The sequence below is a fragment of the Corvus cornix genome, chromosome 2 (assembly GCF_000738735.6).
Source record: "Corvus cornix cornix isolate S_Up_H32 chromosome 2, ASM73873v5, whole genome shotgun sequence".
NCBI classification, from domain to species: domain Eukaryota; kingdom Metazoa; phylum Chordata; class Aves; order Passeriformes; family Corvidae; genus Corvus; species Corvus cornix.
The window spans coordinates 16608542-16845844 of record NC_046333.1 but is presented as its reverse complement, the minus strand read 5'-3'; the positions used below and the strand labels follow the sequence as shown (position 1 = coordinate 16845844).

Sequence of the window (237303 nt, the reverse complement as noted above, 5' to 3'; positions counted from 1 at the left end):
ATAGTGAAAAAATAAATGTAAAATACTTATTAAACTTAATTTCAATATACAAAAGAGGAAACGTATTAAGCATTGCTCCCCCTTTTTCATAAAGAATGCCACTCTTCACTCACCTCAGAAAAAGACATGCATCAATCTTTTATGTGATTAGAAGTTATGAGATATTTCATTCAAGGAAAGGTCTATGGAAAGAAAGCAGAAGGCATTGACATACCCTAAAAGGACATGTTGTTTAACAAACGCCTTCATTACGTGTAATTCAGTTCAAGCTGCAGAAAAGTTTGTGGAAGTCTGTGCTTGAGCAGCCATAAAATCAGAGCCTCATTTAGGCTGGAAGGGACCTTCAGAAGTCCAATGTGTGGTAGCAGGAGGGCTGGAGTGAGCAAATGTCATACACTTACAGCACAGAAATGAAAATCACAGCACAGCTGTTGATCTTGTTCTCGGCATTCTAATAAGATGCTGCCAGGGCAGATCACAGCGTCTTTCAATGAGTTGAAAGAAAGCTTTCACTAAGAGACATTCCGCTGAGAGTTCAGTAAGAGGCCAGATTGAGAATAGTCCAAAACCCAATTCCTTAACTTCATATTTCACCCTTATAAATTTGGATGCCAAACAAGAACACTTGGAATATAAGAATTTTAAAAGGCCACTAAACCTCCACAACATGACAGCTACAGAGACAAGCAGGTATATGACAGGGCAAGCACTGGAGATGTATGTGACTTCCCAGGAGGATGTGAGGTGTTGCCTAAAACCAGTCTCCATCGGTCCATGGGGCGAGAAGTGAGTAAAACAAGTTGTGCTCTGACACATGTGCTGGGTAGCAAAGCCCAGCTGGGTGCCCAGTGCAGGCTTTCTCTCAGCTCTGACATGGGAGAGAATCCCAGAGCATCTGCCAGGGGAAGGGATGTGGATGCCAAGGCCAGCTCGGCTTTGGCAGCTGCTGCATCTCCCTGACACCCCTTTAGTTTGCATTTGAAATTTGAAATATTTCTGATATGGATCTGGGGAAAATTATGACACTCACAGTTATGTGCCCATCTTCTGCTACTTCCCATTTCAGTAGTAGAGACAAGACAGGATTCAAATAGCAAAAATTTCTAGTTTAGAAGGTAAAGTCTGGCCAAATTTGACATGGTTTTGTCATAATAATGTATGAACTTGGTTAGTCACTCTTGTCATCACAGGTGGACATCACTCTCATAAAGTGACGGCAGTGTGTTTTGGTAGCACATCTTCCACCTTCTTCCTCCCTGCAGGAATGTTACTTTGCCTCCTGCTGCTGTGATCAAAACATTTTAAATGGCAAAGCATCTGTAAGGTTCCCAGACATGTGTGACTCTGGGCTCACATGCCAAGGTGGCATTGCAGCCATGGGACTCCCAGCAGTCAAGGGGGACCAGTTGGCGGCCCTGCCTCCCTCGTGTCCTCCCCAGAGCCATTCTTAAGGAACTAAAACACAGGTGCAGGTTTCTTTTTTTTTCAGGGGAAAGATGTTTTCCTTGTCAGTGGGTCAGCAGAGAAAGCTACAGAGGAGAGAGGGAAACTCATCTGGACAATGAGTGGCACCTCAAAACAGGAAGCCTCTATGGTGAGGGGGTAGCTACCTGTCCTCTGCAAATGCCTGCCTTAGGTGGAAGTGAACTGCCTTTTTTAAGGCCAGTCTTGAGCCACTGACTTTTCACTGAGGTAATTATTTCAGCTGAAATCATTGCATTTTAATTTTCCTAAATTAGACCAGAGAAATCTCAGGGACAGACAGAGAACGGCACAGGCAGAGGCATGGACATGACAGAAATTCCAAGGATGACTGGACAGATGAAGACAACATCCTAAAGTTCAAGACTCTAGAATATTTCCTGTCTTTCTCTAATATAACTTAAAACAGGGTACAGTATTCCTGTAACAATAGCAGTGCAGGAATACTCTTTACTGACACTGACTCTATTTTATTTCTATCTTTTTAATTTCTGAAAAGATTAACACTAGGCCCATCAGAAACTAGACTTTCTCAAAAAGATGCAATCATTCACATTTTGATCCACTCAAAGAAAGATCCATCCTAATATTTGAGAAAGCATGAATAATCCTGTGTCCAAGAGGCAGGGGCACAGCGAGGAGGGAAGGTGGAGGAGCCTGTGTGGCCATGGAGGGGACAGATCTGGCCATTCTTCCTGCTATGGCTGCCTGCATTGCCAATTCGCAGTCAGCCCTGCCAGGGATTTGAAGGAAAACAGCCAGTTCTGTGTTTTCTGCAATCCCCATCAAATCCAACTCCCTGACTTTTTCACAGGAGCTAACAAACTGGTGACAAAGTAAAGAAATATCTTTGACATTGCAAAGAAATTACTTTGAAAGACACAGAAACAGGTAGATCCTAATGTGTCCACAAGCCGCTGTACAAATGTCATTTGGCATTGCTGCTTGAGTTCACTCATACCCCAGCACAGAAATCCATCCAGCACCCACATCATTGTCAGCAGGGTTAAAGACCTCAAGCTCCTGTGCATTTTCTGACTTAATGTTTTTGAGGTGTAGATGTGGATGGAGATGAAAAGTTTTGCTTTGTTTGAAAAACAGACCCTTGTGAGTGCATTCTTCTGAGATACAGAGAACGAGATACACATCTCATTTTCTACCAGACCAGCAACTCCTGCACCTGATACCTAGATCCCCGAGTCAAAATTTCTCATTTCCAGGAAAGCAGGGCTCCATCACACATAACTGTTACTTTGGAAGGCAAGCACCAAATATCCCCCCTTTCTTCTTTTTTACCTCCAGATTTTACTGCTGAGAACCATGTAATTCAGTATGGGATATCCCTCTGGTCAGTTAGGGTCAGCTGTTCCAGTTCTGTCCCTGCCCAGCATCTTGGCCACTGCCAACATACTTGCTGAGGGAGGAGCATGATAAAAAGAGCAGGTATAGAAGGTATGCCTGTTTTGGAAGCACTACTAAGAAACAAGCAAAACATTGGTGTATTATCAAAACTGTTTTGGTCACAAATCCAAAATACAGCACCATTTGGACTGCTACACAGGAAATGAACTCCATCCCAGCCAAAATCAGTACACATGGAGAGGATATTTGCGATACCTACAGTGCCTATTTATGGATGATCATTCGCACTTCTTTTACCATCACTCAGCACAAATTGCCATTTGCAGGTTGCCCTCCTGTGGCATTCTGTAATAGACAAGCAATGAAATTGCTCCACTGGTTGCTCCCCTAATCCAAAACTGGAAATTAGTCAATGACAACATTATATAGACATTTTGCTTCCTTTGAAAACCCTGAGAAATAAACAACACCACATCTTCCTACACTGATGTTCTGAATAGTCACAGACTAAGAGGTAGTAAATGGATCTAATTTGTCATGCAGAAAGCCAGTCTAGCCAGCTCAGCATTGCTTCCTCAGGAGTGTAGGCAAATTTACCGATAGAATCAACCAAATTAGCCAGGAGGCATTTAGCCTAGTCTGGTAGTAAATGTGCCCTGAAAAGTGACACTCATCCCAGGGATAAGGTCATGCATATTGGAAGCTGCCTGCCATCAGGTACAATTCATAGGGCCTTTTTGGAGAAAACATTCCTGCTTTACATGTCTTCTCAGAGCCAGATAGGTATTTATGCCATCACAGCACATCAGTGACACAGGTCACCGGTGGTAGGGGATGGCTGGTTCTCCTGGGGTGAGGAGCAGCAAGTTCGTGGTGGCTCAGCAAATGCACACCCATTCCAGCTCTGTGCACATTGGGAGCCCTTTGCTGGTGAGTGAGCACCACTATTCTGCTGTGATATGCAGACAGTGCACTGCAGGCGTCGCTGGGGGTCAGATGGAGTCTTAAACTGGTATCAATCAAGTGCTTTCAGTTGGAGTAGTTAGAAATTGAGTCCAGGCCACTTCACTGCCAGTTGGTTACTGACAAAAGAGCTAAACAAATGTCAGGGAAACAGAAAACAATATTAATTACACAGTTTTTGAAGGCCCCTAAAAAAATATAGTATTCTACAAAATCCAGGAGGCAGACAGGTGACTTCCTGTGAAAGCAACACAGTAGGTGGCAAAGTCCAGTAAAAGACTGAAAATGATATAATTTTGCCTAAGCAGCATTTTCTCTGCTTAATGTTTAAATCATTCTATTAACCAGTTATTTTCAGCATAAGACTTTTCTTGCTAAATGCTGAAGCTACCCAGCTAATCCTGTACATGCTCAGTTCAAAGATAAATGCACTTGAGGCTCAGATGCAGCCTCCGGCAAGCACAAAGCCTTCATTCAACCAGTACAATGCCAGAGCCCCCATTGAGCCAGGGGATGTCCAGGAGTGCCCTGGTCCTTAAGAGGTGCTGGTCAGTTACAGCCCCAGGTGGAGGCACAATGTGTTTGTGAAAATCCAGGACCTGCAAGGTTTCCAAAGGAGAGAGAACTCTACACATCATCCAGAATGGGATTCTGCTTGTGTCTGAGACATTGAAATGTAGATGCCAGTGAGCTCTGGTCTCCACTAATTTCAGCTGCATCAGGATGAGGGGGAGCAGAGGTGCCTGACCCAGCCCCATGGCCAGAACCCCAACCAACCAACACAGCTGTGGGCAGTTCACTCCTAGGAGCCTGAGAGGGATGCAGCCCACTGTGCCAGGGAAACCAAATCTGTGACAGTCACACCCTACACTTCACCAACATTATTGACTCCATCTGCTGTAATGCAGCTCACATGCTTAGCTCACAGATATATGTGTATATATATATCAGTTACTCTCATGCTGAATTCAACTCCCTGCAAAGGCCCAAGTAGTCAAAGACAGCCAAGCCACTGACTTCCAGCTTAATTATAGAGCTACATGTAAATTTAGGACAGGACAACTGGAACAGCTTAATGTAACACCATGATAAAATATGGGGAAACTCTTCTTAGAGCTATAAGGCTTCTTTGTTTTCCCTCAAGCTAAAAATAAATAAAGTGGTTTCTTTCTGCATTGAGGAAATCTATATGACTATGGCACATGTTTTCTCCCTTGCATAGCATATCAGATCATGATTCCTTCACCTGACATTGGGATACCAGGCATACAGTGCATACTAACCTGCTCCCAGATGGTGCATGACTGTCAGAAGACAACAGGATGAGCCCTTCTCCTTGGCTGACTTTCTCCTTGATGCGCCTGCACTCACACAACCAAACTGCAATTGGTTTCCTCACTGAAAGGCTGCAGAAAAAAATGAAATGAAGGCAGGCTGCTATGCTGAGGAGATGCCAGCATGGCCATAACACTGTTGCCAAGTGAGTGTAAGTGATCCCAGCTGCAAAATATACTAGCTGGCTGTTAGCGCATCTTTTTAAAGTAGCCCCCCAAGATATTAAATTCTATCTCATATCTTAAATATGTTTTGTGCTACCACTAAGATGGAGCCAGCCTGTTAGCTTTTCCTTTTGACAGCCTGTGTCAAAGCCCCAAACGTAAGTACTGTCTGCTGTGGTGTGTCTCATTTAATAATTGTAATTTAAAAAGCTCCACCTTAAATGTTTGTTCCTAAAATTGGTGCATCTCTGTACAAATGCAAAGCAGGTGACTAAATGTTCTAGGACACGTGGCGTGGTGACAGTCTAAATCAGGTGCTGTAATCAACAATTTGCTTATCCTTACGGGTATTCAATCTGAGTGATTCAACACCCTGAACTGGGCCAGCTGTGAGCATGGGTGCCTTGCAACTCTCCAGTACAGATTTATGATGCATTTTGGTTTCCTTCTTGTACTCCACCAGCGGGTGTGTAAGCACTGCCTGTGCTGGTGTGCTGTCACTACTCCAATAGCACTTACCCTTTACTCTTTGGCTGAAGGTGTATCACAGCAAACCTGTCAGAGCTCGGTCATATTGTACACATGGTTTTGGATTCCTGAGTGGTGAAATTGGTGATAATCACAAAAAGCTCAACAAACTCCCTCTTCTTACACTAGGCAGCATCTGCTGATATTTAAGCAGCATCTACCTATCCACCACATCCAGGGCATTTTGCTTCAGGCTTATGAATGCAAAGGGAGAAAAGCAGAGCCAACAGCAGCTATAGCCACTCAAGAAGGTGCCGATTCCCCTTCTCCTCCAGCTGGGGAAGAGATGTGAACTGTGAGGTTTGAAAGACCAGTTGCACCTGCTGCAGGACCCAGCAGAGCTGTCAGAGTGACACTGCCCCACGAGCCATACACATGTCCCCTGGGGCAAGGGGCAGTACTGCCTCTGGGCAGCCATGAGACCATCCGGCCAGCACAGGGGCACTTACAGCTGCGGGGTTACTCACAGTGACCTAATAATACAGATTTTATAAGTTGTGGATTCCCACTCAACTACTTCTACAGGCTGGTTGTGATCTACTGAAAGCTTCATTTCACTCTGAGCAAGATATAAAAATTGTAAATCAGTGTACTTGAGGGTACTCTCAGGTTTATCAGCTTCGTTCCAATGCTGACTGGACTTAATGGATGCTTTCCAAATGAACAGAACTTCAGGATCATTAAAAACTCCAAAGGAGGGAGAGTTACCACTGATATCTCAGTTGCTTAGTACAGACTAGTTAGAAATAGACTAACACTTGCACAAGGCTGTATATGCCATCCAGAACATATAACTCACATTTGGAATGTAAGTCACAGCATTTGAGCATTTCAGTCCTTTCTGTAGCATCAATAAATATTTTGAAAGTTAAGTATTGAAACATATGATGTCATCCTCCAAATTATGAGAATGAAGTTCAAGTATTGCAGTTGAGGATTTTAAAAATTATTTTTGGCTAAAATTTATAAAATAAAGCAGAAACTGAAATGCTAAGGATGCCCCTTATCTGCAAGAACTGAGATTTTAGAAGAACACAAAATATTAAAGGAAAACTGAAAAACTTGTGAGAGTTGGCACAGGTAGAACACTATATAAACAGACCTGTAAAATTGTACTAACTCTGTCAGGCTGAGCAAAATGCTGTTTTGACTCAGTAAGAAGTTAAAATAAATTGCACAAAGCAGTTGAAATTCTTTTCTTTAAGGCTGCAATATCCATCTTATGTAAATGTGAAAATGAGGTAATCTATCAGCTCACCACTCACTGTGACATCAGTTTCCAGTTCCTGCCGTCAGCTCCAGCATCCCACACATCTCCCTGTCAGCAATTTACTACCCTCCGACACTTAACAACATTTCTTGGAGAGAGTCAATGTATTACATAGCTGCCATGGAAATTTGTGGTGAAATATCTGTTTCTGCTTGAAGAGATTGGGGCTTTGTGGAGGTAAAGCTGCCTGGATAACATGGCATTTCCCTCTGAGAAGCTTCCTTCTGGTCAGCAGTGTAAAGGAAAGCCCTTTTCGTGTCCTTCCACCTGGCATGTCATTTGGGCATCAGTTGAATGGAATCATAAAGTCACAAGAGCAGCTTCTGTGTGACTTGAGGCAGGCAGCCAGGGAAGAGGAGCTCCCACCCAGGGGGTTGGAATCTGTAAGCAGTAATCGCAGCATGTCCCCTCTGTTGTATGTCTGGGTGAGGGGGACTGCTGATATCTCACACTTTAATTAAAGTCAAAGTCCCAGAAGACTTAAGCTGTAAGGTCTGACCCACTTTTCTTCTGAGAACACTAGAGGACTTCTTTGAAGGCTCACTTGCACTGGGCCTGCCCTGTGCCTACAGCCATAGCTCTGCGAGGAAATCTCCCTGCCACTCTGTTTTGCCCAGCAGGTAAATCGTAAAGTGAATATCAGAGGTGGGACACACAGAGGCAGTGTCCTCACAAAGCCATGTCTCTTTAGGAGAGCCCACTCATGCGATCTCTGAAGAAGAAGCTCTGCTGTCTGAATCCCCAAATTCCCGAGACTGGCTCCCCCACCAGGGGTCATTCCTGGAAGCATTCAGGAGATGTTGGAGAAAACATGTGCAGGGATGGAGAAAACCTGAACTAGGATGTGACTTTGGTGGCAGGGTGTGCACTGCCCAGCCACCCACCTGCTCGTGATTCCCTGTTCCACACCAGGTGTGGTGGCCTGGCTGAGCACACCGTGAAGCTTGGAGCACCCTCCCAACCCAAACCTGCTATGCATAATGATTGAACTGATTTTGGCTGAAGGGGGTTGGATGAAATAACTTTGTTTTCTACTTATAATATTGACATGAGTTTGGAGGGAACTGCCTTTCATCATCTCTTTGAAATGTCTGGGAGAGGTGTGATGGATGTAGTACCACCTCCTTAGGAGTATGTGCCATAGCATGGGCAATCCTATAGCTGTGTGACCAGTCTTTACCATGATGTGTAGAATGCTTCTGCCAGCTCTTGGAGATGTAGGATAGACAAATATCTCAGCTTTCACCTTTTAAAAAATTACTGCAGTTGTGAAAACAGGCATGAAAACACAATGCAAGAGCAGTCTGTAGGTACAAAAGTGAAAATACCCATCATGCTTCCATTGTAAAGGGAGTCAGTTCATTTTCACTTTTGTCTGTTAATGAGATGGTTCAGAAACTTTGCAGCATTTCCAGGCTCAGAATGACTGGGAGGGGACTCTGTCCCAGAAAAGCCTCAGTTGCTGAAGTCAGTGGTACAAATGAAGGTGAAGGTTTGCAAAATCAAACTTTTAAAATGCATGTAACCAAAACAAATGAGATTTGTCATTCTTTCAGGGTGTCTCTAAGTGGTTGTCTTTTCTGTGGTGAGTGTCATCTATACTACAATGAGGCAGCACTGCCAATGTAAGCAACCACTTGCATCCACCATGACTCCAAACCCAGATTCTCAGAAGTTTCACCTGTATGAAATAGTGGTGTCAGTTTTGGGAGCCCAGCCTTCCCTGGAACTGCACATCACAACCACCTCAGCATTGCTGTTCTCTGGTTGAGTGCAGAAATGCACTTTCTAGGTACTTTATGGCACCAAATGTCATCTTAACTGCACTGAGATGAAGATTATGGATTACTTCTATTAATAGACTGCACATATGAACACTTGTGATGCAGAGCAGCAGGTATGTATCTGGCATATGGAGGCATGGGGCTCCTATTTTCACCAGGAGTGTCCACCCTGTCCACCCAGCACTGCCCACCCCCATAACAGGAGTCCCCATCCTCACCCACCCACTGAGGCTGATCCAGTTGCAACTTTGGCTCACCCTGTACTTACAGCTCTTACTTATAGAAAATTATTTTGCTTTTTTAGCAACTGGTTTTGAGGTAAGTTTTTTGCATTTCCATGATAATAACAACTCTCGATTGTTTGTTTCTATTGCAGAACCCATTTATATTTATGAAAAGGAATGTGTCAGAAAGTACCAGCAAATTATACCAAGGAAATCTCAAGTCGTTATTATCATCCTGTGAGGTCAGGAGGAAACTGGTTTGTTTAGTGACACATTGTTTGATTTAGCAGCTGAGTGACTCACACCAAATTGAAGATTTGTTGCTATATTGAATGCTTAATTGCAAAGATAAGCTGTGCTGTTAGTTCAAAGATAGTGTGTAGGCTGAGATGAGCAGATGCCAAAATTGTGAAGACAATTGCTGAAGTTTAAATTATAAAGTCTGAATTGAAAGCTGTGATTAAATAAGGACTGTTCTTCATTAATCACTATTTAGGTTTTCCCCTCTTTGTTTCATTCTTCACTTCAACAGAAGCAACACTATAGAGAGGACCTGAAGCAGAGCTAAATATCAGTGACTGATTTGAATCTTGCTTACATGAATCCTCCATTTCCACTATGTAATTAGCACCAGTGAAAGTCCCCAGGTGCAAAAGTAATCAGAATTTTGGCTTTACTCATTCATTTATTCTGAGATGGGTTGACAGCACGCAGACCCCTCCCATCACCTCTGTGTCCTGTGCTTGTCCCGAAAGGCACGTATGTGAGCATCACATAAACTGTTCCATGTCATTACTGCAGCTCACTCCTTCCTCACTTGCTGTCTCTGATGCAAAGAGCAGCATCTCAGCTGGGCACCCAGTATGAGCGCTGGCTCAGTGGTGGCAGGGTCATGGAAAAACTGGGATGGGTCATGGAAAAACTGGGATGCTGAGGTGGGTGCAGCTGGAGTCCTCTTGCTGGGGCTGCCTGGGACTGGGCAGGAGGACTACAGGGAGGGGGAAGAGCCACATCTCTTAAGAGTCAGTTTTAAAAGTGCTGGCAGAGGCAATCCCTGTGTCTTAACTGGGAGCTGAAAGTCTTGTCTCTGTGTCCTGATGTCCTTGGGGATTTAGAAGGGAGGTAACAGAGATGAAACTCTCTCTGGAGAATCAACTATGTATGTTTAATCTTAACTTTTCATCTGGTAAACCCAGGGATTACATAAACCTTGGGGGCAGGAAAAGTGTATTTGGTCTCGAGCAGCAGGTGGAGGCAGAGGGATTCCCCACAGTGGGTTGGCAGGACGAGGGCTCCCAGTATCCTTGGGGAGCCTTGAGCACCAGAATGGCCGAGACACCCCTGTCCACGGTAGGGCACATGATGCAACGAGGGACTCCCCCTCGTTGCTGCGAGCTCCTTGCTTTGCTCACCAGCAGATGGGGTAATGTGTGACACCAGCAGCAGCTCGAGGTATAACAGGAAACGCTTAACTCTTCATGAAGGAGAGCCCGGATGTTCCCCGCTCCCCCTCCGCCCTCAGCTTGAGGGATTGCTGCTGGCTGCTGCCCGCTCGGACACAGACGAGCGCATTCGCTGTCTAAACCAGGTGCTGTAATGTTGCCGTGGCTGACAGAAGCAAAGATACAAATTGTGAGGTGCAATGATGCCGTGACTCCCGCCGACGCCATCAGCGCCGTGCTTGCGGTGGCACCGCTGGTGCTCAGTACCGGGCCGTGAAGTCCAGCACGGGGGCAGCTCCGCATCCCGGTGCCTCCGGCACGCCAGTGTCCCTGGGTGACGGGGGCGGGATCGCCCCGTCCTGCGCCTCGGGAAACCTGTCTGCCAGAGCACTGCCCGCTTGTTTTTTTAAGCAGAGACCGGCTTAAAAATGCCCTCTGCACTTCCCGCAGCCCAGAGGAGAAGGTACACGCTGTTAATTCCCATGGCTCCCCAGGAAGCTACAGGGCCGTCTGGCTGCCGCCGGCGGGGTGGCTCGGATCGGCTCGGCTGCGAACCCCGCAGCACGAGTTTGGCTCTGGGAAAACTAGAGGAGGTATTTGAACAGGGTAAGCACACAGTGAAAGCTAAGAACAGAAATCGTCATTAAAATAAACCCCACAGCTGTTGGCTGAAATCCCAGGAAATGGGCGCCAGGAAAGGCGTAGGTTTGTGATGCTGTCGGCACGACACTGCGTGGTTCGTGCCACAGACCGGGACAACATCTGGAGGGGAGGCGACGCGGTTCTCAGTGTGTCAGTCCCCTGATTGTCACCACAGACACAAACCTGAGCGGAGGTGACAGAGCCCTTCATCTGCAGAGGGCACCCCAAGCACACCCCATTGCTCTCGTCACACCTCACATCAGAATTCAGCAGCTATCGTAGTTTTATGGAAGTTACAGAAAATAATACTTATTATCAACCCAGAGCCAACAGTCATCTTTTCCCATTGCCTTGGGGAAGATTAAATACGGACCCATGAGTGGGATGTAAAGAAGCAAAGTGATGATTTGATTCAGAAATCATAGGTTTGGGGGGCAAATTTCAAAAGCAAAGCTTTCCCTTTTTCTAAGAGGGGGTACAACTGCACCGAGTGAATCATCACTCCCAGGGGAAAAATAGGAGGGTGGAAACCCTCCTACCTCTCCTGTGAAAGTGCTGTCTGTGCTTAGTTGTTCCCGTGAAATAACAATGTTGGCTGCAGGGCTTGTTCTCTCTTGCAAATAGATTATGCTGCTGCGGTTTAAGCTTATTGGAGATATTGCCCTCAACTCCCAGGATTACCTTATCAGCAGCAACCAGATGGAGGGTATCAGTCATTCCACACCTGTTGATTCTACATGGGAGCCAAAGAATTAATTGCTTAGAAATGTAAAAGTAAGAACCTAAAATCACGGGGGAGAAAAAAAGAAGGATTAAAGGGAAAAAGTGGGGAGGGATGGGAGCTTCTTGCCTGATGCCTGGTATGAGTGTCAGCACATTTTGGAGGATGTCTTATGTGGCATCTGATGCAGTTTGCAAACGCGAGAGGGTGGAGATCCCAGGGAGCCGATATTTTTGGCAAGAAATACCTATTTAGCGGCTACCAGCCGTGTTTAATTTGCGTACATACGACTCGTGGAGATAACAGCAAATGCAAAAAGCTTTCTAAAAGGGTGCTGCACAGCGATGCCGTCAGCTTCCCGCTCCCGCGGTGCCGCTTCCCCGCCTCGAAGCGCTCCCAGCGGGAATGGGGCTCCCTGGTGCGTGGCTCTCGGAGCCGCGAGGAGGAGCTCCCGTGTCGGCCGAGTCCCCGCGCAGGGCTCAGCCACGGTCCCGTGTCTGTTCCCAGCCTCCCTGCGCTGTGGAGCGTGAAGGAACAACGGGTCCCAGATCCCCGCCCGTGACAGTCTCCAAGTGCCCGAGCCACGAGCGTGAAGAGGATTAGATCTCCACGGCTGCCACGGGAACGTGTACCAGGAAACATCTTGGGAAGCAAACACAGGAGAGAAGGATCAGGCTTGTTCCATCTTTTGTAAATCACTAGTCACATTTTGAGTGATGGGAATAATGGCAACAAATTGGAGGAAATGCATGACAAATATAGAAAAACTGATACTTTTAGTGTTACCCTCTGTCCTGAGGAGCCCCGGAGCTGGGGAAGAAGTGAGGGTTCAGCGATATTCCTCAGCTCCCGGCAGCCGGGGGCATCATGCAACCACCGCAGCACTGGAGGAGGCAGCGGGGTGGAATCTCAGCCTGCCCCACACCTCGCACGTCTCTCTGAGCGCTCTGCAGGCTGCTTCATTTTACACACATAATGTGTCTGCAGCTCTGCCTGTCAGGCACGCGGGCTGTGGCCGGGCAGGAGCAGCAGCCTCGGCCCCACGGCAGCCCCCGAGAGCGAGCAGGGTGCTCTGAAAGCCCGGCTGGAGCCCCGGCGCACCGCGCACTTCCAAGGAATGCCCGAGGCTGCCTGGCAGGTACAAACCTCCTGCTGGCCATCAAAATAAGACCTAGAAGATGCAGCTAGTGTGCCCATGTACACACTGGGGAGACAAGTTTCCTGCCTTTGTAGGTACCAGTAGCCCAAAGATGCAGATGGTGGCAGAGGTTTATGCCGTGGAGAAATGGAGGAATTGCCTATCACACCCCAGGGGAGCCCCACTCTGAGCAGTTACCTTAGAAAGCTTTATTTTTAGAAATGTCTTATCATTTTGACTCCCTGAAACTAACTTTGCATGATTCAGACATTTTGCTGTGCTGTATTAAATGACAGCAGTCTTTCCACAATCCTTTATTTATGGATACAAAATTAAAAGAGTGCTGCTAGAAACAGCAGGGACTTAAGAGGCTCCTGTTCAATCTGCACAGCACACATTATTCCTCCTTGTTGTTTTCGCACAATTTTTAATTAAAATTGGCAAATCTCTTAGGCCAGTCTGCATTCACGACCTTTAGCCCCAAATATGTTAACTTCTCACTGGAATAATAAGGCATTTATTCTCAATCTTTGTCTCTTCTTTTCATTTTTTCCCATTAAGTGATACAGGCAGCTGTCAGAAATTTCTTATGCTCCTTATTTACCCTATTCAGACCTGCCTGACCTCTTAAGAGCTCCTTAAGAGGAGCTGGACTCTCATACTGTGCTCCAGAAGTCCACAGCTGCTATCTCATTGCATGGACCAGTCATGCTGGGGAAGGTCGATGATGTCTTAAAGAAGTCTATAACACTGATGCTTGAAATGGGTGTGAGAGGGAGAACAGTTTACAGAGCTGAACTATTTTCATGCAAATAGAGGACCACTTTCTCAGCATTGCATTTCAGATCCTGTCATATGTAACAACAGTTTTCTTGTCCTCAGTGTACCAGATAAACCTCTGGGAGCTGGGGACTGGAACTGAGATCTACGTACCTGCCACCGACAGAAATATATAGATTTTTTTTTTACCTGAGCTGCAGCACTGATTATGAAATGGCACCAGAAGCCTTGTTGGGCACAGCAGTGCCACTGTCCATACTGCCAAATTGTTGGTTCAGCTCCTGGTGTATTTCAGCAGCGCTATAGAGGGCTCTCTTGACTCACTCTCAGTCCCTGGATGGAGATAGCAGAGCTCCTGATGGGCAGTTTGGGGTGACTCACTGGGCATTGTGTGCCTTTTCTGGCATGTTCAGCATTAGGGAAATACACAGAAAGTTGCCTCCAAGATGATTAATAATGGAGTGGAGTTTATATAGAAAAGGCCTGCCTACTGTTTCACACAAACCCTGCTGTAGAAGTGCCAATACCAGGAAAAATGGGTCGGAATCTTCTTGTGTGACCGGTTACTGAGGGTTTCTGCAGTGTTACTCAGCAGAAATAGGTGCCTAAAAGCCTTTACCTACCTCACCTATCTGTTACAAGTGTTCTTTCAGATGGGATGAATCACTTTCCTGGAACTGTCTGTTCCTCTCCACTGGCTTTAAAGAGAGTTATTTGTCTTCATTTGACCAGCTAAATACCACCTCAGGCAACCAATGGGGAAGAAAAAAGAGCTTTTTTCTCTGTAAGGAATAGGGTCTGAGTTTCTCACTGACTCTTAGTACAGGAGATTTAGGGGCAGTCTCTGCACATTCCTCTGTAACAGTGGAGGGAAGCAGACGCCTCCAGGGTAATCCTGATTTATGGGCAGCGCTGCCCTGGCAGTGCCCAGCTCTCTGGGCTCACCACAGACAGCAGCAGATGCTGCTGCTCCACAGGCAGCTCACACCTCCACCCAAACACAGCTGCAATCTGTCCAGGTGAGGGGAGTTGAAATATTTCCCTGGAAATAAAACAAATGGAAGAAAAGAAACCCCAAAACGAGTGAAATCTATTGTGGCAGCTCTGCCACACTCTATATCTACCACAGCAGAAAACAATCCTTTATGGAAGAGATGCCTCTTAGAATGCCACAAAAGGGCCCATAAACACAGTCTCTGCAAAAATAGTCACCTAAAACGTGACTGAGAGCCAGGAGATTGCACAGGCTTTCTGTGATTTCAACCCTTGTGCAAAAAAGTTGTTGGAAAGAGAATATAAATACATATATATATATATATATTTATGTACTAAACATCATCCATCAAAAAGATCACAGTAAGATTTTTGTCTTTTATGAAACAACAGTGACATCCAGTGGTACTGTAGGTATGGCCAAGGAAAGGTAAAGCCTTTCACCCTGGGACAGGCTCCCTGTGCTCCGGACCCTCGTGGGAGGCTGGCAGAACACAGGCAGCTCCAGCTGCCCACAGCCTTGAGCAGCTCCTCCGTAAGGGATGAACCTGGAAAGGAAAAGAGAGAGAGAAAACACCGATGTTTTTCAGAGCATGGAGTGAGGACACATGCATTTCAGAGGCTTTGTAACAGCACATACAGGTAAAAAAAAAGTAGCCAGTTTTCAAAAAACATCTTCATGTCAATTGAAGTCTACTTTCATGTAAACAAATGCATTCTATTAAAAAACCTCTGCTCCTAGGCACTTAATTTCACTTACTCTAAGACATAATTAAAATTGCCTTTTTCCTTTCTTTAATTTCCCCCCCATTTTCTGTTTTGTGTACTGATTTATAACATTCTTAGAAATATTTTCCTTGGGCTTTCTCTCTAATTTCTTCCAATTTCCCTTTATTTTTCTATCATTTAGATTTGGATTGGCTCAATTAAATTTTATTTTCTATTTTTGACTGGTTCTCTTGAATAAGCTCTCAGGGAGCATCTGCCTCTTTCTGCTGTCATTTTGACTTACTTGCTTATCTCTTTCCATCGATTTTCCCGTAGGACTTAATTTTAATCCAATTTACAGTGTCGGTAACGTGGGTAGTTTCTTTTACTTAAATTTAGATTCCAACTAATTTCCTTTCCATTGACAACTGTCCAACTCGCTCCATTTAAATCATTGTACTCACTCTGTCTCGGCCAGGCTGTTCCCTTTCCAGCTGGGGCTTGCTGGCTCTTGCCTGCTGCTGGCTGGGAAGCGGAGGGAAGGACTAAATAGCTGGGATATCAGGTGGCAGGAGGCAGGGCGTCGGAGGCAGACACCCTCCCCACCCTGGGCTTCAGTTATTTACTTGTGGCCAGAGCAAGAGGTGGGAATGCAAATCTTTTCCTTTGTGCCAGCAGGCTCGGCAGCCTCAATGCCGAGTCTCACCTGGTGCGGGAACAGTGCCAGAGACATCGGTGCGGCAACATCCCGAGGGACATCAGATCCAGCTTCCCAAGGACCCACGGACATTGATGGGAGCCAGGCTCTGTCTGCATGGGTGTACCACTCCTCGGGTTTGCTGAGGAAGAGTTACTCTCCAGGGCACATCTAAAGAGCCATTAACTAGTGGTGTGAAGCCAATATTCAGTAACAAAAGCACTAGAAATCCTCCCCCTCATCCCTGAACCATGATGCATGCTCTTGTTCCCAGAGTAAAATGGTCAAAATTTGTCATTTGTCAGACATGAAACTACAGTGAGCTGTGAACACTCTTCTTTCCAGGCTAACTCCAGGAAGTATTTGTAGCTGTATGATGCTTCTCTCACTTTGATTTCTTTCTTTTGCTTCTGTCTTATTTTCTTTTCTTGCATAATTCACCATCCAATTCCTTCTTTGAAATGTAAATGAAGAAGCTGTTTCATCAGATCTATATGGAAGATCATAAATGCTCTTATCTCTAACAGCCTAACCACACATTTAGGAAAAGTACCCCCACATTATAATACAAGCACATTTTTTTTCTCAGAAGCGTACTTCTTTATAATATTTAATTAAAGGTATAAAAATAGTCTCTCCAGCTATTTTCCAATAGATCGGTCTTGGCTTTCTTCTGTAGGAATATTAGGAAAGATCTTAGAAAGGAATTAAAAAGTATCTATGTTTGGAAGCAAAGCTGCAGTTTTTTGTGCAGCTTACATTGAATATCACCACCACAAACCTCAGCTGAATCTATTAGAAAACCTTATGTGCTCTTTCCCTGCCATACACCCATCTTTTGTCCAGTTGCCGACTCGCTTAATCTTTCATCAGCAAATAATTTTCACTTAATGAGTATTTACTCTTAAGTGCCTTTTCCCTCAGGATCACACATTTCCCCTTCATCCAGCATGAGTCTTCCTATGCAGATTGCAGCAGTTATTGGAGCATGATGAGCCTTATTACAGGTATTGATTTGTCTTAGGCTGCTGCCTGGACAACTATTTGCATTGAACCACCACACCATCATGCACAAGGATCTGCCTTCATTTTTCAGTGGCTGCTTGTTTTCCTCATGGAGACATGGGCAGGCTCACTCTGGTCAGCTCTGGTGATCCTCTGCACTGCGCTGCTCTGTACCTTGTGAGGGCACACTGAGCAAAGGCAAGGTGGAGGCTGTTATAGGCTGTCACCTCTCACAGACTGTGCAGGGTTATTTTTAGATCTGCACATCAGACACAGATTTGACTGATGGGAGCTTGCTTTCAGCTGCTCTGTCTCTAAGTGAATTTTTGAAGTAGCTCTGTGCTCCTCCCCACAATGACTCCTCTGGGTTTCCACTCCTGAGAGCCAGGAGAGCAATGGCTGCTTGAGCACTGCAGGAGGAAAGTAGAGAAGATAAGAGGACAGTGAGGGTAGCACCTTGCTGTAAACATGGGCAGGGTGAAAGTCGTTACAAATACCTTCAAGATGTCCTATAATGTTCTTATCATGACATGGGCCCACTTCTTGCTGTACTCTGTGCACTTGCTTAACTTTTATCAAATGACAAGTCCCATCAGGATCTAATAACTTGCAAAAACTCTTGAAGGAAGTTGCATGAGCTATATCCCATTATTGTTCTGCACCTCTGCATTGATACTTGCTGTGTTATACTTGAATATTAAATGTGTAAACATTTGCTCTCAAGTTATGCCTCACTTGTGAGAAAACTGCTGCTGTAACACTCTGAGCACTACAGCTGTATGCAGGCCTGGGCACAACTTTCTGAGGAACAATTTGCAAACAAAAAGAAAGTAATTTCCTTCAAAAAGAATTCTCTAAGAGAGATTAATTCTGCTTCTTAACTGTCTCCAGCATCACACTGGGGCTGGTTTTCATGTACCTGGAGCTCTTTACTGAAGTGCTGTTCAGTACATCTGTTCAATGTTTGTGCCTTAGTTTTCTTCCACAGTGTTATTTGCAGTCTCCATTTTTCTTCTTTTAAAGGCTTAAAATGAGCACTATTTCCTTGTCTGGTAAAAGACAAAAGCAGGCTTACTCTAGAACAATTTTAAAATCATGAGGCTGTTTCTCTTTAACAAGGTGTGTTAAAGCTGTGCTTTATCCCCTGCTCACCTCTGCTGGACCTCTGGTCTCATCTTCGCTGACTGAGTGGTCCCATGAATGAATGAGAAGCACACCAGGCTGGGAACAGGGCCTCAGCTGCCTCTTCTGCAGGCTTCTTTGGCTGCACAGGGGTCCCTCAGGCCTCCCCAAGCAGTCAATGCAGGGAGTGAGGCTCTCATGTGGGGTGGGATGGGTCTTTACCTACAGCACCTTTCTCCATAGGATACAGAGCCAGAAATCCCTGCCCTAAAGTTCTGGGGACACAGCAGCCAAATTAAACCCTAAAGCAAAGATTAATCTACCTCACACATACCCTAGAAACACAGAGCTGCTGGATACCCTTCCCTTCTCTGCTGTGACCCATTTATCAAGTGATGACATTTGGCATAACTAGTTGTACTGCTGAATTTGCAATCAATTTAAAATTAACAACTTCAGTTTATTTGTTTGTTTGTTGTCAATAAAACTATCCAAGGGTCTGAAAGTAAGTGCAGATTAAAAAATAATCGCAGAAGTTTACAGTTCAAGTCAGGCAATCTCCTCAGGGGTTTGGGGGCTTTCAATCACCACTGGTCCCTGATCCCACCAGCACTTGTATGCACAAGTCAGCAGCTTACATTTTCAGAAATGACTAATGGTCATTGAAGTTTAATATGAAGGAATTGCTCTCTGCCTGCGCACACGTACTATGGTGCCTGAAATCAGACCTCAAAAATGCAGACTTGCGAGGCCACTGGCCGCTTGGTAAATACAGGGCAAAGTGTGTCTGTCAGTTTCAGATCTTTGGCACACACATTTAGTTCCTCGTATTTCATGGACTACTTGCAAAGTAGGGTAATAGAACCATGAGTAAATCTAAGACACAGAAGTAGGTATCTGGGTGTTCAGCCCTAAGTAAAGGAGGTGTTTTCAGAGAAGTCAATTTAACTGACATCATTTGTATGCATGATCCCTTAAAAATCTTACCTTGAAGGGAAATTATCTGGAGAAAGATTATCCTGCATTGACACAGAAACAAAAGGAGTGATTTCATGATGCTTGAAATGACAGTGGCTCTTCCAGTTGAACTTGATGGGAGCAAAGCCGGTGTTTGATGGTTCCCGCTTCAGTGCAGCTCACATGGGCATGCAGCTCTGTTACCATAGCACCAGGCTCTCTTGCAGCACATTTTCCATCAAGTGCTGGTTAAGATTTTTTTTCTTAAATCCAAGAATCCAAAGCAAGTGACATGTTAATGGAACATCTTTAAAAGAAAATATACACTCTGATATTATTATGTTGTAATAAAGATGCTGAATCTGCAAGTTTCCCTTTGATTTTTCTGTCTCCTCTCTCTCAAGATTTCGAATCATCTTCCATCAATATACTATAATTTCCACTAGCTGGAACGGAAATTTGCCATGAACAATGGAAAATGCATAAGAGAATAAATACAGGTTCTCCATCTTAGCACAGCACTCTGGATTTTGTTTCTTATAATGGCATGTATTATAGATACTGAACAAACTGATGGATAGTAAGGGCAAATCCCTATCCAGTCTTGGTTCAAGACACAACTCAACATATAAAATAACAAAGGAATGGCAACATGGCAGTAATGCCTCCTTATATTTTCAGCCTATGGCCTGGATTTAGAAGCTTCAGGTATTTTTGTGCATTGTAAAAAATAGAAGCCTGATCACCCCAGATCACTCAGTCCTGCGTAAAGAAATGGTCACCTTCACAGCACTTCTGATCCCATTGCACCAAGAGATAGCCCAGGATGTTGATGGTCAGCCAGCTGTCATAATTAAATAGGATAATGTCAGCCCCATGTTCACAGTTTTCAAGTAGGGAGAGATTTTTAAAAGTGCTGTTTGTGTCTCTAAGTCCAGGAAGCAGTTCATCCTTGGCAAATATCTAAAAACATATTTTTTAGCTCCACCAAAAAGGTTTTGACTCAATCTGTACATTTTTATTGGATTCTCTGCTCTCATAAATCAGTTTGTTCTCAATAAGCGTCAGGAAGGCGTATCACTGCTGTCTTCCCATAAATTTAGTACCTTTTAATCAAAGAAGGAAGCTTTGTATTGTAGCAGGCAGCTTATAAAGTGGCTTTTACCAAGCTGAGCCACTTATTTGTAAGCCTCTCTATTAGGGAGCTCCAGATAAGCCATTTGAGAACAGAGCAAGGTCTGATGGCTGGAGACCAGGCACTGCTCCCAGTGATACCAGTGCAGATTTGGAGCAACGGCCCTGGAGTTAATAGCTGGATGTACAAAAGCTGAAAAGACCTCCAGCCACATGCTCATCCACCTCAGTGTGCAGGTGTTTCTTCTGTAGAGCTTCCTGCTGTTATGAAATGAAATATTTTGTTCCGAAGGAAACAGGAACACCACTTTGTTTTTCAGCACCCTTTTAATCTTGCAGCAGGATTAAAATGCTTTTTGGTTTAATGCTAATCATATGTCCCCTGATTTTAGAGTGGCCTGGAGTTCCTCTAAATGGTTTGTGTGGTGTGACGAGGCTGCTTCTGAGAGGATTAGAGAATTGAGCATGTCATTTAAGGTCAAAAAGGCCTCCCATTCATTTTCAAAATAACAAAACTTCTTTTCCTAAAAATTCAGTCTCCCTTCAAATACATCCATAATAATAATACTGAAAGTTAGGATATATTTTGTCCATTTCAGAGACCTCACTGGTAAGGGAAGCACCCCATTTGTGATCAGCAGTGATTAGTGTGTGCTCTCACTGCCAGAGGGGACGCCCTGAGGTGCCCCCAGCCTTGGCTCCTGACCAGTAATCCCCTTCGGCACCCTGGTGTCCCCAGCAGGGCATACCCCAGGCATGGGGCTGGTCTCTTATGAGACTTCTCCTTTCACCAAGTTGGGGTAGTGGTATTTCTTTCATGTATTCCTATTTCCTCTATCTTGTTTTTCCCCTCAGGCAAGGCCACCTGAAAACTTGGGTTCAGAGTTGTGCAAACATGGATTAAAATCTCTTTAAGGATCAAAATATCTGTTTGCAGATCTGCTGTACATTTTGAAAAGAGCTATTTTGCTTACATATCCTGCTAATTTCTCAGACACAGTGATGAAAGATAGACTAAATCGCCTTGAAGACTTAAATTTTTTTTTTATACATTAGGCCTTGCCACTTTTCTAGTTAATAAATTTAGCAAGATTTTTCAATATCTCTTCTTAACCCTCTGTTACATTTAATTTTAGTTCGTGCAATGGCATGATGCAAGATATCTGAAGCTTTGGAGTCTTTGTCAGCAGAAATGATTGGCAGTCTGAAGCAAAAATAACTCATTATAATGGGAAATATATATAATAGGTTCATTTATTTTTGCATTCAAATGATTTCTGGGAGGGAATTTTCTATGCTAGGTTAAACTCCTACTCCCTTTCCTCCCACCTTCTCTCACCTCTCCCACACATACTTAGGTGGTTTCTGCTGATATTTTTACTGCTTCTTTATTGCAATATATATATTTTCAAATATTTGAGTGTTCTAATTTGTCCCAAGAGCAAATGATCAAACAGTGAAAATAATCTTACCTATCTCAGTGCTATCTGAACTGATCTCCATCTTAAAATAGGTATTCTTCTGAGGCATATTAGCTTTATTTAAAAACATTTCATTAAGTTACTTGATTTGCAAATTAGTCATTTAACATTCAAATCTTGTCTATGGGAATATGTTCCATATAAGATAAGATTAAAATTCCTGACTTGGGAAAGAGACGTATAGAGAAGGTGAAAAGGTAGTGACTGTTTCTCACTGGCAGCAACTAAAGGACATTAAATGGCATTTCTGGCAACTCTCAAAAGATGGACTAATTTGCTACAGAATCCATAATTAAACTGTGGAATCAGTTGCTGCCACAAAATCCCAGATGTAGATACCCATGCAATGCTGGGAACTGGAGATACGATAATGGGCTCATTTGAGCTTTTGTCCAGCTCAGCCTGTTGAGTCTTACACTCTCAGGTTCCTGTTGTGTTTCTTACCCTATATCTATGTGGATGCTAAAAGGCTAGGAGCAGAGGAATTTTCCAGCTGCTGAAGCATTCTGTGAGGTTTTTCTTTCTCATGCAAGTTAGCTGAGAAACGGTTTGAGATTTCTGTAAACCAAGACTTTATCTTGCACCTGCAAACTTGTTGTCCATTGTTATGGTACACTGGAAAAAATATTTTGTATGGGTGCTATAGCGTTCCGTCAATCACCCTGAGAGATGGATGGTCAAGCGACCAATGGGGTCATGCCACCCTTGCAAACAAGGCTATATAAGCTGATTTATATAATTAAATATAGCCATTTTGGCCACTTCCCCTGAAACTGGACTCGTGTCATTTTTCACCAGTCTTGGTAGAACAGGACACATCTAGAAAATTTATAAATTAATCTAGTTTCAGAATAATAGATAACAAGTAAGTTCATGCTAATCCGTGGATGTAGTGGGAATTCTTCCTGTAGATGCTGAAGGCATAACTCCCTCACTCTATGGGGGCAGGACACATTAGGCTCAGGACAACCTCCTTGTCCTATCCTCATGGCCCATGCAGCATGTGAAACAGATTTGTTTCCCTTTGTTTCTTAGCCTTCAAGGAGACTGATTACATTCAGATGGTAGATGGCTTTCTGAAAATAAGAAAACAGAAGTTGAATAGACATGCACCAACACCTTGGCAGGGAAAAATGTTTCCTTTCTGTGCCAGCCTTCATTGTTCTATCAGGTAAATACACTGCCTGCCAAGGAGATCTACTCTTTGCACATAGACAGAAATATGCAAGTCTTCACCACCGGGTTCCAGGGGATGGAAGGAAGCACCCTGGACTTGAAAAATCTAATCATGGTCAGACTTCAGCTTCATGTCTTTTCCCTCCCTTTAAAAAAGAAAGAATACATCTGCATTTCTTGGAAAGCTGTGCCTGGAAGCTGCTGGCAGTAAGTGCTTTGCATCATCCACTGTCACAAGCAAGCCCACACCTTGGCGAGGGAATGTTGCACAGCCCCGGGACACGGCTCAGTAGAGAAGCCCAGCTCAGGGCTGCTCTTCCCTGATCTCTCTGCTCCAGTGCTCTGGGGGTAGGAGCATTTGTGATGTTACCAGATGGCACTTTTTGGAAAAACTTGGATGTATTAAAATAACCACTGCCTATTCTTGGGGGTCAGCTATGAAAGGCACCTCAGGAAGCTCTGTGCCCTCTTTTTGTTTTGCAAACTGTGCACTTGTGGATTGGCTAAACTGAGGACATGACCTGAACTCCACGATCATGAACTCCAATGATCTGACCTGAGCTCATGGTCAAGCTGACCAGAACTCCTGAATGGCCCTGACCTGAACTCCATGGTCAAGCTAGGTTAGGAAAGATAAATGGAATTTTCTTTACTTCAAGGGAAATCATGTAGCTTGGTAGCCTGTTATAAGAGAAAGAGAAATTTGATCTCTTTGATTCCTTGTCCACTAATGACTTAGAAATATCAGACTTTTCAGGTGGGCCCCACTTTCTTAGGAGTCAGAGTGTGCTGTGATTCTCTCCTCCCTCCTAAATAAAGAAGAGCTTAAAAATAGTATGATAGATTTTTATATGTATAGCTTATTTGTGCAATTTTTTTTTTTTTTGGCAAGGTTAGAAGAGTATTTGACAGCTCACAGGAGGAAGCACTGCTGCGGCTGTGGCTGCCCACGTTGCCAGTGAGCATTTGCACATCAAACAGACAGGATCCCCTCTTGTAGAAAAGAAAGTCAGGCCGTATAGTGTAGAAAGCAGCTCCACAGCATTTCCCCAGTGGTTTGGCCTTTAGGACTCCCTGAAGGATCAGTACATATCCATTTGTTGTAACACTGGGGAAGATATGATCCTCCTTTATGGGCACCCTAACACTGTTTTTCTAGGCTGATGCACTATGTCAAAGTCAGGCAGCTTCACACGGCATCTCTTTGGCTCCTTCTGATTGAGTTTTTTATCTCCTCCATCTTGGCAGCTCAAAAAATCAGCTCCATTTAATTTGAAATAAAGACAATGAATGTCAGCACTGAAAATTTCCAGTCTTTGAGAGGAGAAGGAGTCAAGCAGCTGCCATGTGCACAAACCTTCTGTGAGGGCTTTTCTCAGGCTCAGCAGGGAAAATGAGATTCGGGCAGACTGTGTAATCAGTGATTCTTTCCAGCTCCTGAAAAAGGGCGAATAGACTTAAACATCCAAATTAAAAAATGCAGCTGAACAGGCCATGAAATACTGTACCTACAAAATAGCCTGGTTTGAGCTGTGCTCTTTGCAGAGAATGTGGCTCCCATGCATGAATAGCTGTGAGGAGAAAAGAAAGAAAATAGAAGACAGCTGTACAAAATAAATATTACTTTACTTCTGGTTTAAGAATAAGATATCTCTAGGCTCATCTAGAGCTCATCTCTAGAGTTTGTAATAGAGGGCTATTATTTTTTGCAAATGAAAATGTCAGGAGTCCAATGTACAGGTTTGTGAGTTTAATAGAAATGGTTTCTGTTGTGATGGTAAGCTTTATATTCTAGTCACGATGCATCAGCAGTTTATTCTGGAGTTCATTCTGAGGAGGTAATGACTAGGAAAATGACAAAGAAAACTGTTACTGACCATTAGTGAGCAATCACTCTGTCATATTACCAAGATAATTTAGATAAATATGGGGTTTAGCTGTCTCCAAGGGAGACAGGATGCTGATATCTTAGATAGTGCTGCTTTTTAAAGCTTTTCCATTTGACGAATATATATTTTCGCCTCAAAGACACAGACTAGTTCCCCATATCTTCCTGATGGAAATAGTAATAGCTCATTTCAGTGCTGTCATCTTTGCTCAGTTGTGTAAAGCATGAAGCTACTGAGTTTTGCAGCAAATATGGAAAGCTCTGTTTGGAAACATAAGGTATTTAATAAATGAATGTAGAGTATACCATGTTTTTCTTCAACTGGCTTCCATTATTTTAGCAGCTGCTAATTATGCAGTGTTGATATTTAGAGAAAGAGTAACAGATTTATCTGTTCCATCTGGATAATCAGGCTTTTAGAGCATGTCCTTCTACCAACATTGGACTTAACTCTTCCTGTTTCTTTTTTTGATCCTGAGGCCATATCAGGTTAAATTATATGGTGCAAATTTCAGTTGAGATAACTAGACAATTTTGATCGAAGTTTTTAAAAGCAGTTTCACTGTAGTCATCACTGGCATAACACAGCTTACAAGGAGCTGCATTAGGTCAGCTGGATATTAAGACATGGATTCGTAATACACAGGCCAAAGACTTTCAAGATCCATCTGCCAATACTAGGTTTAGGCACCCTGTATAGTATGGGGTTTTCCATGTTGTACGTAAAATATCACATCTTTCTCAAAAAACAGATACTTTTGCAGGAAGGTTTTGCAGCAGCCAGATGATTGCCCAGGTCTAAAATCAGATATTGAGGTGCAGGGGACACAGAAAAGCAGCACTTCCACTTTGTACATACAGTTGCACTATACATGCACAGGGCAATTCTGCCCAGCATGTGGAAGTGCTGTAAAGCCACTGCTGTAAAGAATTCATTCACCATTGTACCCACAGTATCCATATGTCCATGAACAGCCCCAGAATGGATGTGCTACACACCATGCTCACCCAGCTCCTGTTTCATAATCTGAGCTTTCATCTTTAAATTGACTCCACATTCCTGAGCATTGTCAAAGTGATGAGATCTACCTGGAACAGAAAACATCCAGAGCCAGGACCAGAAGGAGATGAAATCATCCTGATTCACCTCCAAGGACACTAACTCTCCAGGCACAAATGACAATTTGTATCTTCAACTTCAGTAATCTTTTAACTAGGGGTCAAACTAAACAAAAGAAGGGCTCTCAGAGTCTCAAGAATTGGTGTTGCAATAGACTTGGGATTAGACCCTGCTACTCCTGAACTTGTGGTCAATTTTTTGCTGTGCAGCGTGATGTTTTTGCATCAATTTAAGTGGTATTGCTTTTGAATATTAGAAGGTCCAAATTAAGTCAGTGGGTGGGATGATGGAGCTGAAAGGAGAGAACTGTCTCAGGGGGCTTTTCCAATGGGAGAGCTGGAGATGCAGACTATCATGTCTTGGAGTTTGATGGGATAGAAGTGATACCTGTACAGTGCATCTGGTTTAATTTGCGATGTAGAATAAACTGCTACAGGCTTTCTGTGGGGCTGAGACCTTATGGGGCCCTGCCAATTCATGAGAATAATCACTATCCCCGACTGCAGCCCCCATTCACACAGTCCCCCGGACTGGGCAGCCTTTGCTCTCCAAAAACGACATTATTTTTTGCAGACTTAAGTCATGATTTCTCAACCCTTAGTGGCACCACTGCTGAGTGAGAGCAGATACAACCACTCCAACTAAACATACACTCAGCAAAATAGTGAACTCATTTTGGGTACCTGGGGGCAAGTAATTCCTCTCTGTTGCACTCACCGTGCCCGGTGGGAGGCAGTTCCTCTGCCTGCAGGTAAAAATGAGCCAATGAAAGCATAATTAATAAAGGCTAAATTTTCACCATTAATGGATCGTTGATATAATTCACTCAATTCACTTACTCTTGCAAGTTTTATTTTACTCAGGCCAGACTTCCCTTTTTTCAATCTATTTTTAGCATAGAAGAAGTCATATTGGACACAGGATGCCATGGCTATTTCCATAGCAACAGGCTGTTCTAAATCTTGATTAGGATTTCTTGGCAGTCCTGTTTTCTCAATGTCTGCTTTTCTTTGAAGAAGAAAGCTTTAGTCAAGCACAAATCTTTAAAGAAGACATACACCAAGAAAAAAACTGTAAGTGGATACAATTATTTTCTGGAAAAGCCCACCAGAATTTAGTAGAATGTGTTTTTATAGGATTTTTGAATCCAAAACTGTGAGATAACATATATGCTAAATATACCGCACGGTTCCAGAAGATGAGTAAAAACATCAGTCTCAGGAGAATGCTTGTTTCTTCATATTCAATCCACGCATTTCCCCCCCCAAATGGTGTGTTGCAATGCTTTGTGTCTTTCTGTACAATGGATTGTTCAAGTGTTCTGGTTCCTCTTTTGAGTAAGATGTGTTTTCACCAAGGCTGCTTGGCCTTTAACCAGGGACCAAAGAAAGATTATATGCTTCTGAAGTCACTAAGCAGGTGCTCAATTTTTGTTTTCTTTTCCCTTCTAACACATCTCTACTTCTCTGAATCTTTCAGCCTCTATGTGTTTAATTCAACAGTACAGTTATAAAAGGGGTTAGGGAAAGGATATATACTTGTTATGCAGTCAAAAAACTTGTGACTAAAGTTGCTGAAGAACTGGCATGATCTCTGTAATACTGTGTAAAGTTTTCAGGAGCTTTCAGATCAATCTGAATTAATCCTAAGAAATAACAGAAGAATAACAAAGCCCCAGTGCACTTTCTGCAAACAGTAGCATAAAGGCCAGCAATTATTTAATTTGGTTATCTTATATAAGCAAAAATTTTTCATTTATCCTAGCTGGTAAATTAATATGAGCATGGTGGTCCTTCAGGTTCCAATCAGTTCCGTACTGGCAGAGTAGAGCTGCAGAGCTGGGTCAGTTATAAAATACCAGTTTTGACCTCTTTGTCAGGCTGAACACTGGAGATTAACTTCACAGAAAGTCCCTGTTCAGTCAGTCTGATCATTGGTCAAAATGTTCAAGCCTACCACAGAGGGACAAAACATATAGATATGTATCTCCCAGACAGACCCTAGTGGCACAGCAACTACCACAGGATCCATTACTGCATGGTAAGACGTTTGTCACTTCACTAATTTTTCAATTCTTTTCTTATATTTGTATTTAAATAATTACTGTAAAAAGTGGGAAAGTGTATTTATTGTTCAACACTTTTCTGACAAAAATAGTAGTAGTGGCCAGATCACAACCACAGGCAGCCCAGGGCTTTGCCCTGAGCAGTACCCAGCAGCTAGAGAGCAGTAGAAGCACAGGGCAAGCTTGGAATAAGGCCTTCTGGCTCTACCATTCCAGCCTCCGAAAAATTACACCTCTGAGACCTTTGAAGAGAGAAAAAAAATTTTTTCTTTTTCATTTTTTTCAGTGAATTTTTCTCCGTGAAATTTGTCTCATTGGTCCTGTGGAAATGACACTTAGAAGTCATAATTCTGCAGCAAAGAATAAGTTTCATTCTATCATGGGGAAAAAAAAACCCTTATTTGATTTGCTTTGGGCCTATGAATTTTTCACCTGAAGTCCATCTACTCTTTCCTCACTGTAATGTTCACCTTGTCCAGGACACTTGTGCTCTTACAGAGAAACTCTTTCATTTATTGTTAAGCAAATGCATTCCAGTGTAATTAATCAGTGCTTTAATGGAAGTTGCATTATATCAATAACCATCCTATTTCCCTTCATCTAAACTTCTTCCAGTTACATTATGTTCCCTGTGGGCAGAAATCTGAGGACCAGAACTACCTAGAGAAGTCAAATTCAAATACATCATGCATTGATACAGAGGCACAACCATGTTCTCTGGTTTGTTCTCTATTCCTTTCTTGTAATTCTTCACATTTGGTGTATTCCTTTGACTGCTGAACTTTGAGCTTGCAATTTTAATATGATATTTATAGCCCAAGTTTTTGCTTAAGTCAGGTCAAACAAGTTTTCATTGTGCTTTACATTTACTCAACATAATCATTCAACCTAATTTCCTATTTTTTTTTGCCCAGTCCATCATCACTTTCAGGTTCTTCTGCTGCTCTTAACAACCAGCCCCAGTTTTTTTCTTTGTGAATAACTCTGTGTCATCAGCAGACCACATCACCTCCCTGCTCATTCCATTGCCACGTTGTCTATGATTATGCTGCACCACTTAGACCCCACTGGTAATTACCTCTACTGTTAAAACTGGTCACTTATTCTTTCTTTTGTACCTTGAATCCAATGAACATGTTCAGGCCATAGCCATCTTTCTTTCTCCCTTGCAGCTGAGCTACTTTGACAAGTCCATTGTCCAGTAGTTGTCAAAGAACTTTTCGGTCTAAATACATGACACCATGTATGTTGATGTCTAGATCTATTGATGCTGGCTGGAAATTTTCTGATCTTACCAAGTTGTTGCAGTTCTCTTTGTCCATATTTGCTCCATAACTTTGCTCACTGGCCCCTCATTATGTTTTTGCACATGTGTTTGTAACTAGGTGTCACTAGCACAGTCCGATATCTTACGACTGGGACCTGGAGCACAGGCAGTTTGGGGCACATGCTGTACAAGAACACTGAACATAAAACAACGTGAGCAGAACCAGGGCTCTCGTTTCACACCTTTCTCATTTTTGAAAGTGGTTCTAACACTTGTGCTTTCATGAACAATATGGATACAGTTGTTAACACACGCTTGTTCATTGTTGACAACTGCGTAAGTTATTTAATGAATATGGTAACTGTCATGCTGAAGAAAGGAAAAAAGTGTCATGTTTGTAGACATCCCCACAGCCACCACCACAGACATCCCTACAGACACCCTTACAGACAGCTCTGCAGCCTTGTATGCCCCAGCCTCCCCCCAGCCACGCACAGCTGAACAGACAGTGCGTTTTAATATGGGAGGAGGGAAAACACAGGCTGAAACAGAACAACTGCCAATCAAATCACCTTCCAAGCTGTTATGCTTCCCTGAAATGCTGATGCTCTTACAGAGCCTAGGGAGATTTTTAAATTGATGTTTCTCACAATACCTTTATTCAGGTTGTCAATACCTGATAGCAGAGGGACGGACTGTACTGATGAGAAATGTGGGCTGTCCACCAATGGCTGGGGAGAGACACAACCCAGGGTTGCAAGTTTAAAAGCACAGTCTTTATTTTCTTCTATTTTTAATGATGAAAACAATTTGATGTTATATGTAGCAAGTGGCACTACAATATTATTTTGGTTTTCTGTCAAAACATATTTCCCGCACAAAATCTCTATTTTACAAAAACAGGAGCAAAAAAATCAGCCTTCTGTCACAGTTTTCTAACATTTTGTAGTCAGCTGCTTGAGGACACCATTACATGACAGCCATTTTTTGAGCAGGGATTTCAGTATATCATAGCCAATGTTTGTATTCTTGCGTTAGTCTATTTGGGGATAGAAAATCTACACAAGAAATGCAAAGTAAAAGGATCTGTGGGAAGTAAATGAGTTCCCATTCTTGCTGAATCATGCATAAGATAAGGTCATAAGACAAAATAGGGTCACTTTCAGATAAAATATATGTAATAATATCAGCAGAGTTTCTTTGATTAAAGATCTCTTCTAGAGGAATTAAGTGATGTTATGAAAGCGATTTCCAAATATAGTTGCAAGATAACCTTTACTGCACTGCTTTTATGTCTATCAATTAAAATACATATCCCCATGAAATTTAACATGTCAATTGTAATAGCTTTGTAAATCTTAATGTCCTTCCATCTGTAGTTCAAGAGGTAAATTCATGGCAAAAAGGGGACATACTCTTTCCTGCAAGGGAGTATCTGGTACTCCACAGGCATGCCAGGTGTAAATAAACATAAGCTTTTACACACACTACATACACATATGCATGCAAATAAACAATAGTAAGCTAATCAAAACCTTGTTTTTCTTTTAAATGTGCTGCTTCCATGGTGTTCTTATTGAATTAGATTATTAACTCTGTTATTTGGGGGAATGTGGTTTCAACACTGACCACATTTCCCTTCGGCTGTTAAGTGCAGCATAAACTAGACAGACTAGATATCTAGTCCACTGGAAATAAGACAGAGAAATTAATAAAAAAATAAATGTCATTGTTTGCTTAGGTTTATACTCAAAAGGCAGAGTTCTGAGCAAACCTAGCAATTGTTTTTGGAGGACTGCTCAGTGCCCAGTATGGTTCTGATGGTTTTGGTCCCTCATTTCCTTTTGCCAACTCTGGGCATTTCATCCCCTTAGTGGTTAAGCGTGGCCTCCTAGCCCCACACATTTCAGATGGGACTGGCCTACATCTGCCTTGCCAGAGCTGCTTTTGTCCACTGTGTTCACTGAGAGGAGAGCTGGGTGACAGACATGGTGCTGTGCTCCTGTGCTGCCTTAGTAAGTCTCCCTGTCTCAACCTACCCAAAGAAATCAGCATCAATTTTCCCAAGCTATCAAAAAGTAACCCTAAAAAGGACTTCTCTGGCAAAACTTTAGGAAAATTCAGCATACTCCAGAAAATATGCTTTGTGAGGCAGACACAATGTTACAAGTCTAGCTATATTGCTTTACTCTCCAGCAAACTTTTATTATTGTGTTGTGGTAACCTGGTGGGCTGGTTTGGGATGGGGTGGAGTTAATTTTCTTCACAGCAGCTGGTACAGGACTGTGTTTTAGATTTGTACTGAACACAGAGTTGATAATAGAGAGATGGTTTTTTTTATTGCTGAGCAGAGCTTACACAGAGCCAAGGCCTTTTCTGCTTTTCGTATGGGTACGTTGGTGAGGATGTTGGGGGTGAATGGGAAGAGGAGAGAAGAAACAGCTGGGGCAGGTGACCCAAACTAACCAAAGGGATATTCCAAACCATATGACATCATGCTCAGTATATAAAGCTGTTGGGAAGAAGGAGGAAGAGGGGGACATTTGGAATGAATGCATTTTTCTTCCTAAGTAACCATTTTATGTGATGGGGCCCTGCTCTCCTGGAGATGGCTGAACACCTGCCTGCCCATGGAAAGAAGTTAATTAATTCCCTGTTTTCTTTGCTTGTGTGCACATCTTTTGCTTTCCCTATCAAATTGTCTTTATGTCAACCCCTGAGTTTTGTAGGTTTTAGTTCCCTGGTGGGGGACTGAGTGAGCAGTTGTGTGTGCATGGTTGCTGACTGGGTGTCTCGGTTTTGAAAGACAGGTGTCTGCTAAGGAAGGCAGAAGCCCCCCCTTGAAGTGGCAGATATAACCCCTTTTCCCTCTAAGTTATTATATTTTGAAATCAAGAGCCTTTAGGCGAAGATGTGGGAAATAGGAATAACAGTTCTTTACTATATATATATATATGTATATGTATATAACCAGTCAAACAAAACAACAACAACTATGGCAGTAACAGCAAACAATCACAAACCCAGTCCCAGCCTTCTCGGCTGTCGGGCCCTTTCCCCTCGGGTGCAGTTCCGCTCGCAGCCGGCAGGGGCGCTGGCGGCTCCCGGTGAGCAGGGCAGGTGCGATGGTTCCCCCGCGGCTGCAGGGGGCGCTCCGGAGCGAGCTCGGGAAACCCGCGGCTCTGGTGCTCTGGGATCCCGGGAAGGATGGAACAAAGGCTTCACAAACCCCTGGGCAGCCGATCCCGGGCTCTCAGGAACAGCAGGCTGGAACGGCAGGCTAGAACGCAAATCCCGGGTGGCAGACGAGATGTATCCAGATGGGAGAACCACACGGAGGCCCAGGCAGGCAGGGCGAGCAGGGCTACAGCGTAGCAGAAAAAAAATTCCAAGCAGCAGCGGGGCAGGGCAGCCACAGCCCGGTCTCCAGCAGGGCAGGGAAAGCGGCTTTTGGGGTCCCGGCGTTGTTTCCAGCAGGAAGAAAGAACGGCCAAAAAGAAAGAAGCAGCAGCTCCTTTCTCTGCAGCTTCTCTCTCCGGACGCTCAGAGCGAACTGACCCCACACCCAGGTGTAGACAAAGGAGTAGCCAGGCCCGCCCCACTCCCCTTTTTGTCTTTCTTAAGTACAGCTATTTGTCCCCTAGCAACATGCATATGGGAGAAAATTCCTTTAACAGGAAAACCTAAGACTAAACTAAAACCCCAACACTGGGGTTAAACCACAACACCTGGATAGGACTACACAACCTCTTTGTGCTCAATGATCCCACGAATTTAACTAATTTTGCTTTCGGAATGCTGGTGGGGACATTTGTTCTCCAAGACTCGTGTCATGGACATGCCATAGCCTCGATTAAAACAATATATAGCATTCAACCATTATCGAACTTGTTTTAAGTTTGGTGAGTTGCTGAACATCACAACCATAAATTTTACGGGAACATTTCTCCAGAAAAATGCAGATATCTCAGGTAAATGCTGCCACTGTTATTACAGAACCTTTTATACTCATAGAGCCCTAGCAGATTTATTATTAAGTTTTCTTCCCTCAAATCTTCTCAGTTTACTGTATGTGACAAATATAAACCCAGAAGACTGACCCTTCATAAATGCCAAGAAAATATAAAAGCATCGCAATGCCTTTTGCAAACGCATCAGTCATGCATCTCCCAAGGCTGCAAGCTTTTGATCTAAGTTATTGCAGCCTTTCCTGCTTCTTGTTCTCTGTCTCCTTTGACAGGTTTAGGATTGTGTCAAGCCCCAAGTGAGTGTGCTCTGCTTGCAAAAATCATCTGTTTCCAGTGGGAAAAAACTACTTGGCTTTTGTGCAGTTATCCTGCTTCCTTCAGAAGCATCACAATATACCTTTGCTAGGCAATAGTGAACTAAGAGGATGTAACTTTTTTCATTTTGCATGCTAACCTCAGACCCCAGGTACTTTCTTTGGGTGTCGGGCTTTCAGGGATTCTCTCCAATTGTAAGAACTTACTTTCTACTAAACCAAAAATCTCATCAAATTATGTCCAGCCTTTGGTTTTATAGGATACCCCAATTCAACAAAACGTTCACACCAAATTTAGTAGTAAAGTTGGTCCCCTTCAGTCTGATGGAAATGTAAAGAGCTGATGGCACATGTTTTATAATAAAACATGACACAAATCAATCTGTTCAGTGTCATGTTTGACTTCTGGATTCTGATCTCCCAGATGGCATTGATTACTCTGCATCCAGCAATTTAGTATCAATCTTTCTGACATTCTGGGGTCTCCATAGATAGAGATATCAATGCTCTAATTTATTAGACTGACATTTTCTTCTGCTATGAAACAAAAAGAAAAGGAAGAGTTGAATGCCAGTGTTCATCAGAATAGTTATTTCTGATTCTGTCGTTGACTATCCAGAGCATAAATATAGTTGTTTCATGTAGTAGCAAGATGTACTGCTTTTAGCTTTGCATTTAGGGAACAGATCATTCAATTCCCATTGCATTTAATTTTACCACAGGGAAAAACTTTATGTGACTTATGAATAAAATCATTATAATCATAACTATTGAGCAAGATGAGAATAAAGTTTGCCAGGAACTGAGCAATTTCAATTCCTTGGCTTCATATTCTATTTACTGAATAATAATGTCATTTGGAAAACAAATGAAGACTAAGATTAGCCTTGCTAAAGAGAAGACAAGAACGGCTATTTAGCAACATTTTCTTTCAGGTTGTTAGAAATAACGTTCCATATGTTTCAGCATTTCTATTGTAAATATTTTTCTTTTTACATAACTGACTTAAATCATATGTCCTAGAGATTACCCAGATCCTGCTATCATCTCAGAACTGATTAAGTCAAAGTCCATATCAAAGTGTTTATTGGCCATGCTAATCACAAGATGTGATTTTTCCTGCTTCTTGAGGACCCAGTGCTGATTATTATCACAGTCAAGGCTTCTTCTGGACTGGGGCATTTCTGTGCCCTTCTAGTGGTTGTGTGTCAACATCACCATGTGTGGTTTGACCATGAGACTGCAGTTCAAGCAAATCATCACCACCTATCACGCAGGGTAATCTGAGAGCCAGCAAAGTGTCTCCCTTTTGGGTGAAACAGAGCAGAAGCTGGGCTCTGCAGGAACACCTCAGGTGCTTTGATCAGCCCTGGGTACCTGGAGACTGCTGAAAGTGGCCACCAACTGTGGGCAGCATGGAAATCTGGCCCCTGGCATCCCCTGCTTCACTCATCAGCTGTGCAACTGTCGTGCCACTCTTCCTGCCAACAAAGAGAGAAGTTATCCACTCATTCCTCATGTCAGGAAAACAATGTTAGATGAGAAACTGAAGGTATTTCGAGGTGTAACTGATAGGAGTCACAGGACTAACAGACCAGTCTATTGTAAGGGCAGAAAGAGACTGTTGTGTTCGCTGCTGTATATGGCAAAGGAGAAGAATCCCTCCCATCATTAATATCTGAACTACCCAGTCATAACAGCTGCAAAAACCTGGAGGAAGCAGGGCAAATATTTCAAAAAGAAACCCAAGATTTTACATTTTCAAGTGGTGGCAGCAAGGACACTTTAGATGTAAAGATTTGTTCCATGGCTTATTACTCTCCTTACTTCAAAAAGGTTTGGTTTCAAAACTGCTCAGTTTGTTGAGCTTCAGCTGCTCACCTTTGCATCTGTGTAGCAGCCAGCTCATCCTGGGTTGCTGCAGTGCTGTCTTGCGAGGCTGCCCCATCCATGTCCAACCAATGCCTCACCCAGCTCCTCTCCATGGCCCCCAGCCATGTTTGTACAGCTCATACACAGGTTCTTGCTGCAATCCTGGCCTTTGCTGTCCCTGCCACGTGCAACACATGAAGTTTTTGAGGAGAAAGGAAGTAGTCTGAAGATTAACCTTCTTTCCCCAAGCACCACAGCAAGAGCAAAGACAGTGCCTTATTTCTGCAGGTGACTAGACAATTTCCCAGCTGGTTCACCAGTGGGGGATCCTTGAGGTCAGTCTAGATACCTGGAGCAAAGCAATCCATGTAGTATAGAAATTGGTTTTTCAGGTGCCACCACCAAGTTCTGAGACATGGGCATAGACTCAGACCCATCTCAGCCTTGGAGCCGAGGACTGCTTGTGTGAGGAGCTGCCGCCTAAAGTGAATAATCCTTCTGGACTTCAGCATCAGCATCCACAGGTATTTGTAATGTAAAGTAAAGGCCAGTTGTGTATCTCAGAGGTTAAAAAACCCCAAAACATAAATTAGACAATTGTGTATTACACTGGTTTAAAAAAATTGTGTCTTGGCATTTTTGCCCATAAGGTGGCCTTTGAATGAGGGGGGTGTGTGGAGGGAGGAAAGTGTCTTCCTTATGCTTTCTCTTTCCAAATTTGTATCCAAATAAGGTAAAATTGACTAATCTCACCCAGGACAATTGCTTGGATTCTAATAAAACATGTAAATATAGTAAAGATCAAGATCCTCTTGTCAATAAAGAATTTGAATCTTTAAAAGTTCACACTAAACCAGTGGGAATATCTCCTGACAAAGGCATTTCAGTTTGGCAGGATGCCAGGACTGTGGCTTAGCAGTGGAAGTCTGATGAAGAAACAAACTGCTGTTCTTCTGCTCGCCCTGCATCCTCCTGTATGCACAATAATGTCAATTAGCTGAAGGGCTTGCAAGGCTTTCACTGCTTCTGTGCCTTCATTTCAGTTCTGCAGGCACATCTGGCAGGGTCACACTTCACTAACACTAAGCGGTAGCAAATAAATGGGTGGGAAACAAATGGAGGAATATTATTAGCCAGTATGAAACTGCATCAGTCATGTTAAGACAGCTTTAAAGTAATGGCTATTGTCATTTTAATTAGAAAAACGCAAACCATTATTAGTATCTAGCAAAAAAATATAAATAGTTAATCACCAGGAATATGCTATGCCCAGTGACTTTGTGTAATATCACTGAACTAAGCCACAATTCTGAACTGCTTTAACAAGAAGTAGCCCCATTTTTGTAATATATTTGTATTTCAAGAGGTGGTTTTAATCCTTTTTGTGTGTTTGGGAGAATGTGGGATATTTTACTTTTTTCTGTTCATTTGTATGTTACAAAGGACCAAATATATTTGGTCTTTTTATAAACAGGATTATGCCAATGCTGGACAAGGGCTTTGTGAAACCACTTGGTATATGGCAACTGTTCTAGCTCTTTTGTGAAAACTTTAAAAAATACAAAGCTTATGGGTCTCTACATCCAGTAGATGCTGCTGAATTTCCACAGACTACAAACTATAGCTGAGTGATGAGCTCTTCCATGCAAATAAGTTGCTTCCCAAATTCAGCATAAGATTAGTGCCACTTAGCTGCTAGCAAGGCTGAAGCTCCACAGTGTCACTGGGATCAATGAATTGATTCTTTATGAGTGGTTGTATTTTAGTAAATGATAAAGAAGAAATTTAAGGAGGAGTTTGTCAGCGAAATGCATCAGAATTTTATTGTGATCATGCCTGGCTTTGGGGGAGTCACACAGTTAAATCAGCAAACAGATGAACAAACAAATCTCAGCCAACTGTAAATGCAAAGCAGAGGAGTGCAATTGATAGCAATTAGTCCAGCAGTGCTCCCTCCCCTTTGCTTTCTCAGCTTTAACTGAAGTGCAGGTATCTCTACTGAAATTAATAACATAACATGTATGAATAACATAATAACATGAATAACATGTATTTATGGCTACTAGTAACATATAACTGACACTTTTTATCTTTAAAGTGTTTGCAAAGATTAACTAAGTAATCTTCAGGACTTTCCATCATGCATAGCCAAAGTAATTTCAAGCATTTTCGAGACACTTAAGACAGAATTCGCATGTATTTGGCAAAATTTAAGGGTCTGCAAGCAGCTTAGATTGATTTTTAGAGAAAACTGTATTAAGTAGGGTGATATCTCCAGACATACAAGTTCCAGCTTGATTTTGTGAACTTTCTGTGTCCTTAGGAGCAACTTTCAGGACCCACAAAGACAAGGTAAGCAACTGCCTGCGTTGTGAGGCTGTCACCCAGCTATGGCCCTGCTGTCTGCTCTGCCTGTGCCAAGCCCTACAGCCCTGCGTGGCAACTGCTGGCATTGAGGAAGGAAGATGTGAAGACTGGCAGAGAAGCAGTTACTTTCAAAAGAGCTGTGATATATTTCCCCAGAAGCACTTACTGCCGTCTTTCACGTAGCAGCAGCAGCAGAGCAGTTGTGTTAAGGACCTTTTGCTTTTCCTCTTCCCCCATTTCCAACCCAGCCTTACCTTTATCCTAGTTCTGTTGCTTCTCCAATGCCTTCATAGCCCCTCTCCCTTAGAGGAGGATTAAATCATTAAACTTGCCTGTACCGTGATTGTCAGCTATGTTGCATTTTATTCTAGACACTCCCTGTGCTTGTGTTAGCAAGACAGAGAAATTGCATTCCACAAATAGATCTTGTTTGGGAAGAAAAAGGACGCAGGCAGGGCAACAGAAGGAACAGAGTTCAGAAAATGTTCAGAGTAGAAATTGCATTATGGTGTAGGTACAGAGTCCCCTGATCGTATACCAGAGTAAAGAGGGCAGTGAGACATGGATCACAAAATTGTGTCTTACCTCTTTGGTAGAACTAGACATTTCTAATGAAATACAAAGTGGAGAAAGGGATTTTTGCAAATGATGGAGCCATTCAGTTCCCAAAGGGATCCTGAATTACCCAGCTGTATCCCATAACAGTTTCAAGTTTGGAGATCCGAGGAGGGCTACACATAAGAAATTGCCATCTAAGGAAAGTACCTGCACTGGGCTGGAGCATTCCATTGTCCAAGAAATGAGAAAGGGCAGCCAGGAGGGATGCCAGAGTGGTTGAAACATGAGATAATTCTGGAACATTTCCTCAGAATCTGGTGGTATTTCAAAGCAAACTGAGGCAGCTGCCTTGTGTACTGGCTGCAATATCTTGATTGCAAGCATCTATCACTCCTGCCTAGTGCAGCTGTGACACCAAGGGAAGGACCTCTTCATTCAAGTGTGTATCTATTTAGTATCAAAATTGAAGAGTTCAGATTTCTGCAGTGTGAAGCCAAACAGAGAAGGGGAAGCCCTGTACCAGTGCTATTGAACTGAACATCAGACAGCCAGTGCCCTGGACCAGTACATCTGCAGTAAGTCATTGGTCCTGTACCATTGTAACTAGAGAGTCCCAAAAGCCTCACACCTGCTTTGCTGCAGGATGTTCCCTTTGGTTCAGAGTGAAACCATCTTGTTTGGGTACACAGAAGAAAAAAGGAATCTTGTGAAGGAGCAGGAGCACAGAGCAGCTGAGGGAAGAGGTGTGACACTTGCAGAGTCATTAGGAGAACAGACATATCATGAAGTGAGCACGGTTTGGTGAGATCCTCTGCATGGATCCAAGATCATAACAACTCTCAGGAGAATGTTCCCTGAAGTATTTATCTCTAGCAAAGGAGTGATAGCAGGAAACCCATTTCTTGCAATTTTGTTTTCTTAAAAAGCATTTACATTTCCTCCACCCACACAGAAATGGAGTGAGAATGATGCTCTCACCTACTGAGCCATATGCCATTTTCAGTCATTTGTTTTTTGTCTAAGTGAATCTTCAAGTATTTTAAAGAGCAAGGAGGACAAAAGCAGCTTTCACAAGGATAATTACCTAATGCACCTGCATCAGAAGAGGGCCTCGTATCTGATTATTTTAAAGAAGAAAAAGAATCCAGTGGCAAACAATGGAATTATAAATCTATTATTTGGGAACAAACTATGACAATAAATCAATGGCTGTATCCCTCAGTTCCATTTTCAGCCTCTGTAAACTTCTCAGTATTCCTTAATTGGTTTGATTCTCTTATTGATTTTTACAGCTTGCAGGGGTCACTAAGGTTGTAGAGAAGCTGTCTCTCTCCTATGCCATTCTGTGTTGCCACCCACTGTGTAATAGGCCTCCTGCTACCTTTTAGAATCCTCACTTGCTCTCTCTCAATATTTGAAACAAATTATCAAAAATCAGCATATGAGGAGCTCATTGTTGGTAAAATGTTAGATTTTAAAATAATTTTGAATGTAGTAAAATACTGCAGAATCTTTCTACTGGAATTTTAGGATGACTGAGTTTACTTACACATTTCAATATTTATGTCTGGAAGAGAGACAAGTAAAAGGGGAAAAAGACAAATAAAAAAAAAAAAAGGAGTAATTATTCAGAACTCAGGGGCTGAATTACTGCTCACAATAGATGTACGATGGTGTATGTCCCCTCCATCACTGTCATCACCTGCAAGGGTTGCTAATAGACATTATGAGGGTCTTTCATCTATAGAAGTGCTAATAGATGCCATTCTAATGCTGTCCATCATAACAAATTATAATAATTTGCAACATGTCCATAGAGAGATGGGAACAATTCAAAAATTAGTAATTGAAATAGTGCAGAGGCAATTAAAACACTTGTGGTTAGCAGCTGCTTCCAAATTACTTAAAAGGGGTATTTACATAAACAAGGACTTTGCTTTACCAGAAGGGGCTTGTGTGTCAAGTAGGGTTTGTGGTTCCCTTTTCTAGTTTCTAGGCATCCAGCAGTAAATGGAAGAGTTCAGCTGCACAATCATATTTACTCCCTCCCCCTCTAAAGAGCTGCTTTGGGGCATTTGTATGACTGGGCGTCCCCTAGTAACAAAGCAATTAAATAACAGTGAATAATAAACTGCATTCTTACCCTGTAATTCAAATACAGACATTTTGTTTCTCACACACTTTTCCAAAGGTCTTCCTTATGTATTCTGAGACTCATTCTGAGACTGCCTTCTAAAGAAATCTGTTTGGTATTTAGACCTTCAAGGTGATTCCTGTTTGAGGGATAGGATTTGTCTGAATTCCCCCTCTATGGAATTGCCTTCAATCCCTGAGGAAATGCAGAGGAATAGACTTGCCAGAAAAGGGCGTATCACTGGCAGGTTTTCTTTTCTGACTGGTCTAGGTATTTTTCAAATATATATAAGACAACATTAATAGGAATAAGATATTACTTTAATCCACTTAGTTACGTTTGTACTATTATTAACTGACTAAATTTCTCTTTGGTTCCAGAGCCCGTAGTTTCAAGAGGAATTTCCTTAGCAAGGGACCAAGGTGGGGAGGGGCTGGGGCCAGGGTTAGCTGTGGTGCAGGGCAGAGGGAGATGGGGGAGGAAGAGGGAAGGAGAAGGGTGATGCTGGCTGTGAAGGAAGGTGTGTTTCAGCACTTAGGTACCAGTGGGAGGGTGTGATGGCAGGGCAAGGGTATTTGAGAGGCATGTCAGGGACACACTTGTGCCCCGTGCAAGAGCAGGCAGAGAAGGTCGGTACAGGGTCCCCCAATATCATATATCATATCATATCATCATATCATATCATATCATATCATATCATCATCATTTCTGTGGTTGATGTTTCTAAAGAGTCAGAGAAGGTAATCAGACAGCAAAGATGTTTGTTGACTAATTTGCTTGTGACTCTAATGGATGCACCAAGTTGAGGAGAAGATGTTTCTAGGAAAAGCAAAAAGAGTAGTATTAGAGGATTAGAAACCTAGTTTACTTCACTTTAGGCGTCCCTGTCTTTACACTCTCTGCATAGAAAATGTACTATACGCATCCTAGGTAGGAAGGTTTTGCTGGTGCACTGTTACAGACTGAGAGAAATGTCACCCAGAAACATGCTGACAAAAGGCAATTTTCACTATCTGTTGACAAGATGATGCACTAATAAACTATTTTTGGTCTGTTTGTTTTTTTTTCTATAAGAAAAGTCTGTATAGGAGGCCAAGAGAAAACTTTTGTAACAGAAAAAGAAGAAATGAGAGAGAAAAGCTATTTCATCTCCAGGAACTGAACACTGTCAACTAAGTTATCAGATACAACAATGTGGAACAGTAATATTTTAGAAATGTTTTTGTTAACTTTTATATATCACTGTCTATGACTTGACTCCTGCCAGTAAGCATATGGAGGGGATGAGCACAGGTTCATTTTTTTCAGGAAATAAAATATTTAGTCAAAATATCATATTACAGACAGGCAATACAACCTACTAGTGAGAAATTAAAATTGGACAATGCCAACTTGGTAAGAATCATAGAATGGTTTGTGTTGGAAAGGACCTCATAGATTATCTAACTCAAACCCCCTGCAATGATCAGAGGCACTTTCCACTAGACCAGGTTGTGAAAGCCTCATCCAACATGGCCTTGAACACTTCCATGGATGTAGCATTCACAGCCTGGTCACCAGTAACAGCCCCATTTTCTGTTGTAGGAACAGTTCTTTCACTCCTCACAGTTTATGACAGAAGGAGTAAACTGTATTAATATGAACCTTTTATTTGTTTTTTTCTTTTTTTTTTGCTAACTATGAAATAATATACCAGTTTTATGTGATAAAGTGTAAAAGTCATTATTCTGTTCTTTTTCATTTGTCTTATATCCTTTCATTCCTTATCATTGATTAATGAATCTCATAGACTTTTGTCTTTGACTTCTCTTTTCACCATTTTTCATATTTTATGATTCTATGCAGATGTCTGTGATAAAGACTTATCAATGTCAGCATCCTTCTACATCTGCTTCTTTCACAAAAATCACTCTATTTGGCTGGATCTCTGCTTACCCTTTTAAGAGAAGGGGTATTCAGGCTGTCTCTCACTGATGACCTGCTTTGTGTTGGCTGTAATTAGCACAGACAAAAAAAATCTAATATTTGGAGTTAGGGATTTTGGAGGATTGTTTGCTTTGTTGGTAGGATATGTCTCAACCTGAAAGTGACGTCCCATTGCAGCTAACACAGCATTAAGGTTTTGAAAATTTCAAAGGAAAAATGTTCTTAATAATTATTTTTGTTTATTACAGAATTTATGCACAAGTCCTGCTGATCTACTGGTCCTTATGATTTCCTCAGACAGCACCAGGGAGGCTGACTGGACATCTCTCAAACCTCATGGCTGACTGGTACCTGTACATCAGTCACTGGTAACTGATGGCAGCTGCTTTTCTAACTTTACATGCTGCATCTTCCAACCCCACACTTTTCTTTGCCCATTTCCTTCTTTTTTCTGGGTGGAAGCTAAAGTTTTCTTCTTCTCAGCAATGGTCTCCTCTGTTGTGTCACTTGCCCTCTTTCATATATTCACAATAACACCTTTTTCTGTGCCTGCTGTGCTGGGGTTCCCTGGCAAGACGTGCATCACCACATGACACAAACCTCTTCAAAGAACCAGCCACACCAGGGCACAGGCTTCCACCTGACAGTCCCAGCATCTGGACAGTTTGTATTGCCTGGCTTTGTTCCCCAAAAATATAAAAGAAAGGATTGGAATGAAGGCCCTCTTACAGATTGAAAGCTGAATAACGAGCAAGAAGCAAGTGCTAGTGTTTAACAATCTCTTTTTAAGATGAGAAGAAGTTGGACCAGTTCTGGGACTAGTTTTCTTCAGCACCTTTATCACAGTGAAATTTCCAGGTTTGCCACTGGACAAGGACCTAACTCTTACTAAGCAGCTTCTGTATCTCTCCACTGTACACCCCCAAGCCTCAATCTGTTGATTAATAATTCATATAATGAAGAGTTAGGAGTAAAAAAAATTCCTATGAGGCTGATGTTCCAGTTCCTGTGAACCTAAGATGTCTTTTATGTCCACCATTGATGGTGGCTGATTCTGTCCAAAAAGAGGAAAAAAAATAGTGAAGGATTTTGTACAGTTTTATCACTTTAAAGGAACGGGAACATTAAAGACTAGGAAAGTAAATCCCAAGGTCAAAAGCACTGGTGTCATCATACAGTCAATGCTATTTTCATCCACAGTATTCCTGTTAAGAATGTACTTCATGTGATGCTGCAGGAGTGATGTAAATGTTCTTCATACCCTTGAAAATCCTCTGCACCACTTGGAAGAGGATCAGGTACCTTACTGGATGGATGGAACCAGGAACCACATCAGAGTTAGGATGTATTTCAGGAAGCAGACATATTTTATCCAGAAGCAGTGTACCAAAGTCCTTCACTGGAAGAATGATAAAAGATTTCTTCCTCTTTTTTAATAGTCTGGGGAAAGCATTATGAGCCCAGACATTTAAGGGGGAAAAAAAAAGTGGACTTCTTTAACAAAAACCATGGGTTTAGTGTTCAAAAACCTGTGGCTTCAGGAAGGAAGACCTCAATTCTGATTTAATTTACAGATGTTCCAGATTTTCTCTTCTGTCTCAAAACATATTTAAAAACCTGACACCAAAAACTTATGTTGTAACATGGAGTGAGAACCTGAAGGACAGAAAGTCCAAATGTGAGTTGGACATATCTGACCTCTGTCTGCCACCTCTGTGCAGCAGGAAGCAGAGCACAACATCTGATCAGAGGACAGATACCTTGAATCTTGTATGCAGTGTCCCAGGGATCAGCTGTGATCCTTGGAAATACCTGTTCATCATGCCACAATAGATAGCTGTGATACATAGCTGCCACTGTTGTTTTTCCCAAATGCCAATCAAAGAAATCATGTGATTCATAGGAATCTGGGAAATAACTGCATCTGTCGGTGAGCAGACTGGACTGACTGTAACTTGTATCGTTCCCTGTATCTGTCATTGCAGTTGAATATTAGTAGGGAGATCCAAAATTCAAGATTGAGCAGTGCCCTAAAAATTATAAAAAAAAAAAAAGCCATACACACAAAAAATGCAAAATCATTGCCAGAGCTTCTGCTTAAAGCCAGGCAGCCTGCCAGTTCCTACAGAAAAGGAGATTAAGAGATGAGAGAATTACCAAGTTCAAAGGTAGAATGCAACTGCAAAACACTGAGCCTGATTCACTGCCTGTGGGTAAGCCCTGTGTGAAAACCAGGGAGTCAACCAGCTTCTAGTAGAGACTTTAAGTATTTGACTGTATAAAACTAACAGAGGTTTCTGCCTAAATGTTTCTGTGCTTGTTCCAGTGTACTGCAATAACTGTTCTCAGGCTAAGTGGCAGTATGAAATACCCAGAGTTTCCTTCCAATGAAAAAAGATGTTCATAACAAAAGTGACATCATCACCTGATTCAAAGCATTGAAACCACTTACTCTGCACAAAGTTGCCTCACAGATTACTTTTTTAATTAATATTTCTAACTTTTATCTGGATCAGCCATCACATTTCCATATTCCATGGGAAAGTCAGTGTTTTCACTCATGCCATTTCACTTACCTTTTTCGCCCCTCCTTCCTCCCTACAACGGTCCAAACTCACCATTCCCGTGTTGCTTGCATTCTTCTTTCTGAACAGTCATCCTCATCAGGTTTGGACCTTTCCTTCCTGACTCTGGGTATCTCCCTGCTACAGTACAGATCACCTGAACTGTGTTGTGAGTCTGTTGCCCATCTGGTAACTGCCCTGAAGGCAGAGGTAGCCCGTGTGGAGGAGATGTTGACACTCCCCATTGGATGTGTCCCCAGCTGAACTGGGGCGGAGGATCTGATTTGCTGGGATTTGGAGGAGATGTACACCTACCAGAGCATGCCATACTTGGAAATTAAAGTTTAATGATCACCCTCTCAGCACCAGTAAGAACCCCAGTAGACATTACATGAAGAGGTATTACCGCAGGCCTGGTTCCTACGGTATATCACCGTGTCCCACAGCCATAGGGAGGAGGAGGAGAAGATCCAGCAGGCAGGAATTGTGCAGCAAGATTGATTTATTTAATTATTTTACAAACACTTTTATAGACTTTTTTCTTCATAGTCTAATTGGACAAAGGACCAGCCACCCCTTGGGGGTGATTGGCCAAAATCCTAAAACATCCATTATCAAAATATTTTCTACTTTACCATAAACAAGACTTTCCAAGGTTGCAGGTGGCTTGGTTGTTTACATTCCCTGCTACTTCTTCTGTGAGAGAAAAATCTCTCATGGACTTAGAAAATAACAAGAAGATCCTCACTAACAGCATTTTTGTACCTACAGAAGAGGGGCAAAGCTTTAAAAAGGACCACAGGATGACCAGAGAGGAGAATGGAAGTGCTGGGATTGACATGTTCTGCCCTAGACATAAGGGACTGAGTTCTCCTGAGCTGAATCCCTTCGAGGAGGAACTTTTGTTAATGTTTCTTTGTTTGAAGGCAATTTGGCAGTTCAGAGGAAGAGGACAAAATAGAGGGTAATGACCAAAGTGTGTGGAAGGAGAGGACACTCAGGAGTGTAAAGAGAAAAGCTCCCAGAAGCCAGGGTATCTTTGAATTGCAAATGCCATGAGCAGATATTCTCAGCAGCAGATTAGTACCACAGTCCAGACATTAAGTTTGTTCTTTGATCTGCCACATCTTACACACTTTGGCATCAGTGTGGGCTATTGCTGCAGGCCATATTTGCTGTGGGGCCTGTCCAGGACATAGAGAGTGGCAAACTGAGAAATCAAAGTCAGGCATAAATGCAGATTCAATCTTTCTTTTTCTTCTAAAGTGTATTTTGTACAATAACATGAAGCACTTCAGGGCCAACCCCTCAGCCTCAGATGTCCATCTGTATTAAAGCAGCTGACCTCCACAGCCTCAGACATAGCACATCTCCAAGGGTCAGCACATCCACCAGACTTCTGTATTGCACAAGACATACGTGACTTGATGGCAAGGAGTTTCTTCTGGCCTGGCATGACAAGAACCATTGTCACATGCTCCACTGTGATTAATATGAAGGCGCAGGGGCCACACCAGAAAAATAGAGTATTATGAGTACACTGGCCATGGGGAAAGGGCAATTTCACATGAGCAGGGGGCAGGCAGGTGCCAACCTTCAATTCTGTGAATAGATAGTGGCTGGATGCAACCCAGTACATTTGTACTTATTTTTAAAAAAAACAAACATTAGACTGAAAAACCCCCCAGCAGATAGATTCAAAATGGTGGGGGTTTTATTCATGTCTTCACTTTTGCACTGGTATCAGAACAACATCAATTTATTTACACAATTATGATTTTAATATCTGATTTTTAAATGTGACAGTAGAAATAATCTATCTCTGCAGTTCTCTGTGAACCTTCTTATCATGACACTTTCAATAATCTGTCTGTTTCTGGTCTGTTCTGTCCTTTCCATCCCTTTCCTTCGAATGAGAAAATGACAGTATTTTCCTTGTTCTTTCAGTAGAGAATGATAGAAACTACCAAAATATTAGTACATATTTCCATGACTTTATATGTGGCCAAAATATTTTCTTTCTGAGTCCAAAGTCCTCAGCAAAAGTCACTGCACACAGCAAAATGGCACACACAGTGCCTAACTAAAATGGCTTGAAAAGTCATGCTTGTTTTATATTCATATTTTAAAATGATGAAGTAATTTCACTGTATCATTGACAGCATTAGACTTTCCTTTGTGTTTCTTAATGACACACTGTGACATGAAGCAAAAATATTTGTTTAATTGGTTGAAAAAACGTTTTGAAGAAGTTTTCAAATAAAACATACAGTGCAAGAGTTTATAAAATCAAGCTTCCTTTTATGATCAAAGTATTAGTGGTATTACTGATTTCTGTAGAAATTATTTCTAGTAGAAATTTTATACTCATCTTTCTTGTTCTACTAATTAATTCAATAGTCAGCTCGTATCAGACTGGTTCTCCAGTGATTATTTCCTTCTCTATAGGGTTTATGAGATGAGCTTGATGATTTGATATGATTTTCTAACTCACATTAGGCTGACTATGAAATGAAGGAGTATTGCTGAATGAGCCAGCCAAGTACCTAATTGTGAACTCAGTTTTAAACAATTCTTGAATCCCATTAACATTTGAATTGACTGTGCATTGATGAGCATGGATAAGACATAGTGCACCAGGATGCTTAGGGAAATGGTATGGAATAGATACATTTTTTGTATTTTATATATATGTATATATATGTGAATATATGTGTATCTATATATACACACATAATACGTATTTGCAGAAGGGTTAGGGTAAGTCATTACTTGAAGACTTGCATTATAGTAGATTTTCTCCAAAGATGGGGTGAAGAGATGAGTTTAGCAATTGTATTCCTTTGTTGAGGGCTTTTGTGGATCTTATCTTGTCACTAGAAGTCAGAGATAAAATATCAGAAGATGGACCTCAAAGGCCATTGAATATTCCCTCCTGAACCCATTGGTAGTGTGGGATAAATGACAGCCTGTGTGACAATCACAAGACATCCCAGGCAATTGCTTCCTTCTCACATGGAACAGGGGGTGTCCCTAGAAGAGACCCCTCTCCTAATGCTACAGATCTACACTTAATGGCACTTCTCAGAATTATCTCTGCCCTGTCCAGCCTGCTTTCCTGCAGCAGCTTTTAAGGAACAGTACACAAGTCTGTGCTGCTGTTAATCACCTTTGGCTGGACAAGAGACTGCAGACCTTACAGCATTCATCTGTGACTTTGTGTCTGCCAGGTTTGTCTACTGTAGTGCAACTGTTTTAGGTCGTTCGCTGAGCAGTGCTGCTGATGGAGAGAATGTCAAAAGCCTTCTTGCAGCATTACCTCAAATAGGTATGTTTTTCAGTGCTCTTTCATGTATGTTTATACTGCTATATCCTTAAATTCCCTTCTTTATAGAAAAGGGGTACAGTGACACTTAGTATTGCATGATTTCTGTGGTATCTGTGTTTTTCAGTGTTAATCAGCTGCCTAGAATAACAAACAAACACCTACATAGATGAGCAGGGGTTTGCACACATTGCATTAAATTACAGGCAAAAAAAGCTTATGACTAGCTAATGTGCTTTACAGCAAAAATGTTTGCTGATGCCAGTGTGTGGGAAAGTAAACTCAGGGTACTTGGAGGCTTAGAAGTGAGTCACTTCATCTATGAGCAGAAATAAGCACCCAGAAACTGTCTGACTATTAAGCTGCTCTGGTTTTCTTTTACTTGCAAATATTCTTCCAGCCAAGCCTAGAAAATTTTTGACGTTGTACAAGTGAGGTGTACAAAAAAAGAGAGGCATAAACAAGATATAACACAGTTCTTCCAGGATCTTTCCATATACCTATGTCTGCAGAATTTGGCTGCTTTTTAGAATTCCTCTTTTCAGCAGGGCTTGATTGCGTCAAAGCTTTGAAAAGGGCAAGGTTCCTGAGGTTACAAGCTGACCCAAAACTGGCAGAAATGGGGCCATTTCCTCACATTCCATGCTCCCAGCTCCTGCCTCACACTCACTCACAGGCTGGTGCAGGCGGCAGGGGTCATGGGAGGCACAAACAGCTGGGTAGCTGTGGCTCTATTACTTTTTCAACCTTGCACTTTTGCAGGGAATTTGAACCCCAGTAACAGCACTGATTCCTGAGCTATTTGCTGGGATTGCCCTCTGCTGGGCCAGGGCAAGCTGGGCTCCCTGTAGAGTGCTGCAGGCACCAAGGAGCCAGGAACATCATTGCTCCCTGCTCACCACTGGCCATCAACTCCCTTGCTGTCTTGATGGTCCCTGTCAGAAAAATTATTCCTAATGGCACCAGTGATTTCTAAAGCAGGGCTGCCTTTCATTGTAGGAAAGGCTCTTTAGGTCTTGATTCTTCTTTCTTCCACTCACTGGAAAAAAAGCAGAGAGGGTTTGAAAGGGAAAGCCCAGGCACTTTGCAGCCTGCCATGCCCCCTGAGAATCATAATATCATTAAGGTTGGAAAAGATCTCCAGGATAATCAAGTCCAACCTTTGACCAAACACCACCATGTCAACTAAACCAAAGCACTAAGAGCCACATCCAGTTGTTTCTTGAACACTTCCAGGGATGGTGATTCCATCACCTCTCTGAAGATCCCATTTCAATGCTTAACCACCCTTTCAGTGAAAAAATTATTCTTGATGTCCAACATGAACCTCCTCTGGCACAGCTTGAGGCCATATCCTCTTGTCCCATCACTGGTTGCCTGAGAGATGAGACTGACCCCAGTGACTACAACCTCCTTTCAGGCAGTTGTAGAGAGTGATAAGGTTCCTTGAGCCTCCCGTTCTCCAGGCTAAACACCCCCAGCTCCCTCAGGTTCTCCTCATATAACTCACTCTCTAGACCCTCTACCAGCTTCACTGCCCATCTCTGGACATGCTCCAGCACCCCAATGACTTTCTTGTGGTGAGGGGCCCAGAACTGGACCCAGGATTCAAGCTGAGTCCTGCAGCCTCACTAGTGCTGAGTACAGACAGACAATCATTTCCTCGGTCCTACCAGCCACACTGTTTTTGATATAGGCCAGGATACCATTGGCCTTCTTGGACCCTTGGGCTGAACATAAGAAGTTTTGTTCATTTCATTTTAGAGGTTGCAGGGCTGAAACTGCACCCATGTCTCCTGGGTCTGGAAATGCTGCTGATTCAGTAGATAATGTCTTCTGGTAGCCAGCTGTCACTGCAGCCCTTTCAGAGCACCTCACACTAGCCAGGGCAGATTCCACCTAGGAAAGTCTGGCTTAAATGGGTGAGTGGGTGGTACAGCTGTTTAAAATGCTCTCTTGCCTATTGTGTGTTAACATGTTTCTGTGAAAAGGCCCAAGAGAAAGGGCAGCAGGGTGGAAGGCTGCTCTTCATCCTGATGGCTTCCGTCCTGCTCTGAGGAAAACCTGTAGAAGAAGAGACTGTGCCATCCCTCAGGGCCACCTCCTAGGGGATGGAGGTGTTTCTCAAACACGTGCAGGCAGGGCATGGGAGCATAAAGGCTGAGGAGAATGCAAAAGCCCTGCAAAGAAGGCAAGTACTGAGAAAAGTAGGATTCTGCACTACAAGAAAGCACTGAAAAGTTGTTAGATGGAGAGTGAGATGCTGTCAGACCCAGCTTCTCTTGCCCACATATTTGAGGTTAAGAGTAATTCCTCAAGAGGGGAGAACTAAGGCAAGTGCTTTCTGTTGCTTTCAGTTTAAAGGCTCAAATGCTCAGGCTGATAACTCCTGTCCTGGATGCGTAAAGTTCTCCCTTCCTTTCGGTGTGGGTGGGGACATAACTTGCAGGAAACAAGAAGTGAAAAGTGACCTGAGACCAATGTGTAAGAAATGAGTTTGAAATTACAGAAATGATAGTGTGATCAGTAAGTACTTCACGGTTCTGGAGAACAATACAGCTACAAAAGGAAACAGTAAACATAAAAATAAAATTATATGCCCCTGGTGATGTCAAGACCTAAATAGTCATTACATGGTCATAGCCACTTTTTACCTTCAGGTGTCTTCAGAGACTTTATATTAATAGTGTTATAATTTATGCTCTGTGGCATGATCTCTAATTGCACTGGTTGGTTCTCCAGACTTGCCTGCATAGGCTGTGACTGCATCAGTTCTAATATAAATTTGGCCAGCCTGGGTTAGTGATTGAGTGAAGGAGATCTGAATCCTTAAAACAAAGCAGCAGGTAGCATTCTTCCTTCCCTGTCTGTCTGATGTGGCACCTCAGAATGGTTTAGGGACATCATGTTACTGTCCCTTTAGTTTTACAAAACAAGGAGAGGTACTTCAGGCACTGAAGAAATTTGGGGTTGTCTGTCTGTGATTTCTCACCACATATACCTTTGGCATATGAAAGGATCATTAGGCCCAACTTCCCATTTTGTCTTTGCATGATTGTGTCCTACTGTAGTGAAATGCCCCCTGCAATTTCACCTGGTCATAGTAATCCTCTAGGTATCTCAGTGTGAACTGTAATCAGCCTCCAGGAGGTACACCAGCAAATTCTCTTTCAAATGTGGCTAAAGTGATTTTTCTTGCACGTATATGCATTGCAACTTGCCATTAGCCTTGCCTCATCTGGAACATTTAGACTGTTAAAATATTTCATAAAGACCTATTGAATATGGGCTCATTTAGTACTTCACTTAAAACAATATTGTGGGTGGACAGAAGTAATTTCTTGAAATACAAGAGACTTGCTACTGTATGATCATTACAGCTTCTAGCCTGTTTCACATCATTTGCCAGGTGATAGCTGTAACCTGCCCCTAATGCAGAGCATTTTACTGGAGCAGTTTACTGCACAGAGCAACACAATTAAGTCCCTTAGGATACTCCTTGAAAATGTTGGTGCTGATAGAGCTGATAGAGCTGATCAGAGCATTTGCAGTTCTGCTTTACTGTATTACTGACTGAAATTTCAAGGTGATTTTTAATAGGAGAAAATTAATCACTCACTGAACAAGCTCTGTCCCAGGCATGAACCATAAGACTCCAAGTAGTCAAGCAATGTCCAGACCCACCCAATGACTGTTCTGAAGGACAACCTGCCTATACATCTGTGGTGCTTTGACCCTGGCTGGAGGCCAGGGCCTCACCAAAGCCACTCTATCACTCCCCTCCACAGCTGGACAGGGGAAATAAAATATAACAAAAGGCTCATAAGTTGAGATAAGAACAGGAAGAGATCACCCACTAGTTGTTATCATGGGCAAAACAGACTTGACTTGGGGAAGTTAGTTGAATTCATTATTAATCAAAATCAGAGTATGATAATGATAAGTAAAACAGATCCTTTTCCCCAACCCTCTCTCCTTCCTGGGCTTAGCTTTTATTCCTGATTCTCTACCTCTCCCCTCCAACAGTGCAGGGAAATAAGGAATGGGGTTTACAGTCAGATCATCACATCGGTTTTGCCTCTGCTTTCTCCTCTGGGAGAGCAGTTCTTCCCCTCCTCCAGTCTGGCGAAGGGGGTCCTTACCAGAGGACAGTCCTCCACAAACTTCTCAACAACATGAGTCCTTCCCACATGCACCAGTTCTTCTTGACCTGCTCCAGTGTGGGTCCATTCCATGGGCTGCAGACCTTCAGGAACAGGCTGCTCCAGCATGGGCCCCCCACAAAGCCACAAATCCTGCCAGCAAACCTGCTCCAGCATGGGTTTCCCACAGGGTCGCAGGCCTTTGGGCATCCCCCTGCTCCAGTGTGGGGCTCCTCCACAGGCTGCAGGGGCACAGTTGCCTCACCATGTTCTTTACCATGTGTCATAGTGAAAGCTCTGGTGCCTGAAGCACTTCCTTCCCCGCCTCCTCCACTAACCTTAGTGTCTGCAGGATCAATTCTCACTCCTCTCTTCTCTGGCCACAGTTGCTTCTGGTCAAAAACTTTTTTTCCTTCTTAAAAAACACATTATTGCAGAGGTGCTGCCACCATGGCTGATGAGCTCAGCCTTGGCCAGAGTTGGGTCTGTCCTGGAGCCAGCTGGAATTGGCTGTCAGACATGGGGGAAGCTTTTAGCAGACTCTCAAAGAAGCAACCTCTGTAGCCTTTCCCCCTCTCCCCGCACTGCACTGCTACCAAAACCTGGCCACACAAATCAAATACAGTATCAGAAAACATCTATGTATGTATATGCAGATATAATTTGGAAAACTAAATCTCTTGCATTGGAAAATTAATATTTTCTTCACAAGCAGCAGTTCAAAAGAAGTTTTGATGACTGTACAAAGTTGTTTAAAGTCACAGAGTTTTGATTTCAGAAAGGGGTTTGAGCAGACTGAAGGAAAAGTTTAGCTGAGCACTTAGAGAAAAGGCAGAGCTAACAGACCACCTGGACTTCTTCATATCCTAGCATTTTAGCAAGTAATTACAAGCCAAGTATGAGAGGAATCAAGAGACATACTGGTCCCTTGTATGTGATCTTTCATTCTTGTACCAAATTACATCTTTTCATATAGCCTCTCTTCATTAATTACATTCTGTAAGATTGCAGGACAAGGTCCATTGGAATTTAATCCCAGAGTGCAGGAATTACGATCCAGTGACAGAGATGCTGTGTGTGCTGAATGCAGACTTCTTACTGATGTACTTAGCTTGATTTTTCAAGCCTGAAAACCTGAATAAGTGCTTGAAGAGTGTGTTAACAACTCTCATTTATCCTGGTTCATAAAAATGCAGCCAGAACTAATACAGAAAACCCCTTTATTTTAAGGAAGAGAGACATTTACAGAAGGTTTAGATTAGTTCAGTAGATAGTTAATGTAGGCAGAAAAGATGAGTCAGTGCTCGTGGAGTGAGATAAAATCCGCTGAGGTTTCTCTTCCATACAAAGACATGTTAGCAGTGGTCAGACCTTTGACAACATATTAATTCATTGATGAAAAGATGATACTTGGCTTTTCTGTCCTTTGGTGTTCTAGAGAGACTTGCTCAAAGCACTCTGTGGTACTCTGTTGCTTTTGAATATTTCTTCCTATGGTTCAATATGTATGATTTTTCCTGGACAAACAGGACAACCTGCTTTGGTTAATGCCATCCTGAGTTACAAATCACCTCCTATCCACCTGCAGTATATGTACATGTGTAAATTTAAATACAAAGTTTGGTTTAAAAACCGTCTTTTGTTATGCTTGGGATGTTGAAATAAATAATACTTGGACTCCTTCCTGCAGAGACAGCACAATGTACACAGTAGTTCTGATAAACCCCTAAGTTTTGTTTGCCAGCTTGTTAGCTGTGGAGATGTGGGAATGGAGACCATAGGTAGATGGTTTTATCCTTTGCAGATGAGGGGCTGTCCTATATTTTCATTGAACCTTCATTAGTAGCCTGGTGACTCATTGACTTGTGATTCTTTAACACAGCAATTAAGATAAAATGTTTAAAAATTTGGTAAAAGTCAGTTGCCTGAAATCAATGACTTAATTGTCCAAGAATCCAACAGCATGGAGTAAAGGGGGAATAGTGTGCACAGGTACTATAAAAGGGGGGACACTGAGCATATTAGGTACTAACACCGGGTCTCATGATCAATTTAAAATGCTTGTTTTTATTCACAAAACAGAAATACCAAAGAGCTCATTCTGTCACACATGGCTATTTCACAGTCCCAGCCCAGCTGGGTGAGCCTGCACTACTCCTGTCAAGATGGAAGCACTGCCAGATAGAAATCAAAAAGATGCTTTCTGTTTTTCCTTCAGGCTCAGCACTCTCTCTTGTTCGTAGCTTTGGTGCAGCTCTCTATCTTGTCTCCACAGCCCGGTTTTCTTTCTGGGTGGCAGCACCACGGCTGTTAGGCAGTCTCATGGCAGTCTCATAGCAGCTCCTGCTCTCTTAGTTTCTTGACATATCATGGCTCTTTTAACTACTCCAGGGCGCATTGTCTCTCACCAAAAAAGCATGTAAAAGTTTGGCCCTTTGCCTCTGATGATTTCCATCAAAAGTTGCCATGTAAATCTCTCACATTGCTCAATATATGGATCTCATATCTGTTGGGTTGGGCTGCCTTGGTTGTCAAATACACTTTATTGCTTTGGTCTTGACTTCGTGCCGTCCCGTGCGACTGCACACAGGCAGGTGTAGATATATGTTGCCAGCTGATGCAGCAAAGGAAATTGTAGTAACGACTGGAGCCATGGCCATGGCTGTCCTGTGTTTTTCAGTGATCTGGAAAGTCATGCTGAGTGAGCACACTGCGGCTCAAGCTCCATCACAGCACTGCTGGTCTGTGGCGTGCAACTGTCCAAACCCACGTGATTAGTTAGTCTCCACTCCAGAGAAGTTTCTGGTAACACAAACAGAAATGTAGTCAAAACACAAACAGGTACGCTTGGACAATCCTTATACACTTAGCCTTCTGTATTTCCTCTGGATTCCATTCATGGATATCTCAGTCTCTGGCAGCTGATGACATTTCTTACTTGATGACAAACTCTCACTGTGAATGTTCCAGACTCGTTCCCTAGGCCAGGTCTCTGGCTGCAATGCTGCATTGTCTTGGGGCTCCTAAGAACAACATTTTTCGCCTAGAATATCACCATTTCCATTAATTTTGTTTTGGTATTCTTAAGTGGATAAATTGCTATTTCCTTTTAATCCAGTTTTGAGTAGAGAACCTCATAGGACTTTGTCAAAGACAGTTTGGCCATGGGCCCTGTCAAGACAGGGGCTGAGCTTCAGCCAAGTGTATCCTCCAAAGCTTTGCTGTTTCTTGACTTACCTGGCTCCCTTCATACTCAACACAGAGTGCCAAAACTAGGGCAGCAGGAAACATTGGGATATTGGCCTCAAATGCAAATATAAGCCCAAGGCTAATGTGACAAAATAGATCTGAGATGATTACAAAGTCCTCTTCCCATTTCTGCAGTTTGAAAGAAATTATCTTAGCAGCTCATAATGACAGAGTGCAGCTTCAAGGCAGAAGCAAGAAAGTGAAGATTCTAGACCTTCTATAGGACATAGATTAAAGGGGAAGAAAATAAATTACTAAACTACCAGCCTGAATGACAGATGAAGCACCTTGCAGCAGCCTCCTCCCTCCTTCCTAAAGCAGAGGCCCTGATCCTGCCAGCAGTCTGAGATGCTGGTTAGATCAAAGCCACAGAGAAAGCACCCCGCTGCAGCCTCCAGCTAGTTGCAAATGCCTGTCTCTTTTGTGCACATGAGATTAGCTGAGACCTTTATAAGGAGAGTTAGTAAGGCAAACCAGACTAATGCAGCTAACTGGCAGACGTGGTATTGAATCCACATGCATGACCACTCATTTTTTATAGTAAAAAAACTGTCTGTGGGGCATCAGATCACATCTGGAAAGACAGGTGGGAGCTTATGGGTAAACTTATGTAGCCAAAATCTAGAAATTCCATTTTGGATGTTTTAAACCAAGAAGGTAGTCTGTGAATTTAGCCCCAAAAGCTGCCCTGCTCTTGTTTCTAGAATGGGCAAAGCACACAGGGTCATGGTAAACCATAAAACTCCCGGAGTCCTGAGATTTTACTTTGCCAGAAAGATTCAGGTCTCACCAAAGATGCATCCATCTGCATGATGGATGCTGCTTGAATTGCAGGCCAGAAGACAAATTAGGGGAGCCAAACAAAAAGTTCAGTATAAATCAAAAGAAAAATATATGTCACAGGTTTGAAAACTATAGTAACTGAACTTGATGTAGGTGAAAGATGAACTGTCACATTGAAACTGTTTTTTTGGAAAGAGTTCACAAGTGTTCATACTTCCTCTAGTGGGCCCAGACCAGACTTTTTGGTAAAAGAAGCTACCTCTGTGGGCCCCCCACACTACCAAGAACCAGGCCATGAAAAACCAACAAAGATTTGTATGTTAAAATGTATAAACAGAAATAAATTTCATGCAGCTGTAGCAGTGACAAGAAATGCAGGATGGTTACTTTATTTTAGTGCCTGAAGAGCTTCTTCAAGTGTGGTTGACCAGCTCTTCCTTTATGAGCTATCTCTCCTTTCATTTCCTCAGGAAATGCCTTGGTTTTGTTGTCTGGCATCCTCAGCTTCTTGAAAGACCTCCAAGACATCCACAGGCCATGTAAGGTAGGTTCTCAAACATTGAGGAGACACTCTGAGCTTCACCCCCATTGGCAATGCTCTCAGTTCAGACAGCAGGACAGAGCTCTTCAGATGTGCTCCTTGACTCAACACCAGCCAGCATCAAAGCAGACCACCAAGGAACCCACTGCTTTGCACAGGGGTGACTTTTATTTCAGTGCACCACAGGAGATTTGTCTTAGCTGGTGTCTTTTGTAGTGTCCTTTTGATTGGCTTTGAATTAGGCTATGGCAGTAAGTCATACTTCATACATTTAGCAAATGCTGTTGCAATCAGCACTATATTTGACGTTCAAATGTATGCAGAAAAACTGGCTGTGCTGGTTAGCTCCCCATTCCCAGTAAGAAGCACTGCCAGTATGTCAGTCAGGCAAGGCTGCATGTCCACTGGAAGGCACCTGTGGCTTCAGGTCGGCTGTCCTGACAGACTACTCCAAACAGGGCCCTTGAAGGGCCTTCCCATGTCCTCTGTCCTCCTGTTCAGTCTGTAGGATGCCTCCAGGATGTCTTGTAAGTGCTCCCACTGCACTGTAGGGAGAAACCGGAGGATCAGCTGGTCCTTGCAGTGCCCCCAGCCAATCTGACTCCTCTGTGAGCCTGTTCAACCCCATGTCCCACCTGTAAACAGCAAGGCGTTTCTAGGGACACTCCTGGCAAGACAGCCTGATGATCCTCTTCTCTGGGCAGATATATCCAGGAGAGGATGGCATTCTGAAGCCACCCAATGTGCCTCTGAGAGGTTTGTGTTGGCTCATAACATGCACCAGACACGTTCTCATATGGCAGTTTACTCACGAATATACAACTCGTAGAATAGGACAATAAACATTTGTCTCTTACAGGCACATACAAAACATTTAAACACCCATGACCCAGAATTTCACCTATCCTTGCAGTATCTTCAGATGCCTCCCAACATTCGATTTTACTGTCTTTTCCCTGGTTTAGATACCTACATGTCCTATACTTACCAGTTAATAGATTTGAATCTTCCTCACAGATGTCCCTATAATGTCCCCTCTTAGAGTTACCATTTTTAAACAGTGGAGCTAGAAATTTGAAAGACATACTGGTAAGACTGGTTCCCAGATAAAAGTAACAATACAGGATTTCAGAAGAATCTTTGCTTTATTTGGATGGAAGGAGCTCAACTGTAAACAAACAATATTTATTGGGAAGAAGGTATGAAATCACATTATAAAAACAGAAAATAGCTGAAAAGTAACTTGCTGATTACTACAGATAAGCATACATGAATATTGGATCGAAATACTCCCTTAAACAAGTAAACGCAATATTTATTTGTTTTACCAAAAGGTAATCAAGACCTATTTTTTTACCTTAATTTTTTGGTTTTTGTTTTTTCATTGCCTTCTCTTCAGTTCGGCCGCTACAATGGGCTAAGTATTTATATTATGCATTCCCAGGTTTTCTTAGAAGCTGGAATAATGCTGTTGCAATTTACCAATATGACAGAACAACAAAAAAAAATCCCACCAGAGAGTGGAGGGACACACTGCATTATCTTTGTACCTGTACTTATTTGTGCTGTACTGCATGGTACTAACTAGCCAAAAGTATTGTTCTGTTGATTGTTGCTGTTGTTAAATGGTTCAAGTTTTTATAGTTCCTCAAACACTAACAGTATTTTTATTCTGCAACTGAATGGATTTGTTCTCTCATCTGCACATGAGAGATTAATATATCACATTCCTAATAGCATTAATAGGAGCTGCTTGCAAAAATCTTTTGATGATGCTGATCCAGGTCATTCAGTAGTGATGCAGACCTAATTCTACTCTGGAGACAGGTGGATGCTGTGTACAGATCTGTGTGAAATGAATAAAAACGATGTTGTGGACTCAGTGTGCTGTGTTGGATTCTTTGCAAGTAACCCTCTTGAAGAACTGAGAGTGAAGCTATATTGGCACTGAGGAGTATTCTCTAAAATAATGAGCCTTGAATTTTGTCCTCCACATTTTTGTCTTTGTCTCTTTAAAAAACAACAAAACAAGCAACACCTCAACCCAGAGATCCAGAGATATAGAGAAATAGTAAATACAAAGAATAGTACATAGTAAACATGGAAAAAGCAGCAAACATGAAGAAAATAGTAAATAAAAACATTCCATTACCACCTTCTCTTTTGAGAAAGACTTCATGGAACATAAATAGACAGAAAAATTAAAAAAAAAAAATCTCACTGTTATGTATAATTGGACAAAGATTTCTGCTGCCTATCTAATGTAACCTTCTTGTTTCTCTACTTGAATAGGAATCTGCTCAAGTTAAGTTGTAGAGGCAAAGTTATAAACAATAATTAAAGTGACTGAGCATCCTACTTTACCTGGATTTAGAAGCTGCAGAATATCTGATTCATGAGAAGAAAAATTATTTAGAGCTACCTAGAGAACAAAAGCAGAGGCCCTTATGTTACTAGCAGTCTTTGAGGTGCTGGCAAGGAAATCCATGGCAACCAACCTAGGTAAAAACAAACCTGAGGCTCTGACCTAGGGTGACCAATGTCAAGAAGACTCAAAGAAGCTTGAAAGAAGCTGAAATTAATTTTTTGAGCAGCTCCAGCCAGAATCGTAAGAAAGGTGCTGCCAGTGAGGTTTGCCTGGAAGTCACATGAATCACATTGACTTCTCAGAAGCTGTTTGAAAGCTGGAGGTTAGACATAAACCTAATTTTTTCCTGTGTCTTTGACTGTAAACACTTCATTCTGCATTGGGGAACTTCACCGGTGCTTCAGTGCGGACGGTTTTCACCGACTGTGACATCAGCTACTTTGCAAACTAAACACGTTCTGTTTAGTTCTCAGTTTTCTCTAAGATGAATCTCATGTGTGACACATCTCACATCTCAGAGAATACAGCCTTCCTCTGTCTGCGTGCGGAAGAAACTATTTCAACTAAAAACCAGACATGTCTGCAGTTTGATTTGAAGCTTTCAGACATGAATCTCATGATAAAACTGAGATTGAACCTCACTACATTGTGAAATAAACTTTACAGACTGAGGATGGATGTGTCCTCAAACTACTGCAGAGATGCCTATTTTGAAAAGAGAGAAAAGAGGTAATGCATCTGCTAAGAAGAGGCAAGACAGTGGTTCATTGGTCCATCTGATTATAACTCCACTGGTACTTTGATAAATAAATCTTAGCATAACTGTGCAAGAAAACCACAAATCAGGAGATGCATAATCACCTGAGCTTTGGTACAGGCACTCCAGCTGAGAAGCTCAATAAATGTGGTACAAACTAGAACTAGTTAAACACCCCCAGTTCTTTGAAGAATATTAACTCAACATAGATTTTTTTTTTAATGGCCTTTTGCAGAAAAATGTTATCACTTTTAGAGCAGCTGGTGACCTCAATAAGCCCTCTGTCCCCAAGTGAAAAACAAAAAGGCCTTATGTTTTAGTTAAACTGCAGTTGGCATCAGAGCAAGCATTGTAAGATGGTACTGCCATCTTCATGAATAAGGATCATTTGATTTATTTATTAGTTTGAAAGTGAGAAGATTCTGGGAATTTGCTGTCAAGCCAGAAGACTTTCTACTGTATTACCTGCTCCTCCAATTTGTATAATGAAGCTGCAGAGAAGAAGAAACTAGCAACTGAGTTAGTCTTATAACTGAGTTATTTTCAGTTATTTCCTAAGTAAACACATGGAGTCCTCTGTATTCGTATTCCATCAGTCATGGCTTAGTACCTAAGACACTTGAGCTGATCCCCTAGGTCCTAGGATGCAATCCTATGTAACAAATGCCTAGGAAATTAAAGTCTCAAAAGTGGAAAGGCTATTTCCTACCTTGTTTTTTCAGGGCTGATCAAGAAACAGTGGTAAGAAAATGAGTAAATGTTCACCCATGTACCTTGTTGTTTATAATTTTGCCCATTACGGAGTACAGTTTGAAGGTAGAACATTTATTTAAATAGTCCACCAGAAATGCTCTTTATGCAAAGTCTGCATCAGTTAATGATACTTTGCCATTCTGAAAGCTGGTATTTTTTTATTATATCAGACACTGTAGACCTCCTGCAGGTGGATGAAATACTTTTTATTAGTCCCAAGGGCTTAGCTGTTCAATAAATTAAGAGCAGGAAATCCAAGACATGTTATCCCTTCTACCTGAATTAATTGGCAAATTGTTCCCTGTTGCATAACAGGTGCAAAACACATCATATCCTGCGCCTTGCTCCTTCTGAGACAGCCATCCGAGATGCTCTGATGCTTTCTGTGCAGTGGGTCTTCTGGATCAGATTTCAAAAGCGAAATCTTGCCTGCCCTCTGTGAGCATGGAGATCTCTACTGCCTACTGCAACACCTTTGGCAATGGGCTGATGATGTGCATTTGCACTGCACCATATTCATAAATACTAGGAATAAACAGTGCCAGAAAGTGTAAAGTATTGCTCCTATTGTTGTCTTGCATCTAAAAAGGCAGTAAGGGAAACAACTTACTTTCATTTAAAAGAATTACTTGTCAAGGGTCAGTCTCCAGCCCATTCCAAACCAACATGTTTTACTGTTACCTTGAATGACATTGGGGTTAGGAATGTAAATCTTAATAGGTGCATCTGATAATTAGAAACGTGTATGTGCTCCCCCAAGCAGAAAACAATAGTGAGCTCCCTCACACAACCATAGTAATTCACTGTTTGATACTTGCATGCAGTAGCATTCTGAACACTAAACGAGAAGACATAGCTTTCACGTAACAAATTTGGGAGTTTCTTCTCGAGTCAGAGAGGTCCAGGGAGCATAGAATCAGGCTCACTGCCCTTCCAGCACTCACAAACAGAGCAGGCATGAGGTTTGCACTGCATGGCAAATGCACGCAAAGCTCTCCTAAGTGATACTTTGAATTTCTTCCAAGATGAAGTCCGGTTTTAGCAAAAATAAATTTTAACAATTGTTTGTATTTGCAGAAAGTTTGTATGCGATTTTCTGCTACACACGGCTCCTTTCTTTGGATTCAAGCAGACCTGAAGGTAGAAATCCGAGCTCAATTGTCAGATGGCAGCAGGGGAGCGGTGGGTGGCTCTGCTCTTCGCTGTGCCCCGGCGGTGAGCACCAGCCTTCCCCGCTGCTCTGATTTGCTTTCCCTCCGCTTCCCGCCGTGCCTGCTAAGTAAGGCAGCTGCCACAATCAAAGTCAGAACCTCAGGACACAAAACTATCTGCGGGAACGACCTTTCTAGACAGGCTGAGTGAGGATGGCAGTGCACACAGCAGCAGCCCTGACCTCTGCATGGCTAATCAAAACAGTCAAAAAATCACATTGTTGTCTCAACTGTGTGTGAAAACAATGACTAACCAGTATGTTTTAGTTAAAAGGGATAAAGGAGACAGTCTTGGCTTGTGCTGAGGCTGCTCTCCACCGGAGACTGTGTCGGGCAACAACAGGGTAGGAAAACACCCTAATCCTAAGGCTGAAGCAGGAACACCAAATTTTCACAGCTGTGAACCAAACCTGTTGGCTACCCAGTCTAGGGTCAGGCCTCCAACAGTGAGCAATTTCAGCTCCATCAAAGAAAGGTACATGAAGCACTGTAACAGGCAGAGATGGGATAAGACAGCCCTATATAAAATGCCTCATCCTAATTCTTCATTTGGGACTGGCTTGATATCTGGAAGAGGACTTTATGGTCTGGTCTTTCCAAATAGTGTGCTTGTGGACTCACATATGTGTAAGGACAGGTGAGGAAGGTGGAAAGAACATTAGTTACTATAAATTATTAAATAATATATATACAGCTTAGTTGAAGAGAATATTACTATGGTCACAGAGTCGAGAACAGGCTGTGCTTAAGACTGCCTGCAAGTGAGGCCGGATCATATCTTAAAAACAGCTGTTCTTCTCAGTGCTACCTTTGTAATGGGGGGTGAAACAGCCCTACCTCTACTTCCAGCAACACACTTTCAGCCCCACTCTCTCACCCCTTGAGACACTGTGCTCTGGTGTGAAAACCAGTTCAAAGTCCAGTTCACACAGGGCTCTGTAAGGGAAAACCCATCACCTACATGATGCTCATCATTTAGGGCAGATTGAAATTAAATTTCACTTTGCATGGTCCATTCCTCTGAGGCTTTTCAGCATTAGCAACTGCAAAGGCTGCTGAGTTTGAGCAACAGAGTTTATGCCACTCAACCTGTACCTTACAGCACTTTCATAAAGACCATTTTCACCTTCGGGACTGAAAACGTCCACAGGGTTAGATCCATTACAGCTCATCTGCAGGCTTCCTTAACAATCCCTTTCAAAAAGACATTTTAAAAGGCAAACTGAAGATCTAACTCTGGCACTGGAAGGCAGCTAGACACAGAAACTGCTGGACCATTATACTAATTGCAACTTAAATGTTTTAAAGAACAGCCAGATAAGTTTACCTCAGCTTTGCAAAGGTGTATTATTTAACAAACACACAGAGTACAGTCTTCTTTCCTATCTAGATAATGCAAAGGAGAAAACTTTTTACTTGACTTTTATTGACTGTTGGCTTTGGAGTTTTGAATGTTGGCTTTTTCATTTAATTTAATCTTGTTTATTGAAACCTTCAGAGCTAATCTGAATGATTTACACTGCCATGTTGTTGTGGCTTACAACTCATATTGAATCATGTCAGATACCATCTGAGGCATAAGGGTACAGCAGCAAAATCAATACTACCTAATGTAGAAATTATATATAAACTTATAAAATGCATTCCATGACTTTTTTGTTTTAATGCAAATCATAACATAGTACAGATAAGGTACATTTGAAAACTAGGCCTCTAGTCAGAAAAACATTACAGGTTATTAAGTTTATCTTGATTATCTTATGAGTGTTTTTGACAGAATATATTATCGGGTATCTTCTTAAATTTGAACCCTTGGTACCTATAACAATTTACATGAAATACCAAAGCCAGTCACTCTAAATAGCTTATATTAGTCCTAAGAATCTATAAAGTCAGTCCATCACTATTTGACAGACTGGAAACTGGCTACATGTAGGTTTCCAGATATTAACAGATTAAAAACCATTCAAATCCAGGCATGTTTCTAATGAAAGTCTGTATCAATCTGTCTTTCTCCTGAAGAATTTTATTCTTGACAATAGCAGGGAAGCAAAATTATTTTCTGATACAGTTTGCAACTAATGGCAGAAATCAAGGGAGTTACAAGTAATGGAGAGAGATGATCACGGATAGAGCAATTGGGACCACTTACCACATCAGCTGCCATAATCAATATGCAATTATTACTTCCAGGAACACAGAATTACTGATGCTTTAACAGCTTTTCATAGCTTTAAATTCTTTGCCTTGATTTGAAGGTGATCTGAAAGGGACAATATACTGGTACCTTCTGTATTTCATTTCAGCGTTTTAAGTTACCCTCAGTGTTTAAAAATCCATGGTTTTATTTCATAAAGTGCTTGTTACCTACAAAATCCTAATGACAATTTGGTTCTAAAAAACCATCTCCACTGAAATGTTGGAAGTACTCAGTGGGAGCAGAGGAGATTTGGTTCTGCTCCTACTAACAGAAGAGATTACAAGGCTGTCTCATCATTCAGGAGAATGGAGTGTTGGAAATGTACATCCGGCTAACAGCAGAGCACTGGGACACAAGTGTGGTAACAAAGACAGATAACGAGCTTAAAATCAGGATGGCACACAGCTTCCCTCCTCCTCCTTTATTTCTTTTTTTAAAAAATCTGATTCTTTTTTCAAAATAAATATGTTTTTTCCAAATGTGTTTACAGTCAACCAGAAAAGAAGAGGAGGAGCAGCTGGGAAGACAGCAAACTGCAAGCAGGAAAGCAGAGCTCAGCGTCTGTGTCTGTGTGCCACTCGCATAACCAGGCACAGAACCCTTCCAAATGTAATCCTGTTTGTGTCACTGTTTGCTATACTCCCTAACTGGATTAAAAAGAAAAAGAAGACAAATCCAAATCCTCCAAGGGCTATCTTTGGAACATCTCCGAGACTAATGACAGGCTCACAAATAGGAAACTGTTTATAAAACTCATTTGTGGCATGCCTCTGGATTAGAAAGCTGAGGAATTCAAAACAGTACAGGCAGAATAATGGAGAAAAACTCCAGAACAAGCTTTCCAGGTTATTCTCAAATTATGCTGTCATTCTCTTTTTGTGTCTGTCTCTTTTTTTGCTTGAAAGAAAAATAATTTTCTAGGTTTGTTTTTTGTTGTTGTTGTTGTTTGGTTTTGGTTTTTTTTTTTTGTAATTTTGCAATTGTTTGGGATTAATGAAGTGTGTATTTGTGAAGTGTGTGAAGTCTGGCAATGTGATTGCTACCTCTGGCTCTAAAAGAAGGAATAGACTGACAGCAAGCTCCTGGTATGTCTCAAACAGGGAAAAAATGTGTAAAACAATGTTTGACACATTCCGTTTATCCATTGTTAGTATTCTGGACATTATGTGATATTCCAAACTTGAAATTGTCCAAGAATAGTATTTTGAGCCCCAAATTTGCAAACCTCATAAGTAATTTCCATTCAAAATCAAGGTAGTTGCTTTAAAAAAAGTTATTTAAAAAAAAGATATAGCCAAATAAAATTCATGAAATTGTTTAGGTTATCATTCTTTTCCATCTTGTTGCTAGATACTTAGATTGCATTTTAGAGTTCCTTACATATTATGAGGGTTAGTAGTTTAATTTTTCCAAATGGTAACCTCAACATCCAGTTAATCCACAGATTAAGGATCTGGTGCCTTATGACTCTTACCAGGACTACTGGAACTGATACAGTCCTGAGAGCAGTTGGTCTTAGGTAAACCATAATGTCTTTAGTGGCTGCATAGAAATGTGTGTTCTCTGCCTACTGAACAACACAGATTTTCTCTCCATCTCATTCGTACAAAATGACATCTATCATTGCTGGCTGACACTTCCATTTTTGCACCCCTTCAGAGGCAGAAGAAAAAACACACTTGTTCAACACTGAGTCTTCTTTTATCACCTGATATGAAAAGACCTCTATTTGCCCCATTAAAAAAAAAATGGTTAAATTGCAGGACCTGGAATGCAATGAACTGAAGAGACTGAATGCTAAATTCTAATTAGATGCACATATCAAACATCAGTTAACTGCTTCAATTATCAATACTCTGATCCTGCTTATACTTTACAGATTCACAGTCCTATTTATATACCAAAGTACACCTGTGTTTAGTAGTGTCAATAGCAGTATTTGTTTAATAGGTATTTTACTTAATGTCAGACTGCTGATCACCTAAACCTTCAAGGGCTGTGAAGAACTGCAACTGTAAAGAAATGCACACAGCATCTCATAAAGGCAAACTGAAGGCACTGCTACTCCAGGATACAAGTGATACCCTTCAGGATACCCTCCATACAACTGATTCAAAAAGATGTTGCAAAAAACTGTAGAGTACCAAACCTGAAATCTCTAAGCAGTTAGTATGGGAACTGCTGTATTAACTAGGTGACTAACAGGATGACCCACATGACCAATATTACCATGTGACTGCTGTTGTTTATTGCTTAGTTTAGTTTTTTAATCCCACAATTTTCAAGCCAGCTTCATGACTGAGGGATATGTTGTACACACTTGGAAATGACAGTAGCACAACCCCAGATCTTTACCTGCACATTTTCAAGATTGGCACTTTACATTACCCCCAGGTATGCAGAAAGCAGCAATCCTCAGATGTCCCAACACCTTCTTAGTGGTTGACATCACTGCACGTAAGCAAAATCCTTTAATGTTATTTTAGTGATCAGTGTGTTCCAAGAAAAGGATAAGGGTACTCTCTAAGTAACTGATGACACCAGGACACATTTTGCAGCATAGTTCTCTGCAGTTATCACTGGGTCCCTGAGCTTCTGTAGTGCATTTTTTTTAGAACTGTAGAAGGTTTTATACTCCAAATTTTCCAATATATTGTTTCCCAATATTTTGTTTGAAAAAATTAAGAACACTTTTTAAAAATTGAATTTGAGACTTGAGTTCAAACTGTGTCTAACTTAGGACTTTCTTAGATGGAAAACTACACCTGCAAAACCCTAAAACTTTGCTACTTCAAACCCTGTGAAATAGAAATAGCCGTGAAAATTTCAACACAATGCTTTGTACATTTTAGTTGTAATGGGTTTTTTTCCCTAATGGATATGAATCAGTAAGCATGAGTTAGGCTATCACCACTCAAAGGTAATACTTCTGTGCTAGATGTGCAGCTCCTGGGTCTAATGACAGGGACTGACAGAGGCACAGTTTAGTGAAGCTTTGGGTCAGCTTCCTAAACCACTCCTACTTTCTGGCAATTCCTAATTTTTGATTACTCTGACTCTCCCCTGTGCTTACGGGCTTGTTGAGACTGTGAAGACAGTTTTGGAGTGGGAAATTTCAAAATTCTTTTGATTGCAGATTTAATTGGATTCAATAATTACCACCGAGCTTTTAAATTATTTCCCTGTTTGTCAAATGTTCTGTATTACACATGCAGTTAAAAAAAGTCTGAAAAGTACATTCTGTAAATTTGAAAGAATACAAACACTTCTTTAGGAACTAAGTTAGGTCATGGGACATGAAAAAGCTGTTGAATAGTCACAGCTTTTCATCTGCAATGATCTGGGTTGGATGTTAAAGGTTTTGTATCCTATTAACAATCTCCTGAGCTAACCAGCCCCTTAAATGTGATTACAAGGATCACGCATCTAAGACCTTCAAAAGGGGTTACAGAGCTCTTTGATCAACTACAGAAAATATCTGGCAAAGCTCAGGGTTGGTTTAGAGAAAACTATGCATTCAATAAATAACTTATACTTTTGGACATCCTGATAATTCATTATGGTAGATGGTATTTATGATCAAAAGAATACTGAGCTAGATGTAGACAAACTCCGTGGTGGTTTTCCTAGAGGATATTTACTCAGGTGCTGCAGGAAGTACTGCTTCTCTGTAATAAACACCAAAAGGGGAGGAGTTCCTTATATTTGCTACAGGCTGTGCTCAGTTAAGCAGCCAGAGAGGTCAAAAAGCACTTCCCCAGAGAGGTAAGTTCTTTGATTCTTACAGTGGTGGTCTTCTGCTAGTTAAGCATGCTTGTTTATTTTCTTAAGTTATCATTTATTTATCTGCTGATCTTTTTGTGTGTCACTTGTTCTTTGCATATGTACCTTGTTAGCCATCAAAACACCTCCTCTTCAGTAGAATACTATTAAAAAATCAAATATAAAGAAAAAAATAGATGAAAAGCAGGAACATATGCCTTAGCTCCCACAAACTCTCTATGGCTGAGCTCTGCCCAGGATTTGGAGCCTAGTAGCCAAGGACCTCCTTTTGTAGGGAGGGTCCATGGTGTACTGCCTATCTTCATCCTGCCTTTATTTGGATGTAGTACGATCTTTCACAGTATAGAAAATATTATTTTAAGTAAATTATAGCCTTAATTTGGTGCCTTAATCACAAGACCATCTTACCTACCCCCCAGCCCCCACCCCATTTTGTTATTAGAAGCTTCTAAGAATGTGTAAGTCTGAATGTATCAGTTCTGGAGTAAAAGAGGTCTATTCTACTTATGTATGTTTTGGGTCCATTATATTTCAATAATGAAGAGTAAGACATTCTAAATGCAATTCACGAATGTGATCTAATGCTGAAGATGCTTTGAAAGGTTGTCTGTTCATACTGCTTTCATATTTGTCACATAGTAATTTAAAAATAGTTTTCAGACTTGCACCCCCAATACTTCTAATGAAAGTAAAAATTATGTTGAAAGGCAAGGAGAAAGTCTGAAACTAATCTAATCACAGTCTGTTAAAAAGATAGTGTAGTATAGATGCTGTCTTGTGGCATTAACTGCAACTTAACCTCATACCAGGTACAGCTGGAGATGATCACACTTCATTTATCTTTTAATATATATAGCTGGATACTGTCAATACATGATACTTGTCCTTAATTTTTTCAAATTTATTTTGGGGGAGAGAAAGCATATATCCTTATTTACTCTAGAACTTTGAAACCTCATCTGAAAGGCTTTCTAAATAAAAGCAAAGCAGTAATTTTTCGGGAAGATGAGGAGCAAAAGCCAAAGCATGTTGAGATGGAAAAAGAACATGAAGGAGTGAAAATAATGGCAAAGGAGAAATGTGGCTAGGCTGCTTGACACTGAATGTCACGTAATCATTTCATGAGTAAGTTTTCCAGCACAGTCAGTGTCTATTTGACACATAGATTGTCATTCCCTAAGGGCTGAAATTCCCTGTTTGTTTGAAGAGTGCCTAGCTCTACAGGCCTTGGACATTGGTTGTGACTTCAACTAGTTTAAACTAGGACCCTTTCTGCAGCAACAGGCTGCCATTACTTCCATACCGTTCAGGATTCCCTAAATGAAACAGACATGAATTTTTTGGAGTTTCACAGACCAGTTCACCTGAATAATTAATTAATGCAGAAGACATAAGTGTGTTCAACACTCCAAGTGGATCAGCTGAGCCCTAGCATGGGCTTTTACCTTTGAGGCCCTTTTGACAGAGGGAGTGCTCACAGGGAATTTCAGGTCTTCAGAGGTAAGGGATGGTAAGTTCGGCACACAGATAGCCAGAGTTAGACGAGGCAGGCAGCAGCGGTTTTAAGACAGCACTGCTCGAAGTGGAAGGGGACATAGCAACCAATCACTCATGTTACTGTTTTTTCTGGTTCCTATGTCTTAGCACTTTTCAGCTCCTTGCTCCACATCTCAGATGCCCGCAAGCTCTTCCTGGAAGAGCTATGAGTACACCCATCACTCCTTTTTGTACCTGGGTGTCCACTAAGAGGCTTCTAGTCTTCTTCTGATGGTGCACTCCAGTCAAGCTTCTGCATGATCAGAGGATTAGACTGTCGTGCTTCTGCATGTGACTTATGATCCATCAGACATGCAGCCGGAAGGCAGTGGGGCACCAGGCACTCCCAAGCACAACTAAAAGCAATGAGAGCTTTGCTCAGGGAGGGGGAAGCTTTTGCAGAGTGTTGCTCCTGCAGTGATTTGAGCCTAAAAGGTATGGATATTTTTACAGCTGAGGCCCTATTATGCTAGTGCTTCCAACTCTAATTAGTAAAATAGGATCATAAAACCAGGAAGCTCATTTTGTATTTCTATAGGGTCTCAGCCAGGGGAAGAACAGTTATGAAGGGACAGAGCAGCCAGCAACAAAAGATAAAGTCTATACAGGATGTTAAACTATCCCTCATACATTCCTACATGCATAATGCAGCGCACAGTCTAAAAAAGGCAACAACTTTTATACAATAAAGTAGTAGTGCTTGGTTGAAGGAAATCAAGGGGCCTCTTGTCCTTATGCATATCTGGCTCATGGCTGTTCAGCTTTGGAGTTTGAAAAGTTTCTGTTGATGATTTTCCCACAGGGAAGAATTTCATAAGGTTTCTTGTCCGTGTGATTTCCTTACTGGCTGTGATGGGATAAGCAGCCATACCTCTTACAGATATATTCACATGGAAAGGCCATCCATGAGCTACCTGGTGTCTACTCTGCTTTTGTGGAAGATGTAGAATATAGACAGCTCTGAAACAGTTCCCCTTATGTCAGACCTGGCTGAAAACAAAACCCAGGTTCAAATATTATCAGAAAAATGGAAGCTGACAAACTCGACTCAACAGCCAAATTCTCTGTTGGAGGCACATGATCCCCAGTGCTGACTGAGTTTGGCTGCTTCTTTCCAGAGGATGTGTCAGGGATCTTGCAAAGAAAACCTAACCAGCATGATTAAAACCTGGTTCATGTACCACATAGGAGCTGTACTGATAAAATTCATCTATTTCCAAACTTCTGAGTACTTTGTCTTACAGCTCCACTCTGCTATTACGTTATTACACTTACATTGTGCTGCTGCTCTGTAGTCACCTCTCTGCAACAGGTACTAAAGTGAGCTCGGGGTGTGCACCAGATGTGAATTATTTTTAGCGGGCCAGGTAGGTCCATTAGGTTTCCTCAGGGCAGCGCAGCCGTAGGCAGCCCCAAGGCCACGAGCCGCAGCTCTCCCGTGCCAGGCCAGCAGCCTCGCTCGGCGGCCGCCGTGTAATCCCCGCGGGGCGCATCAGGGTGCGGGGGCTGTGACCCAGCTCTGGAGGCGGCCGGCCCGGGATCCCGAGCAGCCGTGGCCGGCCCGGCTGTGGGCTCAGCAGCCGCCGCCGTCCCGCCGGAGGGAGCCCGGGCCGCCCAGGCGCCCCCGCCGCGCCCTGCCCGGGGCGGGCCGAGCCCCCCGGCTTTGCCGGCGCCTGCGGGGGATTAGCGGGGCAAAGCGCTCAGCCGCCGCTGACCCCGAGGCGGGACGGCAGCCGGGCCGGGGCCGTCCGCAGCAGAAGGACGGTGAACCCGAGGCACAGTGGCCGGAGGCGGCGCGGCCCCAGCCCTCGGCGGGGCTGGCTCTGCAGGGACCGGAGGTTTCGCGGCGGGTAATCCCCGGCCGGGAGCAGCGGGCAGGGCACAAGGGCGAGTCCCGGGGCCGCTGCCGGAGCAGGGGCTCGCGATGGAGCTGCGCTGCCAGGCGGCCACGCCTCGCCGAGGGGCTTCGGGACGGCCCCCGCGTCGATGGTGGCCCGGCCCCCAGGGGTGGCGCGGCCGCGGCCCGGCCGGTGCCGTCCGCAGCCCCGGGTCGGGACGGGACGGGTGCGCCGGGCAGGGGCGGGGCGGCCTGGGACTGCTCGGAGCCGGGAGCTCCCGGCACCGGGGCATGTGAGGGTTGCCTCTTGCGGTGTCTCATTCTGATGAATCGTGCTTTTTTCTACTTTTTGTTATCCTTTTTTTTTCTCCTCCTTTTTTTTTTTTTTTTTCCCTTGTGAGTGAGTTTCTGGTTAGAAACGCGTGCGGAGTAGTCCGGAGAGATGCCTGGCCCGCGTCGTGCCCGCGGTGAGAGCAGCCGGGCACTGCCCGCCCGAGGGACACGCGGGGCTGCGGCGTGACCGTGGCCTCGGCAGGACACGTGTGGGGTCTTACCGTGCCCAGAGTGCACTCACGCCCCGTAACTTCTTGCCTGCTAATGCTAAGTGCTAGCAAGTTTGCTTGTTGTCTGCAATGCCTTCCTTATCTTGCTATCAAGTTACTATATCGCCTTAATTTCAAGCCCTGACAAAGCTCATTGATACAGCAGCTAAATTAATTTCGAGTTGCCACTTTTCTGCTGTTAGAAGTTCTGAGAAATAGTGAGTGAGTGAGGTCACACCATATTGATTCTTATGGCCTTATAAAGTTTTACTGTGTTAAAATAGGAAAACTAAGTGATGCCTTGGCTTTGAAAAACAACTTATTTGCTAATATATTGATCTAGTGTTTAGTCATTGAAAAATTGTTCTCATCACTTGCAGTGCCTCTCTTCTGGGAGCCACAAAATTAGCTGGATATAATTCAGTTCATGGATTGCTAATGTCGGTTCATTACTTCTGGTGGCACAAAGTCTGAACACAATTTGATAATTAACCGTTCCCCCTTCCGTTATTAATCTTGTTTCATGATTGTAATGCCCCTGCATAAATATTGTCTGTTGGATGACAATTGCCACAAAAATCTTTAGCTATTACTTGTTTTCAAAATATCAGAGCTCTTAGAATTGACTACAGTAATTAAATTTAGCATTTTGTTTCCTTGTTCTTTCCATACCCTCTTCCTTTAACTAAAGGTTGGCTTAAAAAAAGTTGGGGTCCTGTACTGCTATCATGTATAAACTCTGAAGGAGTGCAATCTAGTGGGTAGCCTCTATGCATGAGAATAGATTGAATGCTTACAGCCCTCGCTGGTTCTTTAACTTGTTGCTTAAAAAAATCCCCTCCTCTGATGTAGTTTCCTTAGAACCGTAAACCTCAACATGCAGTGTGACTTTGCCTGTTGTGGGGCATGGCAGAGAATGGATGAAAAACCAAGGTGGAACCTAGCACTGAAGTAGATCTCTTGCCCTCTGAAAACATTCAGAGAGTGAAGAGCTGAAGCCTCCCATGAGCAGGGCTGGCCAGTTCAGTCTGCATCAAGTCAAAATGTCAAGATCAGCTGAATAATAATCAGCAGATGAAATGTCAGTGTGGACACCCAATATGCATTTATCAATAGAAGGAGATCAGGTACTGATACCACACAGTACTGCTTCTCTACTGTAGTGTAGAAGTTTTACAAAGGTCAAGGAGTCCAGAGGCATCAGATGTCTCTGAAAGCTGTCTTGCTTTGTTGGGAAAGTTGTCACTGGATAACAGTCACCAAAGAGAAGAAGTGTTTTTAGAAACAGAAGAAGCAGTTACCCAGCCTTTCAGAGAGTAAACACTAAAAGCTGGCCTCAAAATCAGATCAATTTCTTCCTTGAACGGCCCTTAGATTGATGTAAGTACTTTGAATTGTGCCCAGGAAATATGTTGTCTGATACTTGCCTAAATTGATCACCACTCCTTGCCTCCAAATGCTTTACGTAACCATTTATTCCTGCATTTACATTAATTTAGGGTTTGGTTGCTGGGTTCAAGGTTTGCTTGGCAGTGTCATTGCATGGTGCTTGCCTTGTCTGTGCTTCATGAGACAATGTCCAAGTTGTCTGACAGCTTTCAGGTGATGACGTGGCTGACTTGCAGTTTCTTTGGCTGTAGTCTGGAGCTGATACTCATTTTGCCAGTTGTCAAGCTAAAACTCTTTATTTCCAGCATTTAAATAGGATAGAATTAATTTACCTTAACATGTCTGCATCTGAAGCAGTGTAACTGGCCTTCTGTTGTAGGCAGTGGAAACTGAGCCAGTAGAATCAACAGTGTCTGGAGACTAAGCTGTCTTATGCTAAGATAAATGCTACCCAGCTAACATGAATCAATTTTTTATTGCTTTGACTGAAATGGAATTAAAGCATCTAGCTTAGGTTCAAATAGGTGTATTCTACACATCAGCTAAGGTGAAGCTCACCTAAATTAATGTCTTGTATCTTTCTTACTTGTGTAAGCACACAACAGCGAAAGACATGAACTCACTGTTAGAGAAGGTTGTTGATTTTTATTCTTTGTCTACCATAGCTGGGACTAAAGAGATTTTTTTTCCCTCTGGAAGGTTTCTTGCAGACGAGAAGGACAATTGAAAGCAATGGGGAATATATAGAGTGGAAAGTAGTAAGCAAACTGATGTGCAGTTGAAGAGGATAATTCATCTAGACATATGGAGAGTACAAAAATAATGTAATTATGCAAATTTGTTGTTGTTTTAGAGTGAAATTATAATGCTAAGTGCATTCAGCTTTTGACAAATGAAGTAAAAAAACCAGCCTGCAAACCTCCAAACACTTGTCTTTAAGTAATGGCCAAACTAGATAATCTGCTCACACTGAGCTTAGATTTGAATATAGTTCCCATTCAAATACAGGTTGCATCACCATTGAAATCAGAGGCTGAATATTCCCCCAGAATTAAACAGGGGTGATATTTGAATTTCCAGAGCAAAACTTAGTCTTTGAATGATGGCTAAGATAAAATACTGCATAAATCATTCATTATAGCTCAAGCTGAGAACCTGAGCTGCAATCCATGCTCTTAGTTGAATAATCGAATTATTTGGACATTTATCCAGAAATTGCTAGGTGCTAGTATAATGAAGGGCATATTGTAGCCTCATGCTTTTTGGCTTGTTTTGAGAATTCCATGTGGCAGCCTTTAACTTTCTTACTAAGTACTTGTCAGTGTGGCATAACTCATGAAATAAGAAGAAATGTGGTTTGGGATTTGATTGTGCCATTCCATTAAGTATTTGAAGGCCCCACTGTGGCTTGTGATCAGTGTCAGACCAAAGAACTTCCAAACGAGATATTGGAAAAAGGCAATAAAGGTGGTGAAAAAGTGAGGTGAGATGGGGTTTTTTATTTTATATAACAAGCTGTCTATTTTTGTTTGGTTTGGTTTTGTTAGTGTGATTACGTTTTCTGGCATCCATTAGGCAAGAGGTTTAAGTTTCACAATCTGAAGGAATGCATTGTGTCATCTCTGGAGAGGTAACAGACCTGACAGGCCATGTGTGCCAGTGTTCTTGGCACCTGACATCTGCCAGTCGTGACATATGGGAAGATACCTGGCACTTGACAGGGCAGGATATGTGCAGGAGCTATCTGGTTAAACATAAGTAATGTTTGCAATGAGAAGGAGAGAGTGATGTGAACAAACAAAACAGAAGACAACCTCAGTAGGTGTGTTTTGAACTGAACCAATGACATCCTGGTTCCAGTTTCCAAGACCAGAAAGTTGTGGTAGCCAGGAGACAAGACAAGATGCTGATGGGAACCTAAAGGCTGGATTCATTGTGTATGTGAATTGCTAATCATGTAGGCTTCCTGTGTGGAGAACGATGAATGACATGAGGCAAGGGGACTCTCATTTTATTAGCTTTTTATGGAGGAAATGGGTATGTTTTCCTCCAAGTGAGATGAAGGTCCATTCAGAAACTATTGGGGGGGAAGGTTTATAGTTTATAAAGAAGTTGCACTTCTTTGAAGAATTAGGTGATATGAAACAGTAGTGAAACTATTGGATTAGCATACAATGTTCTATGTGAAATTCAGGCTCCGTGTGCTTTCAACCCAGCCATCAGAAGCAAAACCTATTGTTTATTCCCACTTGACTGTGTTGTCTCTAATGCTCTGTGGCCTTGACTGCAAAGTCCTCCACAGGGCCATTGGTTTGTGTCTGAAGCTTTGGGTGTGATAAATGTCCTTCACTGAATTGCCTTGGCAGCAAAGAGAGTCCAGAGGAGATATACTATGTTCTTCGGTAGGCTTCCACTTCCCTCTCCAAACTGACTAGATATTGAAAATGATGGAGAATGCAGCCGTCTGCCAGCACAGCTGCTGAACAGGGCATCTCTGGGTATCTCTAATATTTGGCCTGAAGTCTGCTGTATAGGGTGCATATGTTTGATGTGAAGCAAAAAGTCACATAGGAATGACTCACAAGAATTCTCACCCAATTTGTTCATGTAACTGGCACCACATCCCCCTCTCAGAGAAAAAAACCACCAACCAACCAACCAACCAACAAAACCCCAAGCCCTGTTTACTTGGAACTCCAAATGTATTTTTTCCTTGCCTTGAATATCCTGAATTTAATTGCTGTGTCAGTCTGTTTGGCTCTCTCAGACTTACAGGACAATGTACTCTGTGATTTAAACTTTGTTTCATGAGCTCATTAAGAACTTTAACAAACACAACAAAGAGGGGCTCAATCCCCTTTTGCCCAGGTCAGTCTATCATGTGAATTCATTTATTCACCATTCAAGCCATAAGGTTTCATAATTTATAACCTGTAACTCTTAATTTGTGCACCTCCAAGCAAAACCAAAAGAATAAAACCTAGCTGGGGCTAAGAGACTGCTTATCCTTTCTCCTACATCACGGTGCAAGTGTCCCCTTTATCACACCAAGAAGCAGGAAAACCTCAGCAGTCAGGCTGCTGTTGGATTTGCTTCTAAAGCTTTTTGGGTAAGCTGATATTTTATACCTTCCAGCTTGGAGGTTTGGCCTATACCATTTTCATAAGTGAGCAGATTCTGGGGAAACTGCAACAGGAAAGATAACAGGAGACAGAGATTTGCTGGTGATAATGGTGCATAATGCTCATAATGGCCCTTGAGCTCTTTCAGGCCACCAGTCTGCCTACTTGGTGCTCTTTCTTTGACTTACTGGCACTGTGCCCAGCATCCATCAGGCCTCACCAGCAGGTTAGCCAAAATCTGAGCAGAAGCTGGGTCAACCGTCATGCTGAACACACCAGAAGTACTTTAAAAAGGTTCTTTTTTTCCTAGAGGTTCAAGGGTACATTCCCAGCTTAGAGGTTTGGATCAAGTTATAAATTGTGGTGGCTTTTATGTAAATTTTTAATGGTGAAGGGTATGATAAATTATCCAGTTGGTTGGGCATCCAGACACATTCCAGGAACAGTCCAATTTATCAGTGAAATATGAGATTAAATCATTATCAGCTTTCACAACTTCACTGAGATGTAATAAAATATTATCCATCATCCAGAATAGAACACTTGAAATCATTCTATTTAATATATTTTTAATAATAGAAGTGGAAACTAAACAATTTATCTGCAGGGACTTGTTCTTAGACTTGGTGAAAGTGAGGAAACATGGTATTCAGTATGGCTTATTCAAGTTATGATTTTGAAGCTATAAATCAAAACAAAGAATGAGGATGAATAATTCTTTCTGGAATAGCACTCTTAAATTATTGAACTAAGTATGACAGCTCCTGAATGCATATTTGTTAAGTATGTGGTGACTTACTAGATGATGTAGAAGACTAGATGATGTGCAACTGGTGTGACTTTCAGAAGAAAACAAAAGCACAAGGGAATTTCTCTAGCACTTTTTCTCTGGTAGCCAAATAGCACCTGCAGGATCATGTTTCCTTAGCCCTTTAACATTTCTCATTGTACCGGTCTCTGCAGACAAATAAGCAATTGATACTGGGAAGTCAATGAATTTCAGCTTCATTCTGTCAATGTATAGGGAGTTAATGAAGCCTGGGAGGCTGCCTGAAGCACCAGGTTGGAATGTTACTTCTTAGAGTGTTCTACTTCATGTGAAACATCTCTACAGCAAGATGGACCTTTGCTTAGGCATGTATTTGGAGATTGAAGGTATCAGAGTTCTCTGCTTGGCTCTGGCGCAGTCTAAATATGTGAAGCTGCTCTTTGAGTTCCTGTGTCAGAAGTGCTCCTCTTCGAAAGGGAGGAATTCAATCTTTCTTTCTTCAGCGCTGCATATCTCCTACTGCCTGGGTCAGAAGCTCCTGTGTTTTCTTGTAATGTGAGACATAGCAGGCTCTAGATTTTGATGGAAAATTACATATTATGTAGAAAATAGCCTATATGTAGACAGGCTTCAATATGGTTTGGATGCCTCAGTTCTTATGAACGCAACCATTGACACCTTTTTACTTTTTTCCTTCTTAAAAGAAAAATCACTAGTTACAGACTTTAGTATCCAGTAAGATCTTAAACAAATAGTTAGCCTCAATTTTAAAACCTAAAGTTTAAATACAATTTCAAAATTTCTCTGTTATTATTGAAACCCTCAAAGCAAGGGTTTGGGATTATGAATCCTAATCCCTTTATCATCCCAAATTTAGTTATTGTTTTGTGTAATCCCAAATATGAGCAAATTACAAAGCATTTATGAATATGAATATATATGAAGTGATTAAAAAACCCAACAGAATGACTGTATCTGAGCACTACTTTAAAGGCAAAGAAAAAGAAAGTTAAAAAAAAAGTTGTAACTAATTTGTGTTCATTTTTGGGGGAAGAAATGGCTTTGCCCGAAAGTGGTGAAGTTCCCAAGGCATGGATAAAGACTAGGTATAAGGTAATGAAGAAGTAATGCCTTAGGATAAGACTGCAGTCAGTGTCCTGACTCAGGTGAGTCTACGTGAATCCCATGGGACAGAAGAAAGAAGCAAATTCTGAATCTGGAATGGAAAACTGAGGATTTACTTATTACAGATGTATGTCTCTGGATCTTGATCTTTACTTTGACCTTAACCTGGAATAGTATTAAGGAAGATTCATTGTATCAGGTAAAATTGGGTCATTTCATTCCCACAGTATTTGAAATCAAGAGGTTGGGCCACTACAGGTTGCAGCACCAAGTACACAACAGATGGCTGCAGGTTTCCTGGTGAATTGTATCTGTCACGGACCAGGGCGTTGGTGTTACCTGGTCAGTCAGTAATGGATACAATTCAGTCGCTGTAAAAGGTGTTTCCTTTACAGTATGTAAACCAGTTGTTAAAGGATGTACGTTGGTAAGTGTGTTCCCCGTGACTGAGAGTGCTTGACTGTCAGAAGACCATAGCATTGTGAAAAGATCTGTCACTTTGATCTGCTTGGCCTTTTGAGATCTATGTCATAATTCAAATGCTAAGAGTGGCTTGTAAAAATGTTTGTTTGCTGTAAGAGTTTGAATGAACCTAATGCTACTACTTAGGATGTGTTGTGTCAGTTTCTTTCCACTTCTTGCCTGATTCTTGGTAATGGACCTAAATTCTTTGCGATTTTATGAACTTGACTCTCATTCCCCCATCCCCCCAGAGATCCTGGAGTGACAATATATATTCATAGAAGTGCATGGGAAAGCTTCTACTAGCTTCACTCAAACTTGAATTTGATTCAAATTATCGTTTGAATTTCCCTTCATTTGATATTGTGTTGACTGCACAATATCAAATGAAGGTATGTGCAGTCAACACAGTATCAAATGAAGGGAAATTCAAGTGCAGCAGTTCTTGTTCATTATGCTATCTGTGCAGGCACACTATATGCAAAAACACATTTCTAGTGTTTGAGGCTGGAATGTGTATTTCTCTTCCCATTTGTAGGAAGCAAATTGCTATCAACCATTTGTTGAGTGAACATTGAGATCTCTTTTTCCTAGGAGCCATCATTTGAGATGCTTCCGTTGACTGGAAAAACAATAATATTTGATAGCTTTCCTGATCCTTCAGATACCTGGGAAATAATTGAGACTATTGGCAAAGGAACCTATGGAAAAGTTTTCAAAGTGTTAAATAAGAAAAATGGCAGCAAAGCAGCAGTCAAAATTTTGGATCCTGTTCACGTAAGTTACTTATATTATACCAATACTTGGTTAATTGTGTGTTTATGTAGTCTTTTTTCTCTTAATCTTTGTAGCTAGTTTGTATTGGAAGTGACAGTGAAATGAGCTGTTTCAGCCTGCGATGTATCAGGCTAGCTATCAATACATTTTTCTTATCTTAAGTGATCTTGGAAGTGGTTGCTTATAGTGAAAGTCAGAAATACACCTAAACTTTATTACTTTTACCTTGTTATCCCTTGTTTTTCTCTTGTTTTCAAAAGCAGAGATGATTATTTTCCTTTTCAGTACTAGGAGTCCTAGCTTATTTTATTTTTACTGTTGTTTCCTTTCTTTTTTTTTTTTTAGTTTTTGACATACTAGCCCGTAAGGAAGTTACGTACTTCTAAGTACTTGAGCTATACCTTCAAGCATCTGAGTACATGCTTGTAGCTAAGTTACAAGCTATGAGTGATACTTCAAAAATAAAATAGCATACTTTATTATTACTGTTTATTCTGTGTTTTCAGAATGTGCCAAAATATGTAGATGTCACAGAGAGATCCATCTTTTGAAATGGAAAATGCAAAGGGATTAGCTCTATGCACAAAGCATTAGGCTACTGGGAGATGGAATTACGAAGTTGTAGAGTATGATTTCATTCTTAATAACTGACATTGGTTAGATGGCAGTATTACTCAAAGAGTAAGGAAGAACACTAGTCTGGTTTGTAAAGGCACACCCCACTGACTTCATTGATGCTGCACGTGGCTTGAGACTTTACTTGAGAACGAAACGTGGAAAAGCAGCTGTTCCTGTTTCACTGGCCTTTTTGAAAGGCCAGTGCACTCCCAGTATGGGTTTGTGAGGTGTGTGCTTCCATTGCATGACCTCTGGGCAGGAAGGGACGAACATGTCATGCTGTGTGGACCCTACAGGTCTGGACCTGCACAGCCACACAGGGCTTTTCTACCTCTGCACATCACACATATGGTCCCATGACATGAAAGTCCATGGAACGTGTTGGTGAAAACATAGTGTCTTCCATTATCTTTGCTATGTTTCTTTCTGATCTGCTTTTAATTTCAACTTGCTTTCAAAGCAACAAAAGGGTGCTTATCTCAATTCAATACCACAACCTCTTCCAAAGTAAACATAACTTGCCGAGTGATAAGCATCTTGATGAGTTCAAATGCATTGGAAACTATTTTTGACTCTCTTGCTTTCTGTAAACAAGGTTCTTGTGCTTACAATGAATAGGCACGACTTCCTTCCCATTGGTGTTCATCTAAATGCCTGTTTGGCAGGAAATGCTTTTGCTTTCCTTTGTTTCACAAGTGTTCAGGAGTGATTCTTAAGTGGCAGCTGGCTATGGCAAGAATTCCTGAAGGAATCGGTGAAACTTTCAATGTTCTGTACACTTTGGAGGTCGCAGAAAAAGATTAAATGATGATGATAGGAAGAGAAAAGAAATATGATGCTAGAGGAAAAAGAAATAGATTAAATGGGGAAAAGGAATAGACTGTAAAGAAAATGGAAGAAATAGAATGGATAAAGATGGAATATAAGAAAATGAAGACAGGCATATATATAACTGATGAAGACAGGTTCCTTATTTTAATGAAAAAATTGCAGTAGCACAGTCAACATCATACTTCCAACACTTGACTCTTAACTAAATGTTTTATCCTTTTTATTCTAAGAACACTATTCTTCTTTGGCCTCTCCTATTTACAGGTTGTCTGGAGCAGCTGCTGTGCCTCCATATTACTGCTGAAATGACAATCCTGTATTGGAAATAGAGTGAAAGCAATAAACAAGTTCTTTTTATTTAAACTGAAAGTATTATTAATGGCTGCAGAGGGAGCCATTGCAATGAAGAAAAAGATACTTTATGTATTTTCTTCTTTACATTTCACAGTTATTTTTCTTTGAAGATCGTTTCAGAATTGTGCCACTTGAGACTAGAAACAAAGCAAAAGAAATGTGGTTTGGTTTAACTGCTATTTTGAAATTAAACTGGGAACCTACATTATCATGGGTGATATAAAACTGAAATAAGCATTTAATGTTTAATCCTTATAGCACAGATTCTTTTTGCTGAATAACAGCTCAGCTTTTTGAAACTGAAACAGGAAAGCAAAGGTGTTGAAATGAGAACATATGAAGATGGAACTGAGAAGGCTTAATCTTGTCCTCAGGACTATAAGTAAATACCATTGTACTTTAGAACTCTTAGCCAAATTATTCTATATATAGGATAAAAATATTCGGTCTGCCATTTCTAATACAGTTCTTTTGTGAAGGTAATTATGCTAAATTCAACCAAATATTTCAAGGTTTTTTTTCCTTCATAAAATATTGAGAAAGATTTTTTTTTTTTGTAGGCACAGAATGAATATTCTATTCATTTAATTTCTCCTTATAATTGTAAAAATCTCATAAAATCTGAGTATCCCTCAGGAGACAGAAACCTCTATTAGTTCACAGTAGAACAGTGGGCTAATTCTCTTCCAATTTCCCCAAGGCAGTCAGAACTATTGTATGCTTTGTTTTTAATTTCTTGGCTTTTGACTGTATTTTTTTTCCTTTCTTTTATTTTTGCCAGATGCATTTTCTGTCTTCATCCCTGCTTCCACTCTTCCTCTTTCCTTTCTCTGCCACCTTCAGTATTTTGGTTCTTTTTTCCTCCCTCGTATTTTTCTTCTGTATTCTGTATTTTGCTTATAGGAAAATTACCTTAAAGTGAGTTCCTCCTTTTTTAGAAAGAGGAAAATTCCTGCTGTTTTTCAGTTGTTCCAATAACAAGATCTCTAAAATCCTTCCTTGTGAGAAGACTTATCCTGGTAATCTTAATATGAAAGTTTAATGGCCTGATCCATGAAGATACCAGTGACAGAGGAAGTTCTTGGAGACCAGTCAAGCTGGTCTCAAGACAAAAGGCTTGTGTGAGGAACTTGAATTGGAGAGACCTGTATAAGAAACAAGTGAGCAAGGTCCTCTTGGGGCAGATGTGTTGAACAGAATGAGAAGGATCATCCTTCATTGGGAATGCAAAGCATCCCCTTTCTCTGCCATGGTCACTTCTATTTGGCTGTGCTGAGACAGGTTTTTGGCACTGAGTAGATGCTTTTCACTGATACGAAATCCATTCATATGTATAGTGGAGCTCCTTCTTCTAGAATGGATTTTTCACTTCTTTTTGTGTAGTTGTAAATAGCAAATTGTATTAAAAAATGTTTTAAATCTGAAACAAGTTTGCTAACTTTTTTTTTTAGATCTAAATGAGGGGGAAATGGCTGCAGGTTTTTTGCCTTTATCTGTTGACAGGAGGGATTGAATATTTTGTCAGTGTGACTCAAATGCAGTGTAATCATCATCCCTCAATAAGCAATTCCAGTGCACAGGTGGGAAGGGTTTACAGAGTCATCCAATGCCTGCTAAAGCCTGCCAATGCCTGTGTCCATGTTTGGTCTGAAGGGATTTGTACAGCTCCCAGTGCATGTGTTAGCAAAACTGGTCCTCATACCTCACCTCCAAATGGGTTTCCCTCACTGTCTAAGAAACCCAAGGTTTGTAACCAGAGTCTGACAAAAAGCCATGATTATTATAGTTCAGTAGCAGAACCCAGAGAGATCATGGATGTCACCAGCTTCTATGACAGTAGAAAATGACAAAAATTCCCAGATAATTCTAGAAAGTGGGATGGCAAATGAATAAGATGTGGCTGCAGTCATACTTCTTCATGGACAGAGAGGTAGAGAGGTAGTTCCAACTGCACCATTTCTAGCTGGGGTTTCCATTAAGACTAAAGCAGGAACGTGATTTCCCAAGGCATCTAAATATCTACCTACTTGTGGATTGCACTGGCTTTGCCTTGAAATCACAGAATGGTTAAGGTTGGAAGGGACTGATGGTGGGGTCATATGATCCAACCTCCCTGCTCAAGCAGGGTCTTTCTAGAACATATGGCACAGGACGTATCTGGAGAGTTCTTGAATCTCTCCAGAGAGGGACACTCCACAACCTCTCTGGGCAACCTGTTCCAGTGTTCTGTCACCCATGCAGTAAAGATTTTCTTCCTCATATTCAGGTGGAACTTACTGTGCATGGGTTTTTGCCCATTGCCTCTCATCCTATTGCTTGGCACCACTGAGAAGTGCCTGGATCCATATTCTTGACACCCTCCCTTCAGATGCTTCTGGATACTGTTGAGGTCCCCTCTCAGTTGTCTCTTCTCAAGGCCCAGCTCCCTCAGCCTTTCCTCGTAAGAGAAATGCTCCAATCCCTTAATCATCTTCATAGCTCTCCTCTGGACCTGCTTCAGGAACTCCATGCCTCGCTTGTGCTGAGGAGCCCAGAACTGGACTCAGAGCTCCAGATGTGCCTCACCAGGGCTGAATAGAGAGGCAGGATCACCTCCCTCAACATGTTGGCAGTGCTTTTCCTAATGCATCCCAGGGTACCATTGGCCTTCTTGGATTCCAGGCCACACTGATGGCTCATGGACTGCTTTTTGTCCTCCAGGACCCTTGCTCCTTCCCCAGTGTCCTGAGGGCTGCTCTTTCATATCCCATGTGTTCATTAGTTGAAATTTATAAGGACAAAATAAAATTTTAAAAAATAACTGTTTTGTATTCACTAAACAGAACCAGGCTTTGTAGCTCTCTAAATGGTATATTCATGTTCTATTTGTTTTTTTCTTTGTATCATTTCAAACTACATTTGAATTGACAGAAAATAATTTGTGGGTTTTTTTTTTTAATGGCTATCATTATTTATTTATTAACTGCTATGTATTTATCATTTGTGACACTAGGATATTGATGAAGAAATTGAAGCTGAGTACAACATTTTGAAAGCTCTCTCTGATCATCCAAATGTAGTCAAATTCTACGGCATGTACTATAAGAAAGATGTGAAAAATGGAGACCAGCTTTGGCTAGTTCTTGAGGTAAATAATACAGAAAAATAGGAGGTTTATTCCAGTTGGTATTCCATTGATGGGTATAAACTCAATGAACAAGATGCAAGTCATTTGTTTAATGGTTTTTTTTGCATGCAAAATGGTAAGTGCTGTTGTTTAGTCTTTTTAGTGTTCTGATTAAATTGTCTGCTCTGAGTTCAGCATTCTTATCTTGATATTACACTGATAATCCTGTGCCTTCAGAATTAGGATATAAATTCTAATAAACTCATAGGATTTGCTACCTAAAAATTCTAATAAACTCATAGGATTTGCTACCTAAAATCTTTCTTTGGTGAAAGGCTTGCCATGAGAATCTTCTTGTAGTAGCAGTTCTTTAAATATGACTAACATATGACATAGCAGTTAAAGAACACAGTATGGTGATTTTTTTCCAAATGAAATTATAGAAATTATTTAACTGAATTCTTTTTTTTTTCTGTGGAAGGTAAATGCACAAATAGATAAATAAGCCAGTAAGAGGAGCTACTGCCCAAATGCTGTTGAAAGCAGTAGGATTTCCTCAAATTAAGTTCAGAGCAATGTGCGTTTGTCTTAAGTTTTGAGTAATCTGTGAGCAAAGAGCTTAATCATTACAGTTTTCATAGATTCGCAAGCTATTCTGTAAAAACTTCCTCTTTTATCCAGAGGAAAATGAAGAATATCTCTGACAGGAATAGTGTGCTTTTCCTAAGAATCAGGAGTTTTGCTGTCATTTGATCAGGGTTTGATAAGATTGAGATTGAAAAATTGGCTGTATTTTATGATTTTTCATCTAAGTAAATACAAATCTACCAAATATCCCAATGATACAATGGTATCTAATCCCGGAAACAAGCCACCAGTAATGTATAAGTTCTAAAAAAATCTATTCCAAATTTTTATGTGTTCCCTTGGAAGATGTTTTTAAGAATTGTTTGCATTGAAAATCATAACAAATTATTAGGTTAGACTGACATCAAAAGGTATCAGGTCTTTGTGAAGTGAGCATCTTGGAAAATCCAGCTTCCATTGTATCTGCTGAGCATTTGAAACTCCCATCTGTGAAACTTCTGGCCTATACAGGATGGGTGCCAAACAGCCAGGCTGAAACAGACTGGGAGGAAACAGTCAAGTGTTTATATTTTAGCTTTTATATTTCACATGAAGTGATGTTCTTTATGTGAAAAACAGGAGTCTACATGTGGAGTATGTTTTATATTTACTCTTTTCATGCCAAGCTATACACGTGCAAGTGTTAGTATGGAGTGTGTGGAACAGTATTGGATGCTTCCTGTCACTGCACGTGTAGATCCATGAATGCAATGGATTTCAGCTGGTATGTGTAGATATGCATAAGTAGGAAAATAAATTTCACTAATGACTTTGGTGAAGCTTTCCTGTTAATAATAGTGTATGTGAAAGAAAACTGTCATAAAACAGATTTCTCTGTTCAAGTGGCACCTTCTTTTCAGCTTGTGTGCAGCTTTACAGGGCCATTGCAGTTTGCTTTTCACAGCAGTTATTAAGGTGTCCTGCATTTTATCAGAATGAATATCTTTTCATCATCTCCATTTTGTGCTCTTTGATTGGATCCATGGGCAGGATGATTTGGAGGGAAAGTTTCTCAAATTCCACTAGGAATGGGTTGTGATAGATGGCAAAACTCAGCATTTAATAATGCATTTAGAGCCACCACTGCTGTTTACCAACAAAGTTATTCACTGGAGTGTTTGAATCCATATATTTAGATGTTTGGGTTTGGGGTTTTTTTCCTAGAGGAAAGAATCTTCAGCTTTTTAAGACATGTCCCATGCAATGTATTTTTAAGAAAACCACCTATGGGAATGAAAGTGAAACAAGAAAACATCTGTACAGAGTAACAGTACTCTTGACTTTCAGTTCTGAAATACCCTTCTCTCTGTAGACTGCACTCAGATAAGCTGAACATCTGCTCCTCTTTGGATGTTGTTCTAATCACATTTATAATACAGAACGTTGCTGGAGGGAGGATTCCTGCCAGGTGCATTAAGCTTTGCCGTGTGTGTCCAGAGACACAGGCAGACTCTGTCCTACTGAGTCTGTTTTGGAAAGAAATCCCATACGTGGGATGAATCAGCTTAGCAGTTTGATGTCAGCAGACAGCAGCATGATGACGCAGCTGAGGCAGAGTGTGCTGTAGCCTATTTCTTTCTGCTCTCGATGTTAGTTGAGAACACAAAATATCTGAGATAGTTGGAGATCATTTGATGGAAGATGGAGCAGACAGGAATCATATCAGGCCCTAAAGGTGAGCATGTAGGTCAGGGACAGGTGGGGACAGCAAATGGCACAGGCCTTGCCTAGTGCAAAGAACAACCTAGGCTAGAAAGAGTGAAGGCTGAAAAGCCACAACAAGGTAAGTGGTAGTTATTACACAGCTTTTATTTGCTGCTGTAAACCAGAGGCTGGAATCATAATGTGACATATTTCTATAGTTCATTTCCTAGAGAGATCAGGTAGAACTTTAAGAAGCATCTTGGTCCATTTTCAAAAGATGCAAAGTTACGCATGCCATATTTGAGATGAATACAAGTAAGCTAGTGTATTTTATGGTCCTCAATATATTTTTTAAGAAATAGAGGGAACATGCATTATTTTTAAAGTTAAAAAAACTTATTTAATGAGTTAAAACTTATCTTGGTAGGGGAAAAATTTTGGAAGGAATGACTTTCCACCCAAAAATACAGTTTTGTAATATCAAGGCGTATTTTAGAAACCTCTTGTTCTGGTCAGGTAGAGGGAATTGCCAAGAAGTGTTACAGAAATACATCCTTTTCACTCTGGGGAATGTCAAGAAGACTGACAAAATACTCTTTTTAGGTGTTTTTTTTTCCCCCAAAGTGTGTATGTGAACATTTCAAAAACATTTGCAATGTCCTGCTGAGTTAGACCAATGGTCCATGTGCCTCAACTTTCTGTGTACTGCGGTGGCACTAGAAGATGCTATTTAGGAAGAGTCTGTTGTCCAGTTTTGCAGTCCATTTCCCTCATGCTTTCCAGCAACCATGATTGCTGTATTACAGATGTCCCAGACTATTCCATTTAGTATCCATTGATGGACACACTAAACCTGATGATGATACAGGCATACTGTACAGTCTCCCCTTATGAGCATACAAGTTGAATTTTTGCATCACTATTATATGCTGATTTCTATTTCTATAATATTCCACATAGTAGAATATAATGTTTTCAACATTATGAAAATATTTCTAAATCTAATGATATTTCAGTGTGAAGAAATTTAGACTCCTGCTCATTTGAGAAGGAGGAATATGTTACAGTTTCCAGTGGATTCCAGGCTCTATTTTCTGACCAGCTCTGTTGTTAAAAAGTACCTGCTGAGTAGTTGGTGCAATCTGTACAGATGCTGGTTGTGCAAAGTCCAGATTGAGTGAATCTGATTCACCTTTGTTCTCATGTAGAACCTTTACTTGATGTAGTGTAATCTTCACCAGAGAAATCTTGTGGGAGTGTAGAGTAGCTTGTGCTTGGAATCTGCTTCTCTGAAGAGGTATCATTTTAGCCTTTCCCTTTCCCTCAACCTTTTAACATGGGAAAAATAATTAAATAAATTGATAATTTGTATAATTCTGGATTTTTTCAGGCAAACTGGTATACTTTGAGTTTCATCTTCTGGATGTTTCTTGATGTTAATTGAATATGCTAACCAGACACTGGTAACTCAAAAGAATTACAGAAATATTGTCATGATGGATTCAGTTGGCAGCTATGTTTGGTGATTTAAAATTTGCCTGAAGTGATTCAGATTTTTTACTTACCTTTGATCATTTAAAGTTAATATTAAGAGGAAAAAAATTGAATGTACAAATATCTAAATTCTCTTTTTAAGTCCTTGGAATGCTTCTATTTGTGATTTTTTTTCAGAAAGAGGAAAAAAATCTTAAACCCAGTAAATAGAAGCTCTCAGAAGCTTGAATTAAACTAGAATACAGGAAACTAGTGCATCAGTTCACCTGCTACTCCTTCTGCAAACATAGACAAAGTAGAAACCCATGGTTAATCAGAGGAGGGACATTGTAACAATTGTAAAGGTAGCACCATACAGAAAAAAGGAATAAAATGCCAGTATATCAAACTGCCAGCCTGCTCTACCAGGGTTATGTCGGTCCATTACTACTAGTTTATTTCCAGTGACTTGCCAAAATGCTTGTAACAGGGTAAGAGCTGAGAAAGAACCTGTGAACAGACTGTGCTGTGTTACGGGCACAGAGTAGCCCACCAGTGCAGTTCTTGCCCAGTTACCAATCACAAGGTCAGTTGCCTTTGTCTGGTGAGGTGTTTAAATATAATGAGAATGTAAGAAGCTGAGATCCCCTTATAAAAATCCTTTCAGGTTTTGTGGAGATCCTTTAGAAGAGCTACCATTGTTGAATTTGCCTAGAGATGGAGAGCCCTGCACAATGTGTAGAGTATCAATTTTTCACTCCTTTCCCGTCCAAAAACTGACTTCCTAGCAGAGAGCTTTCATCAAAGGTATAAACCAGATGGAACAAATGGCTTTGGGAAAGGAGAACTGAATGGATAACAGAAGTCAGTTGTGATCTCAATCAGCAGCAGACATTTGTGTCAGCATTGTAGTACAGGAGAGTTACTAAGGAGGATTTGAAGGAGGATGGTGCTATGATTTTCTGTTTTGCTTTAGTTGCTCTTTAAAAGCAGAAAGGAAAACATGTTATGCCAGCAGATAGCCAGCAATGGATGCCAGCACTGTGAGCGGATCAAGGATAGAAGTAGATCTCTTGCTGCATAAGAAATGGTATTAGAACTGCTGTGGGGTTTGACAGTAAAAGCATCCAGCTCATGTTTGATGTGACTGAGAAAGGGCAGCCAGCATGAGGGTTCAAAGGAATAATGGCATGGTTGGAGATGGCTGGTTAGGGATAAGTACTCATTAAAGCCAAGAGAAGAAGGTGTTGCAGTAACTCCTAGGTAAAATTAAGAATGCTGAACAATACATGTACATTGCTGTATCTGTCCTGGAGTGAGTCTGCTGTGCTGTTGCACTGTTGTATCTGCCCTTTGGAGAGAGAAATTTAGCACATCGGATGCTTCCAGATGTTTGCAAATCTAACTGTGGTCATAAAGAGAGCCTTAGAGTTCATGGAATATTTATAAACTTTCCTCACAGTTTCATAAATGAACAGTGACAGCACAATTTACATGTGTGTCAGAGAAAAACAAGTATAATTAATGCCCAAGTTTTGTGTGGTTAAAAGTCTTGGATCCTTCACTGACCTACTATATGTGAAAGATTTTCTGATCATGTTGCCTTTTAAACATTGCATGTAATTGCATTTCGTTGCATCAAACTCACTGAAGTGCATCCTTCTTATTTAAACAACAACAACAACAACAACAAATCATCTGCTTTGTTATATAATGTCCTATCTATGGAATATATTCATGTAAAGAAATAACAGTCTCAGCAAGTCCAGCTGCTGAGAGGATGGGAGGTTTTTTTTCCTGCTGCGGAGCTGAGGTGTTAATATTGCAATTCTAGGTTGCTGTGTGGTTTCTACAAAAGAGAGCAACAACTGTCCAAAGATCCAGTTATTGGTATTTTTCTTAAAAAAAAAAAAAGACTAAAATATTTCACTGCTGTTTTGTACCTTAACTTGAATGAGGCTTCAGCTGTTTGAGAGCTGGAAGTCTGGGTGATGTAAAATGTGAAGAAAGACAAGAAATTATTAAAAAACACCCACCAAAACCCCACTCCCCACCCTCCCCAAAAAACCCTAATGAACCAAAACAAACCCAAACCAACCGCGACAGATTCTTTGACTTTTACAATCATCTCAATTTTTGCAGTAGATGACAATATATTTACTCATTTACTTTTGACTCATTAATTTTGCTTTTCTAAGCTATATAGGGAGACTGATAACTTCTGTGTGCTAGGTAAATAGATCAATATTTTTTTTAATCTGTTTGTCTAGATAATCTTCCTTGACCGGGCTTGTGATGCTTTTACCTCATTCCCATATCCCAGTCTAAAAGGGCAAGGAGTCCTGTACCATGTATGGAGCAGGGGATGGATATGGTTTGGCAGGGAGAGTGTGCTGTCACTCCCGCATGGCCAACACAACAAGACTCTTCACAAGCCACTGCTCCTTTTCCAGGCACAGGCTACCTCTTCAGGGGGCTGTTTATGCCCAAGCAGGCTGGGTACAAAAAAGTGAAGCTCAGAGCAGGATGAGTAGTTCTGCCTTTCTCTCTTGCTGAGATTTCCAGCGCTGTGGAAGAGTCCTGGTGGCTGGCAGCAAAGCATTTTCTCTCCATTAGCTTTTTCCTTTCTCAGCTAATGGTGGTGTCACTCTTCATGGCACCTCTCTGTGCATGGAGGAGGGAGAGAGGAGTGGCTGTCAGTGTTTTAAAGCAGCTAATTCTTGTTCTAGATGTGCAAACATGTTTGGCTGAAAATATCTACAGCTTCAGTTTCTGTGGCCTGCAAGGAAAGCACAGAGCTTGGGAAGTCACTGGTCATGCAAAAGTTCAGCAGACAAATTCATGTTATTGAAGCTGCTGGGACTTCAGTTGTTGAAAGCCATTTGACTGAAGATTTTGTCTTTAAAAAATAATACAATTGTAATGAATCAAGAAGCATTTGGGCAACACTCTCGGACAGATGGTATTAGTCTTGGGGTTGTCCTGTGCAGGGCCAGGAGTTGGTCTTAGTGATCCTTGTGGGTCCCTTCCAACTCAGAATATTCTATGGTTCTATAAGGAATGGGTAGAAGTATGGAAACTGGAGTTGTTTTTATTGCTGTGACAGTTTTAGCATGGGTGGGAAAATCCAAATTCAGTCACGATTCTTTCTGTGAGGCCTCTCTGAGTAATGAGCACTGGCTGGAGTGAGCCCCACTGGAATTTTTGGGAGTGCCTTGAAGCAAGACCCAACAGTCTCATTTTGGCTTTCAAAAAGATGAGCTAAACTAGAGACATCACGCTACCAGTTACTTCTCTTTTGCATGAAGTAGAGGACCTTGTGATATGGACAGTTTAATAATTTCTTTAGGATTTTCCTTTGGCATGCTTACAGTATGCTTTTGTTAGATACAGGAGTTACTATATGCAGATGTGTTTCCATCTAAGGGAATAAAGGCAAGTTTATGGAGTTTAAAAAAAGCTTTCAATGGAAGTTGTTCTGTTTAATGGAATATATAATAACAGTTATAATAAGAAAGCAGATATACAACTTTTTTTGCTATGTGGTATTTGCTGTAAAACAGTAATGTTTCAGGAAATTAGCATAGTGGAAAATAACAAGTCCATTTATGTTTTATAAAAGGCTGGGTGAGGGGAAGGAAGCTGTCATTTGCTTAAATATTATTAGCTATTTTCAAATGGCATATTTGAAGAAAAATTAAACAATTGAAAATTGCTTTTTCATATTTCTTAACACAGGTCATTTTTCAGTAATGTCTTTTGTTATAATTGCTCTATTCAGACCAACACTGAATGTTTTGATCCATTACATGCCTGAATTGGGCTTGATTTCATCATTTCTAATGTGTCCCTCTTTGCTTCCCAATTATAGCAATTTTTCACTCCTGAATCATTTCCTATTTTCTCAAGACCAAAGGTGTGTGGCTACAACTATTATTTGATGCTTCAAACTTTTACTAAACACTCATAATTTCTCTGCATAATGTATATTTCATATTACATTGGGGTTTGCACAGTTTGCATCTTTTAAACAACTGGTTATGGTTCACCTTGCTGGAGAATACTCACATACAAAAACCCGGTTCTCAGTAACTTAACAATTCTTGCCATCATGCAGTAAAGCAGAAGCCCAGAAAAAATAGTTTTACCAAACCACTGTGTAATTTAATGGCATATGAATAATACGCCTCTCACATTCTAATATTTAACATCACTTTGCTTTCTGTACATTTAATTTTTGATCACAGTTTTACCAACTGTGAGGTAATTGAAAAGCAAAATAAAGCAAAACACTAAACCTCACCTTTGTGTAGGTTTTTTTTAGATCCCAGATAACCAGACCTCCTTTATCTGTAACGGGGAATAGCATCAGTCATTGTAAGAATGCTTGTGCTAAGACCTTTTTGCTCTTTGCTGGAGGGTTTGCTCTCTGACACCTATCACGTGTGATAGGCAATACAGTTTTGCTGGTTTTGTGCTCAGTTTACATGTTGGGCTTCTTTATAAAGGAAGTGACTGAAGTCACTCCAGTGGTAGGGAGAGGGGTCTACTCCTCATTCTTTTTTGGGCAGAGGGGGCTGAAAGCTGCAAACTATAGGAGAAGAGTACTCAAGGAACAAGGAGCCAGGAGGTACAGAAACAAGATAGTCATGTGTCAGTGGTGATGAAAAGTTCCCTGGACTCCAGAAATAATGTCAGCATTTGTTGCAATTCAGAAAGCTGCTGACTTTGCCAAAATCAAATCCAGGAAGCAGGGAACTGCCTTGCACACACACAGGCAACAGGGAGAGATTGCTTTACAAAGCCTTTTAATTTCAATTCTGTCTGCTCTAGTCTCTCGGAGTTAATCATTCCAGTAGTTCATTAAAATAAGAAAAAAAGGAGAAGAAAAAATGACTTTTGAGTTTAGCATCATTTTGTTCTTATAGAATCATCTTTAAGAAAGTCCTTCAGACCTTAGTAGGGTCCTGTGACAGTTACAGAGTCCTGCAGCTCCTTTCATGTCCTGCATACTCCCAGGAGGACACCAATTGCCTTGAGGATGAGTGGGTTTCAGCTTCACTCCTTTTGTAAAAGCAGTCTTCTGACATGCCCCATTGTTTGGATCTGTGCTTCCCTGGCTGTGCTTTCAAACGCAATAGGGAAGATTTCTATTGCAGTAATTTAAATTACAGTGAATTAGACTAAATTACTGTCTTCATGTAGAAATACACAAATGAAATGGATTATGAGCAGTGTGGACATGGCAGTACTTGGACCTACTGTCTGAACCCTGAATCATATAGAAATGATGCTACAAAAAAGGAAGGTGCTAGGAAATGTTTCTTAACTGGTGAAGAGTGAACAAAAGTAAGGCAGTTCTGAGCAGGCAATAAAACCTGTGAAGTGCTTGCTGTTACCACAGGCTGCCCTCTTTGCTTAGGAGAGTCTTTGTGTTTTCTAGAGCCTCAGCTAAGGTTTGCAGCAGTCAGTAGAAATACTTCTGTCATTATGGATGCCAAGTTAATCACTCTTTTTTTCTCCCTAGCCAAGGGAGTGGTTTTGTCCTCTAAATGTTGTTTTTACCACTGGTCCTTGTGTATGATAAAATGATGAATTGCACTAAGTTTGCTCTATCAAAATATTCTGTCTTGGTAAGCTCCCTCTTGTATTTGCTAAGGAAGTCCTGGCTCTTTACTGACCAGTGCCTCTCAGTTTTGTGGTTAGGTTAGCTCTGATTTTGCAAAATGACCCTTACATTTATTTGATTATTAAAAAAAACCAGCTGTGCTATGGTGTTGCCAGGCCATGAAGCTATAGTTGAAGCTCCTTTAGAATTTCTGTTTTAAATATGTTTTCACCCCAGTTGCTTTGCAGAGCGCATTTGTAATCATAGCTTGGTACCACTTCAGCTGTATAATCTTTTGAGAGGATATGGACAGGTGATACATTGATTTCTTCATTAGCACCTTGATGGGGATGTAAACGTATTATAAAGAATGTGAATTATGGGATGTAAGTTCGTGTCAGGATGAGCTAGAAGGAGAATTGAGCTGAGGTCTGTCATGTAAACCTTTTTCACAACAGTGTCACCTCACCTACTTGCTTTTTTTCATGATATTACAAATGTTTTAGAACAGAAAAATCCTTCCTTTGGGGAGTAGGGTTTTTTTCCTGTTTATGTGAAACCTGCTTGGCTTCATTCCATTATGCTGAGTTTGAACAAAGAAATTTAGGCAATAATTGCATCATTGTGGCTTTTCCATTTTAGCCATGATGTGAAGATATCTATGGTCTGACTGAGAAATATAAGAGTTTGTGAAGGCCAGCATTGCATAAGATGAAACAGGCAAACTGTTCCTCTGGCTGGCTGTCTTGTCAGTGCATGTGCATGGCAAAGAAAATGAGAAGTTAAAAGCCAAACTGAAAGGAAAGAAATCAGAAGCAACACACAAACACCCGTGAGGCTGTGACTAACACAGCCCTGGAGGTGCTAGATGATATAAGAGAGCAAAATCGTAAATACCACATGGTTTTTGATCACTGAAGCAAAATAACTCAGGAAAGATGCCTGTTTCAGTGATAAGTTTTGTTCACACTAAATTGAAAGCAATCAACTTTATCTAAAAGCATAGAGAAACCATTGCTGTGGTTTTTTTTGGGTTGGGTTATGGGTTTGGGTTGTCTTGTCCAGTCGTTAGGAAAAATAGGAGCTACAGTGCATATCTTTCTTCCATTTGAGGTGAAATTAAAACTGTGCTACACAGACAGGAGCTGTGTACTGAACCACCTGGCCCATTCAGAAAACAGATTTAGTTCCCTGTAAGTTTTCACAAGAACCTTCAAGTATGGGTGGTATGTGTTAGGTGCTGTCAGTGGAATGTGCTCTTTGGCAGTAATAATTATGAAAACGTGTCACACTGTAGGCAGAGAATAGGAGTTATCTGGTCACAGGTGACCCTGTGAGATGGACAGTCCATGGAGTTCTTTCTTGGAGACAGAAGGCAAAGACAGTGACTCTGGAAATGGCTTTATCAGGTCAATTATGTTTGAATAGACCAGATCTCTGTTGAAAAGCTGAAGATAGAAGGAAATTTGAGTGAAAAAGGCCCCAAAGTAGTTGCTTTCACTCACCTAAGAAAAGAAAGGATGGTAAAGATGGCAGCAGGGTAAAGATAATGGGCTTAGGGAAAGTATGCTTTAGCTGGCTTTGGGAACTGGTAGGTACCTGCACTTAGGAAAAATAATGTAAAAATATAGGAAAGTGCCAGGGTAGCTGGCAGTTCTTTAAAGACATTAAAAACACAATAGCAAATTAGCTGTTGCAGAGAAAAATAGAAGCACAGTAAGAGACTAGTGATAATGCATTAGGGTCTGCTTCTTCTAATATTTCAGAATGCCTTCAAATAGGAGAAACAAAAATGCTCAGCTAAAGCATTTAGAGACAAGTTCAGAGGGTCTAATGTGGAGAGTGGTAAAGACAAGGTTACTAGAGAAATTAGATACAAGAATATTTAGTATATGTCTTTACAGTGAGGAAGAATAATGTCCTAGGAAAATACAGACCAATCTGCTTAACTTTGATACCCATAACAGATCCAGAACAAATTAATAGAAACCACTGTAGAACATGCAGAGCCCAGTAACGTGATAAGTGGTCAACTTGGACTGGGCCAGAACAAATTGTATTACTACAATGTAGTCTTTTAACAGGCTAACTGGTGTAACATGGAGAAAGCAATAGATGAATGTCTTTTGTAAGGATTTTATATGCTCCCCTGTGACATGCTTGTGAGGAAAATGTGGAAATACAGACATTTCACAAAAACAAAAAAGCAAATAACCTCTTTTTCACAAAACTGGACTTCAGGGCTGGGAGAATCTCAAGCAGGCATCTGCTTTTGGTCTGTTTCTATTCATTAATAACTTGAGTGATAAAAAAAAGTCCTCATAAAAATTTGAAGTGGATACCTAGTTTAATTAAAGTCAGATTGGGGAATAGCATCAGATTCACAGTTGTGACTAGGAGAGGGATGTATTTGAATCACAGAAAAGACATTCATTCAAAGTACTGCTGTCCATAGGAATAAAAAATGGGACATACCTGACCAGGCTGTTATTCTGCAGAAAGGGATTCTCTGTAAAGTGGAGATGATTGTGTTCTGTTCAGCTTTTCTCAGCTAAGACAAGACTTCCAAAGGAATTCTGTATGCACTTTGGGGCAAAATGTGAGACAAACATCAGTGGCAAATTGAAGGCAGTCTGAGTGGAGAAAATGTGGAGAATTTCAAAAGGTTACAACAACTAACCTTGTACAGCCTAAAAAAAGAGGGAAAAAAAAAGAGACATATCATGATAGTAGTCTGGCAGGGATGGAAATAGAAAATAATGGTAATTTATTATCATATACTGCTGAAAGGAAGGGCAAAACTAATACAGTTTTGTTGGAAGCAAAAAGGATTCAGATTGGATAGCAGGAAAAATGCTGTATCAGCCTAGAGAAACACAGAAACAGGCTACTTAGAAAGACTGGAATCTTCCTCAAGAGATTTTTAGGAGCAAGTTAAACATATATCTGAAAGTTCCAGGTCTCTACACAGTGCATATGGGGTGGACTAAGTGATTTCTTGAGGTCCCTTTTACTCCTCTGCTTCTGTAATTTTATGATGACAAAACAGCAACAACTAAGAGTCTTCTGTTCCTACAGCTATCAGTCTTGAAAGGAAGGTGCTGTCAGCTCAGAGACTGGCAGTGCTGCTTAGGAGAACAGGTCAGATTATTTATCTATTCTAAGAACAGGGGGAAAATAGAGATTAGTGCCTGTGATGCTTTTTAGCATTCTTGTGTGAGATAACATTAAAGCAAGGTTGGACTTTTTCATGAAGATAATTCATGCATGACATAAATTGTGCATATGTGATGTGCTGCCCAGTTATTTATGTCTGTAAAGACAGGGAAGGAAGTAGTTGTAGTTGTCCCACTGTTTGCATCCAAGCTGCTGAAGTAAGATGAAAGCACCTTGACAACTGCTTGATGCAAGCAAACATTACCTGACAGCTTAGTACAGATGCATAAGTCAGGAGCACTTAGATGATTAAAGGCTGTAATGGCCCTCACAAAAGTGCAAGTGATAGCTTTCTTCAAAAGGGAGATGATACTGAATCTTTATTCAACAGGCATCAGAATCGAGAAGAGCTGAAGAGGAGAAATGTATAACTGGGTCAGAGTGACTAAGACCTAAAAAGAACATCTGCATGACTGTGATGTGATGGCAATTTTAAGTGACATTTCATGTGTTAGGATCATGCTTTTTTATATTTTTTTTCTGCAGATAGCTTAGCATACTAATAGCTCAATTACAGTAGCACATGGTTCTGGCAGATGGGTGGGTGGAGAACTGCATGTCATCCCAGTATGAGTCTTTGCCTTTTTGAGCGCCAGAAAATCATAAGGGAGGAGCCCTTTTCTACCACTGCAGAAGGTTCCTAAGCACCTCTTTTGATACAGCTATGCATGGCCATCAGAGCTACAGCTCTTTAAGGCAGATTTTTATATGAGTCAAGCTTTCTATTAAATCATTCTTTCGATTGGCTTAGGTACGCAAGATTTCTTTTGCTCTTTCCCACTCTTTCTGCTGTCTGAATATCCAGACCAGGAACCGAATTCAAAATTCATTAAATTCATATATTCTGAATCATATAAAAGTACAGCATGGAGGGAACCTTTGGAAGTTATTTGGTCCAGCCCCTTGCTCAAAGACTATTAACTGAAATGTTACAGATTTGTCTTTTCAATTCAAATTTGAATATTTCCAAGGATGGATATATCACAGACTCACTGTGTAATCTCTCCCAGTGCTCAACTGAGTGGGAAAATTTTTTGTTTATGTCCGGTAGGAATCTCCTGACTTGCAGTGGAGGATTGTTGCCTCTCATCCTTTGCTGTGTGACACTAGGAGGATTCTGTCTCTATCTTCTCCACCTAGTTGTAGGTAGCCTCAAGGGTTCAACTTACCTTCCTTTTAGTTGCTTGTTTTTGTACGTAATATTTGCATTCTATCAATGCAGGCACTGAAAAAACTGCCAGTAAGGAAAATACCTCTAAATCACAAGGGAACAATAGAAAAAGTGACTAATACTAATTTGATGTAAATTGTTCATGTACAAAGTTCTGACATTTCTAAATTACTTCCCTGTGGGATGATCACGAATATCTTCCCTTCCTGTGTCTCATAGGCTGGACATTCCAAGAGTCTGTCCCTTTAAGCTGACTGTATTCAAAGCTAAATGGGGGCTTCCATCTGATACAAACCACAAGAAATGTTTCTGTGTATGTAAGAGAGAATGGGTGTGAATGTATGGGAGAGAGAAACAGAGTTATGACCCTCTCCTCCCAGAAGAGGCCATGTCTCATGACAGGTGAAAGGCCATTTCATTTGGTGAGTTGCTTTGACCTTCAGGGTAGGGAGCAGCCCTGTGGCAGAGCTCAGACAGACACATAGCTTCTGCTGCATGACTGTGTCCCAAGTTCTCTGTGCATTTGTTGTTCTCTGCTTACAGTGCCTGTCATCAAGGTGTTCTGAGGAGATTTTACCAAATGCTGTAGAGCAAATGACACAGACTGATGAGCCATTTGGTCATGTGAGTTCACAAGGTTTGCAACAAAATAATAGCTACCAGCACCTCCCTTCTCTAGATGCTTCACTGAAAACTAGAAAGATCTTTTTAAAAAATTATCTCTGTTGCCTTCATGATTTCTTGTCATCCAAGCATTTCAGTTGGCTTAACTCAAACTGAGCAGCTTTGGTAAGAGACTACACAGTGTTTCTACTGTGGACAGCATGCTACTGAGAAGCAGCAGATATCATAATTATAAGCTGCAATATTTAACAACACCCCAGGAAACTTTCTGTCTAGCATAATAACTAACTGCTAAATAATGTTTATCCCATAGTCTCTCATTAAAGGACTGTATGACTCAAGGTTATGTGATTTTTTTTTTAAAATGATTTAGGGTTTTTTACTCCTATAAGTTTCTATGGACTAGATCCTGATAAACATCCCCAAGGATAATTTATTTACCATCTGCTCAAATTCTCAAGCAAGCATGGTCCATCACTGTATTGGGCAGGAGTATCATAACTTTCTGTAGCTTCTTGTTTTGAAAGGGAAGAGAAGAGCCTGACTTTTTAGGACAGGGACTTTTTGAAGTATTTATGATACCTTTGGATTGAGTACACATGCAACTTGCTACCCTGAATCAAGAGAAAGAATCACCATTTCAACTTTAGTTATGTGCATAGTTTCAGGGACATGTGGCAGCTTCACCTGCAAAAAATGCACAGTTGAGATAGGAAATTAGAGCAGAGACAGCATTTTACCCATGACAGTAAAAATAGAACAGGCTAATACTAACCTGTGTCATCGTTGTCGTCATCGTTCCCCCCTCCCACCCACACAGTGTAGAGCACACACATACAGTGTCTGCCATAATCTCCTTTTCTAATTGTAGTTGTATTCCAGTAATCCCTTTTCCTCCTTATAGCTGCTTGTATTCTAATACCCAGCCTTTTTTCCCCCTCTCCCTCCTATGCTGGTGGTCTCAGAAAAATATTAATTGTCTGATATAAGTAAAAGTACAGCTCTTTGACACAGAAGCAGCAAAAGAAAAGTTGCCCTGTGTGTGTGTGCAAGAACCTGTGTCTATATCATCCTCAGCTGAACTCTGTTCAAGCAGCCACCCTGCCTTGGGAGTTGGCAGAGAGTTTCCGTGCTGGTATGGCTGACTTCTGGGTTCTTTATTTCAAGACTTGTTTGGCTGAGCTTTTGCATACCATGTTAAGGTTTTGTTTGGTCTAAAATAATCACAGTTTCAATATCTTACATTACCTGATATTTTAAGTAGGTGTTATCTTATAATGCAGGTATTTATCTCATAACAAGGATTTATATCTTATGAGAGTAGCAGAAAAATTAGTTAGACCAGCATATTAAAGGAAGTAAAAATTAACATTGCTGACCCAGGCAAATAAATTCGTTATTGGCTTCACTGCCTAAACATTAGAGGGTGATTTCTGAGGTGTAGTTTCTCCCTTCTTCTGCCTACAAAAAGAATATATTCATTTTCTTTATGTTGAACAGGTATACAGCTCTGTAAAGAAAACAGATCCATCTGTAAGAAGCAAAATATTATATCTCATATTATGAGATAATGAAGAAAAATAGTTTGAAGAATATCGTATGTGTAATGTATTTCACAGTTGGTTTGTTACTTCTCAGACAGTTTCAGTGCCCTGAATTCAAGTGCATTAAATTAACCAGGATTATTGTCATAATCCATTTGGTCTGATTAAATATGTCAGTGATGTGCCAAAGTTAAAATGATGGAAACCCTGAAAAGATAATGTCATTGTAAAAAAATAACTAACTTGAAAATGTCGGTGTAGAAGACAGACCAGCATGGCTAATGACAGTAAATGAAATCCTGTTTGGGAATCTGATCCTTATCCAGCAAAGCATTTAATCCCATCATTTAAGCATATGAGTTCTTCCCTCTCTAAGCATGCATATTGTCCCACTTAGGTAAGGGTGAGGTTAAGTGAGTTCCAAGACTGTTGCCATAGAGCTCAGCCTCTGTCAGACCAGAGCCCTTGCTGACCTGATGGGGGACACATCTTGCAACAAGAGTTATGTATTGAATGGCATTTCTGGAGGCATTCTTGTGGTGCAAGTTCAGTGCAGCCTAGGGGTTTCAAAGATAATGAGAGAATTATTGTTCTGTTTGTGTAAAAAGGGATAGAAAATGCTTTATATGGTAAGGTGCAAGTCTTTTTTTAATTGCAGCACAGAAAAAAATGTAGGGATATAGAAGAACAGATGAAAAATATACATACACAAAAGAATCTGACGTCTAGAATTCTGCAGTTGAAGGGTTTTACTGGTAAATTATGCCCTTGATTTGAATATACTTCAAAAGTAGTGAAAAGGAATTACTGTTTTGTGCTGCATTGTTAAAATACCTTACATGGGTATTTAATTTCATGTGAAAAGCTACTGGATGATGAGACTGTATAAGAATTGAAGTTTATTTTACTGTTCTATTGGAAGCAGCTACCCCTTTGTAGAGACAATGGCTCTTCAATCAATGAGTATTGTCAGGTGCATTATGGATAGTTTAAGGGCTCAAGTGCTAATTTCATCTTTGCAGACGTGTAACTCCTACAGTAGTAGGTACACCCTAACATTACATTGTTACTTCTTCCTGCAGAAAAATTGTAAGTGATAAAAACGAACATATGAAGTACTGCAGTCTAAACTAACCTGCTGGTAATGTGTGCTCACTATTGTTTTTAGAGAGCAGTGCCAGGTCTCTTCTTCCCACGTGTATGGGACAGGACAGGGGTTTGCAGGAGTCTGGCTGGACTCTCCTCTCTGGAGAGTGAGGGAAGATTGTCCAGAGCGGATAGTGGCTCTGCACCTGGAACAAGGAGCTGACAGGGTTGATGCAACAAGGGCTATAATTAGTCTTACACCCATGGCACACCTTGTTTCAGTGGAAGACCTTTCTTTCCACAGTGCTTTCATCATATTCCACAATACCCATGCCTTGTGTATCACACCTTCCTATGCTAGGAATTAAGTGCTGCTTGGCAAAAAGGGCAGCTTTACTGTTGGAAGATTTCATGATAGGGAAATTTCTCTGCTGCCTGTCTTCTGAAGCCTTAAATCCATTTTATACTGTACATATCTTTTGTACCTGAGAATTGGTGTTGTAATAATGTGCATTGGTGGTGAGTTGCACATGATGAATATAAGAAGCAATTAGTATGCCCCACAAAATATGCTTTCACAGCTAATTTATTGCACTGTAATCAACTTCTGTTTCAGTGAAAAGCAATCGTGGATACAGGAAAACAAAGAGATAGACTACTGTACTTGTGTTTGGGCAAGAAGAATTAAATGCAGAAAGTAGTGAAAAATAATTGGCAAAAATTGCTGTGTAAGTTGTTTGTATAAATGGTAGACTTAAGGACAAATTTGTGGTTTGTCAGTTTAGTAGAATCTCATTTGGCTACAGATACAAAAAAATACTGAAAGTGAAAACCAGGTGGCTACTCCAACACTCCCTAATTCCTTTTTATATTCCTCTTGTGTTTTGTAGCTGTGCAATGGTGGATCTGTGACTGATCTTGTGAAAGGATTTCTGAAGAGAGGCGAAAGGATGAATGAACTTATAATTGCCTACATTTTACGAGAAGCTCTGATGGTAAGTAAGATAAGCTTTCAATGAAAGGATAGTCAATATTCGACTCATACTTTTCTAAAATTAATGAAGATCATGTCCCCACTAACACAGCTCACTATCTTGTATTATAGCAGTGTTTAATGAAATCAAGGCAATGTTTGATTAGGATACTTCTTTTTAAGCAAGCAAGGTAAATAGCAGTTAATCTGTTTGTTTCACTAGTAAGAGAATGAAAATTGATTCCTGACCATTGATCAATTTTCTTAGTAAATACAGTTCAGCATCAAAACTGCTTTTCTTTTAAGATAGCAGAAATATCATCAAAATACTGTTCAGCTTTCAATGTCTGTATCCAAACTGTTTTTATAGTAAAACGATCCACATATCTAGCATATTCAAACCCTGCTACAAGAATTTGGTTTTGCTCATTAGGATCAAATGTATTTATCATTTCCTTATAACTGAAATTTAATTTTCTCCGGTGGAATTTAGGTCTTAGTAGTTTTCTTTGAGTTTATGCTCTAAAGGTATTATATATAGGTTTACAGTGATATTTTTCTGCTTTCATCTTAAAATTTCTATTTGACATAAAGTGTGGCAATTAAAAAATAGCTTTTCCTTGTCATGTGGCAAGTGGTTTTGCAGTAAGAATGACATCCCTGTGGTTTTGGATTTAAAAAAATCTTTTAAATATTTTTCATACCTTTCTTCTACCTTGTTGTTTCTGCAAATGTAATACAGAGGACAGAGCTGTTGTTAAAAGTTCATGTTTGCATCTCGCCTTCCAGGGACTTCAGCACTTGCATGAAAACAAAACTATCCACCGTGATATTAAGGGAAATAATATCCTTTTGACCACTGAAGGAGGAGTCAAGCTTGTGGATTTTGGTATGTTATGTTTACTAATATATACCCTGTTTTACAGATGAAGTATGGAAAATAAAATAGAGCAAACAAACCAGAAAATATTAACTGTGTTAATTTTTTTTAAGTTTTTGGGTTCTTCATTAAAAATCACTTGGATTACCAAAGTTACTTTTTTTAACTTGATAGAAATTTTAGTAATTTTGGTAGTGCTGTTTCAATAGCATGGCTAAAAACCAGAAATTATAGGATGGTTGTGGTAAGTGCCAAATGCTTTGAGGCACAGAGTAAGTGAAATGGCAAAGTGAGTAAATAGGATTCAAAATAAGGTTGGTGTTTAGTTCCTCCAGGAACTGTGCAATGATTCAGTGAAATTAGGACCTGATAGGAAAACACTTCATGTTTTATATGAGAGCATTATCTAGTAAGCTAGATATTGTAAAGAATGGGAAAGCTCCACCTCAGACACATATACTTCATTAATTTGATTTAAAACAAAGCAAGAGATACTTGAAGACAGTAGAGGGAGAAATATTGTATAGGTAATCCCCACTTTCTAAAGTCTGGGAAGACTAACAGATTTTGGCAAATCTAAATCTAAGAATTGGCATTGAAAAGGTCAGTTGAAGTCTGTTAGGGCTAAAGTGACTCTTGAATGCTCTCATCTTTGGTGTCACCACCAAAAGGGAAGAGGAGAGACATGGGTAAGTGGATGCAACCTGTTATTTATCAGCCATACCACAGTGATTTGCCTTAAAAGTTATTGTTGTTTTATATGAGGGGTATAAAAATTTGCAATGCTTGTTGTTATGAACCATTATCTTCAGGTAGAACACTGTCTTCTTATGTTAAAATTAAATTTATTGGTCACTATTTCACAGCACAGCAGACAACTGTTAATATTTTTAATTCAGCAGATGGAAAATCTTTATTTTTCCTTTAACCTCCTATTTTGTTAATTATATTGATTCAATTGATACGTAACAATTGTTTAAACTAACCATGGGATTTTAACTCTCTTTAGTATAGTATCTTCCTGCCAGTAGATTGTATTTATGGAACTCTCATGACTTCACACACAAAATCCCCACAACTGTTAGGGTTAGTAATTCTTCTAAAATTTTACATATTTCTTTTATATTCCTCAGACAAAATCTTCCATTGAAAAATTTTCATACTTCCTAAATCATTTGCCATACACTTTCTAGTATTTTCTGATAGTCTGGAAGTTTAATGTGAGGCAAAAAACAGTATTTTAATGTGTTGTGGATACTAATTTTTTAAGGTGCTGGAGGCAATTAGAGGATCAATACTTCTGAAAATTAATTCACTTATGCAGATGTCAAAACATTCAAGCTGTAGGGATGAGGGCCTGAATTCTTTATTCCCCAGTAACTGCAATCTACTGATAAGGCTGTAATTGAAAAATAGTCTTAAATTCTTGTGGGAGAATTGTGATGCCAAAATACAGATTAGACCATGCACAAGAAATACGTATACACACTTTTTTGTGGGCTCAAAACTGTGGGACTGTAACAACTGCAGTCCTCCTCTCAAAGGAATATATAAATGGCACTTTAACTTAGGAGTAGATTGCAGAGATGGCTTCCCCCCCCCTCCCCAAGAAAATCTGAAGCCAATAATGAGTAGTTTTAAATGGAATCAATTTATAGGCTTCCTAAAATCATCATGGAAGATGTACCATTCACCATTCAGGCTGCTGCTTAAAGAATTCAGCTGGGATTTGTGAGATTTATGTCTTCTACTTAAGGGGATTTAATCCCACATTAATCAGATTCCAAGATCATTTTTTAGCCAGGAATGTGAGTTGATGAAAATCTCTCATGTTGGTATTGCTACAGACTGTTGTACATAAACATTTATTGTATCAGGGACTTAAACTCAGCCATCTTTTATTATACAGGCCTCTAAAATTGACAGGCTACGGAGTAAGATAGACACAGAGGCACAGTGTCCTTTTCACCCAGTAAATACTCAGAGGAAGCAAAATTTTTGGTTTAGACTGAACCAATTATTACATGGGGCCAAACAAACACAAAAAATCCCAACCCAAATATTCACATCACCCTTTGTAGTATGCACACAGCTCTTCTGTGTGGAGAGGGGAATAGAGGCCTCCAAGGACTCCTTCAACCACTGAACACACATAACCAGGGAAGTGAGCCCTTCCCAAGATAATTTTATCTACACCTTCTCCTGCATGCTGGATGCTGATGAGATGTTCCTGAAGAAGCCTTTGCTGTCCTCCCCTGATACTATTTATGGTTGTTTTCTTCTAAACATAAACGCTGTGTCTGAAAGATGGGCTTGTGAAGTGCCTTATGGAACACAAAACTAGAAAAAGACCTATTCTCAGTCTGTGTGCATTGTGCAATTATTTAATTTGTACTTGTGCTTTTTTTGTCCTTTTTTAATAATACATTTAGGAACTTTTTAAGAGTCATAAGTGAAAAAACAGTCAACTTTCAGTGAATTGAATCAGTTTTGAAAAAGGGTTTTTTTCCTTCATTGCTTTAGTACACTTTGAACTCAGTGTTCAGTGTTCTGCCATGGTGAGTCCTTCCTTGCACAGTGGTACCAACTTTTCAGAAGCTGCATTTTGTAACACAGTTTATACACATTGCTTTGTAGTCATTGTATCATAGGTATTTATGTATGCTGGGACCATAGTTTCTGAACACTGCACAGTCTGTAATGGATAACCTTCACAACACCCTTATGGAGAAGTAAATTGCTTTAATTCCCAGTTAACAGCTGGGGATCTGAAACTTTGAGAGACTGAATTGCTTGAGGTGGCACAGAAAATGTAGGGAAAAGCTCTTCCAAAATCCAGGCTAACTCCCTGAACCGTTTGCCATTCTAGAGGTACTGACAGTTAAAGAGATAGACTTTGAAAGAATACCACAGCCCCACAGCCATGCTTCACTCAGACTGCTTTGAAGAGTGACATTTTTGCTTTCCCTTAAAATTCTGCTGTAATATTCTTAATCACCCCAGTCAAACTCTCATATCTAAGAAACACCCAATCCCAGTATAGATTAATGATGAAATCAAGTCCAATACCAAAAGGAAGCCTAAAAGAAGGTTGGAGAAAGACTATTTACAAGAGCATATAGGGACAGGACAAGGAGAAATGGCTTCAAACTGAAAAAGAATAAGTTTAGATTCAATATTAGAAAAAAAAGTCTTTACAGTGAAGCTGGTGAGGCACTGGAGCAGTTTGCCCAGAGAAGTTGTGGATGCCCCATCCCTGGAAGTGTTCAAGGCCAGGTTGGATGGGCCTCTGAGAAAGCTGGTCTAGTGAACAGTGTGCCTGCCCATGGCAGATGAGTTTGAACTACATGATCTTTAAGGTCCCTTCCAACCTAGGCCATTCTGTGATTCTGTAACATCCCACAGTAATGCTTCTGGAGCTCAATTGCTTATCAAGGAGCTGCCAGATTAGTTTAAACTGTCCAAGCCACAAAAATTTTGAAATACTGTTACCAGGGATGCATCCTCTTGCCTCACATCCATCCAGTATGATAGTTTAGATCAGCAGAGATAAACAAATTAATTTTTATTTTCTACAAATAATGAGTAGCAGTCAAGGGGATGTACTGACAGTGTCCACTGATCACAGATTCAGTCTCTAAAGTCATTAAACTTCTAAATACACTAATAGTCCATACTTTCTTTGTAAGAGAAGGCTGACTGAAGGCAGTTTCACTACCTGAACATTTGTGGGAATTAGCTGTTAAGCTGTTCTGATAGAAAACCTTTAGGGTAGGACATATGCCTGAGAATTGCAGCAGTTAGGCTCCAAGCAAGGAATATCCTCTACCACATCATATAGTTACGTTATATTCAAGTGTAGCTGCTATGTCTTCAGTGTAAGATAGAGATTTGATAGCAAAATACACATTTACATTAAATTCCCTGCAGCACTTTAAAGAGTGACTGCTATGTAATCTGTTGTATAAAAAGAACTGGAGGCAAGCAAGGTGTGAATTAAATTCCTTTTTGATAAATATTCCCAATTATATTCACAGTTTCTTATTAGTGTTCTGGGAAGAAAGTTTTTACATCTGTTTCAGAACTCAGCACCCAGCAGATTGATGTTAAAAGACAGATTTCAAATGAAATTTTAGCCTCTAAAAGTGCAGAAAATTAATTTAATGAAATTTAAAGAAATTAATTTGATGCCAGATAGGTTTTGAAAGTCATGTGACATATTTATCTGCAACCTTTGCTGCCTAAATATCTGTCAGTATGTGATCTTTTTTCATCAGTTAAAAAGCTGGCCTGAAGTCACTTGAACACATAGCACACTTCACCTGTAGTAAAAATTCATATACTCATCTGCATCTCATAATGTGTAACCAATTTCATGGGATGCTGAGGGTATAACATATGCTTCTGCTGACAAATACTTGCTTCTTTGAACAGTCCCTCTCAATTCAGTTTCTTTTCTTGAAATCAGATGCTGCACAGGGCCTTTCATGTATTAATGTCAATCTAAGGCACAGTTCTATAATGTGCTATTTCAAAATGGGAGAAAAGGAACTTAGATTTATTATTATTATTTTAACTTTGATGTGAAAAAGTCCAAATGACATGTCATTTTGAAAGGTTTTAAATTATTTCTGAAACCCCCTGCCATTTCAGTGCTTCTGGGAGCTAGAAAGCCAGAGCTTTTCATACTTACGTGTTTTTGAACAAAGAGGATCCTAGAGGACACAACTCCCTATCAGCAAACTTGACATGTTGCTCATGTCTCAGAAGCCATCGAGGAAAGAACCATTTTTCCTCTAAAAGTTTTGAAACACCTATGGTCACATGGCAAGTGATTCTTGTAGCTAAAAAGGGGAGACTGTAATGCTGATGGAAAATTTCTCTTTAGCTATGTTTTGGAGGGTTGACCTTTAGGCTGATAGTCTTGACCAAGAGCACAGGTAGCTCATACTTCTTCAGGACTACTGAAACCTGCTCTCCCAGACTGGAAATATCTCAGGACAAGCAGCTGTTGCCTTGGAAATGTCCAGAAAAATTATAAATTATACTCCTCAACTTAGGAAATGCATATTTTTCCAGCAGCTCTGTTTATTTCTGAAGGCCATGCCTGTCTATGCATCAAACATACTTTCATACCACATGTAGTTAGACTTTTGCTGTTATTACCAGGAAAGGTCATTGGGAAAAAAAGTGAGACATCTAGATGGATATTAGAAATATTCAAGTACCCATAAGGAAAATAAAATGTGGGCATTCATTAAATCTTTAGAATTCAAGCCTACTTCTAGCTACAAGAGATCCCATGATTCCCCATAGTTTGCCCTATGTAACTGTGGGGAAGGGGATATTGAAAAGGGTTGGCACTGTCCATTTTCAGTTTCTTCTTAGGCACTTTGCTAATAGTACCTAAAACTCTCCATCATTAGATGCTCTGGATAAGCAATACATAGGAAAGATCTTTGTTTTTTAATATGTAAAGCAGGTTCCAGTGGAAAACATGGAAAAAAGGTAATGCAGCCTCACTGCTTCTGGCAGATGGTGGAAAAATACAAGCTGTGTTGCTGCAGTTAATAGAATAATGTCTTCAAGTGTTCCTTTAGCACTGTGGATAAATAGGTTGCATAATTAAAATGTATTGTAATATTAATAGAATATATAGTGAAGGTAGGGTGATTTTTTTACTTTAAACATGCTTAGTTTGCATTTTTCTGCTTTTGTGTCAGTGTTGGGTGTAGAAGTTTTATGTGAATATTGTCTTGGCATTCCAAATGCAGTTTCAGATATCCCACTTTGCATATAGCTAGTACAGTTTTATCATGGACAGTAGCCAGGGACAACTAGAGATTTAACCTGAGTACAACTCAATGGCGAAAAACTGAATTGGGAAAGGGAATATGTATTGCTCTATTTAGACATACTGGTATGGCTTTGTTTAATACTTGAACTATTGCAGTTTGGAAACTGCAGGTAGACAGAGGTCAGCTTTTGTGTTTGGAATGTAATTGGGTTATTATTTTCCTTTAAAGCTATTTCAAGTCTTTCCAAGTTAAGAAGAAAATAAATCTTAATACTGGTGTTTCAAGATGGTCTTATTATTATTATTCAAAATTGCAATTTGGTGAAACAATGGCAAGACTGTTTTGGTAGTGTACTTTTATATTCATTCTATGTTTACTTTAAAATATATACATAATTTCATTTGGGCAATAATAAATGAAACTATTAATTTCATAATTCAATTGAGTTATTAAAATTAATTTACTGGGGGGGTTTTTCCCCTAAAAAACAGTAATTCTGCCAACATTCTGTATTGTGTCTCAGTAGTGGTGTACTACTTCTTCCTTACAAATTACAGACTGTTAGTAGTGCTTTACCACTACTAGTGATCAATAACAATTGATCAACATGCGTTATAATGCACAGGTGTTTTTGTTAAGTTTTGTTCCATGATATTTATGCCTTTTCTGATACAGAAATACAGGACAAAATGTTTAAAATTCTGTGAATGTGCTAAATAGGTTGAATTTTTGAAGTGTAGCTGAGCCAGAAGCTGCTGTAATGACAAAGCAAGAGAAGTAAAATCAGTTACACTGTACAGCATGTCCAAAACAATGGGGACAATCTCCATGGAATAATGAGTCCATGGTACAACTGCATCTTGATAATTCCTGGTTTTCTGGTGCATGAGGGAGCTTCCTGCTGGTCCTGTGGGGAAGAAAGCATCTGAAATCTCTGGTCAGAGGCTGGGGACGGAACCGCGGCACTGAGTGTCATCCTTTCACTCTGACACTTCACTGGCTCTCCTGTCATCTCGCTGTGACACAGTGCTTTGGCCATTCCTAACATGACCTAAATGACCATGAATAGCCTTGATAGATGCAGTTTGTTGGCTGATCACAGATCAACCTGGCAAGTGTCTGGGGCATGTGGCATTGAAGAGGCCAAGAAGGCTCCCAAGGACTGTGCTGAGATTGCACATGGCACAGATCGGGCTGCAATGGAGGGAGTCTAGAGCCACCTTGTGCTCAGAGAATAGATTGAGTTGTGAGTGATCCAAGTTTGAGTGTTGGACCATTTCAGTCTCTGTCCTTTTTAATATGTATCATCATTCCCAGCTTTGCATGTCCTGCTGACATTGAAGAGGAGCTCAGCATGACCTTGAGTAGTGTTCCAAACTTCCGTCTATTACTTATTCCAGAGTAGTCAGAATATCCTATTTTGTCCTTCTGTACTTGTCCTGCATTGGCTATAAATGCTGTCTGAATCATTCTGCAAAAATGAAACAATTAATTAAAATAATTTAATTTGAAAGTATTCAAAAATAAAATAATTTTCTTTCTGCCCTTAGCTTACTTTAAGCAATGAGTCATAGCAAGACTTGTATTTGTCTTAGTCATTCTAGCATGCATCCATAATAAAGCTGTCTGCTTCACTGGTTCAGATCAAAACCAGGCTGTTATTGTGTTGTCATTTCTGTATACCATATAGCACGACATTCACCTGTTGCTGCTAAAATGCATCTACCGGGAGACTGTGGCAGAAGCCAATAAAAGTAAAAGACTTTGAAGAAAGCTTTCTTCATGAGCAGCTTGTCAAACTGCTTTGAACCCAATCAAAGTAATAATTCCAAATTTTTCAGCCCAGGGTGAGCAGGGATAAGATGGATTGCATTGACTTGAGCTGTGGAGCTTTTTCATTGTTGAATGTTTAATTCTTTGTTGAAGGCTTAGTCCTGAAAAAAAAATTTTTTTGGGGGGGGCACGTTTGAATGAAAACCTTTGTGCTGTCCAGTAACAAAAACCAGAAATCATGTGGCCAAATGCTATATCCAGGATAAGCTGTTCACTTGGTCTTTCAAATATTTTCTTCTATTAATTCACATAAGGATGTCACTGGTGGCTTAAGCATTAAAGAAGCTTGACGCTGAAAGCTAGTGTTGGATGCCAGAGATACATGAAGTGAGAAAATAGTCCTTTTTGGCCAGCAAAGACTTCAACTTTGTTTTGTGATGGGTCACAAAATAGTCATCTCTTGAAGTTATTAAGAAATCCTCTGGTCTCATCTGTGTATAGTAAACCCCCATTCATTTTTTATGTGAACGTTGAACCCGGTGACTTATTTGTACTGGAGTATTCCAGTCCTGAGGTATTTTAAATATTCTGCTCTATCAGCATAGGTGTTTCCAGTAACCCAGATTATCACAACAGAAAAACCATGTCACGGAACAATGAAAAGTCTCCAGAGTTTTGCCAGTCATATAGGGGCAAAAAAATCCTTTTTAGGTGTCAAAGTGGCAGTAAGTTTGAAATCTAAGGTATAAGGAAGGCAGCCTCTGAGAAGGAGGAATTTCCTCACCATCATACTGCACCAGATTGTGTGTAGCTGTACAAGTCCCTGAGGCTCTAGAGAAGACTAGTTCTCCTATCCAAGTACATCTGGCCAATTGTGCAACAGGACAACAAATGTTCCTGTGCATCCCTTTCAGGAAACCATATGAAGCCCCGAAGCATGAGATTTGATTAGAATCACTGGTGGTGTGATGCGCTGAACTGTCAGGAGCATGTGGAGGGGAGTCTGTGATCACCTGTTTTACTGGAGGCCCAGTCTTTAAAATGAAAGATCTTGGATTTCTTAAAGCAAGAAGTTGTATTAAACCCTTTTGTTTAAAAAAGATTACATATCTCACAAATGTAGTGAACATTCTGCCTTCTTTTAGAGCACTGTTTGTCATTTTATTATCAGTATGTACCTCGTAATGATTTACATTGTGTCAGATTTAGGATTTTAATTTTTTTCCTTGTATGCTTAAAAATGTCTTTTCTTTGTCTTTAATCCTCATGGTGAGTGAAAGCCACTGGACTTTCATTTCTTTGACATTCATTTATATCACCCTGTATTTGATAGTACAGATTATGTTTGTTATCCCCTTCTACTCCGTGTCTCTTGGTTTTGTAGTAAATACCATAGATTTTTCCTCTCCCAGGGAGTTTATATATATATGGTCTTCTTGAATACTAAGCTTTTGATCTTTCTGGGCCTTTTGGTTATCTTTTGGATATGCCTATTTCAGTTGAAAATTTGCATCTGCAGTGTGTGTTTTCCTGAGGGTTTGGGAAACACATGTTTTCAATTGTAAAACACACTATTTACATCAAAATAATACAGAAAGATGGAGAATGGGGTGAAAAAGGACATGGAAAAGGTGGAGGCACTGAATCTCTTCTTTGCCACAGTCTTAACTTGTAATCCCTGAAACCAGTGGGGAAGTCTGGAGCAAGGCAAATGTACCTTCAGTAAAGGGAAATCAGGTTAGAGAGCATTTAAAAGAACTGGATGTACACAAGTCCGTGGGGTCTGTTGGGATGCACCCAAGGGTGCTGAGGGAACTGGCTGATGTCATTGCAAGATCACTGCCAATAATCTTTGAAACATCTTGGAGATTGGAGGAGGTTTCTTAAGCAATGAAGAAAATTATTTTCACTCCAATCTTCAAGAAAGGCAAGAAGGAAGATTCAGAGAACTACAGTCTGGTCAGACCCACATCTGATCTCCATCACAGAAGATGATGGAGCCAGTAATCCTGGAAATCATTTCTAAACATAGACAAGAAGGTGACTGGGAGTAGGCAGCATGGATTTATGAAAAGCAAGTCATGCTTCCTCATAACATAATGTAACACCTTTCAACATAAAATGCTGCTGGAAATTCTAATCTTTTCTATTTCTATGTTTTCTATTTCTTTATTTCCATCTTATTGGTCAGAACCTGATTTTTAGTTCTGGATTTAATTTGAGCCCTTATCAATGAGCAGAAGTTCTCAAGCATGCTTTTCTTGCAACAGCTCACACAGGAAAACTGTATTGTCTCTGTGCCCTATTCATTTAAAAGTTTACTTTTGGGGTCAGTTTATAATCGATAAGGAATTTTGAATATTGACATTGTTTCAAAAAGGTTCTGAAACGTCTCTTGTAAAGTCATCAAACCAACCACTTGTCCCCTTATTGTCTGTTAGTAACATTTTCTATAAAATATCTTTATGCTTTCTATTCATGATGAGTAACTAAACCTGGGAGAAGCTCTTTGATCTGCTTTTACAGTCTTAGTGGGGATGCCACTGCATGTGGTTTCATGTGGTTATATACCACATGTGTGTTGTGATGTTTGCCATTTGGACTACCAGAATTGCCTTGGTTTAATACTGTTCTTTCCCTGTTGTCTTTTGTCATTATGAAGTATGAAGGAATTGCATGATTGACGTTTTTCTTCTCATTTTGTATGCATTTCAGCTAATCTCTCTGAAATATTCTGTCTGGATATGTATCATTACACCAATACAACCTGAAAGAAGCAAAGAAATGAGTGCCAAGTGTATCAGCAATTACACAGGAATTGAGTTCTAACTCCACCACTGTTGTGAAGGAAGTAGCTACTTCCCAGTCTGCATCCTGACAAGAATAGTAGCTTCTTCTCAAAGTGAAGCTTAAGGTGCTAGTGGAAAACCATTAGGACCTGTTGCCTTCAGGTCTACTAAAAAAAGGTGGAATCGAGTGATTTATGAGAGACTGACTTCACACCTTCGGGCAAAGAGATGAGGAAGGAGAGGCCACTTTTTGCATCACACAACATGGAACAGGAGTGGCAAAACATACCTGCCAGTGGGCTTAAGGGGAATGCAGTGTAAAACCACTGCTGATTCACATCTGTTTCTCTAGGAGATTAAAAAAGCGTTGGGAAATAATTCAAAGCATTTTTGCCTGTTTAGATCTGCAGGGTTGACAGTGTGAGCAGGTTTTGGTCCACACACTACCTTGAGGAGTGATGGAGTTACATGTTCTTAATTTACAGGAGGTCACAATGAGGATGTTTTGGTAGTGAAATGTACACTGAAGGCACAAATAAAGAAGGAAAAATAGCTAAAGGAGTGTAAGCCCTTGGGGGTAAGGTCAAGGTCATTATTTATGAATCCAGTCTCCCTGCTGTGTCCAATGTGAGATCACTACAATTTACTAGGGCTCGCCATTCCCTCACTGGCATCAACCACTAATATGTGCGTACTTCTGTCACAGGACATCATCATAAAGTGATGCTGTACAGCCTCCCAGTTCAGATCAGAATGTTGTCTGCTCAGATTGGGCACTATAAGACAAGCCATTCCTAATAGTAGGGAACTTATTCTGCCCTGTTTTTCTTTTCTTGAGTGCTAAGATCAGGCGTAGACAGCTTTACTTGCAATGTTATTTCAATATGCCCATTTTGGCAATGAAAACCTTGAATAATACTCGTAGTGTAAGTGTCCTGATTTTCAGTTTTTATTATTAAAATGGTGCCTGAAAAATTAAAAAGAAATGCAGCTATATGCACAATATTTTCTTTTTGTTGTGCATTGGTACTATTAATGCACATATTTATAAAGCTCTTAGCTTTCATGAGAAAAAATAATTTGTGTGTAATAAAACACCATTTTATGACATATTTTATATTTTCTTAGGATAATATTTAGTTCATCTTGCAACAAAGGAGTAGTAAATGGGAAGGGGAGGAGCAAGATAATTTTGTTTGAAAATATATAAGTTTTAAAAAGCGGCCAGCCATATGCCTGACTGGTTACTGAAATGCTGGAAGAAATGTTACTAAGTGTGGAATTACATCATCTTTCCTCTATACACAGAAAAAGCCCAAGGAAATATCATTTGTGATAAGGCCTCCACTGCATAATCTGAAATGCCACTTTAGTGCTAAGAGCAAAAGGATTAAAAAAACCAACCAAACGAAAAGCACACAAAACCCCCAAGAGCCTAAAGAAAGTAGTGGTGAACAATTCAAATTAAATCAGTTTTTTACTGAAATAAAAGAACGGTGAGGAGGAAAAAATCTTCAGTTCATTTAATAATTACAGTTTGAAGAGGGAAAAAACCTGACAGTGAATAGATAGAGAAGATTGAACACATTAATGTACCTTTTATATTTTGTTCCTTATCTCTACAGAAAGTTATGATTATTTATAAAATCTGACACTGAAATAATAAAAATATAGTTAGTGCCTTTCTTTGCCTGCAGATCTGAATCCCATTTCCTTGTCCAAGACTGCAAAAAAAAGAGCTATGCACAGGGGACTCCCACAACACGGAGGAAGGGAGAGTAGCCTCAGCTCCCTCCAAAATCAAGGACCTCACTTAATAATGTCTGTTGGCATCCCTGCAATGGTTTCAGACTTGAGGTGATGTGTGCTTACTAAATGACATGTTTTTCTGAGAGCTCAGAACAGCCACAGACTCTGTGAGCCGGAAGCTGGACCTCAGACAACTCCTTGAGATGGTAAAAACAAAGCCCCTGCTTAGCTGAGTTGAAGTAGGATTGATGGACTTTGAGCTAAGACTCACGTTGTCCTGCTTTACATGATGCATAACACTGTATTGGACTTTCTGCAGACATAAAGAGAGAAAAAGATCCGGCTTTTTCAAGGCTGGTTTAGACTAGAGGGAGGCAACCACAAAGGCAGTGGTTGCATTTATCTCAAAGGAACAGGCGGGGTCTTCCTTGCAGCCTTTATTTTCAGATGTTGTGTACATTTCTGTGAGAGCCAAATGCAGATATTCAGTGAATCAGAGCTGAACATGTAGCTTTGGAGTGAAAAAACAGATCAAGCTCTCCATGGTTTCTTAACTGCACTGAAAAAAACCCCCAAACTATCAAACCCTATCCAGACAGAGGTTTAGCTAATAGTCCCATTGGATAGTTAATGTGAATTGCTCTTGTTATGAATTGTCTGCAGGCTTTTCAGGAAGAGAAGGTCAAGCGTTTTCAAACTAGACAATACAGAGCTGAAACTGGACAGTGGTGCTCGCTGGAGCTTCATGTGTTTCAGAAAAATGAGATGGAACTCACAGAGTGAAACTGAGTCTTTTTACATTTTAAAGAAAAAGCAGATGCATGTGGGAAGGAAAAATTGGTGAGCTCCAGTGTCAGTCAGACTGAGGCTGGAGCATGTATACGTAGAGCACAGGATCTTTCTGGCCATCCATGGCATCAGCTCTTCAAGAATATGCCTTTGGTGGACCTCAGTGTTGGCTATTATTCAAATCCATAATAGTTTAGGGCATGCAAGCTGAGGGGCTGTTTTTCTCTATGTGTGGACTTCACAGTTAATTGTGACTCATAAATCCATAATGGTTTAGGGCATGCTGGCTAAGGGGCTGTTTTTCTCCATGTGTCGTACTGTCCCCTTTGCATGCACTAAGAGCTATTTCCAACCAATACACCCTTGTTTTGTAAGGAAGGAAATTGGTGGCAGGCTGCTCAGAATTGGGCTGTAGCCCACTTGAATTTCTAATATTTCCGTGTCTTTTAACTCAAAACTGCAAAGAATCTTTAAATTTCAGAGTTCACTTACCAACTCTTGGCCTGAAATAGTTAATTCCGTAAACTACAGCTCATATTGCAAAGCTGATTTACAGGATTGTTGCTTTGAGAATGTGCTTTGAGCATGGAGAGACTTCTGCTTTTGTAAGAATTTTTGAGGTTTCACTGTTTTGTTGTTTCTTTTTTATGGCAGAGGAGTTAAGAGATGAGTATAGGTATCTTTTATAGCATTAACATGAAATATATATATATGCATATATATATATATATATACATACATGTATGTATAAAATGAAATAGACATTTAGTGTCAGTACTGAGCATTAGAAGCTGTGGAAGGTACAGTACTCCTCCACCCCCCCTGAAGTCTTTTACTGCTGTCTTAAAACAGGATATAGAAAACCTGTAATTAACCTGTCAAAATATATGGAGTCAGATTACTAATCAAATGCTCATTTGGGACTGAGTCCCAGTCCTGCTGAAGCCACTGGAAACAAGGATGCGGAGAACCTCTGCTGAAGTGCTGGGCACCTTTCAGGACTGGGCCTCTCTTTCCAGAGAACTGGGAAGATGTGTTTGAGATTCTCATGTGGAGAAGTTGTAGCATGACAAGATGAGGATGTCACCCTTCAGAAGGGCTGTCTTGGATGGAAATACCCACTGCTCTGATGACAGCTTCCCCTCATTCTTCCAGGTGTGTCTGCTCAGCTGACCAGCACTCGTCTCCGTCGGAACACCTCCGTGGGCACCCCATTCTGGATGGCTCCAGAGGTCAGGTTTCAAAATATTTTACCACTGGTACTTGAGCTGCTGTAGTCTGCATTTCTTCTTTGTCTTTCTTCCTGGTCCTTTCACCAAATGAAACAGCAATGTCCTTTTAAAAAGTGTTTTAAACCTTTTTTCTTACATGTTTGGAAGCATTAAGTTAAAATGGGGTTTATTTTTGAAATTATAATATTAGAGAGAGGGAGCAAGACACTGAAATGTTTACTAAAATGTTAAAGAATATAGAGTACTACTACTGATACTTTCCAGCCTTTCAAGCTCTGAAACTATAGATATCTCATCTCCCCGTGGATGGAAGGAGACCAGGTTGTTACTGTGACACATTATAGCTTCTTCTTCTTTGACTTCTACACCTGGAAAGTTTTAATACTATATATCCATACTTGTTGCAGCAAGAAATAGAAAATGTTATTATGAATGAAGAAGATGCACTGTGATTCTGTGGAGGTTTTTCCAGACTGAAATTGAAGCATTTAAAGATACATTTTAAGCTGAGACAGGAAAAATATTTCCTTATAAATAAGCTTATCTGCTTAGAGTATTTGTGTGCACGCAAACACATGCAAGTACATCTGTTTATAGCATGTGGAACTGCTCTGTTTATACACATTTATTTTTATCAACATACTCTGTTCATACACATACGTCTAACCATATAACTAATGGCATACATGTTGGTTTAGATCTGCAGCTAATGGAATGAAAAATTCTAGATTTATCCAGCATTATGGATGAGCTGAAATGTATATGAAGTTAACTGTTTTGCTGTGATCTAATGAACTTTGTCCAAATCCACTTGATCTGGAAATTGGCTGATTTGGTTGAATAAGGACCCAGTAAGATATAGTGAATTCAGCTTCTTTTTTCCTGATTGTTGCACTTCATAGAGAGAGCAGTATAGTTGCAATAGTTACTTAGCAGGAATAATCCATATAAAGAGTTGTAGGGCTGCTGAGTTTCCTTCTGCTTCCTCAGTTGTGGGATGCAGTTTATCACCTTCAGCTGAAAAAGCCATGGATTTGTACCTTTTTTTCATGTCAGAGAACATCTGGCCAGAGAACGTGGTGTTCACAGATACCTGCTTTCTCTAGTTCAAACATTGGGGGGGGTTTTGGCAATTGGATAGATGCTTTAGCTTTCTATATGTGTGCATGTCTGTTTATTTCACTGGATATTCTGTAAGAGATTCCTCCAACTGGGGGTGTACTCTTAAATCTGGACATTTGACCATCCCAGTCTTTTACTCCAACAGGTGATTGCCTGTGAGCAGCAGCTAGATAGCTCCTACGATGCTAGGTGTGATGCATGGTCACTGGGCATTACTGCAATAGAGCTGGGAGATGGAGATCCACCCCTTGCTGATTTGCACCCCATGAGGGCGCTCTTCAAAATACCAAGGTAATATCTTGATGTGTTTTGTTTGTTGACAGGTTAGATGGAACTTTTTCCTTAACTGTTACTTTCTTCAAACTTAGACCATGTAAAGACTTTCTTTATATTATTTATACTAGGAGATAGGTTAAAAATACTTTGCCCAGCTCTATTTTCTGCAGGCTCTGCTTCAACCATGTGTGCACATTGAGAAGTTCAGAGCTGACTGTAGCTACATTTGAGAAAAAGTCGTAAGGCGTTCTCCTGAGTGGGCTGCTGCCACATGAATGCAGGACTTACTTGAGTCCCGTATATTCTGTTACAAAGAATGACATGTGATAGAAATACAGTCTGAACGTGCCACTGTGGTGAACTGGTCCCATACCTGTCTTCAGGAGTTATCTTCTGTCCTTTGAAGCAAAGGTTGTTCCACCTCTCACATACATTTAGGCTTCAGCTGTTCATTAGCTTGTGCTGCTTCTGGAAGTTCCAGTGTTGCTGTGCTTGGGCAGTGCAAATAGCAACTTCTTTTGTGGTTTTTCCTTTGAAGCTGAAAATGTAAGTACCCAAAGTGCCACTTAAGGCATTTCACAGAACATCAATCTCCAGGTCTGTAGGTAATGATCATACAGTAGTAGTTTGTGGATTTCATCCTAAGAACTGGAGCAGTACTACAGCAGCTGAGCCCACATAGTGTATATAAGTGCTTAGAGTCCTTTTCAGCCGAGATGCCCAAACTAGTTTAAATTACCTATAGATTTAAGAAATCTTGGCTGACTTGTCACTGAATCAGACTATGAATGCTCTTCTAACCCTTGCTTGCTATGGGAAAAGCAGTTGCAAACTATTGTGGTCAGTCACTGGAGGTAGGACTTCAAAAAAACTTCTGGTTTATACTCTTACAAGTACTGGGCACCTCTCTGCCCTGGAGCAAATATAAGGTGAATACCCTTTTATTCCATTAGGTAAAACCTGAGAGTGATAGAGCAAACATTAAGCCACACTTAAGAAAAGAAGTTATGGTTGATTGAAAAGAGACAGCAAGTCACCTCATCTATCGATCGGTCATTCCTTTTGTCTTCACAACTGTACTCAGTAAAAATGTCACCTCTGAATGGAAGAAGACTGTCAAGACCATTTCAACTGAATTAACACCTAGAATAAACAGCTCTAACAATAGAAAAGAAAGCAGTATATTTTTTTATAATAGATCTGTATTTAGACTTTCACTTCTGACTTATCTTCTGATGAATGAGGAATAATTAATAAAGAACCAGTTCCTTTGGACACTTTGTTCAGCAATTTGATTAATTCAGTCCTTCTGAGAAAACTTAACCTAGAATTTCTTTTTAAAAATTCTCTTAAGAAAGTATATTGTTTCAGGCTTGAACGAAGGAACTTGCCATTACAAGTGAATAGTGATTAATGGGTTGTTAGTTTAATTTCCTTTTATTGATTTGATTGAAAAAATTACAGTGATTCTTAGCTACACTTGGTAGATCATCTTGATGCTATTTCTCCTTATTAGTTATGTAAAGTAGGAAAACCAACGAGGCATTGCATCATCTACCCATGCTCCTTTTACCAGTGGAAATCAATATCTTTTTTCAGTGGCCTTCTAAAACTCATTACTCAGCCTGCCTTCACACACTGTTTTTGTCAAGTGAGTAGCTTATTAACTTATCATCACACTGACCTTTGCAGGAATCCTCCTCCAACGCTACAGCAGCCTGAACTGTGGTCACCTGAATTCAACGATTTCATTAACAAGTGAGTAACAACTGAGACCACTCTGGTTGAATATGGAACATGTGCAAATGTCATGTGTAAAACATCTTTTGTGGAAATCTGTTGCAACTAATACTCTTCCTTAAAAGGCTTGTTTGTAAATCCAGTTTGATTTCCAAGTGAGGCTCCGTATTTAAAACATGATAAAATATTTCAAAACCTTGACATTTCTTAATTTAAAGAATATTTAGTTTTAAAATGCATTAATTTAACTTCTTGGACTCATGAATTCTGTGAAGTCGTATTAGTTTTCAGTGCAGAACTCTTTTGATTAAGATGGATGTATTTATTATGGAGGCATGAATTAACTCCAGACAAGCATTTCAAAACTTAACTGCAAACCCTCAATGATCATATGTTTTTTTCTGCCAGCACAGGTGCTTGACTAAAGATTATGAGAAGCGTCCAACAGTATCTACTCTTTTGCAGCATGATTTTATTAAGCAAATTGAAGGAAAAGAAAACGTGCTACAAAGGCAACTCATGGAATTTATTGATGTTCATCAACAAATGGGAGTCACTGAAAAGGCAAGGTAAAAGTAGCTAAAAAGTAGATAAGCTGGGTCAGTTTTGATATTTCCACTGTTTCAGAATGACTAGCACTCAGAGATAGATTCAACCCTTGTAATTTTTAGCTGGCAAAAAAATAGCCTAATTTTTGGGGTCCCCTGTACAGCCAATGGAAAGAGAGATGCATCATGATTCACATGTGCAATGAAACAATCTTTAGAAGTGCCTTCCCTTTCTTCTGTGACTCAAGATATAGTCTTAGACCCCAGCTTCTAGAAAGCTAAGGTTAAGTGAAATTAATGTTTGTCATTTTCTTCCACTTGCATGGTCAGCTAATGTTTAGTTTGAGCAAGTATGCTAAAAATCACTAGTGAGGTTCCTGCAGGAATTGGATCTTTCTGACTAAAAGAAGTGATAATGGTAGCAGAATGTGTTTTGCAAACTTCAAATATTATGTCTTCTTGAATATTTTCTTTCTTCCACTAGTATTTAAGTGATATCAATTCTGAACAAATCACTTAACACCTGATGGCTTTTATTTAAAATACTTGACAAGGTCTCAGCTCAATTTTACAATTGAAAAAACTCCACACAGTACACTCATGTATCAGCTGTGAAATGTAGTAGATTAGCATTGACATAGTACTGGTGTGACTGCTCCTGCCTCAAGGTAAAGCATGATGATTTTTCTTTGTTTTTTTAAAGGGAATATGAAATTTAAAAGACATTTTTGCATTATCATCTGTGTGGAAAAAGCTTATTAAAATCTGCCACATTTCCTTTCACACATTCATAGTAACAATATATACAGCAGTCGTCATTTCTAGTTCTGGAGAATTTTCTATTTACTCTATGCTTTGAAGATAATAGTAAAAATATATTTCTAAATAATTATGATATTGAAGTTTTCTTAGACTTTAAGTGGATGTGGGAGGAGCAATGCTTTCTCTTTTCTGACACCTCAGTATAAAACTATGCATTTGGCTTAAATTTAAGCTTCAGACTGGATTTATATGCTCTATGTATTGCAGACTTGACATTTGCTTAATCCAGAAAGATTCTTGAATTCAAATAAGCTTGTTGGATGTCAGTGCTGAGCACTAAACCAGCAACATAATCCAGACTTCAAATAGCATTTTTTAAAAAACACAGGGAAATGATATGTGGCAAAATAAGTCCAAACCACTGAGTTATATGAATTGAAATCCTGTTAACACTTGTGATATTAGTCCTTTTAAAGCCTAAATAATTTTGAAAAAAAATCCAGCTTCTAAGTCAATTAGATATTGTGACCTTTTTTACCCATTTTAGGGAACTCATTTTTGTTTTCATAGTCTTTATTTTTTTCTCAAAATCCTTTTTTTTTTTTTATGTAAATGCTGCATAAAGCAAAATACATGAACTTTTTTTTCCTGTACAATACAAACATAGGGAAAGTGGCCCAATTTGCACGTGCACAGAGCAGTCAAGTGGCACAGGAACCAGATAATCTACTGGTATTTTCTCTGTCCTGTTTAGACTGTGTTTTATAAGCTGGTGACTCTTCACGAGAACAAAAATTTAAGGGAATGTATTACTATGTGATGAAGTTACCTATGCTTTTATGGTTGATCAAGTGTAACTTTTACGTAGAATTTCTCAAAGGAAAACAGAATACTGTTTTTCAAAATAATAATAATAATAATTTCTAATCTGAAACTATGCAAAAAATGTACTTATTTAATTCAGAGTGTAATTTAAATTGCATGGTTAAAGCATAGCCCATGTTTCAGTTTAGCAGTTTAAAATACTACCAAGTAGTATTCCCAACCTAAATGATTCTGTGATTGTGTAATTTTGTGAAATACGCTCTAAGACTGACTATGGAACAGCATTTGTGTTTTTTTCTGCTGTGAGTGATAAGAGATTATACAAAGATCTTTGAGTTCAATAGTCATGTTTTTTTCAGTCTTTTAATACTAATCATATGTATCTTCTAACCTTTAATCTGCACAGAACAAATGGTGTTAAAAGCACTGTCTGTACAGAAGTACCATGTAAATCTGATTTAGAGTCAAGACATAGGTGGTATAGTGACAAGTCCCCTGGAAGAGCTGCTTTTCTTGCTTGTGCTATTCTAGGACTGTTTTTACACTGATGTGTTAGGGTCCATCCTACTGTGAAATTTCTGAACTTCCACCAGTTGCTGGCAACTTTCCTTGTAAAACTTCTTCCTGATCTCGAGCTCACACTCTCTCAGTCCCCAATTTGAAGGCATAACTCTCCTCCTTCTTGACAATGGGAGTGACAGTGGGAAGCAGGTAGTTAAAGGGATTAAAGATCTCTTCCTTCCACTGAGGGAAGAAATCCTGCTACCTGTGCTGTGTTGTAAAAATTGGCATTGGAATATAAAGTCAGTAAATTTGGTAATGTTGACTTAAAGCTGAAAGTTAGGAATCCAGTTATTTTCTCTGTATGTGTTTACTCTCCTCGTCAAATTTGACTTTACTAATTGCAGTTTTGTATTTCAAAAGAAAAAAGAAAAATACTTGGAAATTAATAGCTGAGGACCAGCCACTAGGTTTTATTGTGTTCAATATTTCTGTTTTCACTCAAAATCAAGTCACCTTCTTAGCTCATTGTGCTGAGGTGTAATTTGGTTCTGAATGCCTTCTGCAGCGATAGTCTGTTGATGTGCTTGTGATCTTACCTTGTTGTTTGCTGAATGTGCAGCTGATGCAGTTCAAAAAGAAAAGCTCATTATATTATGTCACATTCCCAGAGTTTTTTTGCAGAAGGCCTTACCCTCAGATCCAATGTTTGTGCACTGTGTGTGCTCAGGAAGGATGTGTAATCTCTAGGCACAGAGTGGAGCCACCTTGAAGTCACTCCCATTGGCACCCATGTTCCTGAGGTTTTTTCCAACACTGAGGAGTCACCGAGTCATTAGGGCCCTCAGAACTTTCCCAGTGTTGTTATTCTAGCGAAAGGGAACCAAGGTTTAGGTTCTGCATTGTACTGCATCCTTTCAAGAGCTGGAAACAAGAGGAAGAGAGCCCACCAACCACCTGACTAACCAGAGAAATTTCAATTAACACTGATAAAACTTTAAATAGCAAAGTGTCGCAGCCTGGCTCCAGACTTAATGAAAGTGATAGAAGATAATACTAGTTTTTAAGTAGCCTTTGAGCAGTGTTCTAGCACTGGAATATCTTGTGCTCAAGACTCAAATAAAGCATGAATACTAGCAATGAGCTTCATTAAAAATTCCACTTTTTTACTTTGAGCAAATGCAGTACATTTTTCTCCAAAATCATAATTTTTTTATGCTAATAATATCTATTTGCAACTTAACCTTTTCTAGCTCGGAACTCAGGCTGAAATGACAATAAGAATAGCAGGAGAAAATATCCCTTGATACATTAACATTTTCCCATAGCATCCTGACTGAAACATCTTTAAAATCTGTTGCTGGGAATGATATATGATCTATATATCAAATATGCTACATGAGATATGCTATATGGGATAAATTCACATTGGAGAGGTGATGAAGCAGGCAAAGTTGCATACTAAATGCAATTAATTTTGCTGGGTTTTTTGTGAGGAGAGTCACTTTCAGGACAGGGGCTTTGAGCTTGACAAAGGCCTTCAGTATAGCGGTAGAGCTGTTAAAATTTATAATTAGTGATGAAAATAGTTATTAAAAATGAGCATTGCAGCATATACCCCAAAACAGTTCTAAAAATACACTTCTTGCTGGGCCAAAAGAGGGAAAAAATCCCTGCATTGTAAAGAATTTTACTCTGCAACAGAAATAGCTGTCTTTGAAACAACCTTCAGAACTGTCGCATCTACACCTGACAGTCAGGCTTGTAAGACTTTTATCTTGAGTTGTTTGGCTGTCTTCTTCTTGACTGCTGTTACAATAATCTCTGCAGAAATATGCAATGATTAGTACATTGTGTATTTCCTGGGAATTGTGAGTCATTCCAGAATGAGCTGTACATATGAGGGATATTCAGTGCACCTAGATTTCAGCAAATGACTCTGGTCCCCAGATTAAGAGTCATCTTTATATATTCCCTGAGTAATTATGGGAAAGAGACCTATTCTACTGCAAAACAATGCAAAAGTTTTGGGTGAGCTGAATTATTTTTTTCGGAGTTTGTACTCCTGTATTGGTCATATAGGGTTAGCACTGAAGGCAGTAACAGAATATTAAACAGTTGCTCTATTTAATGGTATGGAAATATCAGGGAGATAATTTCACAGAAGTTCACGTACAACATGCACAAAGGTGGTTGTCAATTTATTTACCCATAGTTAAAGCAGGGAGTACCAGAAAGTTTCCTTTCGTGACTTTCCCTGATTGCACAGACTTGTGTCACTCGTTTTCTGGGTGTACACTGTCCCAGTCTCTCTGACTCATCCTGCCAGTGGAAAGCAGCTGACAGCAATCCTTCAAGCTCAGCTCTGCAGGGCAGGCTGTAGCAGAGGGTGGGAGATCACCATGCTGGCTTGACAAAGACAGTATGAGAAATGGAACAAGGTAGTACACATGGAGTCCAGTGCTGTCTTGGCCAAGGCCTCCAGATGACATCTGGATTGGAGTAGTCACTTAAATGGAAGGTTTTAGAGTTCCAGTTCAATCTTTGAGCCCTTCAGGCCAGTTCTTCCTCTCTTGGGACTCAGTGTGGGCTTTGTTATACCAAGAAGCGTGTGCTTCTGCATTGAGGACACTCCTGTGTAGGATGGCTGTGCTGCGAACTTCTCTCAGGCTGTAGAAGCAGTAGGGAGTTCTGGGGACAAAGGCCTTAGAATAAGCACAACTCCAGTCCCATAGGCTTCTTGCTAATACACATCTCTATAGGTGAATAATGTTCTTCTATATAACACGATAGACAACAGCAATGCCTGAATGAAGAACAGTTTACCTTTTGAGGAAAACAGGAGGAAGATGTTCCTTCTGCATCCAGAACTCCTCAGGAGAAATTCTCTGCAAGTGGTACTTTACTGTTGTGCCAGACCACTTGCTCAGCAACTCATTTCTTCTGAAGGTGGGACTAGTCAGCAGGCATTGCTTACCCTTGGAGCTTCTCCTTTATCATCTCAGTACAGCTGTGACCATAGTGCATGGGCCTGACTCATGATGAACTAATCCCAAAGAGTCCTTTTAGAGGTCTCCCATTTGCTCAGTTGAGAACACATATTTCCCCCTGAAATTTGTCAGGGATACAGCTGTTGCTTGAGGCTTTTGTTGAAGGATTAATAATCTGCTTTTTTTACAGGTCATGGTAAAGCAGCACAAGCTTTGTCAAACAAATTGTGCAGAGCTGGGCACAGACCACCTCTGAATCAAAAGCCCCACAGCTCTGCAGGGCAAGTGTGTGCTCTCAGCAACATTGCATAAGCTGCAGCACAGCTCCCTGAGACTGCAGCCTGTAGTCTCAGTGCTGTGAATGTTTTAAATACGGGGGGAACGCAGGTTTGTCTGCAAAGCATTGTGCAGATGCAGCTGGAGGCTTATCACTGGAGTCTTACACTTTCTAAAGTCAGGTACAGATTTTTTATAGATATCAGACTGTAGTTTTATTTAAGCAGATTTCACAAGATATATCTTTGAAGACAAGATTTTGATTTTAAGTGTGAATTAATATTGCTTTGTGCAGCCTCCAGAGAAATAGAATCACCAGCAATGACAGATCCTGTAGAGGTTTTTCTGTGTTGCTTTTTTGTCATTTTACTGGTGGTTTTAACTGCTGGGATGTGTACAGCTGTTTCCACCTTCACCTTACAAAAATGTCATTATTTTTAGTTTCTTATTTACAAACAAACTAAGGCCAGCCCTATTCCTGTCACTTCTTAGTCTGTAGATGATTCTCCAACCGGTTTAGGCAGGGAGTTCAGCAGGGCATCATGAGTCACACTTTCCTTTTCATGGTATTTTTGGAACTATCAGAAATCTTTTAAATACATTCTGACAATTTGAAGAAGAAAAGCTGCGGTTGCCTCATTTTGATTTAACTGAATCTTGAAAGATAAGCGAGGGAGGGGGTTGTTGGTGTGAAAGAGAATGCACAGAAACAATGAGGCCTTGGCTCATTTTCTTGTCCATACTGCATTGATGTTTCTGGCCTTTAGCTGCCTGAATTGCTTGTCGGGCATGCTTGTAAAATCCAATGCCTCCAACACATTTTTGAGCAGAACAGAGATATGTGTTATTTCAGTTCACAATGTCTATGTGCATGATCTTAATGAAACTTCAGCATTGATGTCAACAGCACTGATGTGGGTTTTTTTAAAGTGGTTGGAGCGAAGCAGTATAACTGCCCTTGAGGGGTCTGTGCCCTTTGACAGCAGAGTGGAAAAATATTGTGTTCTGCAAATCTGCCACTCTTACATACTCTGGAGAATGGAGAGTATAATCTGGTCCAACAAGCACTAGTGTTCTCATAATGTCAGCTGAAGAGGATTACAGGAGGATCGATTTTATGTAATTAAACTTGCCTGGCATACACAGAGATTTGTTTCCTTAAAAGAAAAAAAAATAGAAAAAGAAAAGTGTCCATAACTGGAGCATTCTCCTTCCTTCCTTCCTGCAAGGCAGTTGTTAGCTTCCTACATTAAATGAAAAATGGTAGTTGAAACTAATCCTGGGAAATATCACTCTCTCACTGATACGCAGTAACATTTAAGGATTTAACATATTAAAAAAATATGTGTTCGATGTGTAACAGTTCCACCAGCAATGGAAAGCAAAGCTTGAGAGATACTTTGTTTTGGATCTTTCTTCAGTAATGGAAAAAGTAGAACAGCAGAGCTTGACATAGTCCTGCAATTCCCACATCTTTCCCTTGTGTACATATTGATAGGTCTCTCTCAAAGTCACACTGATATTAGATGCATCCTCTGGACACAAAATGACCTTCATACAGGTGCGAAGGAGAAATCGTTTCAGCTGTCCAAATTTAAATTTTTTCAAATGTAGCTGTTAAAAATAGGTATAAATAGGAGTGTGAATTATAGAGGGGATAGATTTCTATTGAGAGGGTAGCATATTGCCTGCACCTCTGACTTTGGATTCAGTAATGTCCTTTAGCTGGTAAATGCAAATCAAACAGCAGCAGATTATGCAAGGCTAAGGAGTTAATTTAAATCTTAATATTACCATGTCCTTTTTAATACAACCTGGGGGTACATGCTACCAAAAATTGTCTCAATACTGTTATTGCAAGGACAGTACTATCAGGACAGCTCTTGTGGTACAACTGGATTCCAAAGGAAAGGGAAGAATAGGTCAAACCTGGGATCTTGTAGATCCTGTCAGTCCTATGGTTCATTGTGCTTCCGGGTCACTTAGCCTCCTCACTGGATTCTGTGCTGTTATTTTGGCACAGAAACTGTGAAACTATGGTAGCTCTTGCAAGGAATTCTTTGTATCTCGATATTAAAGTTGCAGAATTAGTCAGCTATGAGTGTGGAGCTCCTGCCTTTGCATTGTGGACAATTAAAAGATTTCAGTGGTAGCTGGCACCTGTGTAAAGGAGGAAGATACTGCGCCATTTCTGGCACCAGGGTGAGAACAGGCCATTCTGTCATCCTCAGGGAATGATTGCTAGAGACAAGAGAAATTGAAAGAAGTGATAGATGAAGTGCCCTCCTGTCTGGATTTCCATCATCCACATTGTGATTGCACTTACAGTTTGGGAGGACATAATTTGCCCATTTCTTCCAGTCCCTTTTCAGTCCTGGCAGTTAGTAATTGCACCAAGTCCTTCCCTGCTTGAGTTTCTGCACCTATATTCCTCATCAGGGCACAGCCAGAATGACCTGAAGTAGCACTCATGAACTAGGTGATTCCCATTAAGAGGTACAGCCCATTAAACTATGCAGTAAATTGGTGGGTGTTCAGAAGTCTCTTAGCCTTCCCCATCGGTGTGATGTTCACTCACTCTAACTTTCCATCTTGGTGTGACTACACTCCTTCTCCTGTCATCTGTTCACTGTATATCAAAATTCTTGCCTGTGTAGAAAACACCTGTCTGCTTTTAGCCATGCCATGTATCCAAATATCAAAATTAAATAAAGAATTTCCCTGGTCTTGTCTGGGATCAAGGTAAGGAGTGAGTGCTTCACACAACAGTTTCCCTGCTGTCTCAGTTTACTTAGGTATATGTTCCTTGTGTTTGAGAGGTGCCTTCCTACCAGTGGCATCAAGGGAGGTGAGGTCGTATCAGGAGATCAGATTTGCTTGATAGGTTTTCTGTGCTTATGCCTTATTACACATCTGAGCTTGATTTAGTTTGTGAACTCTGCTATTACTTACGCAGTTTCCCTTTTCCTCATTTTCCCTCATCTCGTAAAAGCAAGTATAACTGATATGAATTGTAAATCTTGCATTCTCTGCTGCTTTTGCTCTATTTAGCAATGCCTTTACTCTTGGATAAAGAATAATTCAAGTCTCTAGGAATTTTCTTGCTAATTAAAATAAGACTGCATAAAGCTAATTTTTTGTTTGATTGATGGAGAAAAGAAATCTAACTTTAAGACAAATTTAAAGTTAAACTTGAAGTTTAACCCTGGTAAGAAAGATATTTGAAATTTTGTTTCATTCTCTTGTATGACTTTTTTTCCTGGTGAGTCCAAGAAAATTTGGTCAAGATGTATTTCACTTAGCCCAGTGGTCCTGTAGCACTTTGCTCTATACTGTGATCATCTCAGCCAGAGTTCAGAGCACTGTCATTAATAAGCTAGAAATGTTTTCATCCTGAATGCTTTGTCTGCATCATCTTTGCTGCACTATTTCATCATACACCCCAGGTTTGTCCTATCCATAATTTTTGTCAGGATCTTTTTGCATGTTGGTGCCAGAGTTTCACTATTACATGCTTTATGAAGATGTTCTCTTTTTTTACTTGTATTAGCAAGCTCCAGTCTTGCAGCTGATGTGGGGGTGTGATCTAAGCAGGGATCTGTAGAGTGACAAAGTTCTTCATTGTAGTGGTTCTGGGTTCAAATCATAGCTTTTGAATTGTCAAGTACAGGTGTGCTGTACCAAGAAGTTGACTCCTGTCCTGCTATTCAAACATTTGTGTGTGTTTAAATTCAGAACAATGGAAAGTTGGAATGTTTTGGCCTTCAAGATGGTTGCAGATGTAAGATCTGTTCTGTGTTTCCTTATGTCAGGAGATTGTATCTCTTTCTCTTTTAGATTTGAACGTATTCATACAAAGAAAGGGAACTACAGTAAGTCACTAGTTTCAAGCCAAGAAGAGGTAGATGATTTAGCAACCTTGGAGGTACTGGATGAGGTAAGAATCTCTTTTTTCATATTTTCCTGAAGAGGAGTAATCACATATTAAATTACAATGGTATGCTGTTGATTTTCAAATTCAACCGTAGTTGAATTTGTGTGAATTTACACAACATCAATTGTGTAAGTGTACAATGACATTTCACCACTTTATGCCAAATACTTTTGATAAGATTTACTGTGTCAGAAAGGTTTCAACTCAAAGCTAAAACAATCTCTGGAGTTACAGCTGTGGACCAAACAGTATTGTAACACCATTGACTAAACAGAATTTGTATCACTGGATTTTATTACAGCTAAGTATCCAGTTTGCAACAGTGTCTTAACCTGAAATTGGTCTCGGTCCAAGACCTTCGGTCCCTGTTGCTTAAACACTGAGAGTTGTCTTAAACTAGCTTACCATACTCTCCCAGACTGGGTTCTCGCTGACTTATTTTAGTGTGGACATGCATGAGGGTCAATTTATGTCCACTGAGACTCTGACCTGTCAATACCTGCTGCTGAACTTCTGGCAAAATTACTGATAAAAATATCACTGGTTTGTCAAAGTTCGAAAATGAGTCCTCTAGGAGTAGGGGAGCATGGCATAAGGGAGGGAAGAAGTCTGCTGTGTCTGTGCTTTAAGCTTCAAAACCAGAAAGAAGAATCAGGCCACAACACATTATCTGTAGGTCTTAGAGGCCATCAGTGGTTGTAAAAAACCTGTCATTCTTCATCTACTGGGCTGTGCATAGACTATAATTCACATTCTCTTATCTGTAAAACTTCTATGGTATTGTGTATCTTTGTCAGTCCAGAATACTCATTGTGGCACTTGAGCTGGTAAACTATATAATGCTGACAGCTCGTGGAACATTTTCCATCTCCCAAGAGCTTAGTTACAGTAGCTTAATGTTTAGTTAATTCTAATTGAGCTAATCCAAACTTCATCTACTGCACAAGGTTCAGGTTTAAGCATTTTTTTAGTATTGGGAAAAGTAAGACTGTTTGGGGTTTTTTTATCTTTCACCATGATACATTTTTTTTTATCTTTTACCATGATACATAGAAACAATCCAAGCTAAAGAGATTTTACTGCACAAAGAAACAGACAAGCTGGAATATATCCCATCTCCTCAGAGGTGGAGCATTCTCATGGAAGTCCTCAGGAAGCCTCTGTCTAAATGCACCATTTGACTGTGTGGTGTTACTAAATCAAATCCAATTTAAAACCTCTTTCACATATGAATAACAGCTTTCTTCCACTCAAATTTTTCTTCCAGTTTAGATATCCCCATCATCAGAGCAAGACAAGAGACCTTCTATTGATGCAAGAAATAATTTCAAAAAGGGCAGAAGTTCTCCTAAACTAATTCTGTAACATGAATCTGGTTTGGCCAAAAACAAAGAGAGCATTCAAAACCAAAAAGTTTATCAAGGCAATGGAAAACCAAGATTCTCTCCTTATGTTTTCTCATGAAGGAAATATAACCTCTACAGCTGTTGAGAATTCAGCTTTTAAGTGTATTAACCAGGACACAGTGTACAACACTGTGAATAGATGGATGGGGAAGGAAAGCAATTCCTTCTGTAGTCCTCTGCTGCCAGTTGTTCTGTTCCACTGGGTATGGGGCCTATATATTTTCACGTGTACCTGAGATTAGTCTCAAGGCTGGTTTGAATTTCTTCATTCAGCTCTGTGGCCTGTTTTGATTGGAAACCTAACCAGGCACTTTATATACCCAGCTGTGTATGCAGAAGAAGCGGAGGGAAATTACATCAAGAAATTTGAATGCCACTAATGGGCCCTTCTTTTTTCTTCGTTGAGGGAGGACTGGCTCTGCAACAGCAAAGAACAATCACAGCAGAGACTGGCTGGCAATACAGAAAGATGCCTTATTGTTTACATTAAGGGGAACCAAACAGTTGAACATCTGTGTTGTATCATAACTGAGAGTAATGTTAAAGCAGCTGTAATAGCAGTTATGGACTCAATCATATGGCTCTTGCTTGATAAGTTACATGAAACTTTAGTATTAGAAACGTAGACAAGACTGTCTCATGGAAACCTCTGATGAAATGAATGAAAGCAGTACTTATTAACTCCTTCTTCTACAGCTGCTTGGGGATCTGTAAATATATATTGTTCAAAGTGAGTTTGGACACAAAAAATTAGAAATGCCAGTGTGTTTGAAAATACCACTTTCTTTTGATCATGATCGATTGTATTCCTGACTATAAATACCTTCCCTACTTATCCTCCCTCACTGAAACTATATAAATATTTTATACATTTTCCTAATATTCTCTTTTCCCCCATGTGATTCATTGTTCCTGTTCATTTTCCATCAGAATACAGTAACAGAACAGCTGCAGAAGGGTTATGCCAAGGATCAGATCTACACATATGTTGGGGACATTCTCATCGCTGTCAACCCATTTCGGAACATAGATATTTATTCTTCACAGGTGTGAAAATTTAGGTTTGGTTATTTTAAACTAGCACCAATTTCCACTAAAATATAAATATTCATGTTAAGTATAAAGTAAGACCATTCTTGAGATTTATTTTAGCTTACTCTGAAAAAGAGAATTACCAGTAGATATGTTCTTTCAAGTGTACATTGACACACATTCCTAACACGTGCTGAATTTCAGCACAGAAATGAGAAACTCAAATAGGATTCATTTCTGGTGGTTTTATGTCTATAGTGTAGATTGTGCACAAAGCAACCCTGTAAAAGATTAACTTCTGTGAATCTGTCTCCCTGTTATACAAAAGGGGAAAGATATTAAAGTCTGATCATACAATAATTTGGGCTTATTAATTATCAGAAACTACAGGTACAGAAAAGATCTTATGTTTTAACATCAATATCATGCAGGGATGTTAATAAGAAGTGAAGCACAAGTAAATTTAAATGGTAAGTTGGAACTATGATGTCTGAAAACAGTAAATTTTCTCCTAATAAATTGAGTTTCATAGTGTAATCAGGGCAAAAAGTATAGAAAATTGCACTTAATTTTTTTAAGCCATTCTTATAGTACTAAGTACATACAGATTCATGGTATAGTGAGTACAGTAACAGCTCCCTCAGAAAACATCAGTGCTGGAAACCTCAGCATGCTGTACACTAATCTAAAACTAAAACCAAACTTCAATTTAAAAAAGTTTTTAAAGGACAGTGGTAATGTTTTTGTTTTTCTTACACTTAGCATTCCAAACTGTACATTGGAGCCAAACGGACTGCCAACCCTCCTCACATTTTTGCTGTTGCTGACATAGGCTATCAGTCCATGGTGACATACAACTCCGATCAGGTATAGATGAGGTGTCTAATTACATCCTCTGCCAGGCTGAGGGATGTGTGAGGAGCTCAGAGTCTTTTTCTGTTCTCTGCAGTGTATTGTTATTTCTGGAGAAAGTGGAGCTGGCAAGACACAAAGTGCTCATCTGCTGGTTCAGCAGCTCACTGTCCTGGGCAAGGTAAGTGGCGGAGGGGATGTCTCTGTAAGGCTTTGCTAGCTTGGGCCTAAAGGGCTGAACCTATGGACAGGGTATTGGTTGTGGGGTGAGATTGTTGCATATTTTCCAAAGAACATTGGAACATGATGCTGATCTAGCTGCTCCTTCCTCCCTCCTGAACTAGGGTCAGTTGAAAATATGCTGGGATTTCCACAAAGAAAAGTACCCACTGCAGTGAGGGCTGTGACTTAGTCAGTTCCCTGTTTAACTGAATGTCTTCAAGTCACCCAAACAGTACTAAATAAAATCCTCTTCTAGCTTCTCATCCTTCCACAACCAGATTGCTGTCAGTGGGACATAGTCAGTCTCAGAAGAGGCCACCATAACCATCTAAATAAAATGCCATTTTTTGCATGTCCCAGATGAGATGAAAGTAAACTAATGGATTGTTAGGGTGCAGTGGAGAGTAACCAGATGCTAACAAGGATCCTAAAAGCAGATAGGCCATCTCAGAGCCACAGAACCACAGAAACCACAGAAACCACAGAAATTCATTGATAGTGTTGTTATCATTATGTGTGTTATCTCTTCCAGACAGCCTTAGTTCTGAAGATTGCTATATTCTGACAGATTTCATTTTACGTATATATATATGTATGTATATGTATATATATGCCTTTCTCTCCATATAATTACCATGGGAATGGCTGCCCTGATTATGTCACACTTCACAATACCAATGAGAAGATTAAAAAACCACCTAAAATGTATATATTTGAATAATTACTGATAATTTGAAGCAATATCTTTTTCACATGCAGGCTAATAACAGGACTCTGCAGGAGAAGATTCTCCAGGTGAACAACCTTGTAGAAGCATTTGGGAATGCTGGCACTATTATCAATGATAACTCAAGCAGATTTGGAAAATATTTGGAAATGAAATTCACTTGTGGTGGCACTGTAGTAGGAGCTCAGATTTCAGAGTACCTCCTTGAAAAATCCAGGGTTGTCCACCAGGCAGTGTAAGTATGAAAATTGTATTTGACCTAATTTGGGGGTTACAGAGTAGGCCTATGATGCAGGAAATCACCTTGGTTCAAAACACAAAGATGAATATGGTACCTGGATTTTTTTCTTAAAAAATGTAATGAATAGCTTATAAATCTGTAAGCTAGCTGAAAACTACTCCAGATGATTTTCATTGCCTCCTGGGTTATTTAAACAAATCTTACAAAAATACCCATGTGATATATAAAATAAGAATGTGCAAAGAATTAAAAACTTTCTAATAGTTCAGTTATACATTTCTTTGTGGGATTTTGGAGTATTGTGTTAAGTGTATAAATTGGATTTACTTCCTCTGAATTTCCTCTAGTACTGTAGCTTATTTCTTTGTTTGTTTGCTTGTTTTCCATTTTGGAACATATAGTAGGAATTGTTTATAGAGGGTTACGGATCAAAGATCTCTGCCAAGAAAGACTTGGGGATGCTGGTGGATGAGAAGCTGGTCATGACCCAGCTATGTGCAGTCCCAGCCCAGAAAGCCAAACATGTCCTGGGCTGCATCCAAATCAGGGTGGACAGCTGGTCTAGGGGGGAAATCTGCCCCTCTACCTGGCTCTGGTGAGACCCCACCTGAGGTTCTGCATCCAGCTCTGGGGTCCTCACTGCAGGAAATATATTCTACCTGTTGGAGAAATTCCAGAGAAGGCCACCAAGATTATTAGAGGGATGGAGCACCTCTCCTATGGGGAGCAGCTTAGAAAATTGGGATTGTTCAGTCTGGAGAAGAGAAAGCTTCAGGGTGACCTAATTGCTACCTTCCACCCAAAGAGAGCCTGCAAAAAAGATGGAGAAAGACTTTTTGCAAGAACATGTAGTACAGGACAAGGGACAATGGCTTTAAACTGAGAGAGAATAGGTTTAGATTAGATATTAGAAAGAAATTCTTTAGTGTGAGGATGGTGAGGCATTGGAACAAGTTGCCCAGGGAACTGTGGATGCCCCATCCCTGGAAGTGTTCAAGCCAGGCTGGATATGTCTCTGAGCAACCTGGTCTAGTGGAAGGTGTCCCTGCCCATGAATGATGATCCTTAAAGTCCCTCCCAACCCAAGCCATTCTATGGTTCTATGATCTAGTGATGCTCATGCACAAAGCAAGGGTTTGAACACAATTCCTTTTTCTTAGTCAGTAGTGACTGACTTGGGCATCTCAGGGCTCAGTCATGGTTGTAAATTTTCACCTAAGGATCCAGTTCTTTCTCATAAGGAGCACAGGAGCCTTAAATGTGTAATAAACCTCTGTCCTAGTTTTGGGCATCTAGCTTCTAGGCAAAGCATGCCAAGTGATAAGGTCCTTTTACTGAATGTTTGCTTCTTGGTTCAGGGCTAAAGGACACAGTAGACATACTGCATTCAGCAAACCAGGAGTGTATACCTCTCCCACAGTCAGAAGATTTTTTAAAATAACTGGAGTTAAGCAGCCCATTCAATGTGGGTGGGTGAGCAATGTGCAAGATCTCACACAGCATCTACCAACTGCATCAAAGGCAGAGCAGCACTGAGCTGCTTTAGCACTGAGCAGCCACCCTGGCAGTGTGAAGACAAACATACAATGGCATGAAAAGGTGCTCACAGGAAGTTCTGTAGTGAAGCTTCTTTCAGAGTCCTCTGTCAGTTTGTGTGAGTGTTATTAAATGTTATTAAAATAACATTTAGTAATAGTATGCGTGTCATCAAGAAACGTAGCATGGTTATATTACTAAATCAGTTTGTTGTTTCTGTTGTTTCAGAGGAGAGAAAAATTTCCATATTTTTTATTATATTTATGCTGGTCTCGCAGAAAAGAAAAAACTGGCACATTATAAATTGCCAGATTGTAGACCTCCCAGGTAATGTAGTTTATTTTTGCATAAATTGATTACTAAGAAATGTGGTGTTGAATTGTCAGCCTCATTTACATTCTAACTCTGTATCCATCAACTCTTTCAGATATCTGCAAAATGATCATTTCAGAATAGTGCAAGATTTCATGAACAATAGCTTTTATAAGTCTCAGTTTGAATTAATAGAACAGTGCTTCAAAGTCATAGGTTTTACGCTGGAGGTGAGTGCTGATAACCCTTTTCCTTTGTGAACTTTACCAGCTACCTTAATCAAGAAAAACTTACATAAAGCATTCAAATCTCCTTTGTTATTTTCTTCCTTTAGCAGCATTGTGCTTATGTTTTGGGATCTTGCATGGTCAACTTACTGTTATATAGTATTATTTAAATTTTTAAGGTTTCAAGGCATGGATAAGCCAGTAAAATGATATTAGTCAACAAGACTTCAAAATGAGTGAACACAGCACAGCTGAGTGACTGGGGGGAGGGGAAGATTTTATCAAATTTAATGCATAGAATATGATGTTGTAACTGTTTATTAGCCAATAATTCTAGGCCTGTGAATATGAGCCTCATCTCAGTTTTAAGAGGAAGTCCACGGTGAGAGTTCTAAAAATTCATTGAGTTGAACTGAGTATTGATGAACTCAATACATTTTCACAACTCCAGGGATAAAGTTGAATGAAGTTCTTAAATCCCTTTGGAGATGAATCTCATCACTAAACCTTAACTGAACCCGTTCTTTCTTTATGATTTCATATCATTGCTCAGCTGGCCATTAAACCCCTCTCCTCAGTCTGTCTTCGGTAGAATTAAAATAAAAAAGGATTCTGGATTTATAAAGGAAAGAAATCCCATCCTGTGCCTAGTTTTACCTTACAGAGGTATCATTTATCTCTGACTTTATTTATAAACAATGTAAATAGTAGAGATATGATCCATATAGTATCTGTGAAATAGAGCACTAGTGCTGCAGAATGGATGAATGTTTTAATTTCTCTGACAAAACTCATCTCCATTACTGTATGTGGTAAGGAGCTTTTCACAGAAAATTGCTCACTTCAGTTGACTATTTCTGACTCCCCTCAATGTAAATATTTGAAATAGCTAGCAGAACAGATTTATTCACCTGTTTTGTTCCTCCACAGTCACTTTTCATTAAGTCGTAGTAGCAGTGGCATTCACAGTCTCTTTCTTCTCTACATGTTATTCACAACTGCATTTAGTAATATCACACTTGTACTATCGCATCCTCTCACTTGTGCTTTCACCTTTGCAGAAGCAGCATGAAAGGACATTCATGGTTCAGCACTGACAGCAGTTTTGTCACAGCACTAGAGACCTTGATAAGTCCTAATTTAAAGCATGAAAAGCAGCAAGTCTGTTTTTGTTTCCAGTTCTTTTGTTCACTTGAATGGGTTGACACAATAATCCTGATCATCCAGAAGAGGCCTTCCATACATATTGAAGATGCAGTTAGAACTAGGTCACTGGCTGCATTGTGCAGTTCTAGCATGGATCTTTACTTGATTAACTCAGCAAGCCACCGTGAGCTGAATCTGCAAAGAATTACCTACCTGTAGAACCCTGCAATTTCAGAAGCAGGCTGAGCGCCGTGGGCAATCTGCTTGTGGCTACTTGTGAGCCCCAGCCATGTTAGCCTGCCTTACATCCTACTCTGGGTGAATTAGCCTGTCTGAGGCTGTGCTTGCAAGAGTGAAGGAACAGCCTTCTTCCCCCATGGAGTTTCTGATATCAGATACATGTGTGAAGACAATTTTTTTCAGTGAGAAAAGGACATTGAATTCCATTCCTAAGATCACTTTTTAGTAAGGCAGCCTTAAGCTTTGACATTCATCCCAGTGCACAGAGGAACTTCTATATAAGCATGTTCAATGTTTTATTAGCTGAAAGCCATGGACAGAAAAAAATATCCACTCCAGTTAAAACTGAGACCTAAACAAAGCTTTATTTCTCTGAAATTTGCTTTTAACTGACTGACAGGTTTCAAAAGTAACTACTGTCAGTACTCCCTGTCTTAAAATCACACTGGTTTATTTCAGGCTGCATGGCAAAATTAATAAGAAAGGACTGCCTGAGGGGAACAATAATTATGCTGTATGAGACAGATCAAGCCAGATGTCAAACACACTGGAAAAGGGCAGAAAAATGTCAGCAGCTATACGTATTGTACAGCATGATGGCAGAAGTTAAGCTATCCATTTCTTTGCATTTTTACTGTGTCCCTAAGCTTAAAATGAAAACAATTGCTTAATCCTAAGTAAACTGTGTGCCAATTATCCTCAGCACAATTTTTTAGAGTGAGTTTATCCAGTTTGTCTTGCTGTCACTGGAATCAGTGTTTATTAACTGCTAGATTAACTTCTGAAAGTGTTGAAAACAAGCTCAAGTATTCTAGAGCAATTAGAGATTTTATCTGAGTAAATGATGCCTGACATGGTACCAGCAAACTATTGAATAATACAGATAAAATGCTTTGCCATTATAAAAAGATCATCATGATAAAATAACAATCAGATTTGTGAAACTGCTTCTTATAAAACTACTTCAAAGGTTTTCAACCTGCTGTTTATAAAACACACTAGTACTGTATGCCTCGAATTATGCAGTGTCACAGACTCCTAGTCTGCTTTACAAGTACACCTAGCATTTTCTGAATAAAAAATAATCAGATCATCAGGTATAACAATAAATACTCACCATTCAGATGAAAATTTGGAGGTAAAATCTAAGTCAAACCTGCAACGAAAGCATTATTTTACTAATTTCAAATTATTTTCTCATGTATAGGTACTTAAAAGTAATTTACTGTATCTATCACTTCACTGTCCAGAGTAGTAACAGCTCTTTTCAAGACAGAGTCCTTGTTCACAGAATCACAGAATTAATGAGGTTGGAAAAGACCTTCGAGATTATCAAGTCCAACCTATGACCTAACACCACCTTATCAACTAAACCATCGCAGAACCTCCTAAATAATTTGAAATCTAAATTTGTTTAAGCGAAGTCCATATTAAGATGCTTTGGTGAGTTCCTAACTGACATTTTGAAGGGTAAAATGCTTTGCCAAATCAGAGATGTGAGGCCTCACTCTTCTCCCAGTGAAACTTTTTCTGATGACATTGGTCAGAGATGATATAGACCTATGTGGTGGTTTGATGCTGGTTAAGTGCCAAGCACCATGAAAAAACTACTCACTTATTTGCTTCTGCTATAGCTGAGCAGCAGAGGGGAACTTAAAACTTCATTTTCATGAGGTGAAATAAGGATTATTGAGGAAAAAGAAAAACTTCAAGGCAAAACAGGTCCAAAATTAAACAGTATGAATAAGATTTATTACTAACAGAATTAAAAGTAAAAAGAGTATTGAGAAACCAAAGCAAACTTTCAGAACACCTTTCTTTCCCAATCTTCCCTCTTTCCACTAACCGTGCAAGGAAACAAACATGGGGGTTTGGTCAGTATTTTATTTCTTAAGAGTCTTTCTTCATGTTTAAGGAAAAGAGTTTCTTCTGCTGTGCCGTGGGATCCTTCCCGCGGGAGATAGTTCTCTGCAAACTTATCTAACGCGATTTCAAACTTCACAAGCAACAGCCCGCCCGAATCTGCTGCCATGTGGAAATCTTTCCCACGGGTCGTGGAGTCTTCTCACAACTGCCAGCGTGGGTCATAACAGTTCATGGGGTTTAGTCTTTTAAGGATGAGCTGTTCCAGCCTGCAAGCAAAGGCTCTCTTCTTCAATCTTTAAAAGCCTCTCAGCGTCTGTGCGCTCTAGCATGAGCACTCCTCTTCACGGGCTGTGCATGGATCTCTGCACCTCCCTATGCACTCCATGAGTTATAGAGAAAGGGTTTTATTAAGAGGTGTATTATAACCCTCACCACGGCTTGCAGGAGAATCTCAGCTCCAGTGCTGGGAGCACCTCCGCCCTCTCCCTTCCCCCACCGACCTTGGTGCTGCCATGTTGGCCTTCCTCACGTGACCTCACTTTTCCTTTTTCTCTGACTTAGAAGAAAGTTGGTGTCTTTAAGTTGCAGCTGAGAAGTTGATCTTGCCAGGGCTCTGCATTGGGGAAAGACTCTCCCTGTCTCTTGCTGCTGGCTGCGTGGTGTTTTTGCCTGGTTTGGTGCGAGCCCCACCAGCCTCAGGGGGCCAGCCAGCACCGCCTGGGCCACGGCAGCTTCAGAAGAATCTCAGCCACACTGTCCCAGCCTCAGCTGGGGGATTTTCCAGCCAGGTGGCTGCTCGTGGCTCTGGAGTGGCTCCTCTGGGCGGCCTGGCCCTGGCTGCTGCGCCAAGAGCGCCCGGGGGTCCCTCCCCTTCGCCAAGGGGAACAAGAGAAAAAGGAGCTTTGCGTCATCCCTTCTTTCTTAAATATGTCATCACAGAGGCGTTTCCAGCTTGTCCACATGGTCTGGCAAACTGCCCATCAGCTATTGGCTCTGTGCCAGTCACAGAAGTTTTGGGCAGTTGTTTTTCCTCTTTTTTTCTTGTCTGCCCCTACAAACCAAGTTTTGCTAAACCACCACAACCTATTATTTGAAGTACCTTTGTTTCCATGATGCAAGAAACATAGATGCAGATTTTTTTATATTTTTGTTGATCTGCGTATTAAATTTTTAGACATGTTTGCACCTGTAGACACAGTGAAGGGTAGATATAAATAACCTCTGAATTCTTTCTGTGTAAGAGGATATTCACACCACTGTTTTTGCTTTCCCTACTTCATGTCAATTCTGTCCTGTCAACAAGTATGGAAGAGAGGTTAGTATATGGTTTGTCTTGCCCTCTTTGACTGTCTTACTCTTGAAAGACTTTGCTAAGTACAGAATAGGAATAATTTCTGACAACTGCATTCCTAAAAGTAGTGGGCATGTGGCAGGCGACAGGAAACAACACACACGCAACATGCCCATTGCACAAACCACAGAGGCAAATTACCTGGCTATTAAGTATTGCATTTTTTTAATATACTTTTCAGGAACTTGGAAGTGTGTACAGTGTCCTGGCTGCCATTTTAAATGTGGGTAACATTGAATTTTCTGCAGTAGTATCTGAACATATGATTGACAAGAGCAACATTTCCAATCCAGTAGCCCTTGAGAATTGTAAGTGTTTTTTCCTTAATTTAACATTGTTTTTCTTCAGTGTTTTCATAGCAAATTTATTTTATTGTAAGAGAGGTATCAATGAAAACTGTATTCACGTGGAAATTTTGCAAGAATAATTAAAAATTGGAGGTAGATGAATTCTAAGCCCACCTGAATTCAAATGCAAAAAAGAAAACAATTTCCATGTTATGCATCTTATTTGACTAACCAGTTCTCTGGCATACAGGAAACATGATTAATACTGCAGATGCCTGAAAACATTTTTGGAATTTTTCCAAGGCTATTTCAACATTTGATGGAGAACCTCATTAATGCATTGAATAGTTTTTTCCCAGTTTCTTTCTCAGCTGCTCATTACTTGTTCCCCACATGTGCCTGTTGAAATACAGCTCACTAGTTCTTTGGAAGGGATGCCTTACATTATAAGCTGCTGGGAGGTGGAGGAGGCCAAGGGGCAAAGATTCTCAAAAAATTTGCTACACTTTCTCAGTAATTACACCTGAGGAGATAATGAAGTCTTCATGCTATCTTCTTACATGTTTTCTTGCCATAGAAAAATATTGTGGAACTGGGAAAGAAGCACCCCTTTTTTTGGAGCAAAAGGAGAATAGCAGTGGCTTCTATGAGTGGGTTATAACTGAGAGGGTTATTCACACCTCACAACTTGGATGCTTCTTACATAGTCACCTAGATTCCCTAGCATTTCTCCATAGACTGGAGAAAAAGCCTCCTTGATAAAGGAATTTAGAACCTAAAGCCTCTGCTTTGAATCACTTACTCATTGACTGCAGTGGAAGATAGGAAGGTTGGTGACTAAATTAGATAACAACACTTGTTTGGTGTGAAAATTCCTCATTAGTCCTAGTTCAAGACTTTGATTTGGCCCTTATTCATGGTACATTGCACTTGCACCTTTGATTGCAAAAATGCCTGTTTCACCTTCCAAAATCTGTGTCTGAGGTATGCCTGTGCCATTCCTTCCTAGGCGCATCCCTGCTGTGTATTCAGGCAGATGAACTGCAAGAGGCCCTCACCTCTCACTGTGTCGTGACTCGAGGAGAAACAATTATTCGTCCCAACACTGTGGAAAAAGCCACTGATGTCAGAGATGCCATGGCCAAAGCACTGTATGGGCGCCTCTTCAGCTGGATAGTCAATCGCATCAACACTTTACTCAAACCTGACAAACATTTAAGGTAAAAGAAGATTTTGCAGAATAAAGAGAGATTTTTTTCTGGGAATAATATTGTCTACACTAGAGCCTTTAGTGTAGTTAAGTTCTTTTTCTCTGCTACCTTTTTGTTTATGATACCACCATGTCAAAAATGTCTTGTCCTATTCATAATATATAACGAAAATACAGTAGGTATGGTTGGCAAAAGCATCTGGTGTTTTCCTGTTGATCTTTACTCATTTAACCCTTTCTAAATTACATATTAGCTACTTTTTGTTTTGTATTTTTTTCAGAGTAAATTTTTGATATTCATCATGTTGATTGCATAGGTCAAATTTTGCTCTTATTTACACTGATGCTGTTTCTTTTGTCACTGTTGTTATGAGCATGGTTTCATATATGTGTGGGAATAGTTTTCAAACACATTTACTGAAGGTATTGTCCACTTAACGCTTAAAAGGTGACATTTTAAACACCGTATCAATAATAAATAGCTATGGTTTTCAAATCTGTATTTCTTGGATTTTTTTCTTCATAAACATCAGAGGAGAGCCAAGGTTGCAGTCCTAAAATTCATCTAAACTTTCAATATTTGGTTACAGCAGAGCAACAACAAACAGAATTTTAATCAGTAAGTGATAGGATAAAATCCGTGATAGATGGGGCAGCACTTCTAGCCTGTGTGCCCTCACTTGTCTGTTACGGAGCCCTTTTCAAACTGAATATTTACTTATTATGCTGGTGAGGAGGGAGAAAATCCAACCTGAAATGTTCACTGTAAAAAAAAAACCCAAACAACTTTTGCTTGATCTTGTGGTAGTAAAATAATTTGCATTTACTATTTTTATGTAATTAGCTCTGAAAAAGGAATGGGAGAGTTAATTTTAGCAGTCTATTCATCAAAAATGTAATCTTGAGACAGATGAAACAGTCACCGATTTCAGATCCCTCCACAATGAAATGCTTCTTTTTTTGAGATGGACTTCACAAAGAGGTTTAAGTACTATTCATGAGTGTCTTGAGGCTGATTCTTAATTTCTGATTTCATAAATCTTTATTTAAAAAATAGTTACAGATAGCCGCCCAAAGAGGTTTTATCAAAAGAATGTGATTTATATTTTGCCTAGAAAGACACTAATGACAGCCTCAGTTTATTATAAAATTATATCCTCTTAATTTTTTGCTTCAGCAAATAAATATTAGAGCTTTTTTCCAGTTGCAGAAGTGATCACGTATCTTCAGTAAGTCCTACCTAAAATATCAAGCCAAAGTTTTTCCAGTGCTTCTCTGGAATTTAGTTGGTAATTTCAATGCATACCACATCCTAGTGCATAAAGTAGTTATTTAGCTGCATAAAATGTCTAGCTAGTCATTCTTTTTACTTTAATGTTAAACTAAGCAATTTTAATTGTTATGAGTAACTAATATGAGGAAATAATACTTAATGACAACAGTCTTTAATTTCACGATGTTGGTGAGTAAAGCCTGTGTTATTACAAGAGAAACAAAAAGAAGTGTGTGTTCTTTCTGCACTGTAGTTGGCTTTTTAGAATAATTACTAACAAATATTAGTGTAAAAATAAAATTATAAATCCTCTATTCACTTATCAATTGACTTAGTTGTTGTGTGATTCAGTGTATCTGTTCTGCATATTCAGTAATCTTTGAATTGATCTGCATTTATTGTATTTCAAACAAACAATTATTGTCATTTTAGGAGAAATCTGGTTCAGCCAAACTTACCCTGTGTCACTGGTGTTCAGATTTGGCCCATGATTTCCTTTTGTGAAATAGTAATGAAGGTAATTAATGTAAAATAGATACAACAATGGAAAGTATATTTCATCTTTGCAGTGAAAATGATGATGGCTTGAACATTGGAATTCTTGACATCTTTGGCTTTGAGAATTTCAAAAAAAATTCTTTTGAACAACTGTGTATCAACATTGCCAATGAACAAATTCAGTTCTACTTCAATCAACATGTCTTTGCCTGGGAACAGGTACGTGTTGATTATTTTGATAAAGCTTTAGTATTACTGAATGTATGTAATGTTTCTTGTCTCAAGAAACTGCGTTGTTCCTTCTCCGTAATAGGTTGTAAATAACAGATTATAACAAATGGGTTTTAAGTATGTATTCCGTGAAGCAGTGTTTGCTATTTGCAAGTAAAATGCCAACATAAAATGCATTAAATTTGAAATTTACAGTAGCTAAGCAGCACTGTGATAATCTGATTGATGCAAATGCAATATTGTTTTCTTGAGGAATAATGAGTGTTGTAATGTATGATTCTCTAGTTAAAATGTAAATGAGTGGTAACAAAACTTTAAAAGTGCACTGTTCATAATAGTTTACTAATAAGCTTAATGAACACTGAAATTCCATTTTTAAAAACTGCAAATCTCATAATTATTTTGTTCTTATTGAGAAACTAGATCATCTCAGCTAAATAAATAATTTATTGTAAAGCAGAGAAAAGGAATAGCATTGTAAATATAAAAATTTATTAAATTGAAGAGGAGAGGGAAAAACCTCAAAGAATATAATCTCAACTTTGTAAATAATTCCAGGAGACTTAAACTAACCACCTTTAAATCATTGTTCAATATTGTTATTTGAAGAAATAACATGTTTAGGGAAAAAAAAATTGATCTTGCTGAAAATTGAAATATTTCAGAATTCTGTATGGCAGAATAGTCAGAATTCAAACTGTAGGTGAAATTATACTTCTGCTGTTTTACTGAAATTATTGGTGTTTATGATACATGGATGAAAATTCTCCTGAATGCTAATTTTAATTGTTAGTACAGTATTTTGTCAGTGTTAATCACTGTTTGTTTTAAGGATGAGACAGATATGAGTTTGGAATGTGTCCATGTATGCAGGTGTGTGCATGCATGTACAGGCATGTGTCAGTCTAGAGGTGTCTGTATCTATGTGTAATATGGCAATTTTTTTTAATGGATCAATGTTTTATCCTCTTTCCAATTATTTCAGGAAATGTTGTCTTGCAGTCTTGTATCTTGTAGCTGTTTTTCTAGATTTATGTGCAAGATTATTGACACAAGTATTTCCTTGGTTTTAATATCATCTAAAAGTCAGAGAAAATTTAACTTGATCTGCTGTAATTACTTAGGCATCTTCTTTCCAAAGTACACAGGTTCACTAAAGAAGGGCACTTGGCTATTGCTGTTTCTAACAGTTGGAAGATGGAAATAGCACAGACTGCAGCAGCAATGTTTATTCCTGTCAAACCCAGGCACTGTCCAGGTCCCATGGACTTGCATATGTCCACTTTGCTTAAATGTTCCCTAACTTGATCCTCCTATGCTAAGTTTAAGTCTTCCTTGCTCCAGACTTTTTCCCCTTGGTCTCAGGGACCTGGGGTTATCAGTCAAGACCTATGCAAAGAAAGCATTGAATATCTCAGCGTTTTCCATGTCATCCACAAACTTGTTCAGCAGCAGGACTACATTCTCCCTAGCTGCCTTTTGCTGCTGATGGACCTGCCTTGGCTTTCCTAGCCCTATTCCTGTACACCCTAATACTGTCTTAATGTTCCTTCTCTTTTTTAATTGGAGTCAAGTTCAGTGTAATCTGCTTTTACTTGTTGCTAGGTATCCCAGTACAGAGCTTTTTGGCCAGACCTATATTAATGCAGAGGTTTGTGGTGTCACTGTGTAGTAGGAACAGTTTGCCCTCTTGCATGTGCCTTGCTGCAGTGTTATTCTGCAGGGTGGTTATTCTGCTACTGAGCAGATGAGGGGAAAAATTAACTTCTTACTTTGACAATATATAGTTTGTCCGTTTCTCCCTGTAGGAAATTAGTACAACAGCTACAGACCCTATGGAAGGGGAAGGTGATCTTTATTTACAGAATCTCTAAGTATGTCAGTTGTACCCATTTCCATTCATTCTCTCGTAGATTTCATTGACTCACACATAGAATGCACCACAGTGTGTGTGTGTGTGTCTGTGTCTCTGTGTGTCTGTGTGTGTGTGTGTGTTCAAGTGGTCTGGCCAACATAATTTGTGAGTGACATATAGGATAATGGACACCAGCTGGCAAGTCTTCATCATGTCTGTTAGGTTCTTCTTGCTGAAATAGTTTTTGGACATATCTTTTACAGCCTTTAGCAATCATTCTTTGCCTCAAACCCTTATTTACTTCAGTGTCCATACTCTTTAGGCAAGGTCATTATCTGGCTTTCCTTGTTTGGAATATATATATCTTTATGCCTGCAGTCCATTTCCTTGGTGGGCTCATAGGAAAATTGTGTGTGATGTGCTACAACCTCACAGTCTTGCTCCTGCTGTCGGATTTAGAGGGTGTTCCCCTCACTAACTCTCTGCACTGTGTTTTTATGTAAGTGAAGGCCTTCTGTTCTTGATGTAAGCAACTCTTCCCCCAGTTTTATTGTTACGAACAAATGTTCTTCATTCAAATCACAGGCTATCACATGGCTATTCTTTTAAGACTCTTTCTTCTGGTGCTTAATCGCAAATTCCCATTCATATTTCATTTATACCAGTCCTAATATTTCTATTACAAGTGTCCACATCCAGCCTGTAATACCAACCAAGTGTCTACCTTAATTTACATTAAACCACTACATCAGATTATATCAAACTTTGTTATATTATCTTGTAGCAGTCTCCAAAGATATTACTACAGCAGTGCAGAATGAGCTATATAGTTCATGTACGTGTGGGTGTAAATCTCCCCCTTTCAGAGACGGGAGATGAGAAATGTGTTATTCTGCATTATAACCCAATGGCACAGAATGATTGATAGTCATTATAAGACATCACTTTTCACTTATTTATTACATGGTTGTCCCAGTTGTACATCACAAAAACAGCCTTTGAGCAAGCAGGGGGCGTCAGAATCTTTTCTGTTCACCGTAAGAACTCTCCTGTGTTGACACCTGTAATATACTTTAATTGTAAATTAAAATAAAAAGTATCACTGATGCAAAAAACAAACATTAGGATGATCTCTGCCCTTTGCTGATGTATTGCCTGACTTTACAAATGACTTTATATGCAAGGGTTTGTGTCTAACTCTAAAAGACAGAAGTTATGTTTACAAGAAGGCTGGTGCCAGCAGTCACCAAGACCTTTGTGTTGACTTTCCATTAGCCTGAGCTGACATGGTTTCAGCATTGTCAGTGGTCTCTTTTCTCTATCTGAATCTGAAAAGTGTTCACAGTTTTGCTTTCCTTGGAAGTGTGGCCTACACAAATAAGGCCTCAGTAGTGATGGGGTCAAAGGAAGGAACAGTGATACTATCACAACCTGAGGCTCAGGGTGTCAGCTAGAGTGGAGTGTCTGTGTGCCAACGTGGAGAACTCAAGTCAGAATTAAGGGAATTTATTCTTTATTGTTGACTTAATTTTTGCATTTAATAATAAAGGCTTTTAGGCCTTAAGGCAATCTCCTTTCCCTAATTTAACAGAAAGACTGAAGTGGGTATATCGTTTAAGACAATGCAGATTCCCAGTAGCCAATGGAGACAAATAGATATGTCCCTATCTCTACTGACTGGGGAGAGAATCTGGCCTCTCAACTTAGTCACTGCTTTTAGTCTTGCTGGCACAAGGGGTTTTTTTGTTTAATATAAAGCAAAGCAGAACTTTTGGACCTTCAGTGCTGTTCTTCAGGTTGTTTCCCTTACATATTAGGTACTGATGTAAGTTAATTTCTGTTAGTTCCAAGATCTGCAGGTGACATTGTCCAGCAAGACAGCCTTCCCCTTCCTTTCTTATTTGTCATTCCCCCATAAAAAGTAAAAGGTGTAATGGCAGATAGCTAAAGCATTTTGGAAAGTAGCAAGTTTGCTGTCATTTGAAAGGATGATACTTTTTGCATTAAATGTATGCAATGTTTATTTTACATTCTCATGACAATTTAATCTTCTAGTTTCAGCTGGAAAAGGTTGGTTCTGGATAAGTCTCTGGTGTCTGCATTTGAACCAAAGTGTCATCATAACATGTTCTCAGCAAAATGGCATTACTTTATTAAACATGAAGACCATTTCCTAATGCATTTAATAATTCTTTTGTTACCACTGAAACAGGTGGTACAAGCTAATGTTACCTAGTTTTGATCATAGAAATTATACCATGCAATAGTAAGATGAGATGGGAGCCCAATTAATAGTGTAACTCAATTATTCCTTTTGACATGCCATCCACAGGAATACTTTCTAACTTCTTGAATTTCAAGAAGTAGCTATTTTGTGGAGCTTTCTTGTCACAAAACATCATGGGGGATTACAAAATCCTGTAGCTGATTCATCTTATTAATTCAAATAAGACCTATTTCATTACAGTTTTATGATGTCCATCGTTAAAGCTTTTATATTTGCTGCTTGTATCCTAATGATGTGGTTGAAACCAGCATTGCATAAGTAAATGTAGTACAGTATCATTTGTGAGTCATCTGTCACACTAGTGCCTGGCTTGGTTATCAGCTGTCCTTCAGGAGCCCATGGGAAGTGATGGAGTGAACTCCTTCATATCCTGCTGGGCAGATGGCAGCATTACCCGAACTGTCAGTGCTGACACTCATTCAACTGTCGAGACACAAAAGACACAAAAAGGTCACATACACTGCAGGCTTGGAGGTCAGGCCCTGCATGCTGGCTGGGCAGGGAGGGGAGCAAATGTTGCTGTTACAGTGTAGTAGTACAGCTACTAAGAGTTCCTTTCTTTTTTGAGGAGAACACTTTATCAGCTCTAAACCAGCCTCTCTCACAAGCATTTGAAGTTAGGAAAAGTTTATCACTAGATAGGTGGGTTGTGAGAGCTTGTTTGAGGATGCCCAAGTGTCACAGAAACACTTTCCACTGATAGATTCATCCTGAGGAATCTCTTCCCTTTGCCCCCTTGATAAGGGTACTCTAGATAATTCTAGGAAGTAACTGCTGGTTCCATGCACATCTGTGTGTCAGTGCAGCTGTAGCCCTCAGTTTGGCTGCCGCTGCTCCCATGTTATCTTTGGGAGATAACACAGATTCATACCCTTTCTGCCACCAGCTCCTACAGGTATATAATTAACTTCTTGCCTATATCAGCAATACATTTATTAGTCTCCTGTCTTGTCCTGCTACTCAGGTCATTGATTAAAATAAAAAGCAAAACTCCTCCTGTCCACTGCTTCAGGGGAGGCATGAATGAGGTTAATGTTAAGCTTCTCAAACAAGGAGCCCTCACGGGGCTGTAGGAGAGATTCTTACTGATTACACCCTTGTATGGCATATGAACTGAATTATAACCTATCCTTAAGAGTGAAGAGTGTCCTGGGAAATTAGATCAATCTGGATTCCAGAAGGGTTTAGGTATATATTTCGTGTCCTCTTTCAAATGGATCAGTAGATCTTTATTTATTCCTGTATTTTTAGACCAGTTTTATTGATTTTATGCCTTTTGCTGTTTCTCTGAGGTTAAGAGGAATGAAACAGGTGCTATTCTGTTGTATATGAAAGTGATCTTCTTTTTTAAATGCTCAATGTATTGCCTTCTTCACTCACTCAGATGCAAATGAATGACACATAAGGAGAGGTCTTCCAAGGTTAGAGGTCTTTGAACTCATTAATATTAGCCATCATTCATTTTTGTGACACTCTTCCCACAATGAATTCAGGATAGCAAAATTGTGATGTTAACACCATACATGAATACAACACTTATAAAGTCCCATCCTTTGGTCGAGGGATGATTTTTAAAGTAGATCAAAAGGCTTAACTCTGTGTTTCACAGTACAGCCTGCACAGGACTGAAGACAGCCCTGGCACAAACAGGATCACTGTGTGGTAGATAACTGCTACTGCTTTACCTAATGCAAGCAAAAATAATGGGGGGTGGAAGTCCCTAGAGCAACTTTCCCTTGGTCAATCTACAGCTTGCTAAAGGATTAAGGAAGGTCATTCTTGTGTTCTCCAGCTATAATCTAAATTATATTCAAGATAAAACCATTGCAACACACTGTGTGGACACATTTGTTATTTGCTTTTTCTTAGTCTGGGAGGAATCCAGAGATATTTGCAGTCTTCAGGAGAAAACCAGCCAGACCAAACCAAACAAAAAAAGCAAACCCAAAAAGTCCACCCCACTGGCTTTTCTGTTGTTTTTAGATCTTGGGGAATACCTTTCCCCAGTTCTTTAAAATGAGTGAAATGTGTTAGAGGCAATTCTGAGGCAATTTATTTAATTCCTAGGAAGTATGTACACAATTCTTTAATTTTTAGAAAGTATGTGCATCTTTCTTCTCCACATAAGAATTTTTCGAGATGTTTGAGGAGGGATCAAACAAAGCCACTGTAACCTATAGTCACTTTTGTAAATCTTAGCCATCACTTAGATCTGAGCAATGAATTGGGAATGTAAATATAGCTCTAAATGGTTAAGAAATTTTCTACCTTTCAGACCAAGGAAATAAATAGGCCCTGAGATCTCTATTTGCAAACACTATACTTTATCTTCTTCGACTGTTTCTTTAATTCTTGCTATTCCTGTAAAGTATCTTACTTTACCAAATATGCCATAGGAGTATTGAATTTACATATTCAAAACCAAAATCCCATCTGACACTTGTTTCTGCAAAACCTTAATGTCTTTAGCCCTGAGGCATACTTTCTCAGTGTCGTTTTAATTTGCTACAATTGAAAGTTTGAGACTTATTTTCTGAAGTGGTTCTGTATGCACAGAGCATGCCTTCTGTTTCTTGCTGCAGAATGAATACCTTTACGAAGGTGTTGATGCAAGAGTTATAGAATACGAGGACAACAGGCCCCTCCTAGATATGTTCCTGCAGAAACCAATGGGTTTATTGTCTCTGCTGGATGAGGAAAGTCGATTCCCACAAGCAACAGATCAGACGCTTGTAGGTAAGTATATGGTTCATTTCACAGTTTTGCAGCTTGTCTTCTGTTAGATTTTTGTTTGGCATATACAGCTTGGACTACATGCTAGTTATTTTTAGTGACTCCCCATTTCAGTATCACAGTGTGTTTGAGGGAGACATGCATGCAGGAATGCTTGTGTCCTTGAAGTTCATAGAGAAACATCAGGAGTACAAATGAACCTAAACTGCTGATCCAGGTTTCAAGTTCTCTGGCCTTCAGGAATTTTTTGCTGCAGAGCTTGAAAAGTAAAGATCAAACTGAGTTAAAACTCTAGGTTCATAGACCAAGAACACTGTTTGCAAAGTTGAGTCATGTTCAGCTCTGAGATTTTTGATGAGCAGTATCTGAGCAAGAAGCTTAATACTTTTTAAGAGTAATGACTGCACACATGCTTCAGTGCCTTTCAGCAAATTATGCTTCCTGAGTGTTTTCTAGTCACAAATTAAAATTAAAAAACCTAAATTCATTGTAGTTCAGATCCTGGCTATTTCAGTGCTATTGCGTAGTTGCAGTTACCGGTGACTTAGTTATGTCAGTGGTATTTCTGTGCAGATAAATCCTTGTTTAACTCATTTTTGAATGTGCAAAGTGTCAGATTAGAGTTTTTACCAACACCCAATTACAAAACTTAATAACATCCAGTAACAATGCCCATGCTAAATCAATTCTATGAGTCTGTTGTTCTTCTAGCCTCATACTTTTTATGAGGTTAGAAGAACTCTACAGTACTGAAGCCCTCAATCAATGAGTAAATGTTTTCTCACAATTCCTCAAGGAATCCTTAGGAAAGATTACTACATTGTTTCATATATTTAGATCTAAATCTTGGAAATGCAAGCCCTGGAAGTGTTCAAAACTCATGTGGATGTGTCACCTGGCTTAGTGGTGAACACAGTGGTGCTGGCTTAAAGGTTGGACTCAATGATCTTATACTTCTTTTCCCACCTTAATGATTCTATGATTCTATGATTTTCTGAGGTCACACGTTAAAAAATTGATACAAAGTAAGTAACTTGTCCAAGAGCTCCCATATTCTTTATCCAGAGTCTTTTGTTGCAAGACCATTATGGTATCTCTGTCCTTGAAAGCCTCAGTGTCTGTTTTGTGCCTCTGCATTGGCTGAGAAGTCAGGCAATATCCTTGGAGGGACACAGCTTCAGAAGAGAATGATTGTACAGTAACTCTGGTAAAATAAGCTGTGTGTTTCCTTTCAGAAAAATTTGAAGATAATTTGAAGTCAAAATACTTTTGGAGACCCAAAAGAGTAGATCTAACCTTTGGAATTTATCATTATGCAGGAAAGGTAAGACACCTGATGATGTTAGTTGGGGAATGGTAGGGTTGGAAGGAAGTAGAAGAGGTCACCTGGGTTGGTTCTCAGCAATTATCTATTCAGTCCAGACATGGGTATGTTGGCAAGGTCTTACACATCACAACTAAATTAAGAAGCTATTATCCCTCATTTAAAAAAAAAAAAATCAATAGCAGTAGTATATTTTTCTTAAATGTCACCAGGTAAATGAACTGACTGTATTATAGAAGACCCAAAACATAACTGGTGTGTAATGCAACTCAGTGCTCTTCCCCTTAGTTCCTCAAAGTCCTACACCATGCTTGTTCCCACTGTTTCTAACCAGGACCCAGCTCCATTCTTTCTACTACCTCCTACACCCCATCAGCCTTACTTAGTTCTTTACTTTGTCATCATCCAGACAGAGAGTGCAGGCCCTGCTTCCTGCTTCATTCAATGAGCAGCATCGTGCCTTCCTGTACAAAGTGACTTGCTGCACGTGCCATACAAACACAGGAGGAGCTGCTCTTACACTGCAGCAAGATGACACTGGCCACCTGAACCTTGCCTTGGGAAAGCAGGAGCTCCCATCTCCTTCTGAGCTCTTTTAAAGAGTACAAGAGTGAGCACTGATGTCTCTCATAGGAAACCATGTTGGGTCTTTGCAGTGCTGGAGACAAATACTGCCCATCAGCTGATGGAAGATAACTTACCCCTTAAGTAAGACAGCCAGCAACAAAGAGCCTCTTGTAACTCCTCTGAACCTCATCTCCAGCTGAGTTGCATTTCACCAGCCTAGCATAACTCACTGCAAGGCGTGGAAAGCCAGGTCTTCCTGTACCATTCCTGTTACCAGCCCCTGAATACGGGGATTACACCAGTTCCCCATCAGTGTTCAACAAGCTCTTTCATTAGGAAGTTTCTTCTGCTGTCTAACTTATGCCTCCATTGCTGTCATATAAATTCATTACCCCTAGTCCAGTTTACTGTGGAACTGGAAAAAAAAATTATTTCCTTTTCCTTTACAAGTCTTTTTCATCATTTAAGACTGCTGCAGAGTTATTTTGTGATGGATTTTTCTAAATTAAGCATCCCAGTATCTTCTACCCTTCTTGACAGGTCAAGTTTTCTTTTGAATCCCTTAGATTACCACTGAGATAGAACCCTGAAGTTACATTTTGAGTTACATACACCATTCTTAGAGAGATTTCAATTGCCAATATGTAGTTTGTGATTCTACAAACTTCCTCTACAATTAATACAGAGATCTCTAGGAAGAGTGTTAAGTCCTGGGTCCAGTACAGCACAATATAAATAACACAGAAAGATTGTACAGTCATATGGATAATCCTATGAGGTGTGGTTGAAATCAAGTGCATTGTAATTGTGCATTTACATATGTACTGGTGTAAACAAGGACCACAATACACTTGTCCTAGTGATAAATCCACACAAATTAAAACCGCTATTAACATATCTGCATTAGAAAAATGAATGCCTCAAGCTACTTTGGAATGATGGATTTGCTTTCAGTGATCTTCATCATATCTCAGTATTGAAAAGTTAGAACTTCCAGTGATCAAAAGACAGACTGTAAGCAAGAGTGAGCCTGATGGCTGAAAAACTATTTGTGTGTCTTGATACATCAAAAGCCCTATTCCAGAAAGCCTGAATTTACAATTACTTTTCAAAACCCAAGAAGACATATAAATGTACTTTTTAAACAGGTTCTATATAATGCAAGTGGATTCCTAGCCAAAAATAGAGATACTCTGCCAGCTGATATTGTGCTGCTACTGCGATCATCTGAAAACAACCTGACGCGACAGCTGGTAACCCATCCTCTCACAAAAACAGGTATTGCTGTCGTGGTGATCTTCTTAGCTTTCTTTAGCCATCATGATGACCACTGCTAGGTTTCATATGACCATTAATTGATGACATTATACATTTTGTGGCTTAACTTTCCAACCATAGAATCTATACTGAATGGAGCCTCAGCCATCTCAAGCTGCCGGGTCTGGTCAAGTGCCAAGGAAGTGGTAGAGACTTCTTTCAGGCCCCTCTCTTCAGGGTAGGGGATCAAGACAGGGAGTGTAGTTCATCTCTTGAGTTGAGGACTGAACAGGAAGGGTCAGGTAAGTCACTGGCCTGTTTTGGACAGGGCATATATAAATTGCCTCAGTGCAATTTATCTCTAAATGGCAGAGAACAAAGGTTGGGGCTCCTAACATCTGCTGCAAAGAGTGAGAAGACACTCCTCTATTTCCTCAGTCTTAAGAGTCCTTTACAAAAGGTAAATGATGGGGTCCTAGTAGTAAGCTCTTCCTCAAGGAATTCAGAAGTTGAGGTGAAGGAATAAAACTGGCTCCATGGAAATTACTCCTAAATTGCACCTTACTTGAACTATGTCCTTGCAAAATGTCCTACCTTCCACTTCAGGATGATGGGTAAGTCTCCTTGCAACCAGTTTGTTATTGTGTTGTAGTACTCCCTGTGTGATGGCATTGATGCCATACAGTACTTTCTTGTGTAACTACACAGGAGACGTATTTCTAGAAGAACAGAAAAGCTAAATTGGAAGAGCCTAATGGAAATGAAAATGTTATCATAACTTACAGAAGCTGAGGCTTTGGCAAGGCTTCGGTTCTTTACAAAGGGAGCATTGCTAATAGAATGCAAAATTCGGTCTTGAAATTTTATTTTAAGTGAGTGTTCCTGGGAAAGCACAGAGCTCAATGTCCTTGCCTGAACTTTTTGACTCGTTGATATCTGCTAATATACTAAACTATAATTTCCAAAGAGTCAAAGTAAGCGTCCAAATGGTTCCAAGAACTGATCCCAAGTCTTAATGTTTTGCAAGATAACTCTGAAGGCTGTTTTAGTCTTCTTGTTAAATATTGTGAAATGCTGCATGTAGCCTTTCAAAACTGACCCAAACCATCCAGCCACAGCCAGCTAAAAGTTAGGTTTCTGATCTATGTTATTAATCTAGAATCAGAGTAATTGTAGAGGTTTACGCAAAGTCCAACCCATCTTGCCTGTCTCAGGTGTTTCTCTTGGGATGGGGAAAACCTCCTCTGAAGGTGTGTCTCTCCACTGAGTACAGCAGGGATCCTCTAGACACCTCACTTTCAGATAGCTAAAGTTAGCTGTGAGTAATCCTCTCTTTCTTCTTCCCACCTGTGATATTCAGCTGAACCCCAGGGAGGTTTAGCCCTTGATATCATCACACGATACCTGATGCATTACCATGACACATATTTGCAGCTGTTATTCCAGCTCTTGCCCACCTCTTCCTGATAGTAGCTGTGCACAGAGATATAGGCTCTCCCAGTGGAGAGGGAGATCCCAGAAGTGTTACGTTATTAGCTGAAGCAGTGGCAGCATGCAGCAATGGTTAGGGTTTATCAAGACAGAGAGACATGATGGAAAGCTCAGCAGAGTTTTCATTATTCCTTGAAAAGACCAGTGTCTGTGTAAAGCATGCCAACACACCTAGTCCTTCAAAGTCATCATAATGAAGGTATTGCTTGATTTAGAATTCCGAAGTTAGAGCCTTAAGACTTTGTCTGTGCTAGTAAACCAAGAGCCAGTGAACAGCAGCTGACACACTCCCACAGGACTGCTCATTCTGATTAATGGCTAGAATGCCTCCCTGGGACAGTTTTTGTCCCTAGTAGCTACCAGTCAGCTAGTAGCCTCCCAGGAGTACCCAGCCACACTTCAGAGAAAGGACAGGCCAGTGATGGTTTCCAGAAAGCTCTGTGGAAAGAGACAACCTTATTTTTATCAGGGGGTTGAAAGAGTAGTGGAGTCTAGAGTTTAGGTGTATAATCTTGAGTCATGCCATGTCACTTTTCCTCAGGGCCAGACAAGGGTGCTAGCCCTTTTTTTTTTAAACTAACATGTAGCACTAGAACTAGAATAGTACAATAACATTCTTAGGGTAAAACCACATGGATGCTCTAAGATGTATCTTTCTTACCTTCTACAGCAGTCAGTTTATTTTTTTATCTAGTAGATGACATATGAGCTGAAGGAGAAAAAATCATCCTGTTCCGTGTTCATGCAACTTCTTCAGAGCTCATTCCATCCCAAGGGTTAAAGGTTAAAGGGGAAACGAGGACATGCTCTGAAAAAAGTCAATGACCTTTATAATCATATGGTTGCACTGGGGCATGAATAAGGTGTTTCAGCATCGCTTTTAGTTTAGATGAGATGTAAGCACTTTGATAGGTTGCTTTCTTTCATCTTCCCATAGGTAACCTGGCACACACCAAAAGCAAAACTACAATCAGTTACCAAATGTGGACCTCCCAAAAATCAATCAGTCATACAAAGGTAAGAAAACTATTTTGTGATTCTGCATTGAAGCCTAATTTAAACTAGAAAGGCAGTAGTTGTTTTGGTGTTGAAAGTAAGCAAGTAACCCCTTCCTTGGTTTTTCTCCCTCTCCTATTTTCTTTTCTGTTTAGCTGGATATCTTTGTGTTGTGCAATTCATATTCCTTCCGTGAGGTAAAAAACTAACATTTCCCTTCTTTCTGGCTATAGTTCTATAACAACTTCAGGGGAAAAAAAAATACAATTTCCTAGCTGTGTTGTAGCAAAAAGAGAAATTTAAATATTGGTGTGGAGTATAGCCACATTCCTTAGAGAACTAGCAAATTAAGAGTGATGATGAAATAATAGACAGGACCTCAGACATCGTCCGGTTATTTGTGGCAGTTATTAGATTCTCTGTTATCAACTTGTGCCCTTTGTGTGTGTGAATGTTTGTGTAGCAAAGTATTGGTGTAATTGATTTGTGCTAGTGATCATGGTGTAATTTGTGCTGTTTAGAATACTTTTTAAATTATTTATCTTCTCTGAGGGGTGCTTTCTTGGGGCATTGGAAAGGGCACTACAGGCTAACTAGAGATCAAAAGTGTAATTTTTTTTCTTCATCTTTATAGAATGAAGCAGGAGATACTGGACATCATCCAAGAGAGACAACCAGCATGAAAACACAGACAGTCGCTTCTTATTTTAGAGTAAGATATCAGATCTTCTAATAAATATTTCTAGAGTACAATAAATGTTTATTCTTTTACTTTTTGAAATGCACCTGTTGAGTTAGAGTCATTAGTGATCCATTTGGAATTTGTGAACTGCATATATGGTGCAGCAGTCTGTGCAGTTCAAATATCTTGAGGAGATTGTGATGTTTCATGTTTAACTGTACTTGATTACACAGCCACATTGCTGTCATGATGATGTATGACGATCAATATTAATCTTTCACTTGCTTGTTTTTCCACCAAGGAAGATAAAGGGAGATTGGACATTTGTGGTATATACAGCATTTCTTTAAGGGTTTAAGAAAGAGGGAAAAGTTAATTGGAAGCAGAAGCTCCAGAGAAAGTTCTTGATGGTCACTGCAAAGAGACTGCCCAGAGTTTATGTTTGTGGCTCCTTCAGCAGTGCTCTGGACCTTCCCAAGCACTGGCTGTGCTGCTGGTCCTAAAATAGAAAATAGCAGGGAAGAGCATCCTTTCCTCTGAAGTGGTGCACAGAGTTGGTTCTGGTCTGAATATCCAGCTCTTGTTTAGTCATCTCTCCCAGCAAACCATAAAGTGGCTGAGGGGATGTTCATGATGGATTGGACACCCAACTCAAAGGAATACCAAGTAAGTTTGCTGATGACACTAAATTGGGAGGAGCTGTCGACTCCCTTGAGGGCAGAGGCCCTGCAGAGAGACCTCAACAATTCAGAGGTCTGGGCAGTCACCAACCATATGAATTTTGACAAGGGCAAGTGCTGCATTCTGCACCCAGGGTGGGGCAACCCTGGTTGTGTGCACAGACTGGGGAATGAGAGGCTGGAGAGCAGTGCCAGGGAAATGGACCTGGGGGTCCTGGTCCATGTCAAGGTGAACATGAGCCAGCAGTGCCCTGGCAGCCAGGAGGGCCAAGCATGTCCTGGAGTGCATCAGGCACAGCATCACCAGCCGGGCAAGGGAGGGGATTGTCCCATTCTGCTCTGCACTGGGGCGGCCTCACCTCGAGTCCTGGGGGCAATTCTGGGTGCCACAGTATAAGAAAAATATTAAACTATTAGAGAGCTTCCGAAGGAAGATCATGAGGATGGTGAAGGAGCAGAAGCTGTATGGGAAGAGGCTGAGGTGACTTGGTCTGTTCAGTCTGGAGAAGAAGAGACTGAGGGGAGACCTCGTTGTAACCTTCAACCACTTCACAAGGGGAAGCAGAGGGCAGGTACTGATCTCTTCACTCTCGTGACCAGTAACAGAACACGAGGAAAGGGCATGAAGCTGAGCGAAGGGAGGCTTAAGTTGGATATATGGAAAAAGTTCTTCCCCCAGAGGGTGGTTGGGCACTGGAACAGCTCCCCAGGGAAGTGGCCACAGCACCAAATCTGACAGAGTTCCAGAAGCATTTGGACAATACTCTCAGGCACATGGTGTGATACTTGGGGTGTCCTGCCCAGGGCCAGGAGTTGGACTTGATGATCCTGATGGGTTCCTTCCATCTCAGTATATTCTATGATTTTATGACCCATAAGAGTTCATTTACATCTATGTCAGAAAATAAGGAGCCAGATCTCTCTTTTGTAGATACAATTGCACACCTTTGTGGGCTGTGACAGATAATTTCAGTTTAGGTATCATGGTGGTCCAAAACTACATACTGGTCAAATATTCTAGATGGAAAAAAATAGTGACTCTCATTCAAATTAATGTCTATGATTCAGTGCATTATCAGCACTTCTAGCATCAGAGGCTGCAAATGAGTTAATTATGTTTACACTTTTCTGATACTATTTTCTGTAGTGGAAATCCTTGCTTAGATCATGATAGCTAATTCTCTTAAATGAAAATTCAGCTTCAGCCCCATTGATTTACTCATACACAGAAATCTATGGGTAACTGAGAAAAGCATATGCCACCTCAGACTGCATGGAAAAAAAGATATCCATTAGCGTGTCCTATTTGTGTTCAGTTGGCACACTAGTGATGGAGCTAATTAAGCACTTTGTTGCATGGTGCAGCTTCTGCCCAGAATGGAATTGCACATTTTAATAGGAGACATATGGCTCTTGACGTCCTACACTGGTTTCATGTAACCAACCTACTGCTGAGTTGCATTATCTCCTGGCTGCCTCTTCCTGTTGAGTCAGGTTGAATCTTGAGGAATGAGCCTGTTCATTTGTGTTTTAATAAGATCCTCCCATGAGGCAATTTTTCAAAACACCAGTCAAGGTTGTTTACAGTCAGATTCCCCTCAGCTGGCATGGGGAGCTACAATCTGCATCCCCTCCACTAGCCTGGTACCCTGTGAGGTGGGAAAAATGCAATTTTGGAATTGTGATCTTGTGTACTTCTAGTTTTGCTCTCCTAAAAAGAGAGGAGACTCTCCCCTCTTGGCAGGGCAGTTATAGTATCACCATCAGTCTATACACTCAACAGGACATGCCAAGATCAGAGCAGTTCAACCAGCCCTTCTTCTGGGGTAGCCTTAGTTTCCTCCAGTCTAATGAAGGAATTGAAATATTTACTGGCTTGCTGCTCTTCCCCTTCCCATCCGTAGATGGATGATTTACTCTCTGGGTGAACAACAATAAAAAGAAATGGGCTGTAATTACCTAAAAAAGCTCCAAGATAAGCAAATAAATGTAACGAGTGTAAGTGTTCTGTCCTATGTTGGACATGATGGAAACCTGTGAGAATGTCCTGGATGAAATTTGGTACATTTATTTGGAATCAGTGTTTCTCTCAATAGTACACACTAGTAGCTTAGAGATCTCATAAAAGCTAGAATTGGTTTTGGGTCATTTACTTCATCTACTCTTAAAGTACCAGCTTAATGAAATGTAAATGGTTTTGGACATGATTCTGATCATATGAAATAAAATTTCAACTACACATGGACCTATATACAAGTTTCATAAGTATCCTGGTGACAGATCTCTTGTTACTTTTTTGCAGTATTCTCTGATGGATTTGTTATCCAAAATGGTTGTTGGCCAGCCTCATTTTGTCAGATGCATCAAGCCAAACAACGACCGGCAGGCAAACAAGTTTGACAAAGAGAAAGTGTTGGTTCAGCTGCGTTACACGGGAATTCTGGAGACAGCAAGGATTCGAAGACAGGGTTATTCGCACCGTATACTCTTCGCTAACTTCATAAAACGGTAACATCAACATGAAGAAGCTCTTTTCTCTCCTATGACTGCTGTCCAGTGCTTGTTAAGCACCAGCAGTGTTTTTGGCATGGTCTTTGAAGAAAAATACAAATGCGTTTCCTGTGACAAAGAAGGTTATAGACTGGATTAGCATTGAGTAGTTCAGGCACAAGATTAGTGACCAGTTTTCAATGGATAGGGAAAGATGATGCATCTCAGGATGATTTTTCAGGCTCCCTGAGCATTTGGGTAAAAATTTACTTGCTTATGCTCTGCAAGTTTCTTTAAAGACTTGAGTTTTAGAAATGTAATACTTCAAATTAAAGTCAAGAATTTGGAACCACAGCATCCAAGGAACACCACAGTTTTTCTAACTCCCAACCTTCAGCACTGTGCAGCATCTGCTTGCAGCATCAGGGTAGATGATAATTTGGGATTCCTAGTCTAGGGCTGAAAAGTTCATTGAGTGCATAGTGTTGTTTAAAATGTTATTCCTAAGTGTTAGTCACTTATTAAGAAGCACAGTAATGAATTCAGTGTGGTTTTACAGTTCCTTTACCTACCTTCCTCTTCCATGCCAAAAATCTGTACTTCTCTCTTACAAATAAAGACCCTGAGTATTTGCCTCAATCAGAACAGAGATGTGTGGAATGGAGATCAAAACTGGGGAGAAGCAAGCACCATCTATTCAGACAGAAGTACTTAAAAGTAATAGTGCACTAGAAACAGAGAGCTAGCAGCAGAGTGCTGCAGGTGCATGACATGAGAGGGAAACAGCAGAGGGATGGTTTTATAGCACTGTTTCTGGAAAAAATAATCCTAGGACTCTTGCTGTTTTGGAAGAGTGCAGCATGGGAAAAGATAGTTATCACCACAAGATGTGCTGTAGCTTTTGGTGACAGCTTGTTATAAAAAACCCTCAAACTTAAATGTTCAGGTAAAAGAGATAAAAGCAGTGAACATAATAGGGTAGCTCTCGAGAGGTCATGCCCTTGATTGCAGTGAGGCTGTGCAGATCTCTGGCACTGAGGACATGGCCCTCAAATGAAAAGGGATTTTTATTTAAATATCTGTCTTATTTTGAGGTTGGGGTTTTTTAATAGTTGAGAGTTACAGGTAGACCTGAGATAATGGCAACATTATTTTGTTATAGTAAAAATAAGCCAATTCACTGTGTTTTGCAAAAAGAAAAAAAAAAGGAACTGTAGGTGATAATGGAGAAATCAACATTGTCTCTTTTTTTATTATTCCATGAGTAAACTGTTACCATCATTTAAAGCTGGTAAACCCAGGCTTTGTGTTTAAAGGCTGAATAACAAGAAAAAAAGCAGAATGTACTGTCAGGAAGTACACATAATTAATGTAATTTTCTTAAATTAAAAAACCCAAGATAGATATGGTTCATTTAGTTATAGAGCATTTTGAAAAGTCCTGGAACAAACAAGAACTTTTCTATCCAGCAGCTGAGCTGGTGTATTACAGGTAATTTTTATGAGTGAGCATTGTGATCTCTTTTCCTAGTCAGAATTAATTCTGAGTAATGAGTTTGCCAGATAAAACGCTTACAGATGATATGTCACAATGGTACTTACATGTTCAGAAGGATCTGCAAAGCTGATTCCAAAGAGGGAACAAGAGCTGGGATGCATCTCAGATCATATTAAGTATCTCAAAGGTAGATGGTCTAGCACATGACATAAGATAGGAAGTTTTCATTACATTTCTAAGTATAAAATAATATAATTTAGGCAGAAAAGCTTTTAAAATATTTTTATTTTATTTCATTTTTATATTGCTGCTGAAATCAGTTTCACAGAATGTAGAGAGCAGGAAGGGAACGGTGCACTACTCCACTTGGGTTGAAGTAGACTCTTTTTAAAAACCTTCTGGTGTTGATACGGAATTAAAAAACCTGCCAGGGTGTGCAATATGTCACTCATCCACTTTTGATTGAGTTTCTCAGTACTGTGTATAAATGACTGCACTTCCTTTCATGCTGTTTTGGTTTTTTCAGTGCTATGTTTTCTTTCATGCAACTGTTTTTATTATTTAAAAGAACGGTTTGAATGTATTTGCATGTATTATCCTCCATTAATCAAATAAAGAATCATGCATTTGTCTTTAGGTATTACCTCATCTGTTACAAAACAAATGATGATCCTCCAGTCAGCCCGGAAACCTGTGCTGCCATCTTGGAAAAAGCCCACCTTGACAACTGGGTTCTTGGAAAAACTAAAGTAATTTTTTAATATGCTGTATCTTCATTATTGCAGTATGCCATTGTTAACATATTGAACAATTTGTTTTCTCACCCATTTGGTTGGAGTAGCTCTTCGTCTCTACTTTTTTTAAAAAGCAGACTCCTTAATATACACCAGGAATGTGTTGGCAACCCTTATGCTGGACTCATTTTTCAGGACTTATGTGAGTTTCGTGCTTGATAAAAGCAATTTAGTAAACAAACAATGGTTTAGGTTTAAAATTGGAAAGTGGAGAAATCGAAGGTTCCAGATGTGGATCACGTTTATGTAAAGTACATTAGATTTGTGAGGTAAACTGACAGCCTTGTAGTTTTGAAAACAGATTTATAGTTACAGACTGAAGGTCTGCACTGGAACTTTAAAAGGTCTTCCCATAAAAACATTACTAAGCAGGGACTGACTAAAGATACTGAAGAGTAAGGTAAACTAATATCCCAAACAATTAAAATGCTATCTCTAAGAATGATCCTTTAGGTACTACAGCTGAAGGGTCTGTTCATCATTTGAAATCATCTTGTAACTCTTGTTGATATTACATGGATTGAGTAAATAAAGGGCCTGGGGGAGTAACTATGCCAGTTTCTCTTTTTAAGGTATTCCTCAAGTACTATCATGTGGAGCAGCTCAATTTAATGCGGAAGGAGACAGTTGACATGATTATTTTGATTCAAGCTTATGTCAGAGGGTGGCTGGGTTCCAGAAGATACAAAAAGATAAAGGAACAAAGGGAACAAAGTGCTATTAAAATACAGTCAGGTAATAGCTTTAAAATATTTAACATTTTGCTTAAAGCTAGTGCATGTGTACAGTTGATAGATTAATGTGCATGCTGGATGTGGATTTTGCTCTTTTCCTGATGTTACATTTGACAAAATATCTTATACTTGGTCATATCTTTTCTCATGAAGAGAAATTTCTTCTAACCAGGTTATGACAATCTCTTTACTGAAATTAAATTTATCAATGTTACATTTTAAAGGCAATTTTAAGAATGGAAGGGTGTGATTGCACAGATGATACTCTTGTTAATAATATTCTGGCATGCACTTACAAGGTTGTATAATGTAATAATGAAAATAAAATATATTAACTGTCCTAGATAATAAGGCAAATTATCCTGTTGATGGAGGCATCAACTGAATTTTTTAATACTTTCAAACATCATCTTATTTTGCATTCTGATTATCTTGTGTTTTGTATTCATTTAATTCATAATAACTTTACTCACCAGAAAATGCGGTTTTTATGTAGATTTACTACTGGTGCTCGTTTGCCATGTTTTTTGAAAGATAAAGCCTGCAAAATATTTATGAATATTTTAATAGAGGTCTGTAATTCCAGATTTTTTTAATTCTTTTTCGGACCTAGTGGATTACCTAATTTTTAACATCTCTTTTCAGCTTACAGGGGGTTTGTTGCTCGTAAAGAATACAAAAATGCAAAACATAATAAAAAAGTGGAAGAATATATTACCAAATTTCAAGCAAGTAAGAATTGTTTTCTTTCTTGGCTTTTAATGTGCTATCCATTCACAATATATTGGCTCAGATTCTGGCTACACTGATTGACTATGCTCATTTGCATGTTCTGAGGTATAATTTGTCTATTATGTGTCTATATAGAGTGGTTGTATATATATGGGGTCACTGTACCTCAGATTGGTTTAGGGCACTTTCCACTGCTGTGCAGTGGGATGCTCAAATGCCATAGCAAACCTTGTCACTCCTAGTCTGAGATATTGAAGTACTACAGCTACCCAGCTATGGGTATTGTTGGAACCCACACAGCACTGCCTGCGTATCGTGTGTGTATGTGTGCTGCTCGATCAGGAATAGGGTTTGTTATGTATCAGTAATGGTTATATTTGGGAAGACTGCAAGCTGTAATTTTATTCATGTCTCTTTTCTTTTTTGCCATCACTTTGTTTCTCTTATGCAGCCATAATGACCCTGGGCCCAGGTGTTGCTATGCGACATCCCTTTTTTCTCCCTGTACTTTGGTCTCCCCTGTCCCTGCAGAGACATCCCCAAGCTAGACGTAGTCTAGGCAGCTCTGAAATCAGGAGCAGAACAGCTGGAGAGACACGGGATCGAAGGCCAGGTTGGATGGGGCTATGAGCAACTTCTGCCCATGGCAGGGGGGGGTTGGACCTAGATGATCTTTAGGATCCCTTCCAACCCAAACCATTCAGTGATTTTATAATTCTATAAATACAAATCTGCACAGCATTTTTAGTAATTACAAAGGTGACAAACCAAATATAAGCTAGTGTTGCCAGTACCCAGGCTATCTAGATTTAAACGACCTCAGATACGCCTTCATGAGTATGTACCACCACCAGTGTTGCTTTTAATCATTGTCAGATGCATCTGTTATTTGCACTGGGCCAGTGTGTACTGAAGATCACTTCACTGCAGTTGGTGGAACTTCATTAGTGTAGAAAACAATCTAAAACCAGCATAAAATCCAGTGATGTGCCAAAAATTATTACGCATCTGAACATTTTCAATTATATTAGGATATATTAGGATATACATTTGCAAATGCAAAAGTATAAATTTACCACTTCACTCTGTTAATGTCCTGAATGTTTCTTTTTGTCCACCTTCTCTGTCATGTCTGCAGTTTCATTTCAACTTTCTCAGTGCAAAAGTAGCCAAAACTAAAATAAAGTCCATTTTTACTTAGCTCTCTCCATTTCCCCCCCCCCATTTATTTCTAAAGCAATACAGAACTGCTCTTCCAGTTTAAAAAAAAAGCTTAGACAGCTACTATCTCATAACAAACTTCTCAGAAAACCTCAAAGGTGAACCAGAATAGTCTAAAAAGACCAGATGCAGCTTATATTGGCATGTCCATTGACCACATAATTTGATTTGTTTCAAAATAACTCCTGTTGACTTGCTTTTATATGAAAATGGGAAGAGAATTGGCTCAGAAATCCAAGAAACTCCAGAAGTGTTCCAAGTGCTTTACAATTTCCACTTTTCTATGACCCTGTCAGACTGCAATATAAAATCTAATTGTACTACTTCCAAAAAGTATTTGTGTTTCTTTATCCTATATCCAGTTATCAAGGTGTAATTTATGCCCATTTTATATGGTGCTTCTTACACTGGGATGAAAGCACCTAGTGGAGCCCCACCTGGCCTAAGTTATGAGTGAGGAATGCTAAAGCACATAAAACTTAGCACTGAGTTATATGAATGTGTTGGAACAGACTGCTTATGCTCCCTTCAAGTGAGCTTGACCTTTTCTCTGTGATGCAAAATACTCTCAGCAGAGTTGAAGAAAGAGTCCCATATCTACCATGTCCACAGGGTGTTTAAATCACCTGAATCCACTATCCCCATACTCTTGCTATTGCATTTGGAATTAGAGTTCAACAGAAATATTTTGACAAAGCACTATGTTCTTTTTATTTTGCCAGGGATTAGCAGATTTGTGCTGAATCCCTGGAATTGCAGATTTGTCCAAATCACAGCACTGTGGAGACTGTGACAGTTCCCATTAAGAAATTATTTGCAAGTTCAAAATTTTTTGAAACAACATTCTGAACACAATTTAGTTTCTGATTAAGACACTTCAGTGTAGATGTCTAAATGTGATCTAGGTGTCTAAACTGCTAAATAGTCCGTAGAGCCTAGGGTTTGATTAATTTTATTCAAAATCAGCAAATGCTCAGCTCATTTGCCCTCATACTGGTATCTAGTGTCATTCAAGGTGCCCTGGTTATCTTGTCTGGCCTCCAGCTTTCTTTCACGTGATATACCCAACTTTTCCTCTCCACAAAGTCCCATCTGTCCTGTTCTCTCCGCCAGCTCCACGTAGATGCCTTGTTATCCTGGAGCACTTCAGGTGGCACCAGATACCAACGTGCCGGCAATGGCATCAAGGCCCCATCTACATGGTTCAGGGAAGGCCCATGTTTGAGTCCTTATTTCTGGTTCAGACCAGAAACTTTAACTTGTGCCTCCCACGAAGCACAAGTAGGGAGTTTCCCTGCCACAGTGCACCTGGTTACTGTGGAGCTTAGCACATCTTTCATGCTGAACGTTTTTATTTTGAATAATGAGTCTTTGCAGAAGGAGCATGAGCTAAGTCTTCTGTAACTGCTGAGCTATAAAATTTTCAGTTTCTCTCTGATCTATTGAATGTTCAGCTAATTCCAAGCCTGTGTCAGTTGACAGCCTGGTAATATCTATATGCTGATAAGAAGGCATTTTCCAGGGAAATGAAAGACAGAGTCAAATCAATTGCCTGAATCAGGCAAAGCAGGTTCAAAGAGCTCAGAGTACTGTGTTCTAAAGGCACTTCTATGGCTCTGTGCTTCTGTTTTATTCTGTATCTTCCTATATTTTCTTTAGTTCAATAAAATATGAAGAAAGAGCTTGTTTGTATCCTCATGTAGAATGGATACAGCTTTCCAAAATCTCAAAAAGTTTCATGGGAATAATTACAGATAAAACATAATCATAATAGGCACCCTGGTTTGTATTTCCATATTAGCTTTTGTTTAATGCTGTTAGCATTTGACTGTCTGAAATGTGTGTGACACCCATTGCTCGTTGCCTAAGGTTGTTTTGCATTACAATTTGTATCAGTTGCCAGAGGATACTTACTCAGGAAGAAGAGAAAAGAACTAACTGAAACAAGAAACAAAGCAGCAATAACAATTCAGTCTCACTACAGGGGATATAAGGAGAGGAAGGTCTTCAAAAGCAGGAGGTAGTGTTATTTTCTCTTGTCTCACTCAAATGTGTCCCTTTCCAGTAATTACAGTACTGAATAACAACATTATAAACTAAGAGTGAAGCAAATTAGGATTATTATAGATATGTATGCAGAAGTAATGTATATTTATGTGGAGGTTTTTAATGGCAGTAGCAAATTTTCTCATCTTTTCAAGCCCAAGGAAAAAAGGCATATTTAGGAGAAAGATCAACAATACTGTACCTACCTGTAGTGTTAATGTAATCCATAGATGAGTCTCTTCTTGGAATTAGCTCATAATAAAAAGTGTTCAGACAAGAGTGAGACAGATATCTGCAAGGAACTATTCTCATCTTAAGTCACTGTTCAAGATAAGCAAAGGTGATGACAGAGGAAACACAGAATACCTTTAGGATTGTGTGCATTTATACATTCTTGAGATGCTAAAAGCTTTATGCCTTATGTTTTTGTTAAAATTTAAATTAATTCTTTACTGTTTTATCAGCCCTCATACAGCCTACATTGTCTTCCTGGCAATTTTCCGTGAAGTTTAACAGGGATGTCCCTTTTCACTTAAGAGATGATGATGTTGATGATAATAATATCATCCTTCTTCACTTTAAGAGACAATAATAATAATAATAATAGTAATAATAACAACAGAAATTGCTAGCTTTCATTCAAGCTATAGGCACTAAATCTTTCGCATGTTGCAATGTATCAAATTGCCAGTTAGTACACAAAGACCACCAAAGATAGTTGTAAAATTGTCTCTCTTCTGCATCTTCTTCAGCTGTAATTTTTGCCCAAAACTCTGTTCCATTCAGGGAATCACTTAGAAAGCAAGAAATTGAAAATGCAGCATCCATTAGCAAGAAGGAAAATGTTGAAGAGCCTCAAGATCCTGAGGAAAGTCCAACTGAAGTGAAGAGTGCCCTCCCTAGAGCAGAAGAAGAAGCAGGTGCCGTAACAGAAGACGAATTATCTGCTGTGGAATTCCTTGAAGCACAGCTGCAGCCAGCTCAAAGTGATACAGTGGAAGAAGTGGTAGGCGAGGAGACTCAAGATGAAGCTGATGCTGTCACTGACAGCAAGTGCTCTGGGTACAGTGTCACAGGGAATGTAGAGGAGCCACAGCAAACATCTGCTGAAGGAGAGGCGCCTTCTGTGAAGCAGAACCCGGCAGTAGAAGATATTAGTGAAGGTGAAGAACAGGACTCTTTGGAAAAGTTACCCAGAAAATCTTCTGTCAAAATCTCAGCTGAATCTAGACCCCCGCAAGAGCAAGATAATCAAGACATACTCAGTGCAGACTGGCAAAATCAAGAATCTACTGTGGTCCAGCCCAGGGCTAACAGGGATGTGGAAAGAAACCACCTAAAGCGTGAAGCAGGGATGCCTACAGGAGGTAAAGGAATCACAAGAAAAGAGTCACTAAGAAGAGGCTCATGGAAGCAAGCTGAGGCAGAAAAACAAGGTTCAGAATACAAAGAGAAGGCAGCAGTGGTAATTCAGAGCAATTACCGGGGTTACAGAAGGAGGGGACAACTCAGAAAAGAAGGAAAACTACCTTGCAAAAGTCAAGAGAAAACAGTAAAGGAGCCAACAGAAGCAATACACGTTCAAAATAACAATCCCCAATCAACGAAAGGTAGGGAAAGCATCCGTACAGAGGTCGAAGACTCTAAGACACTGAAGGGAGACCCAGAGCAAGAGGCTTGTGATTTGGCAGCCTTTTCACGACAGGTAAGAAGCTTGTAAGCAATGTATGTTGACCATAATACTCTGAGCAGTGACAGAATGGCAAAATTATTTAACTGACTTCGATGGCACCAAGGTTTTGCTCTCTAAACTAAGATGGAGATTTTGTAATGCGTTTTCCATAAAAATGCCTATTTTGGTTTGCAAGAGAAAATAGCATTTTCAGAAAGGAGGAAAAGACAAAGAGTACTGGCAAAAATAGTATTAATCTGATTTATGTTAAATGCAGAAGCTTTGCCTTTGTTGAAATGTTTGTTTACCCATCAAGGTCCCTAATTCAGTAAACTTGTGAAATGTCCCTGTAAATGAAGCTAAGGTTGCTGTGCCAATGTCAGAGACTTGCACATGTGCAGAGAAGTATGCCTACAGGTGTAGAAGCAATCTTGCATCAGCAAGGCACCATCTGCTCACACATGTGAACCAATAAGAAGTGGCTGTAGGACTGGACTGCAGTGTGGAGTTTCCTGTGGCTCTTTTTTTTCCTATCTTCATTTTTTTCAGGAGATGAGGAGGTAAATGTGGTAGGGGTGTACACTGCAGTAGGTGGAGCAATGCCTTTTAAATTAATTCTCTAGTCCACTCTTTTACCTTTGATTACCTTGGAACATGTATCTGTATTTCTAGAATAACGTAAAAATGTCTTTTTCAGATATCAAAATTATCTGAAGATTACTTAGCATTGCAGCAAAAACTGAATGAAATGATATTGTCCCATCAGCTGAGACCCGTGATGATGTCCAAAGATAAGCAAGCTAATGGCCGGCTTTCTTCTCATGTTTGTCAGTCAGGTAATGTTTAACCTAACTATTAGCAGAATTTTCATTTGTAAACAGGATGGGCAAGAAGCTACTCCTCGTCATGTTTTAAAGGCCAGGGAACTGGTAGATGAGTTAACTCCAGCTGCTCATATTACTCAAGCTGTGTATTTTTGTACTAAGCCCCATATTAGTACATGGCTGGAACACAGTTTCCAAAGAAATATCCAAGCCTGGTTGGGATTTATGTAGTTACCATTTTTCTTGGTGTTTTGTTTCAGTGCTGCTTAGGATTACTGAATGAATCTTTGTGAGACCTAGACACAGAATGTCTAGGAATACTTTTATTTAGTAAAAATTCCATATCGGCTCTTTTTAACTCATGTCACTCAACTGTGCTATTGGTAGGATATGGGACTGTGCTTTAAAAACAAAACTGTTTTTTAGGTAATATGTCAAACAATTTACTAAAGTTTATCACATATATGCTGAGTGAATTTTTAGCTATCCACAGGTGCAACTTAGGTTATTCAAAACCTGTAACTTCTGCCCATGTTGGTGGGTATGTCCTTAAAATTGCAAGCAAAGTTTTATTAATATTTGGCATCCATTTAACTCACACACTTTAAGAGGGCATGATCTCTAGAAATACCCTCCAGAGTTATTTATATTCCAGTTAACATGGGCAGTGAAGGTTCCCAAAATTCAAGCATGCTTGGAACAGCTTGGGTGGCAGTGGCAAAGAGTACTGGGAGAATAAAGAGGACATGGGATTTTGAACATGCAGATCCTTAAGGCCTGTGCCCCACCAAAAGGACCACAAAGAACTGATTGAGCTGCTCAAGCCTCTTCTGTTGGAATAGATCTAACAGGGAATTTCCTCAGCTCATGTCCTGGGCTGCGGACGCGGAGGAAGATGAGGGCAGATGTAGCAGGCTGTGTCTCCGTTTGTGTGGCAGGGCTCGTGAGAGGCCACTGCACTGCCTCTGGGGATGAGCTGGGATAAGATCTAGGACTGTCTCTCACTGCCCAGAGCTAGTTGTGCTATTTTCATTATAACATTGTGGATTCAGTTGTCACGCATGATGAAATTTCTTTCTGTTCCTATGACTACATTGAAAAGATCTTAAAAGGACTTCAATCCTGCTTTGGAGTCCTCTCAAATGGGCAAGATGCTAAAAATGAGGGCTTGGTGTTTACACCTGTAAGTGTAAACTGGCTGCTGGTAGGTGATCTGTGATCAGCCTGTTTCCAAGACCAAAGTCTGCAAGAGAAAAGAAATGGGAAGTGGAAAACTAAGTGCCATGATCTTTCAGTAAAGACAGAGCAAGGTTTGTGATTGTCATTAATGGGTTTGTACTGAGTTCTCTATTAAATACTGCAGATTTTTTGACAAGATAAACCTGAGAAATTAAAAATGAATGCTTTGGAAAATAACTCTTGGTTCTAACACATTTTCCAACAGAAGCTAGAGAAAAGAGGTAGATAGAGGGAAAAGGAATATACAAATCCCTGTTTTATCGGTTAAAGATCTCATCACTTGCACGAGTGAACCAGGTGAAAATGAACCAGTATGTTCTTGCTATGTGCAAAATACAGTGAAGTCTACCCTTCACACTGCTATTAATTTAAGTAGCTTTACAGGAGACAAAAGCTTGCCAGGGTTTGTCACCTGTGCATCCAACCCTGCCTAAAGGGGTGACCAGTCAGCCACTTCACTTCCCTTTATCTCTGAAAATGTCACGGTGCTGTAAAACCCTGCGGTGTCACAGTGCAGAAGCTTTCCAGTGGTGAAGTATGCTAACGTGTCCACTGAAAAACCTTTCTTGGTGTGGAATGTGAACGTTCTTTTTCTACACTTGAATGTAATTCACATGGCAGGAAAACTCTTACTTTTCTGGCTATGACCAATGTACCAGATAGTGAAGGCAATATACTGCAGTAATTCCACAGTTTGCCTTTAAGCCAGTTGGAAACCGGCTTTATCACAAAGCTGCATTGTCTTAAGTAGATGTCTATTACAGCAAGCACGATCTAACTAGGTGTAGAGAATATTTAAGTAACAATATGCCTGTGTTCAGTTCATTTAAGTTGTACTCTCTAAAACACAAGAGTTACCAACATTCTGGACATTGTACTTCTTCCTGTATGCAATATAGTAAAATAACTACAAGACCCCCAAATATTTGAGGTAAGGTACTGCAGATGGTCGTGCTAAAGGGAAGCAGGTTGACATGGTGATCCACTGCCTTATTAACAGGGAGGAACCTTCCTGTCTTCCTGCCTACTTTATGTGTTACAGTACAATTTATACACACACATTTACAGAAGGATGTGCTTTTGCTGCAGCTTTCCCTCTATGGCTGCTTTTCCTGTCCTACTCTTATGAAGGCAGGGATTGTTGAGCTTTAGGTGTTCTTTTAATCATGTGGTATTTACCTATTTGTAATTACTTTGGTCATTTACATTTATTTACACTTTTTCATCAGCTTCACTAGTTTTATATGTTGTTTTACAGCTGTAGCATGTGAATTGTATTTTATAGCTAGATAGGAGAGCTTGGCTGCCTTTGTCTATGACTAGGTGGCCATTGTGCAATAAGAAAACTTACCACTTCCTCTGATAAAATATTTTACTGCATTACTACCCACAGAAGGGGAGGAACTAAGGGACAGCTGATGGCATACTGTGACAAATGTTCATATTTTTGTTTGTTTGTTTTTAACAAAAATGCAAAGCTTGCTGTTCAAAGAACATCTGAAGAAAAGGTTAAATTAATCTTAAATCCACAAGGTTAAGTTGTTCTTAAATGAGTTTCTTCATATTTATAAAATGCATAAAGCAAGCTGCACAAGGTTCAGGAAATAAACAAAATTCCCTGTGCCTAGAATCTCTGAGTAGGTTACATTTGCTTGCTTACATGCTTTCAGCCAAATGTAATGGCTTCACCCCAGAACTGCACCTTTGACTGCTAGTGAGCCTTGGGTTGCTGTGGTGTCAGAGCAGATGCACAAATAGCTGCTGTCAAGTTTTTAGAGATCAAAGCCTGAAGTAAGGGGAATTTGACCATTATGGGAGCAAATATTTTTTCTTTTTTTCCCAGATGAATCATAGTGCTCATCCTTCTACTTATTAAATGACAGTTCAAGTACAAAATCTCAGTAAGAGAATTTTCTATATTTAGAATGAAATTTACGTAGTATGAGGAACCCCAGTGCAGCTGAGGACCTTTTCAGCTAAATGAGGCAATGAGACAAGCAGGGTTTTCATCCAGGATTCCTCCTGCTGTAGGCTGTCAAAGCACTATTTGCGGGAATTTAATGGTCAGGCTTTGCAAGGAAAAGGGAGCCTGTATAGCACTGGGTGAGCAGAGCAGTATGCACCAGACAGACTTTCTTCTTTGCAAGTGAGTGGTCAGCCAGGGAGCACTGGGACGTGGGACTGGAGAAAAACAGGGTAGTCAAGCACTGCTGGCTGGTGGTTTTTGGCTAAAAGAGTGGCCCTTTGGGCACCATACAGCCAGGATGTGGAAGATCTGTGTTGGGAGTTGCTCAGATTCATGGCAGAGCATAAGATATGGGAGGTCATGGAAGTGAAGTACAGCCATTTTCCTTAAATATCCTCTCTTAAAAAGCAGTCATTTCTCAAGTGACCAGACTTGAGAAATGAGAGGTGCTGGAGTGAGTCCAGGGAAGGGCAACAAAGCTCTGAAGGTGAAGGGTCTGGAGCACAAGTCCAATGAGGAGCAGCTGAGGCACCTGGGGATGTTTAGTCTGGAGAAGAGGAGGCTCAGGGGTGACCTTATCACTCTCTATAACTGCCTGAAAGGAGGGTGCAGCCAGGTGGGGGTTGGCCTCTTCTCCCACGCAACCAGTGACAGGACGAGAGGATATGGCCTCAAGCTGCACCAGGGGAGGTTCAGGCTGGATATCAGGAGGAATTTCTTCACCAAAAGGGTTGTTAAGCATTGGAATGGACTTCTCAGGGAAGTGGTGGAGTCACCATCCTTAGAGGTGTTCAGGAAACAGCTGGACATGGCACTTCATGCCATGGTCTAACTGGCAAGGTGGTCAAGGCTAGACTTGATGATCTTAGAGGTCTTTTCCAATGTTTATGATTCTGTGATTCTGTATTAGTGTCATCCAGAGACTGAAACTGCTTCCCTCAGTGGGGCCGTGGGACTTACTCTGCTGTACACAATCGGAAAGTTCTCAGTCTCTTGCAGTTTCAACTTGTAGGTCTGTGCCAGAGTAATCCCTCTATTTTTTTCCAGATTGCTAAGAATTTGCAGCCATCAGCAGTAATTTCCAAATCTGGCTGTGTTAAACATCCCATGAATTAAAAATACTTAAAAGTTACTAATCAGAATGTTGAAGAGCAGTGCTTTTCTCTGTGCAAATTCCAAACTTGAGTAGTTACATCCTCGTGCTGTGTACAATTAGAACAGTAAAAAGGTACGCACATAAATGTTGTAAGCAGTAGTACCCATTCGCTTCTTATTATCAAATCCTGGAATTCCAGTTGCTATATTTCCATTTCTTCTGATTATTTTCAACTGCCTCTGCAAAACCTATACAATTATTGCTTTTCCTCTTTTTTTCCTTCCTGCTTAATTCTGAGCCCAGCTTCTGTCTCCATAAGATGTGGAACAGCTCTAAATCAAACATGTAACATTTCACTTAAATGACCTGAAGATGGCTTTGTCTGTTTCTTCAGGTGGCTTAATAAATAGAGACCTTTTGTCCCTTAGATGTTTATCACAGCTGTAACCACACTATTTCTCCAGTCTTCAGTACAAAATCTGTTGTAAGTCATAGTTAGTTTACATTAGCCTCCACGAATGTTGATTCCTCAAGACTGCTGTCTTGCAAGCTCATCATTGTATGTCAGAATGTGCAGACACAGTTCAACCTAAAGGGCTGTTGATACTGATTCATGTTTATTCGAACATTTCTTGCTCATCCTTGAACGTTTCAAGCACATGCAGCTCTCCTCAGTTCCTGTAGTTTGTGGTGGTGTCCAGGATACATATAAATATTGTATAAACATTTCAGCATATTTGGAGCTTTCAGTGAAGCCTGAGTATGAAAGTATTCATATGTTGTAGAATTGAGGGTGTATGCAACTTAGTAGGAACCTTTGTGGTAGTGCTAAATGAACTAGCTGAGATACTGGTAGGAATAAAGAATTTTTCTTGGATTTACTAAACCTTCTTGAATGTTATCTGGGAGCCGCACTGTTCACATGCCTTTCCTGACCTTTAACTCTGTATTTCATTTATTCTCATGGAGAACAACTTTAATGTTTATTATCATCACTGGACCAACCTCTTTTTTTTTTTTTTTTTGACTAAGCAAGTACTGACTGGATACACTTGGGAAGTCTGAGGAGGAAAATCCCCCTATTCCAACCTGTTATTCAATCTGTCTTCCTCCTGGTAAACCCTTTAAAAAGCAATGTCTGTGTTGCATCAAAGTTTCCAGTTTCTCCTACGTGTTGCTCCTAAGGTGTGTCCCAGCACTGACAGCACCTCTTCAGGCAGGTACAACAGCAAGGTGTGGGCTGGCGGCAGAGATGAAAGTCTCAGCACAGTCCTCCATTCAGCTCGTTAGCTCTGCTAATGATTAGCTGTGATGTAACCTTAAGCAAGTCTCGATGTGTCTTTGTGCATCTTATTTACCCTTCTAGGAGGATAGGGATGATAGTGCCAACCTGGCACTTCTGAAGCGCTTCGACAGCTACAGTGTGAATGGGTTTTGTACCACTGTTGTAAAATACCTATTTAAACGACTGTTAGAAGGGAAACATCAGTTTTCCTTTTACATGTAAAGCACAGATCTTGCTAGACACACTTGAAGTCTTAAGGAAAAATAAGCTACAAGGTACTTTACTATGGAGAGATTGGACTTCAATAAAAACCTTTTCTTTGTCATGGAATACAGAAGCAACATAATTGCCCTGTTAATAAATTAATTATTTCACTCCTCCCTTCTGCTTCACTGCCTCCTGCAGAAAGGTATAGGCCATCTGGAAAACAAGCCCATCAAACTCACCATTTACCAGACTTGTGTATTTAATTTGCACCCCCAACCTTAAATTTTACTAAGTAAATGATTTCCGTATTTATCAGAAACTAATAAAAAAGCAAATTTTACTTTGTATTATCCAATACAAATAACTACCACATCTGCTGAATTTTGGTAGCAGTGAACACAAATCTAAGTGCAAAAGGAAATCACAGCTTCACTTTCTGGTGAAACAAAGAAAGCAAAACCTTACTGTGTAATTTGGAGGCAAAACTCAGAAATGCATTTTCAGCCCTATATTTAATTTTTAAAAGGAACAATGGAGGTCCAAGCTTAGAAGGCTGCCTGCCCCAACATGGTATTTCTGTCCCCTCAATTCTTTTGCACAGCTTATACATATGTACAACACAAGAGTTGAGCTGAAAAGCTTTTTTTTTTAACTGAAACCTTTATCATTGTCAAAATGGTATTTTTTGAATGTAAAAAGCAGTCTTCTTTGCAGAGCACACAAGTATACAAGTCATTTAAGTTGGAATAATTGTAATCTAGAATACAATAATGCTTTATCTGTTTGACACTGATGAATTAAATAATGTAACAGCATACACAGTGGTGAATTCTTAGGGGACAGTAAAAAATCTTTAGGCATTATGAGAACCTTTTCATTGGGATTTTCCTAGAGCCCCCAAATTGGCTTCATTTCTTTTTTCAGATTTTCATGATCTTTGACAAATTTTTTGAAAATATCCTACAGACAGGGTGTTAGGTGTTTCTATTCAACAGCACTGAATTTTAAGGATTTTTTTTAAGGTAGTTGTGCTGGTTTGGACAAATTTGGAGGAAAATATCCTCTGATACAAGGCAGGTTACAACCATCCTTCCCCTAAAGGTTCAGGAAAAAATAAATTTTCCTCAGAGGAAAGTGAAAGAGATAAAAACTATTTATTTAACAAACACACAGGAAAAGGGTAATAATGCTAAATAATAAAACCTCTCACTGTGGAGAGAAACCTGGGAAAATTCCAGAGTCCTTCTGTAGGTGTGATCTCTCTCCTCCTCCTCGGAGCTGGGTCGGTGCGGGCCCACCTCCGGGGCCTTGGTGGAAAATTCCCCCGATGTGTTCTGATGTTGAAACAGTCCAGAAGAGAAGAAGGGAAAAACCAAAGTCCCAGGAAAACAAAGTTCAACTCTCCATCTCCCTCTGGAGAAAAGGAGCCGAAAGCTGGCTGGAAAGCAAGCAGGGCACTTCCTCCACTCTTGCTGCTGCAGAAGCAGAGGAGTCTGTGTATATCTATGTCCTTAAACAACTGCTTTGAAAAGTTCGCTCAGTTTTTTCCTCTCCCCCCTCTCGGGCTCAGTTTAAATACACAGAAAGGCACAAAATTAATTTCTGGGCATAGAGCAGCGATAGGGGATACATCATAAAGTCACCCCAAGACAATAGTGTTTCCACGTTGGACTCTTGTTGTGTTTAAAAATAAAATAGGGAAGATATGCCTTTTCTCTCTCACAAATGGAAAGTCAGATAACTCCAGGTGGCCCATTTGAAATGCAGCAAGGTAGCAACAGCCCACATTAAGAGCACAGTCAAGTCTATTGAAATCAAGGAATGTCACTTATATTTAATACAGGTAACTGAAATGAATTTATTGCATCTAAAATTCATTTTTTCACATGAATTAAACATGGCTGTAACCTGGCTTCGAAAAACACCATTGTTCTCTCAAGTGCAAAATGTTAAAAAGATACTTGTTTATTTATTACAGAAGAAGCAGTCTGCATTTCAGATAAGGAACTAAAACAATAAATGTAATCATTATCCAACTACAATTTAAATTAACATTATTCATTCTGGCTCCTCTATATACCCATGACCTTTACAAGCCTTTATTTATCACACATAACAAAAAACTTAAACAGCTAATTTTGCAGGAGTCAACACTGATGTATCACTGATCGTTTCTCATTTTAAATGATTATGCTACCTTCTTAATTAAAAAGATGTCTGCTGTATATGGGGGAGTTTTTATTTTTATAATGTGAAAGGGCTTGTGATGGTCATAGGGGAAGAAAATGGTGTTAAAGTCACTTCGTGTGAAAGTGGATTATATCAGCAAAACACACTTTAGTAATTCACTGGGATCTAGATCCCCATTCCAATCTCACACTATATTAATTTATGAATAGGGAGATGTTTTTTTCTCATGGGCTGTCCTTAGTGTATCTGTGATGGGACAAGGGCAAGATCAAACCTCACTGGATAATGCAAAATACCTTAGACACTTAGTTCACTGTGCTGTGACTTCATTCACTACTCTGTATGTGTCCCTATGACCCATTTCTATCGTTGGTGTTCTGCTCTGTGCAACCCCCTTCTCCTTCATCATAAAGGAATTGCTGTCACCCCATTAACTTTTCCTATAGCTGAAGCTGAAGGGAAGGAGACCAGGCTCACCAGGCTGTACGTTTGTGGTCCCTTGTCCCTCCAGGGTCAATTCTGTGGTCTTCCAAGGCATTAGGAACCCTGCGCTCTGTGTTGTCTCTGTGACATACAGCCTATATGAACCCAAGCAGCCCTGTATCCTAGCACTGTCAGAACTGCATATAGATTTTTAACAAGCAAATACCCAAGGTATTTTTCTACTTCTCTATGTGCCAGCCAATGTAATCTACAAGTCAGTGTCTAACTCTGAACTGGGAGACTGCCATTTTGTGTTAAAATCTTGATTTCATTTCTATTAGAGTGAAGGCATTTTTCACATGTTGGCAGAAAGCTTTTGTAGAAATAGAGACCAGAATTCAAGTATGCTAACATAGACTACACTGGATGCGATGGACATGGTCATGCTGTGTTGCCCAGTGGTACGTGATTTGGCTTGAGATGAAAAGCCTCAGCAGGAGACCTGGAGGAAAATCTTCACTATGATAGTGTAGAGGACAACCTCTGAAACAGAGGCCTAATGCTAGTTCCCTCATTCAGCACCTTAAAGATTGACTTGAGTCTGAAAAAACATCACCCCTGCCGCACAGGTCCCTGTTATGAGGCAGTGGCCTCACAGTAGCCATTACCCTTCAGAGCCCTTTTCTGAATGTGAAGCATCAGCCCTTTTCAGGAGAGGCCTGTGCCAGGCAGACCTTTGGGCTGTTCCAGCCTAGCATTCATTATGTGGCATTTGTCCCTGTGGACAGTCAGGACTCAGAAGAATAAACCCATTCTATGCTGATGAAAATGTCCAGACCGGTTGCTTTCTTGAGTTATTGCAAGCAGTAAAAGTGGCTATGTGGAATTTTTTCTCTCTTTGGTGAAATTCTCTCCTGTTTTTCCAAAAGCTTCCCATTCTGTGAAGAAATAAGTGTTTCTATCTTCTGCTTTTTTACAGTTGTGGCCAAAGTAGAAGACTCTCGCCCAATGCAGAGGCCCCCCAGAAGGCCACGGAAGCCCAAGACATTAAATAATCCAGAAGACTCCACCTACTACACTCTAATACATGTGAGTTTAGGAAGCTTTTGTGGGCTAAAACCGTCAGATAATTCCCGCCAACCTATCTTTCTAATTGCCCAATTCCCATTATTCTTTTCTAATGCAACATAAAACCTGTGTCCTGCTGAAAGGAGGCATGCCACAAATGTCACATTTCAAACGAGACTTGAAATTGGAGTACAGAATTACCCAGACTGGGCAGCTATGTCAGACCAGTATTTACTTTTGTACCTAAACATACGTATTTTCATATTATGCATAAGCAGCATTTGCATTTTCAATACCCAAATCAAGTGCCCTGTCTCCATAGTTTCTTTGTAAGTCACAGGAGAGAACCAGGAGAGTCACAGGTTTGTTTGGAGCTATTTTGAGCCTCTAAATTAGTGCTTGATCTTGCAGAGAGAGCAAATACTAAAATAAGCTGTATTAGTATGCACACTGTAACTTCCTTTACAAATGTGTCAGATTGTGATTATGAAGCATTGGCAAATACCAACTGCTCAGGAGACTAATGGATTTGAGTGTCTCTATATATATCCTTTGGTCCAAGTTCAGATACCGAGTGCTGCTTTCCCCTCTTGACTTCAGTGCCCTTAAATATAGGAAAAAAAGGCAAGAAAGTAAGCAGAAAGAGTGAAAATGTAAAAGCAGCTCAGAAAGCACTCCCAACAAAAAAAGCAATTAAACTGATTTGCTTGAGGTGCCTGTATCTTAGTGACCTATTTTAACAGCCAGTGAGAACCCAGCTAATAAACTAACCATAGCAATTGCTTCTCCTTTCAACAGAAGGTGTCACCAGGGCCTGTAGGGACAGTTGTGTCTGGCATACCAAAAAAAGACAAATACAGCTATGTTTTATTCTGGGACTTTGAAATAACACAGCTTTGGAACTGTGATATTCTGAAAAGAAATTACATTCTTAGAAATAAATTTGCATGTAAGAATAAAATTTGTTTTGTGAAAGCAGGATTGGTGAGATAAAGGACTGAAATGAAAGGCATGATACAGAATTCGTATTAGGAAATTTCTGAGGAGAAGGGTAATTCTGAGGTAAATGCCTGTTTAGAAAGCTAAGACTATAGTCAGGAACGTGGTATTTTCTGAGAGCTAATTTGTTACATGGCCGGCTCCGTATCAGAAAACAGCCATGACATCAGTGCAAACAAAAACTGCAGTAATGCCAGGAAATTTTTAATCAATTTTTCAGCAGCAGATTTTCAAGATATTAATCAATATTACCTTCAATTAGTTGTATTTTCAAGAAGGTGTGAAAAAGAGAAGGCTGTCTTCCTGACATGGAATTCACTGGTCAGGGAAAGGTTCAATGTAAATATCTATACTGGAGCTTAGAAAGGAGACTTACTAGTTCTTAAATTCTTAGACCTTGAGTAAGTCATGAAGCTCTAACTTTAGATGGCAGTCAGCTTTAGAGGGCAGTCAGCTTTCCCAGCTATTACGGATTTTCTACCTTATTAAAAATCTCTGTGACCTTCAGGCATTCACAGATTATTATCAAGCCCAGATCATAGGAAAGTGAAGAAACACAATATCCGTGCATTTTTAAAAAATTTTCTCTATCTTCTGCAAAATCAGATATTTCTCTCACATTATGCTACAGACATTAATTAGACACCTTACATTCTCACTTGTCTCCTTGCATATCAAATGACCTGAAGGGTATACAGGTATAAACGAAGCCTGACAATAGCCCATTGTTCATATGAAGCAGTAGAATTTTATTTTGGGGTATATTTCTTTAAATCAGCCTATCATTTTGGAATTATGTGTCATGTTCATTTGCCTGCATACTGAAGTCCATCAGGATTTCTCATTCTTGGTGACTTTACAGTGACGAATTCTAATAAGTTTTCACTCATTTGCAAGAAACACTATTAAGACCATCAGTACTTAAAAATAATGCCTTTGAAGTGTGATGCTGCAGCATAGCATTGTTTTGGCTGTAGGGATAGAACTCTATTAGAGATAAGAAATTATTCACATTCCCTATGAATCTTCTCTCCTGTGCATTTTTAGAAATCTTGTATCCTAAATGTTCTTTTGCCACCTAGTATACTGTTTTTAAATGGGGCCTTTGTCCATTTTATTCTACTAAACCTGTGTGAATCCTACATTGGCATTAATGAGAATAGGATTATGCCTCCTTCCACTGCATTGCTTCTATTCATGGAAATTCTCATGGCATCACAGTAAATTTGCCTCAGTGAGATAGTGTTGTCAACTTCATTAAAACAGCTATAGCTATTTGAAAGTTTTAGATCTTCTTTTTCTGTTCTGATCATCATTACTTTGGGTTTTTGGTTTTTTTTTCCAGTATGGCAACAAATTTGGGAGCAGCGATGCTGATCTCATTCTCCGTCTCAAAGGTTCTTAAAAGAGATTTTTCTGGCACACTTGCTCATTCTCTAGAATTTCTTCTAATGAAAAATATATACCATTCTCCTACCTAACACTGATGAATTGTATGTTTGCATAAGCTTTCCTTTTCGTATTTTTAATTACTTTGTATTTTCTTAGAAATCAATACAAGATGAAAAACGGAAACCAAGAAAAGAAAGGTAATTTTCTTCATTATCTCACTATTGTCATTCCAGTACTCTAGAATAGTTTTTAGCTGTACTTCAACCAGGAGAATAAAGCATTGAAAAAAGAATGGTAATTTGGTGATTCACAAGGAGACATGTATACAAAGTTAAAATATGCAATTTTCATTGACTAAAATCCATTATAGAATTCAGTCATTCAGTTCTCCTAAAACATGGCCGTTTACCATGGTAACACAAGCATTATAATAAGTTAAGATAAGGTCCATATCAAAGATAGTTCTGACACAGAAAATAATTGAAGGTGCTTAAAATTCTAGTCAAAGCAAATGGGCAACCAGTTCTTTTTTGTTAGCAAAAATACAAAGATTGTCAAAATTTTCTTCTAAAAATATATGAGTGTTTGGAAATAGATAATAAAAAATTAAAACAAAGACTAATAATAACAGCTAAAGAAGAGTAGCCCTTGGAATTTGAACCAGAAGTGGTTTCTTCACAGTGTAACTAACCTATTTTGATGGATCTCTGCAGAGAGAAAGGAAGCAATAGGTATATTCTGCCTTTCTGTATCTTAGATCCTTACGTGTGCTGCAGACCTGGTTCACAGCTCCTGACATACATCAAAGCTTTATTTTATTTGTGTTTCTATACTGAGGCTTTTTTGCTGCCCCCTCAGTGGCACTGCTGTGGTACCATGTGTGCAATGGCAGCCTGCTCATAGATGACAGATGAATGGACTCTCTGCACTATCCTTGGCTAGGGCTGCAGAATACAAACTCCATAGCTAAAATTTGTATCTTAAAGGATGTTGCATGGCATTACATCTATATAAAATGTGCTCACAGCATTGAGCTTCATTCAACCACAGTTTAAATTGCACTTGATTATTCTGCAGCTTAAAGGACTGACCTTATGTCGATGTCCCCCATGTTTGGTCTCTTTCAGCTTTTTTTCTCCTGTCATTTGGATCCTAAAAAAATTTCACACCTATTTGCTCTAGTCTAGGGGAAGAAAAGCCTGTAACACAAAAAATCTAGTGTTTACACCAAAATCTAGTGTTTTCTCTCATTGGCCTCAGTTAGGTTTCACTTATCTTAAATCTAGTTAACCAGTTCCCTGACTGCATCTTCTTTCATGTGATGACTCCATATTAGTGGAACATAGCAAGTGAAATCAATTAATTACTTCTGGTTTCTAACAATGTGAAGATTGAATTCTGAATTTCTCTGTTCAGTTTCTTTTTAGGATATTATTTCTTTCCTTAGCCATTCTAAACTAGATGTTGGGATTGATTTTTTCTGTATGTATAATACTCAGGATAGCATTCACCTAACAAAATAAGAGATATCTGCATTACTGACACCCGTATCAGAACCAGTTGCTTTAGACTCTCTTCTTATACTCAGAGAAAAAAATAGTCATCTTTAGGAAAATTATTCGTTTCTTGCTCAAAGAGGTATCTAAAATAGGCCAGATTAATTACACCATAAAAATGCCTCTCCACTGAGTCTAGTGGCAAACCCAAACAATTTCAGTCATCTGTGTCTCCTTTATGAATATATAAAAATATTTAGCATTTCAAAATTCTCAATATCTACATTATACAGTAGTCACACTTCAGAGACTGATTTTTTGGTGCCTATATATGTTTCTCCTTAGATCCTCACCACATAAACAGAACTAATAATGGTATTTGGTTGCCTTGGGTTTGTATGTTGAAAATAATATTGACAAGTTAACCATTTAACTTAGTGTTCTTATTTATTGACAGTCTGAGCAAAGTGCTAGATTTAGATATCTACTACCAAGAAATCTCCTCCACTGACTCCACCTCCAAGGACAGCAGTACTACCACAAGAAGGAAGAGACACCCAATTGAGCGCAGGACTTCCATTTTAAGAGCTACCGAGCGGTAATTCATACAAAATAATAATAGGAAAAAATAAATACTGTATATCCTTGTTGAGATATTCAAAAGACTAATAAAAAGAAAAGAAATGCACTTTCAAATTGCACATAATTTATCCATGGAATTTTACCAAATCAACTTGTAAAACATATAGCTGAAAATTTCCTGTCTTAAAATGGGAATATCTGAAACATTCCCCATGCAGGAGGGATAAATGCCAGTGTGATTGGTGTTTAGCCTACCTGCTAGTTTTTGGTTTCCCAAGGGCCAGATGGACAGACATTCTGCATCTCTGATCTAACATAAAATTAAACTGAAGCAGAATCTAAAAACTGTATTTCTGATTAGTTAGGTTTTAAATAGGGTGGACGTGTGCCAGACTTTCTGCATGTTTTCTGCAGGTAAGACTCCAGCTGGACTGCCTCCTTCTCCTGCTGTCCTGTAGCAGGACAGGTGTCTGTAGCCTGAGTGCACCTCACCAAGGTGGACAGTAAGGAGAAAAACCCTAAAGGGATAGTTCACTCGACTTCCTCTCTTCCCACGTAGACTTCATAGAGGGTGACTGCTGCCAGGCTAAGCAAATTCATATTCCCACTCTTGCCAATGCACCCACACACACAGCACATGCAAACACATATTTGTAATAATATAATTGTATCTTCTTACATGTTCCTAAATATAAGAAAAGCTTGGAAAACTATCTAGGTCAAAGTCTTAAGGGAAACACTAAGCCTGGAATGACGGCTGAATTTGAAAATGTATCTGTAGTAACAGAGAAAATGTTTGTAGAACATTTAGAATGTAGAATGTTTTGTGCCCGTTAAGTATTTCATTTCTGGCTTTTTTTCACATAGGATCTAAATTAGTTTCAGGAAAGCGTTGTGAAGATGTGTAATTAAAAGTAATAATATCAGGGAATTACCATACAGTTTACAACCATTAGAAAATGTTGCATTTCTAAGGTGTTTAGTTACACCAAATCTGTCACCCTGAATCTGGTGTAGGTGAATGAAAGCCTTGCTACTGAGTTTACTAAAAGGAATTTCTCACCCTTTACTATATGCTGCTCTGATTGCAGCCTAAGTAGCCATAGTGAAGCAAAATATGTGTAACTTTTAAATTAACAGTTACCTCAGAGGGCAGATGGATGCAATTAGTAAACATTTCTGCACTTCAGTATCTCTTGAATAGGGTCACAAGGATATAAAGACTATACAGCCATTTCAATTACAGAAGTGAAGCACTGAGTATTTTTTATTTGGCAGTTTACCTTCAACATTGGTGTAGGACCAGTGGTGGGAGCACCTTTAGTGTAGAACACTACAGATTTTTGTAATTATTTCAGAGTAATTTACTTTTTAAATAACTGTCTTTTATTTTTAATCTTGCTTCATGGTAACAGCTGATGCCACATCACCACCATTCCAGCCTGTCAGAGGTGACATCCAAAATGCATCTTGCCATCTGAAAATAAAATAAAATGAGATGGACACTTACAGGGAGCTCCACAGGCAGGTTAAATACAGAGCAAACTAATTTATGCCAACTAAAAATCTGGTGCAGTAACCATCAGGCAAATGCTACTGCAAAGCATCCCCATCCTCTCAATGTTTTTATGTCCTTTTATTATGTCTCCTTCATAGAAGAACATGTTGTTCTTCTGTGTTCATCTGCTTCTAGCACATAATGTGTTTGTTCCGAGGTGCCTGTTTTGTGCAGCACAGGAAGAGGCCTAGCAAAGTTAGCTGATTTTTTTTCTTTCTCCTTTTATTTTCCCCCCACAAGGGTGGAGGTTAAGCAGTCGATTAGGAATGTTTGCCAAGGTAAATGTTTTGACTTTAATTTCTAAAACACTTCTGTGCTTAATCCCTAGGTCGAGGGTTGCAGAAAGACCCCTGGAAGAGAGTAAAGCCGAAGATAATCCCTATGACTACAGACGACTGCTGCGGAAGACCTCACAGCGCCGGCGCCTTATCTAGCCATTCTAGCTGCTGCTGCTGTTCCTGCTGCCATTTGGCTTTTATTAGCATAATTTTTTTAAATCATTTTATACCATGTGTTTCCTTTTTTTTTTTTTAATCTTCAATGTTTCAAGTTTACGTGTGTGTTCATGTGAATACGAATTACTGTGGTTTACAGCCCAACACCATTGCAAAGGGACACTGTCAGTCACATATCATATCCTTCCCTAATACAAAAATCAGCTTTGTTTTGTGTACCACTGCTACATCCTAAAATTATTAGACATTAAACAGCTTAAATCTAGTTTCCTTTCCTCAGTGCATATTTCTTTTTTTTCATTTGATCAGTCTCATCCAATCAAAATAATAATTTACTTTATAGTTCCCTAGTTAAGCTTTCAAATACCCATATGCACCTTCAGAAAACCTTAGTTATTGTTTCTAATAAATTGTTTTACAGGGAAAAAAAATTACAGGAGCATCATGGGGGAATTTCTGCTTTTAGTTTACACTGACTAAATTTTGGGATAACCTGTTTGTGGCAAGTGTCCCTCTAATTAAAATGAACATATACAATTAATTGGATAGCATACTATGGCAGTTTATTTCATTATTGACTTTACTTTAAACCTAGTAGCCAGTTTTAAAGGTCAATATTGTGTGTATAATCTTTATGTTGGAGATGTCCATTTATGGGAAGTACATCCAGCCCTCTCCTCTGTCTCTGAGCTTTGTGACTAAGTGATGAACTTTTAAATCATGTTTGCTTTGTTCTCATTTGCATTAGACTTTTAGGAATCTTAATCTCTGGGGTACCAAGAAAGGAATAGAAATACACTCTCTGGTTGATAGCTGCCGAAATGTAATGATCATTCTTAATCAGTTCCACTAGAAATTAAATGAAAATAAAAGCAATAGCCACGGTGTTCAAATATCCCCCTGATTCCTTTTTCAAAAGACCTTATTTCAGAGAAACCACACAGATAATTGCAGCGCTTCTTTTCAGGATTCATAATTGCATGTTCCCAGCTGCAAAGCAAGAGAAGGCAAATTTCACGATGCCAGCATAAAGGCCTGATCCTACTCCATTCCTCAGCTCTCCTAAATGTGACAATTGGCGGCAGCAGTCAGCTACAGGGGCTGGGTTTTGTCTGTTCCCCACGCACATTTGGCCTTTTCCCCAGAGACAGATAACCATTGCTTCCTGATCTGTAACTAGTTACAAAGCTGTGCACCAGATTAAAATGTGCTACAATGTAAAATTTGCTATAAATTGTTAAAAATTTGAAATCCGTTTTAAAGTCGCTTCGTCATGTATTATTAAAACGGTAAAGTAAATAAAAATGCACAAAGCAGTGATACAGTTGGTTGTGTCTGAATTACACCCAGAGCTGACATGGGCTGGGGCATGAGTGAGCAAGGCAGGGAAGGGCTCACAGCAGCCTCTGGCCGTGGAAAGCTGGAGTTATTGTCTACGTGCAAACCAATGTGATGCGGCAACTAGAACAGACTAATTTCACGAGAAGAGATGCCTAGACTGGTTTGCTTTTTCTTTCCCACCACGGCAGTGTTTTAAAGCATTGAGACATTTCTGTGATGTCTCATGGCGGGACACTCCTGGTAACCACGCAGATGCCCGCAGAAAGCAGAGATGCCCCCGGCTGAACACAGCGCGGGAGCCGCAGGGCCTGGCTGCGAGGAGTCTGGGGGCCCTGCGTGACCAGCGCTCTCGGCAGAGCCACATCCTGGCCTGGTATGGTCCCGCCTGCCTCCCTCCAAGGCCAGGGCTGGAAATCTCTCCGGTGCCAGAGGAGAGGCAGCCGCAACAGGGAAAGGCTCCGTGCTCCCGCGGACACCCGGCTGGGTGGAAAACGGAGGTTTGGTTGCCTTCAGAAACGACGTCGTGAAGGGAATGGGAACAGTTGTTTTCGTGCTCTTCCCGTCTGGCCTCCGGGCCCTCTGCCTCTTCAGGGCTGGAGCGAGGATGGCAGCTCCACCATGGTCCCCAATTCGGAATGTCGCGGGAAGCCCCCGGGAGTGCCCCGGAGCTCCGAGGACACGCGGGGGCAGCCGCGGCGTCGCGCAAGGCTCCTCCCGCACGTCCGTGGGAGCCAGGATCCCTCTGCCGGCACGGGAGCAGGAGGGACAGCGGGAGCCCAGCTCCCGGCGGGCCCTTCCACCAGCGCCTTCTGCGCGACGGCCCGGCCCGACGGGGCGCCCGCCCGTGATTGTGGGCTGGGCCGGGCCGGGCCGATGAGACGGCGGAGGCTCGGGAGTGCTGTCTCTTCCTCACCTCGGGACTGCCTCGCTGCTCGCCGCCGGCACCACGGGCTGTCCCGGCGTCGGCACCGCCGCCCAGGAGTGCCCTGCTCGTACGTGCGGAGGTGCCCCGGTGCAAAAGTGGGAGGTGGGGTGGGGGGATTTTCCCTCGCTTTGCATCTTAAAGGACTGAGGACACTTCCCCGTAGTCCCAACCTTCTCGTCAGGGTACCAGGCTAGACCACCGCGGCCGCCCACGCCAAGACCTGGAAAACTACCATTCCACTCCGCTCAGCGCTCGGCAGCACCGGGAGGCTCGGCCCTCTCCTCCCGCCCCGCGGGGCTGCGGCCGCACGGACCGTCGGTGGGGTGAAGACGGCACAGGCCACCTCGCTCGCCTTCGCCCCCCAAGGCAGCTGCAGCCCCAGCGCAAGCAGCCCCTATAGCTCGGGTCTGCCGCGAGTGCTATCGCCCTCCCACCGCCGCCCCTCGATCCTCCGATGCAGGGTGCGGACACCTTTTAGAACAGCCGACGCCGTCGCTGCTGGCCGCCTCAGCGGGCACCTCTTCCCGTGGTCGTCCCGGGCAGCAGCGCCTGCGGGGCGCGGCCGCGGCATCTCGGCGGAGCGCGCCCCAGGGGCACCCACAGGAGACGCTCCCACCCACGCGTGCCCGGGGCGCTCCCGCCCCTTCGCCTGCCGCCGCCTGGCGCAGCCGCGCGCACTTACACACCCGCACACTCACACTCACGCACACTCGCTCAGGCCGCCTGGGCTGCAGCTCGCCGCTCCTCGCACGCCCCGCCGGTTCGCCTTCGCCATGGCAAGCCCCGGCTCCGGCTTCTGGCCCTTCGGAGCCGAGGAGGGCTCCGCGGCCGCCGAGACCCCCGGCACAGGTAGGGGGACGCCGAGCGGCCGGGCGGGACCGGCCCGACGGAGCCGCCGTGACAGCGCTGCCCGGTCGCCGGAGCCCCCTTTGTGGCTGCTCGACCGGCGGGACGAAGCGGTGCGGGCGGCGGGGATCGACGGCGGCTCGAGCCCGGGCCAGCGCGGCGGGGCTCTGCGGGGCGGGGGGTTCCTGGGGAGCGGCGCCGGGGGTCGGACCAGACGCCCCCAGCCCACGCCCGTCCCCACGGACCCTCCGCTCGATTTTCTCTTACAGCCAGAGCTTGGTGTCAGGTTGCCCAGAAGTTCACGGGAGGGATCGGAAACAAACTCTGCGGTAAGGGCAGGGAAGCCCCGGTAGCCCGCGGCGGTGGCGCGGCTGCGCGCCCGCGGAGCGCCCCGGGACCTGACTCGGGCCGGGGGGGCGGGGTGCGGGGGACGAGGGTCGATGGCCCGGTAATGAGGCCGTGTGTCCGTGTCGCTGTCAAGCCCTGCTCTACGGAGATGCCGAGAAGCCCGTGGAAACTGGTGCCAGGGCAGCAGCCCCGGGGGTAGCGGAGCCGAAGCCGACCTGTACCTGCGACAAAAAACCCTGCAGTTGTCAAAAAGCGGACGTGAATTACGCCTTTCTGCACTCAACAGGTAACGGCGCTCCCGGGGCACGCTGCTTCTCTAAAACTAACAAGAAAAAAAACACCAGCGGTTCGGTGGGGAAATCGCCTCTGCCCGCGTTGCGCGGAGGCGTGGGGACCCAGCGGTGCGCGGCGGAGCTCTACGCCCTCAGCCCCGGCCCCCTCCGGGCATTGCTCAAACCCGCGAAAAATCACTCAAACAACTAAAATTCCCGAAAAGAAAAACCGAAAGCGGTAAAATCCCACGTGCTGGAGCCTGCATCTTTCTCTTTCTAAGGAGCACTGACAGCAGCGACCTTCTCTTTGAAGACCCTGCGATGTAATTCAGGTTGGAGGGGAGGAGGGAGATCGAGCGCTCTCTTACTCATTTGCTTTAATTCGAGATATTTTTGTACTTTTCTGACCTTGGAGGTAGCGTCTCCACTAGTGAGTAAATCCCAGCTCCCTGCCGACATGCGCTGGCCAGGAACTCTCCCGTTTGCTCGGCATCCCGGGACCCCAAATTAGGGTCTTCCACTACAGTCTGGCTTTGACTGAGCCATCGCGCTTAAACAAAAGCTTTGTGCACACCGAGAGCTCCTGCAGCATTGCCTCAAAAAAGGACATTAAATTATCAACAAGTCACTTGCATAGGAGAGTCACCACGAAGGTATTTCATTGCAAGGCAAATGACAGTTTTTAGGGTGCTGCTTGTAGCATTTGTTGCTCAGTGTTTATTTCTCCTAAGATTCGTTTTCCCTTTTTTTCTTGTTTCCCTGCTCTCATTGTCTTAAAAATTGGTCTGAAATACACTGTGGACAGAATTGTCCAATTTAGATAGGATATAAAATCGTGTTATCTCTCAGGACATTCCTTGAAATACAACCTTGCCAATTTGCTTATTAAATGAAAACAAAACCTCTTTTTATTGAACACTGTATAAAGATTTCCTAAACATAAATGGGAGAAGCCTTTGTTTTAAATCTGTGCATGTGGTCATAAAAAGAAGTTGACTTTTAAATTTCTCCATTCCCAGATCTTCTGCCGACATGCAATGGAGAAATAACTACTATGTCTTTCCTACAAGATGTTGTGGACATTTTACTTCAGTATGTGGTGAAAAGTTTTGATAGATCAACCAAAGTTATTGATTTCCATTATCCAAATGAGCTGCTCCAGGAATATAACTGGGAACTGGCAGACCAGCCACAGACCTTGGAAGAAATTTTATTGAACTGCAGAACAACTCTGAAGTATGCAATTAAAACAGGTAATAGCGATGCTCATTTTCTACCCTGTATGGTCTCATCCATTGATTAAAGGTGTCATTTCAATTTAGCTTGAAACGTTAAAGATTGAAGCAGCAACTGTATTTTGTCAGCTCCAAGCAATTTCTAGCAGAGACAGAAATCGTTTTCCAAAATGATAAACCACTCCAGCAGCTCCATATCTGTAGCTGTCAGTGCAGCCTCGCGCACTCTTTCCGATTTAAAATTAATGCTTCTGTGCGTCGGAGTTGCCGGGTGTGCCACTGAGCAGACTTTGCACCACCTTCACCACTTTCTGCGGTTCCTTTTCATGCATTTCACGTGTGATGCCCTGGCCATGGCCTCTTGCTCCCTGCAGAGCGGGGGTGCGGCGGGCGCGGAGCTCGGGGTAGCCGGGAGTCGCTGCACGGGGGACAGCAGGGACCAGCTCATTTAAGAGCCAAAATCGCAGTAAACGGCCTGTAAATGCGAGCTCTGAGCGGCCATATGCAGTGTCTCTCACTTCGCTTGCAGGACATAAAATAAAAATTGGAGAATTTAGCAGAGCCGTACATAGGAATATTGAGGATTTTGTTTCAAGTTTAGACTCAAGCAATAAAACTGAAGTCCGATTTGTTTTAACAGCCATTTGTTGTTTTTCACTGGGGGAAGCAGGGGTGGGTTGACTCCTGCCTGCCTGGGATTCCCCGTTAGTCGTGCCCCGCTGCGGGCTTCGTGGGGGGAGGCAGCATGGGGCTCGCCCAGGCGTGGGGCAGCGCCCGACTCCGCACCGGGGCCGCCTTAAAATAATCTGCGGCGGAGCAGGCAGAAAGCGGAGCCGCAATTACCGCTGTCATTGGGAAATAATAGGGAGTCCGGAGAGCTCTTAGTGGGAGGGAATTCGAATTACTGAGAAATTGCTTAAAAATAAATGTGTAGCAATTACTGAAAGAGACAAAAGGCTGATTTGTGACTAGAGGTTGAGTGGAAAACAAAAAAATCCCAGGTTTTGAGAAGAGAACAGAACAGACCGGTCCCGGTAAAGATTGTGAGGGATCTGTGTAATCCTCCTCGTTTAGAGGTGGAAATGACCATCCGCATGTTTTGATGCATGGGTCGGGTGCTGTCAAAACGTCTGCAAAATATTGGAATAAATAGTTAGATAAATGATATCCACAGGAGCAAAGTCGATCAGTCCAGTGATCTATGTGATATGTCTGGGTAGAGCATAGGAAACATGTTTGCACAGAATGATGTAGAATGTGGGAAATAAAAAAATAGGGTTTCTTAGGTGATTTTCATTAATAGTTTTTTGATATAACCTGTTTTCGCATAATAGACCTATTTAATTTTGTGCATCCAGAAAAGACCCTTTAGAACAACATTACCATTTCTCTTCCTCTCTCTAAATATCGGCGGCTTTCCCATCTTGGCATTTTAAAATTTGTTTTAATGAAAATAATGTTTATGAAGTCTGAAAACGGGTGCTGGGGGCTTTTGTGAAATGTGGTGGCGTGGCGGGGTTCAGCCCAGAGGGTGCAGAGCCGCCTCGCTTGGCTGCTGCTGCTCCTCAGCACCCCGGGGTGACAGCCCCAGCCTGGGAGGGGGTTTACGAAATACATGCGGTTTACACCTGGAGCCCTTCTGCATGTGCTTCAGAGTAAAACACTGGAAGGACCCTCAGAGGAAGGACAATATGGTGAGGTTTCTGGCGGCAGAGTCTGCTTCCACTCTTGCCGCAGGAGCCCGTCGGACATGGCGCCTCCTGGGCGGCGTTTGGCTGCAGGGGTCCGGGAGGATGATTGAAAAATAAATTGTGTTGCATAGATTAGTCTCACAGCTGGATCCCCAGGTCCAGGGATTCGACGAGGCAGATGGCTGATTTTTCGGCCGAGGGGCAGGTGTGGGTTGCTCCCAGGTGTTGCCTGCATGCCACGGTTCGCTGGGGTGCCCGGGGAAGCCACACATTCTGCTCCCTTACCGGCAGAGATGGAATTCCTGCTGAGAGAACGTAAAAGGCAGTGACTGCGAATGCAGGAAAAGATGGGTGTGAAATTCAGTTACTGTGCACTGTACAACTGAAACAGGGGAATTGAAATAGGAACGTTTAAAAAATGGCTTGAAAACTCCAGGAAGGGCCCGAAGAGCCGGTTCTGGCCCAGCCGTGTACCCTGGCAGGCCCTGATGCCGGCCACGCAGGCAGCGAGGCTGCAGGCTCAGTGCTGCCAGCCGTGCCTTTATCCGTGTGTCTGGCCGTGCCCAGCCCTTCTCGTCGCTTCCCTGTGGCAGCTGCGGAGGCCGTGTGTTCGTGCTGGGCACGCCCGTGCCTCAAACCGGTGCAGGTGGGAGTGTGTTTGAGAGGGTGTGTGGGGCAAAGGCACGCCCTCAGTAGGGAAAGCCAAGCCCCGGGCGCCCCTGTGCCTTGGCCCTGGTTCTTGGCCATCATTTCCTGATTTGCTCTGGGATGTCTGTGAATACACCGTGTATTACTAAACAAACCATTAAGTAATAATCTATTTTCACCTCTCCCCGCATTCTTCACCCTGTCACAGTCTCTTTTCCAGTACCTCTTTGTTCAGGAACGACCTCAACAAAGGATGTGTATTTCAGGCAGAGGCACCCGGGTAGTGATTTTTTAGCACCTCTCACAGGCTCTTCTTACCTGGCCAGTGGAGCCTGTATTTTAAGCAAAGGCTCAGTTTTCTATGGCCATCTAGCCAACGGAAGAGAGCTCGCTCACGTATTGAAGTGTCACATGGACAGACAAACCCCTGCAGCTGAGGCAGGGGTCAGGTTGGGGCAGTACGTTCCCTGCCTTTCTGCGTTACAGCCGTGCTGCGGAAGGGAAGGGAAGGGCACGACGTGGAAGGGCTGTGTCACAGGTGTGGGTGCTCGGGGCTCTCCCAGCAGTAGCAGCTCCTGCTCCCTCTGGCCTGACATCTCTCGATGCAGCACTGCTCCCTCCACCTCACTCGCTCCAGGGTACGGCTGCCCGACCCCCGCGTGCGCCCGGCCCTGTTCCTACGGCGGCTCCCAAAGTAGGTGGTGTGCTGGGAGGTTTGCTTAAAACAGCAAGCAGTGACAACAGGGCTGTCGCCTAGGGCTGGGTATGTGGCTGACAGAGAACCGCTGAGACACTGCAGCTGCAGATACAAATTCTGCTATTCCCCAGCTTTTCAGTGTGGATTTATTTCCAAAACAGGAGTTTTTGTAACTTCTTTGAGCTTTCCTGTAGCCCAGATCCACTAAAGGCTTTTAGCTCCTAATTTTCTGTTACTTTCAGGTGAAATTTGGGATCCAGCTGTGATATGGAACCTAAGGTATAAATGTGGAAATCTCTTTCAAAATCCCTCTGTCAGGGGAGGTGCAGTTCTCTGCAGGCAGAGCCTCTGGAACAGGATCGCTGAGGCTGTTGTGGTGGTGACGGGGTGCACATGTGTCTCAGGTCCACCAACCCCACTCAAGAGTGTGAAGAGCAGGGAGCAAGATCCATTTTGTTCTGCTGGATCTCAGCATCATTCGTCGGTGCTCAGGGGCTTTGGCTGCCTGTGTTTGGCAGCACAGACAAGGGCAAGGTGGGAGTTTCTGTCACTGAGAGGGGGGAGCTCAGTGCAAAATGCTATCAGGCTGGATAGCAATAGCATGGGGCTGGTCTTAGGCTAAGGGCAGAGGGAGGTGGAATTTGCACGTGTGTCCCCTGCCTCATATCCTCAGCTCTGGTCTGTCTGCTCAGCCTGATTACTCTGCCTTTGTGTGCTGCAGGATGGGAGCTGGGGAGCAATTCCCCATGCTGCTCTGCCAGCCATGTGTCTATGCCTGATAAGAGGCCACAGGAGACCAAAGATAAGTTTTCTCTCAGTGCTGGGTCTGCATTTCCTCAATCATCTTGCTCTATCTTTTGTTTTCTCTGATGGCAATAACAGAACATTGTCTAAGGGTCAGGACAGGTGTTTTCCAAGCAGAGGCTGCCTTCGAGTTGGACGGCATTTAAGTAATTGTGGACCATCCATAATTTGTACCAGTAATTATGCCACTTACTTGTGGGAAGCAACTAGTAAAAATGGAATTTTAATTCTTCCTGTGCTTAATGGCTCTAGGCACATTTTTAAGGAAAATCTCTAGGAGGATTTTAGAAAAAAAAATGGGGGCCAATTAGATTAACCAAGTGAATCGACTATCAGCTCACTGAATATAGTCCTGTGCATCATTCTGCTGGGGCAGCAGTGCTGGTTTTCATGGCATTTGATTAAAATCACAATTGCAAGTAGCCAGGATATTTGTAATTGCACTCTGACGGTGAAGAAATGACAAGGACCACCACCTTCCCTGCCATCTTTGTACAATCATCAGCCATTGAGTCGTGTGCAAAGCAGTCACCAAAATACTCCATTTTCTCATTTCGCCCCGTCTGTTACAATCATTGGCCATTCATCACTGATGTTATATGTCCTGGCAAGCTCTTCAGATGGCGTCTCATGCATGCCTTTCAAACCTAGTCAGGCAAAACCATAGCCCGTGACAACATGTGACACACTAACGGGAGCAAACAGCTATTTTTGTGAGGCAGCAATGTGCTAATTTTCAAGGCATATTGAAAGGATAATAGGGAGTGTTGGAATTCATTATTCCGCATTGAATGTAATTACTCTGATTTTACTGAGTTTGGAATGAGAAAGAAGAGAAATTATCTTGCCTTTTTCAAGAAATATATTTACTGCTGTTTGCTTTGTTTCATACCTTGAAAGCGCTTCCTTCTCCATAGAAATATGGAGGTAAATATACTGTTCAGCACTGAATAGTTTCATTCAGAATCATCAGCCTTTTGATAACATTTTCCATCTTATGCAGGGCACCCTAGATATTTTAATCAACTTTCAACTGGATTGGACATGGTTGGATTGGCGGCAGACTGGCTGACATCAGCAGCAAATACTAATATGTAAGTAGAAGATTTTTTAATTTAATCTATAGATATTTAATATAGTTTCACTGTTATACTCTAAAATACTAGTTGCTGTATCTGAGTGAAAGAATAATTGTATGTTAAAATTGCTGGGGAAAAAATTATCTGCTTTTTAAATTATTACAACAGTTTTTTACAGGAAGACTTTCAACATTGTCCTGTAGGCTGTCTTTTATAAAATTTCATCATACTGATAAGATATTGATTTTGCTACCTCCCAAAAGCACACAAAAAATATATACAGTTTAGCATTTTGCATGCATAAATATGTAAAATGAAAGGCGTGCTAAGTGAACAGTTGCATTCATGTAGAGGGCTTATGTACAATCCGTACCAGAGCAGGCAAAGCCATTGCTCTCTCTAAGAAAGAGACGCAGAACTTAAAGTGTGGGGTTTTTTCACTTTGGGATTAGGAAGCATTTTTGTGTACTTGCTTTGCTTCACACACTGTCTGGTTTTTATGAGTAGGACTGCTGACATGTGCCTCTGGACATGCAGATGGGTTTGTGCTAGGCAAAGGGCTGCCTCTACCCAGGTCTCTTGGATAAAGGGCAAAGCCTTGAACCTGGGAGAGGTGGGCAAGATTTTTTTCACTGGAGTGGGTGGAAATATATTCTCAAGCGCTCTCTGTATTTCTCCTTCTAGACATTTGATGTCAAATCAGAAGGAAGACTGTGGAAAGTATTGTGAAACAGAAATCTACCCAGTATAAGATAAAGAATATTGTGGCTATAATGTAATGTAATATTGGAAAAAGATGTGTTGGTGTTCTAGACGAAAGTATTAAATATGGACATTACTACATTTCAGGTTCACCTATGAAATTGCTCCAGTGTTTGTACTTTTGGAATATGTCACACTAAGGAAAATGAGAGAGATGGTTGGCTGGCCAGGGGGCTGTGGCGATGGGATATTTTCACCTGGTACATGACATTTCAAGCTTTCTCTATTTTTCAGATTGTGGTATATGACATCCCCTGTAGCTAAAGAGTAAATATAATTAAATATGCATGTTTGAGAGGACGCTTGCTAGTAAACACCAGTGGCCTCTTTGAGATAAAGTATTGCATGTTTATGAATTTCAGGGATGTGATTATGAGGGTCTGTTTGAGCAAATTGCACTGCATGATGAGCAGCTGTATTGGCACATAGGAAACATAATGAGAGGAGACATTTGCCTTGCAGTTTTGCTTTGCCCCCACTTTTTATGGATTACATGAAATAGAAAGACTATTGTATTAATAATGGAGGGAAGAAGCACAACAAAGCTCTCCATCACCGCAGGGGAAACTGGAGCACACAGGGAAAGACGTACCATCCCTTCCAGCAGTTGTAGTGGAGTCAGTAAGACCCTGCCAGCATTAGAGCATGCTGTTAGCTTTCCATGTGAAGCTGACCTGTTTAGCTCAGTGGGGTACTTGGGTGGCTAGTTAATCTGAGTGCTTAAAGGCTTAGAAACTTGTTTCCTTCAGGGCAAGTCAATAAGGCAAAAAAGTTAGTGTAGAGAAATCACTGACACACATTCTTAAGACTTTTTTATTTTTTTAATCATTCCACTTAGTCTTTTGGTTTATACTCTTTGTCACTTCTTCTCTGACTCTGTTATTTCATTGCCCAAAAATTTTGGCCTATCTCACTAAATTGCAAAATACTGAAAGAATTTACATTGGGTATAATATCATGGCTTGTCAAAAGAGAACAGACTGTTAACTGTTGCAGAAGGAGCCTTTCTGGAAGAGAAGTTAGTTGACCTAATGGAGAGAGAAAGAGTGCACTGTTGAGTAGAGGAAAGGCTTCACTGATAGCAGCCCAGGACATTCAGCTCTTTGAAGCCATGAAGGTCAGGCAAGGATCATCTTCAGCTTCTCACATCTGAATGCACATGTGGGAAGTGGTGGGGGAGTTTTATTCTGGCCCTTTCCACAGATGAAATAGATGAGAAGAACTGACACTGCTTTTTGATGAGTTCTTACTTAAAAAGTACTGAGAGCAAAAGCTCTGACAGCTTTTGCTGTGGTGCTTAGACATCCCCCTGAAAACCTTGGCCTCCATCACACCAGGTGTCTAAATGTGTATCACGAGCTCAGGACCAAAGTGAAAGCTTCTGGAAACTGAACAGTGGTTGGTTACTAACCCTGACCTGACTCAGTACAGCTGGTCTTGGTTCCTCACCTTCCCACTGGGCTGGTCAGGGGCCTGCAGGGTGAGAGAAGAGCAATAGTAATGCTGCCCAGCCAGCCCTGGAGGGCAGAGCTGGGCACAGCAGCAGGCTGGGTGAAAGGCTCAGTGTGTACACCAGATCTGCCGGAGTCTGGCAAACTCAGGTAGAGATAGTGTGAGTCAGGAAAGGTATATGCCTCAGGAGGAACTGCTTGCTCTGCTGGGGCTGCAAAAGGCGCTGCCTGGCACTGGGCCAGGGTGTTGCTGGTGTGTCAGGGCTCACTTCATCAAGCTGAAACCTGCGTGGGGACAGGCTCTCTGGCAGGCATGTACCTGCGCTGGCATTTGCAGGGCCGCCCCCTCTGATTCTTTCTTTCTCTGCAATTTCTGGTTTGCGCAAAGTGCATCTTTCTAATTTACTCTCTCAAGGCAGCAATACTCAGTATGCAGGTTCTGCTTTTTTAGGAAATAATCAAAAGAATTTCTGTGGTGTCTTCTCAATCCGATCTGTCATGGCTTTAGCCAAGACCTTACTATTGCAAAGGAAAGGTTCTTTCTTTCTGCATTCTCTGGAATGAAATATACAGTATCAATACATGTAAAGCGTAAAAGCCTGATTATTTTCTCCAAATTCTGTAGGTGTGTTTTGTTACCTGCAATTAACTGCAGATGTGAACACAACTACAAAATTAAAACCAGAATGCAGGCTTATGAATAAACTTGAGGTTAAATTACTGAGCAATAAATACTAATAGGAAAGCCTGGTATTGAAACTTAACATTTCAGTCTTGATTCTTTTGACGCTGAGCCAATGACTTTGGACAAAATAGGCCAAATTACTTCAACTTGGTTCAGTCACCTAAATCATCAATAGCAGCAGTTGCATGATTTCATGCATTTTTGCAATGTTGCATGCACTTTTTAGGGACAGGTACCTGAGCATTTCCACTTAATCTCTCCATTTCTTGTTTTGTCATTTCTGAATAGAGGTGTAGAAATACATTCATATCTCTCAAGACAGTTGAAAGGGGAAGAAAAAGCCCAATCTGTACTGACCCGTATGCCAGCAATGCCATTCTTCTGTGGCATTTTCCTTTGGATTCACAGGAGGGCCAGTGAGGTCAGGGAAAGCCCAGAGCAGGGCAACCTCACTGCAAGAGCAGAGCTAGGATACTGATTAGAAATGAAGGGCACAGCCTGTGTGGGCTGTGGAACAGTATATTTATCTCCAGTGAGATTAAACCAAATCTTTAAAACGTCAAAACAGTGTTAAATTTGCCAGCACAGATACCCAAGAGTGCTTCCTTCATCTTCTCAAAAGGTAGATTTTATCTTATCTCACTTTGGCTGTCCAAGCATTGGGTGTCTATCCTGGGCTAGTTACACCAGCTCCCATATATTTGAGGGAGAGGGGCAGCTGCATCTGCAGGGCAAGTCCCACCTACCACAAACAGCTGCCATAGGATGAGCTGAACTATCCTCTGGAGGTGCACATCTTGTGCTCTTCACTCCATTTTTAGATGGATGAATGTTGCAATAGTTGAACTCTACCTTAGTGGCAAGCAGCATTTTGACCTGTTCATTTAAAACCTTTGCTTTATATAAATATGTGTGCATAAACATTAATATGTAATCAATCTCTCTGTGTGTATATATATATACACACAGGATAAACCTGATGGATTTCATGTATACGTCTGTCCGTGTACGTGTTTTTGTGCATAAAAACGTAGAAGTTCTCAGCCTCTGCCTCAGGTACTGCATTATATTCCCGAAGTGCTCATGCAGCAGTAATATAAAGCCAAACATTGTTCCACTGTAGACACAGAGACTGTTTGTAAAAATCTCAGAAAGGAAAAACAGACCACTGCAGAGCTGTCGATCTGATACCCATCTTGAATTGGGTAAAATATCCATCTTGAAATGGCTATTTTAAGTCAAGGTATGCCAGTGGATTTAAGGTTAGTGTTAGGGACATTTAACCTTTTCCCCTTGTTCCCATCAGAGGACAATTAAAATGAAAAGTATTTACTAGAATGACCCTTTTCCCTTTCTCTTTCCTCCTCCCACTCCAGTTATCCAGAAGATAGTGGCTGTTGGGTCTCAGTGGGTGGGTTTGCTCAAAGCTGGGGAATGAAACACCACCCTGATTTAGGAGAGGAGAGCACAAATTAGGTGGCACTTGAAAATCCCTTAGGAAGTTGCCTTGTGGGGACATCTGCTTAGGAGGTGGAATAGAGTGGGGATTATGTGTTGATGGTATATGGAAAGCTAAGACTGGGGGCTGAAGGAAGGATGGTAGGTAGAGTGAGGGTGAAAGGAAGCCCCAGTCATTTTCTGCAGTGGTACTTTTTGCGTAAGTTGCTATTTGTGTGTGGTAGATCCTGTTATTGCACAGCCCAGCTGTGAGGAGCATCAGGAAGAAGAATCTGTGTTTCTGCCACGAGGCAGAGACGTTTGCATTACAGTTAGAAGAACTATAGCAAGACTTGTTTGTTCTGAAATGATATTACAATGAATAGAAAAAGTAACAGTATATTACTGTGGACTCCAGGTGGTGCCATATCTAACATGTATGCTATGTTGATTGCACGTTTCAAGATGTTCCCAGAAGTTAAAGAAAAAGGAATGGCAGCTATTCCCAGACTGGTTGCCTTCACATCAGAACACGTATGTTTTTCTGTTTTTTCCTATCTGTTACATCTGCTTGTATGAATTTATGATGAAGAAAATAGCTGAACAGCAGTTTGTCAACTGTCTTCATTTCTGTTATTCCTTCACTGGGAATAAAAGCATGGGAAGAGTCTGGCTTTTTGACATATAGATGGATGACCTCTGCACTTCTCTGTGGCTGAAATCCAGGGGGAGCAGTCTCTACAAACCACTGCCATTTCTTTGCTCTCACTTGTGTCCATATAAGTGTAGATGTGAGTGGTAAGAACCACATCAAACGAGGACAGCTCATCATTGGGCTTCAGCACTTTCTGTGAGGAATGTCATCTGTTTGGGTCACTCTGGGGCAGCAGAAAATCCTTTTGAGTCAAAATCTTTCCATCTGAAACCAATCCTGCTGTTATTTAATGAGAAGGTGATAACATACATGAAGACAGTGGTATGGCAGTGCTGTGTGTGTGTGCAGCAGAGCAGCTGCAATATTTGTTGGGCAACTGGGCTTCACTGTGAGTTTCTGCCTGTTAGCAAAAGCTTCAGCACATGGGGGTTCATCACAGACACCGCCAGGACCTGGCAGTACCAGAGGCGAGGGGACGTGGGCGCAAGAGAAACAGGAGTAGTCCTCATGAGAGAGTTCTTTGCTCTTTGTACCATACAGAAGTCTCTACTGCAGGGGTTGTTTTTGGCTTTATGACCATTTAAAACTCCTTGTAGCTTGAAGTGGAGAATGTGGGTGCAGGAGGAAAGGAAAGAGGAAGGGTTATCCCCAGAAGGGGCTGTGAGCTGTTTTCAGGCTTCATTGTCCACTTCTAGATTTCTCTCCAGCTGTGTGGGCTCAGCCAGAAAGGACTCATTCGTGGCCGAAGCTCAGCAGGATACTGTCCACGTTAGGTAACCATGTCCTCCTGGTGCCTTTTTAGACTTACCATAGAATGTGTTTCCATTCTATACAAGTATGAAGAACAAAATACCCTAAAAATTCATCAGAAACGTGCAGGAGGAAATCTCTCTGAGGATGCTTTTCATAGGAGCAGGAAGGGATGAGATGCGATACACAGCTGTGGGCTCCACATTGCAGAATATTTGTCCCCATAGCAGTTAAAGAGGACAGTCTATGGATGAGTAGCAACTTTCCAAAGCTGGATGCACAGCTAGGGATACATTATTCATATGGAAGTGGCAAGCCTAAGTCGGGCAAATAAGTTTCAGCATGATTATTTAAAGTAACAAATCCTATTAATCATTAGAGAATTTCATTGTTTTCATAGTGATGGAGTGTTAAACAATGACCCAAATTGTGCTATCAGTCTTGAAATAATGAAATGAGCTTTAATAATTGTGTTTTCATGCCAGGGAAGAAGAAGTTCCCTTAGCAAATTAAACATTCAAAAATCAAATATACTAGAGAATTCATAGGACAGCATCTGAAATCCATTACCTTTTAAAAGCATCTTGAAATTGTAGTTTTGTTCCTTCCTCAATCAAGCTTTTTATAAAGTATGTTCCCATCTTGTAGAGAAGTTAAGAAACCACACTGTGTGTGAAGACAGGACCCTTTAACCCTTAGTTACCCAAAAGATATGGGATCATGGTTTAACCCTCAAAACAGCAGAAGCTGTTACAGTAATTACGGAGGCTTAGAAGTACAATCCTTTTTAAGATAGGAAGTGTCATGCAGGACCTGAACAGACACTTAAGATATGCAAATGTCATTTGTTTCATTATCACATCATGCTGATGATGTACCTACTTTTAGACTCCTCGGCCTGACTGAGGTTTCTCTCTGCACAATTGGATACTCTTGTAAGATAGTGGCCATGGAACAAGCAGACAGTAGAATCTTAGAATCATAGAACACTCTGAGTTGGAAGGGACCCATCAGGATCATCAAGTCCAGCTCCTGACCCTGGGCAGGACACCCCAAGAATCACACCATGTGCCTGAGAGCATTGTCCAAAAGTTTCTTGAACTCTGTCAGGCTTGGTGCTGTGACCATTTTCCTGGAGAGCTGTTCCAGTGCTCAGCCACTTTCTGGGTGAAGAACCTTTTCCAGATATCCAACTTAAGCCTCCCTTCACTCAGCTTCGTGCTCTCCCTCATGTCCTGTCACTGATCACAAGAGTGAAGAGTTTGGTACCTGCCCCTCTGCCTCCCCTTATGAGGTTGTTGAAGGTTACAGTGAGGTCTCGCCTCAGTCTCCTCTTCTCCAGGCTGGACAAACCAAGAGGCCTCGGCCACTCCTCACACGGCTTCCCCTCCAGACCGTTCACCATCCTTGGGGGCCTTCTTTGGACACTCTCTAACAGCTCAATGTCTTTTTTGTATTTTGGCACCCAGAACTGCACATAAAATCCAAGGAGAGGGCATCCCAGAGCAGAGTGGGACAATCCCCTCCCTTGCCCGGCTGGTGATGCTGTGCCTGATGCCCCCCAGGACACACTTGGCCCTCCTGGCTGCCAGGGCACTGCTGGCCCATGTTCAACCTGCCATCAACCAGGACCCCCAGGTCCCTTTCCATGGCACTTCCCTACAGTCCCCAGTCTATGCACATAACCAGGGTTGCCCCATCCCAGGTGCAGAATACTGAGCTTGTCCCTGTCAATCTTTATATGGTTGGTGATTTCCCAGCTCTCTGAATGGTTGTGGTCTCTCTGCAGGACCTCTCTGCCCTTGAGGGAGTCAATAGCACTCCCCAGTTTAGTGTCATCAGCAAACTTACCTAGTATCCCTTCCAGTCCTGGGTCCAAGTCATTAATGAAGTTGTTGAAGAGTGCAGGGCAGAGGATGGAGCCCTGTCACCCCATTCAGTGTAACTCTTAGTGCCTGACCCCTGATCAGTTGCTCACCCATCATGTAACAGGGTTATCCAGCTGTGAGCCGGATGCTTTGTCCAGAAGGACACTGTGAGACACGGTATCAAAAACTTTGCTGAAGTCCAAAAAGGTTACATCCTAGGCTTTCCTAGATCAGCTCGGTGGGTTACCCTTCTACCCTGTAGAAGGAAATCAGGTTTGACAAGCAGGGCTTTTCTCCTCATGAAGCCATGCTGGCTGTGACCAATTACTGCCTTGTCCTCCAGGTGTTGTGTTTCAGTACTTCCCAAAATAATCTTTTCTGTGAATTTACTAGGTACTGAAGTGAAACTAATAGACCTGTAGTTTCCACAGTCCTCCTTCTTGGAAATTGGGATGACATTCCTCAGCTTCCAGTCAGCTGCAACCTCTCTGGATTCCCAAGACCACTCAAAAATCAGTGAGAGAGGCTTCATGATGACTTCAGCCAGCTCTTTAAGAATTCAGGCCCAATAGATTTGTAGGGATCAGGCCCCATAAATTTGTAGGGGTCCAGCTGGAGCAGCAGATCCATAGTATCATTTCCCCATGTTCTGCACACATGGTGTGATAGTAAACAAAGTTTAAAGTAACTGTATATATTTAGAAACTCGGAGATTTTGATTTTGAAATTTTCAGTCAGATGCAGAGATTTCAATATCAGCAATTCTCAGCCAAGAATTTCAGCATCCCAGATGAGACTATTTTCATTACTACCAGTCTAGAGCTTCCTTCTCTATAAATGAATGAAGTTGTGTCACAGTTGCCACCACTATTGCTGTAGTCAGAATCTGGACTCAGTCTGATGCCATGATAGGTTCAGCTGCCAGTGGGGGAGAAGGAAAGGGAGGAGTAATTCACAGCTTTTAAGTAATTAACTCCCTAATTTAGAAATGCATCATGTTTCAAAATTAGGATCCTCGCTCTCTGCACAACCAGTGAAGAGAAGCACCTCTGGAGAGAAACTCAGAGCATCCAAATTAGGAACCTAAATATTCCTTAATTTAAATGTTCTTAATCACCTTTGGGAGGGATTCACCTACTTCTGTGCACTGACCATAAAGAGCCTCCTTACATATGCAACCTACGTTTGGTGCCTAAAATGGGTTATATGACTGTTCCAACTGTGCATGTTCCCAGCCAGCAAATCTTCTCCAAGCCACAGCTTAGCACACTCTGCTTCTGTTTGATTCTGTTTCACCAGTGATGGTGAAGTACCCTGCAACTACTTGGGTCGGTCTTCCACAGGTTTAATTTCACTGAGATGCACTCGGACTCAGGATTTAATCCAGTCCTCTGTGTTCATCAGGATATCATCAGTCTTCTTTCATTTGCACTGGTGCAGGAGCAGTGATGTCCTTCATGGCAGCTGTTCTGGACTGCACATGATGCAAGATGATGCAAGAGACCTTGATTCAGAGGGGAAATAGTGATGGATGTCAGTTGTAAAAACCTATTTCAGTCTATCATTTCAAACACAATGAAAAATCTGAAGTGAAGGCCTCCTCCTGTGTTCCAGTATATCAGCTTTAGGCTGCTGTAATTGTTCAGAGGAGTCCATCCCTTTTTCAGCATGGATAAAGCTGCTGAAAGGGATAGCTGCCTTCTCAGAATATTTTAGTTGTTCCATTTATCTATGAGGCAAGACCTGTTAAATTTTAACCCATTCCCTGTTGTGATTTTGACCTGCCCAACCAGCACTGTCTTAAAGAGTATCCAGTAGCAGCTGGGAATAATATGGAGCAGGGATTACACCTAGCAGGCAAAAGGGCAGAGTCATGCTGCCCTGAGGAGAAAAAGTGTGCAGAGGAGAAGTTTAGCTGTAGAGAGGGTTCAAGTTACAAAACAGCTTTTTGGCCTTTTAAGTGATAGTAGGAAAATAGCTTAAAGAGACTTGCAGAATTTCTGTGGACTTGATGATTAATTAGGGACTGTGTGGGCTCAATCCACAGTTCAGAGAATGAAAAAAGAATTAAAATTGGAAAGATCTAGAAATGTTTTCATCTTTTCTGTTCTCCAACCCAGCAAGACTGTTCTCACGTAGTCCACAACAGCTTTCTTACTTTCCCACTCATCTAGAAGCCCCCTAGGAAGGAACATTTTGTCAGGTGCTCAGCAAGGGAGTAGCAACACTATTCCTTATCATAGATTTGGAAAAGGAAATGCAGAGTAAGAACTGGCAGGTGATTGAGTCCAATCGGACAATAAGGGACCTCTTCACCCAGTTAGAAACCACAGAGGACATAGAAGAGGCTCTCCTTGCCCTTGTCATCCCCCCATCTGCACTGCTCTTGTGTTGAAGTAGCTGCTGCTGGAGACTTCACTAGGAGTGCGGCTCTGGCATGTACCAGCTGGTACCTGCTCTCCAGGTATCAGCTTTGTAGACAGCTGAACACACACACTTGGAGGGACCTCATCCTCTGGGTGAGCACAGGGGATGTCTGGGGAGGTAGGGAAGCACCCTCCCAGTAATAGTGCTCTCAGCATCCACACAGAAGCTAGATCAGAGGAGGCAGTTAGCAATAAATCACCTCTTCAGCTTCTTGCATGCTGCTTTCCCCGTGTGGATAAGTCCCATTAGTTGCAGGGGATGTGTCAAACTATTCCAGTATCTGTGGGAGAAGAGTGGCTTTGCGAAGTTTTTATCTGAACAGTTTCAGAAACCTACCATGAAGCTTCTTAGTGTTGATGCAGAAGGAAATTTAAAAGTGAGTTCCATGTCTGTAGCTTGCTAGGCCATTTCACACAGGCTATGGAAGGTTTTGGATTGGTTTCTGTGTAGAACCAAGTCTACCATTTCCATGATACATAGTGTTGCCCTCTGTCCCTGCAATTTAAGAGACACTTTGCAGAACTGCCCCCTGCAAGAAGCAGTCCAATGGGTGTTGTGTGTGGTGCTGCTTCCAGAGAAAGATTTGAGGAGCCTGGAAGTCCTGTTTTCTATTTGGTAGCATAGATTACAAAGCTGTAAGTTACACTCTGGGCATACAGAGTAAGTAGGAATTAGATTTGTTTCCAACTAAGGAAACTTAAAATGAAACTGATGGATTCACTTTTTTTTTTCTTTGCATTACTTATTGCATAATAACTAGAAATTTTTTTTTTTTGTATTTGAAGCCAGGGAGAAACAGTGAAAATTTGGTCTTATTTGGGGAACAACTTAAGTCAAGTAGCACCATTCAAATCAAAGTAAAACCATTTTCCAGAAAGTAGTGCTCTAGGGCAGTCTGTCTTTAAGGAGAAGTGCATCATTTGGGTCTAACCCTTCATCTGGTCAATATCTTGTTGCTTTTACACTGCCACAGTATCCTCCTGAACTCAGTGCAACATTTCTTACCACATAAAACACTGCAAAACAAAACGAATGAGTCTTGCCGATTAGAAAAACAGCATGAAGTTGTGTGTTTCAAAAATGCCAAAGTTGTATATACTAGTATGTTCAGAAACATTAATATCCTCATTTCTCTCCTGCTACAAACAAATAATTCTAAAAACTGAATAGTAGTAGGTAAATGAAACCACAGCAAATATAGCTCTCATTACAGTGAATTTAAAATTTGGATAGGACACACTATGCTCTTCTTGTAGGTAATTGAAGGAGAAGCTGTAGCTTGAAATTAGATGATAAAGATAGAATTCATGTTGCTTAACGTTAATCACCTTAAGTGTAAACATTTAATCTGAGTCTATACACTTTTTACAGCCAATAAATAGAGGAAGATCGGCAGAAGACAATTCATCTTAAGTTTAGAACAGGTGCCAAAGCCTTAGAGATGTAGTGCCTTCTGGAGGTACCTTTTCTTCCCCGCTTTTGAGGGAGCCCAAACAGCAAGCCTGGACCAGCCACACATTTTTAGATTATTAAGAGAGAAGTAGCCCAACCTACACATCCAGGGATTCCACAATGCTTAAAGCCCAGGAGAGGTGAAGAGGAAAGTGTGTTCACCTTCTTTGCTGGTGAATAGATGATGGGGTGAGGCTGGGGGTCCAGATCTGTTGGGCACCAGGCTGCCAGTGACAGACCTCGGGGGAGGTTCAACTCAACTGCAGGACAGCTTAGCTTGCTCAGCATTTGGGAACTGGTTACTGATAAGCCACCTCCACAAAGCTCGTGTCACTCTGGATTTATGTAAGCTAGCAGAAACAGCAATCTGAAAAAACAGCCATGCCCTATGGGGCTCATGGCATTAGGATGGTTTTTCCTGACAGCTTCAACCATGCCAGATGATGAGCAAGTAATTAGGCAAGCTATAAAAATAGAAGCATCTGTATATTGAAGCACTTTAGATAACAATGCCGTGCTTTTCAGATCATAACATTTTTAATTATTCTAATTCTTCCATTTTTCAGAGGGCCTATTCATTATTGCACTTGTAGTACATTTACGCTGTCTCTACCTTACAAAGCTAACCATGTAAAAATGGCTATCTGGGGAACAAACCTATACCTAACAGCATTTGAAATTACAGATAAAGGGAAAATTCCCCTGGCTCAGAATCACCAGGTTGGTCTTTTTTTCTGGCCATTAATATGCTCTTAGTCACTAATATCCGTAACTTCTCCTTCACCGCTAAGTTTTACCACATTTCTTTCCATAGGGAAATCAGGTTCCTCTCTACTGGGGGTGTGTTTGCAGTCTTCCATGCACCCTTTGCAGTGCATGAAGAGAGGGAGGGAGGAAGCCAGGCAGCTGAAGTGACAGCCCATTCCCACCTATGCATCCTCCTCTCTCTGGCAAGCCCAGGACAGTGGTGAAACTCCAGACCTTCCAGCGTCTTCAAGTCTGGCTTTTCCTTCAGGACTGGCATCAGGCAGTCTGTGCCTGTCCTCCCTTTGTTCCCTGGTTCTCCCAGCATAAGACTTCAGATCCACATAACTCTTAAACAGCTGTGCTGTGAAAGATGGTGTTCAAGCTGCCTTCTTGGTGTGGCTGAAAAGTCTGTAGCCCTGGTATTTGCAAAGAGGTCACATTTAATGTCCTTCCTTGTTAGCCCAGTTAAATCATCTGTAAATAGTTCTGTCTGATCAGGTTTATTTCTGCAAACCTTTTCATCTGTTTGACCTTTATAGTTTTCTGTGTTTACCATTATATTACACAGGCAACCAAATTTTCAGCACCATCACGGGAATATTAAACCAAAGTTTAATATTTATCATTGTGAAAGTTTTCTTTGCTCCTACAACTGTATTTTTTTCTATTTTGCTTTCACCCTGGGTCTTTCAGAGCCTCTCGAGCACTTGGATTAATTCCTGTGGTGTTGCCCTGAAACATGAAAACATAACAGCAGTCATATATCTGTGACTGTATACACAGATCGAGCCATTTCATATTCAGAGTTTGTTTAGAAATTGTAATTGCATTTGCCCTTCTGTGCACAGACTTCTGTATTTCTTCCCAGTTTATCCCTAAACCAGTTTTGGTTCCTGAACACTGAATTCCCTTCAGCCTGTAAAAAGCCTTCAGGCAACTGAGCTATCAGCACTACATTGATTTTTTTTCCCCAGTGCTCTTTTAGCAGTGCCATGAGACTTCTTAGCAAGGCAGCTGAGCTTGGCCATATTCCAGTAGATGCCTTTAAGCACATGGGCTTAATTTTCTTCCTCACAGTAGATCATTTAAATCTGTCTTTTCTCTTTAAGGCACTTTGAATAGTTCTGTTTTCTAGTAGAAAAACAAATTGCAATAATAAATCTTTTTTAACTAGTGTGGAGTAGGGAGCAAAACTACTGTAATGTAATGTCATTGACTCAAACCCCAGTGAAATATATCTGTGACTCTTCATTCCTAAATCTCTACCTGTATTTATATATTTACACTGCCCAGTACGTGTACATCAGTTTGTGTAATACATTAACAAAAAACAGGTTACATTTTTTAAAGTACATGAATTCAATTCTATCATCATATAGCATATCAGTGAACTGTCATGCTGGCAATATTTTTGCTCTGTTTTGAATTTTTGCGAAGTTCCAAGATACTTTCTAAACTTGAGAATTTTTTATAAACCTCCTCCTGCCAATAGCCATTTCATGGCCTCTTTTTCTCCCCACTCTCACGAAGTTGCACTGCTGCCCCATAGGGCTCAGGGACGCCCACAGGGCTGGGAACAGACTTTTGTATCTTCCATGTTTAGAGGTTTGTGGATTGGTCATGATCGAAGCATTCATCTACAGTGCGTTTGTGCTGGGGAAAAGTCCACCGAATTTAGTGAAGCTGATGAAACTCATGGAAGTGCGTGTGGTCAAAAATTCAGTTTTGGGAAGTAAATAACATGCCATGAAAAATGTCAGTGTGATGGCTGAGCTGTGATGTTCAGAGTCTAAGTACTTCCTAGCACCTTGTGACTCCCAGCTAGAAAAACAACAGAGCAAACTCCCACTCTGAGATGAACATACCAGTGACCAGTGGCTTTAATAGGCTGGACAGTGTCAGGGTGTTAAACATCTGCAGTGTCCGGAGTGCTGGTGGCTACAGATGCTGTACCCTTCCCTTTCTCACAGCAGCTATCACAGGACTTTGTTCAGAGAGAAGGGGTAGAAACTTCTTCTCCTGAGGTCATTCAGCACCCACTCCAAACCAGCACCCTTTACACTGGATGAATCCTTGCTTGGAGATGCCTGTTTCCCCCAGAACACAGAGGAAGCCTACTTTATGGCGTCATCTTGGTTAGGCTAGCTGCAAGGAACCCAGTCTAGGACAGCAGAACACTTAAAACACAGGCACAAATCCCCTGTAGCTCATCTAAGTGATGAATATGCATTTCATTTATCATCAGTTTATGCGAGAGTCAGTCCACTGTGTGTATGCTTACATTTCAGAGTGTGCTTAGTTCAGGGACTGGGGTGGTTTGCTGTACTAGGACTTCAAAAACTGATTTTACATCTAGGCAACTTGTTCAGTGGCTGCTCAATACACGTTGTTGGTACCCTACAGCCATATCCCACAGGGAAAAGCTGTACCAACCTAGTGCATTTAAAAAATAAATGTAGTATGAAAAATATTTACTTGAGCAAGTATTTTCAAATTGTCCATATATCATCAGTGAAACATGACTCAAGAGCAATCTAAAATTCTTCGAAATATCTGGCTATTGAAAAAGTCAGCAGACATCATGAAAACTTCAAGAATTTCAGCCAAAATGGTGAGACACAGGTGTATAAAAAAAGGAATTTGTACTAGAAACTCTTAACCATAGCAATCTTAACCATAGCAGTCAAGACTCAATGAAAACTCCTCCCTGAGCAATTTTTAAAACACAGAGGTTTTTTGCTTCTTAAGCTGGGCATACATGTTGCAGTTCTTCTACTCTTCTTCCTCTTTCATTAAGTTGGCCTGTAATTTTCAAAGAGCTCATTATGTATAGAGGCCTTTCTTATGTGGTGAATCTGTGCCCTCATGGCCTTTAAGGGAAGCCCATGTGTGTAACTGTGTGGCACTGCTGTGCCAGTCTCTTTCCTTATAGCTCTCTGCTACTTGCAAGTACTCCCTTGGCAAAGCAATAGTGATTACTTTTCTGCTTTGTGATCTTCTGCAAACTAGGTCTTCCTTTCTTCTTTAATACTCTGGACACTTAAAAAGGCTTGCTAGATTTTTATCTTCTGGATCTTTTTTATAGTATTACATCCTAAGCTAATGGTACTGTAGTATACCTAAAGAATTTCCATTTTTTTAATGTTTAATAATCTGTAGTTAAAATTACTTCGGACAATATTGTTAACAGCTCGGTTTGAGTTAATACAAAATCAGATTCTTGGGGCTATAATTTGATATAAAACTTTTGCATTATCATAATCACTGGGATTTAATTTAGAATTGTAAATCAATACTGACTTGGGAGCTAAGTCCTATGAGTGAGAGAAAATTAGGCCGACTTGCACTCCAGTATGTAACTTCCACATTTTATTTTGTACACACAGATTAACTAATAATCTTACTATAATAATAATAATAGCCCTATTCTGATCTTAAACTTCAGTAGCTCTGTTTATTAGTAGGAGTTATTACTGGCTTTCACTGGCATGAGATCACAATTAGGCTTCCTATCTTAATTTCTCTCAGTATATTATTTGGGCAGAAGATACATTGTAGCACATGACTCTGGACATCACAAACTAAATGACTTCTCTAGGGAAGACTGTTTTGTTTCAGTAACTCAAGCTCATAGCTGAATATGTACAAGCAATAGAAGCTGCAGGTATGCATCAGGGTCCAGCATTGACCACAATTGTGTATGTAATATTCCAGGAGTAAACCCAGATTAGAGTGATTGCTGTTTCTCCAGTTCATGGTAGTGACTGGCTTTGAAGCCTCAAATTACAGTGATCAATTTCCAAAAGGGCTCTGAATGGAATTACTGCCTTGTGGGACTTCTTGCTGAAAGGCTTGCAAGAGGGTAGTGTTTTATATTAAATTAGATAAGAAATAATAAAACCAATAAATAATAATGAATGTATTTTTTCAGAGTCACTTTTCTGTGAAGAAAGGAGCTGCGGCCTTGGGTATTGGTACAGATAGTGTGATTTTGATTAGATGTGATGAAAGGTAAGTAAAGATGTCAAATACAACTCTTTTTGTGGTGCATAAGAGAGGATCACCAGGTGCTCAGCTCAGAGACAACATGTAGGATCTGGTCAGCAGTTGGTATAATTTGTCATAACACTGCCATCTTCAGCTGCTCTACACTAATTTTTCTCACTTGAGGAACTGTCTCTGTTAGTAGCTTCTTTATGGATCCATTTTTGGAGTTCATAAAAAATCTTAAAAGTTCCTTTCCTCAGAGGTTTCTGATATTTTTTTTTCTTTCTTTTTTTTTTCTTTCATTTCTTTCATTTGATATCAAACAGGATATCAAACTAACATCATTCTTTACATTTTGTGCTAAGAAACCAGGAGGAAGCTTGTTTTGGTCAAATCAGACTCTCACATTTTGATCCATTAAAATGAGCTGAAGTGGGCCTTCCACAGGAATGAAATATTTAGGAGCATTTGCTAATGTAATTCTGTTACTTCGTGCCCCCCCCATCTCTCTCAGCTGGATTACATTTCCCTCTGTGCCCTTGATACAGACATGTTTGTGATAGGACGTAAAGAGAAGGATTTTGGCAGCATTGTGGGAAGCATAGGCTGAGGAGGATGATGGTCCCTGGAAACCAACAGCAAAGGAGGCCGCTAATCTGCAGGTCACACAGGCTCCAAAAAAGGGTGGTAGATAACTTCTTGCTTAACCCAGCCAAATAAAAGGTTCTGATTCTCTGTGAAAACCCATTTTGAGAAAGCAAAATATATTAACAAAATCAACATGTTCTGATAAAAATTTTCAATTTTAGGGAAAACACCTTCTGTGGGACAAAATAGAACAGTTCTTATGGATTCTGAGAGTCTTTTCAATAGAAAATGCTATTTGAGTCCCTCATTGTTACAAGGTGTTGAATTAATTATGTCTCTAGCAGAAATGGAAGGTCTTTCATCAAACTGCCCTGCTCCCACATTAAAAAACAAGCATCAAGTAAGCAATTTACAGTTCTAATCACAGCGCCTCATATTGACTTATGGTCTTATTGTCTCTTTATTAACAAAAGACTGAACACACCTTGAAGGGGATTTAATGACGTCAAAACAACCAATACACATCAAAATAAATCCCCAGTTGTTTCTATTCACTAAGGATGGATGTGGATCAATAAAGTCATGTCTTCCTTTTCTTCTTGTGTGAATTCAGCATGATGATTTTCTGTGAAGACCATGGTTAGCCTGCCCACGCTGAAGTAAACAGCAGGATTACTGTGTGGCTCACTGACACCACAGGGACAGAGCAAATTGTTTGCACAGGATGGGGGCTGGTGTGGTTGAGAAGACCGTCTGTGAAGATGTGGGCCTGTGGAAGGGTGAAGGAGCACCTGGATACCTTTTTGACGTTTTCAGTATGACCAAGCATACTTCCTAGTGGCTCTTACCCATTCTGACCCACACCTGCCAAGTTTACCTGGTTTAGCTCTTACCCATTCTGACCCACACCTGCAAGTTTACCTGGTTTAGCTGGTAAACCTTGACACTGCTTGGGTACTGACTCTCCTGGCCATAAATCCCTGCATCTACTTGATGTGACCAGGGGCTGGATAATCACTTTCTTTGGTAATAGAATTTGGGCAGTGAAAGCATCTGCCCAGTTCTGTGCATGTTTCTATGCATAAGCTCACTAAATCAGAAACTATTAAAGACCATCATCAAAATTATGTTTAGATGAGGAGGAACCCATTGCCCTCCTTTGACATGGTTTTATTTTCTTTATTCATCTAACAATCCCAGGAACACTTTTTGAGGATAAGACTACTACTGCTTTTCTCTGAACATGTACATGTGTCTGGGAGGAACTCACAAGGAGCTGAATACTCTTTAGACATTCCTTGCACTTCTGCAAGAAAAATCAGGGCCAATTTTTAGATTTGTAGAGCTTTTTATTTTTAGTTATTCTTTCAGTATTTCATTGTTTTGAATATGTGGGAGAGATTTTGCCAAAAAAGTCAGCAGTACAAACCCATTTCTACTGACATTATTACCATCTTATTGTAAGATATGTAAGGATGAAAACTTAAAAAGCCAGCAGCATCTTATTACAATAAATTAATCATTAAAAGGAAGGACATGCATCCAAATGCCATGAAAACAGTTCAAGTGTTTTTATGCAAAATGAAACTAAAACTAATGGGTTTTTTAGGTTCCATGTAACTTCATTTTGAACTTTAATAAAGGTTGTTCTTTTTTTATAGCAGCAGGAGGTGAGGGCCTAGTGAAAGAAAAAATCTGGAAAAGTCTTTAAAAATTTGTATCAGTCTAAATGTACAACATTTAAAGCCAGTGAAGACTTTAGTTCTCTAATATGGGAATCTACCATGTTTGTATTGATGGTATTCATACTGCCTCTTCTTTTATAGACTTGCTTGTGTCTAAAGCAAAGAAAACCTTAGTCTCGATATTCAGTATCAGCACTGTTTTATCTTGCACCTAGTTAATTTACAGGATTTCTAAATTAGCCTTCAAGCCTTACACAACTGAGTCTGAATCTGAAGTAGGTGGTTCATACCAGCAGTGTTGCAAATACAGTCTGAGAGCCTGACAGTGAATATAGCGAGTCTAGACTGGCAGCTTCTCACACCCTGCTTCAAGCAAATGCAAACATGTTACTCACTAAACCATGGAAAAGTCACTTTGAAACGAGTTCATCCCTGGGAAGGGAACGCAGAGACAGCTGCTGACAGCACAGCTGAGTTGCGCTGCTCAAGGCCATGCAGCTCAGCTGGCATTTTCTGCGCCTGCTGAGAGAGGACCATGGCGTTTGGCAACCAGCAAACTTCCTGGGAGGCTGGACTGAGCCTCTCCCTGGGAACCTGAAGCTTATTCCCAGGACTGTAACTGCAAACAGGACCAAGAGGCTCCACGGCACAGCATCAGTCTTTAATGGGGTGTCCATGAGATACTTTCTCTCAGTTACCATCACCATATTGTTGCAAATATATTGACTAAATAATTAGTCAACTCAGACTAATGGACAGAGTCTTTCTGTGCTCTTCAATGCAGCATAACTCTTGGGCAAAAAAGTCACTTTGCACCTTCTGGGTTTCCTATTAAATGAAGAAGTAACAGCAAAAGTTGATTTCAAGATCAAGTTACTGATATCACTCTCTCTTGCTCCAGAGGGAAAATGATCCCATCAGACCTTGAAAGAAGAATTGTTGAAGCCAAACAAAAAGTAAGTTTACCAGCTTTTCTGCTTCCAAAGAAGAAAAAAACACAAAGAATGGTAAAGCCAGTCATTTGCTTTCCTTGGTAAAACAACACAGCCTTGCCCATTAAGCTTGATTTATTTCTCAGAAATGTAGCCTGCCAATTACTGAGGCAAGAGTTGCTGAGAAAATAGGTTTAGAGCTACTTTATAATATCCATGAGCTATTTGGCTTTCTTTTTATATGTTTTTCTGCATAACATCCTCCTCCTCGTCAGCCTATGATGCAGTTCCTCAGCTGAATATTGTCAAAACCAGTGTAATCATTTTGGGGAATTTGTTGTATTCTAATGGATTGAAAATACTTCTCACAGACTCACCAAATCAGTGGAAGGTAAACTAAAATCCACATATCTCTAAAAATGCACACACTTTTGTATGTGTTCACTAATAGAAGCTAGAATTAAAACATCAGTTTAAAGTATGCAGTGAACTCAGCCCTGCACTTTTCAACATTTATAGTCACTAGACACACAGCAGTCAAAGCTGATTAATAGCACAAATCTTCATTAAAAGCACATTTTTTTCCAAGAAAAGCAATACAGGATATAAAAAAATGAGGCAAAATGACATTAGAGTGCCACTCAAATCTACTGACTGTTGCAGAAGGAAGTTTGGACTTTTTTGATGGTTTGAACCCCCAGTTCTGCAAAAAAAAGTAGCTACTCTTGACCTCTAAGTACTCCTTATGAAATCAATGTAACTACAAATGAAATTTAAATGAAACGCTGGTATAAATTTTCGCAGACCCCAGACCTCATAGTGCAGAAGTGATGGCTGGTGAGTGCTCTACTGTGAGGCACAGCATTTAGCAGAGGGAATCCAAGAGATTCTCTGTGAAGGCTGCTGGTTTTACCTTCAAAGAGCTGTCTCCCTGCTCTGCATGAGGGATGGGGCTGGAGGCAAGCCCCACACCTTCCCTGACCACTGCCCCAGGAGACACCCTCAGACAAGGTGTTCCCACTGACAGAACTGGGGCAGGCACCGCATGTCCAGACACTCACTGGGGTAATTGCAATGCAGCTCAGGGCATGGTCCAGAAGAAATGCTTGTCTCACCATGGTGCCTGGTTGAGGTTTGTTTATGTGACATCCTGCAGTGCAGACTTTTTTGTTTCAGGCAGGTGGTGTGAAGGAGAATTGTTCTGTTGAGCCCTTACCTGTCTCATGCATTCTAATAAATGGAGGATGCTGGTTTGGAAGTTTGCTGCCACCTTAAGGTAGAAACTATAATATCCCTGGCATCTAAACTTAGAGAAAACCAGTGTAAAATAGCAGGGATGTCCTCTGGGAGACGCTTGTGGGGTCACTGTGGGGGCACCACAAGGGGAGCTGAGGCTCCTGCAGGATGAGGGGGCTGCAGTACTCTGAACAGTTATAACATCTCTCTGCTTTCTTGCAGGGATTTGTTCCTTTTCTGGTGAGTGCCACAGCTGGGACAACAGTGTATGGGGCATTTGATCCTCTCATAGCTATTGCAGACATCTGCAAGAAATACAAAATCTGGATGCACGTGGATGTAAGTTCGATCACACATGGAGGGCTGGATTACAAGGTGTATTAGCATTAACTTATTCATTTTGAAGGGTATAATCTTGTACAAAACCCATTGTATTTAGTTCCTGAAATTAAGTCTTAACATCCAAGCACTGACTTCCCACTCCTCTGAAAGGCTTAGGTCAGAGGGATATTTTGGGAGCTGTGACTGTAGTTGTACTTGTAGCAACTGGGGCATTTAAGATGACCTAGTTTGAGTGCTTTTGGCTTTCAGCTTTATCTTAAAATGCCATTAGTAAAGAAATACATAAGAAGCGTACTGAGTACTGGCTCAGCTTCCGCAGCAGCTGCAAAATAAATACATAAGGAAAAGGCTACATTTGTCTGGAATAAAGTACTGCAAATTGCTGATCAGGTTAATGCAAGTGCTAGGGAAATTTATCAGATTGGCTACTTAGCTTTATCCAGACTCTTGCCAAGAAATGTTTCTGAAGGATCATCTTTCAGCCCTCGAAAATCTTCTATGTCATTTTTGCAAGTCCTTTCTCCAAAAACGCTTGGTAATTGACTTCCCATAGATTTTGGAGTCTTGATTTTGCATTACTGTGTCAGCCAAAATCAGTATAATTCAAAGGAACAATTTGTATTTACCTTAAATACTTCTCAGTCACATGAAATGCCTGCTTGTACCAGATCTCTGTGAGGAAAGCAAATGAGTAGAGGGCAAGCAGTAATGGGTCCAAAATATGATGAAAATCCCCCAGAGCAGCTGAGATCTCAGCCTGGTTTGTTACTACAAGAGAAAAGGCAGCTGACCCAGGAGCAGCTCTGCAAGTAGTTAATTACAGCATGGGCAACCCGATGTGCTGGTGTCAGAGGGGCAAGTGAGGGGTTTGCAGATGGTAAGGGTGGGCACTTGGATTAGGGGCTATTAACCGCTGCTTCTAAGATACTGGAAGAAAATTGTTAGCACAGCTCATGCCTCAGGCTCCATCTGCTTGGTCATTTTGGAATGTGCCACATAAGCAAGATAAAAAGGGTCCCAAACTGATGGGAATGCACAGATGTCATCACAGAGGAAAGCAGAGCTCTCATTAAGAAAATGTGTCTTGCCTTCCAGGGAGCATGGGGTGGTGGGCTCCTGATGTCAAGGAAACACAAATGGAAGTTAAATGGCATCGAAAGGTATGATTTATTAGTATCAATAAAAGACATTCATTAAATGCATTTTAACATACTTATGATTACCATAGCAATGCCTGTAAAAATTAAGGATCAATGTTATCTCCAAGATACAGTAGGGAGAAATCACATAAACTGTCCTTCCAGTTGCAGCAGTATTGCTGATTGCCTTTGTGCTACAGTATTGTGGCAATTCGTCTTGGAGTATAAACAGCAGACATTCTGTGCTTGTTTCTCTGTTCTTCCACCATACATTCAGAGGTCCAGAGTAGTTTCTGCAGTGTTCTTTGATTCAGCATCCAACATGAATTAGCAATTTCATTTTAAGAAATGAATCTTGTAGGTCTTGTACGCCGAGGTTTTAAGTATAAAACATGGATGGACCTGCAGTTAGGACATGTCCTGCTCTGTCACTTCCGGAGAGAATAGCCCTCTCCAGACTGTGTTATTGATGTCTTCTCAGTAAATCTGTGCCTGGATATATACATGACTGTAGTCCTGAGCTCATAAATATTGCCAATAATGCAGATGAACGTAAGTGATGCTAGTCCAGGCTGGAAGGACTGAGCTTAAAGTTAAAAACAGCTGGTTACTCAGAATCATTTTGTTAAGCCGTGGAAATCCTTTCCATAGGATGTTAAGATTTATCTACATTCAAGGAAAGACAAAGACTGTTCAGGGTTTCTGTGAGCCATGAATGAGGGAAGCTCAGAAAGTATTTTGAGAAAGTTCATAGGTGCTTGCCCTGTTTTGAATTCTTCCCAGTCACCTATTTAGTCCACTTTCCAGAGGCAGTACACTTGGCTAGGTGGAGTCACTCTCATTTCTGTATTTCCTGAAGTTCATGATGTTTGAGAGTAAATCATTACTCCCTTCCTCCTTCTTTGTCACTAAATCAAATTTCTGTTCCTTGCTGATTAAAATTACAAACAACTTCCTCATCCTGATCCTGGAGTTTAGGAAGATACCTTGATGATTCAGCTCTTTTCTCATGCATCTCTCATGCAAAATTTGGAAAGCAGCCAACGATTTTATAAATTTGATTTAGTTAAGACTGCCTACAGCACTCCAGACTTACATACCATACATTAAAGGGACATATATCCAAATATCCAGCAAGTTAGCAGAATCTGCCTTGTTGCCTGTGATGGCAGAGTATGAAACAAAGTGTTTGCCTCCCAAATTGCTGCCCAAATTGTGCTGGAATAAGTTCAGGTTAAATTTACTTTGGAGCATTTTCCACATAGTATGCTTTAGATCCAGAACTCCACTGAATTTTATTGAGTGCTTTGATAAGCACGATCTCAATATATTTGGCAGTGAATTAAGGAAATTTGTTATTTTGAATGCTGTTCCTTTGCTTGCTGGACACAGCAACTCATTTCAGTTTGTCCAGATCTTAAGTGTGGGAACCTTTAGAGCAGGCCTTTTATGGACCTTTCTGTTTCATGGTAGATAATGGAGTCATCACAGGTCTGAGTAGAAGAGAACTGAAGCTGTTAGGAAAGGGAACATTTACTGCAGCACACTGTGCTCTGAGTATTCACATCCTTCTGGTAACAGTCCAGCAGAAATACTCCTGTCACAGCCAGGACGAGTTGCAGGACTGTCCTTACCATGCCCTCCAGTCCTCCATGGCAGATATCAAGGTGCTCGAAGGCGCCCTGAAGGAAGCACAAGCCCCCAGTATGGAGAAGATAGGTCTGGCCAACATCAGGAGTTCCAGTTTGGTGTCCCCCATCCAGAGGCTCAGGCAGGGGTTGACAGCTACAAGTGAGAAAAGCATGTGTGCAGTGAGTGAGTGCTCCCATAGAGAGTCTGGGCATCCTTCTGGGGGCTGTGGCTGGTCAGTGATTGCATCAGTCTGTATTTAGTGATGGCTCAGGACCAAATTCTTCCAGTTGTGAATCTCTCCTGTCATCCATTTGAAATCTCTAAAGGAAAAATACTCCTTTTTTTCCTATCCTTGACCCACAGCCAAAAAATCACGTAGGTTCTTGGTGCTCTGTTATTTGGGCAAACATGAGATGCTTTTGGAAAACATCTGTGGATTCCTGTAGATTTTTTTACTTCGCTGTTTGTCTTGGTCAGCAATTTCTTCAAACACATACTGATGACAGAAGCCCAAAATAACTGATAACAAATGAAAAATGTTGGATTTTTATTTTACATAATTAATTATTTTTCTGTGTGCAATTGGTATGTAATTAGGTAAATAAGTGACCATAATTCACATCTGGCTGTTGTCAGTAAGTAATCCTTTTTCTTGAGAAAATGCATACCATTATTGTTACTTAGAGGTCTCTTAAAGAATTTCTGTCTGATTTTGCATAGGCACAAATGAAATTAAAAAGTATCATATCAAGGGAAATTCATAGACCTGAGTGGATGTTTGGAATCGTTAGCTTTGGTGTTGTAATCAGATGACTGAGCTGATTAAAAGCTGCCAAATACTCAAAAAGCCAAGCCAAGTGGCCAGATGTTGCCTGTTCCCTACAGATTTTGCATCAGGCACTTGCACAGTCCCATTTAAATAGCAAAGAAGAAAGCACAGAAGTACTGCCTGATGTCCATGTGAATTTTGAATTTGCTTGCCTTAAAGGAGTAGAAGCAATTTGGCAGGAGGTACATAAACCTGTAGCACTGTCTCCAAGTCCTGCCAAGGAAAACACTGCTAGATTCTAACATGCTCACCTCTGTTCACATCAGTGTTACCTGCAAGTATGTCCTGGGTCCTTTAAGTTTCCACATGCCTCAGTTGACTGATTTATGCCAAAAATACAAATTGCTGCACTAGATGAAATCACAAGCACTATGCATCCTTGACAGCTTGCCCAATAGGATACAAATATATACATTTATCAGCTAATTCATCTTATGTAACAATATTAATTAGAAAACAACCAGTCAAGCATAACACAAAATTAAAATAATAAACAACTGGACAACCTTCCATTCAGCCCTCACCACAGTCCCAACTGCCTCTTCTCTAGACCGTGTTGTGTCAGTTCTCTGTTTGTTCCCCAAACCTAAACTGACAGCAGTTTTTCCAACACATGTGTACTGAAGGGAGGCAGGATCAGACTCTTTTCTGGCAAGATGGGTCAGTTTCGTGCATATTATGGTAGCTGTGTGACTTGCTGTAGCCAAGCAAAAATTACGAAATTTTGCCACCATCAGAGCAAAAAGGAAAATTACTTGGGGCAAGGTTTTCCAGGTTACTCAGAGACTTAGTGATACCCAGAAGTATTTCAAGGAATTTTTAAAAATGCCTGTGTGAGCAAATTACTAAAATCTTGCTGAAACTGGAATCAGAGGGAGGGAGACCTGCTAGGTTGCCAGCTTCCTATCTGCGTCTTTAATTGACTGTGCAATTTTAGGATGTTCATCAGTCAAGTGGGTGTTTTTAGGAAGTTTGCCCTGTATTTGTAAAGTATATATGACTCCCCAGAAAGTTTAACACTGATTAAATTTAGTGGATAGAACAATTATCCTGTGGTAAATTGCCAGGATTGTCATCCAAAAGCCAACTGGAGTGGATTAGTCCCCTGTGAAGGCATTGCTTTCCTAATATCAGCCATGATTATTTTCATCTTTGCTTGCTCAGAAAAAGAAAAAAGTGAGTATTGCTACATGTTCGGTATTATTCTAACTATTTCTAAATGCCTCTGGGGTTTCATCACATAGTACAATGTCTGAGTTTCATGTGGTTTTCTGCCCCAGGGCTAACTCAGTGACCTGGAACCCTCACAAGATGATGGGCGTCCCACTGCAGTGTTCAGCCCTGCTAGTAAGAGAAGAGGTATGTCACATTATACGTGCTTCTCTGCTCCTTTCTGGCATTTTGCTTCTGAAAATCCTGGATATTTTCTTCATCACTGTGTCATAGCTAATATTTGCTAATGTGATGATTATAACAAGAACAGAGAAAAAACCTCTATTTGCATGCTTAGGCCGTGATTGCAAGAGGAATTAAAGCAGGGGTCTAGCAGAAATGAGGCAATCAGTGGCAATATCTCTACAGAGTTTTGTGACTTCCCATTCAAAATGTCCATGGTTAAGTTGTGGTTGCATAACTGTGTAACCCCACTAATTGCTGTGTAGCATAAGATGTAACTGCAGGCAAACTCTGGTCCTCTTGGGGTGAATGTCATGGTTTACACGCAGCACAACATTTGGTTCAGAATCAAGGCATCATTACACTTTCTAGACTTTTATGATATTCCTGCCCAGCTTTGAACTATATATCCACTTGGGGGCACATGGAAGTAAAAATGGAGCACTAAGTGCACTTGGAATAAAAAGTAGATGTTTCATTTAGCGCTAGAATTTGAGTTACCCTCCAAGCCTGTAATTTTCATATAACCATCAGTTACTGGGACAGCTGCCGTACAGCCACCACTTAATAGACCAGCTATCAAAAAGCTGGTTGCTGTTTTGCTAACAGCTGTACAACAGATTGTATACAAAGTGATTGCACTTAGGAAGAGAGAAACTGGCTTTTATTTGCCCTCTGGGTCAGTTCCCCAAGACAAATCCTGCCTGGCTGAAGTCAGTACCATCCTTGACTTCTAGTGAGAACAGATGGCTCAGATTAGGAGAAAGTCAATTTTTTTCCCCCCTCTCATTTTGCTATCTCAGTTTTGAGTTACACATAAAGATTAGACTTGATGATAAACAGCCATGTTATGATTCTTCTTGGATTGGAAATTGCCATTTTAGGCAACAGCCCTAAGGTATACCATAAACTTGGTTGAGATCTTAACTGGAGCCAGAATGTGGCTCTCTGCATTTTACTTTAAAAAGGAAACCTCATGCTTTCTTGAGCCAGGTTTCCTCACCTTGTTGGCTTCTGTCCCTCCCAAAAAGCTGCCTCTTAGAATGGTATGTTGCAGCCCAGAAATAGCTCTAGCTGGCTGTTTAAAGGCCATATGCTCTTCTGTCTCTTCAAAGCTTTCTTTACCACTTAAGCATCCAATCTGCAGCTGAGGGCTTTGCAGAAAAGAACTGTTCCTACAAAGAAAGAAAACAATAAAAATCAGAATTTTAGAGACCAAAGCAATTGAAAAGTGCTGTGATATTCTTTAGATTAGTCACCAATTGTCTTGGTCTGACTCAGAAAAGATACCTTCAAAGAAAAGGAGGAAAAGGAAGCAGAACAAAGAATAAAAGGCAAGATCCAAAAATGAAGTTAAGCATAAGAATGCTAAGAAGCACCATGTCCAGCTTTTTATGAAAAATGATTTGGATCTGGGAGTGGCTTACACATTGCTGGATCAGGTACCAAGGCATCTTGGGCACTGAAAGGCATTAGTCCATTGAGCAACTAAGTCTAGTTTTGTCTTTTTTTTTGATCTTCCTTTTGCACTTGGACATATTCAACTGAATTTGGGGTTTTGTAGTTTTTCACCCAAAGCAACCTTCAAAGCAGTAGTCAAATCTGTGCCAACATCACTGTGTTTGTGTCTTTGTGTCCATAAGGGACTGATGCAGAGTTGCAATCAAATGCATGCTTCCTACCTCTTTCAACAAGACAAGCACTATGACCTGTCTTACGACACGGGAGACAAGGCTTTGCAGTGTGGACGGCACGTTGATGTCTTCAAGCTATGGCTGATGTGGAGGGCAAAGGTAAGACAGCCTGCTGCGCATTTCTTTGTATTAAAATAATGCACAACAGATACACTTCCGGCAGAGGGGGTTCTGTAATCATAAATTTAAAAAATATCTGACCTGAATTTCACATATATAACAGGAAAGAAAGAACATTATTATTTTCTGAGGGTTTTATACTTTTAAAAATGGAGCTTCAAAGCAGCACACATGATTTTGAAACTTGAACTGTATGGCTTTGCATAGCATTTGCCTTGTGTAACTGCAGGCATAAATCATATACCTAGGAATGTTGTTACAAAGATTTCTGGAAATAAAAAGATGTTTTAATTATATTCAGAAATTACACATGGCAAATCAAGACTGGAATACCCAGTTTCATTGCATGCAGTAGATACAAAGTAATCTTTCGGAGGAGTAGAGCAAAACTCATCAAAAACTCTTCACTGGGATATCTGTAAACACCAGCTCTAATGATTACTTTCTCTATATTGCTAAGTAAGTTCTTGCACGTATTTATCCAGTCTATTATGTCAGGTTGCCTAAGGTTGGTTCAGAGGAGATGACATCACTGTTTTCATTTCCAGAAAGCCTTAAAGATTCTCATGCTTCATTAAACCTCTGAGGAGGTGTGGGAGTCTGTAAAGGAGGATGCAATAGCTGGGGTCTGCAGAGTAGCAGGCAATTTTAGCCACGTCTCTTTTACTCCAAGCCTTTCTCCTGGGGCTACCTCTACTCTGTTTCGAAATGTCTATACCCAGAGGGATAATGACATGGGCTTTTAAGTCAGTTCTGCACTGCCAGAACAGATTTAGCAGGGACATGCATCCGTTACTCAGAGACATTTCTCCTAAAGCCTGTTTTTTCAATATGCCTTGTACTGTTTTTTCTCTTCTCACACTCTGCTTGTAATATTAACATTACAAAATAGGATGTGTGTTCCTTAAAGAGTTTATCTATTGCAGCTGTTTATTCCCCTTCCTCCCTCTTGAAGATGAATCCTTTGTTTGAGGCATCACAGTTGGTGATTGCAGGAACAATTATGATGTCACAGAGAGGATTATGACTTCTGCCAGAGAAGAAAAAGCAGGCTTTTCTGCAGCTCTTAAAAACACAGCTTCTGAGTTTATATGGTATCTGTTAGAAAAGAAGAGAGAAGAACACTACAGAGGCAGGGTAGTATCTAAACAAAGTGTGCATTTTCACAGGCGTCAGACTGGGCTCTAAAAGTGAATCTACCCATTCTGTGCTTGACTAAAAATAAAAAAAAATTGCTCTTGGAGAGGTCCCAGCTATCATTCCTGGAAGATTAAAATCCCCTATTCTGAAAATAGCAGGAGACTCCCCATGTCTGGAACTCAACACCTCCTGAAACCCCCCTCTGTGCCAGTCCAAGCTATCCAAAAACATCCCCTGCCTCTCTGCAAAATCTACCAAAGGCACCCTTTGTCACAGAGGTGCCATTCAGGTTCTCAGCAAAATATTCCTGAGAATCAAGCAAGTACCTGATGCTTATTTTGCAGAGTTGCCTATAGGAGTGTCAGTGGCAAGAGCTAGAGATAAATGAGCTCTGCTTATCAAAGTGCCCTTCACCACATAGAATCAGATCCTTAGCTGATCTCACAGAGACTTCTGAGTGGTGACTTGTGCTGATGTGTTGGCAAGTATTGCATGGTCCTTTTGCCCTTTTAATTCATAGAACAGATATTTACAAAACTTCTTTTCTTCATCTCTCTGTAAAGGGAACCACAGGATTTGAAGCACAAATTGATAAGTGCTTGGAACTTGCTGAATACCTATACAATAAAATAAAGAACAGAGAAGGGTATGAAATGGTGTTTGATGGAAAGGTATGTAGTGCAACTTCTTTTTCTCAGTCGGTCAACTGTGTTTTCTTCATTACCTCTTGTGATGCTACCAACAGGTCAAATCAAACAGCATGAGACAGAAAGCAGGGACCCTTTTAACAAAACCTGGTTTTGTGCCAGTTCCTCTCTTCCTCATAGAATGCAGGGAACAAGGACAGCTGTGCATAAGTGTTCAGTCTGCTCAGTTTAACCCTGCTGAAACAAAACACTGGTATCTCAGCCTAACACAACCCACAGAGGCACAATTAGAACCAGCTCTTACATAATAAAAACAAGTTGCAGTTTCGTAAGGCAGGGTCTGTTAGGAGTGAGAGATACAGTGCCCCACACAGTTCTGAAAGGACAGATGTGCAGAGCGGTTCTATCAGCATTCTTAGGTGGGCAGTCACAGGGGAACTGGGATGGATGACCTGGAGGGACTGTCTGCACTGAGGTCCCTGCTGTGATGGGGTGGAATCAGCAGGGCAGGGGCTGGTTGTGCTTGGAAGCCCAGCTGGCTCATGGGACAGAGGTTGCACCACTGTCTGGGGTGCAAATATTGCTAGGCAGTCTGGAGGGAGTCTGGCTGAGATGGGAGCCCTGGATGCCAGGAGCTCAGCTGGAGCACAGTACCCAGGGCAAGGCAGTGCAGCCTGGGCTGGCTGGCTGTACCTCTGCTGTGCTCGGCCATCGCTTTGTGGGCAGCCTCTCCAGCTGTCAGGGTTGGGGACAGGCCTGGTAGAAACCTCCGTTACAAAGTTAGCTGGTGTTCTGTAAAAGAGAGCAAGGATGAACATCACTATGTTTCTTCAGAGATTACAGGCTCATATCAACATACCACTGTGGAATTTATTTCCCCCACCTCTCACATCATCACTGACTTTGGTCCACTGGGTCTGATGATGAGTGAAGGAACTGGCAGCAGGAGGAGTTGCTGTAACATGCATTTAGCATCCAGCAACAAGGAACATACCAAGGCAGGCAACTGTTGAGAGATGGGAAAAATGCACAAAATGTCAACTAGTTCTTACTTTATGCCTTTCTGCTTAGTGCTCCCATAGATGTCAAACAAGCTAAGATGCTGTGGTGCATGCATATTAATACAGCAGCTAGCTGAATCAAATTGAGGAGTAATAAATTTCATTAAATGTAAGAAAATCTTAGACTGTCTTATGCACCACCTGTGGCTCCTGTTTACAGAATCAGATTCTATATTATTCTGTCATGTAATAAAAGTAAATGACACAATCCTCACCTCAAAATTATCTGTAATAGACCCTTGCCTTAGCCACATGATCCCTTCAGCCCCTGGAGGGGACAAGAGCTGCAAAATCTAGATGCCTTTCAGAAAGGCATAAATATATTTGCCCAGCTGGATGATGTGTTTCTGCATCTGACGCCCTGGGAATAAATTGCTCAAAATTATCTTTTCTGCATTAATAATGACAATGACTCTCAGTGGACCACAATAATGAAACCATTGACTGCTGTCACAAGATGATGTATGAGAGGGAGGGAAGGCATGAACTTAATTGCAATTGAGATATTATGAGCATTTCTTACAACGTAAACTATTATTATTCTGTGCTTAGCCTCAGCACACCAATGTCTGCTTCTGGTACATACCTCCCAGCTTGCGTGGAATGGAGAACAGCGAAGAGCGAACGAGCCGCCTGATGAAGGTGAGCAGTGTCCTCCAGGGTATCCTGCAGTAGGCAGTGAAACCCTTGCAGGCAGGCAATCCCCAAAACAATCTCCCAGGGCACAGGGCAAGGTGAGATTCTGGCAACCTCTATGGTTGTTTTACTGCAGGTCAGTCTGGTGCTGCCTTGCACTGGTGTCCAGGTGTGGCATTCCCTGGCTTTGCCTGAGCTCCAGAGCACGTATTCATGTACATGTTCATGTACTGAAGCTACTGTGAACTGCAGTCATTAAACCCAGCAAGGGCAGCAAAAGCTCAACAATGCTACAGCACCCTGGCATATGAAAACAATTGTAGCCATGTTTTGAACATACAAAAACCAGCTACTGTGTCCCTGTCAGCAATATTGAGGAAGTAGCAGAGGGAAATTTCCCCAGTCATTTTAAGAGGAGGGCAAAGAAATGCGATAAATTGAATGCCTTTTCAATGTGACATTTACTCCTTAGTGGGGGCTTAATGTTTTTATTAATATTGGATGTAATTTCATTTCAGCTGCTTGTAGCTCTCTGTCTTCTATAATAAAAGAAAGTATACCCTATTTTAATACTAATGAGGATGATGATAATAATGAAAATAATGCTGATAATAATGACAGTAATAATAGTCATCATGATCATCATCATCCCCTGCTTTTTGTTACCCTGCAGGTGGCACCAGTGATAAAAGCCAGGATGATGGAGTATGGCACGACCATGGTGAGCTATCAGCCCCTGGGAGACAAAGTGAACTTCTTCCGGATGGTCATCTCAAACCCTGCGGCCACTCACCAAGACATTGATTTCCTGATTGATGAAATAGAACGCCTGGGACAAGATTTATAATAACTGGGTGTGAAAATCTGTTCCTGGACCTCTAAGTAGACAATTAAGTTGTCACAAACTGTGCGAATGTATTTGTAGTTTGTTCCAAAGTAAATCTATTTCTATATTGTGGCGTTGGAGTAGAGTACAGTTTAAAATCGAGAAACATGGCTCCTTTAAAGTCCTTTCCTGAGTTTTAGAATGCCTCCTTAATAAATAGCTGCACAAAAAGCTTCATTGAAACACATAAGGAAGACCAGAAGATACTTAAAATTTTACCCCAAATTTTAACACAGTAATTACTTCAAATTAAAAGCAATCAGACTGAATGATGCCAAAGTTGCCCAAAATTATGACAAAATCAAATTGGGGGAAGTGGGAGGGGGTGGTGAGATGCAGAATATACATGCTGTATGTTTAAAAGTGAAAGAATTTTGCCTTTTTCGTAGTATTAGAAGAGAATTTCTAATTTACCTATAGCAACATTTCAAATGTATTTAAATAAGTATAGTTTTACAAAAGGAAATATATATATATATATATAAAAAATCCTATTTTGTAAACTATATATTTTTATTTTATATGGGTTATAAAACTGCAAGGACAGAAGCTGAAAATTAACTGGAATTCTTTTTCTTTTTGATGGAGGTGCCTCAAGTATTTATTACTGCTTATTTTAAAAGACAAGCCCACATAATACATTCTTTCTCCATGTCATATGGATTGTACATCTCCAGGGTTGGTTACTGAAAAACCTCAAGAGGACTGCAGCTCTTACAACCACTTAATGAGATCAATTACAGTACAACAATAGGATGCTATTATTCCTAATTATGTTTCCCACGTGGCCTAAGCAGACGCACAATCAATATACAGTGCTAATCAAGACTGAAATAAGGTTGTATTTGGATGGTTTCTGTGTTCTGTGTTTAAAAAACCTATTAAAAAAAAAAAAGCCACATCTGAGTAAATTCTTATCTCAAAACTATTTCTGCTGTGAGCAGTCCCAAACTCTATTGAAAACCTCGCAGTTACATTAAGAAGGTAAAGACTTCTTACAGATGTACAAGTCTGCAAGACAAGGCCTAAATTAAATGTGACTGTAATCTGAGTGACAGGGATGGGATCTAACAAACTGTTTTGTCAAAGGATTCTCACAGTGCTGGACTCCATCCTTGTCTACAACAAAGTTGAGATATGGCTACATCTGCCAAAGAACAGCCCCTACAGAGTCTCACAACCATGGGCACAGCTCTTGCAGAAATTATTTGATGCTTCATTCCTTAGCTTTAGAGGTGTCTCTGGCATGGAAACTGAAATTTATCCTTTCTCCTTGCAACATCTGGAAGTGTTGGTAAGAGTTCTGCAGCTTAGACCTGTCTACTTATAACCCTACTAAAGTTTTGGTTTTAACATTGCCTAAATGGCCAACTTGTGTTTGTAAAGCAATATTGTTTTGCTGTCTCTAAAATACTTGAAGACAAAAAAAGAAGTGCAATGTGGTTTTAATTTCATCTAAAATAGATAAATGGAGTATTGGTTCAATGTAATATGAGGATATGACCTAAGAGGAAATAAATAGTGTCTGTAATTGTGTTGCCTTTATTATATTGATAGTACTGTTTTGTCACCTCAGATTGAGGCTGTGCACTTTAGATTTAAACTGTACAATGTTGCAAATCAACATGTGTTGCTGTATAAGCTTGTACAATATATTATTGATATGTCATTATTTGTGTGGTGGTAGTATTGACTCTTGATAGTGTAAGAACTGCATTCACGCCTGTCCCTCTACTGTATCTTTGCTTGGTGTTAACCTCTCCTCGTCAGCTTCTGGGCAGGCCTCTCACCTCACTTCACTTCAGTGGACTTCCATTGCTATCTGCATAGTGTTGCAAGCCAAGCTGTAGAGGAGATACCAGTTCTATCAGGAAGGCCTCAATGTGACCTCTGCTAAACGTGTCAAAATCAGCACTAATCACTGAAATACTGAGTAGAGCAGCGAATTATATTCTTTTTTCTTGCTGGGAAAAAGGCAAGCAAAGAACTTATAAAGTAAAAATAGGACAGGGACAATGATGAAGGTGATCAGTAGCCTGGTTACATCTTGCATGTGCAATTACGTTTTAAAGTGCTAAGTCAAACAGCGTATTTATTAGATGTATGTGCCAATCCAAGATTTACATTTAGTGTTCCAGGAGAACCAGCTCTTTTTTTTTTTTACACATTACTGTACTTACTGCAGCCAGGAAGGAGCGGCATAGCAATCTGTTCTTGTGTTTGACCAAAGTATCTTATTTGTGGTGTTGATCTAAATCCAAATAAAAGTGTAAGATGCAACTCTGGGTCTTTTCATTAGCAGCACTGATGAGCACTCTAAGCGTTTATCACTTGTGCCATTTTGGAGCAAGGCCCCAATAAAGAGAATGTTTAATTGGAACTTTTTATGTCTCCTGCTGGATTTTTTCATTGCAAGATGCATTCTGTTCACTACTGTAACATAAAAATATAAACTCCACCACTAGACCTTTTCTGAGACAGTACTCCAGACCTTTTTTGGAGGCAGTACTCAGCACCAGCATACAAGGGCAAATCTGCCATCTGGTATTCCTTTACCTTATCTTTACAAGATGGATTTAGTTGCTTTTTCCTCCTCAGACAGCATCAATTTTTCGATGCTCTGTTTTGTCTTTTTATTTCACAAGTACTTATCCCCAGATTTACCACAGACTCAAATCAGCCTTCAGCACAGTAGTGAAAGCAGTCAGGGCACTTGCCAGGACAGCACAGACTATACAATGGCAACAATTTAAAATGGCTATGAAATGAAAAAGACAAAACAACCAATACAAAAACTTAAGATTTTAATCTTTATGTCTCTCCTGGCCCAAGGCCACCTCCCTTCAAAATCTGCCACCAATCTGCTCTATTTCTCTTCCAGCCTCTGAAGTGCTGCCCAGTGTAATACCAGCAGCAGAGAAATAAAACCATGCTGTTAAAGCCACAGCAGTCAGAGATCTCATGCCCAAAATGGGACTTTTTTTGTATCATTTATTTAAGTCTCTAGCAGAATTTAAGGTTAACACCTATGCTGAATACCTGCACAGAGCCCAGCTAGGAGATCTGTAAGGGAATACAGAGAGGGAGAACTTGTGGCGATAAGCTACTGTCCTTACCCCAGTGAAGATCTCCATTTGGCACTGGGAGAGGGAGCACTGGTTTAGCCTTTTTGAGCACTACCCTTACACAGGAGTGCATGAAGCTTGGGCTTGTAAAAGTGATTGACTTGCCTCAATACCCAGTAGTTAATAACTGCTGAAAAAAAAAACGTGTAGGTGGGCTCTTGTGCAGCTTTTGCAAATCCTCAGCCCCAGTACTGTATTTGTCAGCCACAAGAGTGGCTGAGGGGTAGATGAGAGGCTGAAGAATTTCTCAGCCCAGTGGGGTTGTTGGTCTGATAACACCAAATGGACCACCCGAGGACATGGCTGATGTGGTCATTGGGTCTTGATGATTTTGGCTCTTTGCAGATGCTGCTTGTTCTGCAAATGGCCTCCAGGCAAGACCCAGAGAGGACCCCTCGCCTACCCAACGGCCTACATCTCCAAGGAAGGCAGGTTTAAATATCAAGTTAGTTGTACTGAACTCATGTTTCAGCATGGCTAAGGAAGGAACAAAGCAAGACAGAGCTCAAGAAAATGTGTATCTTTTATCTGACTTAGCCAGGCTAACTGCCAAGAAGAAACTCATTCTAGATAGAAAGAGAGCCCCATGCAAAGCCACGAAACTCTGTCTTTAATGTGCTAATGTCTGAGTCCTACAGTGTCTGAACCATCAAGTTTCTACCTGGCCAACCTAACTAAAGGGAGTAATTCAGCCATCAAGGGAAAGCCAAGTGCTGCAGCTGGAAGAATAACAGACCTGACTTTGCTCTTCACTGAAAAGACAGAACAGCTGCAGGTCATGGCACTATTCATTACAGCAGTGTAGGATGCAGGTGTATAGATTTTACACTGTACTTTGGAGAAAGAAATTGGGTCTGAGATTAGAAGAAAAAGAATATCTACCTCTTTTCTGTAATAGAATAAAAGCCTTGCTGCTGAAATTCTTGCATTGCAAATGAAGATGAAAAAAACCCTGTTCTATAAAGTCCCATTTCATGAACAGAGTGAAGGCTGTTTTCTCCAGGAACAGAAAAGTTGCAATTCAAGCAAGAATGGAGACCTCCCGTTCTCCCACTACTCTGAAACAGCTGTCCCTGTGCATGTTCTCACTCCAGCTGATGGCTGACGCTGAGAATTCCAAAGGCATTCAGATATCTATGATGTTAGCCCAGATTACTTAACCCCAGTCCTCTAGAGTACTCAGCCTGTGACCTGTAGTCCCCTAGGGATAATTTTCTGTAGGTCTGTGACCAATAATCAGGAAGGGCAAGTTCAGTGCACTGCTCTGCAGTATGTGGAATTTGTAAAGGAGTCCTCAGCTTCCATAGAAAGGAAGTGTTTCTGAAACACTAGATTTTGCATTACAAGTAACAGGGTCTGGTGTGTTAGTGACATCTGATCTGCACTGCATATTAAAACCATGTAAGATTTTAATTATATAGCAACAGAAAGATACAAACATTAAACTAACGAGCAGGAGAGTGTCAGAGTAGGTATACTTAGTTTTTCCCATTACCCTGGAAAATTTTATTATTTTATATAGCCCTGTGTCAATAAATTTCCATTTTCTCCCACTTCTACACTCCCTGCATGATGGACTTCTGTTTTCCTACCCATCCTCTGTTCCGGTAATGAAAGTGGTTCTGGAAGAACAGATGTTTGGGACTTGATGTGAACATGTTTTTTGCTGCTCTGAGAAATGAAATGGCTTGTGTTAAAACAGTCAGCTGCAGCCTGCAGCTCTTTAAAGACAGTGTATAAAGGGGGATGGGGCAGTGTGGTCGGGGACTGCACACACCAGGACTGCCCAGCAGAGCTCCCCAGGTGCTCCTTTGCAATGCTCACCACGGGAAGTGACTGCACAGCAGTCCCTGCCAAACAGTTCCAGCTAATTTCCCCACGCAGATGAGCCACTGCTGTTTGTATTGCACTGTCAGCCAGTGGAAGCCCAAGCCTGGTAGCAGTAAAACTTGTAACATTGTCAGCTCCATATTGGAAAGCATGGAAAAGACTTGGGGCACAGAGCTTTTCTCAGGACTTTGTCTCACATGATAATTTTTCTCTTTCACCAATATTACCTTCTGACCAAGAGAAATTGTGAAAATAAAACATGAAGCTTTTAGGCAATTCTCTGTTTGGATTCCTCTTTGAATGAACTTGACTTCGGGACGTACGTTGTTTCCTTTCACAAGTTCCCAGATGCATGACTTCCACCAGCATGTTTAACCAGCATGATAAACCCTCCTGGCTGCAGAAAGCTCAGAGAAACAAGGACAACAGCTCTGCACAGTGCCTGCAGAGATTCTTCGTGGGGCAGGTGGGATGGTGCGCCTTCCTCCTGCAGCAGACACCTACATCCCTTCTGGGAGCAGAACACATAGAGATGAGTTATGAATCCCCATCCCTTATCCTATGGTTATTGACTCTTGCACCAACAGTTTGGGCTGCTGCTCCAGATAAGTCTATCTGCATTAAATTTGGGAGACTGAGAGTTAAACTGTATTAATACTGATACTAATGAGCAGGATATTAATTAAATGCAGAGTGCCTTAAGTAAGATCCTACTATTCAGTGGGATTCATGACAATTCTGAATAGATGCTTTAACAGAAATTTTTAGATGACATGTTTATCGTTGTGTTATTTTCTGTAATAACTTTGGATAAAAGTAAAATTATTTCCTGCTTTAAGACTACAGACACAATAAACTGCCTCAGGAATTCATATCCAACAGCAAAAGACAAATGGCAGGCTTATGATATAGTGCAAGTGCCTCCATATCTGACTCTGTCCTTTTAACTTCAATACAAATCAGTTTCAATGCTGACTACTACAGAAGGGCTTTCCTTGCTTAACCAAACAGACATCTGTCCATTTACATCTCACATTTGCTAAAACTTCAATAAATGTCAGTAGTTGAAAGAAATAATCACATTGAAGTGAAGTACAAAATGTGTACAATTGAGGGTAGGGGTCAAAATTGTCAGTTCAGGCACACACCTTGGGCCTTGTTTGTGCATATCACGGTTCAGTTTGTGTTGATTCATTTCTCCCCTCGCCATTTCTCTTAATTCATGTTTTTATGAACTGGTGTTGCAGAAAAATCTACAAGCAAATCATGTATTGTTGACATGACACTGGCACCCAAGAGGTATGCATGGATCATCTCAACCACTTTGCCGTTGGTTCTGAAACAGCCTGCCCTTTATTTGCTACTGTGAAAGACTTTGTGTTCTACCAATGACAATTTGCAATCACTTTCTCCTTTTCTTCTGCTAGTTTAGCTACAGTCATTAGGAAAGAAGAGATAAAAATAATCAAACTCAAAAGGCCTTCCAGTGATTGGAGCTGATTGTAGATGCCTCAATTGTAACACAGCTGAAATTACTGACTTATTACAGTGCTTGGAAGCAATTTTATGGCAGTTTTTAACTCTTAAATAAATTGCAGTTATTGATCACTAGCCTTCATACCTCCTGCACAGAAGGCCTCCTCTTTCCTCACATTGCAGGCAGCCTCACTTGCTCCCAGGCTTGTATTTAGAGGGAACCAACTAAACCACTTCTACGGAAAACTGGACACATTTGGCAGGATAGGTCACCAGGGGGTCTAATCCAAGCAGACAGCATCAATGCTGCACCAAGTTTGGCTTCTGCATGACAGAGGACGTTGCAATTTTAAAAATTACTACTGCTCTCTCTTGGGTACACAAAAAATACCCTGGTGTCATGCACAAAGACATCATTCTGCAGACTGTAACAGAGCCCTCTTGGTACTTGTGGAATCATAGAATCATTTTGATTGGAAAAGACCTTTAAGATGATTTAGTCCAAGCATTAACACTGCCAAATCCACCACTAAACCATGGCCCCAAGACACAGCAGCTGACTGTGTTGTCCATTATCCTCTGCTACGTATTACTACGTAGTCACTGAACATGAACTAACTTAAAGTTGGCTCTCATGAAGGACTGCTACAAGAAGAGGAACAGCAGACAAAATAGTCTGAAGACCAAGAAAGGCTCACAGAGAAGGTCTCCTCTCTCATTCAGTGTTTTGGTGGTTGGGACTTTCAAATATAACATCATGAGATCTCAGGTCCAAATCTAATTTCATCAAATGAGACCTGAACCCACACCAGCACTCCAATAAGGTGCTCGTTGGTGCATATAGGGGCAAGAAATGCTCTTAATCCCTTCTGTGGACATGTAATCTGAGTGAAGCTGTGGTGGGGTTGGCACAAAACTGGTTGATAAATGTATCCAGAGAGTTTTCTGTAGGTGGCACAGAGAACAGCTCTGCATAAGTCTGTCCCAGACCTGATTTTGTCCAGCTCCTCACTAATCACTCAGACTGTGAAATACAGACTATGTCTATCAAGTGACTTGATCGTGTGATGCAAGGAGGTGCAGAAGTCTGGGAAGAACAGGGGAAAGGCAACAGCTGAATTCAAAGCAATCTTGTCAACCTGGAAAAATAGTATGAAAAAATATGTTGAGTTTCAGTAAACGCAAGTGAAGGGTGTCACTTCAAGCAGGACTGTGGTGAGTTGACCCTCGCTGGACACTGGGTGCCCACCAAAGCCACTCTAGCACTCCCCTCCTCAGCTGGGCAGGGGAGAGAAAACTTGACAGAAGGCTCATGGGTTGACATAAGGATGGGGAGAGATCACTCACCAGTTACCATCACTGGCAAAACAGACTCATCTTGGAAAAGTTACCTAATTATTACCAGCCAAATCAGTGTAGGATAACGATAAAATAGAAACTAAATCTTAAAATACCTTTCTCCCTTCCCTCCCTTCTTCCTGGGTTTAACTTCATTTCAGATTTGCTCTACCTTGTCCCTGCAGTAGCACAGTGAGGTGTGGAACTTCGGTCCGTTTATCACATGTTGTCTCTGCCATTCCTTCCTCATAGGGGGAGAATTCCTCACACTCTTCCCCTGCTCTAGTGT

At 40.8% G+C, this 237303-nt stretch overlaps 2 protein-coding genes and 1 long non-coding RNA gene across 11 annotated transcripts; 2 read left to right on the top strand and 1 right to left on the bottom strand.

Moving 5' to 3' along the window:
• Window positions 1–15141: 15141 nt before the first annotated feature.
• Window positions 15142–16116, bottom strand: LOC109144502. Its single transcript, XR_002045295.2, has 2 exons — window positions 16001–16116; window positions 15142–15376 (listed from the first exon to the last, which is right to left on the bottom strand). It is a non-coding gene; the product is annotated as an uncharacterized LOC109144502 (long non-coding RNA).
• Window positions 16117–67934: 51818 nt separating this feature from the next.
• On the top strand, window positions 67935–188496 carry MYO3A (myosin IIIA). Of its 9 annotated transcripts, none has more exons than XM_019285865.3 (36): window positions 67935–68245; window positions 79640–79822; window positions 84618–84752; window positions 102615–102719; window positions 103487–103586; window positions 117631–117707; window positions 118975–119120; window positions 120798–120863; window positions 121259–121414; window positions 130585–130684; window positions 133018–133134; window positions 133882–133986; window positions 134069–134152; window positions 134953–135155; window positions 136926–137024; window positions 137125–137239; window positions 142021–142147; window positions 143136–143346; window positions 145179–145326; window positions 152063–152216; window positions 153449–153537; window positions 155253–155382; window positions 157790–157869; window positions 158004–158045; window positions 158483–158560; window positions 161513–161718; window positions 163835–163946; window positions 164564–164726; window positions 165371–165457; window positions 168575–168698; window positions 169511–170429; window positions 171094–171232; window positions 180606–180715; window positions 183242–183282; window positions 185039–185179; window positions 187050–188496. In XM_019285865.3, the coding sequence occupies exons 2-36, from the start codon at window positions 79655–79657 to the stop codon at window positions 187153–187155; spliced, it is 4983 nt and encodes a 1660-aa protein (XP_019141410.2). In that variant the 5' UTR covers window positions 67935–68245; window positions 79640–79654; the 3' UTR covers window positions 187156–188496. The 9 variants fall into 9 exon arrangements, with proteins under 9 accessions (XP_019141410.2, XP_019141413.2, XP_039404646.1 ...); XM_039548710.1 differs by lacking the exon at window positions 67935–68245 and adding an exon at window positions 71503–71649; XM_019285867.3 differs by lacking the exon at window positions 67935–68245 and adding an exon at window positions 72048–73558.
• Window positions 188497–190109: 1613 nt separating this feature from the next.
• On the top strand, window positions 190110–231625 carry GAD2 (glutamate decarboxylase 2). Its single transcript, XM_039548715.1, has 16 exons — window positions 190110–190291; window positions 190558–190617; window positions 190770–190922; window positions 191928–192161; window positions 196987–197077; window positions 197912–198024; window positions 201816–201931; window positions 213228–213307; window positions 216458–216512; window positions 217947–218063; window positions 219162–219226; window positions 222947–223025; window positions 224705–224854; window positions 226579–226686; window positions 228276–228365; window positions 229033–231625. The coding sequence occupies exons 1-16, from the start codon at window positions 190216–190218 to the stop codon at window positions 229204–229206; spliced, it is 1761 nt and encodes a 586-aa protein (XP_039404649.1). The 5' UTR covers window positions 190110–190215; the 3' UTR covers window positions 229207–231625.
• The last annotated feature ends 5678 nt before the right edge of the window (window positions 231626–237303 follow it).

Coding starts and splice junctions, on each gene's coding strand:
- MYO3A (XM_019285865.3), top strand. CDS start 79,655: ATGCTTCCGTTGACTGGAAAAACAATAATATTTGATAGCTTTCCTGAT. Junction 143,347..145,178: donor AAACCTGACAAACATTTAAG/GTAAAAGAAGAT, acceptor TCATCTTTGCAG/TGAAAATGATGATGGCTTGA. Junction 158,046..158,482: donor ATTCATATTCCTTCCGTGAG/GTAAAAAACTAA, acceptor TCATCTTTATAG/AATGAAGCAGGAGATACTGG.
- GAD2 (XM_039548715.1), top strand. CDS start 190,216: ATGGCAAGCCCCGGCTCCGGCTTCTGGCCCTTCGGAGCCGAGGAGGGC. Junction 190,292..190,557: donor CGCCGAGACCCCCGGCACAG/GTAGGGGGACGC, acceptor TTTCTCTTACAG/CCAGAGCTTGGTGTCAGGTT. Junction 213,308..216,457: donor TTGATTAGATGTGATGAAAG/GTAAGTAAAGAT, acceptor CTCTTGCTCCAG/AGGGAAAATGATCCCATCAG.